The following is a 266,566-nucleotide window of genomic DNA, read 5'->3' on the forward strand; positions in this document are numbered from 1 at the left end:
CTAAAACATTACCTCTAGGTACCTGACCAACAAATACTGAGATAAAAGTGTTGTTATTTTAGTCTCCTAAGTTTTGTGGTTATTTCTTATACATTTGTAGATAATAAATATATCATATGACTTTGCCTACTGCCAGGAATGCAGATGTTAGAATTGGAATGTTACTAAAATGGTCATCAGCAAATTAGCTGTATTTTCTATAAAGAATAGCACATTTCTTTCTTTCTTTCTTTCTTTCTTTCTTTCTTTCTTTCTTTCTTTCTTTCTTTCTTTCTTTCTTTCTTTCTTTCTTTCTTTCTTTCCTTCCTTCCTTCCTTCCTTCCTTCCTTCCTTCCTTCCTTCCTTCCTTCTTTCCTTCCTTCCTTCCTTTCTTTCTTTCTTTCTTTCTTTCTTTCTTTCTTTCTTTCTTTCTTTCTTTCTTTCTTTCTTTCTTTCTTTCTTTCTTTCCTTTTTGGTTTTTGGGTCACACCTGGCAGCACTCAGGGGTTACTACTGGCTTTACGCTCAGAAATCGCTCCTGGCAGGCTCAGGGGACCATATGGGATGCCGGGGATTCTAACCACCGAACTTCTGCATGAAAGGCAAACACCTTACCTCCATGCTATATCTCTGGCCCCAGAATAGCACATTTCTAGAAAAACTACCTAAACTAATATTTCAGTTGACTCATTGTTTTACTATTATTCAAGTTAATGGTTTAACAAGTTTTATTCTATTTTGTCTTGTTTTACTAGGTTAAACAGAAATATTCAATATCTTATTAAAATTAACAGTTTAGAAAGTTTAATTTATTATATAATTAACTATCTGCAAAGATCAATCTACCATGTTGAGGGCCTAGAAAATGCTCAGAGGACTAGAGCATATGTTTTGCATGCCAGAGGTTCAATTCAATCCCTGGCACTAACAAAGTGATTCCCAAGCTCTGAGCTGGGAATAACACTTGAGCACTGAAGGGGTGGGTGTAAGTGCAAAACAAAAACAAAATAAATGATATTATAGAATAGCCTCAATTTATATATGTGATAGCTATTTATAAGTAAATTGAAGTAATTGCCATAGAGTAAAATATATCTACATTTTTCAGATATTTTTTCTAAGGAAATTCAATTGTAAACTAAATTTATTAGGTGTTATTGCTCCTATTAGACTATTAGAGTTAGTAATAATTATTATAAGTAAAACTAGGAAACAAAAGAATTTAAATCTAACTGTATCACCAAGGGGAAATATAACTCTCTTCTAAAGTTAAAGTAGGTTTTAAAGTGATGAGACATAGGAAGAATATTAACACATTTTCTTCCTTGAAATCTAAGGCTAGGAGTTAAAACATAGGACATAGAACATAGAAAATGGGGATCTTTAAGTACATGAGGATTTAAATATTGTGCTTCTTTATAGTGCTCTTTAATTTTTCAGAAACTAAGGTTTAAATGTATATAAATTTATTCTCACCTCCATTTACATTTATCTATATACAAAAATCTGTGAAGAAAAATATAGGGTGGGGTAGTTTTTAATAAAAATATTCCTTTTTTTTTTCTCTATTCTGCTTATTACTTTTTTCCCTTTCTCTTCCCCTTTTCTCTCTAAGGTATTTTCTCTTTTCTCTTCCTTCATACCCTTCCCATATACCTTCCCCTTTCTCCCCTCCGGAAATCCAACTATCCCTTTACCCCTCAATCCCATCCAGATCTTCCACCATATTAAAATTTTTCACCCTCAGTCCTTATTCTATTAGGCATCAAGATCGACCTCCTACTCAACAAACCAGTACCCTGCACCCAGGCGAGGGGACACCCAGATAAATCCACACCTCGTCTCCTGAAAGAAAAGACAGCCAACTCCCCTGTGGACTCATGCTGCGAGGCCCTCCCTACTAACCTCTCCTAACGCGGACTGTTCCTTGAAACTGGGCCTAGGTCCAAAAGTATCCCCTATGCAAGAACTCTTCCAAGACCTCCCTTGCTGCCAATTTTAATAATCTGAGAAGGTCAGGGATGTGTTAGGAAGATGCCTGGGAACCCACACACCACAAGAAAAACCCAAAAGACAATGGAAAAACTGTACTTCCAACATAGGCATAAAACCTGTAATACACACCACCTCTTACCTGCTCTCCCCCAAATGTAAGGTAGTCCTCTGCACCACTTCGGTTCCTTAAAAACTTTGTTAATTTATTTTATTTTTATTTTTTTGTTTTGTTTTGTTTTTTGTTTTTGTTTTGTTTTGTTTTTAATTTATTTATTTATCTTTTTTAAATGATTGTTCTACATATATATTGGTTGAGCACATACTTTTTTAATTCCCTTTTTTTTTTTCTTTTTTCCCCCTCGTTTTTGGGTAAGTGACCTGTTTCGGTTATCCCATCAATCCCACCCACAAATATACATACATTGATAATGTAGCACCACTTCCCCCTGCAAAGGCACACAGAAGTAAAGGGGAAATCTTACATATAAAAAAAATAAAAAGAAGCTCCTATCTACTAGAGATAGGAACTCATAGTTTTTACAATATGGGGGATATCTCCTGCTTTGAAAATATGTCATGTGGAATCAACTTAGACCTCAGGTGATTAGATACCATTCATTCAGCCTTGAACCCTTGAGCCCCGACATAGAAACGGCACAGCTCTTCACAACAGCTGCAGGAAACAAACTTTATCCGGGACAGCCTTGATACGGCGGGGACTAACAACAAGGCCCAGCTCTAACATGTTTATCCTGACAACGAGGAATATGCGAACATCTTGACCTTAGAGCAGATTAGCCTACCTTACCAACTAACGACAAGACAAAACCAGAAGTCTTGGCACCCTTTGGTTAGTCCAAAAACCAAGATCGGGATTGGCAGATGATTGGCTGCAAGAACCACGACCAGACTGTATACATCTTGGGACCAATAAAAAAGCCCTAGTTTAGGGCTTGAACTATGACCTGCACAATAATCATGATCCCCAGTCCCAAAAGGTCCGGCCAGAGATAATTGTAATGGAATGGGGCTTTGGAAGCACAAAGAAAGACGCTATCCTAGGAGCCACCCTAGGTTCAGTGCAAAGACCATGATCACCAACCACAGAAGAGGATTAAAATGATACTGAGGTAACAGAACCTCTAGAACACAAAGACTGACTTCATCATAAGTCCCCACCTCAGGATCTGTGCAGATACTGAGACCTCTAAACATAGAGCAGAAGTCTTCCACACACCAAAAAAAAAAAAAAACAAAAAAAAAAACACCATCGGGAAAGTAAAGGATCCTGATCATGAGCAAAGTCTAGAGTTGATCCCATGACAGTATGCTCCAAGGACAGAGAAACCCCATATCTCTTAGGCCAAGTGAATTCCTTTTCGAATGACCCCAACATTTACTGTGCCAGGGCAGGAGGGAAAAAACAAATACAAAAAGCACAAAATCTTGGTTATTTTTTATATAAATATATATATTACCTTTATTTATTATTGTTATTATTATTATTTTTGATTTATTTATCTATTTTGGTCGATTTTTCTGTTTGGGTGCAATTATTGAAAGTGTTGTCCCCAATTATATTTATTTTTTTTTCTTTCTTCCTTTCTTCTCTTTCGTTATGTGCTATACCATGTTTCTTAATTCAAGATTCAAGACCATGGCGTGATTTTTGTTTGTTTGTTTTAGTTTTTTTTTTTTTGGTTTGTTTGTTTTGTCTGTTTTTTGAGGTGCTTATCGATATAGCTGGAGCCCTCAATTCATGGGAGGACTGCCCTGGTTTGTCTCTAAGGAGGCGAGATTGGGGAACAGGTGACTGGGCTGCTAGAGCAGTTCACATGATCTGTGGTGGTTATTCATTGAAAATGTACCTCACTATATCTGCTTTTGCTTTTCTTGGGCAGCCCTGTCAGCCAACCCACCAGCTGTTAAGCAGTTTACAAGTAAATGTAATTTTTTTTGTTGTGGGGTTTTGGGTTTTTTTATATTTTATATTACATTTTGTTTAAAGTCCTATGAATGTAAAAAAAAATATTCCTTTCTCATCAGATATATGTAATTTCTTTCTTAGAAATATTATCAAAAGAATTGTAAGAAAGGTGATATGTAATTCAAATGATTTAGAATTTGTATTGAGTAATATAGATTCTAAAAACATTCATTGGTCAGCCTTGTTGGGCAAACAAGTCAAGCTATAAATCAAGTTTGGGGAATTGGCCTGAAAATGCTCAACTTTCATTCCTGAATCAAGAGCTGTTTCTTGAAGGGCATTTTGATCAATACATTCCTTTTAGTAAAGCAATTTTTAGATTTGCTCTAACTTTGCCTGTGTCCTGGAATTTTTCATTGATGCTAAGGATGGTTTTCTTGCTTCTTATTTGTGTTTTCTTTCTTTTTTGTTTAAAGTCATTGTGCCAATAGTGGTTTAGCAATGACGAAAGGAAAGGAAAAGGAAAGGAAAGACAAGGGGGCAGGATCTGACCTGCTCTTCTGGCTCATCTGATGAAACTTACTTCTTGCCTGACACCAAAACCATGGTAGTGGCATTGCTGCCAGCCTTCATACAGTGCAATTAGACTATCTAACACAGCAGCCTCCACAGGCTAAGTGTAGGGCCTTGCTTTAGACTGCCTTAAACATTCCATTGGCTATATAGATAAGCAGACAGAGAGTAGGGGTAGCAATATAAAAATGGAAGAAATACAAAACAGGGAATTTCTTGCTTCCTTCAGCTTTTTCCCCCACTGGGTTTGGGGTGGAAGAGTGATGGTCCCTGGTTTGGTTCCTGTATTTCCTGGTTTGGTTCCTGGTTTCTCCAAATCTAAGTATGAGTCATGTTTTAATTGCATGCAAAAACAAACACATATAAGATTCTTGTGCTAATATAAATTTCCATATAATTTTAAACTCAAATATAACACTTGTTGAAAGACTCAATATTTGCATGATAGAAAACAAATACTCCAAAGTCTATTTTTAAAATCCCAAGAGAGGCTTGAGAAATAGAGATTAGGCACATACTGTGCATGTGGTCTAATTGTTCCTGTTTTATCCTCCTCAGCATAATAGTCTCTCAAGCCCACAGCATTTTTTAGTAATCGCTAGCATCATAGAGCAGAGCAAAGCAGAGCTGAGCACTTAAGAGGTCCTTCCCCTTAAATAAAAATATAAACTCAAAAGTGACTTAATTAAAATATTTTTGTAATAATTCTCAGAGACAACAGAGATGAGGGCTGGAAGGTCCAGCTCACGATATGAAGCTCACCATAAGAGTGGTGAGTGCAGTTAGAGAAATAACTACACTGACAATTAACATAACAATGTGAATGAATGAGGGAAGTAGAAAGCCTGATTCAAATGGGGGGGGGCAGGGGAGGTAGGAGATTTGGGACATTGGTGATGGGAATGTCTCACTGATGAAGGGGGAAGTTCTTTACATGACTGAAACCCAACTACAATCATATTTGTAATCAAGGTGTTTGAATAAAGATATTAATAAAAAAAGAAACCCAACTACAATCATGTTTGTAATCAAATTGTATAAATAAAGACATTAATAAAGAAAAAAGTGACTTAATTTTTTTTTCTATCAAATCGATTTACTTGTTTCACCTCATGCTTAAAAAGTTTCCAAGCTTCCCTTCAGAAACTGGCCCATGTTTTATAGAGAAAATGTTTTGGTTCTGCTGTTTCCACTTCGTAAAGTTTTATTTTAGCATTCAAATTTCCACTCTGGCCTACATGCTATCTATTCAGATCTCTTTATCTGTCATGAATGACTCTCTTGTATAATTCTACAAAGTATAGCCTTTATACTCATATTCTCTCTCTCCCATAAATTAGAAGGTCTGGAAGTTTGCCACAACTTTGAAGCTTCAGCTTAGAACTGGATCTGAAACGCCAAGATTCTTGTGGCATTTACCAATGAACAGTGAGTGCCCAATTTTAACTAAGTTGCTATTCTAGTAGATCATTGGATATTAACTACTACATTTATAACCCTTAGGCTTCAAGTTAAATAGGCAGGGGAATTTTGAAAGTGTCTCCCCAAAAGCAACATTTTAAAGATTTTTATATACTTAAATATGTTTTTTATTTGGAGGCCTTTGCTGCTAGTGGGCTACTTCGTTCCACTTGGGGGTTGCGCCTTGTGGTGCTCAGGAGACTATGTTGTGCTGGGGATTGATCCTGAGCCATCTACATGCAAAGCAAATACTCACCTTAGTAAGTTATATTTATAACACTGTGTGATTTTTAATTTATTATTTTCATTATTTTTATTGAAATATGAAGAAAAGTAAGTTAATATATCATCAGAAACTAATGAAACATTTTAAAGCAATGTTATTTATTTAAGAAGATTTTTTTTTTTTTGGCTTTTGAGTCACACCCAGCCCCACTCAGGGGTTACTCTGGCTCTACGCTCAGAAATCAGAAATCGCACCTGGCAGGCTCGGGGAACCATATGGGATGCCGGGATTCAAACCATCATACTTCAGCGTTTAAGGCAAAGGCCCTACCGCTGAGCTTTCTCTCCGGCCCCCTATTTAATAAGAATTTTAAGTTATTCTTTGCAGTTTAAAATTTTTAAGTAGGCAGAGGGACAGAGATAGAGCAAAAATCCAGCTGCCCATCCCTGATTGAGATTTCACTATCCACGTAAGCATGGACCAACCCATAGAGACAGAGACAGGGGGTGCTGCTGCGCACTTGTCATAGTCAATGAACCACAACACATAGAATACCACATTGCAAGGGTGAAAATGGGGAAACAACTTAGACCTCCACCATGCTTAGAAAAGGATTATTGTAGTTCTTATAAACTGACAAGTACTAACTACCTATATAGCCTTTCAAATAAAGATTTTAGAGAAGAAATATAAAGTATGGGATGAACTAAATAAACCACAACTAAGAATCAAGAAGATATGAAAGTACAAATGAGAAAAATTCAAACTCAGACTAATGGAATAGAATTGAATATCTAAAGATAAACCCACAGGTTTACAAACTATTAGTTTTTGATAAAGAAGCAAGAAATACAAAGTGGAATCAAGGAAAGCCTCTTTAATAAGTGGCGCTAGGAAACTGGTCAACTACAAGCAAAATAATAAAAATAAAAAAAGAACTCAGACCTCTCCTTACACCACACACAAAGATCAAATCAAAATAGATTAAATACCTTGATATCAGACCTGAAACCATAAGATACATAGAGGAAAACAGGCAAAATATTCCATGACTTTGAAGATAAAGGTTTCTACAAGGGTGAAATACCACTGGCCTACCAAGTGGACACAAAGATAATCAAATGGGACTACATTAAACTGAGAAGATTCTGTACCTCAAAGGAAACAGTGATTAGGATATAAAGGCTACCCATAGAATGGGAAAACTATTCACCTAATATCCATCAAATAAGTAGTTAATATCTAAAATATACAAGGTACTGAATAAACTTTACAGAAAAAGCATCTAACTCCATCCAAGAAATGGAGAGCTGAAATGAAGACATTTCCTCAAAGAAGACATATAAATAGCCAGAAGTCACATGAAAAAATACTCCACTTCACTAATCATCAGGGAGATGAAATCACAACAAAAATGAGATATCATCTCACACTACAGAGACTAGCACACATCACAAAGAGACAAGAACAACCAGTGCTGGCATTGATGCAGGGAGAATGGAAGTCTTATTCACTGCTGGTGGAAATGCAAACTGGTCCAGCTTTTTGGAAAAAAATATGGACATTCCTCAAAAAGCTAGATATTGAGCAATACCCCTCCTAGTGATATACCCTAGGAATACAAAAGCACAATACAAAAATGCCCTCTGCACTCATATGTTCAGTGCAGCACTTTTTACAATAGCCAGAATCTGGAAACAACCCAAGAGCCTGAGAACAGATGAGTGGCTAAAGAATCTGTGATACATCTACACAATGTGGAAAATTAAATCAAGAAGTTTGTTTATACATAGCTAGGCACAGAGATTATTATGCTAAGTGAAATGAGTCAGAGGGAAAGAATAGAATAATTTCATTCATTTGTGGGGTATAAAAAAAACAAGAGATAGTATGATAATAATATCCAGAGACAATGGCGATAAGGGTCAGGAGGTTCAGACCAGGGTAGAAAACTGCCACAAAGAGTGGTGAGTGTAGTTAGAATAGAGAAGTGCTTACTTGAACAATGAAAGTTGGAACAAGCTCTGGACAAGAGCTCAGTGCTGAAAGGAGAGAAAGTGACATGCAAAGCATCACAAGTTTCCTGTCCTAAGACATGTGATGGTTGGGGGGGAGAGAAATGGAGTCATAGGTGGTGGGAAGGATACATTAATGAAAGATGTTGTACATTGTATGACTGAACCATCAACGAACACTTTTGTAATCATAGTGCTAAAATAAAGTATTTTAAAAATTAAAAGTATATCATGCATATATATTAATTTATTGCTTTAATTTTATTTTTTAAATATTTGAACCACCACCAATAGTCTTTCTCCTAGTTTTGTGCTCAGAGGTTACTAGTGGCAGTATTCAGAAAAATATATGTGGTGTCAGGATTTTACCAGATTGAAAGTAGGTGACTTAATCTTATACTAGCTCCTTTCCTTAAAAGGAAATCATATTTAATTTATATTTTCTCTAACTAGAACATCAAAATTTTCCAAAATAAGCAAATACTGAGAAGTAAAGTCCATAATATTTCCACACAGGGAATACTACTAGCAGTATGTTATATTTAAAAATAAATTATTTTTTAATAAAATGATTTGATAACCTCTTCATTTGGTGAATCAGATTCTATGGCTCTGTGTGTGTATGTTATGAAGAAGTCTGATTTCTGCCATCATGAGATCTGTCTTTTGGCTTGCTTTCAGCCCAACATTGTTAAATCGAGAATTTAAATTTAGCAATTTAAATTGTTAAATTGTAGTGTGAATCCACACAGATATTTGCCAGGGTAAAGTATTATGAAACTTATCTAGAGTTGCATTATGTGGTTGGCTTCACCATGACTCTTGGAAAGCTCAGAAATCTTATGGTATTCATACCACCAGGAAGGTAATGTGGTATGTGCCAAACTGTCATTTCAATTTATCTTCAAAACAAAACAGAATAAATAATATCCCTACAATGTTGCTGTATATTACTTTAGTTATATATACTCTTGGTGTGCTCTAGAATTTTAAGTGTTTTTCTAATAAAAATAATGAATAACTCTATAAAAACTTCAAGTACTTCATAACTATTGAGACTGAAATACTACAACACTATGAGATAAATCATGAGTTGTGAAGCATATTTTTCCAAATTTAAACTATATTATTGGTAGTTTTTGTTTTGTTTTTGGAATGCACCAGGTGATGGTGAGGATTTATTCATGGTTCTGCATTGAAGGATCAGCCATGGTGGGCTCAAGGAACCATATAGGGTGCTGGGCATCAATCCTGGATCAGTCACATGTAAGGTAAGATTGCTCTCCACTATGTAATTTCATTTCTGGGATAATTTTCCTCTGCTTGCTTACATGTTATATTGATAATATTATATATAGGGAGAAAGCTTTCAGTTAAACAGATAGCTGAAAGCAAATTGTATTTTCCAAATGGTTACAACTATTTCCCTTCATTGAACAAGCCCTTCTTGTGATGCAACTTTGGCATCTCTCCCACTAAAACAGACTTTTGTAACTGTTAAAATCACGAATGTTTCAGAGAAGTGATAATACTATAACTGTGTGTGACTGCCAAAGCAAGGTAAGCATTTTGTACATTTTGTGCATTTGTACTGGAATAATTGTTCTGGAAGTTTTCAGGTTCCTAAGCAGTTTGATGGCCGCCATGTTGTAGAAAAAGCTGAGAGACAGAGGCAGGGACAGGAACAGAGAGAGGAAGCAAGAGAGCATGAGAGAAAGCAAGAGACAGAGACAGAAAAAATGACAGAGACAAAGTGACAGAGACAGAGTGTGAGCGAGAAAGCAAGAGAGAGGAAGAGAGAAAGAGAGAGGGAGAGAGAAAGAAAGGGAGAGAGAAAGAGAGAAAGGGAGAGAGAAAGAGAAAGAGAGAGAGAGAGAGAGAGAGAGAGAGAGAGAGAGAGAGAGAGAGAGAGAGAGAGAGAGAGAGAGAGAGAAATGAGTGGAGGGCTGGACAGCCTCCAGACACTCCATTATTCACTTTCCAGCCCAAGTGCTATTTAACTGACACCACATGGGAGGTCCTGAACAATACAAAATGGCGAATCCTTTCCAAATTAGGCATGCACAGAAACCATGAAAAATCATAAAATAAAATTATATTACTTTTAAAATACTGGGATAAAATGTTACATACCAGTAGATAATTGAAACAATCTACAAGCTTTTCAGATTTCTAGTTATGTAATTTTCTTGTCTTTTGTAGAATCTGAATAGCTTGTGTCACACTTTCCAGTAGTACTCAGTGATTTCTTAGCCCAGAGCCAGGAGTAACCCCTGAGCAACGCTAGGTGTGACCACCACCACCCCAAAATAAAGAAAGAAAACATTGTGATTTACAAAGTTATTCATAATTAAGTTTTAGACATATAATATTTAATCTTCAATCCCACCACCAGTATGAACCTCCTCCTACCAATATTTCCAGAGTCTTTTTCATACCACCACCACTTCCAGCCTACTATCATAACAGGCACGTTTTTTAAGTTTGGTCATTAAAGTTTGGGTCTTTTGATTTCATTGGTTTTGACTTTGTGGCTTACTTTTACTTATTCATTTAAAAATGTTGATTGAGATTCTGTGGTCACAATAAAATAATGGTTCCTCTTGCACACATTTCCAATCACACTCATGATTAGCATATTCATCCCCCTCTAGTGAATTACTACATTTTTATAATATTTTATGTTAGCCAGTATATTTACAATGATAAGTGTTTGTTCTAACCATGTTCTAACAATAGATTCACGATTTTTAAATAGTCAGCTATGGTTTTGTTTTTTGTTTATAGGTTTGGGGGCCATATCCAGTAATTCTCAGGAGTTACTCCTGGCTTTGGATTCAGAAATTACTTCTGATGGTGCTTGGGAGAACATACAGGATGCATTTGGAAGGTCAAAAGGGTTGACTGCATGCAAGACAAGTGCCCTAACCTCTATACTATCTGTGTGTGTGTGTGTATACATATATATATGTATATATATACACATACTATCCTAAATTATGATGTTAATTGTGTCCTTTGGTTTGGCACTATTGAACTTTAATCAAATTCACAAAAGAAAAAATTTGGAAATAAACAATCAGCAGAAAAAGTAAAAGCTTAAATAGAGAATAATAGAACGACAGTTCTTTGAAAAGTATTTGGGGATAATTTCTCAGGGACATAAATATATATATATATATATATGTATTTGCCAGCATATAAGACGACCCCCTAATTTTGCAGTTAAAACATAGGTTTAGGCTTATATTCACTGTATGAGACAGAACGTTCCTGTGCTGCATGTGTTCCTGTGCTCATGTACCACAGTAAGCCAATCACAACAAGCAAAGGTTCAAAGGTTATACTGTAATAGACTTCCTTCTGACTCTGGCCAATCTAAGCAGGCTTTTTACAGTGTAGATGCAGGTACAGAACATTGTCTAATTTGCATGCATCAAAAGCCTGCTTGGATTGGCTGAGTTAGAGAGGCAGTCCGAGCAGCCTTGCAGTGATTGGTGCAGGATCGAGTTGGAAAATTCGTTTTGTGGCAATATTTAGATAATTTTCCTTTAGTGGCATATTGAAACATTTTTCGGGATATACTGGGCGTATAAGAGGACCCCCGATTTTCGGGTTTTTGTTTTGTTTTGTTTCAAAAGTCATCTTATACGCCAAAAAATACGGTATATATAAATCAGTCAGTCTTAAAATGCATAGAAACTAGCAGGCATCAATGTACTTAGTTATTTCTTCCTCTGCAGGTCTTGATTCCATAGAATCGTATCATTAACAGAGACCTCCCCCTCTTCCTTCTCCTTCCCTTCCTGCCACATGATGCCCATCATGTAATTTGCTTTGTAGTCTCTGTTTTTGTTGTTGTTGTTTTGCTTTGTTTTTGTTTGGGGGCCACACCCGGTGATGCACAGGGGTTATTCCTGGCTATACGCTCAGAAATGGCTCTTGGCTAGGGGAACCTTATGGGATGCCAGGGGATAGAACCGCAGTCCTTCCTAGGTCAACCGAGTGCAAGGCAAAAACGCCCTACCGCTGTGCCATCGCTCTGGCCCCGACTTGCGTGTAGTCTCTGAATGTTTTGCAAATATACACCAGATAACAAAGACTAACCAACATTTATTTCCTTGTGGAAAATTTAAATTTCTTTATAAAATGATCTGGGCTATGTTAGTATTAAGTAGGTGATCCAGCTAGCTTCCTCTTCCTAAATGTAATTCAGCAAGATGAAACACTGTAGTGGCCAGGGCAATGGTTCAAAGGCGAGAGTAGATGCTTTGCATATGTCTCCCCAGAATTTCATGATTTTCAGAGTACTGTGTGGATTTTTCCTTCTCCCAATAGTAAATTCAAATGCTCTAATAATTATATACACATGATTTATGCATAATACACAGTTTACACAGTATTAAATTAGTCCTATACTATATTCATATATTTATAAATTTATATTTATATAAATTTTATACTTTTTATAATTTAAAACATATATTTTATATATAACATATCTATATTCTTTGTATTCATCTATGTTTACAATACATAATAAGAATGAGGTGGTATTACATTACTCTCTAATAACAGAGAAAATGCTTTAGTGTTAATAAAGAGTAGTACTTATCTCTTTTTAAAAAATAAACTTTCTAGATTTTTGACAGTCTGTGGAATTCTTATATGAGGCTCTTGTTTAAATAGGGCAAGAGAACACCTCTTTAATGTAGTATAATAAAATGAGTTCTACACATTTCCCATATTAGTCTAATACTGAATGCTAATAATTTGTAACTTGCTTCACCAAAGATTTGTTTTGAGGGTATTCTTGGCTCTGCACTCAGAGATCACCCTGGGTGGGCCTATGGGATCATAAGGAATGCTGGGGATGGAACTGGCTTGGTACCAGTGGCTAAAGTACCTTAACCACTGTACTATTGCTGACTCCACATCAGGGATTTCTTAGAGCCATTATAAAGTCTAGTGAAGGAAACCAGTTTAGGTTGTCCAAAAATATGTCCCTGAGTCCAGAGCAGTCTGTAAACAAACCTTAATATGTTAGTCCTCTCATACATTTATTTTCAATAGTTTTCTACCCTTGAAAATCTGAACCTTTTTGTCCTGTTCAAATTTTTGTTTTTCTTTGGTACTGTTGAATATATACATATATATGTATATATACATATACACACATATACACCACAGTGCACAGCTGAAATTGATGACACATTCTGATGAATCAGTGGTCTGTTGTACTTCAACAGCGGCAACACCTGGTCAGGAAGGTGTCAGTTCTCTGACAGTTTAATCATGAAGTCATGTCTATGCCTCCATTTCCCTTGTGGTGCTCTACCAACTTGGTGAGCAGCCCTTCTTTACTTTCATCCTATTGTGTGTGTGTGTTTGTGTGTGTGTGTGTGTGTGTGTGTTACAATGACACAATTACTAAAAGTTCTCATTGGTGGCATCCAGCACCCTTGGGTGTTTTTCTGTAAAATCCAGATGCTGGTTGAGCCATGATTTTCCTCATCAGCATTATCACTGACCCACACTTGTCAGCTCCTGAGCACTTCCCCTTAAGCCTGGAGCTTCCCTAATTAGCAAATCTCTTCTTCACACAGACCTTGACTGGGAAGGGCCAGTGAGCAAAATATTTTCATCTAGTTTGGCAAGAAAGCATGACTTTTGAAAAGCATCATTCAGATTTTTAGCACAAATAAAAACATCACTGCTGTCAAAACCATCATTTTTGTTGAAAACATGTTTATTTCTCTCAGCCTGTCTCCACTGTACTCCTGTTATATCATTAACCATGTATGCTTGAGTTGGAACCCTTTGGGTCCCGTGGCTATTTTCAGACATTCATTACAGTATAAGTTAAGTTTTGCCTCCTCTGCACTAAGGCTCAATGAATATATTCATAGTATAACATGTAGACAAAATGCCATCTCTCCTTGTTTGCTGATTTTCTTGAGACTGGTTATGCTAAAGGTTCAGCAGCCAACATCTAATTCTGAACTTTTAGAATTGGTCAGCCTGTAGATTTTCTCCTACCTACTGAGTACTGTATTTCTCAAATTCTAATTTAAAGATTTTGAATCCCCAAAAGTTCATCCTTCATACAGAAACACATCAAGAACCAGCAGGTTTAGACTTAAGAAAGTGAACTTTATCACCTCTGCACCTAGAAACAGAGTGTCGTTTTTCTGCTTGGAAATCATACTTATTTTTGACATTCTTAATTGTATGCAGAATGCACAACTGTTTCCATCTAGAAAAAAGTAAAGTGAGGTGTTTTTTTTCTGCCAATCTTTGTGTTTGCCAATCTTAAAAAAAAAAAAAAGCCTAACTGTACAACTGATTAAACTGGATGGAAAATGTATAATATTCTGGCTAACATTTATGTGAGAAGTAGGTTGTCTGGTACCAGTAAGCAAGATATACAGAACTGGCTCCCCAATTGGGCATCATACTGTTTGTTATTCAAGAAGCTGCTTCACAAGAAAGGGAAACTTAGAGAAGAGCTCTGAACTTTATCCACAGTGGCAGGATCTTGTAACTTCTTAGTCATTCATGGCTTAGGTAAAGAGGTCACACTGGTTTGGGATACTCCCTATATTTACTGTGGTTTCTGATCTGTAGCCATATTCTGTCCCAGAAACACAAATAGATTATATGAGGCCAGAGATACACCAGGTTTATGTCATTTTATTTCTTCAGTGTTGGGAACTTGAGATGCAAGGACTGTTAAACTGCTGTCTCAGGGCACTCCCATTGTCACAGGCCTTCAAGAGAGTGAGTTTGCTTAAGCACATCTAGGATGTCACAGCATTAATGCTTATGGATCACAGAAGCCAAAAGTGTGAAAAGTGTTTCTAGAAAACGCCACAATGTTAGTAAGATCTTTATTAAGACAACTCATTCCAATAAGTCCAAAGTGCTATAACGGGACATGTATTGAGATCATGGATACATACATATGTCTACCAAAGGATCTACTGCATTGGACATGTACTGATTGATGACGCCAGCGTCCCATCACTGAATAGGCGCAAGAGCGCCCTAGTTACAAAGAAAGGTATGGAGACACAGAGGCTCTAGATCTTCTAGGTAGGATGTCACAGGCAATGTTAGTAAGATCTTTATTAAGACAACTACATTCTAATAAATCCAAAATGCTGTGATGGACATGTTTTTGAGATCATGGAATCGATACATAATGGATACATACAGACATATGGATCCGAGTGCATTGGATTGGTTTGTGTACAAAAGCTAGAAATAAAAGCGTAAAAATAGAAATAAAAGGGGGTCCTGGAGGGCTCCCTAGGCCTTCACAGCAGGCCCCGACCAGACTTGTCTGGGTCAAGGCCGCCCGGCCAACTACCGCCTCAGGCGCCTTCAGCCCAGGCCCGGAGTGGGCCGCGGAGCAGGAGTGCTGCCCGCACAGGGGGGACCGGGTCCTGCCCCGGAGGCCGCGCTTCCTTCACAGCGGTGACTGCAGGCGTACACGGGTGTGGGGTGCGGGAGGATATTGGATCCCACTCGGGGGCGGCCGGGGGGGGGACGGGAGGATTCGGGGCGCCCGCGTGGGCTGGGCTGGGCCGGGCCTGTCGTCCGGCCCGACGGCGCCACGCTCGCGCCTTCCTCCCCGCAGGCATCCGAGGCGCAGCCAGGACCGCATTCTTCCTCCTCTCCTCCTCCAGCTCCGGCGCCCCGCAGCGCCCGCAGCCCGGGCGGCCGTGACTCAGCGCTTCTCTCCGCGGCCGGGCCGGGGCCAGGCGGCTTCTCCGCGGCTCCTCCCGCCGCGTCCTCCCCCTCGCGCCACTCGCGCCCGGCCCCCGGCCGAGGAGCCTTTAGCCGCGCGCGAAGCCCCGCGAGCAGCGAGCGCAGTCCGGCCCCGACGCTCCGCTCCCCGCTCCCAACGCCGGCCCCGCGCCCTCCGACCCGGCCGCCGCCATGGAGCCCGCAGCCCCCCGCCGCCGCCAACACCCACCAGCCGCGGCTACGCCGTCACCAGGAACCCGCACCTCAATAAGGTCAGCCGGCCAGCCCGAGCCGTGGTGGGGTCGCGCGCGGGACCATCGGGGGCCGGGCCGGGGACGGGGGCGCTGTGGGTCGCCGCCTCCGGACTCCCCGAAGACGCACCGCGCGCGTAGTTGCGCGAGGGAAGGCAGGCAGGCAGGCGCGGGGGTCGAGCCCGAGTGGGGTGTGCGGTTCTGAGCGGTGAACTGCGGGGAGGCGGCACCCCGTGGTTTGCGCGTTTCTGCGGGGACCCGTGCACGGTTGCTGCGGTCGCTCGCCCAGCCTCGCTCCGAGCCATGAGAGTGCAGAAGAAGACCACCCGTGGCTCCCCCCGCTCAGAACGGTGCCCAGGACTGCTCTCAGGTTAGGGGTGTCGCACCAGCATGTAGAATCTTGCTCCATTCCCCCACAGTACTCACTCTGTTCTTTTTTTTTTTTTTTTCTTTTCTTCCCAATTCTAGTGGGATGAAAACTCATGCACTTATGCAAATAAATTTTTTTATCTTTAATCATCATCAACATAATAATAAAAGGCAGTTTGGAGGCCCAAAGGAGAGGATAGTGATTAGGGTGCGTGCCTTGCACACCTCCGATCTGAGTTTGATCCCTGGCACCTGGAGTGATCTATGAACACAGAACCAGGAGTAAGCCCTGATTATGATACCATTATGTGTGGTCCACTACGGGAAAACCAAACTATATGAATACATAGGAAGAAATAACTCTGGCGCTGAAGGAATAGTGGTACTAAGGATAAGATTCTTGCCTTGCACACAGCGGACACCAGTTACATACCAGAGCCTCACCTGGAGTGAACCCTGAGCCTAGAGTAAACCCTGAGTACCCCTGGATTGGCCCCACTCGAAGTAAAATGGGTAATTCGCTACATCTCCGGTTTAGAGACCTTTTCTAATTCCCGGTTAACACCTGAAATATCTCTCAAATGAAAACCATCTTCCACAGTCTTTCTTCTCTAAAGGTGAGACAGTTGCTCACTTTGCAGCCAGGTATGTTTGTGGATTCTTGGCTTTGGACTTGTGTGCTCGATATTGCCTTTTTAATTCAGGACCTGCCCTGTCCTCTCTGTTAGCCTGGAGGCCCATGTGGTGCAGGCCTCTTGGGTAGACCACCTTTTCATGGATCTGCCTTCAACGTTGGTCAGGTTTCTGCTGCTGCTGCTGCTGATTTTGCTGACCATTGCTTGGATACTTGTGATTTCTTCTTTAATAAATTATACCTAGTGCGTGTTTTATTTCCTTTTTTTCTGGTGTCATGCAACTTAAAAATTAATAAGTAGCATTCAGTGTGTGCTGGCACAGGCTACTATGAACTTTATTTTTCACAATACCATTTATAATTTTCCTTCAAAGTTAATTTAATGGCCAGTTTGATCCCCCACCTTTTCCCTGTATTATTCAGCAGGTTGGGCATAGTGTTTAGTGGAACAAAGGTAAAGTTTACTACTATACAGTAGTTGTTGCTTTCCTTTGTACCTCTGTGTTTTAGTTTATGACTCAGTAATAGACTTTGGAAGGGTCACACAAGCAGTATGATCTGATTGAAGTCTAAGAGGCCAGAATGGACAAGTTGGTAGACGAAATACACACCCTTCAGTGAGAGTAAATTATGCCTTTATTGTTCAGGTACAAAGTTTATGGTTTTAAAATCCTTGACTCCTGTTGACCAAGAAAGGTAAGTTGTTGCTTAAGAATAATAGTATTGCAGATTTATTTTATTTCTTAACTATGTTAAGAACACATTACAATTTTCACAGTTAAACTTTATTGTTTGTATAGTGTCAAACAATTAAAAATTTAGTTCACCATTATTGGGGGTACAACTGATGGTACATTTTGCTCTTTTTATTAAACTTTAAGACAGTTGTGTGATGACTCATAGAAGTGACGGAATCTTTTCGTGTGCACAGCTTTGAGACCATGTTTTGGGACTTTCTTGATCTGTTATGCTCTGAATATTCTTGCCTTTGCTTCCTAATAGTCTAGCAATATTCCATTGATTTGTGTGTGTGTGTGTGTGTGTGTGTGTGTGTGATAACTTGGTACCAAAGAAACCTATTAAAATTTGCCCTTCTAGGGGTTGGAGTGGTGTTTCAAGCTGTAAGATGTCTGCCTTACCCACGCTAGCCTAGGACGGATCACGGTTCGATCCCTCGGCATTCCATGTGGTCCCCCAAGCCAGGAACAATTTCTGAGCACATAGCCAGGAGTAATCCCTGAGCGTCACTGGTGTGGCTCAAAAAACCAAAAACAAAAAAACTCCAAACAAACAAATAAATAATTCCTTCTGTATCAAGCTTGGCCATTATCTGGATACAGAGAGCTTTCCTCACTCATTAACTTTTTGGGAAACCACAGCAGTTTCACATGCCCCCAGCACCAATAGTCTTACTTTCAGATATTAAAAAATTATCAAATAGCATATCTTTATGTTGCATTTATACTATTTATAGTATGCTATAATTTTCTTTTATGTCAAATGTGAAATAAAAATCTCAGAATTATTTTCTTTATGAAATGTATCATTAGTTTCCCAACCTTCCAATTAAAATATATTGTGTTGCAAAATCTAATACTTAATGTACATAGAGGAAAATGTAGGCAGAACACTCCATGACATTGAAACTAAAGACATCTTCAACAGTGAAACACACTGTCCAAGCAAGTGGAAGATTAACAAATGGGACTATATTAAACTGAACAATTTCTGCATCTCAAAGGAAATAGTGACTAGAATAGGATACAAAGGCAACCCAATGAATGGGAGAAATTTTTAACCCAATACATATTAGATAAGGGGTTACTATCTAAGATATACAAGGCAGTGATTGAACTTTACAATAAAATCATCTAATCCCATCAAAAATGGAAAGAAGATATAATGTTCTATCAATGATAGAACTTAGCAAGAAAAAAACTAACCCCATTAAAAACTGGGGAGAAGGGGCCAGAGAGATAGCACAGCGGTAGGGCATTTGCCTTGCATGCAGCCGATCCAGGACTGACTGTGGTTTGAATCCCAGCATCCCATATAATTTCCCATGCCTGCCAGGAGCGATTTCTGAGCGAAGAGCCAGGAGTAACCCCTGAGTACCCTCGGGTGTGACCAAAAACCCAAAAACAAACAAACTGGGGAGAAGAAATGAACAGACATTTCCTTAAAGAAGACATACAGGGCCAGAGAGAGAGCATGGAGGTAAGGCATTTGCCTTACATGCAGAAGGACGGTGATTCGAATCCCGGCATTCTATATGGTCCCCCGTGCCTGCCAGGGGCAATTTCTGAGCATAGAGCCAGGAGTAATCCCTGAGTGCTGCCGGGTGTGACCCAAAAACAAAAACAAACAAACAAACAAAAAAAAAACAAAAAAATGAAGAAGACATATTGATGGTTAAAAGGCACATGAGAAAAATGCTCCACATCACTAATCATCAGTGAGATGCACATTAAAACAACGATGAGGTCCCAACTCATGCCAGAGACTGGCACACATCACAAAAACACAAAAACAATCATTGTTTCCACACATCACAAAAACACAAAAACAATCATTATTTCCAGGGATATGGGGAGAAAGGAAGTCTCATTCACTGCTGCTAGGTAGGAATGCCGGCTAGGAACGCACTATGGAGATTCCTCAAAAAAAAAAAAAAAAAAAAAAGAAAAAGAAACAGAGAGAGGAGAGGAAGAAAGAGAGGAGAGACTGAGAAAGACAGAGAGGCTGAGAGAGAGACAGAGAGACGAGAGAGAGAGATTGAGATTTTTCCCTGAATATAATCCTCAAATATATAATACATTAACTATTCTTGTATTTGTTTAATATCTTTATTTAGGCACCATGATTACAAACATGTTTGTAGTTGGGTTTTAGTTATATAAAAGAACACCCCCTTCACCAGTGCAGACTTCCCACCAATGCCCCCAACTCCTTCCTCCCCTACCCCTTGCCTGTAATTGAGATAGGCATTCTATTTCTCTTACTCACTACCATTGTCATAGTTGTCAGTGTAGTTATTTCTCCATTTGATTCACCACTCTTTGTGGTAAGTTTCATATCTTGGCTGATCCTTCCAGTCCTCATTTCTATTGTCTCTGGCTATTATTACCATACTGTCTTTAATTTTTCTTAAATCCCACAGATGAGTGAGACTATTTTGTGTCTATATCTCTCCTTCTAACTCATTTCACTCAGCATAATAGTTTTCATGACATCCATGTGTAGGAAAATTTCATAACTTCATCTTTCCTGACGGCTGCAAAGTATTCCATTGTGTATGTGTACCACTGTTTCTTTTGCCTGTTGAAGGGCATCTTGGTTGTTTCCAGAATTTGGCTATTGTAAATAGCACTGCAATGAATATTGGTGTGCAGAAGGTATTTTTGTGTTGTGATTTTGTGTTCCTAGGGTGTATTCCTAGGAGACACATGAATTCTTTAGAAAAAGAACAGGAATTAGTGAACTAAGTGTTTGATCAAATCAAAGAATTTAGCAAGAGAACATCTAGATACTAAGAGATTAAAACAAAAACAAATATTGTGAGAATCAACAGATAGACTAAGTTTTCTTGATAATAAATTAAATTATGTAATATAATAAATATAATACAATGTTTGTCTATAAAACTATAAATAAACTTTATTTTAAATAAAACTAAACAAATAAATAAAATGTTTAACTATTTTAACATAAATGTAGGAAAGTAAAAATGCTTATATTATTCCTCTCTTATTGTGGGAAACCAATGATGCTGTAACAAAGTGAAATTTATAGTTAAGGGGGCCAGAGAGATAGCATGAGGTAAGGTGTTTGCCTTTCATGCAGAAGGTCGGTGGTTCGAATCTCGGCATTCCATATGATGTGAGATGATATCTCATTGTTGTTTTGATCTGCATCTCCCTGATGATTAGTGATGTGGAGTATTTTTTCATGTTCCTTTGGTCACCTGTATTTCTTCTTTGAGGAAATGTCTGTTCATTACTTCTTCCCATTTTTGGATGGGGTAAGAGAATTTTTTTCTTGTAAAGTTCAATCAGTGTTTTTTATATTTTAGATATTAACACCTTATCTGATGGGTATTGAGTGAAAAGTTTCTCCTATTCATTGGGTTGCCTTTGTATCCTATCCTAGTCACTATTTCCTTTGAGGTGCAGAAACTTCTCAGTTTAATGTAGTCCCATTTATTTATCTTTGCTTCCACTTACTTGGACAAGTGTGTTTCATCATTGAAGATGCCTTTAGTTTCAATGTCATGGAGTGTTCTGCCTACATTTCCTCTGTGTATCTTAGGTTTCAGGTCTGATATCAAACTCTTTAATTCAGTTTGGTTTGACTTTTGTACAGGCTGTGTGTGTGTGTGTGTGTGTGTGTGTGTGTGTGTGTGTGTGTAGTTGACTAGATTTCCCAACACCTGTTAAAGAGGCTTTTCTTGTTCTACTTGGTATTTCTTGCACCTTTATCAAAGATTAATTGATCATATACCTAAGAGTCAATCTCAAAATATTCATATTTATTCCATTCTCCTGATGGTCTGTTTTTATTCCTGTATAATGCTGTTTTAATGACTACTGTTTTATTCATACAGCTTGAAATTGGGAAAAGTGGTGTTTCCAAACTTTTCCCCCCACCAGGATTTCTTCAGCTATTTATAGGATTTTATTGTTTTAAATGACTTTCAGGAGTGTTTGATCTTTTTTATTTTTTTAAATGTCTTGGGAGCTGAGTGATAACAGTGTGTGGGATGTTTTCCTTGCACAAGGCCAACCCAGATTTAATGCTGGGTATCCCATTAATTCCTGAGCCTGACAGGAGTGATTCCTGAGTGCCACTAGGTGTGGCCCAAAAACAAATAAACAAAAGACAACAACAACGAAAGTCATGTGCTTTTTTTCTTAGTAGGGATTGCATTACATTTGTACAATGCTTTGGGAAGTATTGCCATTTTAATAATTTTAATTCTCCCAATCCATGAGGTGTGTTTCTCTTTTCTTGTGGACTTTTTTATTTTTCTTGAAGCAGTGTTTTGTAGTTTTCTTTGATTAGGTCTTTCACCTATATTGTTAAGTTGATTCCAAGATACTTGATTTTCTGAGGCACAATTATGTTGTTTTTTTAATATCTCTTTTTATTCTTTCATTATTTGTGTATAGAAACACCTGGGCTTTTTGCATAATAATTTTGTAGCCTTACACTTTACTATACAAATCTATTATTTTCAAGAAGCTTGTTTTGTAGAATGTTTAAGATTTTCTAAATATAATGTCATATTTCTGTGACCTTTAAGATCTCTCCAAATTCTTGGATGAGAAAGAAAAACTTTGTTTAAAAAAAAAGCTTTCTTTATCATTCTTTTAATATGGATCACCTCTCATACTCCTTTTGAGACCAAGCCCATTGATTATAGTAGGGTGTATGTGTGTAAAAAGTCATGTTGGACCTGAGCAATAGAACAATGGGTAGAGCTCTTACTTTGCCCATGGCCAACCCAGATGGCACCACTGTGGTACCCAATTCTTCCATGAGTGACCTGAGTGCAGAGCCAGAAGTAACTCTGGACATTACCAGTGTGTGCCTTTCCTGCAAAACAAACAAAAACAAAAACAGCCACTTCATACTGGTGACCCAAACTCCCACGAAATACACTTCTGATTTATGGTACCTTAATATATGACCCTTTTTCCATATTCTTTTACTATATTTTTTATAGAGTCTTAAAGTTCCCTTCTGAGTCTACTTTGGACAAAATTTCGGTTTGAAATTAGGAAAGTGATACTGTGCATATATCATCTGGTACAGAATTAAAATCTTAAGATTGTTGCTTTTAATGTGCAAATGTGTGAAATTCATTTATTAAAATGTTTTACGGGTAAAGTCAGGAAATTTGTTCTCTCTGTCTCTATTTCTATAGCCAAACTAATAGAATTATAGTTATAATCATTATAATTATTACCAATAAGGCTTACTCTTGACATTATTCATATATACATTGCATTCATAATTAATGTACATGACCTATAATTTATGAAGATTTACCTTGATTTGCCTTTGTTGATATCTATATATTTTATAACTGTTCCTCTTAGGCTCTGATGAAGAAACTGCTGTAGAAATTACAAGTTCCAAGATTATATAGGATAGAAGTGCCATTAGATTTATATTTCTAAAGATAAACCTTTAGATTTGTTTTGTTGGCCACAATTGGAATATCTCAAACTGATTAAGAAGCATGATTTACTTGTTTTTATTAGTCCATCATAATAAGATTTCTCAATATGGTGACAGGCAGTAATTTGTGCTAGCTTGCAGTCATTTCACAAAATGTCACAACTAGTTTGGATAAGGACTGGATCATCCTATTGCTTTTAATTTGGTAGTTTAGACTTAAGTTAGTCAACCAGGATTGGCTGGTTCTAGTTCCTTCCTAATTCCATCATTCATTTCCTGTCATTGCTGTCTCCTTTCTTTTGCTATCCCTAAGAAGCAGGCTTCTCTATCACGTGGTTCATATTTATTGTTTCTCTCACTGCAGCTTCTTCTACTCTTCTACTTTTTCTTTAGATTCCATTTTAACAGCAACGCTTAGTGTACTTTTTCCTTTTATTAAAGTTTAGTGTTAAATTCCCCTAGGTTAAGTTTAATATCATTTTCCCTTCATTCTCCTATTTATATCACATTGTTATTTCACCTATGTAATTAAATGTATAATAATTCTGTTACTTTCTCTTTGTTGAGAGTTTCATGGAGCTGAGAGCTGTAGATCTTGTTGAATTATTAGTTTAGTTAAACCCTAAGTGTAGATATTTACTCACCAAATACTGGTTGAAAGTATTTGGTGAATGCATTGATTTATTTTGTGTCCAGTTGACTGGGTCAATATGTGGCCAGTTTGTTAACTACTATTCTGGGTGTGTTGTGAGGGTATTTTAGAAATTAAAATTTTAACTCCTAACAATTTTAAGAGACATGTTTGGAAAATTTAGTGGTTTTCATAGATATTGATTATAACAATTGATGAAATTTACAATTCAATTAGTAAGTTTGTGAAGCTGATTTTCCTCCTTAATGGGAATAGGTTTCTTTCAGTCAGTTGAACATTAGAATTGAAAAAAAGAAAAGAAAAAAAAAGTTATGGGCTGGAGAGATGGAAGAGTGATAAGGCATTTGCCTTGCATGCAGCCAACCCAGGAGGGACCTGGCTTGATTCCCAGCATCCCACATGGTCCCCCAGCCTGCCAGGGTCGATTTCTGAATGCAAAGCCAGGAGTAGCCCCTGAGCACTGCTAGGTGTGGCCAGGAACCACTCAATCAATCAAGTTTGAAAAAAAAAAAAGAAAAGTTAGCCCTAAGGTATGTAAGACTGAGCACTCCTAACCCTAGACTCATTGCCTTAAGACTTGTCTTTTTTTTTTAATGCCTTTGAACTTGGATTTTCTTCCAAGGATTTCTTCCTGTATTTCAAGTTTATTGGCCTTTGAAGTGAAACTTTACTATCAGCTCTCCTGATTCTTCAGACTGTTGAACTTGAACTTGGATGGAATTATACCACTGTGCTCCTGAGTATATGTTGGCTTTCATAATTGAGTTTCTTCATGTATTTATATACATTATATTGACTCTGTTTATTGGGAGAGCCCTGACCAATGAGATTTACAGTCTTTAATGCATATAAAATAAAATACAACATTCTTTTTTTTTTTTTTTTTTTTTTTGTTATTGGGCCACACCCGGTGTTGCTCAGGGGTTACACCTGGCTGTCTGCTCAGAAATAGCTCCTGGCAGGCACGGGGGACCATATGGGACACCGGGATTCGAACCAACCACCTTTGGTCCTGGATCGGCTGCTTGCAAGGCAAACACCGCTGTGCTATCTCTCCGGGCCCAAAATACAACATTCTTAAATTTTTTTTTTATCTGAAGGAAGCCACAAATGTATTTCTGATAAGCTCTACTCTTTGCTTAATCTGCTTCCCAATCTTAAAGAGTTTCTCGTATATTATGTGGATGTTGTTGCATCAGGTCCATTACAGACAGAGGGAAGCAGAAACAAATTCCCTGAAAACTCCTAAAACTTATAGTGCCCAAGGACTTCTCTCTTGGAGATGAGAAAACCATAGGCCTTGTGAAAGGATTTCCGAAGCTTATCTTAGACAAGTTCCTCCCACTGACCCACTTTCCACAGTTTTCTGTTAATTTATTTTCCCAACCAGTCTATCCACTAACCCCAGTCTGAGAGCAAGATGGCTATTTGGGTCAAATCTGTACCTGCAAAAACCTGTTTTTCTTGCACTAGCTTTTATCACTTGAATATGGATTGACCTTCAAGTACTGAGCACCTGAATTTGGACTCAGTAATAATTTTAAGAGCTATGTTTGAACAATTTAGTGGTTTTCATAGATATTGATAGTAACAATTTATCAGCCTTACAAGGAATCAGACTTTTAAGTGAGAAATATTTAATCTATTAATACTTGTCATGGATATTGAAAATTGTGTTTCCTCTTGTCATGCTCTTTTTAACTAATCAAATTTGTCACTTAAAATACAAAAAATGGTTTCTGACTACTCTTTAATAAAAAATAAACACCAAATAATCATACATGTTTATATGCTATGATAGCTACATGAAGTAACTTTGGGGCATAATAAAGATATTTTTCTATGAAATTTAGAGATTGTTAAGCATGCTATAATTTAGATATATTTTATTGCTTACATTAACATGAACTTTATTATTAAGTATAAGTAAAATTTTCTATGCAATAAAGTTTTCACAAAGTGTTGAAATATATATATATATAATTGGATTTCAAGTTCTACTTTTCTGCTTCTTAAAGGAGACTATCTCTAGACACTTTGGTTGTATGGTTAAGTGCATTTTTAAAGCTAATAGATAACTATTTTTTTAATATATACTTTACCTTGAAAATAATCCTGGCCATGTGACTAAAGTCTTTTTTTTTAAAGAATTGGTGTTGCATTACCTCAGAAAAAATTAAAATATTTATTCATGTTGTTAATTTGAATTTTAAAATTCAATTTTAAATAATTATTTTTGGTATTGAGGAAAAATAAGGGGAAGAAATTTATTAGTAGAATTATCTCAGGCAAATTGATATTATAAATGATAGATCCTGAGATGTAGAAGTTGCTGGTGAGATCAGATCCCTGGCTACTAGAGCATTTTTTATTTCTACTCAATTTTTTAATTTCTATTCAATGATCATATTTTTTATTCTATTCAATTTTATTTTATTTCTACTCAATGATCATATGACTGTTTTGGTCCTGGTACCATCCATTTTATCTCCCCTCAATTTATGAAGCAGAACAAGATGATTCAAGTTATGTGGGGCTGGAGCAATTGTGCAAGCGGTAAGAGGTCTGTCTTGTGTGTTCTAGCCTAGGATGGACTGCAGTTTGATCCCCCAGTGTCCTATATAGTCCCCCAAGCCAGGAGCGATTTCTGAGTACATAGTCAGGAGTAACCCCTGATCGTCACTGGGTGTGGCCCAAAAACCAAAAAAAAAAAAAGGAAAAAAAAACCTGGGATTAGTCTGTCTAGAGGTTATAAATATCAATTCAAAAGAAGAAAGAGAAAAAAGAAGAAAAACATAACCAAAAACAAAAACAAAATAAAACAAACAAAAATACCCAGCAACTACAAAATAGCACAACAGCAACAAAAAATCAATAACCAAGTAGTAAAAATGAGAAGAAGAAAAAAAAAAGGAGTGCTGGTGTGGCAAAGTTTTGTGCTTTTTGGTCCCCCCCCTTTTTTTTTGCATAGGCACAGTAAGTATTGGGGAATTTAGAAAGAGAATTACCTTGCCTAAAAGATGCCCTTGAAGCATACTGTCATGGTAACAACTACAGGCTCCTTATACGCTCATTTTCACACCCCAAGGTCTTTTCTTTTGGTGCCAGGAAATGTTTTGCTCAGTCATGGATGATAAAATCAGGTCTCTGTAACTAGAGATCTTGGTATTTGCACAGATCATAGGATGAAGCCTAGGATAGACTCTTTCTTTATAGTTCTATAAGTTCTATTCCATCACTGTTGTTGTAATCAGTTTTCTGTAATTATTGGTCTTGGTTTTTGCACAGATCCTAAGATGAAGCCTAGGATAGAGTCTTTCATTATGGTTCCAGAAGTTCTGCTCAGTCAGTTGTCAAAGTCAGACCTCTGGAATTAGAGATCTTGGTTACTGTACAAATTCTAGACCAAAGCCTAGACTAGGGCCTTTCTTATTGGTCCCAGGATAAATTCTGCCCAGTCATGGTTGTCAAAGTCAGTCTTCTGTAATTAGCAATCTTAGTTTTTGCACAGATTAAAGGATGATGTATCTTCTGATTTCATCTTACTATTAGGTAATAAGATAATACAATCTGCTCTTAGGTCAAATTGTTGTCAGGATGGCATATCAAAACTGGCACATGTTGGTGCTAGAGCAGTATTAAGAATTTAGGGGGGAGTTTGGTTCCTGGTGCTGTTGCAGGGAACTGTGTCTGTTCTATGTTTGGGATCTAGGGTTCAGGATTGGATGGTCAAAGTCTGATCACATGGAGTCAAAGTCAAGTCCACATGACATATGCTCAGGGTGGGATGCGCCCCTGTATTATAAAATGTATGAGTTCTTATCCCTAGTAGATAAGAACTTGTTCCTATACAGATAATTTCCTCTCTTTTTGGTATGCCTTTGCAAAAAGGAAAGGTGCTATATTATATTGCTGGTGCATTTGGGTGTAAGGATGACAGGCTACATAGTCTCTGTGCCCTGTTTTTGACCTGAGCTTTTAACCTAGGCAAGACTTTTTCTTGTAGATTTTTGTACCAAGCAGAACCAAAGCAGGTGAAGTTAAGGGGGGTAAAAAAAAAAAATATATATATATATATATATATGAAATAAATAAAAATAAATTTAAAAATAATTAAAGAATATATATTAATGTAAGAGGTTACCTTACATTTGGGAATAAATAGACTAAGAGATATTATTATAGAGGTATTAAACACATATAAAGGAAATATAGGCTCCTCCATTAAGTCTTTGAGAATCTCTTGTGGGGGGTAATTTGTTCCTTTTTACTAACATTTAAGTACTGTGGATGTATCTTAGGTGTTTTGATGCTACATCTGCTTAGTTACTGTAAAAACAATTTCTAACCTCCATGTTATATCTTCTGTATGCATAATAAAAGTATAAAGTTGCAAGGATATTATTAATCAACTAGCACGATACTGTTTTATTGATTGCCTAAAAAGTGGAACATATTATTCTAGATATAAGGGACTCATCAATAAGAGTATGTAAATCTCTCTGCCCCCAATACAAATGTGTATCTAATACAAATATACTATTTTTCTCCTTAATATTCATATTGGGGTGAATTCAAACATTAAAATTAATCTATTTTGTTATTATAATGAATTGTTTTTATATAACTTATCTAAAGATTTATTTTGTACATTTAGGAATATTTCCTTTTGATTATTCACCTTGATTTATTAATATATTTCTACTAAAATTTTTATTTGGTTATTTTAAAATTACAAAATTATTCATGATTGGATTTCAGGCATACAGTATTTCAACACAAATTTCCTTACTGGTGTTAACTTACCTCCATTAGTACTTGCAGCCCTCCTCTGATTTGCCTCCCACCATCATTTTTTACTCTATAAGAGGTACTTTATCTTGTTGTTTTGTTTTGTTTTTGGGTCACACTCGCCAGTGCTCCTGGCTCTACACTCAGAAATTGCTCCTAGCAGGTTCAGGGGACCATATGGGATTTGAACCACAGTCCTTCTGTGTGCAAGGCAAATGCCCTACCTCCGTACTATCTCTCTGGCCCAGGTTTTTCTTTTTCTTGATAAGATTTTTAGTTTTTGCACTGGGGTTTACTGTACTGTTACTAATAAGATTTTATAGATAACACTTTTCTCTTTCAGCACACTCCCCCCCTCCTGATTGAAGACTACCCTTCACCATAGTAGCAGCCCTCTCCATATTGAATACCCCAACCCCTCAAGTTGCATGTTTCCTATTTTTTCCAATGTCTTTAGCTATTCCTTATTGCACCATTCTGTATCTTTATATCCATCATATGAGGGATCATTCTGTCAGGCTCTTTCCCTCTGACTAGTTCACTTAGCATACTTTCCAGATCCATGCATGTAGCAGCAAATTGCATGATTGTATCTTTTCTTTTTTCTTTTCTTTTTTTTTTTTTGTTTTTGGGCCACACCCTGTGACGCTCAGGGGTTACTCCTGGCTATGCGCTCAGAAGTTGCTCCTGGCTTCTTGGGGGACCATATGGGACGCCGGGGGATCGAACCGCGGTCCGTCCTAGGCTAGCGCAGGCAAGGCAGACACCTTACCTCCAGCGCCACCGCCCGACCCCTCAAATTCTTTCTTTGGACACAGAAAATGAGGGGAGGTGCACCGTTCCCGGAGGTACTGCAATACCAGGTCGATGCGCGGAGCGGACGGAGCAAGCTCCTCTTCCGACTCCCAGCTCCAAAAATCCATTTAATATATTGTCCTCGGATAGAGGATGTATCAGATATTAAACTGATAAGAACAGATACTACACTTGATCTTAGCCAAAAGGCCGAGAAGCGATGATTGTATCTTTTCTTATGGCAAAATGATATTCCATTGTGTATATATGCTGTACTTCCTTTATCCAGACATCTGTTTTTAGATACTTAAGATGTTTCCGGATTTGGGTTATTTTACGACTTAATTTTTCTTTTTTTTTTCTTTTTTTGTTTTTGTTTTTGTTTTTTTTGTTTTGTTTTTTTGGCCACACCCATTTGATGCTCAGGGGTTACTCCTGGCTAAGCACTCAGAAATTGCCCCTGGCTTGGAGGGACCATATGGGACGCAGGGGGATCGAACCGCAGTGGCAATCTTTCCTTGGCTAGTGCTTGCAAGGCAGACACCTTACCTTTAACACCACCTTGTCAGCTCCTACGACTTAATTTTTATAAAGATGCACATTTCATTGTGTAGATGTACTACAGTTTATTTATTCATACATTTATTCTTAGACACTTGGATTGCTTCCAGATTCTAGCTATTATAAGTAATGCTGTAATGAACATAGGAGTGCAAATGCCTTTTCTACATTTTGGGTGGGGAGGAGACTCGGGTATATTCTCAGTATATTGCTGGGCTATACTCAAATTCAAATCAAGTTTTTGAAAAATGTCCATATTGTTTTTCTAAAAGACTAGACCAAACAGCATTCCCACTGGCAGTAAGTGAGCTTCCTTTTCTCCTTGCATGCAAATCAGCACTGGTTGTTCTTGTTCTTTTTTTCATGTGTGCCAGTCTCTCTGTGGTGTGAGATATCTCATTGTTTTGCTTTGCATCTGCCTAATGAATAATGATGTGAAATATGTTTCCATATGCCTTTGTCCATCTTTATTTCTTCTTTGATGAAGTTTATATACATCTTCCATTTTTTAAATTTTTGAATTTTAAATAAATATTTAGATTGAATCACCATGAGACACATTCTTAAGTTTTTCATGATTTTCTGAAGTGTACACCACCCTTCATCAGTGCAAATTTCCCACCATAAGTGGCCCCAGTTTCCTCCTGTCCCCTACTCACTCCCCTGCTTGCCTCTATGACAGACTTTATTTTCTCTCTCAATCACTCTCTTCCATTTTGTTTTTAGACATCATGGTTTGCAATATTGTTACTAAAAATTATGCATATTACTTCATATCCTTTCAAACTGAATTCTTGTCCAGAGTGATCATTTTCAACTGTAATTGTCATAGTGGTCCCTTCTCTGCCCAAACTGTACTTCTCAGCTCTTTTTTTATTTTTTGTTATTTTGGTTTTTTTGGGTCACACCCAGCCACGCTCAGGTTTCTCCTGGCTCTGCATTCAGAAATCACTCCTGGCTGTCTCCGGGCACCATATGGTATGCCAGGATTCCAACCACCATCTGTCCTAGATTGGCTGAGTGCAAAGCAAATGCCCTACCACTGTGCTATCTCTCTGGCCCTCAGCTCTTTATTAAAAAAAATTACTTTATTTAAATACCATGGTTATAAAGTTGCTCATGATTGAGTTTCAGTCATTCAATGTACACCAGCCCTTCCTCAGTGTATATTATCTACCACCAATATCTCCAGTTTCTCTCCCCCAGTACTGTCTATCTCTGGGGAAAACATTTTACTTCTCTTTGTTCCTTTATTTCCCCCTTTAAACACTGTAGTTTGTACTATTGTTAATGAAGAACTATCATGCATATCGCTTTATCTTCTTTCAGCACTCAATTCTTGTCCAGAGAGATCAACTCTATCATTAGAATCTATCTAACCTTCATTGCCCTAATCGCACTATCCTACGTTTAGTGACAGTGACACTTCCTATCATTGACTGGTCCTTGTGGCCTTGATCATCTCTAGATATTAATACCATTCTATCTTTTTAATTCCCACAAATGTGTGTGATAATTCTGTCTCTTCCTCTCCTTCTGACTCATTTGCTCAGCATAATACTCTAGTCAAAGCCATTTACCACAAGCCCATGGAAAACATCATTCTCAATGGACGAAACCTCAAAGCTTTTTCTCTTAAGATCTGACACAAGAAAAGGTTGCACACTCCCTCAACTTCTATTCAACATACTACTAGAAGTACTTGCCTAGAAACTAGGCAGAATAAAGAAATGAAGGGCATCCACATAGGAAAGGAAGAAGTCAAGCTTTCATGGTTTGTATATGACATGATGCTTTATTTAAAAAAAAATCCTAAAGACTAACAAAAATGCTCCTGAAAATAATAGATTTGTGTAGTAAAGTGGCAGGTTACAAAATTTGGGTCACACCAAGCCGCGCTCAGGTTACTCCTGGCTCTGTGCTCAGAAATCACTCCTGACTGTCTTCAGGCACCCTATGGGATGCCAGGATTCCAACCACCATCTGTCCTAGATTGGCTGCATGCAAAAACCATGGCTTTTATATATACAAATAATGAAAGGACAAAGATGTATTTAAAAAAAAATGTCATTCACATTTTGCCTCAGGAAATCAAATACCTTGTATTTGATATTTTGTATTGAAAATCAAATACTAAGGTAAAGAGATGAAAAACATATACAAAGAAAATCACAAAGAACTGCTTTAAGAAATAAAAGGACACAAGGAATTGGAGGAGGATTAACATAATTAAAATGGTAATATTTCCCAAAGCATTATACAGGTTTAATGCAGTCCCCATTTTTGATAGGGTTACTTGTTAAACTCTACAATTTTGCCTTTTATATCAGAGATATTAACCCCTTATTAGATGACAAATAAGTTAATAATTTCTTCTAATCTGTGGGTAGTCTTTGTATACTTGTCACCATTTCTTTTGAAGTGCAGAGCTTCTTAGTTTAATATAGTCCCATTTGTTTATCTTTGCTTCCAATTGCTTGGTCAGTGCTGTTTTGTCCTTGAAGATGCCGTTAGGTTTTGTGTCATAGAGAATTCTGCCTATTTTTACTCAATGTACGTTATGGTCTGATATCAAAGTGTTTAATTTAGTTTGATTTGACTTTGGGCCTGGCATTAAAAAGAAGTCTGAGTTCCTTTTTCTTAGCACACCAGTTGTTGAAAAGGTTTTCCTTGCTCTACTTCATATTTCTTGTTCTTCTATTAAAAATTTATCAATCATGTGCCTGAGTTTCTGTCTCAGGATATTCAAGTCTTTTTCATTGATGTGAGGGTCTGTCTCTATTTTAATACTATGCTTTTAATTACTACACTTTGTAGTACAGTTTGAAATTGGGAAAGTGATGCCTCTCATCTTACTTTCCCCAAGGATTGGTTTAGCCATTCATGAAGGTTTATTGATCCATGTGAATTATAGGAGTGTTTGATCTATTTCTTTAAAAATTAATAGGTAACCTTAAAGGGATTATATTAAATCTGACAATGCTTTGCTGTGCATATTAATTTTATTGTAATAATTCTCCCAGTCTGTGAGCAGGGGATGTGTTTCCACAACAAATATAATCAAATGTCTTATATCAAACATAGTCAGATTGATGACTTTGACTATCTTGAGGAAATTTCTTTCTATTTTCACCCATCTTGTTGAAAAATTAATACTGGATCTTGTCTTATAATTTCTCTGCATCTATTGATATGATAATATGATTTTTATTAATTCTCTTATTGATGTGGTGTATTATGTTGTTAGATTTGTGTATGTTAAACCATCCTTGCATTCCTGGGATGAATCTTGGTATGATGCATGATCTTTTTACTACATTGTTGGATTCTATTTGCTGAATATTTACTTGAGGATTTTTGCATCTGTCTTGATCAAAGATATGAGCCTGTAATTCTGTGGGGGGGGGGTTCTGTCTGATTTTGGTATCAGGCTACTGTTACCTTTAGAGAAACTGTTTTTGAGTATTTTCTGTTTCTGGCTGTTTTATGCCAGGATCTGAATGCTGCTCAGGACCAACACTACTGGGGTATTCTGGGCCACCTTTCTTTTTTTTTTTTTTTTTTTCATTTAATGCTTTTCTGTTATGCCTGGTGTGGCTTTCTCCTGACTCTGCACACAGGAATCTTTCCTGGTTCTTCAGTGATTATATGGGTTGCTAGATAGTGAATTCAGATTAGCTACCAGCAAGGCAAGAGCCTTATCCACTACTATACTATCTTTCTGGCCTCAGCAATCCTTGTTTTTATGGTAATAGTTCCTGATAAATGATTCAGGACAAAGGTTCTTTCTCAGTTATATTTGCTCTGTGACCATAGTTTTCATATGTCTTTTGTTATGCAAGGATTTTGTTTTTTATTTTGCTTTTTAGTATCAGTTTTCTCAAAAATATATATGTAGATTAATTGGTAGAGTTCAGAAGGATAGTTGTCCTGTTTGCTGCCTTTCTAGTGAAACAATGTACCATTCTGCTTTCTGGGATCTAGTCACAAAGGTGTATTTTTAAGGAGTAGTGAATATAAATGAAGGACAGAAAAGGAAAAAAGATCTAGGGTAGAATGTAGAATGGACTAGTGTTTGATGTTTTAAGGAATCATAATTATATATGGTCTGAGAACATAAGATATGTGTATCTGTGCAAGCTTTTTAAGTACATAAAAGACTAAGTAGAAATCTGATGAACTTTATACCCTGCCTCTGTACTTTGAATACACAATCCTTTGATGGATGTACACTGCAGAATAGCCTTAATGAGAAATTCATTGAAAAGGATAAAGTAACATTAGCTTTTAACTAGGTATTAAATTAATGTTTTACTGGAAAATTTGAAACATAACTGGGCTGTTTCAAATTGTAAAATTAAAAATATTATTTAAATATTATTAACATTTTGATTGGTGTCTGTTAATATGCAAAATTGAAATATAGAGTCAGTATTATTAAACTGTTCAAAATTTTACTTGTGGTTTATTGTATATTTTGGAAGAAGTTGCTGATTGACAGGACTTATACTGGTTTGCAAAATTGTACTGAAGAGATTTTATGCATATTTCTTTATCTTTTTTAAGCACCTAGTTTTTTTTCCAGGGTCATCTTTTCCATTTATCATGGATATAGTAGTTCTTTCTGTACCCTAGCTGTACTCCTGTTCTATTTGTGGCAAGCTTCCTACCATGAATTATTCCTCAGAATCTTATTTACTTTCTCTCTGGATATTATCTTTTTTATACCCTAAAAATGAGTGCAATGTTACCCTCTGACTCATTTCACTGAGCATGATATTCTCCACATCCATCTATGTAGAAACAGATTGTATAACTTCATTTTTAATGGCTGCATAGTATTCCATTGTGTAGATGTACCATTTTCTTTATTCACTCACCTGTTCTCAGGCACTTGTGTTGTTTCCAGATTCTGGATATTGTACTGCAATTAAATAAGAGGACAGAGGACTTTGGAGACTCTAGGTCAGGGGTCTCAAACTCAATTTACCTGGGGGCCGCAGGAGGCAAAGTCAGGGTGATCCTTGAGTGCAAAGTCAGTAGTAAGCCTTGAACATTGGGGGGGGGGGTGACCCAAACAACTAAAACAAAACAAAACAAAAAATATTCCTCTAGGGCAGGGCCACAAAATGTTGTACAGAGGGCCGCAACGGCCCACGAGCCGCGAGTTTGAGACCCTTGCTTTAGGGTATATTTCTAGGAGTAGTATTGTTACTACTCCTAGTAGTATTTGTAGTTTCTGAGGAATATACTATTGTTTTCCAGAAAGGATGGATCATTGTACATTCCCATCAGCATTGAATGAAACTCCCTTTCTCCCTGCATCATGCTAGCACTTGTTATTCTTATTCTTGGTTTGAGATGGGTGGATGATTAGGCCATACTCGGTAAATTAATAAAGGCTCCTGCTACTTTTGTTCTGGACTGTGTGGGCCATGGAATCCAGCTAGAAGTAACCACATACAAGGCAAGTTCCTTAATTAACCTCTATTATACCTGCAGCCCATGATCTTCTGATTCTTAGTTCCATATGTTCCTTTTTCCTCTCAAATTATTGTTTTTCTTTATCTCCACAGGACTTGGCTTTTACCCTGGAAGAGAGACAGCAATTGAACATTCATGGATTGTTGCCTCCATGCTTCATTGATCAGGATATACAGGTCCTTAGAATAATGAAAAATTTTGAGCGCCTGACCACTGATTTTGACAGGTAACATATTCCCTAAAGGGAGTTTAGACTTATTTTTATTGGAGAAATTTAAAATGCTAAGAAATTTTGAAAAATATCAGCTTTGAGGAGAATTTACCTGTAGAAAAAATAGTTGTTTTTATGTTCTTCCATTTTTATTGAGGTACTAAGACTTGATACTATTAGTACCATGATATTCTTCATGTACATATTAATTCCAATACCATGTCTATCACTAGAGAGCCCAATTCCCTAGTATCCCAAGGACACATCCCAACCCTACTCTAAATTAAGCTCAGTTCTATACAAAATCTCCAGTTCCAATGACTTGGATCAGTTGTTGTTCCCTTACTATGTTTCCTCTTTTACTCTACAGACAATAGATATTTAGATTATAGACCAAAAAAAATATCAATCCTCATTCTTTGCTTGTTTTTTGACCCGTACCCAGAGATACTTAGAAGTTTAGAAGTTAAGTATCACTGGGTATGAATATATCACCTTACTCTCAGTGAGGTGCTTGGACATGTGGTGCAGGAGATCAGACCAAGGGATTCGTTATGTACAGCTTATATCCAGTCCTTTAAGCCATTTCTTGGGTACCTGTAAATAATTTTCTCAAAATATTAGAAAGTAGCAAATAATAAATTAGTAAGTTTATAATATGCTGAGAACCTATAGGAATTTTTTAAAAAGCTAGGATTGGGTAAGAGGGTCTGAGAGTCTGGGATGGAGGCAGTGAGTATGATCAGTTTGTATTGTCATATCTCTTGATCATGATCCTCTTCCTTAGAAAGGTGAGTTAAGAGCAAATAATTAAAGCAGTGAAACAATGAGCCATGAAGATTTATAAAAAATAAAAGAATGACAAGGGCCAGATAGATAGTATGGAGGTGGGTCATTTGCCTTGCAAGCAGAACCATGGTTCGAATCCCGGTATCCCATATGGTCCTCCAAGCTTGCCAGGGGTGATTTCTGAGTATAGAGTCATGAGTAACCCCTGAGCACTCCCGGGTGTGACCCAAAAACCAAAACCAAAACCAAAACAAAAAAAAAACCAGAATGACAGATAAGTATGTTTTGTAGTAGGTATGTTCAAAGTATAACAGAAACAGATATCTATGAGGAACAGAATAAAGGAGTGGAAGCTAACATAGGAAATCAGAAAATGGATGACAGGTTATGTATAGCTTTGTAGACGGCTAAAGGATTTTTCCCCATTACTATTTATGAATGGGAATCCAATTCATGGGTGTTCTATTTTTCCAGTGGGGTCACCCTCAGAGAAGTTCAGGGGCCTAGGTGATGCTCAAGTCCTGGTATTTGTGAACCTGATTTTTTGACCAGCTTTTCAGTTGTGCAGTATTGGCTTTAGCTTGGGCCTGATGGTACTAGGGAACCACCAGAGTCACCTTGGAAGTGCTCAGAGGGTTATTGTAGTGGTGGGTTCAAGCTCAGTGCTTTGAGCTTAAGTTGTCTTTCCAGTCTCTCTTTCAAGGTTTTGAGCTGATCAACTTGATCTCAGCTTTGTTTTAGGGCTTGGTTGCAGTGATAAGAATAGAATGATAGCTAGTTAAACATTAACGAGACAATAGAGATAGAGATAATTAGATTCACAGAATAGAAATTAAGGTATGTTGGGTTTTGAAGGAAAAATCAACATATCTTCCTTATACATTAGAGGAGCTTTCAGAAAAATAGAAAACAATGAAAAATTGATAGGAAATCAAAAGATGATGCTGTCTTAGAAGCCTTGCCAAGAGGCTGGAACGCTGAGGAATGTCACCTGAATGAAATGAGATATGATGGAAAATGATCCTTTATTTAGTGACTCTGATATCTACATTGCTAAATAAGTTTAACCTGACTAAAAACTATCCATTTCTTCCTAATTGTTGACTTTTGAAATTGGTATAGCCTATACAATGACCAAGCATTAGAATTTCAAATGGTGCATATTTTCAACTCTTCCAGGGAAATTAATACATAACAGTGCTAAGTTTTATAAAGCTAAACCAAGCAGTTTGAGTTTTATTCTAAACAATTAAAGGTTATATATGACATGGTAATATTAGTTCTAGAAAGATAACTCTTGAGTCAAAAATAATCTAGACAAAAAGGCCATTTGATATTTAAAACAAGTAAAGTCCCTTGAACTTTCTTACCGTAGTAATCTTTAGGGTAGGAGCTATATATGTCTTATAAATATTGGTTTTTATTTTTCTTGAGTATTAAATACTGTATCTTAAAGGAAAGTCTTTATATTTCTTATTTAATGATTATATCTAGTGTTGTTTTATCCATTTTTGGATAAAACACTCAAACATTTCAAACTTGAAATTCAAATTTGTGAATCTTCATTCTTTAAGTTTATTTTTTGATGAAATATATTCCATGTAATATTTTAAAAATATACATTATTCAGTGCTTAATTAAGCAATTATTGAGGCCTGGGTTTAAATCCCAGGAACCCACTCAAAAAAGTTAGAAGTCTAGCAATTTTATAACTTCATTGAAATATAAATATAATTGTTTCCAATTTTACAGATATCTTCTCCTAATGGATCTTCAAGATAGAAATGAAAAGCTCTTTTATAGAGTGCTAATGTCTGACATTGAGAAATTCATGCCCATTGTTTATACTCCCACTGTGGGTCTGGCTTGCCAACAATACAGTTTAGCATTTCGGAAGCCAAGGTAAGTACACTTTTACTTTAATGTGCATATTATTGTGTCTTTATGTTTGGTAAAGTTTTTGCACAATGAAAAAATATGCTAAAGGTGATTCAAGTTTGGGAAAATCTAAATCAGACCTTACTTGAAAGAAAATTAAATATATCAAGCTATAAAATAGTTCGTTAATAAATTTTAGTCATAGGAAAGTATTTGCTTCTAAATTTGTGTTTTTAATAGAAAATAAACTTAATTTTTCTCCAGAAGCTATTTACCACATTGTATTTATATTTTACAGCTTAAAATTCAAATTGTAAGTTTTAATAAAATTGAGTAGTGAGGCTAGAGCATGGTGGGTGAGATTAATCTGAAACAAAGATAATTTTTTTAGAGATAAACCAGGTTCAGGAAGTTCTGAAAAACAGCTTCTCCTCAGTTCAGCTTCAGCTGGGCTTCTTCATTTCTACCTTCTGTGTTTGGTTGCTGAGGTCATCTGGGATGGAAAGGCCTTCAGTTCCAGAGGCGAATCTAGGTGGGGGGACCAGCTCTTCTGCCTGCTGCCAAGAGGCCAAGGTCCCCTTCCAATGGAGCTTTCTTTTTGGCTTCTACCCCATCATTAGCTGCTTCAGGTTAGGGGGCCGAAGTCCTCACACAAAGCACCTTTGGTAGAAGAAAGGCTGTGGACGTTGGCCCCTGTGAGGCTGCTCAGAGTCTTTAGCTCTCTCCCCTTCAGTGCCAGCTTCTGTCTTGTCTGAAGGGTCCTCTGCTTAATCAGAACAGGCACCATGTGCACCAACGTTCTGGAGAAGGACTCTGCACTCTCAGTCAAGTTTAAGAAGCTGTGAGAGTGATTAGCCACCAGAGGGTAAGGCACTCACCATTGTCCCTGGGCCTTATGTAACTGTTCAAGTGCCAGTTATATAATAAAAATAAAAATATAAGTCCACAGGTTGGGTGAGGCTGCCCCAGGCACCGTGTTTCTTTCTTTTTTTTTAAATATATATATTTTTATTTTGACCATATTGGCTTACATATCTTTCACAGTAGTATTTTAGGTACATATTAATATTGAATCAGGGGAATTTCCATCACCAAATTTGTCCTCCATCCAACCCCCCTCCCCCGTTCCCATCCTGCAACCCTAATTCTCCCCCCTCAGCCCCCCCCCTCCCGGGACTGCTAGAATTAGTGGTCCTCTCTGTGTCTCACTTAGTACTTAGTGATCATATATCTGTTTAGTCCTGGTACCCTCCCTTATTTCCCCCTCCATTTGAGAGGTGGAACTAGATAGTTCAAGTTATGTGGTTTTGTTTGAAGAAAAGAAAAGCAATAAAATGGAGTAAAAATCAAATAAGCTGAAAATGGGCGGAGTCCTTCTAGAGGTTCTCAACCTCAGTTTGAGAGAGGAAAGGAAAAGGCAATTGAAACACCACAACAATACAAAAAGAAATATCAAATAAACTATCCAGTGGGCACTACAGCAATAAAGACAAGCACCACATAATAGTCTCAGTCCTGAAATAAAACCATGCCAGAATGCAAAAAGAAAGAGAAAGTAAAATAAAATAAAATTGGAGACATCAACTCCAATATCTACACCAAAATAAAGAAGTCAATAAATAAATAAATAAATAGATAAATAGAATAAAAAAGATTATTTTGTGCTTTTTTTCCCCCTGCATAGGCACAGTAAATATTGGGGCATTAGAGAGGGCATTCCCCACCACACATAGAGAATGAAAATGGTAGTTAACATCAGCCACCTACATAGCCTCTCTGATGAGGATTTTACATAGGAAATGTTGAGGATGTTCAAAGAACTCAAAGAAACTATGGAACTATGGAACAGACAGTCAAGAAGACTCAAGAGGATATGAGAGAGAAAACTTAAAACAAATAACAGGACTTAAAAACATAATAGGCACAATGAAAACCTCAGTGTGAGACCTCACCAGCAGAATAATAGCTACAGAGGACAGAATCAGTAAACTGGAAGATGAGCTGCATAACAATTCTATATAACATAAGAAGTTGGAAATGGCCTTAAAATAAATAAAAAAAAAGATGGGGAAAATATTGCAAAATATTTGCATAATTATATTATGCAATACAATATATTATATTATAATATATTATGCATAAATGCATAATGTGCATAATTGCATACAGATGACAGTAGACTTATGGGATAAATTTAACAGGATCAACATAAGAATCATAGGGGTCCTAGAGGGCAAGGAATAAAACCCCTAAAAGAAGCAACAGTTGGCTGGAGCCGGAGAGATAACATGGAGGTAAGGCATTTGCCTTTCATGCAGAAGGTCATCATTTCAAATCCCGGCGTCCCATATGGTCACCCGTGCCTGCCAGGAGCAATTTCTGAGCATGGAGCCAGGAGTAACTTCTGAGCACTGTCGGGGGAGACCCAAAAACCACAAAAAAAAAAAAAAAAAAGAAGCAACAGTCTGGCCGGCGAGGTGGCACTAGAGGTAAGGTGTCTGCCTTGCAAGCCCTAGCCAAGGAAGGACCGCGGTTCAATCCCCCAGTGTCCCATATGGTCCCCCCAAGCCAGGGGCAATTTCTGAGCGCTTAGCCAGGAGTAACCCCTGAGCATCAAATGGGTGTGGCCCGTAAAACAAACAAAAATAAGAAGCAATAGTCAAATACATCATTGATGAAAAGTTCCCAGAGCTAAGGAATTCATGCACCCTCATCTTGGACACAGAGAGACAGAGAGAGAGGGGGGTGGAGAAGAGAGAAGAGAGAGAATGGCTGCTAAGAGGCAAGCAAGGGGAAGGAGGAAGGGAAACTGTGGACATTGGTGGCAAGAAATGTGCATTGGTAAAGGTTAGTGTCTATGTTGTCTAATGTTAGTATGTCCACCCCAGCCTTTGTAAGGGAGTTGTTTGCTTCAATGATAGTCTTCCAACCTTTAACTTTTGAGTCAGCATTTGCTTTAACTAGTGGAATGTGTTTCTTGCAGGCAGCAAAATATTGGATTTGCTTTACTGACTCACTTTGCTACTCTGTGCCTCTTAATTGGTACATTTAGCCCTTTGACATTGAGAGATAAGATTGTCATGGGATTTTGTGCCCCCCCCCTTTTTTGAAGTTTGGTGTTTGTGAGATCTGTCTTGTCTTCAGTTCTTTTAAGGTTGGATTTGAGTCTGTGAAATTCCTGAGCTGTTGTTTTCCTATAAGGATGTGTATCCTTCCTTCAAAACTAAATTAAATGTCTAGTTGGGTGAAACGTATTTGTGGTGAAGCATTCATCTCATTGAGATTTTTTACTATATCCCACCACTGCCTTTGGGCTTGGCGAGTTGCTTGTGATAAATCTGCTGTCAATCTTAAGAATTCTTTTCTGTAAGTAATTTTCCTTTTTGATGCTTTTAGTAGTCTATCTCTCTCTCTGTGGTTTTCATCATGTTGCCTTGTTTGTGCTTTGGTTTGGGTGTCTTTTAGTTCTCTCAAGGCCATGCTTTTTTCAGGTCTTAGTTGAACCTTAGTTCAAAATTTAAGAACCTTAGATGAAAATGCAATTTATGTTCAAGTCTCTCAGAGTTACTAGGGAAGCAGAACTGGGCTGCATGAAAGGATGCCCAGAAGTAGAGTGGCTTCCAGGCCTCACTGCTTAGGCTGGCGGGCTGGATGTTTGTAGTTGTCTTATGGTGATGCTGCCTCAGCCAGATCCCATGGCTCAACCTAGCTTAGCTCTCTGCCTCAATTGATCAGTTGCTCTCTAATACCTGCTTCCTGGGAGCTTGACCTTGGGGTTGGGCCTGTGCTGCTTTTCAAAGCTCAAGTTGCGCTGCTCTTTCTAATGTCTGCGTCCTGCAAGTGTGGCCTGTTGAAGGAGCTATGCAGCTCTCCAGAGTTCCAGCACCAGGACACAGTTGGGACAATATTAGGGCACCATTCACTGCATCACTGACGCATTCTCCAAAAGTCTCCTTAGAAGCTTGATTTCTGATCCATGATGGTTAGTGTTTCCTTTTCAGGAGTCTGTGTTCTGTTGCCAAACTCAGGTGTTTTGGAGATTCACTATCGGGGTGGAGGGGGACAAGCTACTTTCCTTATTTCCAGTCTCCTCTATGTGGCTGCCATGTTTCTGTCATTTTTCTCCTCCCCCCTCCCACTTTCTTCTGTATCTATTACTTGTTTTACTTTTTCTGAGTGAAAAAGTAAGACTCATTTAAAATACAAGACTCATCATTGTATTTAGAATCTCCATTCTAGTATTGCAGTTGAACCATATGTGACCGATATAACCATTTATAACCATATATAACACATTATAACAATAATGCATGAACATTGGGGTCAAGTGACTCTTATCAAACACAATCCCTAAAGCTTTTGCACCAATATGCATTGTGTTATAGAAAAAATTAGGATAGACAAAAGTTATTCATAGATTTATAACTCTTAGGAAGTCTTTTCAATCATACTTGTGAATTATAGAGTCTGAGAACAAGTGTTTTAGACAGGAAGTGGAGTTCTCTTTAAGATTGGTTGTGTGTGGTGGTTTTGGTGGGGAATGACTAGAAACTAGTTCAGTGGTATTTCCATAATATTCAAAGTATTAACAGTAGCAAAGGCTAATCAGAATCAGAGAAGTAGTGTAGATCTCATTTTTCTAGGGAGAAATGGCAAGGAATATATTCATCTTTATCTGTTTCAGCTATTGTGTATCAAACATTGTTAGGTCTTTAAAATAGCAAACAAAGTAGTTTTGTTTCATGAGATGAGGATATATATTTTAATGTTAGAGATAAACTATTAAATTGTACACAACAAACACTACATTGGGTGAATATAGAGTACTGTTGAATCATTTGAGTACTGCAGCTCAGAGAGAGATGGAATCCATTTGCAACTCACAAAGGAAATAATTTGGCAGCCCTGTTAGGACTGAAAGTAATATTTAACTACACTTAATTTTTCCAACTTTATTGATATGATAATAATAAAGCTTTTGCTTTTTAAGGCTATTTATATATATTATATAAAGCTTTGAAGAAAACAGTGAAAGATTTCTAGTGCTGGCATAAATTTGAATTTGTGCCAAAGTTGGTCAAAATTTGAGAGAAAAGGCAAATTGCACTATAGTGCTATCTCTCTGACCCTCATTGTTCCTCTCTCTTTCTTTCTTTCTTTCTTTCTTTCTTTCTTTCTTTCTTTCTTTCTTTCTTTCTTTCTTTCTTTCTTTCTTTCTTTCTTTCTTTCTTTCTTTCTTTCTTTCTTTCTTTCTTTCTTTCTTTCTTTCTTTCTTTTCTTTCTTTCTTCCTTCCTTTCCATCCTTTCTTTCTTTCTTTCTTTCTTTCTTTCTTTCTTTCTTTCTTTCTTTCTTTCTTTCTTTCTTTCTTTCTTTCTTTCTTTCTTTCTTTCTCTCTCTCGTTTGTTCTCTCTTTCTTTCTTTCTTCCTTCCTTCCTTCCTTTCCATCCTTCCTTCCTTCCTTTCTTTCTTTCTTTCTTTCTTTCTTTCTTTCTTTCTTTCTTTCTTTCTTTCTTTCTTTCTTTCTTTCTTTCTTTCTTTCTTTCTTTCTTTCTTTCTCTCTCTCTCGTTTGTTCTTTCTTTCTTTCTTCCTTCCTTCCTTCCTTCCTTTCCATCCTTCTTTCTTCTTTCTTTCTTTCTTTCTTTCTTTCTTTCTTTCTTTCTTTCTTTCTTTCTTTCTTTCTTTCTTTCTTTCTTTCTTTCTTTCTTTCTTTCTTTCTTTCTTACTTTATTTCTTTCTTTCTTTCTTCCTTCTTTCTTTTTCTTTCGTGAAACTCCCCTGCAGAGAAATATTAAATTCATAGAGAAAATGAACAATGTCTGGCAAATACACAAGCTTAGCTACCCATTCCTTGTCCAACTGGGGCTGTACAAAGTCAGAGTTCTGCTCTTACAGGAACTGCACTACTTCTGCCCTCTTGCCAACAAGGCGAGAGAGCACCATTTCCCTGAATAGCTACTTCACTTCCTCATGGAGAAGATGCTAGTAGTGGGCATCCATACTCTCACCCAGGGTGGTGAATAGCCTGGATTTGATCACAATTGTGAATTTCACAAATTTTCTTTACTATGTCATTTGTCACAGAGTTTAGTTCAACAGGGAGTTTTTTTTTTTAATCCAGTCTATCATACAACAAGTGGATACAATGTATGGGTGTGCAACTTCTGTTTCTTGTGACTACACAAAAACACTGAGCCATGCACAGTGCATCATCTGTACATACATCAACACATCAGATTATTTTTGTGAGTGAAATAGTCAGAAGGATAGATGTAGACACAGAATAATCAATTGTTGCATATAAAAATAATAAATGGCAATATGGTAATAATATCTAGAGAAAATAGGGATGAGGGACAGGAGGACTAGTCCATGATAGGAAGCTTGCCATAAAAAGTGGTGAGTTTAGTTAGAATAGAGAAAGGTACATTATGACATTGATAGTTGGAACATATCACTCTGGACAAGCACTGGATGCTGAAAATAGACAAGTGACATGCACGGTACCCTTTAATTAACAATATTGCAAACCTCAGTGTCATAAAGGAAATTTTGCAAACCTCAATGTCATAAGGAAAAGAGAGATAGAGAGAAAAAAGCAAAATGCCTGGCCCTGACATAGGCAGAGGAGGGTGAAGGGGAAGCAAACAAGGGACATTGATGGTGGGGAAAGTGCACTGGTGAAGGGTGGTGTACATTCTATGATTTAAATTGGTGAAGGGTGGTGTACATTCTATGATTTAAACTCAAGTATGAATAATTTTGTAACAAATATGCTTAAATAAAAATTATTTGTAAAATGTTTCAGGCTCTCTATCATAATTCCTTTATGATATGTCATATGCCTTTAACAAAGTGCCGTTTTTGTTTTTGTGTGTATTTTAGTTTGGTTTCTTGCAGCACACACTAAAGTGTCAGTAGATTTTTTTCCTTTTAATGAAATCACTACTTTTCTCTGGAATACTGTCCTTGCTTTTAAAGATCGTGAAAAGGTTTTTCTCTTTTACCTGCTTCATCTCCATATTGTAGGGTTTCAAATTTTCAGCACATTTTGGTTTTCAAGAGGAAACGTTTTGAAACGTTTTGCTTCCTTATTATCAGAAATCAAAGCATTTTTCCTCGAGAAGGGTGTTCACTATCCAGAATTAACAAACGATCAGTGGATTCTAAAACTGTATTTCATGGTGGATGTTACTTCACATCTAAATCAGCTTAATCATAAACTACAGGGGAAAGGAAATACAATTTTTTCGATGTTAGAAGTTATTTTGTTTGAAAACAAGTTATCTGTTTTTGCTCAAGATTTTGACAGAGAAACTTTGATTCACCTTCCAAGCCTGTTGAAACATTGCCAAGAAAGTAATTCTGATATTGACATTACCTATTTTAAAACAGCACTTTTAAATAGGAGGGAAGCTTTTCTCAAGAGGTTTCAGGATTTCAGAAATAGCAAAGCGACGTTGGTCTTTGTTAAAAAAAAAAAAACCTCTGGATGCCACTGTAATGGAATTAAATTTTCTCCCTTTAATATCAACACTGGCAACTTTGAAATACAATTTCTGGATTTTAAAAACAAAGAACTGTGGAGCTCGAAATTTGAACATTTTTGTGCTAATTTAGAAAGATTGGAGAAACACAAATGTGAACTTCGTTCACAGCACAAGTGGTCTGCTTTGAAAGACCTGGAGAAGGAAGATATGTTGATTTTTAACACCTGGAATAGTTCCTGACTCATATAATCAACTAAAAAAGCTAGCGTTTGCTGTTCTTTCCTTGTTCAGGTCTACATATTTATGCGAACAATCATTTTCTTTTTTTTTTTTTTTTGGTTTTTGGGCCACACCCAGTAACGCTCAGGGGTTACTCCTGGCTATGTGCTCAGAAGTTGCTCCTGGCTTGGGGGACCATATGGGACACCGGGGGATCGAACCGCGGTCCGTCCAAGGTTAGCGCAGGCAAGGCAGGCACCTTCCCTTTAGCGCCACCGCCTGGCCCCGCGAACAATCATTTTCAAGCATGAATCTTATCAAGAGTAAATTGAGAAATCATCTCATCGATGAGAACCTGGAATCGTGCCTAAAATAAAAAACAACATACAAACCTGACTTACTCAAACTGTCCAAGGAAATGCAAGGCCAGTGTTCACATTAGTGTTTGTGACTTTGTCAGTCATTGTCAGGATGTAATTTTCTCTACATTGTAAGGGAAATTTTATAAAATTTAACATTATCGATAAATAGTATCGTTCTAAAGTTTTTGTTTTATTAGTTGTGTTATTTGTATCCTCCCAACCTATGTGGATACTTGCATGCAGAATATTCTAAATAAAAACTGATTGAAACTAAAAATAGGTACCATCCTATGTATTTTCGGTTTTAAAAATGTGGCTCTCAGGGCCAGAGAGATAGCATGGAGGTAAGGTGTTTGCCTCTCGTGAAGAAGGTTGGTGGTTCGAATCCCGGCATCCCATATGGTCCCCTGAGCCTGCCAGGAGCGATTTTAGAGCATTGAGCCAGAAGTAACCCCTGAGCGCTGCCAAAAACAAACAAACAAACAAAAAAACAAAAAACAAAAACCGAAAAAAAAATGTGGCTCTCAAAATAAATTTCAATCGTGGTTTTGGCGAGATTTGGCTCAGTTGAAAAAAAGACCACTGCTCTAGGTAATAGAAGGATGACCAATAACAAGGCACCTTAATTTCCAGTCAGTAAAAAGGAAAGATGGTGGAAATTAAGGATCTAATCTAGGATCTAAGATTTAGAATGAATTGTAACCTAAATGCTGATGTTAGAATATGGTGCGTCTTTACTTAGAAATGCCATTGCTGTGGCTTCTGTACTCTGCTTGCTTAACTGCTGTAGGCCTGGCTTTGCTGTAAAACTAAGTGCAGCCATGACAGGCTGCAGTTTTAAGGTAGAAAGACTAGGCCCAGAAGAACAGCCAGTTCCTGGAACCAGACCCTAGGAATAAATGCCAGGAATTGCATCCATATAAGACTAAACAGCAGCTGACAGATGGACAGATAACAACTGACCCCTGACTCTGCAGCAATAGACAAAAAATCAGATGACACCATACCCTGGATCTGGACATGCCTGATCAACCCTCACTGAGCTGACAGCTCGCCATAACTGTTGTCTGATGATACATTTGATATACAACCAATCCTAGCCCAACCTTGTTCTAAGGACCAAATATTTGAAAGATCAACTACCCAGAGTCAGGGATCCCCTACACTGCACCCTTGGAAGCCTTTAAATTTGTCATGTGGGCCTTTCTCGAGATCCTCTTTTCTTAGGAGATATTGGACCCCAGCATGCAAGTATAAACTTATTTGAATTTACATTAAAATTTTTTGAGAGAAAAATAAGCATTATTTGACTTATGGAGTGAGATTGGGTATGGAATTAGTTTATTAGGACCCTGCAGTGACAGCCTTCCCTGGAAAATTTTGGAAAGAGTGGCCTCACATTAAAGGAATTTGCTTCAACTGCATTTGTATATATCAAGTCTGTGCATGTGGCTTATATTTTCCTATTGGTGAGCTTTTTTTCTGCAGACTTGGAATAAAGGACTGTTTAAGGACAATGATTGTAACAGTAGTTCCTGTTTTTTAGGTTACTTCTTTCTTATCATCATAGAGAGCTTTGTCATTTTCTTCAATTAAGAGAATGAGGTTAACTCCTAGGGATATACCCTAGGAACAGAACACACAATGCAAAAATGCCTTCTGCACACCTATGTTTTTTGCAACACTATTTACAATAGCAAAAAAACTGGAAACAACTCAGATGTTCAACAATAGAAGAGTGGCTAAAGAAATTTTGGTACATATACACAAAGGATTATTATGCAGCCAACAGGAAAATTGAGAGCATGGAATTTTTCTACACATTGATGGACATGAAATCTATTATGCTGAATAAAATGAGTCAGAAGGAGATAGACATAGAATAGTCTCACTTATCTGTGGGATTTAAGAAAAATAAAAGACATTATTGAAATATTACCCAGAAACAATAGAAAAGAGAGATGGAAGGACTAGCCCACTATATGAAGCTTACCACAAAGAGAGGAGAGTATAGTTAGAGAAACAACTACACCAACAACTGTCATGACAATGGTATTGAGTGAGAAAAATAGAATGCCTGTCTTGAAGACAGGCAGGAAGGAGGTAGGGGAGGAAAGGGATGGGGGGCATTGATAGCAGGAACATTGCACTAGTGAAGGGGGATGTACTTTTTATGAGTGAAACCCAACTACAAACATGTTTGTAACTATGGTTACATGCGAGAAGGAGAGTTGACCTTTCTACTTGTTCATTCTAATGTTGGTATCCTCCATGAGTTTTGCGATTAGAAATGACTTTTTTGGCCGGAGTAGTAAGGCTTTGCATGTGACTGACCTGGGACAGACCTGGATTTGATCCCTGGCATTCCATATAGAGGAGGACGATGACGAGAACAAGGAAGAGGAGACTTTTGTACTGATTTTTTTTACAATTATTTTGTTTATATATTTTTTATTACCTTATTTATGGCAGTGCTGAGAAACAATCCTAGGCCTCAAAACATGCAAGGAAAGCAAGGCTGAGTTATATTCTTTAGGAGGGAGAAAAAAGAAAGAATTAGGTTAGTTGTTAGGAATGGTTTGATCATTATTTTGAAATTATTTGAAATTTTTAGATAAACCAGTCTGAAAGAATATAGACTTCCAAAGAAAATAGAAGCAAAATGGAAAGACTTGAAGAAAGGTCCACTGACTATTTATTAGATATTTTAAAGAAAACTATGAATATCTTCAGCTAAGAGACTCGTTTACCCCAAAATGCTGTTTAATGAGAAATGATAATAGAGGATTCATATAAACTTAAGTCAGTTTATAGTGACAATAGTATAATTTGTGCATTGAGAGATTCCTTAAAGATGTTGGACAAGATATTATAAAAACACAGTGAGTAAGACAAGGGGCTGGATGCAGACAACCCAGGTTTGATTTCCAGCACCCCATATGGTCTATCAAGTTCTTCGGGAGAGATTACTAAATGCAGAATGAGGAGTAATCCCTAAGCACTGCTGGATGTAATCTACAAACAAAATACTTTGGGGTAAATATGAATGATTTGTGTAAAATATTTTATGTGTAGAAGTAATTGAATTCTTCTTTGTCCCTGTTTTTATCACTGTTTTTGTCTTTAGTTCTTCTGACTTATTATGTTAAAAAGCATTCATCTTGAGTTTCTCTGTTATATTCATCTTGGAATGCAAAGTCAGTTTATATTGGCCCGGAGATAACTCTCATTCCATAGACATCTAGTAATGAATATTTCTCCTTGCATTGCCAATAAATATTTGATGTGATGTATACATTTTTCCATAAATTGAGAAGGAAAATGCTTTTGCTTTTTTACTTTGTTGCTGTAGGTTAACTTTCCAAGGAGCTGAGATTCTCTCCTAATGTGACACTTCAGTAACTTCTAATTCTGACAGGATTTACTAAATCAAACAGATACAAAATTTTAGTTTAGGAATCTATCATATTTTGACCTTTTTAAAAGATGTTTATATTCATCTTATTTCTGCTCTTTAGGGCATGTTTTACTTCTGTACAGTAACACATTAATAGTACTTTAGTTATCCTGTCACATATTTGTGGTTTAATAAGCATTGCCATAGAGATAGAATGAACACAGTATAGGTCATGTTCACTAATTTTGTTCCTTTAAAGTGTAGGATTTTCTATGCCTTTTTATCTCATCATATGGTATCTTAGACTAGTACTCATTTACTAAGAACTTCTAGAATCACAAAAAAACATGAGCACATTTCTGCAATCTTCTAAAGTAATAATTAAAAATATTTTATTGAAACCATTATGATTTACAAAGTTGGTTTTTGGATGTACAATGTATCAGGACCATCACTAATATGTTTTTATAATAAATGTCTGAATCATTTGTATTTTATCTATTATTTTATATTATTATTTTTAAAGCTTAACAAAACTTTATATCATCAGCCACAAGCCCAATACAGAATCTAATCCTAGGCTCTCTTCTACTCCATGCTTGATGATGGGCCTTACAATGGCACATTGAGGCAGTATTGAACTATTGTCTCTCTCATTTACTTGGGCTGAGACAGCTCTGGTTAACAGCACTCCCAATAGCCTTAGCCTCAGGGTCTGACTCCCTCTGTAATTTGAGTATGTGCTGTCAGGTGGCCTCCCAGATACATTCATATTTTTTTACAGTGAAAGTTTGCTTCTCACCCATATTTTAGACATGCATAAAATGAGAATGCTCTCAGGGCAATTTCCCTATCCCAAGACTGTTACCCAGGCAGTGGTACACATTTCTTTTCTTAACACTTACTCCTCAGTTGTGGGAGATCTTGAGGAGCATAATCAGAAAACTCAAACAAACCACATCAATCAAATTTTAGGGAGGGATCCTGGGGTGACAGTTTCACCCACAAAGCCTCTATCCACAGCCTGTGTAAGAGTCCAGGTATAGTTTACAAGCAAATCAGATATTCATTCATGCCAGCAATCCCATAGTCCCAGCTGTCAGCTGGAACATCAGAATGATCTGCATTCTCTCCTGGTCCATGGAGCTGAGTCAGCTGAATCTGCAGGGGTCCTTACTAATATTGTGACTCTCCACATCGAGGTTCCTGCATCTTCTTTAATCCTGCAACTTAAACAGCTGTTGGAGTGGAGAGAACAACATAGGGTCCTATAATTCAGTTGCCTACGGAGACAACTGAGAGTTGTTGCCTTTCCTGAACTGGGTCAGACAGAAATGCATTCCATATTTGAAGCTAATTTTTTTTACCCTTGACATTAGCAGGGCAAGCCACAATCCTTGTTCCTTCTTTCCTTCCACCACCTTAGTGTCTGGTCAATTCTTTCTATTTGCTCGACCTCTGATATTACATACCATAGGTATAGTGAAATTTCCAGTTGATATCAATGGCCTTAGCTAGTTGAATTACCATGGCCCTTCTTGCTCTTATTTCCTTGGAAGCTTTCAGCAGACCTTCCTGTTTCACACTTTCCCTAAAGAGTTCACCACCTTTGAAGCTATTAAAGGTGCTGGCAAAGGACTGTAGGCTGTACCTATAAGAAGGGGTGAAATCTCATGCTACCTTAGCTCTTAATGAGGCAATTGAGTGGTTTAGCTCTGCAGTTTCAACATCTGAAAAAGATCAGATCAATCAGACAAGGGAATATTACTTAAACAGATCAAGTCCTGAAGCAGTGAATGGTCCTCTCTCACCTTGGGATGATGTTAAGCAACAGAAACCAAAGCATCATAGCATTGATACCTGCTTTCTGAGTATTTTGGGGATCTGTGAGTATATGCTGCCAGTCTTCCTCAGGATATGCTCTCCAGTGTTACAAATGTTGTCTGGAGAGGAGACCCAAGACTCTTGCTAGGTTCAGTAACAGCAACTAAAACACGACTCTGAGTTACTTCTCCTACTGTCCTATTCAGTGCAAGTTCTCCTAAAGTTCTAGCTAGACTAGTGATCATATGTACAGCTTTCAGTTCCTTATGACCATTCTATCACAATCAGTAAGTTCACTTTCATATGGGTTATTTAAGAGGAGTGTGCTTTAAGTTAAGCCAACTAGAATGCCCACCTTCCCTGGTTTGTTTCATATGTTATTATGGCCACTCCAGCTATTTTAAGGGAGTTGTTTTGCTTGGATGATTGTCCTCCAACCTTTTATTTTGAGTGTATGTTTATTTTGACAATTCATATGTGTTTCTTATAGAGAGCAGAACGTTGGATTTAGCTTTTTGATACATTTTGCCCACCTTGTGTCTTAACTGGAAAATTTAGTCCATTGATATTGAGAGAGAGAAATGTAATGGGATTTAGTGTCTTCTTATGTAGGAGTTTCATGTGTCTATTAGTCTGTCTTATCTTAAAATAGACGTTTCAGTTTTTCTTTTAAGGCTGGTTTTGTGTCTGTAAAGTTTCTGAGCTGTTGTTTATCCACGAAGCTCTGTATGCTTCCTTCAAACCTGAGTGTGAGTCTGACTGGGTGAAATATTCTAGGCAAAGCATTAATTTAGTTAAGCTTTTGTCACTATATCCCACCATAAGGCCTTCTAGCCTTAAGGGTTTCTTGTGACAAATCTTCTGTAAATCTTTTTTAAAAATAATATCTTTATTTAAGCACCATGATTACAGACATGTTTGTAGTTGGATTTCAGTTTTAAAAAAGAATACTCCCCTTCACCAATGCAACCTTCCCACCACCAATGCCCCCATCTCCTTCCTCCACACCCCCCCTGCCTGTATTCAAGACAGGTATTCTGTTTTTCTCACTCACTCTGCTATAAATCTTAAGAATGTTTCTTTGAATGTAATTTCCTTTTTTTGATCTAGCTGCTTTCAGCATTCTATACATATCTGTGGGATTCAACATTGTTACTAGGATGTATCTTGAGATGCTTTCTTTGGATCTCTTTTAGCTGGTATTCTTCAGGCATGCGTGACTTGTTTTCATGCACTCTTTAGCTCTGGAAGTTTCTCTGCAGTGGTGTCCTTTACTATTGATTCTTCATAGGGATTTTTTTTCCTGGGTCTTTGAGACTCCAATGATTCTTACGTTGTTTCTGTTGAGTTTATCACAGACTTTTATTTTTGTCTGTTCTCATACGTTGATGATTTTTTTTTCATTGTTTGGTCATTTGTTTTAAGGATATATTCCAACCTCTACTGTTGTATGGAGTTATGCATCTCATCTTTTGTGCTCAGATGCTGTTCTCTATTGGAGAGACAATCCAGCAAGGTTTTCATTTCGCCTGTTATTTTTTCAGTTCTGGTATTTTTGTTTAGAGCTTTCTCATTTCTATTTACATATCCTCTTGATTCTTATTTGTGATTCATTCAGTTTGTTTCATGCTTTTTTTAGTTCTAAAAAGATTCTCCATTTTTTTTCTCTAAAAGTCCTTATTTCAGAGGTTAAATTGGTGGTCAGTACTTTTTAGGTCATCAGAACTGCCCTTTATTCTCTGTGTATGGTGGAGGCCTATGTTGTTTCTCCATTGTCATGCTTGTAGTGTGGTGTTTTCTACATGGTGTGTTGGGTTTCATTGACTTGGAGATGTGCAAGGCCGGGGATCAGAGCAGAGTGTCAAAGTTCCTTGTCCTGCCCTTTGTGAGCTGGTTAGTTCAACTATGTTAAGTGCCTTCTGTGAGCTCTTTTGGGAGGGATAGTTCCCACCAGCAACAGCCTAGATTGTGCTTTTGAGAATTCACATTTTACTAGATGAAAACAGGGCTTAAGATATGGACCAACATTTTTAAGACTAAACGAAGTATCTTATCATAGCACAGAACATGGACATTCTCATTACTTACTGTAGTTATGTCAAATGAAGTTTAGCCAACATAGGAGTCTTTGATTTGTTTTAACATGGGACAAATTGAATGTCAATGTAGAAAACTGATCAATGAAAACACATCTGTTTAAATCTGTGTGCTCATAGAGATGCAGATGTTCACATAGATGGAAGGAATTTTGAAAACAGTAGCAAATAAATGCTATATTAAATAGTGACAAAGTGAAATATCAAGCATTTATCTTTTCTCATTATCAATTTATTATTATGTATAAATAAGCAATAAATATGGTGAAATTTCTCTTTAAGTAACTGTTTTAGCAAATAAAGAATAATTGATAGAATTGGAATCCCACCATTTTGTAACTCCTATTAAAAATGTCTGAGGCCAGAGCAATAGCTCAATGGACTTTGCGTGCAGAATGCCCATTCAGTTCAATCCTTTGATTACTTTTTCTCCCAAGCACTACTGAGATTGCTTCCTGAGCATAAAGCCAGGAGTAGCCTCTGAACATTTAGGTTTGGATTCTGAAAAAACATGAGTTTAGATATTTAATATAGATGCTACTAAAATTAATATTTAACTACAAAAAATAAGTGCATCTTTTGAGAATACTAAATGATGAAGTTTGTGAAAAAAATTAGAAATGCATTATAAAGTTTCAATTATCAATTTCCCAAGAACATAGAGAAAAGGTTAACATATTAATATGTGTATTATAATATGCAATCACTAGATTGTGGAAAATTTAGCAGACAAATTGCAAAGTAGTGTCTGGGGAGACTTTATCATTTGGATAGAAAAAATATAAATTTAGGAAATGATACAATAAAAATAAGGGTCGTGGTTACTCTTAGGACAGAGGGATTTTATTAGGAGATAAACATATGACTGGCTCCTGGTTTCACTGACTAGTCGCAGTGGTCCTCAAACTATGGCCTGCGGGCCACATATTGTATTTGTATCTGTTTTGTTTCTTTATTGCAAAATAAGATATATGCAGTGTGCATAAGAATTCGTTCATAAGTTTTGTTTTTACTGTAGTCAGACCCTCTAATGGTCTGAGGGACAGTGAACTGGCCCCCTGTTTAAAAAGTTTGAGTACCCCTGGTAGTGTCTCACTGCTTAAATGTACCTATGTTATGTAAAAGGGTTGTGTGTTACAATAGATCAGTAGCCTATACATTTACTAAATATGACTCAGTATTTGTTTTAATATGCTTAAATAATTGTGTTACTGCAAAAATTAAGTTATAAGAGCCTAAATTTATATAAAAAATTCAGTTACTTATTAGACTTTCGTGGGAAATGGGAGGAAATTCATGGAAAATAGAGACTGGGGCAGAGATGAGGTTATATAATGTACAAGATATTAGTGGAGAATTCAAAACTCTGCAGATTTTAGCTAAAGCTATAAATAAGACTGTCAAGTAAATCCCACATAAAAGCACTGACTAATCTGTCACTTCAGCTGTCTCTAATACTTGTTCTTATCTGTACATTATAAGTTTGTATTAAATAAATACATTGGCAATGCTTGCTTTTATAGTTGTTTTGTTTTCAGATATGATTTAGTAAAATTCAATAAATAAATCTATATGGAATTGTTAGTGTTGTTAAAATCTCTGTATGTTCAAATAGTGAATGTTGGCATCTCCATCCTGGACAAGTATGGCTTTTGTCCTCTGGAGAAGTCTGTGTTCTCATTTCAGTACATTGCTTTTTTTTTTTTTTTTTTTTTTGGTTTTTGGGCCACACCCGGCAGTGCTCAGGGGTTACTCCTGGCTGTCTGCTCAGAAATAGCTCCTGGCAGGCACGGGGGACCATATGGGACACTGGGATTCGAACCGACCACCTTTGGTCCTGGATCGGCTGCTTGCAAGGCAAACACCGCTGTGCTATCTCTCCAGTACATTGCTTTTTTATACTCTCCTCACATTTCTTTAAATAAAATTATTTTATTGTTCTCAAATAGTAAATGTTTCTTTAATTTAAAAATATGATAAACATAATATTTAATAATATAAAAATGAAAAGATCTTTTTGTGGATGTTAATATATTGTTTAAAATTTTTTCTTTATAATATTCTTACTGTTCTCTTAAAGAATAAATTTTTGTTAAAATCAAGATATAGTAAAAAGACCTAATAAAAATCTTTAGTTGTTCACAATAATTTTAAATAAATTTCAAATTTTCTTTTTTTTTCAGAGGCCTCTTTATTAGTATCCATGATCGAGGGCATATTGCATCAATTCTTAATGCATGGCCAGAAGATAACATCAAGGTAAGTTGTCACATCCTTCCAAATGGCAGGTTTGTTTTTCTGTTCCATAATATTTTGGTTCTTTGAGGTTTTTCCTTTTTTTTATGCAAATAGTGAATAAATTGTATTATTGTTTCTTTTGATCTAATACCATTTAGATATCAAATTTCTCTAGTATTTCTATTTAATTTCTTAATATTTAAAATTTTATGGCCACAACAGATGATGCTGTTAGATGGTCACTCAATGGCAAAATGCTGGGAAGAGATATTGTTTACAGTAGTGCTTGCTTGGGGCACCACACAGAGCTCAGGAGCAAACAGAGGATTCTAGCAAATAATGCATGAGTTCTTATCCTTTGAGCTATCTCCCCAGCCCTCTGAGTATTTATTTATTCTAAGCCAGATATTATAAATCATATTTGGTTTATCACCCCATTTTTAGATTAAGATATTTTGGGGCACCCCTATTTAAGCAAAGAAACAGAAAGCCACTCCTTGCCTATCCTTGCACATAAAGCCACTATCAGTGTCTACTCCTTCCATTGTGTATGCTCAGGGTTGTTATCATTCACTTTGGGAAACACTGACCTAGAGGGTAATAAATGTTGAATAAAAAACCTAGTATGTAAATTTTTTAAACAAGGTCCCTATTATTCTGTATTTAGTCATCTGCTAAGATAAACAAAAAAAGTCTGTTACTTTATTTTCTATTATTAAAACAAGTAACACATGTGATTTCTCCTGTGAGTGAACTACTTAAAATAACATAAAAAAATTATTTGACTTATGCAGCTTTCTGTGTGAGGAAGCTTTTAACTGGATGAATTTGTTTACTTTTCATGACCAACCATGCAGAAAGGCAGCCACTGTTAGATTAGCCACTGGTAGATTAGTGGTGATGATCACAGCCTGCCTTAGAGTCCCAACTCTGGAGCCTGTTACTGTTCCATTTACTCTAGTCTTCTAGGAGAAAAGTGAAATAACTCCTCTTTGCCACCAACCTTCCCACCAGTAAGGTCCTTCACAATGTTTTACTATCTTCTAAGATGAATTAAGTTGATGCCTCTTATAGTAATACAAAGTCACTGTAGTTGTGATTTCTGAGGTGTCGTCCCTAATGATCTTTACTGTTTTAGTAATTTTGGTTAAAGTTAATTTACTGTGCCTTTTAACTTGATGCTAAGAAAACTTATAAAATAAAGTGTTTGTATTTATTTCCCTTTTTTTTTCCTTTCCCCGCATAAGTTGCTCTCTCACCTTTTCTTCACTGAATATACTGCCTGACCTTAAAATTCTTTTCTTAACCCAGAAATGTATTAATACTATGAAGTACAAATATCTTGCCTCCTGAGAAGAAGGATATTTACATTTAAGTAAGAATGTAGAGAGAGTTTTCAGAATGGGATTTCAGGATACAGGGGAAATTTTCAGATGATCGTAATAGTATCAGGCAAGTTAGTAGAGGAAACTTAAATTTAATAACACATACATAAGGAGCTACAGTAATCAAAGTGATCAAAGACCCAATTTTAACAAAGGCTATAAGTGAGGCACCTGGGATGCTGAGTAGAAAAGGGAATGAAATATCATCTGATAAGAAACAGATGGTTCTGTATAACAGAACCTACTTCTGGGTGTATGCCTGCCTTAAGATAGATTTTTTTTTTTGTTTCTGCTTGTTTCTGGAAATATCTAGGTTGTCTGCATTCTTTGAGCAATGGTAACATTTCCATGATGACTTAAGAATCAAAATTAACTATTAACTATTAACTATGTAATTTTTCTTACCAACACATGACACATACAAAAATAAGGTTTTTATGAACATCATATATTCACAAAATCAATGTAGGAAATAGACCTAGATGTTGAATTAGTATCCCACTATTTCTAACACCCAGGAAGTAAACCGTCAACTTCCTGTTCTTTTAACTTCATTCATTCTAGTTATTCTTTTGACTTAATTTTGAATCCTCATTGATGTTTCTGATCTCAAATAATTAACTACTGTTATTTAAATATTATAGTGGCTGATATATTTATTATGTACTTAAAATTGCTAATGGAGGGTTCCAGAGTAGAAGGATGAGACCACACAAATGTAAATAAAGTTTTTAATACTTTAATCTATCTGCCAACAAGACTCCCCAGGCTGGCTAGCCAGGGGCCATCCCCTGAAGGAGATGAGCCTCGCCCAAGGTCATAATGAGGATTATATAGGGAAGGGATATAGGGAGATTCCAGCTTTCTGATGATCCTTAAAATAATTGGCTCTTGTCTAGGGGTTTCTTCTTACTACTCCCTTGTTTTTCCCTGATAGGCTGCCTAGTACAGCCAGGTAGACTGATGAGGGGTCTATGGAAATACTCTCACAACATGTGGTCCTTACAAAATGGTGTTTCTCCCTGCTCAGAACCTAAAGAAGCAGCCTGCCATGTGGCTTTTACAAAATGGCGTCCCTCCTTATTCAGAATTCAGGTCCCAACACTACTATTAAATAACATACATAATAGCTGATATATTTTATTCACTGAAGAATAAAGATATATAGTATCTGTTCTATAATTGGAAATGCACACAAAGCATAGGTAATAGTGCTAGACAATAATATTTGTACTATTTGTAGTAAATTATAAATGTAGCTATGTTCATTCAGAATTATAAGTTTACCCTTATATGTAAATAAGTTTAATATATAATTAAATAAAATAAGTTTATACTTATAAATTTACACTTAGAAGTAAATTATAAGTGTATCTATGTTAGTTCAGAAATTAGAAAACTAGAGCAGTAAACCAAGTTTTCATTGATTATGAAGTTCATCTGGGGAGCATTTTCACTGCATGTGAAAGAGCCTGGGTTCAGACCCTAGATTTATCATCCCTCTCTTCCCTAACCCTCCAAAAAACATAAAGAGACATTTTTTTTTTTGCAAACTAGAAATTAAAACTTGAAAACATAGGTAATGTTATCTTAATAAGGGAACTAAATGTAGATATGTTCAGGCATAGAGTGGTACATTCTTGTGAAATAAGAAAATTGGCTGACCTCGCCAAAACACTGTTAATATTGAAACTCAGTGGCTTTAAGGTTGCATAAGAGCAGATAATCAAATTCTTATGAAATATCTTGAAATTTGGAAAGAGAAATCTAGAGGTTTATTTTTAAAAAGCAAATTTGAATAAAGAAATGGTTTTTATAAAAGTAATATTTAAGGAGGATTCATTTACAAGAAGGAAAAGAGGCAAGAACTATCATTTGGTAACCTTCAGTAGAAGTACAGTCCCTGAGGTAGGCGGAGAAGAAACTGGACAGGACTCTTGTAAACAAGTGTAATGTAGCCATGACACTATTGTGTAGTCGTGACAAACACTGCACACTTCATGTAGGTGTTTTTATTCAGGTAAAACACCCTGACCAGAATGACAATAGAGGACAAAATTTAGTTTCTGAAATTCAGACATCATTAATAGAATTGCTGGTGTGACTTAATTATTACAGAGAACATATAAAAGCTTTATTTTCTATAAGCAGTAAATGAAAGTAAAAGTAAAATAAAAGTAAGGGAAAGCTAAAAAATTCTGTATGTATTAAATATAGTATTTTCATCACCATTTTAATATGCTCATTAATATTAACAATGTGACTTAGTACTATAAATGTACTTTACTTATAAATCATAAAGTGAAATGAAATACAAATTTTGAAGCAATTAACATCTATATAAATGTTCCTGGTATATTTCTATAATTAAATTAGCAACTCTGGATAGAAGGATTTAGGGATAAAAATTTATAGAGAATTGTAGAGACTTCACTTGCTGTAATCCAATGGAAATTCAGAATGGGTCTGAAGCAGGGGCACCTCAGGATTAAGAAAACAAGACAGATATAAGAGAGAAAATATGTGGCTAGAGGTCTTCCAGCCTTATGGACCTAGTACTGACTATTCTTCCAGTAAGATCTTTATTGATGAGACTCAATATACCTGGGGAAGGATAATGGCCTACAAATAGACAAAAGAACCTATCGAATGCTAAACAAGCCTGGGTGTGTTTTTACATATCAAAGGAGACTGGTGAAGGTTAAGAGGAAGTTAGGACAAAATCACTGTTTTAGGGGAAATCAGGGTGTGTGCTCTGTGTGTTTAGCTGCCCAGTACAATCAGAGCCCCAGGCTCCAAAATGAGGATCTGGTAAGATTCAGGTCTGGAAGTAAACAATGACTCAGGAAACAATCCACACAGTGAAAAGGTAAAAGAGTGGATTCAGGAAATCCAGCATTTAAACAAGGAATCTCACCACACAAGCCTTCTGCTCCTAAGAAGGAAAGCAGCTTAGTGGAAGAAGACTGAAGAATCTTAGTGGAGGAGGAAAACAGACCTGCCTTCCTCAGCCCCCTGTTTTTATTCACAAGAGTGAGGCCACACCCTAAGGAGAAGAATACCAAGTAGGGAATAATCGAATACTCCCAGCACCAGATCACACCCTAGGGAGGAGTATGAATATTGATTAGGGTGGGACCAGTAATCCAACAACAAAGCATAAAACTTTTTAACATATGTTGAATTAAATGTTATTAAAATAAATGAAATTGAAAATACTAGGGACCATAGTAATAGCACTGCAGGTAGAACATTTGACTTGCAATAGGCAAACTTGGGTTCCATTCTTGGCATCCCATATGGTTACGAAGCCTGCCAGGAATGATTCCTGAGCAGGTTACCAGGGGGTAACCCCTAAACAGTGCCAGGTATGGCCCAAAAATTAAAAAGAAAAGAAAATGGTATTAATTTAGCTACTTAAAAAATTGAAATCTTCAAGGAGGAAACTGCACTTTCCAAAAAAGTGGAAGCAGAGATAAAGAGATGGGAATACATTAAGCTGAGAAGCTTCTGCACCTCAAAAGAAATAGTGCCCAGGATACGAGAGCCACCCAGTGAGTAGGAGAAACTATTCACCCAATACCCATCAGATAAGGGGCTAATCTCCAAAATATACAGGGCACTGAAAGTACTTTACAAGAAAAAAACATCTAGTCCCATCAAAAAATGGGGGGAAGAAATGAACAGACACTTTGACAAAAAAGAAATACAAGTGGCCAAAAGGCACATGAAAAAAATGCTCCTCATCACTAAGCATCAGGGAGATGCAAATCAAAACAACGATGAGATACCATCTCATACCACAGAGATTGGCACATATCACAAAGAATGAGAACAATCAGTGCTGGCGGGGATGTGGAGAGAAAGGAACTCTTATAATATCTTTATTTAAACATCTTGATTACAAATATGATTGTGATTAGGTTTCAGTCATGTAAAGAACACCCCCCTTAACCAGTGCAACTCTTATCCACTGCTGATGGGAATGCCATCTAGTCCAACTTCTATGGAAAGCGATATGGAGATTCCTCCAAAAACTGGAAATTGAGCTCCCATTTTACCCATCTATACCATGCCTAGGGATATACCCTAGGAACACAAGAATACAATACAAAAATTTTTCCTCACACCTATATTTATTGCAGCACTATTCACAATAGCCAGGCTCTGGAAACAACCAAGATGCCCTTCAACAGATGAATGGCTAAAGAAACTGTAGTACAAATACACTATGGAATATTATGCAGCTGTCAGGAGAGATGAAGTCATGAAATTTTTCCATACATGGATGTACATGGAATCTATCATGCTGAGTGAAATAAGTCAGAGAGAAAGAGAAAGACAGAGAATTGTCTCACTCATCTATGGGTTTTAAGAAAAATAAAAGTCATTTTTGCAACAATCCTGAGACAATGAGAGGAGGGCTGGAACTTCCAGCTTACTTCATGAAGCTCACCACAAAGAGTGGTGAGTGCAGTTATAGAAATAACTACACTGAGAACTACCATAATCATGTGAATGAATGAGAGAACTGGAAAGCCTGTCTAGAGTACAGGTGGGGGTGGGGTGGGATGGAGGGAGATTTGGGACATTGGTGGTGGGAATGTTGCACTGGTTAAGGGGGGTGTTCTTTACATGACTGAAACCTAATCACAATCATATTTGTAATCAAGATGTTTAAATAAAGATATTATAAAAAATTGAAACTGATCAAAAATTACAAGTAATAACTCTAGACTTAAATATCTTGTAATCAATCCTGGAAATTTTTATATAACATATTTTAGGTCAAAGTAAATTATATAACAATATTATTCTCCTTATAAAATATTTCCTTAAATATTAAAAATACGCAGTCCAACAAATCTTTAACTGTTCAAGAAATTTACAAAACTGATATCTAAAAATATTTTGTGATGGGACAATAAATAAAATGATAATGTTAAATATTTGTGTGAAGTTTTGATCTTTGAATGTTTTTAACATCATTTAAGAGATTTTTTAATGCTAAAATGTTTAAATGCTAAATTCAAAAAGCAGTATTTGCTTATTTTAAATCAGAACTACTGAATCCATGCAATCTAGTTTCCTTCTTCAAAACAATATTAATTTATTCCTTGTATTTAGACTTAGAAATTTTGACCAACATTAGATTTATTAAATATGAAATAATTTTCATCCATTTTTCAAATTATTTTCTTGTAAGGCAGTTTTTAGGAGCACCATAATATTCATATATATAAACAGAAAACTTAGCAAAATATTTCAGTAATTTGTGTATTCTGTGATATTGTATAAGAGGAAAAACATTATACTCTGAGTTGACATGCTTGAAATCTTATTTGATTTCAGTCAGGTAAATTGCTTAGAAGAATTATTTCCAGTCTCTGATGTTCATTTTCTTACTCTATAACATAAGAAATATGGGTTCATAAAGACAGATGAAAAAGTTGGAACCAGTGTCTAGCATGTATGACTTCCTGAAGCTGATCCTTAGCAACTGTGCCCCTCTACAAAATACTTCCAGATATATTCCTGGTAGAGTCTTAGCACAATGGAGGTAACCTTATTCACCCCCAATATTGGGTCTGAACAGTATTACATTGCCAGTCCGGAGCACCTGATTATCAGGCCTATCACAAGAGTGCCTTTCTCCAGGCTCCTGAGTTAGCAGTACTAGTGAATAATCTTCACAAACAAACAAACAAAAAAATAAAATCAAAGGAACTAACTGAATTTTTTCTAAATTCACCTGGAATTTTAGAAGGCCTTGTATGTACATTAGTCCTCATGATAATAGGGTAGGTCTTCAGTAAGATCTTTATTGGTCAATAAAGATTCAGTAAGGTCTTTAACTGCAACTATTCAGTAAGATCTTTATTGATCTTACTTTACTGATCAATAAAGATCTTACTGAATAATTGCAGTTCTTCAACAATTTATGTACCAAGTACTTGATACTTTGTATATCGTAATCTATTGAATCAAAGATGCATGAACAGTTTGTATTGGTTGTTAACTTTATGCCAAATTTTGTGTTAGATGTGCAGTTAAAAAAATTTTAATTCATTGATGCATCCAAGGTCAGATAACTAATAATAATTTCCTAACAGTATATGAATATGACCAAGATAGTAGTTTGTTGAAAAAAACTAATAAATTGTGTTACACAAGATTGCTTTTTCTGAAATTCACTTAATAGCCACAAATTAAAGAATAAAAATATTTATGTATTAATTCCAATAAAGACATCAACTTAATTAAACTAAAATGTAAGCATAGTTAAAATATATGCTTAATATATATTTAAGATGATTATAAGTGAACAAATAATACAAAATGTGGAGAGTTGTTAAGCAGTCTAAGTACCATCTTAATATTTTATAAACCTACAATTTTTCTGAATAAGTAAAACCTGTTAAATAAGAAGGAAAAAGATGGCAAAGATAATTATTGAATCTAATGGAAGATTATAGTAGTATATTGTGCATATTTAAAAAGATTATAAATAATATCTAATGGTTATAGTAAGAAAAATGGACCAATATCTTGTGGAAAATTGGAAGAGGGTTGTAATATTCACAAATCAAAGGAGTATTCAGCATTTATACATAAAACTATGTGTGCTTTGTTATTTGTCCTCAAGAGTGGGTATGAGCAAATTCAAAATTTCTCTGATTACTACTTTAGTTCTCTTTCACAGTACTTTTTCTACAAGTTCTTTTTTCATTGAGGAATGAATAATTCAGGTAGTTTGGATGCATGTACACTTTCTCTTATTCAACACCAAATCAATCTTACTAATGCATTTTTCCTTGTATCTTTTTATTTTTTTTTACTATTCATTTATTTATTTTTGTTTTGGGGGGTCATGTCCAGCTCTTCTCAGGGCTTATTTTTGCTCTGTACTCAAGAATCATTACTGGTGGGCTTGAGGGGAACCATATTGGATACAGAGAATTGAACCTGGGTCAGTTGTGTGCAAGGAAAGTACTTTACCGGCTGTATTATTTTGCCCCTTCGAATGTATTTTTATTTTTTATTTAATTTTATTTTTTGGTATTTTTGAGTCACACCTGGAGGCACTCAGGAGCCACTCTTGGCTCTGCGCTCAGAAATCGCTCCTGGCAGGCACCGGGGACCATATGGGATGCCGGGATTTGAACCACCGTCCATCCTGGATTGGCTTCATGCAAGGCAAATGCCCACCACTGTGCTATCTCTCCAACCCCTGAATGTATTTTTAATAAGATATTAAACTTATGTCAAAATTATTCCCCCTTCCAACATTTACAACCACATAAAATATTTTTATGTATAATCAGTTGATGTTTAATTGACAGTTTACTATTTCATTACTAAATATATAACAGGACTTATGCCCCAGGAATTGTGAATATTTATTTATTTATTGGTGATCCTTTTCTCAGCCCTTTTATTTAAACACCACGATTACAAAGTTTTTCATGATTGGTTTTAGTCTTACAATGTACACCACCCTTCAACTAGGAATATTTCACACTACAATGCCCCCAGTTATCTCCTATCCTTCTCCATGCCTGCCTTTGGAGCAGGCATATAACTCCTCTCTTTCCTCTCTTACTCTCTCCTCTCTCTCTCTTTCTCTCTTTATTCTCCCCCCTTTACCCCCTCCTCTCTTTCCATGTCTAACCCTCTCACTCTCACTCTTTTTTCTTCCTTTAGACACTGTGGATTGCATTGTTATTAACAAAGTGTGCCATTTAACACCCAATTCTTGTCCAGAATGATCAGTTTCAACTATTATTGTCATAGTGGTCCCTTCTCTACTCTAACTGCGCTGCTTTACTATTGGTGGCGAGCTTTGTACCATCTACTGGTCCTCCTAGCCCACATTTATTAATAAATTATTTTAATAATTTTATTATTTAAATTATTTTAATAAATTTATTAATCCTTTATTTTACTTCTAGGCCATTGTGGTGACTGATGGAGAACGTATTCTTGGCTTGGGAGACCTTGGCTGCAATGGAATGGGCATCCCTGTGGGCAAACTGGCTCTGTATACAGCCTGTGGAGGGATGAATCCTCAAGAATGTCTGCCTGTCACTCTAGATGTGGGAACAGAAAATGAGGTAGGCAACAGTATTAATTCTGGTGTTTTGAGTTTGTGCTTCAAGAACGTCCATCTTTCCTGTTTGACTCTTCAAATCCATCTCTATCTCTTTTGACTTATAATTTCCACCCTTTGTTCCTTCACTTTGTTTTGGTTGATATTGTTGTGAAAGTGGAATGTATCCTACACACATGCCTAGCTGTGGTGCTCACCCATTTTAGGGGTAGATATAAAAGCATCAATCTCTAGTTGTGGCATACACCACTGAAATAAAATATGACATGTTCCATCTTGGTTGCAGAACATTATTAAAATGTCCTATCTTGGATGTAGGGCGTCATCAAAATATTACCTATTAGTGTCTCCATTACTGCACCAACTAGGAATACACTCTGACAGCCTCTATCTGGTTTCTTGAAGCTACCAATTTTGCACCTACTAGTGACTGTGACCCAGTTATGTTTAATAGTTTCTTGTTTTCCACTTTGGTAGTGTAAGTAGAGGCTTGTATCATTGGAGTCCTGCATATTTGATATAATATCTCTTGTTCCTCAAAGCAAAATTCTGTACTTTCTTAATTTCTTCTTAGTTGTTATTTGGTACCATATGGTAGAATATCTTACTTAGTGAGGGCACCTATGTCTTACCAGGAATGTAGAGCTCTCCTTTTCTTTGTTGTTCTTGATTTCTGGAATTTTAGACACTTTTCTATGCTTAATCCAAATTTTGGAGTAGAATTACATAGTGATCAATCATACTGTATAGGTGTAGATTCTCTCTCTTTATTCATCTTCTCTCTTGTTCATTCTTTATAGGAACACAGAGTTTCACTTCAAATCACAGGTTTGTTGACCTAGGAGTCTGAGTGATAGCACAGTGGGGAGGGTGTTTGCCTTGCATGAAGAAGACTGAGTTTGATCTCTGGCATCCCATATGGTCCCCGGTGCCTGCCAGGAATAATTTCTAAGCACAGAACTAGTAACTACTAGAAATTACAAGCACAGAACTAGTAACCCATGAAGGCCAGCTGGGTGTGGCTTAAAAACAAACAAAATTTCACCTAGTAACATGAAAGTATTTCAATGTATACTCCTATGTTAAAAGGGTAAAAATGTTATATTTGCCTCAAATATGCAAAGATGATATTACCTATCCATAGACATGAACCTATGCATATGCAAAGAAATGCAAAGAGTCTGCATCTAGATGTTAATTGTGGGTAGTTATGAATGGATAGATAGTATTTATATTCTTCATTAAATATTTGTTTTGTTTTTTGTACACACCTCATGCTATTTAAGGCCCACCTGTGGTTTGTTGCTTGGGAAGTTGCTTTCAGCATTCCACAGGAGACCATGCAATTCTCAGACTTCAACCTGGACCTCCTGATTACAATGCCTGTACTTCTTTGAACTATCTCCTAAATTTGGTATTTTTAATTTTTGTTTTGTTTGTGTATTTTTGGATCACACCTGGTTGTGCTCCTGGGATTATTCTTGGGTAATCCTTACTTACTCCTGGCTCTACTCAGGGATCACTTCTGGTGAGGTTCAGGGGACCTGAGCCTTAGATTTCAGGAATAAAATCTAGGTGAGCCATGTACAAGACCCTATTCACTGTTCTACCTCTCTGACCCCTGTTGTTTATTATTTCACTTTTAAGTACTCTGAAGTTTTTGATAAGCAAATATTTGTTTTTTTGTAATAAAAATAATTAAAAAGTAAGAAGATAGCTAAATCATAGAACTTTTCATCAAAAAGATAGAAATGTGAGAGAGAAAAATACAAGATTAAGATTGATGGTAATTGCTATTACCTTTAAATAAATCAATTCTTCAAACAAAAATTCCCAAGTCTAGAATTAATATGATGACTCTAGTAGTCTTATAAGTATGTAACCCCCCTTATCTTCTTTCTGAAAACTCATTTATATTTTCTTATACTTTGCCCTTTATTTTTCTTACTAATCTTTTCCTTTTGTTATACTTACAGGTCTTTGTAAGTATTCCAGACATCATATGTACTGCATGTGATACGTATTGCTAAGAAGCTAACCTTTTTCTAAAGGGCTTGCTTAATACTAAGTCTTGTACTTATTCTTCAGCAGTTATTTACTGTTTACTTTTTCATCATCAGCTTTTAATTCAGTCATGTAAGTTCATTTTTGGTGCTAAAGTATTTTATCTATAGAACTAATATCTAAAGTGGGTTAGGGGCCGGGCGGTGGCGCTGGAGGTAAGGTGTCTGCCTTGCCTGCGCTAGCCTAGGACGGACCGCGGTTCGATCCCCCGGCGTCCCATATGGTCCCCCAAGAAGCCAGGAGCAACTTCTGAGTGCATAGCCAGGAGTAACCCCTGAGCGTCACAGGGTGTGGCCCAAAAACCAAAAAATAAAATAAAATAAAATAAAGTGGGTTAAAGTATTATTCGTAGAAAATATTTTTTCAACTTTTAATTATTATGAAAAAATTTAAAACTTATCTTTTGACAGGTACATAGTGAAAGAATTTTATTGCTTCATGATTTAATTCATAAGTGCTAGCTTATTTATAAATTGTAACAGAATTCATTATAGTCTGATGTACTTATGTACTTTAATTATTAGCACAAAAACAATGAAAAGAAGTATAAACATGTAACATATTTTCTCTATTGTATTTTTTTCTGATTCAAATTATAAAGGCCAAAATATATTCCAGACAATGGAGAAAGTATTTTAATTCTGGTTCCTTAGCACTTCAACTTTAGCTGTTCAGAAGCCTGCTAGCAGTTTGATCAATAGTTTAGGCTACAAGGAATAGTTTTACAACAGCACTCAGTTCTAGATTTTCACCTTTAACTTAAATATACTTATCATTAGTATGCTGACCTCTAATCATCTAGAAAGCATTGCTTCATTAGTGCATTATAATGAGGTTAGCCATATAATGTATTGGGAAAATTAATACACTTTCAGAATGAAACCATTACTAATACACTAGAACAGCATATTATAATTTCTGTTGGCTTTAAGCAAATCCTAGTACAGATCATTCAGATGTTTTAACTTTAACCACATTTCCACATTTGTAAAAATATAACAAACTGCCTCCAAACTTACATAAAACAGTTGTAGTTTGTAATGTTTTTGGTTCACTAGTTTGTAAACCAGACTGGAATGTTTAAAACAACTGGGGTTTTTTTCCACTTAGATTCTCATTCTTTGCAAGATATTCACCTTCTACATGTGAAATATTGTTAATCTCCATTCTCGGTTTCACTCTTACAAGAATAGACCCAATTTAGAACATTGTCTTCTAAATCAAACAAATCACATAGAATTAAATTTTCTTGTTTCTGCTCCCCATTTTGGCTCATTTTATATATTTCTATGTAGCAAATATATTTTTGGGGAGACACACCCAGCAGCGCTCAGGGTTACTTCTGGCTGTATCCTCAGAAATTGCTCTTGGCAGGCTCGGAGGACTATATGTGATGTCAGGATTTGAACCATCATCCTTCTGCATGCAAGGAAAATGCCCTACCTCTGTGCTATCTCTCCAGCCCCTATAGCAAACATTTGATGGCTAATCAGGGAAAGAAAAGTCATAATTGACACACCATTCAAAATTGGAGGAATATAGACCAATCAAAATGGAAAAAAAAGGAGAAACTACATGTTTGTGGAGAAGAGAAAACATGTGACTGAGAAACTATTGGATCAATGAAGAAATCATGGTTAAAATAAAAGAATGTCTAGAGGAGAATGAAAGTGAAGACATGCTTATGCAAAACCTATATAACCAATGTTTTCTTTATAAACCTTTGTAGCAAAAACAGTAGTAAGAAATTTGTAGTTCTGTGGACCTTCTTCAAATAAAAGAAGCCATTGATGGAAAAAGTTTCATAGTGAATGGAAGAAAGTAGGAAAAATATAACAAAAATGAGTTAAATAGAGATAAAAAGTTAATCTATAAGATCCTGGACTAATATAAGCTTACATTGTCTTTATAAAATTAACAAAATAAACAAAGCTTTATTCATAGAAAAAGAGAGAAACAAATAGAATCAGAAATAAAAGAGAAAGAAAAAAGAAATAAAAGAGAAATTACAACATGTAATATGTAAGTACAAAGAATCATGAGAGAAGATGCTAACAAATTGAACAGCTTGGAGAAATGGATAGATTCTTGTGTGTGTGTGTGTGTGTGTGTGTGTGTGTGTGTGTGTGTGTGTGTGTGTGTGTGTGTGTGTATGCAACATTCTAAGGCTGAATCAGGAATAGAAAAACTGAATAGAACCGATATGGATTTGGAGTAAAAATTGTGATCAATATCTCCTCCCCAAAAATCTAAAGCCAAATATTAACACTAGTGAGTGCTACCAAATTTTCAAAAAAAAGTAATTTATCCTCATGAAATTCTTCCATAAAAATAAAAAAAGAAGTTAGAGCTTCTATAAAATCATCATTACTCTTTTTCTGAAAACAAAGATATCATATATGCAAAGTATACTATCTTTGATAAGCCTACAGACAACCATTTGACAAAGATTGAGCCGAGAACATTCAGCAATACATCAAAGGAAACAAGTTCTGGGTCAAGTAACTTTTCTTCTTTCAAAGATACAATGATGTTTCAACAAATATAAATCAAGAATCAAAAAAATTATATATAACAAAAAAAGGGAAAACACAAATTAGATGATCATCTTAATAAGTTTTGGAAAAGCATTAACAAGATCCAGCAACCTTTAATGGTTATTAAAAACAAAATATTTCACAAAGTATAGAAAGAATGTGCCACCATAACATTATAAAAGCTGGTATGATAGCGCAGCCAGTAGGAAATTTGTCTTGCACGTAGCCAACCTGTGTTTGATCCCCTGCAACCTATATAGTCCCCTAAGCCTGCCGGGAATGAATTCTGAGTACAGAGTCAAGTGTAACCATTGACCATTACTGAGGGTGGTCCCACACCCCAAAATAACTAAATAAACAAGTAAAGTAAAAGCCATTATGACAATCTCATTATCTCTATGTCATATTCAATATTAATCCTTTATCATAATCAATGGCAAAACTCTGAAAACTTTTCTCTAATACCAGGTACAAGAAAAAGATATCCTTTTACTAATATTATGTAATATTGTGTTGTATAGAGTAGTGAAAGCAGCTAGACAAGAAAAGGTTATGAAAGGAACCCAGGTTTCTTTTCAAAGTGAAAAATTTATATATCTGAAACTATGTTGTTGTTGAAGGGAAGAGAAGGCACTAAGAGATTAAAAACTATTCTGTGTTCATGGGTTTAAAGAATTAGCATTGTTTCAAAAGGTATATTATCTAAAATCAGATACAGATTCAATGTAATCTTTAATAAAATCCCTGTGATGTTACAGAAATAAAACCAAAAATTTTAAATTATTTATAACTATATAAATTATAAATAAACCCAAATAGGAAAAGAACTGGAGAATAAAGGACAAAATGGGGGTTTCATGCTCCTCAACTTCAAATTATACTATAAAGTAGCAGTAATAAGAACCACATGATGTTGGTATAAAAATAGACAGACAGATCTATGGTACCAACTGAGCCTAGAAATAATATCCCCAAGACATCTAAGAAAGATGGAATCCCAGTATCTGCAAAAATTTCAGGTATACAAAGAGATATTGCATTTAGTGAGATAAGCCATAAAGAGAAAGACCTATTCTGTAAGATATGAGTCAAAATGGGGTATATAGAGAAAATAGATGAATAAAATGAACAAATGTTTGGATTGCAGGATTAATTAGTTGTTACTTTGAAGGGAAGTGGTTAAAAAAGTAAATTGTGATAAAGGGGACAGAATTATACTTTCAGTTGTGAACTTAATATTGTATGTAAAGATGTGACTTTTCTTGGTGAGTATTGGAAACATTTTATATGCAGTATTATTTAATTTCATAATGTGGGTTACGGCAATCTTCCAAACACAAAATGGTGTGACAAGAAGAGAAAAATTCACAGTGAACATTCTCTTTCCAAATGTAAAGCTAAGAAATTATAGAACTGTAAATAGTTCACAGCAGTTTGGCATTCCTGTTGGATATGTCTGAGGAGACCACCTACTTGGTAGTCAGGATTGTTTTTTGAGGAGGGTGTTGTGTTTTGCAAAGAACATACAGTTCTGCTTTTTCAGAGTATTTTGTGGTTTTGTAAACTCTACCACTTGGACACTTTGCTTTTTCCTTTGAGATACTATTTCTTTTTACAAAAAAAAAATGGTTATGGGGCAGAGATGTTTAGGAGCAGGCTCTTAAGACAATATTGAAGGGAAGCAGACACTCTGGTAGAAGATGTTATGTTGGGATGTCATATACTTGAAACTATAATGGGATTGTAAATCTCAGTACTTTCCAGTAATAAAAAAAATGACTACATATGGGACCATGGATATAACTCAGCATATAACACTTATCTTATATGTGTGAAGTCCAGACCTGAGTTAGATCTCTGTACCATCAAAAGAAAGAGAGGAGAGGCTATCAGATGGGAGGGGAGGAGAGGGAAAGGGGTGCAGGAAAAAGGTGGGAGCAAGGCTAGAAGGGATGGATGGGAGGGGGAAGGAGAATTGGGGAGAGAAGAGACAGAGAGGGGAGGTGAGAGGAGAGAAGAGAAAAGGGGGAGAGGAAAGGAACTTAGAGCAGGGGAAAGGAATGCTTTCTCACAGGCCTACTACCTGCTGTGATATTTGGGTACTCAGAGAAATAATTTCATTTTCAAGTTTTTATGTCCCAATTAATTTAGAGATACAGCACTCTAAATTGCTTTGGCTTTCCTTATTTCAGATCATAGTCTGTTCCATTAGACTTACAAAAGTCTCACTAAACATAATTTTCAAAACAGACCTTCTCCATATTTGGTTGATAGGAGAAAAGTGCTGTGAGACTAGTTCCTTTATTTCACCAATATAATCAATAAAATACTATTTAAATTTATTGAAAGTTTATTTTTTTACAAAGTTGTTTTACCATATACTTGGGGGGAGGGTTGGGCAACCCCCAGCAGCACTGAGGGGTTACTCCTGCCTCTGTGCTCAGAAATCGCTTATGGGAGGCTCTGGGGACCATATGGTATGCCCAGGATCAAACCAGGGTTGGTCTCCAGGTCAGCTGCAGGCAAGGCAAATGCCTTACCACTGTACTATCACTCTAACCTCATTTTTAACCATACATTTAATTTGAATTTTGGTTGCAAGTCTTAATGCTTTATTTTACTTAGAAATTTCTTGCAATCAATTTTTTTCATAGTCAATGTGTCATATTAAGCTACCCTGGAACAAGTTGGTGCCAGGGCGACATTAGGGCCTCCCCTGGAGAGATTTCAATTCCTGGTGCTGGTGAAGAAAACTGTGCCAGTTCTAAGGTTGGGATCCCAGGTTCAGAGTTGCACAGTCAATGTCTAGCAATTGAGGGCTAAGTCAAGTCCCTATGATGAATGTTCAGGGTGAAAGGTGCCCCTGCACTATATAATTTATGGGTTCTTATCACTATTAGATGAAAACTTGTTTCTATATGTAATATTTCCCCATTTTAGTGTGCCTATGCACAAAGGGAAATGCCATATAATACTACTCGTGCAGAGGGGATAAAGATAACAAGCTAAACAATATTTGTGACCTGGTTTTAACCTGAGCTAAGATCCCAAGCAAGACTTTTCTATTAGAATTTTCTACTAAATGGGGCTGGAGTGAAAGCACAGCAGTAGTGCATTTGCCTTGCATGTGGCAGACCTGGGACAGACCTGAGTTCAATTCCTGGCATCCCACATGGTTCCATGAGCCTGCTAGGTGCGATTTTTGAGCACAGAGCCAAGAGTAACCCCTAATGTGATGCTTACGGGTTACTCTTGGCTCTGTGCTCAAAAATCGCACCTAGCAGGCTCATGGGACCATATATATATATGCATATATAGGGAGAGACACATATATAAATTAAAAAAAAAGATTTTCCTGATAAGCAGATCCATAAAAGGGAAACTACCTCTACATATGGAAATAAGAACTAAGAATTATAACTATTAAGGAAGTGCATCTACAGAAACATACAAAGGAAATATAAATATCCCCTTCAAGTCTTTGAGTAGTCTGGGGGGAGAATGAAATCAGAGAACATTTTTATCCCACAGCCTGGTCTTGGAGTCTGACAAATGGTTCACTACAATCAGGGAGTGTCCTTGATCTGAGGGTCTCTGGAGCAGAATCCAGTAGCAAGCAATAGTACACTCTGAGGGGAATTGGGGAAAAAATAGGGCTTCATAGAATGAGTCCGAAGGAGCAGTGGTGGGAGGGGCTGATAAAAAAAAAAAAGAAGGAGCAGTGTGGCTGAAGCTTCTTCCCAAGGCAAGATATGGGGGGCTGAGAAGGTGTCCTTTTGCTTTGGGAGCTGGGTGGCAGCTTGCTGGATTGGGGAGAAGATTCAGGTTCCTGAGGAGTTAAGATCTGAGGGTAAAGAGGGTTAAATAGGGAGAGATAACATATCGGTTGAGTGGGTGAGAGGACAGAAGAGGATTTGTAAGGTGGTAGAGAGAAGGCGGGATAATATATAATGGACTATATACAATACAGGCAAGAGTTATATACAATACAGATTAGACAAACACAAAGGAGTGCCCCACCCACCCACACACAGAGACAGACATTGGAGATCTATTCATCGGTTGCAATTGAAGGACTGACCCTTATGGAATGGGCCAGAGTGCTTAAAAAATATACCAGCACATCATGGGTAAAGGATGAGAAATTCCTCCAATTCCTTAGGTCCTCTTCAATTTCTTTCTTTTTTTCATGGTATAGGTCCTTCTCCTCTCTTGTTAGGTTTATTCCTAGGTACATAATAGTTTTAGATACTATTTAAAATGGGATTCTTTGATTTCTGAATCGTTATTTGTTTTAAGGAATGCAATTGACTTTTATGTACTGACTTGGTAGCTGGCCACTTTGCTGTATTCCTTTATTGTTTCTAAGAGATTTTCTGTGGACTCTTTAGGGGTTTTGATGTATATCATCATATCATCTGCAAATAGTGATAGTTTGACTTCCTCTTTCCCTATTTGAATGCCTTTGATTTCCTTCTCTTGTCTGATTCCTATTGCTAAGACTTCTACTATTTCATTGAACAAGAGTGGAGACAGTGGACAGCCTTGCCTAGTGCCTGACCTTAGTGAACATGCTTTTAGTTTTTTACCGTTGAAGATAATGTTGGCTGTAAGCTTTTTATAGATACCTGTAACTATCTTAAAGAAGGTTTTTTCCACCTTTATTTTGCTGAGTGTTTTTTTTTTTGGGGGGGGAATGTGCCACACCTGGTGGTGCTCAGGGGTTACTCCTGGCTGTCTGCTCAGAAATAGCTCCTGGCAGGCATGGGGGACCATATGGGACACCAGGATTCAAACCAACCACCTCTGGTCCCAGATCGGCTGCTTGCAAGGCAAATGCCACTGTGCTATCTCTCCAGGCCCTTGCTGAGTGTTTTCATCATGAATTGGTATTGGATTTTGTCAGATGTGTTCTCTGCATCGACTGATTTGATCATGTGGTTTTGGCCCTTCTTTGTGTTGATGTGGCGTATGATGTTGATTAATTGTATATGTTTTACTTCCTTACATCCCTGGGATAAAACCCACGTGGTCATGATATATGATCTTTTTCACATGTTGTTAGATGTGGTTTGCTAAGATTTTGTTAAGGATTTTTGCATCCATGCTCATTTAGTGAGATTCTATATTTTTCTTTCATGGTGGTATCTTTGTCAGCTTTGGGAATGAGTGTGATATTAGCTTCATAAGAGTTAGGGAGGATACCTGTCTTTTCCATATTTTGGAAGAGTCTAAGGATCAATGGTAGTAATTCTTCTCTGAATGTATGTTGGAATTCACCTGTTAGAATTCATCTGGTTCTGTGCTTTTATTCTTGGAGAGTTTCTTAATTACTGTTTCAATTTCCTTAGTTGTGATTGGCCTATTTATTAGGCTTTCTACTTCCTCCTCATCAAGTATTGGGAAATGATATTTTTCCAGAAATCTGTCCGTTTTTTTTCTGGGTTCTCTAACTTAACAGTTAGAGAACTTAAGTTCTTAACAGTTGTTCATAATAAGCCCTCATGATGTCTTATATTTCTTGGGGTTCTGCTATAATCTCTCCCCTTTCATTTCTGATTCGAATTATTTGAGTGTTTTCCCTTTATTTTCCTTGTGAGTATTACCAGAATTTTGTCTATATTTTTTTATCTTTCAAAGATAAAAAAACAGCTCCTGATCTCATTCATTTATTGTTATCTTTGTTTCTTTGTTGTTGATTTATGCTCTGGATTTTTTATTTCTTTTCTTCTGCTTGTGTTGGGTTCCTTTGCTGTTGGCTTACCAGATACTTAAGGTGTCCTTTTAAGCTGTTGATTTTGTCATTTTCTTCTTTCCTAAGGTAGATCTGTATTGCTCTGAGTTTCCCACCTAATTACTGCTCTTGCTGTGTCCCATAGATTTTTGGTAATTTGTTTCTTCATTGCCATTGTCTCAAGGAATCTTTTTATTTCTTACTTGATTTCCTCTTTGATCCAGCTGTTGTTGAGCAGTATGTTGTTTAGTGTCCAGGTGTTAGATTATCTCTACATCTTCTTTTTACAGTCAATCTTGATCTCTGTTGTATTGCTATCTGATAGGCTGCTTCGTATAATTCTTATATTTGTGACTTTATGTAAGTTAGACTTGTGTCCTAAAACATGGTCTATCCCAGAAAAGGTTCCATGTGCATTTAAGAAGAATATATATTCCTCTTTCTGTGTATGGAAGACCCTGTATAGATCCATTAATCCTACTTCTTCTAGTTTTTCATTTAGGGCTCTTATGTCTTTGTTATTGTCATAGTGAATCTGTCTAGTGGCAATAACTATGTGTTGAAATCTCCCACTACTATCATGTTTCCATCCATGTGTTTCTTTAGATTTATGAACAAAAGCCTTACATATTTTTCTGGATCTACATTTGATGCATAAATGTTGATCAGAGTTAGTACTTCTTGGTTAAATGTTCCCCAGATCAATAAGTAGTGTCCATCTTTGTCTCCGATTACTTTATTTCCATTGAATGTCATTTTTTTACTCTAAACATGTGTCTACCCTGAACTTCTTTTTTTAATTTTTTAATTTTTATTTATTTATTTATTCTTGCTTTTTGGGCCACACCAGATGACGCTCAGGGGTTACTCCTGGCTATGCACTCAGAAATTGTTCCTGGCTCTGGAGATCATATGGGATGCCAGGGATTGAACTCAAGTCTGTCCTGGGTCAGTCATGTACAAGGCAAACATCCTACTGCTGTGCTATTGCTCCAGCCCCTTTTAAGTGTGTTTTCTGCAGGCAGCAGATATCTGGGTTTTGCTTCCTGATCCAACCCTCTACTCTGTTCCTTTTAATGGCAGAGTTTAGTCTATTGGCACTTAATGAAATTATTGACAGAGAGAATTGTTGTGCTGTTATATTGTGTAGGGTTGTTGTTACAGTTGGGTGTTTAGACAGTGACAGGAGGTATAAGTGTTGAGCAATTTGAAGTATGTTGTATAGAGCCTCTCACAGGGAAGACCCAACTATAAGGTAAGTCAATCTACTTCAGATCTAAAAGGTCATGGAGATGTCATCTGAGAGGTTAACCTCACATGAAAATTTGGAGGAGCAAGCAGAGGGTGTCAAATTTGGAGGAGGTCTTGCTGTGAATTTAACTTTTCTAATTAGACATACTGATAATGTTTGGTTTATATTTTACCCCCAAAATAAAGTGTTTTTAATTCTTGATAATTTTTTTAATTTGAAACACAAATACTACAAATATTCTCCCAAATATACTAAATAATAGTAGGTTATTTATTTATAACTTTATATAGATGAAAAAGCTAAAGCTCAGAAAAGCAAATTTTCTATAAATATTTACTTACTTTTCTTTTGATAGGAGTTACTAAAGGATCCATTATACATTGGACTTCGACAAAGAAGAGTAAGAGGTCCTGAATATGATAAATTTTTGGATGAATTCATGGAGGCGGTTTCTTCCAAGTATGTATTATTTTAATGTTATCAATTTTAATTGAACTTCAATAATTTAACATTAAAACAAACTATTAAAATTACGGAGAGATAGCACAGCGGCGTTTGCCTTGCAAGCAGCCGATCCAGGACCAAAGGTGGTTGGTTCGAATCCCGGTGTCCCATATGGTCCCCTGTGCCTGCCAGGAGCTATTTCTGAGCAGACAGCCAGGAGTAACCCCTGAACACTGCCGGGTGTGACCCAAAAAAAAAAAAAAACAAAAACAAACTATTAAAATTCATTTGGTTATAATATATAATAATTATAGTTATTTTAATCAAATTCCTCCTTCATAACTTAGGGACCAAATCTTAGGGAAGGGAATATATGTCTATTGGTTTTGGGTCACACCAATGGCTTACTCCTGACTCTGTGCTCAGAAATCACTCCTGGCACGTACAGGGTACATATGAGATGCCGGGATTTGAACCACTGTCCCTTCTGGATCGGCTGCTTGCAAAGCTAATGCCCTACTGCTGTGCTTTCTCTCTGGCCCCAAATATATATTTTTAAAAGAATCTTTAGTTCTTGTTGTTAATGATATATGTTTGTTGTGAATGAGCCAATAACCAGTTTCTGATTTCCCTGAGCAAGATTTCATTTTTTTCTTTTTTTTATTCTGTATAGTTTTTATTCCCATTACTTATTTAAGCACTATGGTTACAAAATTGTGTGCTTCTGAATTGCTGAGCAAGAAGAGGCCTACTTCCCTTCCTGCTAAGCCCTGCTTCCTGCCATACCACCCTAAGAAAGTCATTGTACTTTTTCTGAACTTTGCCTTAGATGTAAAAAATGAGGAGCTATAGTTTCTCATCTCTATTTCCACTGGGAGTATAGAACCATATAGCACCACATAACAGTAGAAAACAGATTGAAAACAGATTCTCTTCATAATTATTTTTTAATAATACTGTATTTGCTGGCATATAAGACAACCCTTCAACTCATGAAAACCTTCCTAAAAGTCGGGAGTCATATTATATGCTGGTATATGGCATGCTGAAACTCGTTCCAGCTTCAGGGACGAGTGATCTGTACCCCTCTTACTTTTAAGAAGTAACTTACTTTTAAGACTTTTAGGAAGTTTTTCATGGGTTGAAGGGTCGTCTTATATGCGGGCAAATACGGTACTTCATTAAATCACCATGGTTACAGAGTTTTTTTTTTTGAGTTTCAGTCATACTTTCCATGTCACAGATGTCCCCAGTTTCCTTTCCCCCTTCCCTCCCCCTGTCTGCCTATGGGGCAAACAGTTTACTTCCCGCCTCTCTCTCTCTCTCTCTCTCTCTCTCTCTCTCTCTCTCTCACTCTCTCTCTCTCTTTCTCTCTCTCTCTATCTATCTATCTATCTATCTATCTATCTATCTATCTATCTATCTATCTGACATTGTGGTTTTCATTGTGGTTTGCACTGTTGCTTTTATGGTTTTTTTGTCCCCCAATTCACAATACAGACCAGGCAAAGGATCTGGGTTAAGGTGTATATGGGGTGCATTTACTGTACCTCCTCTTTCTATACAGTCAGTGTAAAGAACACAGTCTGTAGTAAGAATTGGGAGACCTTATATTTTATTTTTTTTTATTTATATATATAAAATCCTTCACCAGTGCAACATTCCCATGACTAATATCCCAAGTGTCCTTCATCCCCACCGCACTGTTGTTAATGAAGGGGTACCACGCATATCACTTTATTTCATTTCAGCAACCAGTTCTTGTCCAGAGTAATCAGTTCCAACTATCCTTGTCATAGTCACTCTACTCTAACTCCACTCATCGCTCTTTGTGGCAAGCTTGCTACCATGGACTAGCCCTTCTGGCCTTCATCTCTATTGAGTCTGGATATTATTATCATAATATCTCTTGTTTTTCATAAATCCTACAAATGATTAAGATTTGTCCTTCTCCCTGATTTCACTTCACTCAGGAAAATAATCTCCATATCCTCTAGTATAAATACAGGAGTGAAAAAAACTTGGTAGACTATAAATTAAATCTCCCTGGAAGGCCTTATCAGCAGATTAAAAGATGCTGCAAGCAGAATCATTGAGCTCAAAGATGAGCTATGTAACACCTCAAAATAAATCAATGAACAGATAACAATAGAGTCTTTAGAGATTTCAACAGAAACAAAATAAGAATATGGGGTCCATGAGAGCCAGGAAAAAAACCCTCTGAAGAAACAACAATCAAAGACATCATTGCTGAGAAGTTCCCAAAGCTGAAGAATGCATGCACACACATCATTAATAGCTGAAGAATACCAGCTAAAAGAGAGCCAAAAAACAAACAAATAAAACCCTCTGAGTACATACTAAGCACAGTGATGAAAACAATTGAGATAGAATACTAAAAACAGCAAGATCAGAAAAAGAATATTACATACAAAGGAGCATCCTTATTTCCAGCAGATTTATCACAAGCAACCCTCCAGTCTCACTGGCAGTGGTAGTAGGTATATAGGCAGTGGTGGTAGGTATATACTGTATTTTCTGGTGTATAAGATGACTTTTAAAACAAAAAAAAATGTCAACGAAAAATCGGGGGTCGACTTATACACTAAATATATCCCGAAAAAACGTTTCAATATGCTGCTAAACAAAAATTGTCTGAATATTGCCATGAAAAGAATTTTCCAACTCGATTCCTGTACCAATCACTGCAAGGCTGCTCGGACTGCCTCTCTAACTCAGCCAATCCAAGCAGGCTTTTGATTCATGCAAATTAGACAATGTTCTGGACCTGAATCTACACTGTAAAAAGCCTGCTCTGATTGGCCAGAGTCAGAGAGGAAGTCTAAAATTTTGGGGGTCATCTTGTACTCCCAGTCGTCTTATATGCTGGAAAATACGGTAGTGAAAAAACTAAGGAAATGAGTGTCTCATCAAGACTAAAGACCTGGAGATCAAATCTGAAGCTATACAGTATATATATGTACATGAAAATTTAGGCAAAACACTCCATGACATTGACTGTCATCTTCAAGGATGAAACACCACTGACTAACCAAGTGGAAACAAGATAAACAATGGATACATTAAATTGAGAAGTTTCTGCACCTCAAAGGAGTGACTAGAATACAAAGGCTACCACAGAATGGAAGAAGCTATTTGCCCAATACTAAATAATACAGGGGTTAATATCTAAGCAGAGGTCTCAAACTCACGGCCTGTGGGCCGTTTGCGGCCCTCCATACAACATTTTGTGGCCCTGCCCTAGAGGAATCTTTCTTTGTTTTGTTTTGTTTTAGTTTTTTGGGTCACTCCCCCCAATATTTAAGGCTTACTACTGACTTTGCACTCAAGGATCACCCCGACTTTGCCTCCTGCGGCCCCAGGTAAATTGAGTTTGAGACCCCCGAATATAGGCACTGACAGAACTTAGCAAGAAAAAAAATCTAACCTCATCAAAAAATGGAAGAAGATGGGACCAGAGAGATAGCACAGTAGTAGGGCATTTGCCTTGCAAGTGACCAATCCAGGACTAATATTGGTTCGAATCCCGGCATCCCATATGGTGCCAGGAGCGATTTCTGAGTGCAGAGCCAGGAGTAACCCCTGCATGCCATCAGGTGTGGCCCCAAAGCCAAAAACCAAAAAAAAAAAAAAAAAAGGAAGAAGAAATGAACAGATATTTCCTTGAAGAAATACAGTTGGCAAAAAGCCATTTAAAAATGCTCCACATCACTAATTATCAGGGAGATGTAAATAAAAATAACAATGAGATATCAGTTCACACCACAGAGATTGGCATACATTACAAAGAAAAGAAATATCAGTGCTAGCTTGGATGCAGGGAGAAAAGGACTCTCATTTACTGCTGGTGGGAATGTAGACTGTTCTAGCTTTTGGGAAAACAATATGGGTATTTCTCAAAAAGCTAAAAATTGAACTCCCAAATGATCCAGCATTACAAATCCTAGGGATATATCCTAGGAAGCCAAGAACACCATGCAGAAAAGCCCTCTGCATTCCCATATTCATTGTAGAACTATTTATAATAGCCAGAATCTGGAAACAACCTAAGTGCCTGACGACAGATGATTGGCTAAAGAAACTGGGCTACATCCATACAATGAAATATTATGCAGCTGTTTAAAAAATGAAGTCATGAAATTTACTTATACATGAATTGATATGGAGATTATTATGCTGAATGAAATGAGTGAAAGAGGATTAGACATTGCTCAGGATGTGTCATTTGGAATGACATTTTATCAATATTTTATTTGTTACCAGCATTGTTTTTAATCTGTATTCTCTTCTATTGAAAATTTCTTTTTAATTAGAATTTTGACAATATAAACCATATATTTATATGTATTATAAAGTAAAACATAAAAGAGGTACATACTTTACATCTGCTTTGATTTAAGTATTACAAGCTTTCAGAATACAAATTGCAACCTTCTTTGATTCTATTGTGGCCATATTCTCCTTTCTTTTCTCACTAAAGTTCCACATACCTTATTATTTAATAGAGACACTGTTAGAGGAAAAATGATGCATTCATGAAATTGTCCATAATAATTTGCCTTTCTTCCTCTAAAAGTATATATCACTTTTAGTATATCCCACTACTGCCTCTCTGCCATAGAGATAGGTGAGGGAGGGAGGAGAGAGTGGGGCACTGGTGAAGAGTGTTAGACATTTTAGGAAAGATTCAGTCATGAACAACTTTGTATATTTCATGGTGATTCAATTTAAAATATTTTATAAAAAAGAATGGGCTGGAGAGATGGCGCAGCGGTAAGGCATTTGCCTTGAATGCAGAAGGACGGTGATTCGAATCCCGGCATCCCATATGGTCCCTTGAGCCTGCTGGGGGGCGATTTCTGAGCGTAGAGCCAGGAGGAACCCCTGATCACTGCCTGGTGTGACCCCAAAACAAAACAAAACAAAAACATTTAAAAATATTTTATAAAAAAGAAAGATAAAATTATTAGTTTTGAATTCTGTATTACTTTGTGAATTTTTTGTTATTTAGTAAGATCATATTTGAAAAAGTGAATACTATACCAATAAATAATCTTCAGATAGGAATATCTTAAAATTATGAACATGAAAATTTAAGATCCTTTACTGAAATATTGTGAATTTATTTTTCATTTTTAACTATAAGCTTCTTTCTTTGAAATTACCCTTTTTTCTCCTCTTCTAATGATTCATATTATCTTTTATCTTTATTTTATCTTTAAACATTTTTTCTTCAGAATATTTTGTTTTATTTGCTAACCTAGAACAGTAATGAACTCTTACAGGTTTTAGTATTTATTATAAACTTTGAACAACTTAGTACCTTCTAATCCTACTTTAAATGTATATTATCTTCCAGTGTTTTTTTTTTGCACTCTTACTGATTTACATATTTTTTTCTTGCTAGTAAGAGTGATAAATTTCAAATACTATACATCACCTCATAGATTGTCAGTTTACTATTTGAGTCATGAGAAATGTTGTGTGAAGAAGCCTGTTTGGGGGAGGGGGTGGTCTGGTGTTTTTTTTTTTTCAAAACTGGGAAAGAACTGCAAAATTTTTTTTAAAACCTATTCTTATTTCACTGCTTTTTTTCTCCTGAAATTATTTTCTGTAAGGGAAGGCCACAGACCTAAAAAGCTTGGGAAAAGTCTAGGACTGACTTTGCTTTTTTTGTTGTTTTTTTTGTCTGTTTTGCCAGAGCAGTCTAGTCTTAGATCTTCCCAGCCACTTCGTGGGGTGGTAGAGGTGGGTTAAGATAAAGCACAAGTTTTCCTTCTCAAGGCTGCTTTCTTCTTTCTCCTCCTCCTCCTCCTTCTCCTCCTCCTCCTTCTCCTCCTCCTCCTTCTTCTTCTTCTTCTTCATCTTTTATTTCTCTTCTTCCTCTTCTGCCTCCTCCTTTTTCTTCTTCTACAGAAATATAAGGCAGAACAAGATGACTCATATTCTATAGTTCTGTTAGAAAAAAATAAAAATAAAGAAAGTGGGTGGGAGCCTCTGTCTAGAAGCTATAAATATAAATTTAAAAGAAGAAAAAAAGAAAAAGAAAAAGTAAAAGGGGGGCTGAGGTGGCAAGATTTTTTGTTTGTTTGTTTGTTTGTTTCAATAGCACAGTAAGTATTGGGGAAATTAGAAATGAAATTCTCTTGGCCCAAGAGATACAGGGTTTCTCTACCCTTAAAGTATACTGTCATGAGACCAACTTCAGGCTCCAGACATGCTCATTGTCAAACCCCAACGTTTCTCTTTAAGGTGCCAGGAAACGTTCTGCTCAGTTGTGGTTGTCAAAGTCAGCCCTCTATAATTAGAGATCTTTGTTTTTGCAATTAAATCTCTGTTAACATACTGTATTGCAAAGTTCTGAGAATTCTATACCTGAGGTGTTTAGCTGTTGAAGTTATTATGTATTTCACAGAAAGTATTGTTAAATAGGATTTGTTCTGATACAAATTTTACTTTGTTTTGTTTTGTTTTATTTTGTTTTTTTGTTTTTATTTTTTGGGTCACACCAGGCAGAGCTCAGGGGTTACTTCTGGCTCTACACTCAGAAATCGCTCTTGGCAGGCTTGGAGGACCATATGGAATGCCGGGATACGAACTACCATCCTTCTGCATACAAGGCAAACGCCTTACCTCCATGCTATCTCTTCGGCCCCACAAATTTTACTTTTTTAAATTATAATTTGATTTGTTTTAGGAAGTTGTTTTGGGAAGAATTTCTGTTTTCAGAAATCTATAATCAGATTCCATTTTGAAATTTAACTGACAACTATAGAAAATGAGTAGTACTAATTTAGAAAATAAATTGGTTCTCCAAGCCAGGAGTGATTTCTGAGCACATAGCCAGGAGTAACCCCTGAGCCCCTGAGCATCACCTGGTATGGCCCAAAAACCAAAAAAAAGAAAAAAGAAATAAAGTGTTTGATACTAGACTGAATTGAGAATCAAACATATTTATCAATTCAAACTAAGAAAGTAAATGACGTGATTGAGCATAAAGAATAAGATATTTATGGGAGAAGTGTATCTGAGAAGATATTACATTCTCTATGGATAACTCTGCAAATGAAATTTCTAAATTCATTTATAAATTTCAGTATCCCTTAAATGCATGCATGCTAGTCATGAGGTAAATAATGAATGGAAGAACAAAATACAGTGATGTGCTGAATCTCAGAGCATACTTTTGCACCAAAGCTGCACTGAAAATAGTAGCTTTAGTCACACTACTCTGAACATGGAGAAGCAAGAATGCAACCTTTCATCCTTCAGATCTTCTTTAATTCCCATTTCACCCTTAAAACCACAAAAGTCAAAAATGTTTGGCTTCTAGATTTGTTTTTTTAGAAGATATGTTGTTTTATTTGGTCTTTTGTTAAAATGTAAAAATAACATGTCACTTGTCTATTTTCATATACTTTTTCACATCCTTATTTATCTTTATGCTTTATATTTTATCTCATTTTGTTATTCTATGTACTAGAGATAAACAAGAAAATTCATATTTATTCTTTATCCTTTGACTTAATTCACTTAGCATGTTACCCTCTGGTTCAAGTCTGTTGCAGTGAACTGCTTTATTTAATCTTTTCTTATGCTACATAGTATACCATTGTGAGTATATGACACATTTTTAATCCAATTATTTGTTTTTGGGTAGTTTCCATATCATGTCTATTATACCAAGTGCTACAAGGAACTTAGGTACACATATATCTTTTGAACTGATATTTTCATGTTTGGGCAGTAGATGCCAAAAAGTAGAAGTGTTGGATAATATGTGAGCTCTAGTTTTAGAGTGTGTGTGTGTGTGTGTATGTGTGTGCATGTGTGTGTATGTGTGTGTGTGTGTAGATGCCAAAAAGTAGAAGTGTTGGATAATATGTGAGCTCTAGTTTGTGTGTGTGTGTGTGTGTGTGTGTGTGTGTGTGTGTGTGTGTGTGTGTGTGTGTGTGAAATCTCCATGTTGTTTTTCATAGGTGTTGAGCCAGAGAAGCTTGCTTTTGTGGTTTCCTGCTAGGTTTTGTTTTAGGGCCAAACCCAACAATGCTTAAGGATTATTCCTGGTTCCTTACTCAGGGATCACTTTTGGCAAGTTTAGTGGACTTCATGGGATGTCAGGGATTGAATTTACGTTGGCCGTGTACCATAACCTATCTGCTATTCTACCACTCCAACCTACGTTTCCTACTTTTTATATATTCCATTTTTTGCCAAGTTGCCCAAGTTAGGAACCTGGAATTCACCTTTTGTTTCCTCTTCTGATTATTTACTTTCTATCTAATATTTTTGTCTTATAAATATTTGTTTTTTGGGGGAAAGGGACTCTGAAGTAGAACTCAGGAAACTTGAAGCCCTTCTGGTGGTTCTCAGCCAATGTGATGACATGAGGATGTGGTGTATCCTGATGGTGTATGGTGCCAGGTTCATCTGAGTGACCCTGATGGTGCTCAGGGTCATTTAGTGCTATAGCCTGTGCTACTTTGGTACCGAGGAGCAAATCAGGAGCAAATCGCATGGCTGTGTAAATGGCATGTGTTTTAAATTTAAACCTGTGCTATCTACTTGGCCTTTCCTAAATATTTTTTAATTCTATATACTTTTTCTGAATATCTCATTTTCAGATGCAGACTTAGTCTCATTATCAGTGTTTAATGAAACAGTATACATTTATTCTTGTCCTTTTTTTATCCTGACCACAGTTAATCTGAAGTGCACTTTGATCATGACACAGATTAAGATTCTACACTTACGTACAGTGAATTACAACCCCCTCAACATAGATTACAGACTCTGCATATTCTACTCTCTTTTTCCTCCTTAACCTTAAAGTCTTGCCTCTTTACTCTTAAAATGCTGAGATTCAGTAAGTCCCATTTTTCCTATTCTAGTTCTTTGAATATGCCATTGATTTATTAACACTAAGTTTTGGAGCATGCTCACCATATAGCACAGATTCTTCTTACTTTAGCAAATTCCTAATTATCTTCTAAATTTTAAATTCACCTAGAAATTTCCTACTCTCCTTAATTTCATCTTAGACAGTATATGCTATATAGCATATACTTTCCAATACTGCCAAGTATGTGGCAATATACTTTCCAATTTACAAAATCTTACAAAATATTTTTAATTTATGTTAGGGTAGTAATATGTGAAGATCACCTAGAACAATTCCTTTTTGTTGTTTTATTTGGGGGCCACACCCAACTGTGCATATGACTTACTTCTGGTTCTGTTTTGAGTGCTGAGAATTAAACACAGGTCAGCAGCTTGAAAGGAAGGTGCTTTACCTTTGAACTGCCTCTCCAGCTATAGAATAATTTTGTTTGTTTGTGACTTTCAGGGGTTACTCCTGGCTATACTCTCAGAAATCCTGGTATGGGGGACCATATAGCATGCTGGGGGATCGAACCGCGGTCTGTCCTAGGTCAGCGCATGCAAAGCAAATGCCCTACTGCTTGCGCCAATGTTCTGGCCCCTAGAGAATAATTCTTGACTTCTGCTACTCATTACACATATTTAGAAATAAATAGAAGAACAAAGGTTTTTTTTCAGGATAGCAGATGATAAAGTTACTTGTTATCTTTCTTTAAAATAATACTGCATGAATGTTTTAGTGTATAAATTGATTTAGTGGCACAGAAAACAAACCGTGAAAACTAATCAGGAAATTGTCCTCTGTTAGTAGTTATGCAGTTCAAAGATTCTAAAATTAAGTGCCTCCAAGAGGCACTTGAAAGGCATGACCACTAATATGGAAGATGTTTCAGAAGAAGGCACAAATGAATTTGACTACCAGGATGTAAGGTACAAGGCAAAATGGAAAATGATTACTAGGTTTTGATAATGGAATACTAGTGATGAAATAGTTATGCTTAAATCAATTTTTATAAAGGAAATGTTTATAAATTATAGTTTTATATTCACATATAAAGTTAAATATAAAGAAAATAATTATTTTATTTAGGAGGTAATTTTACTTTGATGAAATATGCATAATAGCTATTTTAGTTATAAATATAAATTGAATCCTTATGAATTAATAATATTACAAATTTTCTACTATTTTTTAAATGGCAGGCAGTTCTTAAAATGATTTTGTATTACTTTTGATTCATTGCTTGTTCTTTATGTGTGAGATTTGTGATTTTTTTACAGGATACTTTACAGGAATCCATACTGAGAATGGCTGGCAGTATTAAAAATATTACCTTACACGGGCCCAGAGAGATAGCACAGCGGCATTTGCCTTGCAAGTAGCCGATTGAGGACCAAAGGTGGTTGGTTTGAATCCCAGTGTCCCATATGGTCCCCCGTGCCTGCCAGGAGCTATTTCTCAGCAGACAGCAAGGAGTAACCCCTGAGCACCGCTATGTGTGGCCCAAAACCCAAAAAAAAAAAAAAATTACCTTACATTTATTTCTGGGGTTGGAGTATAGTGCAGAGATTAAATTACTGTATGTGGTCCATCTTATCTTGATACTTGGTATGGTACCACATATAGTTCCCTGAGCTCCATCAGGAGTCATCTTGAGCACAGAGCCTAAAGTAAATCCTTAACACTGATGGGTGTGGCTTAAAGACCAAACCCAAACAAACCAAAACCTAAAACAAAAACCCTTTATTTCTTGTTTTAAAACATGGAAACATGTTTTAGCATTTTAAAATGTTTTCTATTATAATTTTGGATATAGATTTTCTTTGAAAGGTTAGAAATAAAGGCTTGGAAATTGTCTGAAAATAATTGCAGGGGCCGGCGAGGTGGCGCTAGAGGTAAGGTGTCTGCCTTGCAAGCGCTAGCCAAGGATCAGGACCACGGTTCGATCCCCCGGTGTCCCATATGGTCCCCCCAAGCCAGGGGCAATTTCTGAGCGCTTAGCCAGGAATAACCCCTGAGCACCAAACGGGTATGGCCCGAAAAAAAAAAAAAAGAAAAGAAAATAATTGCAGTATCTCCAAAAATTGCTGAACTCGATAAGGTAAATATTATGGGGAGAGATGAGATAACTGTTACCAGTTATCTATTATTACTGATAATACTGTATTAATAATAATACACTGCTAATAATATTGTGTTATCAATATTATTACTGATAATTTTTATAATAAACATTGTTACAGAGAATTATGACTTTCAGAAAAATGTAATAAAGTGAATGGCAAGAAAACTGAAAAGACTGTCAATGTTACAAAATAATAGAGGTAAAATTGTAGAAAATAAAGCCATATGCAATGAACCAGCAAAAGAATAAACACATTTTTGTTACTAATTCTGACCTATAAGGAAAATTAAATTTGAAATTCTTTTTTTGTAAATATATTAGTTAACTTTGTAACAACATCCTTGAGAGTCGCTGTAGATATTAGTTACAATAATGGGTCCTTTAGTTGGTTTCTGACCTGGTTATTTGTTAGCTATTTGAACTCAACTGCAATACTTAATTTCTCTAAGATCGATTGTTTGTATCTGTAAAGTCAATAGAAGCAGGATTTTCTCAACAGAATAAAATGAAAGTATTTTTGTAAAGGATGGAGCACAGAGACTGACAGTGCAAAGATATAAAAAATGGTTTCTATAATAAGTTTTTGTCTGATTTAACCATGCCACAAGAGAAAACTACAATTTTACATGTTAATTTTATGGTATAATTTGAGTTTACTTTTAAAACCACTCACACCCACTATTTTATGTGATATTTTGATCATTAAATCGTAGGTTCTTTTCATAGTTATGTAGAATTGAATTGGCTTATTCTTTGTATTTTACTTATTATAATTTTAGAGTAACAAGACTGGTTTAATCTGGAATAAAATATTCCTTAAATGGTGTTCTGTTATTATCTGATGTAAGATACTTATATGATTAAGTGAATTGACAATGTTTCTAAATATTGAAAAGTCAAATCCGTTAGCTATCAGGTAGAGAAAAGTCATAAAAAATAGAACCGATATATATAGTATTCTTCAGGGGATAATTCTAAACTAAATGTTTATAAATGGCGCAGTATCTTGTGCATCATTTGACTACCTATGCCTACTTTCAGATTTCACTTACAAAATATAAATTTAGGGGACTGCACTGGGTAGGGCATTTCCCTTGCTTGTGGGTGACCCGGGTTCAATCCTGGGCATCCCATATGGTCCCCGAGTCTGCCAGGAATAATTTCTGAGTGCAAAGCTAGGAATAACCCCAGAGTACTTCTGGATATGGCCAAAAAGAATATAAATGCATAGCCTGACCACATTGTGTCCTTAAAAACTAAAGGCAAACCATGTTGTGGGTATATCATTTTAACCACAGAGAAATGATTTCTAGTCCAAAACCACAGGGCCTTTTAAGTTGTAGATACAAGAATAGAACTGAGAAGGCTCTGATTACTCCTAACATACTGAAGCCATAAGGTTTTGTTGTTTCTGAATGTAAACAACAGACACATCAGCTAAATTCACCAATACATGGTGAATACATGGGAATAACCCATTTGAAAGTACTGTCTATTCAGTCTTTCTAAAGGCCTTCTTAGAAACCAGAGAAGTGGTTAGTGGTTTCTAATCAAAGGAGCCATTACAAGTACTAGGTCAGCTGGTAAATGTGTTGTTATAATCAATTACTCACAGGAAGTTAGCTTTTTTATTCAGGCTTTTTGGTTTTGTTTTTGGACCACACCTATTGATACTCAGGGGCTACTTCTGGCTCTGCACTCAGAATCATTCTTGGCAGTTCTTGGGAGACCATATAGGATGCTAAGTATTGAGCCTGTGTCCACCTGGTGCACAAAGTCCCTTGTCCACTGTACTACCTTTAGGACTCCTGCTAAAGCTTTTTAAAAGATTAAAAACTTACTGTGGTGCTGGAGAGATGGCTCAAAGGATTTGAATGCATGTTTCAGACACCTGAACCAGATACACAGGGGCTACTTCTGGCTCTGCACTCGGAATCATTCTTGGCAGTTCGTGGGAGATTGTATAGGATACTAAGTTTTGCTTGAAAGTAATTACTTCAGTTATTCTTTATTTTAGGGGAGATCACACCGGCAGCACTCAGAGGTTACTCCTACCACTGTACTCAGAATTCGCTTCTGGCAGGCATGGGGGACTATATAGGATGGCGGGATTCAAACCAGCATCCGTCCTGGATTTGGCCGCGTGCCAGGCAAATGCCCTACCGCTGTGCTATCTCTCAGGCCCAATTTCAGTTATTCTTTTAAAGTATGTTTTTAGTCTGTAAAATTCCTGATCTGTTTTTTTTTTTTGTTTTGTTTTTTTGTTTTGTTTTTGTTTTTGTTTTTGGGCCACACCCTGTGCCGCTCAGGGGTTACTCCTGGCTATGCGCTCAGAAGTTGCTCCTGGCTTCTTGGGGGACCATATGGGACGCCGGGGGATCGAACCGCGGTCCGTCCTAGGCTAGCGCAGGCAAGGCAGGCACCTTACCTCCAGCGCCACCGCCCGGCCCCTCCTGATCTGTTTTTTATCCTTAAAACTGTATATATTTTCTTTAAACTTGAATGAGAGTCTGGCTGGGTAAAGTATTTGTGGCATGCCATTTATTTTGTTGAGTTTTTTTTTTTTTTTTTTTTTTTAACTATATCTTACCACTGTGTTCTGGCATGCAGGGCTGCTTGTCATAAATATGCTGTAAATGCTGTTTGCTTTCAGTTTTATATATTTATATATTTATTGTTTTCATCATGTGACTAGAATTTACCTGGGGTGTTTTTATTTGGGTCTCTTTTAGCTGGTACTCTTCAGGCATGAGAATGTGGCTGCATGCACTCAGAAGCTCTGGGAACTTCTCAGCAAAGATGTCTTTGACTGTTGCTTCTACCTAGGGATTTTCCTCCTGGCTCTCATGCATCCCAATGATTCTTATTTTGTTTCTCTTGAATTTATTCCAAAATTCTATTATTTTTTGTTTATTTTCATATTTTTTCCTCAAAATGAGTTTATTTTAAGACTACTGTTGGTCTTTTTCCATTGTGGATGTTATGCAGTTCATCTTTGAGCTCACTGAATCTGTCTTCAGCATCTGTCACATTGCTTGTGAGGCCTTCCAGTGAGTTTTTAAATTTGCCTACTTTGTTTTTCAGTTCTTTGATTCTGTATGAAATTTTCTCTTTTCTACTCTTATATCCTCTTGAGTCTTATTGGCTATCCATTCCATGATTTCTTTGAGTTCCTTGAACATCCTCAACATTTCATTTCTAAAGTTCTTTTTGTTTGGGGGTGGGGGGCGGGTCATACCCAGCGGTGCTCAGGGGTGACTTCTGATTCTGCACTCAGAAATTGCTCTTGGCAGGCTCAGGGGACCATATGGGGTGCCGAGATTCAAACCACCATCTGTCCTGGGTCAGCCGAGTGCAAGACAAACATCATATCGCACTGCTATCTCTCCAGCCTCTCATCTCTAAAATTCTTAACAGGCTATTAGATGATTAATATTAGGTGACTAATATTATTTTTGTCTTCAGAAGTACCATCTTTATTCACTAAGCTTTATGGGTTTCTCTGTTGCTTTCCCATTGTGACCTTTTCAGTGTAGAGGTGTTTTTATGTGTTGTGGTGCAGCTCATTGATTTGAAGAAATTTGCTGTATTGTAGCAAAGCAGAGTAGCTTTGCTCTTTTGGGGGCACACTGATTCTTCTTCATCAAAGATGACCCCACTGCTGGTCTCAGGAATATATTATATATAGAGCTACAATTTAGCAGCATTGTGAAAGCAGACGTTAATGTAGGGGATTGAGTAGTAAATGAGACAAGATATACATACTATTTTAAACAAATTAGGAACCAGAGTAACAGTGAGTATGACATTCGCTTTGCACATGAACGACCTGGGGGCAGATATCCTGCATTACTAGAATTGATACTTGTGTGCAGAACAAGGAGTAAGCTCTAACCATAACTGGCTGTGGCCCCAAACTAACCCCCCCGCAAAAATGCAAATAAAATGGCTACACAAATATGAGATAAAGAGAGAACTTTTTCCCTCCAAAGAGACTCAGCCTCAAGTATTAAATATGAGGAGGGCAAACTTATTCAGAGAAGTTAGAAACATGAGAGAGGTAGCTATTGAGAATAGAGAATGTAGGTTCTATCATTGATGCTGAAAAAATAGAACTAATGATAGGGAGGGGTAGAAGGAGAAAGAGAAACAATCATAAAGGACAGAGAAGTCTTTGTGTCTGGATATGAAAGGTAAGGAACTAATTTAGGAATAGGGCAGTACAGGAAGAGAAAACTGACCAAATGGAAATAAAAGACACCATAAACAGAACAGTTGTTGGAATCAGCTGAAGTTGAAATCTGTAGCAGTAGGATATTTAGAGGCATATAGCAATGCTCAGATACTTTGGTTATCAGTGTTAAATTTGCTTGTATTGGTTGGAGAGGTGGATGAATGGTTATATGAATAAAAGAGCAAATGAGTAAGCTAATTAATTAAAATACAAATATTCATCCTGTGTATCTCAGAATTTGAAGGCATATCATGTTTGTCCATCATTGGCATCTTAGACTAAGATTTTAATGTTTCCAACATAAAGGTTTTTTTAATTTTTATTGTGATCAAAGTGAATTACAAGTCTTTTACAATTATATTTAAGGTACATAGGGACAAAGAATTAGGGCCATTCCCACCACCAGTATTATCCTCCCTCCACCCCTGTTCCCAGCATGCATCCTATACCTCTCCTCTTTGCCCCTAGGACTGCTAGAGTGAAAGGTCTACTTTGTGTATAGCTTGCTGTAGATTAGGTATTGATTGTGGTGTCATCCAACATAAAGTCTTGACCTTACATTTACTGCACTTTTATAAATACCAGTTACCTATGGCTAAATAGAGCTTTTTTCTACTTGTTGAATATTTTTTCTTTCCTAGTTTTTACAAAAGTAATTTCACTGCTGTTGTTTCTTCAGCTTATTATATTATTTTAAAATTATTTTAAAAAATGATTTTAACTATTTTAAAAATCAAAATTATTTATTAAAATTCAATTTGTCAGTGAATCTATATCTTTCGCTGGAAGTGCTAATCTGTCATTACAACAATTTATAGCCTTTCTTATACTATTGTTTAATTCCCATATTCTTTTTATTTGTTTTATATAATTTAGTTTATACTTTTAAAATGTTTTGAAGGTAATAATCATATTTTTGTCATGTTCCCATTATTTCAGAGTGCTTTCACATAGAAAGCAAAAGAGTATTTTCTGAACTAAATATTTGACAAGATAGGAGTTTTAAAATAAAATATTGGCCTTTGCTATATACAAATGCTAAATTAAATATTTATGAAATGTGATTTTTTTCCATAGGTATGGCATGAACTGCCTTATTCAGTTTGAAGATTTTGCCAATATCAACGCATTTCGTCTGCTGAACAAATATCAAAACAAGTATTGCACATTCAATGATGATATTCAAGGTAATAAAATGCAAATATATAAAAAGAACACCCAAAATTTGTTCATAATTTTGTAATTTAAGTAATTTAAAACAGTAAAAATAGATAGGTAATTTTCACTGCTATTAATTATACTTAATGATCTCCTACTTTATTCCTAAACATTCATTTCATAAATTTTAGGTAAACTTCCTGTGACTCTTGATAATACCATATTATTCATGCTTTGAACTTAGCAATCAGTCTGATTAATCTCTAATGATGGCTAAAGAGCAAATGAAGTGAGAAAATGTAATTTTGGTTTAAACATGCATGTTTAAATCCTTTCAACTTAATCAACTATCATTTCTTAGATCTGCTATCCACCATGAACTGTAGAAGTTTGTGATAGTGACAGAATGCTGTTAAATAGTTAATATTGTTATTATCAGCTTTCTTGTATTGACTTTGTTATTACCATATTCTCATTTGCTTCCAGCTTCTAAAATTTTGCTGCTGTCTTTGTCTCTTGTTCATGTTGACTTGAGGAAGGGAAGAAACTTTTACCTCAATTCAGTCCTTCATATTTAATTGTGTCCTCCCTGCCTCCCTGTTTCTGCATTTGCTTTTCCTGCATAGAATCACTTCCTATATGACATTCCACCTCACATTAATTCTTCAGTTTGAATTTAACTATTGGTGATTATCACAAAGGAACCCAATCTAAGAATACAATAAGATCAGATTTTAATTATTAGCTATTAATTTTTCAAATGGAAGATCATGATGTTACCCTAAAATTTATCAATATATTACTATTAGCACCATATTATCTTTTTATTATGAGAAAATCCTTATAGAGGGTATCAGCAATGGATTTCACAGACGAAAAAGTCATTATGTTGGAAGTACTTAGTACTACTTAAAATTTTATTATACAGATTTTATTTTCATATAAAGAGATTAATATATGCTATAATTTCTGTATATCCACTCAGCTATAGCCACAAAATATTTGGGGGGGAAGATTCAGAGTATAGTATTTAGTATTTACCTCAAAATATTACTTTTAGTAACTCCAGGAGTTCACCTCACAGGCAGGCTTAGGATTAGACAACTGCAGATTCCATTTCTGTACCAGTAGCTGACAGACAATAATTTCAAAATGTGAATAAATATTTGAGCCTTAGAATGTGCCATACTTTGAAGGTTACTTGAATTTATTTACTACTTGTTTTAGGAACAGCATCCGTGGCAGTAGCAGGAATTCTTGCAGCTCTTCGAATAACTAAGAACAAACTGTCTGATCAAACTATCTTATTCCAAGGAGCTGGAGAGGTACCTATTTTATATGATACTAACCCCTACTAAATTAGTAAATTAGCCTTCTCTTTAAGTACATACTTAGTTGAGAGTTGAGATTCTCAAAATTATTCATGTTGCTGGGGTTGGATTGATATCATAGTGGCAGGGCATTTGCTTTGCACATAGCCAAGAAGCTTTTGATTCTTTTGGAAATAATTGCTAGTTAGTTTAACTGAATTATGACAAAGTATGATTGATGAATATAACTGAGTCATTAGACCCATTTTGTTTAATCTTAGTTTAAAAAATGACAAAAATAGGGTAAGATGTTAAGTCTTGTTAAGCTATCTTGTGGAACAATTTTTTAAAATTTGTCCTTATACTTTTCTCAGGCTGCCCTAGGGATTGCACACCTGCTTGTTATGGCTATGCAAAAGGAAGGTTTACCAAAGGAAAAAGCCTTAAAAAATATATGGCTAGTTGACTCAAAAGGATTAATAGTGAAGGTAAGAATTTGTAATTTTTAACCAGAATAAAATAATTGTGCTTTTCTGATTGTCTTTGTCAAAGACTTCTCTCAGTATTGTATTAAAAGAGAAGACTGATCCCTGGCATCCAATATAATTCCCCTAGGCTGAAAGGAGTGATTTCTGAACACAGAGCTTGGAGTAACTCCTAAGTACCATTAGGTGTAGCCCACAAACAAACAAACAAAAACAAAAATAACTGCACACTTTTGTGATCACTTAGCATTACTTACTAATGTTAACCTGATTGCATAGGAACAGATAATTGGAGAAAGAAGATGTGGTATGGCCTATGTACAAATTACTACTCAACTATATTTTGAAAAAGAGGAAATCTTATAGTGCTAAATGAATCCTTCTGGCATAAATAATGTGATTTCATTGACATAAAAATGTAAATAATGCTGGCAAACAAACAAGCCCAGACGACTGGTTACCAAGGAGGGGATAGAGGAAGGGCCAAATGGGTAAAGTGGGTAAATTGCATGGTGGTATATAAAAGCTACATCATTTTTTATTGAGGCACAATGATTTCAATTACTGCTATGTTCATGATAGTTTCATGTTTACAATGCCCTAACTCTCCAACAGTTGTCTCCAACAATACCTCATAGTCCCGTCCCATCCATCTTGCTCTCGTTCCCTTTCCTTTGATATTGTTATTTTATATTGTTATTCTCTTATTGTATTTATGAGAGAGATCATTCTATAACTGTCCTTTTCTTGACTGACTTCATACAGTATTATACTTCCTTATTCCATCCACATGGTGGCAAATTTCATGATTTCAACTTTTCTCAAAACATTAGGCCAGACTATTAGGACAGCAAGTAGGGATTTGCTTTGCATTCGGCTGACCCAGGTTCAATCCCCAGCGTTCTATATGGTCATCGAGTCTGCCAGGAGTGATTACTGAGCAGAGTCCAAAGTAACCCTTGAGAACCATCAGGTGTGGCCCAAATAACAAAACAGAAATAAAAACAAAACAAAAACTAGTAGTATTCATTTGCATGTATATGCTCCTTTCTTTTTCTCTTCTTTCCTTTCTTTTCCTTGGCATATTTATGATTTCTTTTTTTTTTTGCTTTACTTAGGGACGTTCTTCTTTAACACATGAGAAAGAGGAATTTGCACATGAACACAAGGAAATGAAGAAGCTAGAAGATGTTGTTAAAGAGTTAAAACCAACTGCCCTTATAGGTAATTTTTTTCTTGCCTCCCTTAAACATTACCTCACTTCATTTGGTCTGATTATTGTGCCTATTTAGTTTCACTTGATTATTCTGACTTTTCCAATGTAATTTAACTTTTTTGAATATTAATCTTTGGAATTCACTCACTGAAGCAATAGTACCTTTTAGATACCCAGTTTTCCATTTTCTTAATTGTATGATCTCAGCTGAACTATGTGGTGCCTCTCAAGCTGTCATATTCAACACCTTTTCAGACTTGATTGCTCTAGAACGATGATTTCTCAATGGAGAGTGATTTTGATACCAAGGCAATGTGGGAATGCCTGATGTTTTGGACTATTATGATGGGGATTCGGTATAGGGACAGGGAAAGAGATTAGGTATACTGATGTTCTAATGAGTGGAATCTAGGATATCCTTCAAAATTCTTTGATTCAGAGAAAAGTCTGCACAAGAGGAAATCATCCAACTCGATTGGCCTAAGATTGACAAACAGAAATAGCCACTCCTGGAAGACAGAAACCACATTTCTCCTATTTTAATTCCTCAGAGCGCTTGGCACTGCAACTTTATCTTGCACACTGAAGGATGTAGTAAGATGCCTATTGTGATCTGAATTAATGTGGCTTAAAACAATCTCAAAAGAAATTATAAAACTTTATCTCTAGATTTATGTTTTATCATATCAACTATTATATTTTTAATAATTACTTTATTTAAGCAGCATGAGTAAAAACTTGTTCATGATTGAGTTTCAGTCAGAAAATGTACAGTACCCTTCACTAGTGCACATGTCCTGTCACCAAAGTTCCCAGTTTCTTTTCTACCCACGCTCCACTGCCTGCTTCTAGGCCATGCACTTTATCTCTTTCTCTATTTTTCTTTTTCTCTCTCATAGAATCTTCCCACTCTGTATTTCATCCCAGGTGAATGGTTTGAAACAGGTAGCTGTGAAGAATTAATAAATCAAGGCAGTCAGGAAAGAATCATGTAGTCAGTTTGTTCCTTGCCTCATGGTCTTTCTGTGTCCTACGCCAGACTGCTTTATTAAGCCAGTACAAATTCAGCAGGAGGGGGAAGGTCCACGTATCTAAACGGGACCTTTATAAGTCAAAGGCCTTGGTGAAAAGAAAGAGGAAATTGGGGAAATACCTTTGTTTTGGGTAAAGGCAGGGTGCTCAGCAACCTACCACAGAAGGTGGAGAAAACAAGCCCAAGCAGAAGCTGCTTTCAGAACATCCTGCAACTTTCTTCTAGGTTAATCTCTCGATCCTATTTGCATCTGTCACTAAAATGCTGGTTAAACTCCTGGCAATCGCCAATCACACCTTTACTGTATTTTTTTTACTCTTATCCTTTAAGGAAAAGAATACAACTTACTGAATTTAAAAACAAATTACTGTAGTAGAATGCCTGTCTCGAATACAGGTAGGGGATGGGAAGGGGGGAGGGAGTAATGTTACACTGGTAAAGGGGGGTGTTCTGGTTATGACTGTAACCCAAATATGATCATGTTACTTAAATAAAAAAATATATTCAATAAAAAAAAAAGAAATCACTCCTGGCACGCTCGGGGGATCACATGGGATGCTGGGATTTGAACCACCATCCTTCTTCTACATACAAAGCAAATGCCTTAACTCCATGCTATCTTTCCGGCCCCTACCTGTATAGATCTTAATAACTACTCTTTTGGTCTATGCTCCACTGCAAACTGATAACTATGTATCCCATTCTAGTAGTTTAATATTACTTTGCACAGTTCGGGGAAATAAATAATGTTATTAGATTTTTGTAATGTCTTTATTTAAGCACCTTGATTACAGACATGATAATAATGATAGTTGGGTCTTGGTTATATAAAGAACACCCCTCTTCACCTGTACAACATTCCCATCACCAACGCCCCCCAACACACTTCCCCCCACCTGTATTTGAAACAGGCTTTCTACTTCCCTCATTCATTCACATTATGATAGTTATCAGTGTAATTATTTCTCTAACTGCACTCACCACTTTTTGTGGTAGGCTTCATATCGTGAGCTCGTTTTTCCAGCCCTCATCTCTATTGTCTCTGGGCATTATTATAGTAATGTCTTGTATTTTTCTTTAAACCCTTAAAGAAGTGAGACTATTCTTTGTCTATCTCTCTCCCACTAACTTATTTCACTCGCATAATAGATTCCTTGTACATCCATATATAGGAAAATCTCATGACTTCATCTCTCCTGACATATATACATTGTATATATGTATATGTATATATGTATATATGTACCACAGTTTCTTTAGCCATTCATCTGTTGAAGGGCATCTTGGTTGTTTCCAGAGTCTGGCTATTGTAAATAGTGCTGCAGTGAATATAGTCGTGCAAAAGGGTTGTTTGTATTTTGTTTTGTGTTCCTAGAGTATATCCCTAGGAGTAATAGAGCTGAATCATTTGGGAGCTCAATTTCCAGTTTTTTGAGGAATCTCCATATGTTTTCCAAAAAGACTGGACTAGACAGCATTCCCACTAGCAATGAATGAGAGTTCCTTTATCTCCACAACCCGGACAGCACAGATTGTTCTTGTTCTTTGTGATAAGTGCTAGTCTCTGTGGTGTGAGATGGTACCTCATTGTTGTTTTCATTTGCATCTCCCTGATGATTACTGATGTGGAAGAATTTTTTCATGTGCCTTTAGGCCTTTTGTATTTATTCAGTTTCTTGTATATCTTTGATATAAGCCCCTTAGCCCCTTATCTGATGTGTACTGAGTGAAGTTATTAGATTTTTTTTTTGGTTTTGGTTTTCGGGTCACACTCAGCAGCGCTCAGGGGTTCCTCCTGGCTCTATGCTTGGAAATCGCTCCTGGCAGACTCAGGGAACCATATGGGATTCCAGGATTCGAACTACCGACCTTCTGCATGCAAGGCAAATGCCTTACCTACATGCTATCTCTTTGGCCCCGAGTTATTAGATTTTTAATGGTTGTCAGCTATTCTAGTGAATGTTTTCAATTTCTGTGATGCTTGATTGTGTTTAGCAATTTATTCTCAAATTATATCTGCAAAATATTCTGATGTCTTTGTCTTTGTCTACGGAGTCAATAGAAAAGGAATTTGGATACTATAAACTTCTATTATAGTGTCATTATAAGATTGCTCTAGCAAACTGATTTTCAAACTGTATGTATATACACATATATATATACACACACACACATATATATCTGCAAAAATATTCTTAAGATTTTGCTTAGAGAAGTTTATGTAAAAGGAACTTGGGAGCTATAGACTCATATAGTTCTAGGCATAAGAATGTTTAAGAATTTTCAAATTAAGTATGTATTCTGCAGAAAAGTTCTTATGTTTATATTCAGAGAATTCTATGAAAAAATTTTGTCATATGTATAATACAAAGATATGGATAAAGCTTATTGTTTTGAGAATGACATATGCACAGTCTAACCTATGATTCTTTATAGTTTACTACTGCTAAAGGAGTTTTTCCTTTTATTTCCACAATTTTTACTGTGCCTATGCAAATTAATAGCCACCCTGGGGATTTATTTTACTTTATTTATTCTGTGGCAACAGAAAAAAACCTATATAAGTCCTTCTAAAAACTCTTTTTGAACAGAAAGGGTGAAATTGTTAGATGACACCCAGCTATTTCCGAAAACAAATGTGTTTCTCTAATTTTCTCTTTTCTTTTCATCTATCACTTTGATATGGAAAAGTTCACCTGGATAGGTACCTTTGTCTCTCACTTGACCATGCCCCTCATAGTGAATTTGTACTGCAAATAGGTCAGTTTTACTAGGTGTGCAGAGACCACAAGGTGAGAAGTCATTGACTCCATGACTCTCTTCTGACTGGCTTGGTTTATTAATTCTCTGCGGCTACCTTCTTCATCTACTTGAGGTTCAACCTCATCCACTTGGGGTTGGAAATATACTGCTGCATGGGGTAATTTCACAACATGGGATGATTTTACATTTTTTTCTTTTTGAGACTGTGGTTTGCACAATTGCTAATGAAGGGATACCAGGCATATCACATGTCAGCACCTGTTCTTGTTTAGAGTGATTAGTTCCAACTATCATTGTCATAGTAGACCTTTCTCTATCCAAACTGCATTCACCTCTCTTTGTGGCAAGCTTCCTACCAAAGACTAATCCATCTGATTCTCATCTTTATTGTCTCTGGATATTATTGACATACCATCCTTTATTTTTCTTATATCCTATGAATAAGTGGTATTATTATGCATGTCCCTCTCCCTCTGATACATTCCACTCAGCATAATATTCTTCGTATCCATCCATGTATAAGCAAATTTCATGATTTTATTTTTCATATCAACTGTGTAGTACTCAATTGTCTATCACAGTTTCTTTATCCACTCACTTGTCCTTTGGTACTTTGGTTGTTTCCAGAGTCTGGCTATTGCAAATAGTGCTGTGATTAATATAGAAATGCAGAGGGCATTTTTTGCCTGGTGTTTATGTATTCCTAAAGTATATTCTTAGGAGTAGTATTGCTGGATCATATGGAATCTCAATTTCCATTTTTTTTTTTTTTTAGGAATACCCATATTGTTTACCAAAAAGGCTGGATTAGTCTCTATTCCCACCTGCACTGAATGAGAGTCCCTTTCTCCCACTTCCACTCCATCACTGGTTGTTTTATTCTTTGTAATGTATGCCAGTCTCTGTGGTATGAGATGTTATCTCATTTTTGTTTTTATTTGCATTTCTATGGTGATTAGTGATGTGGAGCATTTTTTCATGTGCCTTTTGATTATCTGTATTTCTTTTTTTAGGAAATGTCTGTTTTACTTTGTTCTCCCCATTTTTGGATGAAATTAGTTGGTTTTTTTTCTTGCTAACATCTACCAGTACTTTATATATTTTGGATATTAACCCTTTTATTGAGTAAATAGTTTCTCCCAGTCTGTAAGTAGTCTTTGTATCCTAGTCACCATTTCTTTTGAGGTGCAAAAACTTCTTAGTTTAATGTAGTCCCATTTGTTTATTTTTGCTTCCACTTGATTGGTCAGTGGTGTTTTATCCTATAAGATGTCATTAGCTTCAGTGTCATGGAATGTTCTGTCTATATTTTCTTTTTTTTGTTTTGTTTTGTTTTGTTTTTGGGCCACACCCAGCGATGCTCAGGGGTTACTCCTGGCTGTCCGCTCAAAAATAGCTCCTGGCAGGCACGGGGGACCATATGGGACACCGGGATTCGAACCAACCACCTTTGGTCCTGGATTGGCTGCTTGCAAAGCAAACGCCGCTGTGCTATCTCTCCGGGCCCCTGTCTATATTTTCTTCTATGTACCTTTTGGTTTCAGTTCTGATATCATGGTCTTTAATTCCTTTTGATTTGACTTTTGTTCATGGTGTTAAAGAGAGGCCTAAAATCTCTTTTCTGTATACAGTTTTCCCAGCACCACTTGTTGAAGTGGCTTTTCTTGCTCCACTTTGTATTTCTTGCCCCTATATCAGTGATTAATTGATCAGATAACTGAGGATCAGTCTCAAATAGTTAAATCTATTCCACTGTTCTGAAGGTTTGTCTGAATTTCAATACCATGCTGTTATAATTACTTCTTTATAGTACAGTTTTAAGTTGAGGAAAGTTATGTCTCCCATCTTTTTTCCAAGGACTGCTTTAGCTATTTGTGGACATTTATTATTCAAGTTTAATTTCAAGAGTATTTTATCTATTTCTTTGGAAAATTCCCTGGGTATTCATATAGGTATTGCATTAAATCTGTACATTAATTTGGGGGACTATTGCCATTTTAATGATGTTGATCATTCCAATTCATGAACAGTATATGTGTTTCCATTTTTTTGTGTGTCTTCTTTTATTTCCTAATATAGTATTTTGTAGTTTTCTTTGTTTAGGTCTTTTACATCTTCAGTTGACTCTAAGGTAGTTCATTGTCCAAGGCACAATTGTAAATTGGATTATATTTTTATTATCTGTTTCTTCTCTTTTATTATTTGTATATAGAAAAGCATTGGATCTTTGCATATTAATTTTGTAACAACTCTATTTTTCATTTCTAGACCTCATTAAATGAGTCATGATATTGAAAATAATTATAACTCAGCAAAACAAATACTTGTTTTACAAGACAAAATGTAGTAAACTTTATTGTTTTGATGTATGTCCTATAAAGAACACTTTTCATTTGAATATGATAATTGATGTGGTCTTCTGTTAAATTCTTTCAATGAGTTATACTATAACTACAATTGATTTAGATGATTGTTTTATTGTTTTTTAATTTAATTTATTTAAAGAAAATGAATTATATAGTTGACATAACTGAAATAATACATTTTTAGGAAGACCAAAAACAACATGTTTTTTTTTTAAAAATAGAAAATTGAATGAAAACTAAAGAGATGTAAGAGAAAGGAGAGTATTTTTGAAAACTATTGACTCACATTGAATTGTTTTTATTGTTATAAGTGATTTATAATATGTAATTTTATAGTCTGAGAAATTAAAATATACCTATAGAATTATATATAGAACTAATTAAAATTTTAATACATGCAATTCAATACCTTAAATATCTATAGTCAGAATTCCTAATATATACTAATTAACTTATTTTATTATGGATAAATGCTATATCTGTAGTATTTTTCTAGTCAGCTATAGATTGTTAGCTCTAAAAATTATTGACCTTAGTAGCTTATTTTCTTCTGTCACTTTTACTTAATACAACTATTTTATATAATTTGTTTTGTGTTTATTCTAAAATAACCTAATATGACTAATCATTGTTTGGACATCAGCTTCTAGTACTAATTAATGATATAATTAATCAGTTGAAATTAAATTAACTTAAATTAATTTTTATTAATAAAAGCTTAGTATTTAAAAAGCTAACTTAATTCACTGCTTTCTCATTTTTGCATTAGGAGTTGCTGCAATTGGTGGTGCATTTTCAGAACAAATTCTCAAAGATATGGCTGCCTTCAATGAACGGCCTATTATTTTTGCTTTAAGTAATCCAACTAGCAAAGCAGAATGTACTGCAGAGCAGTGCTATACACTAACCAAGGTAAAGCAAAATTGTAATACATGTCTTAATAATCAGAATTTTATTTATTATAGGAAACTCAGTATATCTAATATCCTACCTTCTTCATCATTAAAAATTGTATAACCAAGGTTTAAAGACTGTGATTGAGTTAGAAGGGATAAGATCTGTTTCACTTTATAAAATATTGTCATATTTTATTATTAATTATTTTCAAATGGTTTTAAAGTTTCTAAAATTTAAACATTAATAAAGAGGCCAGTGATTGTTGAGGTTAGGCACTTGCTTTGCATACAGCTGACCCCAGTTTGATCTCTTGTACCACATTTGTCCTCTAAACACCACTAGAAGAAACCACTCCTAGCAGGCTTGGAGGACCATATGGAATGCCAGAATTCGAACTGCCATCCTTCTGTATGGAAGGCAAACGCCTACCTCCGTGCTATCTCTCTCCAGCCCCCTTAAATTCTTAAATTCTTAAAGAAGAAATAAAAATACTTCTGATATCACAGTTTTAGCATGTACATTCAATGTGCGTAGTAGGCAACATTGGAGTGTCTAAATAATCATTTTGGGGCATATTTCAGTAGACCTAAGGAGCTTATAGTATCACCTATAATATATTAATATATACATCAAAAGTTAAACAAATTTATATAATTGCATTTTTAAGTTTGAATTAAGTATGGCATAAGCTCTTTCAAGTAATCTTGCATTATATGTGGATTAAAAGACATTTTGGAACTGAAAATTTAAACACTAATTCTGCCAAATAATTATATAACAAGGGATGAGAGACTTACTATAAGAGTTACAATACCTGGCTTATATTTCTGGCACCACATATTCTCCTGGCATCACCCAGAGATGCTCTATTACTGAAATGCCAACCCAGTTGGTTGACTGTCACTGGGAGGGACCCTTGACCTTCCTTAGCACTTTTTGGGAACTCCTAACAAAAAAAATTCAAAAACATTTTAAAGAATTATCTAAGAAGTCAGCTAGTAACTTGAAGTGAGTTTACACTGCTGTTAGGAAAGGTTAATGATATAAATGCTAGAGAGGTAGGAGAGAGGAGGGGTTATTAGTCTTGCTTTGTATGAATTGGAGCCCTACTTGGCCTTCGAAGTACCTGGCTTTCCAAGTATTACAGGAGTATCCCTACAAGCCTCATGAGCACCACAGGGTGGCCCATTCCATTCATGAATCTTTGCATTGAATGCATTTGGATAGGACTGGCTCTCTGGTTCTGTGTTAAGGGCCCTACTTAAAAACATACCCACCACCAAAAAAAAATCCTCTGACCCTAAAACTAAACTATCATTGAACAATGAAAAGTTATAATTGTGCTAAAAGTTGTGTGGTATTTTTTTATATTTTATTTAAACACCTTGATTACATACATGATTGTGTTTGGGTTTCAGTCATGTAAAGAACACCACCCATCATTGTGTGGTATTTTTATATTAATAGTCTACATATATGATAGTATTTAGCCACGCCCATTAATTTAATGCCATTCCTACTTTAAATATCATTATAGAATAGGGAGAAAGTATGTAAGTTAAGGAAAGGAGGAAGATAAGCATTTATATAATGCACATCTCAAGATAATTTTTAAATGCACTATAACAAGTAATGTGTATATAAAACAATTTACATTAGAAAGTTATTTGTGAAGAACATTTTATATGTTAAAGAGAAAGGAATCAGACTTATCTAAAAATTAAATCTAATGTGTAAAATGTTTCAGGTTCTTATAGACACATTAATAAGAGTTTCTACTTTCCAACTGTTTTTATCTTTTCCATCTGGTTTAGTGATGACTAAATCATATTATAAAACCAAATGTTTATATAAAGGGTATATTATGACATTTATTTAAAAAAGAACATTAAGTGACTGGAGTGATAGCACAACAGGTAAGCCACTTGTCTTGCAGGTTGGCCTAGTTTTATCTCTGGCACAGCATATAGTTCTCTTCCAATCCCCTCCTACACAACTGTCTCCTGCACAAGATTGCCAGGTCTGAAGCCTGAATATACTAGAAAGCCAGGCTCACCTCAGTATCACATGATTTCCAGAGCAACCCGAAAGAGCAAACCCCCAAAGCCAAGCTGTAAATAGCCCTAAACACTGCTGGTGTTAACTGCTCAAGTTAATATTAATATCACAAAAGATTTAGATTTTAGGTATAAAAGGAATGAGAATGTTAATCCAATTTTACCATTATAAACTGTGCTTCAGAGATTTGAAATTTTAAACTACTTTTTTTTGATATTTTTCTAAACATGGTCCCCCTTTCTATCCTGTTTTCTTATCTTGTTGCCAATCTTGCAGGTTGGTTTCCTAATTCTATGTTGTGACTCCTTGAAATATCATGGAGATGGACAGTGGAACTAACTGGCTTCTAGTTGTGAAAAACTGCTCTCAACTTTTCAAATGTATTCTCTAGATTAAAACCTGCTTTTGAGGTTAAAATTTATTCTTTATTGGGATGCTTAATGTCCTCAACTCTACACTCACACTCATAGATCAGATAAATGTTTACCTTTTGATTAACTGTATAGGTTGCACCACCTACCAAGCCTCTAAAACATGTATGTTCTTATAAAAACATAACAAGACATTAAGACTAGGGAAATAAGATAATTCTATGAGTTTTTGTTGTTGGCTTTTTTTGGTTTTGTCTTGGTGCCATGGATTCAGCCCAGGGCTTCATACATATAAAGTATATTCTCTACCACTCAGCTGTATCCTCAGCTAGATACAGCTTTTGATAATTACCAACAATAACCTTTCATTTCGTAATATCATTTATACTAATTATTTTGTTTTCTGAATATATTTTCCCATATAGTTCTTAAATAAAATTTGTCACAGTGATTATACTGAAATGTATTAACCTCAAACTATAACCTAAACTATCATTGTTTCCAATATTCTGATTAGCCTGTGTTAGAAATTTGTGATTAGACACCTGTATAGAAGTATTGATAGAAAAAAAAAAAGAAGTATTGATAGGCTATGTGGTGAGTCAATGCGGAGTTGAGATTGGTGATTTTTGGGTCTGTCTGTCTTGTATTTTGCACACTTACCCTAGGAGTAGAAGAATAAGAACACAATAAAAACCTCTCCCTTCAAAACTCCCTTCAAAACATCATGAAAGTTTATCCAGGCCTTAAAAGGAATTAGTGAAAAAAATTCGGTTTCTTCCTGAATATCTGATATTTTATGGTGTTGTTTTGCTATATTTGTATTTAAGTACCCTTTCTGACATTATTTTTGTGTTTGTGTTTCTATAGGGACGTGCAATTTTCGCCAGTGGCAGTCCTTTTGATCCAGTCACTCTCCCAAATGGACAGACCCTGTATCCTGGCCAAGGCAACAATTCCTATGTCTTTCCTGGAGTTGCACTTGGTGTTGTGGCATGTGGACTAAGACATATAACTGACAAGATTTTTCTCACTACTGCAGAGGTATTCTAAAGTCCGCCAAAACTATAAACTACAAGTGATCTTGGTGTTGATTGATTTTTTATTTATCTCACATTGCTCACTGTCTATGTATAAAGTTACAAGGAGAGGTAGTTTTTCCTAGGAGAGAATAAGTCAGTCATCATTAGGAAGTTCAAACTGAGTAATGAGTAAAATATTTTTCTTCAGGGCCGGAAATATAGCATAGAGGTAAGGCATTTGTTTGCCTTGCATACAGAAGGATAGTGGTTCGAATCCCGGCATCCCATATGGTCCCTCAAGCCAGGAGCGATTTCTGAGCGTAAAGCCAGAAAAGCGTAAAGCCAGAAAAGCATAAAGCGTAAAGCCTGAGCGCTGCCCAAAAAACCAAAACCCCCCAAAAATAATATTTATTTTTTCTTCAGTAAACAATAGGAAAGTTGTTTTGATTTTTTTAATCAAAAGTGATTTTCCCATACTTTCTTTCCTAAATAACTCCAGCACCCTCTAGTGACAAATTTTATGTGGGAGACTAAAACCAAAATGTTTGATTAATTATCCAGAAAAACTGATTCACTTTTTCAAAGAAAGTAAAAAAATAATAATATAACAATAATATTATATTACAGCTGATGACCTCTGTCTATATACTTTGGCTCTTGTAATGGTTTTCTCAGGTTCAACACAGCATTCCTTCCTTTCATGCTACTTAATGATTTTCTTTGTATAATTGTTTTCTTTATCTCAGTTTTATATCCCTTCTTAAAGAATCTTTTACTACAGTCTTTCTGCTTTTTTAAGTGTCAGGATCCAATCCAGGGCCTCACAATTTTGAGATATGTACTCTATCACTAAGGTACATCCTCAGATCTTCTCCTTTTTATATCCCTTTTTTATTCTCTTTTATCATTTTGTTGATGCTTCTATTCTTTTCATTATAGTAATGACTAAATATACTCTTAAAATTCTATTATTATTGTTTTTCTTACCTCCAATTACCGGATGAATAATTATTTGAAAAACTATTCTCTTACATCAAACTTCTCCACTTCCTACTCCCTTAGTAGAAAAGCAAGGAATACTTACATGTCTGTTAATGACACCTCCTTCCTAAGTAGTCATGTAAGCTTAGAATTTCCACATTCACTTTATGTGTTCTTATTCCCAAACCTTCAAATACATCATGCGTGTCAATAATTTCTTTATTTCCCTACCTGTAAAGTTTAGGGGATCTTCTCCTTACACTCAAGCCTATCCTTTAAGGTACCAAAATCACACCTCATCCTTGAATCCTTCTATGGCACTTGTGGTACTTTTTTTTTTTTTTTAGCAATGGCTGCTTGTCAGTATTTACTTTTATTTCTACATGTATAAATAACTGTTACCTTGTAATTATCTGTAAATTATCTCTGTAAAGTCAGAATCTTTTTTGAAAACACAAGTAAACCCAGACAATGCTGAAACATAGGAAAAACTTACAATAAGCAATACTTCCACTAAGCAGTGACTGAAGTTTATTAAACAGAACTAATCAGGGGCTGGAGCAATAGCACAGTGGTAGGGCATTTGCCTTGCACTCAGCCGACTTGGGACAGACCCAGGTTCGATTCCCAGCATCTCATATGGTCCCCTAAGATTGCTAGGAGCAATTTCTGAGCACAGAGCGGGAGTAAATGCTGAACACCACCGGTGTGGCCCAAAAACAAACAACAAAAAAAACAACTATTCATAGCAAAACAAATAGTATTATTAATGTTCAATGCACAGGAGGCTCAAATAGAAGAACTCCTTTTTTAGGTTATAATTTATAGTTGTTGAAGATTTAGATGAATTTTTCTTGTTTGGTTAACCCCAAATTAGTGACTGTCAGGATTATTAAAAGAAATACAGGTTGTATCTCTTTAGAAACTTTACAGGTTAGCAGCAATCCCACGGACAGTTTCATACCCTTTTTCCATTACCAGAAATTTTTTGGCTTTCTTGGTACTCTTACTTTGTCTTCTGGGCTCTGATGAACACAACTAAGAATGCCCTGTGTAAACCCATCTGGCGCTGTGCAGTTATCATTATAAGAAGAAAGAATCCAGTTCAAAATTGTTAGCCAAATCAAACACCATTACTTCCCCTTATGCAACATAAGAGACCTTTATAAGCCGGCAGGAAGAGTCATCTTCTCTCATACCAGCATTTTTTTGTGGGGTTTGGGAGACAAAGTATAGGTAGACTCTGCTTCTTTCAAGGCATTCTTCTTTGGAAGTGTTGGGAATAGGAGGGAAAGGTATTAGATTGAATCCATTATCTCATTAAAAATGTCAGGCATGAATGACATACAAAAACATATATGTAGTTAATTATACAATTTGATGAGATTGGATATAAGTATATGTCTGTGAAGCTATCACTACAATCTGTGCCATAAGAATATTCATCTTTAAAGTTTGTTCCCCTTTGTAATTCATTAAATACAATTTCTTTTGGTTTTTGGGTCACACCTAGCGGCATTGAGGGGTTACACCTGGTTCTGTGCTCAGAAATCATTCCTGTCAGGCTCGGAAGATCATATGGAGTGCCAGGATTCGAATCACCATTCGTCTGCATGCAAGGCCAACATGCTATCTCTCCGGCCCTAAAAACAATTTTTAAAAAAAAAAATTTGTCCCTGCCTTCTTTACAGAGAGATATACTTCTCTACCCTCTTAGCACAATTTGAATTTTATGTTATTTGATTTAGAAATAGGGACTGGTGGGGCCGGAGAGATAGCATGGAGGTAAGGTGTTTGCCTTCCATGCAGAAGGACGGTGGTTCGAATCCCGGCATCCCATATGGTCCCTCGTGCCTGCCAGGAGCGATTTCTGAGTGCAGAGCCAGTAGTAACCCCTGAGCAAAGCCAAGTCTGACCCAAAAACCAAAGAAAAAAAAAAATAGGGACTGGTTTAGGGACAGGAAATTCTGAAACTAGCTCTGTAATTCAAGTAATTTGGAGTTTCTGTCCAATTTAAATCCTGCTTGCACTGTGACTATGGAAAAGGTTTCACAGCCTCCTGTTTTACCTTCTGTGTAAGGTATGTGAGTTGGAAATAAAGGGATGACTGGTCTTGGATAACTTTCCTCCTCTCTTCTCAAAGTTCTTTTCCATCTTTTCTGCCATTCTCCTTTGCCTTCTCTTCCTTCTGTTCCTCTACTGTCGGAGATATCAGATGTGAAAACTGCACATTTCATGATAGAGATTAAACCCCAGATTCCTTTCCTGTCTTTTTCACTAATTATATCAGGGGTGGCGAACAAGTTCGACACAAAGAGCCAAAATTTTAAACTGTGAGAGTCAGAGAGTCACACCACGCAGTGACCTGCCAAAATAGACAAACACTCACATAAAAGCATATAATTTTAACAATAATATATTAAACACATATTGCATTTTGCCATTTTTGAGTGAGGGTTAAAATCCTGTTCGCCACCCTGAACTATGTAATTTCACCTAAAAGCCAAATTTCCCTGAGCTCAGTTTTCCCTTTGATAAAGGAGAGATAAAACTAAATGATCATTGTGATTTGCTTCTGTTATGTGACATAGGATGTTTATGTGACCAATCACTTAGTTGTCTTTGTGGTTTCACATTGCATGATGCCGCGTCTAAACATTTGTGCCTTTTTTTTTTAAGACTATAGCTCAACAAGTATCAGATAAACACCTGCAAGAGGGCCGGCTTTATCCTCCTTTGAACACCATTAGAGATGTTTCTCTGAAGATTGCAGTAAAGGTAAAACTACTTTTGTTCAAGCCTTGATATTTTTCTTGCTTCTTTTCTGTTCATAAATATTTTCCACTTTCTTGAAATACACATGTATATTAAGAAGCTAAAGAACTAATCACAATACCTCAGAAAAGTTTAGAAAGTTTATTTTAGTTTAATCTAGTTTTGGTGTTATACCCAGGAATGTTCAGTTTTTACTCCTGGGTCTGTAATTCAGGAAATCATACAATATGTTAGTGATAGAATTGGGGTTTGTTCATGAGCAAAAAAGCAAGTGCCTTAAACCCTGTTCTTTCTATTCTAGGAACTACTTTTAATTTTTTAAAGCAGTGGTCCTCAAACTACAGCCCATTTTGTTTCTTCACTTCAAAATAAGATATATGCAGTGTGCATAGGAATTTGTTCATAGTTTTTGTTTTTACTGTAGTCTGGCCTTCCAACGGCCTGAGGAATAGTGAACTGGCTCACTGTTTAAAAAGCTTGAGGACTGCTGCTTTAGAGGAACAAAATAATTGAGAAATAATTTAATTTTATTGTAACTATATCATAAACCATACTTCCCTATTCTGCCTTATTTTTGGTAGTGTTTTTCATCTCACATATATGATAGTCATTAAAATATTGTTGCAGATTTGTTGCAGTGTTATGTAGATACGGAACCATTTGCTTCATCCAAGATAATTGGCATCTTGAAGGTTATAATTGATAATTATAAGCACTAAGAACAGATAACTCAGTTCTGTGGGGATAAGAGGTAATGAATGACAGAATTAGCAAGAAGAACCTAAAGATGGAGAATATTTTATAAAAAAAATAGTTTTTTTCTTTAAAAAAATTTTGTAGTTATATTTGTTTGCTAGAGCTGCTAGTCTGTAATAGTTTGTTATGGCAGCTCTAGCTGTTACTGTTACTGACAGACTCAGGTATACTACATAGAATAATTTAAGTATGCTGAGTACATAAAGATTGGAGAATAAGGCCAAACAGCTAATGAAACAGAAGAAGATGGTATAAGTAGACTGCAAATTTGAATGTCAGTGGCATAAGTCAAATGTAGAACTCCAGCAAGTAAGTAGAAACAACTGAAACTAGATAAATAGGTAATAGATAAATAAAAAAACTGAAATCTAGATAAATAGTAGAGCAAAAGAGTAAGCCCTGACCACCACCAGATAAAGGGTAAGTTGATAAAAAGGGAAAAACCGTTTTCTCTGATTAAATGAAATTTTCTCAGTAGATAGACGATATCTCTTAAGGTGAAGGCTTGAAATTGCTTTTTGGATACTATGAGAGGACATTTTAAAAAAGAAAGAGATGGATTAAAGTATAAATACAGCAACATAGGCTCAACTAACTGAAAGGAAATATTAGACTGAGGATTCCTAATCTGAGGATTAGAATGATGATTGTGACACAAAAACATGGAGACAATAGCTTATGTTTTGGAGCACTGAATTATGGATTCAGTCTAGCGAAAAAGGAATTGGGATAGGAGAATATGATCATTACCATAATAGGAATTGTGAAAATTGGAAAGTATTGTAGTTTATACATTAAAATTTGAAGATTTAAAATGTTCACCATTTCATTTCTTTATGAAAATAATTGAAATACTTTTCTTATTTCTAGATTGTGAAAGATGCATATCAAGAAAAGACAGCCACAGTCTATCCTGAGCCACAAAACAAAGAAGAGTATGTCTACTCTCAGATGTATAGCACTGATTATGACCAGATTTTACCGGACTGTTATTCTTGGCCTGCTGCATCTCAGAAAATACAGACCAAACTTTATCAATAGTATAATAGCAAAGAATTTTCACTTCATTAATGAGATCCTGAAGCCTTTGATAATTAAAAAATATAGAGAATCTTTTATAATGATTTATAATATGCTAGGATAAGGAAATTTTACTTTAACAACTTAGATATTTATGAAAAATATTATTATGCTTTCAGGTGAACATCATACTAAAATTTTTTGCTTTACTTTCTATTTATGGTCTTCATTATTAATTATTTTATCCCAGTAATCTATAAAAGCTATTGTACTTACTACTCTAAAGCTCATTGTTTTTATGTAGGGAACTAATGGAAAGACTAAAATTGTAATAAAATGGTATGATCAACATTAAAAACCCATAATTCTTTCATTGACATTTTTTTTTTTTTGGTTTTTGGGTCATACCCAGCAGTGCTCAGGGGTTATTCCTGGTTCCAGGCTCAGAAATTGCTCCTGGCAAGCACGGGAGACCATATGGGATGCCGGGATTCGAACCAATGACCTTCTGCATGAAAGGCAAACACCTTACCTCCATGCTATCTCTCCGGCTCCTCATTGACAATTTTTTAAAACTACTTTTAAAATCAAGTTAGAAGGGCTGGAGTGATAGAACTGTGGTAGGGCATTTGCCTTGCACATGACCAAACAGGGACAGACCCAGGTTCGATTCCCAGCATCCCATATGTTTCCCTGAGCCTGCCAGCAGTGAGTTTTGAGTGCAAAGCCAGGAGAAACTCCTAAGCACTATTGATTTTAAACCAAAAGGTTTAAAATGAATTTAGGCATAGATGAACTTTTTTAGTTAGAAATTCTTCATGAAATGGAATAAAGACAATCTCTTCAACATGGTGTAAAACAATTGAATAACCAGTATAAGAAACTAAAGATTGATTCATAGCATATTTTCCAGCGTATAAGATGACTAGGTGTATAAGACGACCCCCAAATTTTGCAGTTAAAACATAGGTTTAGGCCTATATTCGCTGTATCAGACAGAAGGTTCCTGTGCTGTAACTGTATGTACCACAGTAAGCCAGTCACAACAAGCAAAGGTTCAAAAGTTATACTGTAATAGACTTTCTCTCTGACTCTGGCCAATTTGAGCAGGCTTTTTACAGTGTAGATTCGGGTCCAAAACATTGTCTAATTTGCATGAATAAAAAGCCTGCTTGGATTGGCTGAGTTAGAGAGGTGGTCCGAGCAGCCTTGCAGTGATTGGTCCCTTATTATAGGCACCTTTTCTGTCAATTCCCTGGTGGCGTCAGTTAATCTCCCCTACTACATGAACCAAACAACACCCCATCCTCAGACCCTAGCACTGAACCACCAACACGGTTAGCTGGGTTTTGCCATAAGTGGCCCCCAGTTCTCCTGAGTACTATTTGGGAGCCCCCAAGAAAGATTCGGAAACTGCGGCCTGATTTTTTTGTTTGTTTGTTTCATTTAGCTACATATTGAAACATTTTTCAGGATATACTAGGCATATAAGAGGACCCCCTATTTTCAGTTGACTTTTTTTGTTTCAAAAGTCTTATACGCTGGAAAATACGGTACCTTACACCTTACACAAAAGTCAATTCAAAGTAGATTAAAGACCTTGATATTAGACCCAAATCCATAAAATTCATTGAGGAAAACATAGGCAGAACACTCCAAGACTTAGACCCCAAAGAAGTCTTTGATGATGGGATGTCAATGGCAAAGGATATAGCATCAAATCTGAATAAATGGGACTACATCAAACTAAAAGGTTTTTAAATGGCAAAAGAAATATGAGTGAAAATTGAGACAACTAACTGAATGGGAGGAAATTTTTGCACTTAACACATCAGATAAAGGTTTGATATATAGAATATATGAAATACAGTACATTTTTTTGTGGTTTAAATCCCACAAAACCTAAAAAACACATCACAAAATGGGGAGAGGAAAAGGACCAACACTTCTCTAAGAACAACATATAACCAAAAGACATGAAAAAAGGCTTATCATCACTTATCATTAGGGAAATCCAGGTCAAGACAACAATGAGATGTCATCTTACACCAGTGAGGATGGCACAAATCAAAAATGCTGGAAACTATTTCTGTTGGCAAGGATTTGGTGAGAAAGGAACTCACTTCCATTGCTTGTAGGAATGCTGTCTGGTCCAACCGCTATGGAAAACAGTATAGAGGGTTCTCAGTAAACTCAAAATTGAACTGTCATACAACCCAGCAATCCCCCGTTTAGATATCTATCCCAAGAACAGAAAAGCATTCATCAAAAAGGATGTATGCACACCACTATACATTGCAGCACTCAGTACAATAGCCAAGACTTGGAATCAACCTAGATGCCCAACAATAGACGAGTAAATCATGAAGATGTGGTACCTATATAAAAAGAATACTGCATAGCTGTAAGAAATGATGGAATCATGCAATTTGCAGCAACATGGATGGAATTAGAAGATACTATGTTAAATGAAGTAAGCCAGGAAAAGAGTAAATACAGAATGATATCATATATTGTATTTAGAATAACTGCATGAAGACATGCAGTGGTCTAAATGGTAGTTGTTTCACACCCTTGGCCCCAGAATATTGCGAGGAGAAGGAAATAAACAGTGGAAGAGGAGAAGCACAAATATGAAAGGATGGGGGTCATGGGCCAAATGGTCTTAGGTACACTGGTAGTGTTACAAAAAGACAGAACTAAATATCCAAGGCAACAACAGTGGAATCGAGACACAAACTTTAACAATCTAAAATGGGCCTCCTATACTGATGCTGGGGTTTGGGGATGGTGTTAGGAAGGGTAGTATGGGCTGCATGTGGGGAACATTGGTAGAGGGAAGTGGATACTGGTGGTGGGATTGACCCTGATCCATTGTATGTCCAAAACCTTACTATGAAGGACTTTGTAAATCACAGTGCTTTCAATAAAAATTTTTATTTTTTTAATTTTATGAAAATTAGTTGTATTTACACATAATTTCTATACACATTAACTATTGTTCTATTTTAGCATCATCACTATATGGTTTAACAGTAAATAGTAAATCCACTTTACATATTGTCAGAGCCTAACTGCCAGAAGCTGAGAAGACATGACTGACAAGAAAGGGTTTTTCTGGAGACTGGAATTAATAGAGGAACTGGGAGAATAGGGAAGCCAGACAACCCTTAGGCAGAGAGGAGAGAGAACTGAGGTTGTTAGCAAGGCGAGGGATCAGTCAGAGTGAACCAGAGGAGAAAGAAAGGCAGGAGCTAGACTGGAGGGTAGCAGAAACAGCAATTCCAAGCAACAGTCTTTTCCAGTGAAGCCATCTGGGAAATTCAGCCAACATCCTGGAAAAACTGCATGGAAAAAGAGCAGGGAGAAATAGCAACCCCACACACTAGAGCTAGGTGTTTATATAGCCCCCTGGGCAACTGCCTCAAAAGGAGAGTTACCAAGGGGTCTTTTTTATTTTTGTATTTTGTTCTTAAATAAATATTTAGGCACCATGATTACAAACATGTTTGTAATTGGGTTTCAATCAAAAAAAAAAAAAGAACACCCCCTTTCACCAGTGCAACATTCCCATAATCAGTGCCCCCATCCTCCTCTCCTACCCCTGCCTTTATTCAAGTCAGGCATTCTTTTTCTCTCCCTTATTACCAGTCATGATAGTTGTTAGTGTAGCTATTTTTCTAACTGCACTCACCACTCTTTTTGGTAAGCTTCATATTATGGGTCAGTCCTTCCAGCCCTCATCTCTATTGTCTCTGGGTGTCATTACAATAATGTTTTATTTTTCCCTTTGGTTTTTGGGTCACGCCCTGTGGCACTCAAGGGTTACTCCTGGCTTTGTGCTCAGAAGTCACTCCTGGCAGGCTCAGGGGGGGCATAAGGAATGCCGGGAACTGAATCTGACTCCGTCCAGGGTTGGCTGCATGAAAGGCAAAATGCTCTCTATCACTGTGCTATCGCTCCAGCCCCAATAATGTAATTTTGTCTTAAATCCCATAGACGAGTGAGACTGTTCTGTATCTATCTCTCTCCCTCCAACTTATTTCACTCAGCATAATAGTTTCCATGTATAGGAAGATTTCATGACTTCATCTCTCCTGATGACTGCATAGTATTCCATTGTGTATATGTACCACAGTTTCTTTAGCCACTCAGCTGTTGTTGGGCACCTGGGTTGTTTCCATATTCTGGCTATTGTAAACAGTGCTTCAATGAATATAGTCATGTAGACAGCGTTTTTGTATTGTATTTTTGTGTTCCTAGGGTATATCCCTAGAATCAATAAAATATTTTTTAAAAATAGAAATTCCTATTTTTGCCTAGCAAAAAAATTTTTCAGGTATTTTTATTCCAAACCTATAGTTCTTTTTACAAAACTAAATTCTAACATTTTCTAAGACAGATTATTTTTGTTTATAGTTCCTTGTGCAGCCTTAGATTTTAATATTCTTTCCCCACTGTTACAGCATACACACTTGGCCCTCTGTCAGTTATCTTTCCAATAGAACCTGCTCATCCTCCTGACCATGTGTTCTATTCTTCATTGCCACACTATTGCTGTTAGGCCTTTGTGCACTAGAGCATCTTTCCTGAAGTTGGAATCACTATTTCAGCACAGCCTGTGCAGAGGAAAAGAGCTCTAAGGAGAATAGGAAGGCTCTTTGAAAAAGGCTGAGCGGCAGTGATCTCTAAAGAAAGCTAGAATCAGGAACAAAAACTTGACCGCCCATCAAGGTACTTGAGTAATCTGATCTAGTGTTTGCTTGATCAGTTCAGATAAGTTAGAGCTGTATAAAATTAAACTTACTTTGCTCAAATTTGTAGTTTTGGAAATACTTCCCCAGTATCAGGGATCTTTAAATCAGAAGTATTCTAATCACCATCAATAGTTTAGCACATAAATTAATGTTACTTTCAAGTTTAGAAATTAATCTTGAGCTATCAGTAGAAACATTATTAAGCTTTTTGGCTCAGGCACAATAACATTTGCTATTTGTTTGAAAAATTATGTGAAGAATGATTTTGCTGTTCAAGTTATACTTCTAGAACATAAGATGTTCATGATAAGCTATATTATAAAATGACTTTTTGAGGTATAGGGACAACATGTGGTGGTGCTTGGAGGCTATTTCTGGTTCTTGCGGAGCAAATGCAATCAATAGTCCTCTAAACTTTCCAAGATGACCTAAAGTGACATTCCTTTCAATATACCTTCAAGAAATACATTGGTGAAGATATTACAGTAGCATTCATGAGTATTGTCAGAACGCTTTATTCTAGGCTAAGACCTGTGTGAAATGCTTTCGTTAAAAAGATTCCTTTCAAGCTTCATCAGAAACTTGGGTTGGCAGAAGATGAATAGCAGTACTTTAGTACTTTGCAGCAATTAATTATAGACAAGATGAAAAAGTTATGCTAATAGGAAATAGTATCAATGTAATCAGTAAAGTTTGGTTCAAAGAAATGTTATTTTCTAAATAATTATTAATATCAATATTATTAATATATATTAATTAGTGTCATTGTTCTTTTTATTACTTTAAAGAAAACGCATCACAGTTAGCATTGTTGATCATAATACATAAGTGAAAGCAGTTATTAAAATGACAGAAATAAAAAATTAAAAAGGAAGAGAAGAAAATAAAAAATAAAGTACAGTAGCAAGCTAATTGGTGAAAATTATTGTACCCTGATAAAGTCCTTAATACAATGACAGTGGTCCATTCTGTTAAATGGTGTGTTCCCTTTCATGAGGACTCAACTTAGACTCCATGTGATTGGACAGTGACCAACCAACCCCAAAACCCAGATCCCAATCATAGAACTGATACAGTCCCAACAACAGCACCAGGAATCAAACTCCCCCTGGGGAATTTCTAATACCACGCTGCTACCAACTCGCGGCAGATTGATACAACATCCTGACAACTAGGAAACAGCAACAACTTGATCTAAGAGCAGGTTGCCCTACCTCATCACCTAATAGTAACATGAAATCAGAAGACACTCAGTCCTTTGATCTGTACAAAAATCAAGATCACTAATTACATAGTGAACCACAAGGAAAGACTATTCTAGACTTCATCCTAGGATCTAGGCAAATATCAAGATCTCTTATGACAGAGGACTGATATAGTCAACCACAACTGAGCAGAATGTTTCCTGGCATCATAAAAAGACCTTGGGGTGGGCTGGGAAGGTGGCGCTAGAGGTAAGGTGTCTGCCTTGCAAGCACTAGCGTAGGATGGACCGCGGTTCGATCCCCCAGCGTCCCATATGGTTCCCCCAAACCAGGGGCGATTTCTGAGCGCACAGCCAGGAGTAACTCCTGAGCGTCAAACGGGTGTGGCCCAAAAACCAAAAAAAAAAAAAAAAAAAAAAAAAGACCTTGGGGTTTGATAAGGAGCATTTCCAGAGCCTGTAGTAGTTACCATGATAGTATGTTTCAGGAATAGAGAAACTCGGAATCTCTTGGGCCAGGGGAATTCCCTTTCTAATATCCCCAATACTTACTGTGCTTATACAAAACAAAACAAAAACAAAAACAAAAAAACCTTACCACACTAGCCCTCCCGTTTTTTTTTCTTTCCCTTTTTCTTTTTTATTATCATAGTTTTGTTGTTTTCTTATTGCTGTTGTGTTTTTTGCTGTTGCTGGTTGTATTTTTGTTTTGTTTTGTTTCCAACATAACCATAGAACTTAAATCACCTTGTTCTGCCTCATAAATTGAGGGGGGAAATAAAGTGGATGATGCCAGTAGCAAACAGTCGCTTGACATTTGAGTGGAAATAAAAAATGATCAGACCTAAACAACAACCCCAAAGTTAATGACAACAGAATCAAGACCTCTTATGTACAATAAACTACACACAAAGGGAATCTGTTACCCTAGTAGTGCAGGGAAAAAAGTGAGGAGATATCGGAAGCATTCTGGGAACAGGGGTAGAAGGAGGACAACACTGGTAGTGGTAGTGGCTCTGATTCACTGTCACTATGTACCTTAAATATGTCTTTCACTGTTATATTTAAGGTACATAGTGACAGTGAATTAGGGCAATTCCCACCACCAATATTGACCTTCGTCCACCACTATTCCCAGCATGTATCCTATAACTTCACCCTTAACCCCCTGGACTACTAGTGTAACAGGTCCCTTTTGTGTATAGCTTGTTGTAATGTGGGTCTCTTGATTTTATTGTTGTTAACTTTGGGTTGGGTATTTACATCTGATCATTTTTTATTTCCACTCAATACTCATGAGGCTGCTTTGCCCCTGGTACCATCCACTTTTTTCTTTTAATTTGTAGGAAGACAGAAATATGAGGCAGAACAAGATGATTTATGTTCTATGGTTCTGTTTAAAAAAAAAGCAAGTGGGCAGGAGCCCAGGTCTAGAAGCTATAAATATAAATTTAAAAGAAGAAATAAAGGGGGTCCGGAGAGATAGCACAGTGGCGTTTGCCTTGTAAGCAGCCGATCCAGGACCAAAGGTGGTTGGTTCGAATCCCAGTGTCCCATATGGTTCCCCGTGCCTGCCAGGAGCTATTTCTGAGCAGACAGCCAGGAGTAACCCCTGAGCACTGCCAGGTATAACCCAAAAACAAACAAACAAAAAAACAAAAAAGAAGAAGAAGAAGAAGAAGAAGAAGAAGAAGAAGAAGAAGAAGAAGAAGAAGAAGAAGAAGAAGAAGAAGAAGAAGAAGAAGAAGAAGAAATAAAGGGAGGGGTGATATGGCAAGTTTTTTTGTTTGTTTGTTTCTTTTGTTTTGGCTTAGGCACAGTAAGTATTGGGAAAATTAGGAGATTCCCTTGGCAAAAGTGATACAAGGTGTTTCCACACTTGAAGCATACTGTCATGCTCCGGACATGTTCATTGTCAAACTCCAAAGTCTTTCTTTTTGGGGCCAGGAAACATGGTCATGGTTGTCCAAGTCAGTCCTCTATAATTAGAGATCTTGGTTTTTGCAGATCCTAGAACAAAGTCTAGGATAGACTCTTTATGGTCCCAGAAAAGTTCTGCTCAGTGACAGTTGTTGTAATCAATCTTCTATAATTAGCGATCTTGGTTTTTGCTGTTTCTAGGACAGAGTGTCTTCTGATTTCTTCGCACCTGCCCTTAGATCAAGTTGTTGCTGTTTCTTTGTTGTCAAGATATCCCATGAACCTACCCTGATGCAAGTTGGTGTCATAGTGGTATAAGGATGCCCCTGGGGGGAGTTTGATTCCTGGTGCTGGTTCAGGGAACTGTGCCAGTTTTAAGGTTGGGTTTCAAGGTTCAGAGTTAGATGGGCAATGTCCAATCACATCAGATCTAAGTCGAGTCCCCATGACAAATGTTCAGGGTGGAAGGCGCCCCTGTATTATAAAATTTATGGGTTCTTATTTCTATTAGATAAGAACTTGTTCCTATAGATAAGATTGCATCATTTTAATGTACCTTTGCAAAATGATGCCATGTTATATTATTGGTGCATTTGGGGGTAAAAGTGACAAGCTATACAATCTCTGTGCCTTGGTTTTAAACCAAAACAAGCAAAAGAAAAAAAAAATAAGGGGGGACGGAGGAAGCTACCTCTACATTTGGAAATAAATACACTAAGAGTTATAACTATTAAGGAAATAAATATGCAAAAAACATAGATATCCCCATTAAGTCTTTTGAGATAGTCTGGTTGTGGGAGAAGATAGAGGGCACATTTTATTCCCACACTGTGTCTTATTGAGTCTGAAAAATGGTTTGCAGCAGTAAGGGATCAGGTAGTGTCTTTGAGCTGGTAGTCCCTCTGGAGCTGAATCCGGTAGCAAGCAACAGTCCATATTGAGGGGTGTGTGTGTGAAAAAAAGGGTCATATAGAATAAGTCAGCAGGGATAGTGACTACAGCTTTTTGCCTGGGCAAGAGATGTGGGGCTGCAAGCTGTCCTTTCATTTTGGGAACCAGGTGGCAGCTTACTAGGGAGGGGAATAGTCTCGGTTCTTAAGGAGTTAAGAATTGAGGGTAAAGAGGCTTAAATAGGAAGAAATAACAGATCAGGATGAAGGAGTGAGAGGTTAGAAGGAGTTTTGAATGGGGAGGGTAGATAATATATAACAGAGACTAATACAATATAGGCATGGACTGTTTATAATACAGATTAGGCAAACATAGAGTAATCCACCACATACATACATACTCATGCTCACTTTTAGACAGACATTAGAGATCTATTCTTGGTTGTTAAAACTATTTTCTTATAACAGCATTAGAAATAACTCCAGAAGCAGTAGACAACAAAAAAGTTATTTCATTTGCTGATTTACACACAAAATTATTTTTAGTCTATATATTCTCAAAATGACATTATTTGATACATTTTGTGATTCAATAATAGAAAAAACCTGTGAGTGGCTTTTGAATTTGTTAGGTAGATAGCATATGTTGTTTTATTTCAAAGAGAAAAAAATTCATCTAGTTACATCTGTTTGGGATTCAAAAAGTAATAAATGTTAATTATAGCTCTTGATACTTATTAAAGATATTATATGGGAAACTATATCTAACATTATGTTTTAATCCTTGTATAGACTGAGATATGAATCTTTGGTAATGTAAATCCTGATCCCTCAATTTAGGTACAGGTAAAGTGTGGGCCCTCAGCTTGAGTCTTGGCCACATTCAAAAGCAGGACTAATACATAAATGAATAAGTAAGTCTAAATTGTGTCCTAAGAAAAGCTGAATTCTGAGCTCAGGGCATAGGCACAGCTGACTGGATGCAGCTGCAAGTCCTCATGAGCTGGAGTGTCTCTTTAATGCAGGATCTAGGTCTCCCCTGGCCCAGGGACAAACATGGCTGCATTCTGAAGAGTAAAACCAACAGGAACTGTTTCACAACAATTATGCAGGCTGCCTGGAATGCAGCATTTGACATGTAACAGAATGATGATCTGTCAAACTGGGGAGTGAGGTATTCTCTGTCTGAATCAGACCTACCTTTGGCATCCAGAGGGAACCAGGATATTGTTAGATTATTGAGTCCCAGCAGAGGAATAAAATGACCCTGGCAAAGAACAGCAGCAGTGAAATGAGGGGAAAATCAAGAAATCTTGGGAGTGGCAGCTCTCACAGAAAGTAGACTTCCAGAAATGCTTAGGGAGAGGATACTTAGTCATGAACATGTTTGTAAAAAAATTATTATCATTAAAATAAACTTCCATCTTGAAAATAGCTGGTGAAACCTGTGAAACTTGGAATTTTCACAAGTGATGGTAGTGAGTAGTCCTAAAAATGTAGAACTTAGTATTTTTCTCTCCAAGAAAATGATGATTAGGTGCCAGCCACTTTAACTCTGTCAATGTTCTTGTCCTATACAAGAATGCTGATGGCATAAGAGGCTGCTAAATGTATTATCTGGAACAGTTTGAAAACAAGAACTCACATTTTTTTGTGAGTTCTACACATCTACAGTTCTACATCATCTACAGTATCATGACTCATCTAATGGCAACTGCAAAGAACACATGGATGTGTCACCTTCATTGCACTAGAGACTTAATTATTAGAAGTCCTCTGTCAGTGGGTTTAAAATAAGAAGTGGAATAAACATGTGTTCCCTTTTTGTTCTTTTTGTTCACATTTTAAACTTGAGGTAGAATTCTTCTCCAATAATTGTCCCAAAACAACAACAAAAGAAAATAACCCTCAAACAAAACACAAACCAGTAAATCTCTGCTAGCTCACAAAATGGGAGAAATGCTGTTTGTAGTTGAGTTCACAGCTATTGACATTAACTCTGGGCTTTGGGTTCCCCTTTAATCAAATCAGCTTTACTGGTTAAATCAAATTAAATAATTTTCAAATAATACAAGAACACAGAGATAAATAATATCACAGTTGCACGGTTACAAAGTTAAAAGACTGGTGTATTTTATTACCAGGTAGAAATTCTGGTCCTACAATTATCAAAATCCACTAAATAGATACTGGCCCATTTAATTTGGTCTTATTAACACAGAAACACAGGTTTAATGATGACAAGCACATAGATCAAATATCTTCCTAAGGGCCTTAACTTTTGCTTTCAATACCAAATAATATCTGGAAAACATGCTCACTCTTGTGTTTTCTCAGAAACTCTAAGAACTGGCCCAGATTCATGTGATAGTCATTCCTCAATCCATAGTCTCCATGGGCCTCAAAGAGTAATTCTTCAAAAGCATGGAAGAGGCGCAGATCGTCCCCATTTCCTTCCGTTTCTATACTTTCAGTATGCTTACATGAAATGTGCTTCCAATTGGGATACCTAATTGCATGCCAAAACTCTTCACAATGATTTTTGAAACCCTCCACACAGATTATACCAGGCTTTCCTGTCATGCAAAATCCAGTCACATCTAACCTTTTCCCAATGTCCAAGATCTTTTTCCTTAAGTCCTGCTGATATATATGGTGACTGTAGATCCACATTCGGAGGAAGGTGTTCTTGATTGGCTTTGCTTGCGTGAATGGTTCATAAACTAGCCTTTTGTTCAAGAAATAAGAGGCACTATTATCCCGCAACCACTGGATTGCTGCGCACACACACAGCTCACCTGGATCAAAAGTTCCTATGTAAGAAGTAAGACTTTTGTTGAGAAGTAGCTGCTGTTGTCTGTCAAGCTCAGAAGAGCGCCCAAACAGTTGCAGTGCTACATCAGGGTAGCTGTGAGGCATGGTCACTTGCAAATCAATTTTCACCTTAAAATGAAAATCAGATAGTGATACCATAAAAATCACATAGATTAGTTTATTAATGGTAACTACATGACTTTGATAAATATAATGGGTAGTGCTATTCTTAAGTGTCAGGCATGTGCCAAGAATAGGTCACTAAATATTTTACTTACACCATTTCTACCTTCATCCACCCTTTCATTTATATATATGTATATGTAAATATACATATATCATAGCTATGCCAGAGAGATTATGCTGTAAGGAAGTACAGTGTAAAAATGAGGAAGTCTCTAGATATCATTTCTGTCTTCTATGAAGCATAGAGACTAATGACATTAACAAATATTATACATTGAGTGTATTTATTTCAATAGTGTCAAGCATTGACTCTTTAATTTGTATCTAAAGGGACTAGATCCAGTCTGAGAATCCAAGAAGACCCTGAAGGATGAATAGGGATTATTATTCATGAATATACGGTGATGATTGTCACATCTTTAGTCTGGTGGCCCATCTGTGCTATACGACAAATGGATCAGAGGAGAAAGATGAATCCTTTTTAGTATTTAGTTTGTATTTTTGATTTTTGTAATATGGTGCCACCAAATAAACATTCAGTACCTAAAAAGTAGTTTTGCTAAAGGCAGTATTAGACTTCTAAAATCATATACATAGAAGATATAGTATATGCTACAATAGCTCAGTTGGTGAAAGATAAGTGAATAGAAAAGTAAAAACAAGGTTTGTTAGGTGTGCAATTTATGTAAAATTCAAGATAGTTCTGAAAGAACTGATAGCACATCCTATTTTTGCCTTACAAACATACACTTGGATTATTCACTGTTTCCTTCAAAACTAAACTCATCTTCCAATGTTTCCAATAAAAATACGGGAACTTAGCAACAATAAAAGAAGTCAGGCCTCTCACCTTGGGCTCCTCAATCGACAGAGTAATCACAAATTCAATTTTTGGTGGTAGTGCCTTCCTGGTGCCTTCCAGATATTGCTTTATAATCGACAGGGCATTTACATCTTCAAGTTTTACTTCTCCTTCATTAGGAAACATAGAAAATAGCATTTCCATTTCTAGTAGCTGAAGCTGAAGGCATTCTTTCACTGAAGCAGCCATGAAGCCTCCACCTCAACTGTCCGGGAAACCTGGAAAGGTCCAGGACACTGGCTTTGTAACTGTCACTGGTGTGTCCAGAGAAATCTCCGAAATGTTCCGAAAATGTAGAGTTGATTTTGCAGGAGCATTAGATGTCAGAGCTATGGGCACAAAGTAGGACACTTATGCTCTTTTTCTCCAGACCCCCAAATCTAGTAGAAGCAACATCCCCCCAAAGGAATATTGAATTAAAATTCAGATCCACGGCCCCTTTAGCTCCACCCCACTGCTTGACATCTAGATGTGGAATCCTCCCTCACAATCAAGGGCAAGCAAGTCCGCTTTGCAAGTAGAGAGGAGACACCCCTGCAGATGCCCTGCAGTCCTGAGTTCTGGGAAGGGCAGGTGGAGAGTTTGGCGAGGCCTCCCAAGAGGCGTCCCAACCCAAACTCCTGGAACCGCCCTCAATGCCACATAGCACCGAGGGCGGGCAGTCGTCAAGGAGACTCCCTCTGGGCCTTTCCGCTTTGGCAGGGGCCAGCACAGCTTTGGGGGAAATGATGTCCAGATAAAGGAAAAGTGACATTTTCCGCGAACGGCAGTGAGCAGAAAACCGTTTTGTTTTTTGTTTTCGGAAGCGAGATAGAGGAGAGGGACCTCGAGCTTCGGGAAGGGGCGCAGGGACCTGGAGTGGCAAGAGCAGTGGCCCAGGGCGCCTCTGAGCACGGTCTTTCCAGAGCTTAGGGCTGGTCTCCCTTTTTGGAGACCAAGGAGCCGGGCTTCCCGCTGTCCCCGCACATCAAGTGTGCACACGGGGCTGAGGGCCAGCTTCCCTTGGACAAAGCCCCGGATCAGCGCGGTGCCCTCACCCTGGCAGCTCACTCAAAGGAGACCAGCCCAGAAGCCGCAGCTGGGTGGGCGGGCACCAAGCGGCGTCCTCGGCGGGGGCGGGCTCGCGGACTCTTCTCTGTGATTGGCTGAGGGGCGTGGCTAGAGCCGGAAGTCATGCTAGGCCACGTCTGCGGGTTCCAAGAGCGCAGTTGTGCCTGCGCCGCGGAGGTGAGTGGGGCGAGAGCCCCGTGGCGGCTGCGGAGCGTCCTTGGCTGCGGGTCTCTCGCTCTCTCTCTACCCGACCCCGCGGGCTAGTGCATGGTTGACCCTCCGGCCACGCGCGGGACACACCACTTCGCCGCTGCTGGACGGGAACTGGCTGCTGGGCCGGCCCCGAGGGTCCTGGACCAGGGATGGCCAGGAGGGTGTTGTCTCCGGCTTGGGTGTGCCCGGAAATGTGCTGTGATTCGGGGTGCTGGGTGGGGAGCCCGACGGAAGATGGGTATACTTTATTTTATTTTTAATTTTTTTAAACTTGATTGAATGATTGATTGACTGGTTGTTGGTTGGGTCACACCCGATGGCGCTCAGGGGGTTACTTCTGGCTCTACACTCAGAAATCGTCCCTGGCAGGCTGGGGGGAATAATATGGGCTGCTGGGAATCGAACCGGGTCCCTCCAGGGTCGGCCGCGTGCAAGGCAAACGCCCTACCGCTGTGATGGATACGCTTTGAAAGAGCCAACTCGAACTTGCAAAAATTGTACTTTTAATGGAGCATTAGAAAGCTCGGTTTTTAGGAACCCAGAGCTTGGAAAGCCTGGAAGCATTTGGTCTTACTGCCTTCAGCTCTTGAAAGCTGAACTGAAATACGCCTGTTGAATACAAGTTTCGCTACTACAGAATTTCCTTGAAAGTGCACTGAAGCATGAAGGACAGTGGGGAATCTCAGAAGAGGACTGGTAGGGGACTGCTAGGGAGGAACTCTGAGACCGCTCTTGGCATCTTTGGTGGGCTACGGTGAATAATAGCACCTAGCTAGGGCTGAGAACTTGGAAAACCGAGTTATTCCTATAATTGGAGTAGCTCAAGAGAAGGAAGTACCTGCAGGTTGAGGGCCAGTGTTTGGTATTTGTGATGAGAAGTGAAAAGGAAGGGAGGCTACATATTTCAGGGGTAAATTTGGAAAGGTGTCCCCACTTCTTTTTTTTTTTTTTTTTGGTTTTTGGGCCACACCCGGTAACGCTCAGGGGTTACTCCTGGCTATGTGCTCAGAAGTTGCTGCTGGCTTGGGGGACCATATGGGACACCGGGGGATCGAACCGCGGTCCGTCCAAGGCTAGCGCAGGCAAGGCAGGCACCTTACCTTTTAGCGCCACCGCCCGGGCCCCAGGTGTCCCCACTTCTTAAGGAAAATGGGAAAGTCTGTTGTTTTGAACATTGGAGGTCTGAGCACTTGGGAGAGGAGGCAAGTTGTCCTTTGTTTGCTATTTCTTGGCTTTTTGTCCATATGGGGGAAGAATAGCAACAGAACCACACAGATTTCTGTGCTCAAGGATCACTCAGGAATGAGTCCCACCAAATAGGGTAGCGAGTATGGAACCCTTGTGTGAGCCTCATGCAAAGCAGTTGCTTTAACCACTGTGCAATAACGATAGAACAGTTTTATAACTATAATTTTATGGTTCCAGCTCATCTGACATTTGGTGACAACACCAAGTACTTGCTAGTTTAGGTTATTTAAACAAGGCTGTGGCTTAAGTTTTCTCATTTATACACTGAGAGAACTTTGATCTCCTTATAGAAAACTTACAGAAGGTAGAGTTGAGGTGTGGGATTTTCATCTTAGTTGAGTGAATCGTTGAACGTTTTTGGTGGATTCAGGAGTATTTCTGGCACTGAAATGGAAAACATTGAGTCTGATTTCTGCCTCCGATTGACAGTACAATATTCTAGGGAAGTTAATCTCCAGCACTTTATTCTGCCATTCTTTTCCCACTCAAATATGTTTCTTTTGGGGCAGTTCAGAATGAAGACCTGCTAATTTGAATTGTCTCCAGCAGATGGCCCATGGAAGATTTCTTATACTGGAAAACTGTTCCTTTATTTTGTAGACATGGATTCCAATGCTATTATAAAATGCTCAGCATTGCATGTGAAGCCCAAAGGACTCACTCTTCAGTATGGGACTGCTGGGTTTCGGTCAAAAGCAGAACATCTTGATCATGTCATGTTTCGCATGGGTTTACTCGCTGTTCTGAGATCCAAGCAGACAAAATCTACAATAGGAGTCATGGTTACAGCATCTCACAACCCTGAGGTAATTAATGTCTTTAGAGCTTTGATAAAGCAAACCTTTGCTTCCAAGAGCAAATTTTACTACCTGAGCAGTTCGACAGTTAGTACAAATTCTAATCTAGGAATGTGCCTCTTTGCCTGCATGGACCTTTGGATATGAAGCAACTTTTTTAACGGTGGTCATTACCCCATGGCTCTTCAGAGAGTAGGGTGGGAATGAGATGATTTATGTTTTGAAGAGATCCATTCTGTTAGAGGTAGAACAGTGTCCTTCCAAATTGAGACACTATTGTTAATTAACTGTGACAAGATTGTTAAATTAGCAGACTGATGAGGAGACTAGAAGTATGGTGGGGGAAAGGACAAACGTTTGACATTGTTATTTACCATTTCAGATAGGTTTTCTGTTTTCTATAGAGAACATTTTTTGTTCTGAATGTAGGTGATTCAGGGAATCTGAAAGTATACTTTGGACAGAATATTGATAAAGCCAAATGGTTTCAGTGTTCGTGACATTGTTAATTTAAATGCCACGAACAAAGTACTCCTTTTGTTTGTTTTTATTTGGGGGCTATATTCGACAGTACTCAGGATTACTTCTGCCTCTGTGCTGCTCAGGGATCACTCCTAGTGATGCTTGAGCGACCAAGAGCAGAATCAAACAGGGTCAGCAGCATGCAAGAGGAGCACACACCTTACCATCTCTTGGTCCCAAAGTATTTCCTTTATCACAGCTCAGCAGTTTCATTCTCTACTACCTGTAGCTCAGTATTACATGGTTTGATTAATATGTTCCTGATAGGTTGCTCAGGTCTTTGACTTTTGTTACTGCAGCAAAAGTAGTGGTAGGATAAAATTCTGTAGGTTAGAGCAACTTACCTCCTATACTATCTTTAGCTTTATATTTTTTGTTTGTTTTCCCAAACCCAGCGGAGTTCAGGGATTACTCCTGGTTTTGCGCTTAGAAATCACTCTTGTCAGGGTCTGGGACCATGGGTAATGCATGGGGTTAAACCCAGGTTGCCCTCATACAAGGCAAATACTCTGCTCACTTATTCTTTGTTTTTTAAGGAAGCCTCCATACTGTTTTTCAAAAAAGTTGCATCAGTTTACATTGCTACGAGTAGTGCATGAGACATTCCTTTTCTCCATGCCATTTGCAGCATGTTATATTTTAGATGTGAGCTTTTCTCATATTGAACAATTACAACATTAAATGTTTCCTTCAGCTGGCATTCACTCTGAACTTCACTGTTTTTTTTTTCCCTTCTTCTCTCCTTATCTTTTTGTTGTGTTTTAGGGTTGCACTTATTGTGGAGTGGGGAGGGCGGGCACACACTTGGTTTTAATACCTGGACTTGGAGCCTGGGATTCCATTGATGGTTTTGGCAGTGCGTGAGAAGGTGTCAGCAATTAATCTCACAGCTTCTTGGTTTGTGCTCAAGCACTGAGTCAAATTCCTGAGCCCATACTTGTGCTTTTCCTCTCTTGTACTTCTTGTACTTCCCTGACCTATTTTATATATATATATATATATATATATATATATATATATATATATATATATATATATATATATATACATACATTTAAAAACCAAACTGTAGTATTGTAGTTGAGGTAATATGCTTTAATAGTATTTACATTCATGCTGTGGTACCCAAAATTACTGCCCCTCCATCACTAGCAGAGGGTCCAAGACTCAACCACTGCCCTGGTGTCACTTCGAATTTATCTCCTCCTCTCCCACTTGCTAACCTCAGTTTGTATTTAAAGCCCACATGCTGTTGACTTCCTCTGCCTATTTCTTTGCTTTTCTTTTACACCACACATGAGATCATATGTTATTTGTTCTTCAGTCTCAGACGATTTTGTGTAAAACAATTTTCTCTAACTCCACCCAAATTGTAGTAAAAGACATGATTTCATTTTTTCCTTAGCACTGGATAGCATTCTGTTTTGCATATATGACACAACTGCTTTATTCGTTCTTCTGTCTAAAAATATGTGGGGTAATTTTGTATCCTGACTATTGTAAATAAGGCTGCAATGAGTATAGGTATGCCTTTATATATTTCCACATACCTGGTTTTGTGTTTGTGGGATAGATACAAGGAGTAATCATATGGGAGTTTTATGTTTATTTTTTGTGAATCTTTCCGACTAATTTCCATAGCAACAACATTTCCACCAACAGTGAATGAGGCTTCTTTTCTCCCCCATCACTGCCAGCATTAGCTGTTTCTGTTCTTCTTATTTTTTAACATAGACTCCTTTTTCCTTTTATAAAGCTCATGTAGTATAATGACTTTTAGGTTTAAAGTCAAACTGATTTTTAGATATTGCACTACTGAGATATCACTGCATAAGAATTAGCAAATTATGTTCAACCTCAAATTTTTCAAAAGTAAGATTGAAGTAATGGGATTTCTATTTCATTGACACATGAGTTAGGGTTATTGAGATTCAGGGCTATGTTTTCACTGTATTACTCATTGCTTATTTCAATTGAGAAAGAAACAGTTTCAGAAAACTCTCACTGACAGCCTTTAGAATCTGCACAGATGATTGACTGTTTCTCTTTGAAGGAAGACAATGGTGTGAAGTTGATTGACCCTTTGGGTGAAATGTTGGCTCTGAGCTGGGAGGAACATGCTACCCATTTGGCAAATGCTGAAGAGCAAGATGTGCTGAGGGTGTTAACGGACATCAGCGAGAGAGAGGCCGTGAATCTGCACCATGATTCCTTCGTCGTGATTGGTAGAGATACCAGGTGACTGTCAGATGCCAGGAACAGCAGTTTTGGGGACCAGATCTCACTGATCAGTTCACTTTTTGTGTTCATTATCACTGAAAGGAAGAAACTGGAGTTGTCCCAGAAGCCTCTTCACCTCCCTGGCCTTTTCCTTCTGTAGCACCCACTTACTAAGGCCTTTTGAATTCCGAACTGCAACTGTGACACTATATGATTTGAGCTGCCTTTTAAATCTTTCAGGGCTGTCTTCAGAGTAGATATAAAAATGATTTAACTATACCACATCAACATAGACATTGCATAAATAAAGTTATAGATACTACTAAAAGTACATACTGCACTGTACTTTTAGTAGTAACTATAACTTTATTTATGCAACTAATTCTGAAACTTTTTTACTCAAAATTTCTGTGTTTGGGGCCAGTGCGGTGGCTCTAGAGGTAAGGTGTCTGCCTTGCCAGCGTTAGCCTAGGTCGGACCGCGGTTCGATCCCCCGGTGTCCCATATGGTCCCCCAAGCCAGGAGCGACTTCTGAGCACATAACCAGGAGTAACCCCTGAGTATCACCGGGTGTGACCCAAAAACCAAAAAAAAAAAAAAAAAAGAAAATTTCTGTGCTTGTTTTTTTTTTTTTTTAATGACAGCTCTACTGGTTTTAAGATGGTATATATTGTTTTCTTTCCTAGACCCAGCAGTAAGAAACTTTCAGAGGCTGTTATAGATGGTGTGACTGTTTTGGGAGGTCAATTCCATGGTAAGTAATAAACTATCCTGAATTATAAATTAAATTCTCTTTAGAAAACAAAAAATTATAAAACTTGTGTATAAATCTTTAGAAGGCTTAAAAGTTTAGATAAAATATTTATCAAAAAATGGGAAATATAGGACCTGAGCGATAGTGCAGTGGTAAGGCTTTTGCCTCGAATATGGCTGACCCAGGATGGATTTCAGTTCGATCCCTGGCATCCCATGTGGTCCCTCAAGCCAGGAGTGATTTCTGAGCGCATAGTCAGGAGTAACCACAGAGTGTCACCAGTTGTGGCCCAAAAACAAAAATAAACAAAAAAGGAAAATATAAAGTATTTGATTTGTAAATAAAAAATTAAGACAATTTTCTATGCATGCATATTTGCTTCTCATATAGGAAAGTATATATTGAAAATGTTGATCTCAAACGTCAATAATTATTTGTCTAATCATGATACAAACTATATTTGGCCTAAATGTGACTATGACTTCAGTTTTTTCATATTTTATCAAATGATTTTTCTTGCTTCATTAAATACAGCAAAATGGGAAGAGACTAGAATGTGCTTATAGTGATGCGCCTGTTGTGAAGGCCTTGTGCTTGGAGATGAGTATTTTTCTAGTGTCAGACTTTTCTCATTAAACAAATTCTTTCATGACAGTCTCATCTTACCTTCTTAGCTTCTGTACTTTTCCTTCCTTCATGGTTCTTCCAAGATCTTGCTCAGTTGGCTTCTCTTTGCCCTTCTGTTCATTCTTTAACCTCCATAAATCCTCCACTTCCTTATTTATCCAATGAAGTATCCCCCGACACTCAGATAAGTTCTGTTTCCAAACTTGGTGGCTACTATAAAGTGGGAATTCTTTTGTTTTTTTGTTTTGAGGCCATACCTGGCAGTGCTCAGTAAGGGCTACTCCTGGTGGGATGAGAGGACTCTGGAATCGATTGAAACCAGGTCTATTCTACCCATTGTACTATCATTCTGGTCCCCTAAGGTAGGGATTTTTTTTTTTTTTTTTTTTTTTTTAAGTAGGGAATCTTAACTTTGAGTTTGGAACCCTTGTTGAGTTTTGAAACTCATTAAATACCAAAGTGTTTCTGCATACATGAATTTCTTTCTCTTTTTTTTGTTTGATTGGGCCACACTTGATTGTTTTCAGGATTTACTCCTCACTCTGTTCTCAGGGATCACTCCTGGTACTACTGCTTGACCATTATGGTGTGACAGGAATAGAACCCAAGTCATCAGCTCTGTGCAAGTACTGTTCCACTGTACTCTTGCTCCTGCCTCCTGCATATGTGCACTTCTAAGTACAAAACTTAAGTAAATTTTGTCATCTAGTCAAAAGGATCTATGACTTTAAATGAACTTTCAGAATTTATGTTTTAATAGGATTTTAACTTTAGTTGATGTACAGGTATTTTATACACTATGATCTTCCCCTTTCTTTGTTTTTTGGAGGGTTGGGCACAGCCATGGTATTCCCGGCTCTGGGGTTACTCCTGGCTCTGCATTCAGGAATCAGTCCTCACAAGCTTGCGATACCATAGTTTGAACCCAGGTTGGCCGCGTGCAAGACAAACACCTGCCAAACTCGGTCTGTAGTCCCTTTGAAGGCTAATGTCATGAAAGTGTATTTTTTTTTATCCCCTTTTATCATAGATTTTTAAAAATCACTTTATTTGAACACCATGGTTTACAAGGTTGTTCATAATAGTTATTTTCCCTACAGCTAAAAAGCTGTTCATGATTGAGCTTCAGCATACCATCTACAAAATCCTTCATCAGTTCATATTTTCCACCACCAATGTCCCCAGTTTCCTTTATACCTTCCTTCCTGCTCTCCCCGCTTCCTGCCTCTGGCAGATATTTTCTTCTGTGCCTTTTACTCTCTCTTCTTTTTCATTTATTTTTTTCTTTTAGACACTGGTTTGCAGTATTGTTACTGAAGGAGTATCATGAATATCATTATCTTCTTTCAATACCCATTTCTTGTCAGAGTGATCATTTTCAACTATCACTGTCATTGTGTTCCCTTCTCTGCCCTAACTGCACTTCTCTCTTCTTTCAGTAGACTGACCCTCCTGGCCCTCATCTCTAGAGATTGTTTTTGGATAATCATTACAATAATATCTTTTTATGTAATTTGATACAAATGATTGTGATCATTTTATCCCTCTTCCTCTGACTCATCTCATTCAGCATAATACTCTCTGTTATGAAGGTGTGAAGGTGTGTTTCTTTGGCAGTTTAGTGTTTGCTTCTTTGTTGGCATTGTTGGCTGTTTGATGAGATTCTCTGACCAAGGCTTTTTTCAATCCTTCAGTTTTGTGGATAGAGGCAGGAAATTTTTTTAATATATTTTATTTAAGTACCTTGATCACATACATGATTGTGTTTGGGGTTCAGTCATGTAAAGAAGACCACCCATCACCAGTGCAACATTCCCATCACCAATGTCCCAAATCTCCCTCCTCCCACTCAACCCCTGCCTGTACTCTAGACAGGCTTTCTATTTCCCTCATACATTCTCATTATTAGGATAGTTCAAAATGTAGTTATTTCTCTAACTAAACTCATCCATGTTTGTGGTGAGCTTCATGAGGTGAGCTGTAACTTTCAGTTCTTTTCTCTTTTGTGTCTGAAAGTTATTATTGCAAGAATGTCTTTCATTTTTCTTAAAACCCATAGATGAGTGAGACCATTCTGTGTTTTTTCTCTCTCTCTCTCTGACTTATTTCACTCATCATAATAGATTCCATGTACATTTATGTATAGGAAAATTTCATGACTTCATCTCTCCTGACAGCTGCATAATATTCCATTGTGTATATGTACCGCAGTTTCTTTAGTCATTCATCTGTTGAAGGGTATTTTGGTTGTTTCCAGAGTCTTGCTATGGTAAATAGTGCTGCAATGAATATAGGTGTAAGGAAGGGATTTTTGTATTGTATTTTTGTGTTCCTAGGGTATATTCCTAGGAATGGTATAGCTGGATCATATTGGGAGCTCCAGTTTTTGGAGGAATCTCCATATTGTTTTCCATAAAAGTTAAACTAGATGGCATTCCCACCAGCAGTGGATAAGAGTTCTTTTCTCTCCACATCCCTGCCAGCACTGCTTGTTCTCATTCTTTGTGATGTGTGCCAATCTCTGTGGTGTGAGATGGTACCTCATAGTTGTTTTGATTTGCATCTCCCTGATAATTAGTGATGTGGAGCATTTTTTCATGTGTCCTTTGGCCATGTGTATTTCTTCTTTGTCAAAGTTTCTGTCCATTTCTTCTCCCCATTTTTGGATGGGATTAGATGTTTTCTTCTTGTAAAGTTTTGTCAGTGCCTTGTATATTTTGAAGATTAGCCCCTTATGTGATGGGTATTGGGTGAATAGTTTCTCCCACTCAGTGGGTGGCTCTTGTATCCTGGGCACTATTTCCTTTGAGGTGCAGAAGCTTCTCAGCTTAATATATTCCCATCTGTTAATCTCTGCTTTCACTTGCTTGGAGAGTGCTTTTACTTCCTTGAAGATGGGGCAGGAAATTTTGTGGAGTAATATCTGACAATTCATTATGTAAACTTTTTTTTTTAACCAGTTTGGTGTTAAGACAACTCTCCTAGGGTTGGGGACTTGAGGCTGATTCATTTCTTTTTTAAAAAAAAATTTATTGAAACCATTGTGATCTACAACAAAGTTCTTCATAGTTGAATTTCAGATAGACAGTGAATCAGGGCCATTCCCCCTATTAGTGTTGACTTCTGTCTACCAATAATCCTAGAGTGTATCCTATACCACCACCCTTTGCCCTCTGGCTTGCCAATATAACAGGCCCATTTAAGTTTAGATTGTTAAAGTTTAGGTCTCTTGATTCTGTTGTTTTCGACTTTGGTTTGGTATTTAGTTCTGTCCTTTTTTAATTTTTTTTCTATCAATGCACCTGAGACAATTTGGACCCTGGCCTCTATCCTTTCTTTTCTCTTTTCTTCTTAATTTTATAGAAAAATGCAGAAATATGAGAGGTAAAACAAAGTAATCTGTGTCTCAAGGTTCTATGAAAAAGAAGCCCCTATTTAAAAGATAAAAAAAAGAAGAAAATAGATGGGGTGGCAGTCTTTTACACAGGCACAGCAAAAGTTGGGGAAAATAGAAAGGAAAAAACTTAGCCCTAAAAACAGAGAGTCCCTTCCCATGAAGCATCCTGACATAAGACAAATTACAGGATCTGAGCTTACTAAATTGTCTAACACCAGTCTTTCTTCATGGTCCCAGTAAAAGTTCTCCTTAATCATGGTTGTTGAAGTCGGGCTTCTATAATTAAAGATCTTGGTTTTTGCACAGATCCTATGCTGAAGTCAGGGTATCATGGAGCGTCTTCTGGTTTTGTCTCACCATTAGCTGGTAATGCAAAGAAACCTGCCCTGAAAGCAAGTTGTTGCTGTTTCCAAGTCATCAGGGTGTCATATAAACCCACTCTGGAGCAATTTGGTGCAGGGTAGTATTAGGATCTGCCATAGTACAGAAAACTGTGCCAGTTCCAAACATAGGAACCAAGGTTTGGAGGTGAACAGCCAATGTCTGATTAACTGAAGCCTTAGTCAAGTCACTGTGATAAATATTCAGGGTCAAAGGCCCCTCAGTATTATAACATTTATGTCCTATCCATATTAGATAAGAACTTCTTTCTATACCTAAGATTTCCCCCATTTTAATGTGCCTATGCAAAAAAGAAGCAATGTCACATGATACTACTGGTGCACATGGGGGTAAAAATTATAATCTAAACAGTCCTTATAACCTGGTTCTAACATGAATTCAGAACTCAAGGCAAACATATCTACTAGAATTTTCTACTAAACAGATTAGAAAACAGGATGAGAAAGCTACATTTACATAAGGAAATACACAATAAGAATTGTACTTATTAAGGAAATACATCTAAAGAAATATATGAAGGAAATATACATTTCCCTTTAAGTCTTCTGAAATAGTCTGTTGGGGGTGGTGGTGGAAGGTTGATAAGATCTGGAGCACAGGTTCAGCCTTTGAGGGGCCCTGTCTTGTGGAGTCTGAGAAATGGCTCACTGTAGTCATGGATCAGGAAAAGTCCTTGAGTTGAGGGTCTCTTAACAGCCGATTGTCGTAGTGAGCAACAGTCCACAGTGAAGGGTAGTGGGAGAAGAGGGGCCAGCAAGAGCAAATTAGCAGCAGTAAGAGGCTGATTCACTTTTGACATGCTTTTGTTTTTTTGCAGTGTTAACTCTGAATTCCAGATCAGACCCACATAGTAGTTTATTCAGAATCCCTGCATGCTGGGACTGCACCTCTCTCAAGGAGGCGACCCCGTTGTGGGTTCGCAGGCCCTTTTTATAGGGAGTGTAGGGGATGTTCTACCACTGGGTAGTTGATCTTTAAATCTATAAACTGGTTAGTGAAGTAGGAATTCACGCCCGCAGCCCCCCTGTTGCAGTTAGATAGATTTATTGCCTGCATTCCTTTGTTTATTGCTGGCTTACTTAAGCCTGCTAGGGTATTTCTTGAAATGCACCTGAAATATTCCAGGAAGTAGTTGTGTGCTCAAGGCCTGGTTCCCTTCTTGTTAGGCCAAGCCTACTATGGCAGTAGTCATGTTCACACAGCAAAGTGAAAAGGGGGATACAGTAGCCAAATAGCAATGAGCAGGTCACATTCTATTTTCACAGCAGCCTCAGCTTCATTCAGGCATGGTTTTCATTGCGTGTTGTTCTGTCTTAGGCAAGATGTTATTTTGTATTGAGAACTATAGTTCCATTTTTCAGTTTTGAGGAAACCCGCAGTTTTCTGTGCAGGCCCTGTCAGCCAGGCAGGGTCAACCTTCCATCCCCCAGTGTATTTGGGACTGAGACATTCTCCCTCAGCTGATGACCAGGAAAGAACAGGCCTCAGGCTCATGGCCAGAGATACTTTATTCCATTCCAACAATGCTTATATAGTTGAAGAGGAACTAGGATACCTGAAAGGTAACAGGACACAGAAGAAACAGCCTGGGGCTAGTGAAGTGCCTCATGGTGAAGATTAGTACAAACTTTAGAGGCTTAGGAATGCTTCAGGAAGCAGAGAGCAGGGGCTTAGTGACCCGAGGTATGCTTCCAGCCAGTAGCCAGTGTCTCTAGAGCTGCAGGCTAGAACCTTCATACAACTCCCTGTTCCACTCGGTCCTCTAATGGAAAAGTGACCTCCAATGGAAAAGTGACCTCCAGCGGGGTCTGGGAGTATGCTGGGCCGCAGCCTAGGGTTGGGCGTGGAGCTGCCCTGGGAGCAGGGCCCTGGTTGTGCCTCCCTGTCCCGCCACTGGGACTGAGCCAGGCTTTCCTGTAGCTTTAATCTTGGGCATTTTGTTTTTCTTTCTGAGAGCATAACTTGAAACACTACGGAGCCAGTAATTATATAAAAATTGTACCCATAAGTGCTGTACTGTTTTATACATTCACAAGCACAGTTGTAAATAACTTATGTACTGTAACATCACTTCAGATATGTGTAAAAAATTAATTACAAAAAAAAGAATGCCTCGGGAGAAACCCAGTGTTAATAGGTATTATCTCCTGTAGAACTCTCTTTGAGGGAGGAGGGATGGCCTTGAGTCAAGCCAGATGAGTAATCTTCCAGGGATGGCACCCCTCTTCTCCATCTCTGGAGCAGTTTCTCTGAAGCCTCATTGAGAATTTCCAGGACAAGCTCAATGGGGTTTCTGTCTGCCTTGAAGTCAGGGAACAAGCATCACAGAGGGGATGCCAACGTTTTTTCATGGTTTCTTTTAAAAATTTCAAATTCCAGATCTTAGAGTACTTTTTGTTGGGCTGCTTTCAGGAAGAGGATTCACTTGAATTAGGCCATTTGTAGAATCACTGGATATAGAATTCAGTTTTTCCTGCATTGATCGCTTCTAAAGTTACTTTTCTATACTTAATGTTTTGGTTACCAATCTAGTTCATGTTTCTTTAAGAATTGAATATGTGTGGGCCCGGAGAGATAGCACAGCAGTGTTTGCCTTGCAAGCAGCCGATCCAGGACCTAAGGTTGGTCCGAATCCCGGTGTCCCATATGGTACCCCATGCCTACCAGGAGCTATTTCTGAGCAGACAGCCAGGAGTAACCCCTGAACAATGCCGGGTGTGGCCCAAAAAACAAAACAAAACAAAAAAAAAAGAATTGAACATGTGTTCAATATCTGTTTTTCCCAAAATCAGAGAATGCAGCTCTGCCACTGTTACTGTGGAGATTCTCAGCTCCTGCAAGTGAAGGGCACAGTCCCTCCAGAATGCCTTCCCCTGCTACTTCAGCTCAATCCTCTAGGTGCCATCTTGGATTAATGTGCAGTGGCTTGCAAAACTCAGAGAAAACATTTTACTTAATGGATGATTTGTAATTCAGAAATAGCAAATGAGAGAGGGGATACATGCTCGGCCATATAGGTGGGAAGGGTTTCAAAGCCTCCCTGCTCTTTGGGTAGTCTCCACTTCCACATCATCACGAACCTAGAACCCAGGTTTTTGGGATTTTTAATGGAGTCTTCTTTTATAGCCATGTTTGATGGAGTTTATTCTCCCCCATTCTCCTTTGGGACATGTTGGTCTGTGTGTCTCCTCCTTTGGGACCAGCTGGTGATTGTGTGTGTGTGTGTGTGTGTGTGTCTGTGTGTGTGTCTCCCCCATTCTCCTCCTTTGGGGTAGAGCAGGTAGAGTATTAAAAGTTTCAGCTGTGATGTGTTTATGCTATTCTCCCATAGTTTTTCACTCCTGCTGCCTGTCCTTCTGCTACTGAGGTGCCTGCCCTGAGTTACCTTAGTATCACAACAAAACCCACCTTTGTTACTATTTATCATTAGGAAATTTAAGGCTTTAGAGACTTTCAGGTTTGGGATAAACACCAGGTACTTATTTTAACTATAACTACAACATTATGTGACCCAGAGACTGAGTATAGTGAGGGCTTTTGCCTTAATGTGGCCTACCAGAACCCCATATGGTCCCCTGAGTCCTCCAGGAGTGATCACAGAGTATAGAGCTAGGAATAACTCCTGAACATTTCCAATTATGCCCTCCCCAAAATAAAAAACAAGAACAAAAATAAAAGCATTAATACTGTTATGCAGTTGTGATTATAATAGATAATTATGTGTCTGTATAGTTTGAAAGTTACAGTTTTTGTGTTTCTATTATCTCTCATCCATTTTCTTTATGGGGTCTCCCAAGCAGTGTTTAGGCAGCTGGGCGTCACCTCCTGGTAATTCTTTTATTTATTTATTTTTGGTTTTTGGGTCATTCCCAGTGGTGCTCAGGGGTTACTCCTGGCTATGTGCTCAGAAATCGCTCCTGGCAGGTTCAGGGGCCATATGGAATGCCTGGATTCGAACTACCTTCACCCTACCACTGGAAATTCTTTGCCACTTAGACCTGTGGTTCATTGTGGACCCCTGAGGATGTGGTACAGCATGGTCAGGATTTATTACCCTAGAATTACTAACTATGAATATGATTATACTTTTAAATTAATATGGTAAACTGTTTTTGTATCTCTACAACAGATTATGGATTGTTAACAACGCCTCAGCTGCACTATATGGTGTGCTGTCGGAATACTAATGGCCAGTATGGAGAAGCAACCTTGGAAGGGTATTACCAGAAGCTCTCCAAGGCCTTTGTGGAACTTAGCAAACAGGTCAATATTTGAAACAATGCTTGATGTTTGAAACTCACTTTTTTTCTTTTTTCCTTTTTCTTTTTCTTCCCCCACCAACTTATTTTTAACAACGCGATTTATAGAATTGTTCATAATACAGCTGTTAGGTAGTCTGTGTTAGAACACCAATCCCAACTACCAGTGTGACCGTCCCTCCAAGTATGCCTCTTTAGCAGGCACAAAATAATTGACTTTATATTGCTTGCTACAAATGCATCTCATAATAGTGTTACTAAAGTCATTGTCTGAAGATTTACTGAGCTGTTAGGGACTAGTTGAGTTTTCTGTGTTACTGATTTTCATTCATCGAGCTTTGTGGGCTTCTTTGCAATTTTCTGCTCTTAATTTTTTGTGTTACTACTGGGTTGTCAGAAAAGTAAAATTTAGAGATGTCTGTGTATGTGGCAAATGTATATATATATAGGACATACATAGCAGTGTATGTGGCTCCAGTTCTTACGTACTCCATGAATTGTGGAGCTTGAATGATTCAGCAACTTGATGTCTGCTGGGCCATCTCAGTGAAGCTGTTTATGGGCCTGCAAAAGATGGGTGTGGGTAGAGTGCTGGGTTTTTGCACAGCAGGGACTGTGCTTCAGAGATTTGGGCCTAAAAATTGGCTCTCTCTGGGCTGACTCACTAGTGGCATTTCTTCTGAAAATTTTTTGGATGTGGTGAGTGTTAAGGCAAATTATCCAACTGCATGATAAATTAATCACTTATTTTCTTATTCTAAGAAGGTAGCATATCTTCTTTAACTTACTACGCTCCACAAGGTCTGGTTCTCATTCTGTGCTATTAGCATTTAGTTGGCAAGGCACATAGTACATTTTGAGACCATTGGAGCAAAAATTGCAAAACACTTTTTTTTTTTTACCACACCTGGTGATGCTCAGGGATTACTCCTGGCTATGCTTTCAGAAATCGCTTCTGACTTGGGGAACCATATGGGATGCTGGGGGATTGAACCTAGGTTAATCCTAGGTTAGCACATGCAAGGCAGATACCCTACTGCTTGCACCACTGCTCTGGCCCCAAACTTTGTGCTTATTGATGGCTACCATAATGATTCATTTAGATATATTTACTCCTAGAATTACTTGTAGGAGCTATTGGTACCTTTTGGAGGCATGTAATATACATTAACTATCGAGAAATATTTTCTTCTAAATTTTGGTGACATTTGAAGGGTAAGATTGATTTGATCAATAAATAATGAGTTTGTGTTATGGCATCACCATTGTGCCTCAAGCATCACAGACCTTTGCACACAGACAGAATGAGCAGCATGAAATGTGACCCCAAAATAAAACATACCCAAAGGAAGTTTGGGGGGACCGAAGTGATAGCACAGTAGTAGGGTGTTTGCCTTGTACCTGGCCGACCCAGGATCAAGTTCGATTCCTGGCATCCTATATGATCCCCTGAATCACTGCCAGGAGTGATTTCTGAGCATAGAGCCAGTAGTAACCCCTGAGCACCTCTGGGTAAGTTGCCCAAAAACTGAAAAAAAAAAAGAAGTTGGGAGGAGAGACTAGAGGAAAAAACTCTGCATATTGGTGAAAGCAAAGCATTTGCACATGGCTGACCCAGATTTTATACTCCCCCCCCCCCCCTGCAGTTGTTCTCCATACACTTCCATCAGGAATAAACCCTGAGCACCAGTGGGTGTGGGTGTGGTCCCCAACCCTTCCCCCTCATAACAAAAAGAAATAATAACAAGAAAAACATTACCGTATTTTTCGGCATATAAGATGAGTTTTGAAACAAAAGTAACCGAAAATCGGGAGTCATCTTATACGCAGAGTGTATCCCGAAAAATGTTTCAATATGCCGCTAAATGAAAATTGTCTGAATATTGCCACAAAACGAATTTTCCAACTCGATCCTACACTAATCACTGCCAGGTTGCTTGGACTGCCTCTCTAACTCAGCCAACCCAAGCAGGCTTTTTATGCATGCAAATTATACAGTGTTCTGTACCCGAATCTACACTGTAAAAAGCCTGCTCAGATTGGCCAGAGCCAGAGAGGAAGTCTATTACAGTATAACCTTTGGACCTTTGCTTGTTGTGATTGGTTCACTGTGGAAGATACAGTTGCAGCACAGGAACGTTCTGTCTTATACAGCAAATATAGGCCTAAACCTATGTTTTAACCGTAAAATTAGGGGGTCGTATTATACGCTGGAAAATATGGTAATAACTATACATGCACTGACTGTTGTGGTAATTGTCTGGAGGAGAATGGCAGGTGATATCACTGTTCATTATATATTAATGTCCATGTTTTTTATCAAAGTTAAAATAGACTTTTATATAAGGGACCTCACTCAATTGAAGCCAAATTCTTATATTTTCTCATTTCCACAAGTTATTTGGTGAAGTCAAACTGTTCCAGTGTTTTTTATTTTTTTAAAACTTAAAATTCTACTTTGGGATTTACAGTTTTCCTCTGAGTGTACATATTTTTTGTTTTTGTTTTTTGATACACAAATTAACTTAAATAATGGGAAATATTTGTTGCATATGTTTTATGCTTCACTTTTATAACTTGAAATTTTTTTCTTTTTTTTTTCCCTTTCTAGGTTTCCTATAATGGAGATGGACATAGATCACTTAAGGTAGATTGTGCAAATGGTATAGGGGCCCTAAAGTTAAAAGAAATGGAGCACTACTTCTCGAAGGAGCTCTCAATCAAGCTGTTCAATGATGGAACCAAAGGGAAACTAAATTATCTCTGTGGGGCTGACTTTGTGAAAAGTTGTCAGGAACCTCCACAGGGTATGTAAGCAGATTATTTTTAGAGACACTTGAAAATTGGCCTCATTTGCTGTAGGCAACTTGGTGAGGGTAGAATCTAGCACTCTTCCACTTCTGGGTACCAAGGCATCTTCTTATAGGTAGTGTTCAAAACACTTTTTTTTCTAAGCCCTTGCCTATAAGACACATACCTCAGAGTATAGAAAACCTGGTGGTAAAAGTGAAATCTAAAGGTGTTCTGGACTGCTGCTTCTCAAACTTGTATCAGAATCAGATGGTAGGAAGTATGTGACCAACTTAAGAGTTTCTGTTCTATGAGATTTCTATATGATATTCATTTTCATTTCTCACAAGTGCCCAAGTGATGCTGATGGTGTTAGTTTGGGAAGTACAGTTTGAGAATCATTATTCTGAAGAACAGTGGTTTAGGACTGTTAACTCCTTATCTGACGATGACACACCCTGGAGAAAGAATTTAACCTTGTTTTGTTATGCCTCAGTAGTGTGCACCAGAGGAGATCTTGTCCTCAAATTCTATTTGTAACTCAGGTTTTTTTTTTTTTTTATTTAGGTGCATTGTAGATTCTGTTATTAAACGATGAGTAAAAAAGAGCTTGCAGATGTTTTATTTCGTCTCCTGTGTATGTCTGTTTCTGACTATTTGATTGTCACCACTTAAAAATTATGATTTCTTGTACATAATGGAATGAATCTGGACCTCTAACAAAGATCAGAAAATGCTCATTTTCATATTACATTACTAGGCTGCAGTGGTAGTTTCTGTTGACTTCAGACAGTATATCATCCTTTAAAATGCCAAACACTTCATTTTCAGTTTCCTCTTTCATTCATTTTACTATCTTGCTAAAGACTGAAAATAGAAACCCTCAGACCCAAACTTTTCACTTCTTAGTTCTTTCATGTTTATCACTGTGTTTATCACAGTGATAATGTCAAGGCTAAGACAAGAACAGTAAAAATATATTAATAAATTTAATATCAGTTGCAAAGGACATGGCCATTATCTTTCAGATACTTTTTTGTTCCTAATTAATTACTTGTCATTAATTGCATTCTATAAAATTATTATATCAAAATTAAAGTTCATACCTATATATTTTTTACTCCCATGATTTATAGTGAGGTGTATTAAAATTATTCTCTTTTCTAGGAATGGACATAAAATCCAATGAGAGATGTTGTTCTTTTGATGGAGATGCTGACAGAATTCTCTATTACTACTGTGACACAGACGGCCACTTTCATCTCATAGATGGAGACAAAATGGCAGCACTCATTAGCAGTTTCCTCAAAGAGCTCTTGCTAGAGGTACCAGGGGTAACTGAGGATTGATAAAACAGACTCAATAGAGACATGTTTTGAGACTATATTGGACAACCTCAGTGCACAAGTTATGGAACGCTTATATTTGTGGCCTCAAAAATTGATAATTCTGATCACTTTGGCATTGGGGCACTGGTTTTCTAACCTTAAGGCATTCTCTGCTTTAAACTGTCGTGATTTTGATTTGCATGTTTTGTTAATTTTGCTTTCTTCAGAGTTGATAGTGTAAAGATTATTCTACTATTACATCTCCAAAGCCTCTAGTGTAAAATAGAAAATTTCATTTGTGAGGGGCTGAAGCAATAGTACACTGGATATGGCATTTGCCTCGTATGCAGCTAACCCAGGTTGGATCATGGCAACGCATATGGTCCCTTGAGTGCAAGAAGTAATCCTTGAGTACTTCTGGATGTAGCACCTCAAATAACTCCCCAAATGGAAAATTTCATCTGAGAGACTTGTTTCCTATGATTTTCACAATCTTTGTAATATGAGACTTAGTGTCTTCTTTTGGAAATCTCAGGCTAACATTTAGTTTTGTTTGGGGCCACACTGGCTACACAATGATCAATGCTAATTACCTAGACTTTCTCTATCCTTTAGGCTAACTAGAACTGTGGAAAAGGTATACATTAAAAAAAACACTCAATAGGAGCAGGAGCAGGAGCACAGTGGGTAGTGTATTTGTTTGCCTTGCACGTGGGCCAACACAGATTCAATCCCTGGCATCCCATCTGGTCTCCCAAGCCTGCCAGGAGCGACTTCTAAGCACAGAGTCAGGAGTAACCCCTGAGTGCTACCGAGTGTAGCCCAAAAACCAAAAAAAAAAAAAAAAAAAAAAAACCCACTCAATATTTTTAATAAAATTACAGTATTGGAAGCTAGCAGTAGAGCATTGGCTACTAGAGTAAAAGATCAAGGAATCTTTAGCAGAAATCCTTTAAATAAAAGTAAGAAGTGTTCTTTTTACTCTTTAGCATACATGTAAATTTTTAGTGAATCACTGCATTGACATAGCTGAATGAATTGATAAATTTGTATTCCTTTAAGATTCTAAGTATGCTTTTTTTGTGTGTCTACTTTAGATGGGGAGGTAATTACCAATGTTTTTTCCTAGATTGGAGAAAATTTAAATATTGGTGTTGTGCAAACAGCATATGCAAATGGAAACTCAACAAGATATCTTGAAGAAGTTGTGAAGGTATCGAACCATTTCTATTGTATGGTATTTTCTTAATAATTGTATTTTTTGATATAATTCTATGTAAAAATTAATGCACGCATAAAAGTAAGTAGATTGTGGTATATAAAACCTATGTAGGTGTCTCAAGAATAATGGAAATTTTTAAATAAGATAAAAATTAGATTGTCAGGCCAAGAGAGATAGTACAGCAGGTAGGGTGCTTGCCTTGCCTGTGACCAGCCCAGGTTCGAACCCCTCTATCTCTTATGGTCCCCAAGCCTACCAGCAGAGCCAGGAGTAACCCCCACAGCACTGTTGCCTCTGACTCTCCCCAATAACCATTCTTCCCCCCCACCAAAATTGAACTATATTATCTCTGATGAAAAAGGAAAGATTTCATTTTGCTGATAATTATTTTCCTTTGTAGATGATTTTTAGTATGAAATAGTTCTACTTTATTTTTGTGGCCTCTCATATGGTGCTCAAAAGACTCATGGCCCCAGGATGTGGTGTTGCTCAGGCTCTGTTGCTAAGGATTAGCTAAGCAATCCTGGCAGTGCTCAGGAGCCTTTTGGGGGAGACTCTGGTATCTGGGACCAAACCAGGGCTGCCTACATGCAAGGCAATGTGTCTCAACCCCCTGCACTATCTCAAGTCCCTTGTTTATTGTTGGTTTTGATTTTTTGGGCTTCAGATAAAAAAGTAACCTATGTCTAGCAGCTTTTTGCTAGGAATATTATGGTTTTAGGTTTTACAGTCAAGTTTTTGAACTACTTTGTTAGTTTCTGTGGAATATATATAGGAATCCCATTTCATTCTTTTGCAGGCAGTCTGTCTTTTAAACTTAAGAATTTGAATCAGGCAGACAGATTGAGCAAATTGATTGATCCTACCAACTGTTTGGTTTTCTTGGAATACTGCCCTCCTTATTTATATATACACACTATGGGTTTTGTTTTTTTTTTTATTATAGTGGACCGTTGAGCAAAATATAACAGTCTGTGATCTGCAGATACTGAAATATTTATCTGGCCTTTCATAGTTAAAAAAAAGCACATGATCCTTACTTGAAACAATCTACACACCACAAATCATCTTGCTAACAATCAGCTCTCCTTCACATGTCTTTAAAAGGAGACCATTATCTTTTTTTTTTTTTTTTCTGGGGCCCATGCCCAGTAATGCATAATGCTCAGGACTTACTCTTGGCTCTGTGATCAGAAATCACTCCTTAAGGGCTTGGAGGACCAAGCTAGTCAGTGGTGTGCAAGGTAAGTGCCTTTCTTGTTGTACTATTGTTCCTGTCCTTGAGATCATAATCTTTAGTTTTCCTTTATAATGTGCTTCTGTAAAACTTAACTCTCAGATTAGCATTTGCCACAGCAAATTCATTGCTTGTCTTCTTCACTAAAGTAGGGTGGTTTGATTCTGTTATATACTTGAGATAATAGGTACATAAAATTTACTGATTACTTAATTCTGTTACATTTCTTTAAATTTGTGCCATAGGTTCCTGTCTATTGCACTAAGACCGGTGTAAAACATTTACACCATAAAGCTCAAGAGTTTGACATTGGAATTTATTTTGAAGCAAATGGTCATGGCACAGTAAGTTCTGAAGTGATGACAGTTAACATTTACTTATGTTATGATGACACATCTATTTCTGAGTAGTAATAGGTAATATTACACTGGACTGAAGTAGAGTAAGATTACTTGGTTTAAATTGGAGGCTGGAGAGATAGCACAGTGGTGTTTGCCTTGCAAGCAGCCGATCCAGGACCTAAGGTGGTTGGTTCGAATCCCGGCATCCCATATGTTCCCCTGTGCCTGCCAGGAGCTATTTCTGAGCAGATAGCCAGGTGTAACCCCTGAGCACCACTGGGTGTGGCCCAAAAACAAAACAAAAAAATAGGATTACTTTGTTAAAATTGGCTTTCAGACTTTTAAGTTCTTAGAATTCTTTTTTTTTTTAACTTTTTAACTTTTTTTATTTTTTGCTTTTTTTAAAAATATATTTATTTAAGTAACATGATCATAGTTGGGTTACAGTCATAACCAGAATACCCCCCTTCACCAGTGTAACATTACCCCCTCCCCCTTCCCATCCTGCCTGTATTCGAGACAGGCATTCTACTACAGTTATTTGTTTTTAAGTTCAGTAAGTTGTATTTTTTTTCCTTAAAGGATAAGAATAAAAAAATAGAGTAAAGGTGTGATAGTGGGAATCACCATTGTTTGCATAGGTCCAGAAAAATGGGAAAATGGAGAAAAACTCCTTGACCTGATTACAAAAAGACCTCACCCTAGAAGTTTATTGGCATAAGACAAACTCTGGGTTCCAGGCATACCAGTTTGTCCAACTCCAGTCATTTCAAGGTCCCGGTGAAACTTTTTCACACTTTAGCTATTGTTGGTATCAGATTCTTATATTTAAAGACTCTGGATTCTGTGCATTTCTTTCATCGATGTCAGGCGGATGTGGAGCATCCTCTAGTTTCAGCATACCATTAAATGCAGAGCGATCTGCCCTGCATGCAGACTGTTGCTGAGTCGTCTGGGTGTTGGGAGCACTCTTTGGAGTAAGTCAATGCCAAAGTGGTGGTAGGTCTTCCCTGGTAGAGGCTTGAATCCTGGTAATGTTTAAGACAATTGTGGTTGTTTCCATAGATGGTATCCATTGTTCAGGTGTGTGTGGGCAATGCCCATTCTTCTGAGGCCTGAGCCAAATCATTATGCCAATGTTCAGGGTAAAAGGCCTAATTACATTACCAAATTTGTGTTCTCAAATTTGTGTTCCAAATTTGTGTTAGATAAGAACTTCTTTGCATATGCATTATTTTCTCATTTTAATGTGCCTATGCAAAAGAGAAGCAATGCCACAAGATATTGTTGGTGCATCTGGGGGCAGACGAATAAAGTCCAAAATTCCCCATAACTTGGTACAAACATGAAATCTATACAGCGGTACTCTTCTTATTGCTTATAAAATAGATCTCAAAGGGGGAAAATCAAACAATCAAATAACAAATCCTGTGGGCATAATTGTCACTATATGAGGATATTCGACAAGAATTATAGATGTTAAGGGAATACATCTGAGATATACAAAGGAGATGCACTTGACCCTTTTATGTTTTAGAAATAGTCTAGAGGGAGGTGGGTGTTTCCGAGATACCACTTTGGTCTGTGATTGGACAAGCGAAGAGAGCATGGAGCCATGTCCTCCCTTTGTTGCCTGCTGAAGCTTCGGACTCCCCGAGAGGCTTTTGCTTCCTAATTGCTGGAAGTTGGAAGTTCAGCAGACCCTTCCCAGCCCCTTGCAGGAACAAGGAAGCCTGGGGTCTCTTTTAATTTGCACCTCACTGGAAATCAATTGCTGGGACCCTGAGCAGATGTCCAGGAATAACCCTGGGGACAGGGAGGAAGGAGAGAGAGAAGGCTGTGGGGGGCTGCCAAGGCTGCATCTTCAACTTACCTTGGCCAAAAAGCCGACAGCATGGAACCTTGCTGTGACGCGTTGCCTGCTGAAGCTTCAGACTCCACACAAAAATTATTGTGAAAGATATGTAATCTGCCTTGGCCAAAACAAAAATCATTAGTACAGAAAATGGCTAAATGTGGGGTAACAAGAGATGGGAGTGAGGGAGTAAAGGAATAAAACGAGCGCCTGGACGGCATTCAGATAATGACAAGCAGATGAAACACAATGATATCCATATATTTCTTATAATGTTCCCCGCACGGTTTCACAATGGACAAGTTTAATAAGGAAACTTCCCTGATTAGTCATAATGCCATAACCTATTGTGACCCATGTCCCGCACCCCTTCCTAGGCCTGGTAAAGCAGCCTTTGGCATGGCGGAGGGCTGCCAAACGCCATGCTGGCAGGACCTCCCGGCTCGGCTCCCAGGAAGGAAAGAGATCCTTCCTGAGCCTGAAGACCGGAAGGTCGCAGCCCCCGCCCCCAGACCCTCCCTTTGGGGCTGGGAGGGAAATGAGGAGAGCCTAGGAAAACCAATAAACTCCTCCAAGGGACCCACCTCGGTGGCTTGCCTAGCCATGTGGCCAGGCAAAGCCCTAAGTTCTTAGAATTCTTTTTTTGTTTGTTTTTGTTTTTTTTTTTTTTTTTGGGTCCTACCCGGCAGTACTCGGGTTACTCCTGGCTCAATGCTCAGAAATCGCTCCTGGCAGGCTCAGGGGACCATATGGGATGCCGGGATCCTTCTGCATGCAAGGCAAATGCTTTACCTCCATGATATCTCTCCGGCCCCAAGTTCTTAGAATTCTTAAAATATACAATTCTCACCTATCTAAGCAAGAGTGTAGGTGGTAAAGGAAAGATCATTAGTTGAGGTAAAAATATTTAGGTTTGTTTGAGGGCCATACCTGGTGATGTTCCTGGCTTTGTACTCAGGAATTAGTCTGATGGCTAAGAGAACCATATGGGGTACAGAGGATTCAACTCTTGTTGGTAGAGTTTAAGTAAGCTCTCTATCTGCTCTACTTCCTCTGGCCTCTGAGCAAACTTAATATATCGGGTGGTTGAGTAGTGCCTTAGTATGCAATTCAGGACCTTAAAATGTTATAGCAGAGTTTGGAGAGATAACACACAGGTAGGGCATTTGCCTTGCATGTGGTCAACCTGGGAAGGACCTGGTTCAATTCCCAGTGTCCCATATGTTCCCCCAGCCTGCCAGAGGTGATTTCTGAGCACAGAACCAGGAGTAACTCATGAGTGCCACTGAGTGTGGCCCAAAAATCAATGAACCAGTCAATCAATCAAAAAAAAAGGGGCAAAACATTCAGGTGACAAAGGAAACTTCACTCTTGTTTTAATTTGGGGAGAGGTAGAACATCAAGCTGTTTTCCTGCTATCTCTGTGCTTGGGACACCCTATGGTGGTGCTAGGGATTGAACCAGGATCAGGTAAGCATGCAGCAGGCACCCTACTTCCTATATTCTCTCTTTGACCTTCAAATAGCATTAAAAAACTTGTGAAAGATGATATCTATTAAGTATATGACACTATTTACCCTAATGTGACACTGTTTTCCTACTCTTGACTAGCTATGACCTTACAAAATTTAGAATGGGTGCTGATAATGCATTTGGAGTTGGAACACTGTATGCTTAAAACTCTAAAATAGTTTTGTTGAACACCTAAATAAAAATGGGGAAAAAAGACTTTTAGCACAGGCGCCAGAGCTATGAGAGCAGACCATGGCATTGCAGGGCCTGAGTGAGCATTACATCTTTGGGCCCTTCATTGAAATCATAGACCAGTTTGCCAAGAATCTCTGGATATTTCCCGCTCCCTCTACTCTCACATTTTTAGGACAAGAAGAACCAGGGAAACTGAAAAAAATTAGAGCATATGCTTTGCTTACCAGAACCTGGGGTTCAATTCCCAGTACTATACTATCTTTTCCCAGAGCATTGCTAGAAGTGACCCAAAGGGTAAACATTGATGGGTGGCAAGAAAACTCCTAGGTGCAGTAATATATTATTCAAAGTAAAATGGCTGCATGACATAGATTTGGCTGACTGAGTGGCCAGTAGAATGAATGAATTATGACCTAGTGCTAAGGTGGTATAACCGCCTGTAACCAGCTTTTGAAACTTTGAAAGCCACTTTTATAATCCTCAATGATTTTACTTAGTAATTATTTTCTAGGGAAATAAAGTTAAAAATTATTTCTAGGACAATAAGAATATTTCCTTTGTAAATATTTTCCCTAGTAAAAACTTCTGGGTTCTTATTTGGTTTTACAGTAATGTCATAGATTCTAACGTTGCCATTTTTTTCTTCACATTTCCCCAGATTCATTTAGATTCAAAAGGGGTCTAGCTAGGATGGGAAAACCAGACCTTTTGGAAAGTGGTAACTATGCTTTCCTTCTAGGTACTGTTTAGTAAACCTGCTGAAACAAAGATAAGACAACTTTCAAAAGAACTAAGAGGAAAGAAGAGGAATGCTGCAGAGATCCTTGAGAACATCATTGACTTGTTCAATCAGGTGAGACCTGATCGAGTAGCAGGTTGGAATCTGTGTATAAACCATGTCATTAGACCATATGCTCTTGTACATTTTTTGGTATATCAGGTGTCATGTTGCATTGTCTTTAAAGTGACACAAAGAAAAAGCATAAATTGTTTATGAAAGAAGAAACAAAAGCTTAGAGTTGCTTTGCCATACACAGTGCTTTCCAATATTAATAGTACAAATGGCTCGATTTGAGGGGAAAAAATGACATGTAATGGAAACCTTAGCAAGGTATTGCCATTTGTATTAAATTATATTCAAGCATGAGACTGGTGTCATTGTGTTTAATCTCATTTTTATAGATGAGGGACATTAAAGGTGAGTTTATCAAGAGGAAGCATGATAGATTACAATTATAAACAGTAATGAGGGGGAAGTAGTTAAACCACATACTCCTACTGACAAAGCTGAATGTGATTGGTTCTCAAATGCAGCATTTGTGTCCAGGCTTGCTTCTATTAGAGTGGTCTTGCTCATGCATTTTCTCTTGCAGGCAGCTGGTGATGCTATTTCTGACATGCTGGTGATTGAGGCAGTCCTGGCTCTGAAAGGCTTGACTCTGCAGCAGTGGGACGCTCTCTATACAGATCTTCCAAATAGACAGCTCAAAGTTAAGGTGTGAGCGAAATTTAAAAATGATTTAAGGTTTACAACTAAAGCCTATATATCTCAGATATTCACTATCTCCCAAATATACTATATGCATATACATATAGTATCTGTTTTCTCACATCTTTACAATAGCTCTGCCAAATCTGTTTGAGAAGCAGTATGGTTCACAATTTAAAGCATAAATGAACACAATTTAATGAATCCCTGTATATTTGGCTTCAACAGATTTCAGCTGTTGCAGATATACAATCTTTATATCTCACAGAATTTCAAATGGAAATGTTTCCATTGTCTTATTCCTGAATTGCAGTTTTTCCTATGGCTAGTTGATAAATAGCCCTTTGGGCTAAAGGGAGAACTTTTAAAAGCTTTTCAGGGGGCCATAGGGAGTCAATGGAGTAGGTTGTGTGCTTGTTTTCCTAGCAGCTGACCTGAGCACAACTGGGTGTGGCTCAACCCTTCTTAGTCAAGTAACAGTATCTCCCTCAAGAAAGTCTTTTTAGATACATTACTGGATTCTCTATATGTTTATTCCACTTTATAAATTCATCAATAGATTTTGTGAGAGACTAGGAATATTAAAACGAGATGCTTTTGATTGCTTAGATCATTTTTGAAATATGAGATTCTGATCATGACCCTCTAACATTTTTTTATTTGGGGGGCCACAACTGGTGATGCACAGGGATTATTCCTAGCTCTGCGCTCAGAAATCACTTCTGGCTCAGGGGACCATATGGGTAGCTGGGATTAATCCCATGTCTTTCCTGGGTCAGCCTCATGCAAGGCAATGCCCTACAACTGTGCTACTGCTCTGGTCCCTAGGTTGCCATTATTTTTATGTAAATGTACAAGAAATATCTAAGATTACTTCATCAGTACTTGCTAGCCTTATTTTAACTGTAAAACTGTTATGGATAACATTCTCTTTTGTGAAGGCAGATCTTCAGGAATCATGTAGAATAGGTTAAGCTTCTGAGAGGGAATGTAATTTAGTAAATATAAACTGTCTTTATATATAGGTTGCAGATAGATATGTTATAAGCACCACTAATGCTGAGAGACAAGCCATTACTCCCCCAGGACTCCAAGAGGCAATTGATGGCCTGGTGAAGAAGTACAGGCTTTCTCGGGCTTTTGTTCGCCCCTCTGGCACAGAAGATGTTGTTCGAGTATATGCAGAAGCCGACTCACAAGTAAGCTGGAATAGATCTATTGAAAACGTGCTATAAGCAGTAGAAGATGAAAGAATTAAAAGGGAAAATTTTATAAAATGTCTTTGAGATTTGTTATATGGCCAACAAAATGAGATGCATTTATTTTCCTTAATGTTTTCTTAAATTAAGACTTTCTGGGGCCAGAGCAGTGGCGCAAGTGGTAAGGCATCTGCCTTGCTTGCATTAGCCTAGGACAGACTGTGGTTCGATCCCATATGGTCCCCCAAGCCAGAAGTGATTTCTGAGCACATAGCCAGGAGTAATATCTGAGCGTCACTGGGTGTGGCCCCAAAACAAAACAAAGACTTCCTCAATGTGTCCAATTCCTGTATCAGTTAGGAAAATAGCTTTAATTTCAAAATCCACTTTAATTTTCAAAATCCTTAAAACTTTTCTCTCATTATAAAAAAATAATCTCTTTGACTGGGCTGGAGAGGTAGTACAGGTGTTAAAGTGCTTGTTTGCACATGACTGACCCTGGTTTCATCCCTGACATTTCAGATGGTTCCTTGAGCACTAGTAAGTATGGTGCAGTCCTCCTTGCCCCAACTAAATTCTCCTTGTAAAAGTCTTACCCTGTGCCTTTCTTTTCCTAAAAAGCTACGAACTTTATAGCATGGCCTTTTATAATTTTTACTTTTTATAGACACTTAATTGTCACCTCTACTTTGCTGGACACATCTCACAATAGAGTTGATTGAATGTGAAATTTTAAGATATTTTTTTTGTTTGTTTTTGGGCCATACCTGGTAGAACTCAGGGTTTTACTCCTGGCAGGCTCAGGGGTCCATATGGGATGTTAGGGATTGAACCCAGCTGTCTCCTGGGTCTGTGTGCAAAGTAAATGCCCCACTATCACTCAGGCACCTTAAGATATTTTTAATCAGGGCCCGGAGAAATAGCACAGTGGTGTTTGCTTTGCAAGCAGCCGATCCAGGACCTAAGGTGGTTGGTTCAAATCCCGGTGTCCCATATGGTCCCCTGTGCCTGCCAGGAGCTATTTCTGAGCAGACAGCCAGGAATAACCCCTGAGCACCGCCGGGTGTGGCCAAAACAAACAAACAAACAAAAAAAATATTTTTAATCAAACTTAGATAGTAGCTTAACCCCATGATTTTCAACTCGTGCTATGAATCACTGCCGGCATGCAGGTGTGAAAGGTTGAAGACCAGTGGCTACTAGGCCTGCTTGCCTTTGAAAGGGATTGGATTTGATGCAAGGTATTGTTGTAATAAGTACTTACCTCTCAGAAGAATTGAACGTTCATCATTTTCATTTATTTAAAGATTTAAGAACATGGTACTGAAAGAAAAGCCTTAATGTGATTATTAGTGAAACAAAATCGGCTCCTTCTTCCCCCATCGTTGTGGGTCACTAAGTAAATACCGTCTTTCTCATCCAGTCTCCTTTAATGTGATTTTTTTTGCAGGAAAGTGTGGATAGCCTTCTACATGAAGTGAGCTCGGTGGTCTTTCAGCTGGCTGGAGGAATCGGAGAAATACCTCAACTAAGTTTCTGAAGATAATTTTTATATTTTCAAGAAACTGAACTTTTAGCATTTGCAAAACAATAATACTGTCATTGGTGGGACAGGCCTAGACGAATTCTCTTCAGTCAGGCATCACAGGATTGTTCTGTTTTTCTTAAACACTATTTTAATGATTGTCTACAAATAGATTAATTTTTTAAAAAAAATAAACTTCGGTTAATACTGGTTTCACTAAAATTAGCTCTTGTGACTGAAGTGTATGATCCAGCCATTGACTTATAATGTATTTAGGGAAAATTCCTGGGGGATGCTGGGAAATTAAATCTTATGTATTACCAATTTGTTTTGAGGTATTTTCCTTGACTTACCAAAAGTGTGTTGTTATGCAATATTATTCCCTTACCATCATCAATACATATGGGGGAGGGTGGGGAAAACTTTAAAAATGACTTTTCCATAGCAGTTTTCAGAATAAATTTTTTTGAGTGTTATGAAATTCTATTAACATCTATGCTAGCAAAGATAAATTGCTTATCTGAATTCTTCTGGTTCTTATATGACACTGCTTCTTACATGACACAACAAAGCGTGCAGATGATTTTTTTGGAATTTTAAATTAAAAAAACAAAGATCATTTTACTTGTGTTTCATGTACTCCAAAATATACAAAAATGTTGACTATCAGTATCAGGACCTTACTTACTAATAAAACACAAATGTAGAAACTAGAGATGCAAACACCCTACTGCTGTGCTATCACTCCGGCACATAAATAAATAAATGAACCCACAGTGCTCTTATTTGCAAATTACACTGTGCTAAGGTCAGACTGCTAAATTAAGCCACAACCAAAAAGTTCTACTCACGAATCTAGAAGTATGTATTACTACTGTAAGGAATTGCAGAATTCATAGAATTCCAGTGAAAATGATAACAGGTTAATTGAGACACCATCACATTTTTCTTTGGTAACCAGTATATTTAATTTAATCACTATAAGATGTGCCTATTTGTATAGAAGCATTCTGGTAGTGTTTAAGAGAAAACAATCAATTTTTCTATAGAAAAGGTCATAAAAAATGAAATCAAAGAACATCTATCTTCTCTTCTTATGTCTCAACTATAGACTTGCAGGTATTCCTACCAGATTCTTGCTGGACTGCAGAAGTAGATTGTGGATGGAGAGAACAAGATTCTTGCTCCCATATGAGCACAGTATATAAAATTTGATTTATGAGCACAGTGATATTCTCTCAATACGGTTCCAGGTATAAATGGGTACAAAGCTCTGAAAGCTTCACAAAGCACACTCCTCAATATCAGGAATGCACATCAAAAATCTCATTTGGATTTTTGTTTCCTGCCAAGTGTTTTATACATTCAATTTCATAAGGAAAAAGACTTTCATTTTCGTTGCAGAGACTCATTTCTGAACTTGGAAAGTATAAAGATCTTTTTTTTGGGGGGGGGAGGGGTTGGGTCACACCCAGAGGCATTCAGGAGTTACTCCTGGCTCTGCACTCAGAAACCACTCTGGGCAAGCTTGGGGGAGCACCATATAGGATTACAGGAATTGAACCAGGGTCTGTCCTGTGTTGGCTGCATGCAAGGCCAACGCCCTACTGCTGCTATTGCTCTGGCCCCTAAACATTGTCTTGACTCAAGGCTTTAAACAGGCAGCCATTCTTGGTCAACAATTTCACCTTCTGGAATCGGTTAAGCCTAGTAAACATGACACTGTAGACAAGTGGTCATCAAACTACGGCCCAGGGGCCACATAATTGTATTTGCTCCCATTTTGTTTCTTCACTTCAAAATAATATATATGCAATGTGCATAGGAATTTGTTCATATTTGTTTCATTTACTGTCTATTGCTCTTAATGAATGTATGTGAGAGAAAAGGAGTGTGAGACCATTCTGATACTAGAATGCAGTGAAAATATAAAGAATATTCCCAACCAATCTAAGTTAAACAAAGCCTGAAACAATAGAAAAAAGTGCACTGTGTATTTTGCAGGTTTAAGACAACCAAGAACAATAAAACAACTATTAAGTATATATAGATCTTTCTTAGGCACCATAATTAATGAGTCAATAATATTTAACTCGATTCAGGCCACATTCAGACATCTTATTTACAAATTTTTAAATTAAATATAAACTGAAATGTGTTATTACATTAAAAAAAAACAAAACAAGAAGAGAAACTACAACTCAGAGCATTGTTGGTTTTAAATAATTACATTTACATTTAAGCTAAATGCCACTCAAGTGGTGCTCAAGTTTTCATTACCCCTTCCAGAAAATCTTTTTCTACCATCTCTTCTATTTTTTGCCTGGCTTTGCTGGAAAATGCTTTGTGGTTGTCCAGTTTCATGTCCTTGTTGGGAAAGGTATTTGAGCAGAGGACGGGACTCCCTGAGTGTCCTGCACATCGGCTGGTGACTTTGCTGCTGAAGACCTGGCTGAGCACACTGAAGAAGGGCAGAAGCTGCTCAATATTGCGCACAGTGCAAATGGTAAGCAGCAGGTGGCCAGGCTCCCACCCCAACGTTCTCCCTGAGTTGTCTTCCTCTGGATTTTTCTGTAAAAAACAAAAAGGAAGTTGAAAATGATCAGAATAGCAGGCGAGAAAGCACTAAAGGTCACAGAGTGAAGAAATGAAAAAAAGATGACACACTATCCATTCCAAACTTGATAAAAACTTCTGCTTCTGGGGCACTTTAGTGCCAGTTATTAGTTAGGCCTAACAGTATTATTTTCCAACTAGCATCAAATAAATTTACCAGATTTCTTTTTAATGGGGGGAATTCAAATAAAATTTGTTGTGCTTTGCATATACTCAAAAAACTCCCAAGATTTTTGGACTTATGCTAATGTCATCAAGGGTATGGACACAGAATAACTAGGAAGTGGCAAGCTGAAGGACAGGTGTTGCTCATTGTGTCATTAGCTGACTTAATAATTCCCATGTAGCATCACACTTTTTGAGTCAAGACATGGTAATAAGGGTTGAAAGTTAACAAGTATTGTCATGACTCTTCTGCAACACTGTTATGCTGTGCTAATCAATGTGGGGAGGAGAACTGTACCTGGAGTCAAGAGTATCTTGGTTCTGACAATGAACTGTGCAGCAATGTATTTTGAACAAATGTATTTTAAGCAATGTATTTTATACCGTACCATAGAGAAGTCAGATATGAAAACTACCAATTAATATTAACTCAGGAAAGTTAATGTATTGAAAGAGGCTAGTTTAAGAGGCCAACTAAGTTACATAAATGGTGATAATCATTATATAGTGAAGATTATAAGGCACACAGTGATGTTTCAACCCTGGGTTGATAAAAAAAATAGTAAAAATAATGAAAACAACTGGAAAGAAAAATTAAGTGGCATCTAGTAAGCAGAAAAAGAATCTGTCACGTTCATAAATGAGTTTGTATCTAAGATAAAACATTGGATGTAAATTCCCGTTTAATATTTTAATATCACTGTCTGGTGGAGAAAAGTGCAAAAATCTAGCTCATTGTCTTACATATATCCACAAGTATTGATTATATCAAAATAAAATCTAAAAAAGAAAAATAGATTTAAATTAAAAGGTTTAAGTTAAAACAGAATGCTCTATAAGCAAACAAGCTTTAATGCCAAAAAAGGAAAGTTTACCTCTTAGCAATTATTTAATCTTCAGTCTAACTTACTCGGTAGACAAACCATCTTTCTCTGAACAAATAACGGCTTGAATATTAGTGCTGGGAACCTTTTCCATGCTGTGATTTTACATGATTGTTACCTGGTTCTCTAATCACATTCCCTATGCTGCAGGCTAATGATAATTGATTTTTACATAGCAAAGTTTATCTTGAAGAAGAATGAATAAATATGCTTGAGCTCTATACAGCTAGTTTCCAAATATAAGGAAATAAGGTATAAACTATTTTATATTTCTATCAAGGTGTGTTTTTGACAGAATTTTAAGTTTGACCAAGAACAGTACATTTTTTTTTATATTTCTGTTCTGATGCAGAATTATACTTCCTCAACAATAGAGTTCACACATTTCCATACAATTTCTCCTTTCACACATCTATATTTGCAGTAAGATTTCCTCCCATTTAACTTCTTGTTGAAATTCTGGGCTGGTTGTCTGTCCCTATTTGGTGCAGATATTGTGACTTTTGCTGCTATCTTACAAGCATCAAAATCTTCCCATACTTAATGCTTGGTGCTTGGTCATGCCCAAACCCTTCAGAATCACTGTCAAAAGTCCTTCTTATCCTGCAGGCGAGTGGAAACTCAGAGCCTTTGTGTCAGTGAAATCAGTAGGCTTGGAAATGAAGACCTAGTTTGTAGTGTTTGGTTCGGGGAAAATGCTTTCTCATTTAAACTGTTTTCTTACCCTGTGTACAAGTTTTAAACAAAAGTGTATCTCTTCTCAATTGGAAATGGAGTCATAAAAAAATTTCATCACTAATCACAAGTAGGAATACAAAGTACAATGTGCAACCTAAATACTCTTAAAATTATTTTTAATTATTTAAAAATGATTTTTCTAATGCCGTGTTATCAAAAGTGAAAATACTCAAGTCCTAACCTACCTGTTACCTCTGAACCTAGCTTTTTCCTTTTAATCTAGTTAAACTTATTTTATATAAAGTTCATCAAAGTCAAGTAAAATTCAGTTTTATTTTTACTGTTTGAGGATACGATTTAGGATCAATTGTCTCAGTGGAAACTAGAAGACTAGAAAATTTATGAATGATCAAAGCACATACTGAAACTTGGACTCAAAACAACCCATTATTTTTTGAAACTTTTTTAACAATGACCCATTTAGTATAGTAAATTTATTATGTTCCTGGGCAAAAAGCTGAAATTTACTGGTGCATACTAAAAGTATGTACAGTGTTTATTGTATATGGATATATATGTAAATAAACACATATATTATATATAAAGTATGACATGGTAAAATAATATTTTACAAATTTTATCTCTATTTAAAACAAATATTTATATTAAAAACAAAGTAGTACCTTTGATCTTTTCCGAAGAAGCTTTGCAAGTCGTACTACATAAGGTTTGAATTCTCGTTGATGTATGCCCTGCCTTCTGACTTCCAAACCTGAGTCATCTGAGACTTCTGGAATAAAGGCCCATCGATACCTGTGTACAGAATATTAACACCAGAGAAAAAATTTGCCATCTAAGATCTAATAAAGATCACAAATTACCCCAGCAATACACAAATTCAAATATCTTACGTGCTTCCAAAGCTGTCACTTTTGGATTACTTCTTTTTTTTGGGGGGGGGGGTCCCACACTGGCAGTGCTCAGGGGTTACTACTCCTGGCGCTACGCTCAGAAATCACTCCTGGCAGGCTCGGGGGACCATATGGGATTCCGGGATTCGAACCACCGTCCTTCTGCCTGGATTACTCCTTAACCTGAACTTCTACTTCATTAACAATTAAAAATAATATTTACCATAGAGTTTCAAAGATTAAATGAATTAAGTTTATAGAGTGCTCATATTTTCATAGGTAAAATACCCAAGAACTCAACGATTAGTTTTCATCCTCATTTATTGGTAGACAAAAATTGCCAATATAAATCTAAGACTAAATTAAAAAGCAAGGCACTTATAAAGTAAGAAAATTTAAGCAAGACTTTTTTTATACCTTTCTGTTTTGTTTTCATGTTTAGTTTTTAATTTAGATAAAACTAAATATGGAAAACATTTAGACAGTATAAAATAGAATCCCTAAGAAAGGTAGCCTCCCTTTATAGAATTCATGAATTGCTAGTTTCTTGAATTCAGATAGTGTATATATATATCTGTATATATATATTAAGGGCATATTCGCAAAATTCTTTTTTTAGGTATTTGGGCACACCTATCAGCACTCGGGTTACTCCTGGCTCTGTGCTAATAAATTACTACTGGCAGGTCAAGGTTCTATTGGGGATTCTGGGGACCAAACTCAGGTCAACAATGTGCAAGGCAAATACTCTACCTGTTTTGCTATCAGCAGCGAATCTTTTAAAAAGATTATTGCCGGGCCGGGCGGTGGCGCTAAAGGTAAGGTGCCTGCCTTGCCTGCGCTAACCTTGGACGGACCGCGGTTCGATCCCCCGGTGTCCCATATGGTCCCCCAAGCCAGGAGCAACTTCTGAGCACATAGCCAGGAGTAACCCCTGAGCGTTACCGGGTGTGGCCCAAAAACCAAAAAAAAAAAAAAAAAAAGATTATTGCCTTGATTTTTTTGTTTTGTTTTGTTTTTGTTTTTGGGCCACACCCGGCGGTGCTCAGGAGTTACTCCTGGCTGTCTGCTCAGAAATAGCTCCTGGCAGGCACGGGGGACCATATGGGACACCGGGATTCGAACCAACCACCTTTGGTCCTGGATCGGCTGCTTGCAAGGCAAACGCCGCTGTGCTATCTCTCCGGGCCCTATTGCCTTGATTTAATATCCTTTTATATAAGGCTATTTCTTTAGAATGACATATATTTCAGTTGTGAAACCATTTTCTTATATTGTCCAACTTCTTGCTATTATATATAAAGTGAATAATCTATATATTACTTATTTTATGCATATTAAACTATCTGGCATTATAAATCTCAGAACGTAGAAGAATGATTGGTTTAAACAGAATGTACATATTCAGTTATTGTAAATAGAAGCTCCTGTAGAATTAGTTCTCTACTTCCAACAAGAATGCTTTTGTTGTCATGGGAAAGAGAAACCTATTTTTAGGTTTGACTATTATATTACTTATTATTTTAATTGGTATCTGCCTTATAAATATGCTGATAATCTTTTACTGAATATACATTTATTTTCTATGAACTATTTATTAAACACATTAATAGCATATTTTCTTTTGGTTTAATATCAATTGAGTGAGATTGTCATATTTTATTGCAGTTCTCTTTTGCCAATTACTGATGCCTTTTAAACTTTATTGTACTACCTAGGTTGTACTGAATTTTAATTTGCATTTAAACTCCAATATTTCAAACTTTCAGAATATGTATCAGGCTTACAAAGATATTACTACTTCAAGATGATTAATTCTCCACATTATCTTCTACTACTTTTTTTTTTAAATGACATTAAGTTATTGAAAAAATATAGTGAGTATTAAGGAATATTTTATTTTTTCTAGTAAATATATCTTTTTTGAGGGGGAGTCACACCCGGCAGCAATTAGGGGTAACTCCTGGCTCTTCGCTCAGAAATCACTCCTGGCAGGCTTGGGGTACCATATGGGATGCCGGGATTCGAACCACAGTTCCTTCTGCATGCAAGGCAAATGCTTTACATCCATGGTATCTCTCCGGCCCCTAGTAAATATATCTTGATAAAGAGGATAACTCATTTGAGTTCTTAGTGCAGCAGCTTAAAAGTCAGCACCAATGGTATGCTCAACATATGAGCACTAACGAGTAGTTTCTGAATGTGCGAAAATAGTCATCCTGGTTCCGTTTGGTCTCTTCTAAGAGTTCTTAGCATCCTTTTCTGAATTTATTATTAAGTAACAGCAATGTAATAGATACTCGACTGCTGAAACTGTTCAAAATGTATGTGGTATTTTTAGTGAAAAAAAAAGTGACTGGAATTAAAACTGACATCTACTTTTTATAATTAGATTTAATAAAATGTTAATGAAAATAGCAGTTTTTAAAAATAATGTCCAAATATAGAAAAATATTCTTCTGGTTACATCATATAGTCTATTCTAGAATAATAGAATAATACATTTAAAATTGTATTTATTTAAAATTAAATAATACATTTAAAATTAAAATTGTGACTAAGTATACAAAGAACCACAGTAAGGACACAAATACTCAAAGCTATCAGAAATTGAAAACACGTCTTCAATAGAAAGCATACCAGTGTAGGAGGGATGGAGGGCTCTGACTCTGGTGGAGAGTGTGGTGTTGGAATATTTTATGCATGATACTCTGCCATTATCAAAACTATAAACCATGGTGCCTAAAATAAAGTTCTTTTAAAATTTGAATAAATTATCAAATGACTTTCCCTTCACTTTGACAAAGCATTCCTATATTGGCCTACCTAAACTTTTAAACACAGGCACAGGATAATAGTGTAACGGTTTCAAGTATGGCTGGCATGCAAGAGGCCCCAGGTTCAAGACCTAAGCAACACCATGCATTGTTTTCAAAACTCACCAGCCTGAGAACTGAATCAAATACCCACTAATTCTGGCTTAGTATCACTAGGAGTGGTCTCTGGCCCACCTATACAGTATTTATGTTGCTTCCCCCATAAAAATTAAATATGAAAAATGGCAATTAAATGTTTTTGAGTACTTAAGAGAATTGACTTACATTTATTTAGTCTCTGTTCCTATTGCTTTTGCTAAATTTACTACCCTCTGAACACACTGTCAGCCTTCTTGTTTCAGCCTTGCTCATCTCCATTCTATTTTCCCACACTATACAAAATACTATTTTTAAAAGTCTAATAATAAGGGGCTGGTGCCATAGCACAATGGGTAGGGTGTTTGCCTTGCACACAGAAAAACCGGGTTCAATCCCTGTCATCCCATATAGCCCCCAACCCTGCCAGGAGTAATCCTTGAGCATCGATGGTGTGGCCCAAAAACTGAAAAGAAAAAAAAAGTCTTATCGATAATATATCACTACATTTCTTAAAATGCTTCCATGGCTTCTTATCATTTTTGGGTTAAAGAACAAATTCCCTAAGGCAGTTTTCAGGATAGATATTATCTAATTCATTTACTTTAAAGCCTCTTTTTCAACATTCTGTCCCAGCAATATTTATCTTTCAACACTTTAGACACTATGATTCTATGCCAATCTCCAAGTCTTCATGTATCATGTTCGTCAACCTTACCTTTTACCATTGCATCTCTGATCTGTCTCTGAGGTGTGACCCCATGTGGCCATACCCCAACTATTATAACATATACTCTGTGCTTAACTGTTAGCATCCAAATCTGGATTTGAATCTGGGAGGTGTGTAGTCTACTGTCTCATGATTAGATGAGATTAACAGTCAATTAATCTAGATAGAACCATAGAACTACTATCTTCTGATTACTATGGTGCCCCACCTCTAGCACTGGAAGAATTACATTTCAATCAAAAATAGGAATATTTTAATTTATACAAAAACACTTTAACACTAATATTTGGAATTTGGGGACAAAGCACATGCATTTAAAAAACATACATTTAATATCTTCACTTTTACTTACATTTGAAACTGAGGAAGATTTTCAGAGGGCAATGCCAGAGCCAAATCCAGAAATTTGCAAGCAGAGAGATAGAGGTTTAACCACCGCTGACTGTTATAGGAAGTAGAAAAACCATTGCCTCCTGTATAGGTTGTCTCTAGACCAGCCACGGAGGGGCCTGAAGTCCTGAAGGCAGGAGATAAGCGGTCAGCAGACATACTGGCTGCTCAATGGTCATTCCCAGAAATTGTTCAAATACCAGCTAAAATTCTTTATAAACCTGGTGTGTGCTTACTCACACATGTTATGACTAAATTAACTTGACTATTACCAACTTTATGTTATTTACATTTTAGAGTGTTGAAATAATATAGAATAACATGCTACAATCAAAAAGTATTAAAATACAAATATAAAAATATAAAAAATACAAGCAGTGAAATAAAGAAACCTCAAAGTGCCTTTCTATCAATATGTGAAACTTTTTATGGATAACAGTATGGTCATTTGTACATGGGTTTTTTTTTTTTAAATAAACATAGAACAGAAGCACTGAAGCATAAAATACATTCTCCACATTAACAGGTTTTACTCCACATTTCAAGGACAAGGGTTTGAATTCCTATAATAACCTAGAAATCACTCTACACCAGCCCACACTCTCTAGGGATTGTTCTAGCAGCCTCCAGCACTATTGGGGAGTGCACCCTTAAATAAAACCCTACATAGTCATGGAGCTGAAATAAAAATGTATTGTTATTAAACCAAATTCATATCAAAGTTTGAACAAAGGCCTAGAACTGACAATTTAATGAGAACTATAAAGTATTTCAGAAATAAGTGAAAATGTTTTAAAAATGATTAAGTAAATTAGCAGACTAAAGTTATGAAATTTCCAGATAAGATCATATCCATACTTTCCTGTTTATCTAAAGCAGGGGTCTCAAACTCAATTTACCTGGTGGCCGCAAGGAGGCAAAATCAGGGTGAGGAAGGGCCACATACAGGATTTCACAAAAAAAAAAAAAAAAGTCCTCAAATGTCATTATTAACAGTTTTAATTATTTCTTCTGAACATGAATAGAACATTGAGTGAAGATCATGAACAGTTCTTCTGAACATGGCATCTTTTGCCTATTCCTTGCTGCCAGAGACTTGACAGGGCTTCTTCTCACAAATCTGAACCATATATGGCTTTAGAAAGGAAGCAGTTGAGACCCTCAGTATGGCTTGAAGATGATCATCATTAAGTCTAGACCTGTACTTTGACTTATTGAAGTTCAATGTGGAAAATAACTTTTCACACAAATATGTGCTCCCAAAAAGGCACATGGTGCGCTTGAACATTCGGGAAAGCTCAGGGAAGCTGGGGGAGGGGGGGAAACTCTCTCAAAAATTGCCCATGCATGTCTGCTTTTCCACTAATCTCCCTGAACTTGGTTGGCTTTGAGATCAGAGTTGCATTGCAGGTCAATGAGCTCCATTTGAAGCACAGGAGGTGCATCTTGCACATCAAAGAAAAAGGGGTCCACAAAAATTTGGAAAGTGGCTCTGTGCTTTTTGAAGTCTGCAAATCTGTGATCAAATTCCTTCTCTAACTTAAAAATAGCATCAACATATTTCTCACCACGGAATGGTATGCCTGCATCCACAAGTTTCTTGCATGCTGGGAAATGGCAAAGGTTTGTCTGAGAGAGCTGGGATTTCCATAATACAAGTTTTGTGGAGAATACTCTCACATTATCATAGGCAGTACTGATAAGCTGCCCCGGGCCTTGTAACATCTTGTTTAGTACATTCAGCTTATGTGTGATGTCAACAAGAAAAGCTAAGTCCATGAGCCATTCGTGCATTTCACAACAACAGACATCACATTGTCACAGGGCAGGCATTTACTGCAAAGGGCTGCTGATGGATAATGCAGTGAAGAGCAATGGCCTTCTCTACACCCTCCTCTTCAAGTTTTTTTTGAACAAGTGCCACCAGTCCATTTTTCCTCCTTGTCATCGATGGCGCTCCATCGGTTATTATTCCAACAAATCTCTTCCATGGCAAACCTGCATTCTCAATGGCATCACACAGATGCCGAAATATCTCATTAGCGGTGGTCTGGCCATGCATTGGAATTATTGTGAGCAGTTCCTCTGTCAATTCAAAATTGCAATCAACACCATGGACATAAATTGTGAGCTGCGCAGGGTCTGTTATATCTGTGCCCTCGTCAAGAGCAACTGAGTATGCATCAAAACATTTGGCTTTCTCACACAGTTGATGATAAATGTCACTTGACATGTCAGAAATGCGCTCTGCCACAGTGTTGGCAGAAAGGCTGATTTTGCTAAATTGACCTTTCTTTTCCAGATAGATAATACTTGCAGCCTGTAACATGAATTTTTTAACGAACTCTCCTTCTGTGAATGGTTTCCCTGCCTTAGCAATCATCTCACTAACCATGTAACTAGCTTTGACTGATGCATCATTCTCTTTGGTTGCTTACTTGAAGAAATCTTGTTGCCTCATTAGATATGCTTTAAGACTGCAAACTGCTTGGCTCTCTCATTTCCTTGATATTTTGCACATTTCTCAGCATGTTTAGTTGAATAATGGCATTTCATGTTGTATTCCTTGTGCACTGCAACTTTCTCTGAGCAAATAAGACATGTGGAGATGCACCTGTGCTCAACAAAGAAATACTGCGGATCCCGCTTTTCCTAAAATTGTCTGTGCTCGTCATCAATCTTCCTCTTTACTGCAGGCTTTGATGAAGTCATGATGAAAGTATGACAAAATCTAATTCTGTAATAAACTTCTCTCCCTTCTCTCCCTTAGGCCTCTGATAATGCAAGGGACAGCGGGCAGGAGTAGCGGAAATGACATCTGCGCTAGGCACAAAATATTCGCGATTATTCGTTTACCAAATATTCGCAATAAAAAATCACATTAGTAAGAAAAAAATCGCATTAAACATTTGCATACCCCGAAGGGAACTGCTCGGGGTATGCGAATGTTTAATGAGATTTTTTTCTTACTAATGCGATTTTTTTATTGCGATTATTCAGTAAGTGAATAATTGCAAATGTTGCAATATTTGAAGGTCAGCCGCAGGCCACAAAATGTTGTACGGAGGGCCACAAACGGCCTGAGGGCCGCGAGTTTGAGACCCCTGATCTAAAGGAACATTCTAGATGACTTTAGGGTATGAGGCATAAATGACATAAAAACAAATTAAAATGAATTATCTATGGCTAGAGAGATAGTACAGATGTTAAGGTATTTGCGTTGAATGCAGCTGACCCAGTTCAACCTTCAGAATCACATAGTGTCCCAAGCATTACAAGGTGTAGCCCTCAAATCTTTGAGTCCTTGTGAGGGATGGCCTGGATAATCCCTGGATCTGCATCCTTGAAGCTTTGAAATGAAATGCCAGTTAACCACCTGAAAATTACCATGTGGAACTCTGGGTTTCATGAACATCAATTAGAAGACCTCTCTCCAAATGTTCCTTAGAAAGAATTATATATTACCTTGAAATATCTTCATCAGCAGTTAGTTCCTGTTCCATCAGCAAAAATACCTGTACCTGAAAACCATAAAAATAAAGTTCTTTAATGTTTATTTAAATTGGTTAATTAAACTTCCTTTCAAGTTCTGCTTAGGTTTTATTTTCATTAATGTAAAAACAAATTTAAGTTTTAGGATCTTCAAGTCCTACTTAGTTTCTGAAAGTTAAATAAAAAAAATTTAGTATAGATCCTTACTAATCATCTGACAAAATTTAGATGAAAACATAAATCTTGGGGTTTATAGGATGTCACATTATTAATAAAAATACAATTGAGTCAACATATTGTAGGGACATTATAAATACTGAATTTTCAAAGTTACCTACTTTCTTTACTAGCTACAATTTCCTTACTGCTCAAATCACTCAGATGAGGATATAGGGTATGGTTTGGTGGTAAGAAAAGATTCATCTAGTGGGACTTGGGAAGGCTTCTGAAATAATTGTTTCTAAAAGTTTCTGAATAAAAGCTTTAAATGACATTAAGAGCTTCATTTTATGTGTGAATATATGTCTTATGTTGGTTCATTTAAATCCAGCTAAATAATTCTGGAGTTTCTGGAATTTAAAGTCTCATAGCCATGGCAAAAATGTAAAAACTTAGGGATATAAGTATAGCCCATGTAATATCATGTAATATGTGCAGTGCATACTTTTTCTGCTCAAGGCATTAAATTTGACTGCTGGTCTCAACTGATATTCTTCTTCAGACACAGCCAGATTGATTCCCAACACAGCCAGGCCAGAGGAACACCACACAGACAGTGGAATAGAGATGAGGATAGTCATGAGTCACTTCTAAGGAGTCTCCTATTACTGCTGAGGAGGATCCACCAAAAAAAATTGTATAGGAGAGAATGACATACTAGATTTGACTTACAAGTGGTTAAAATTTGGTATGTTTCAGATTTTGGAGTTAAGTTTCATATTCTGGAAATTGTACTTGACTTTTTAATTGTAAAGACTATCAATCATAGGTGTATACTATATTTATGATTCTCTAATTTAGACTGATTAAAATGGAAACAAGAAAGAATACAAAGATTATGGTGTTTATCTTGCATGCAGCAAAACTGGTTTTCTAATCCCAGCACAGCAAAAGGTGATTCAAACACCTTCACTAGTGACTCAACACAGAGCCAGGAGTAAGCTCTGAGCAACGTCCAGCTTTGATGACCTCCCAAACCCACCCCCAAATAAAAAGCCAGAAAAATAAAATTATCTCACAAGTTCTGTTATCATGGTAGGCCAGAGTGAGGTCAGATGTTGTGGAGACATTCTTAAAAGTAATACTCTGAAAAACAGGAACACTTGAGAGTGTAGAGTTGGCACCTGGGGCAAACGAAGACTTTCAACCAACCTCTCTGAAAGAAATGCATCATGCTTTCAGTAAACAGTGCAATTATCTATGCAGTCATCCTTCCCAAAATATCTGTGTTAAAGGACCAATTTAAAGAAAATTCCAAGCTGTTGTGTATTGTAAAATAATAAAAAAAAATTACCAGAGAAATCAAAGGTACATAAATGCCACTTTCTTATTACTATTCAAGAAAGTCTGTTTGAATACTATACAATTGTAAGACACCTACTTTAAATTGCTGTGGTAATAGTGATTGTGGTCAGTGGCTGTTATTGCTCCATAGACCACAATTTGAATAGCACTGTTCTAGTTAAAAATCAAGTGTGGGGCCGAAGCGATGGCACCTGGTAGGGCTTTTTGCCTCACAAGCAGCCGACTCAGCATGGGCAGTGGTTCAAATCCCATATGGTCCCCCAAGCCTGCCAGGAGGAATTTTTGAGGCAGAGCCAGAAGTAATCCCTGCGAGCTGCCGGGTGTGACCCAAAAAACAAAAAAATAAAATCAAGTGTGCATGTTATACATGTGACATCCAGGCATGCAAGGGTCAGGAAAGGAGGAAGGGTAAAGGGAGGGAGAGAGGAAGAGAGGAAGAAAAAGAGAGCATGAGAGAGGGAGAAAGGGAATGAGAGAGAGGAGAGAGAGAAGAAAGAGAGTGAGTTTCTTAATAGCTGCCAGGCATGGAAAACTGACACCTTTGCCATGGGGCAAGTTCATGCCCACTGTAGAGATACTTGTTAGCCCAGGATGAGGAGAAAAGATGATGATTCAGGATACAGAGTGAAACTCATTGTAAAGGCTACTGAGAACCTTATATAGCAGGTTCTCAAATAATGTAATTTTACTCAATTGGGAAAAATGTTAGTTTAGGTTAAAGAAAGAAACTATTTTCAAAATGAACTATTTGGCTTAAAATTATCAAGACCTTTAAATAACATTTAGGTAAAGACTTGAGTGTAATATACAGTCCAGTTTCCAGCCCAAACCTTAGACCTTAAAATGCTGCTTCTGGATCTTTGTATATTTTGGCCCTGTCAATGAAGGTATTTATAACTCACTCATTAATAAAACAATGCTGACATGCTTCTCTATAGCAAATCATCCTCATTCATGATTTATTAGAAAATTGGAAGTGGACTATAAAAACCACACTTAGGCAAGCCCTAGAAATTTAATTCTACACCATCACATATATTTCTCTATTTGGTATATTTCAACCTAATTTAGAGAAAGTCTTTTCTAAGGAAGAAAAAATATTATTTTAAAGATAGAGAAAATATTATTTAAAAGATAAATAAAGAAATTAGTTTTTCACTACTTACCTTGTATATCTGGAAGATACTTCTGGTACTGGTCAACTTCACTGCTAAAAATAGCAAATGCTAATCGTTTGAGAAGCATAGCTCTCTGCTCTAGCTCCACATCACGGTTTGCAAAGAGATTAAGAGAACTGCTTTGAGCCACAGCTACACGAGCTGAAAAAAGTCATTTGAAAAACAGTTTATTTGGTTTTTTGGGGGGGAACATGGCTAGTTGCCCAATAATATCCGAGAGTGAGGGTGTCTCAGGGAGAAGACTCTGAGCTCATCTAGGGGCAGAAGAAATTAAAGACAGATCCAGCATATCCAAACCAGACCAATAGGGGCTATGAGTCGAGAGAGAGATGTGGAGAGGGAAAATTCAGGACAGAATGTTCCAGAAGATAAAGTTATTAACAATGTTATTTTATGAAACCCTTAGTTATTCTATGGCATTTGCCCAAATTACTTTAAAAATCATATCTGGCCAGGTCTCACTTAGCTTTTTTAGCTCTCTTTCCTTATGTTTGCCACACACCTCTGGTTCTCTTTTCTGCAGTCATACCAACTTGATCGATTGATAAGTACTTAAATTTACCTGGCTTGTTCCTACCCCAGAATCTCTATATTTTTGATTTTCTGTGTCTGGAATACTCTGTCCTTATATTTTTTACTTCACATATGAGCTGCTATTATTTGAATCTATAATAGTATTCTATGCAACTTCTTACTCCCTCAAATAATCTTATTTTATGAAGAGTACTATAATTCCTGGTTCATTTTTTCTTTAATAAGAATGTGCTAAATCGATGAATATGAACCTTAAAACAACCCTGTGAAGATAAGTTGATTTTTATTTATTTAGTTTTTTGTAGTGCCAGGACACAAATCCATGACCTCAGATATTGTATCTTCAAGGAAAGATGAGAAGGAAAGAGCATACTGTTAAATAAATCATAAAAAAGACTCATCTAAAGACTTAATCTGACTTCACTGCTAGTTAAAGTCATTTAATATAACTTTCACCCCTTAAAGAAAAGGAAGTATTTAGATACAATATTATAAAAATCCTAATATAACAAATTAAGTCTGATTAGAAGAAAGACTAATTCTATTGTATCCCTTCTCTTTCTTCCTTTAGAGTGAACTAACTGAGATCTTTGATTAAGAGTGACTTGTCCTATTGAGATAGGCTGGATTCAACTACTTATCTTTTCCAAGTGCTAGTCTCCCATTCACTGAGCAACTGATGGAATATTGGCTATATGCAGTTGTAAGTTGTAGGTTGGGAAATAGTTCAGAGACAGTGAGATAAGACTCTATCCTTAGCTGCTTCACAAGGACAAATAATTTCATTTATAATGTAAGATTATGTACTTTTTTTACAATTTCCAAAAAAGAGTTAAATAATAAAAATAGATCACATAGAGAGAAGACTAATTCTCTCAATTATACACTACTCACTCATTAAATCTCTAAATGTTGTTTTGTCATGTGTCATCAGATTATCCATAATTGTTCTCCAACTGAAAGAGACAAGAATTATGCTTAATTTTTTTGTTATTGTGAAGAGTTGTTTTCAACAGACTGTGTGATGCAGTATCATATAGAATAAAAACAAGACAAAAACAAAACGAAACAAAACAAAAAAAAACAAGACTAAGACTTACTGATTAACACAAGAGGCATCCATTTGGAAAAAACTAGGATCCATAAAGAGGTCAAAGGCTTCTTTTTTCCAAGCTCTCCGTGTATACTGATATCCACTAAGACTACTAAGCAGCTGGACACATGCACGATAACTTGGAGCATTATGTGCACTAGAAGAAAAGAAACCCAGCTACATTAGTTTATAGTAACTTTAGACAGGATAACTTAGTCACAATTATTCACGTTTTATTCTAAAACAATGATAGAAAGCACAAAGCATCATAAAAATAAAAAACGGTTGATTTTTGTTAGAATCCAAAGTAAACAAAGTATCAAATAATAAAATAATAATTCGTTTCCATTAGGCTCTGAATACAATTATTTAAATAATAGTACCTGTGATTTCGGAGGTAGGGCACAACATAATGCATAATATTAACAAGTAAAGGAATAACTCGTTCCTTTTCATCACTATAGAAAACCATGTCCAAAAGATGAGCCAAAACCTAAAAAAATAAACAACACAATATAGAGTAAAACAATCTAATAGCTCAACTGATACCATTAAGTAGGCAGTGTCAGGTCTGCATGTCAGATACCCCAGAACACTTGTAATAAGAAATATCTAAAATAAGTTTCTCCTAGCCATTTTTGCTTTATGCGTGCAGTGGGGAAGGAGGGTGTCATAATTGGCTGTATTCTTCTTTATACTTTATTGTTGAGTCTTATTAGTTCTTTTTTTTTTAGTCTTATTAGTTCTAATTAGTCTTATTAAGTTCTTTTTATTTCCCTCTTTACAAATGTGGATACTCAAAAAGATTATAACAGTATGACTTAGGCAAAATAATTGTTTCTTGATAATATTGGAAATAAAATAATAGCTCAATTAATTTGGTTGGTTTTGTCACAAGTTACCTTTAAACTACATCATGTAAAGAGCACTGTCTACTTTTAATTTTTTTGTTGTTTTTGTTTTTGGGTCATACCTGGTGGTGCTCAAGGGTTACTCCTGACTCTGTACTCAGAAAGCTCTCCTGGCAGGATTATGGAACCATATGGGATTCAAACCACCATCACTCCTGGGTTGGCCAGGCAAGACAAATGCTGTGCTATCTCTATGGCCCCACTACTCTTAAATTTTGTGTTTATTCATAATCACATTAGAAGAGTAATGTGAGTTCTCTTTTTCTATACAGCCCGAAGTTAGTTGTAAATACTAACATTTGTCCATGTCATATAATTTTTTTATTATTGTTTTTGGGTCACACCTGGTTACACTCAAGGATTATTCCTGACTCTAAGCTACAGTGATCACTCCTGGCAGTTCAGGAACTATATGTGAAACTGGAAATTGAAGTCAGATTGTGTGTGAAACAAGCACCTTAATTTCTGTAGTATCTATCCAGTCTAAGTTTTAAAAGACAAAAAAAAAGTGCCAAAAATAATTCATATAAAGTGAATATTTTTTAAGGGAGTTCTGGAGAAATAGTATAGATGTTAAGGTTCTTGCTTTGCATGCACTGATCCCAATTCAATCCCTGATATCATATATGGTCTTCCAAGCCCTTCTAGGAGTGATTACTTCTAGAAATAATATATGAGCACAAAGCAAGGAGTATGTCAGGAGCACTGCTGGTTGTGTTCTCTCACTAGCTAGTGCATGAGAAGAGGAGCAATATATACAGTTATTATCATTAATATTTAACTAGCTAATATGAATATAAACCAGGTGAAACATTTATTACTGAATGTTAAGTGTCAAAAAGTACAAAATAATTTTTTAAATTGCAATATCCTCCGTAAGAATTACTGATATTTATAAAACATTTATGTGAACTTTCATTTTAAAAAGCAGTATTTACCTCAGAAAGCAGGGTCAAGGCATGGACACTATATATAGAAGGAGCTATGTTTGAGGTTTCCACTGCAGGTGACAACATATCTAAGTGAGATAAAAGACAGGTAAAGTTCAAGATAAACAGTGAAAAGTTACCTACTTAAACATAAGGAGTGATTTTATAATACTTATAGTGATAGATTTCTTAGTGAATCATATACCACAATTATACAGCTAAATGTTTGAGATCAATACCTTCAACATCAGATTCCAAAGTGCTTCCATCCACAATTATTTTGGGAGAAGGCTTAACTTCAAGATTCCTTCGCAACCAGGTTGTTTGTTCAAGAGAAGAACCAGCAATTGCACCAACAGCATCCACTATTTTATGAGTCACATCCTAAAAATAGCAAAAACAATATACATATATAGTGCATGTATATATATATATATATATATATATATATATATATATATAAATTCACATTGATCTTTCTCACCTTTCTGTTTTAGAGTAGATAATATTACGAAAATTTGAAAAACAGATCTCAATTTGGAATGCCTTACCTGAAGATCTCGTTGGTCTTTTTTATTTTCCAAACTAGGGTTTTTCATAATAAACTCATTCAGAACCCTAAAAATGGTCAAACAGAAAATATTACCCTTTTTATTAAAGTAATATAACTTTTCCTGCTATCAGTCAATTTTGTAGTTTCAGTTTTTGATGTTCAAAAATATATATAAATGGGTATCATAGTCATACAAATAGGCATTAAAATATAAATAATACTCAGAAGCATTATTTGTAAAAGTAAAAAACTGTACAGAATAAATATTCAACAACAGAATAGATAAATGTGGCATACACAAGGAAATAGTAAATACTAAAATGAATAAATTAAACTGTAAAATTATATGCATGTATTTTAAATGTGTTATGTGAAAGAAGTAAAAACAAAGTAATATGTACATATAGCATAGTTTATCTGTGGTGTTGGGACATGGGAATATTTTATTTCTCAATTCAAGTTTGTGATTATAGTTTGTTTACTTTGTGCCATTATAAAGTTTCATACATATTATATGCTTATTTTTATGTATATGCATATTTTTAATTTTATATACAATAACAAAGAATTTAAAAATAAGGATACAATTTAAATTGGAACATAGGAAGAGTTTCCTGTCCCATATAAAATTTTATGTGACAAATAAAAAATAATTCTATTGTTAAATTTCTACTAATATTTACTTTGACTTGATTTTCTGAGAATATTTATGTGCATAATTGCTTCCAAACTAATATATGAAACAATATTAAGGAGTAATTCTGATAGTAAGTTCTATTATGTTTTTAGAAAATTTTAGAGGATCATAAAAAAAATGGTTGGAAAAAATAAAATCGCAGAAATTTAAAAAAAGAACATCACTGAAAATATACAGCGGTTTGTTTAAATCTGAAGTAAACATAGAGAGAAATGAAAAGGATTCCTTATTACCTGAAAAGTGAGAAAAAAGGCAGTTGTGGGAATAGCAAAAATCTTGCAGAGGCATAATCATAATCACATAATCACAAATAGAAATCACAAATAGAAAGTCAATAGCCTCTAGTCGCAAATATAGAGATATCACATGTAATCATCCAAAACAAGTTATTCAGAAATTGTTATAAATAATAAAACAATAAATAATATTACTTCTGAATAATTAAGAAAATATCTCTAAATAAATTATGTTATTCAGAAATTATTTTGAAAACTTTATTCAAAATACAAATTAATTACTCACCCAAGGATTAAGAATTGCCCTGGGGCTGGAAGACTCAGTTGTATTGACTCTTTCAGAAGTATCAACAGTGATGCCCAGCTATCTACTAAATTGGGCACTGGAATTCTGCAAGATAAGCATTTCATATACGTGAAGCCATAGAATATTTTTTACTCTGAAACATTCCTTAAGTTCTTAGAAACTATAATAAAAGGAAATCCCTCATGACATTTTTTATTATTTAAAAAGAAATCCAAACACACTTAGAATATCCTGTGCTATTTATTAGTGTAGAAACTGCTAGGAAAATCAGTTTTTTTTTTTTTCACATGAACTCTTTTTTTTATATTATTTTTTAACATAATTTTTATTTTAATTGTAGTGGCTTACATATCGTTTACAGTAATATTCTAGGTACATATTTACATTGAATCAGGGGAATTCCCACCACCAAATTGTCCTCCCACAACTGCTCCCATCCTGCCTCCTATATCCTCCACTCTTCCGACCAGGGGCTGCTAGAATGCGTGGTTCCCTCTGTGTCTAGTTAATTACCTAGCGGGCTTATAACTGTTTGGTCTTGGTGCCTCCATTATTGCCCCCTGTAGTTGGGAGGTGGGACTAGAAAGATCAAGTTATGTGGATTTGTTTGAGGAAGAGAAAGGTAATATAATGGGGTAAAAATCGACTACGCCGACTATGAGTGGAGTTATTCTAGAGGCTCTTGTCCTTGGTTTGAGAAACGATGAGGAAAAGAAGAAGGTGAAACACCACAGCAACATGAACTCTTTTTTTAATCACATGAACTCTTAAAATGAAATACAATTGCAATGCATATCAATCTATTTTTAACAATTCACTCATCTACTCTATAATCTATTCTCTCAACTTTTTTCTTATAGTAGTAGTTTCTTACCCTTCTCTTCTAAGTCTTTATTCAGGTAAGAGAGCCATCAGTCTACCCTGCACATAACTCTTCATGTTTAAGAAATAAAAATTATTTTTGTTTTCAGTCTAATTCTGACCTTACTACTTTAATGTATCTAAGTTCAGATTTTAGGAAGTCCCTCCTTTACTCACAACCAATATAAATATATTATATGAGACAGTTTTATTCTATTTTATTTTTTAATTTCTGGGCCACACCTGGAGGTGCATGGGCCCTGCTATCAGAAATCTCTCTTGGTAGTCTAAGAGAAACATATGAGATGCTGGGGATCGAAGGCAAATGCCCTAATCACTTCAGCCATCACTCCAGCCCCTATATGAGACAGTTTTATATATGTTAATTATAGAATAGAAATTAATGCCACTGTGATCACTATTAACCATATGAAGGAGAATTAAAGGTATTTACCAATAAATACAATCAACTGATTTCTTTTTAGGTCAATTAAACCTAAAACTAAAATATAAGAAAATGCTTTAAAGCCATTAGTCCTAATATTAAAAAAGTCAGATTATGTGACAAAAGGCACAGTTTTAAGAGTGAAATTCAAATTTTTAATTACAATTATTTTCCTATAATTTAATGGTTTAATATCATCCATCTGCCATACACATAGGTCTTTAGTTTTAAACTTTTCACTTAGGTCTTGTAAGATTTGTGTGTCTGTGTCATTAAGAGACTCTAAGACTTGTATTTATACATCTTTAGCACTTGTTCTCTTTCTTTTAGGAGGAAAACAGAAATTTCTCAAAGAATTCCTGTGCTTTTTCCTATAGTCCCTAAGTTTTATATATTAATATTATAGTATAGAGAGATCCACATGTTATCTTACCTTTGAATAAAAACATAGAAAAACTGAAGCATGCAGACTTCCAAAGAAAGATGTTTCTATAAATAAAAGAAAACAATTTTATAGTGAAAAATGCTACTACCTTTGTTTTTATTGTTGCAAAAACTCTATTTTACCACTAACTCAAAATAAAACAAAAACAGAAGAGCTATTTAAAAACTGAAGGCAGAAGAATACATCAAAAGTCTCTTAACTTTTTGTTTCTAGCTAGCTCCAAAAATGTCTAAGTTGATATTCTACCTATTAGTGATCATTTATTCTATAAGCATCAAAGTGACTATTTTAAGCACTTTATGACTGGTTTGTCCTATGAGAATGAGGTTGGTAAAGGCATCATACCAATCTGAAAAAGTTTCTGGAAAAGTATATAGTGATTTCAAATTTGGGACTAACTCCTAATATCCTAACACATACCTTTAATGATCAAGTAACTATAATAACAAAACTTGTCATATTAGGTATTAGTAATAGGGAAAAAATGACTGATCCTTTTAGACATCTACAAATTTATTCCTTTTTAAAAGTAGCTATACCCTTTAAGTTTTTCTCTTTACCATTTAAAGAAAAAAATGAAATAGTAAATTCAAAACTGAGTAGACTAAAAGCATTAGTTCATGAGTTCTGTTGTTGTTGTTATTGTTTATTTGTTTGGGCCAAACTCAATTTTGCTCAGGGGTTGCTCCAAGCTCTTCACTCAGGAATAATTCCTAGCAGATTGGGGGACCATATGGGATGCCAAGGATCAAACCTAAGTTGGCCATGTACAAGGCAAATGCCCTACCCACTATTATTATTATTATTATCATCATCATCATTATTATTATTTTGATTTGGGGTAACTATTTGGCCACCACTGAGTAAACACTCAAGGCTTATTTATAGTTCTGTGCTCAGTTATCACTCCTGGCTGTGTTTGGGGGAATGCATTTTAAATTTATTATATACAATATATATCAGAGATCAAAACAGAATAAGTTGCATTTTAGGTAAGCACCTTAACCACTGTACTATCTCTCTGCCCTGGCTTTTTATTATGGCAATGTGAGAGCCACAGGAACTTATCATGGCAACATTGTGCAATAGAATGATTGCACTCATCTGTGGGATAAAAAATAGATAGTATGCTATCAAAGACAATAAAGATGAGGGTCAATAGAACTGGTCATGGCATGAAACTTGCCACAAAGATATGGGGAGTACAGTTTAGGGGCAGAAAGGAGAACACTGTGACAATGATAGTTGGAATTGATCACTCTGGATAAGAAATGGGTGCTGAAATGAGCAAAAGTGACATACATGCTATCCCTTCAGGAATAATATTGCAAACTATGGTGATTAGATGAGAAGAAGGGAAGAAAGAGAAAGAGGGGGGAAGAGAGGGAAGAGAGAGAGAGAGAGAAAGAATGAGAGTGTCTGCCATAGAGGCAGGCAGAGGAGGGAAGTGGGAGAGGGCAAGAGTGAGACTAGGAACACTGGTGGTAGAAAATGTGGAAACTGGGGAAGAGTGTTGGACAATGAATAGCTGAAATTCCATTCTGAGCAACTTTGTAACTGTATCTCATGATGATTCAATTAAAAATTAAAGACATAAAAACATGTACAAAAATGTCTTATCCATCAGTATAACTGAAACAGAATTGCGAACAGAATAAAACCCTATTTAAATGAAGATCTCACCTTGTCCTTGGCTATGGCTGGGGGCTGCTTTAAAACTTCTTTCACAGTTTGTATAACAGTTTCTGCTCTCATGATACTGATTGAACGAACAAGTTCAACTAGTAAAAGCTGTTCATCACTGGCTGCAGGAATAATCTGGATAATCATCATTGTATTTATGTAAGGCTATATGCACATCAATATTTAAAAAAATCATAAAAATAAGAAAGCATTTTATCGCCTCTTTCAAATACAAAACACTTTTAAAGTTACCCTCGATTAAAGTAAAATTCATTTAAAATAATCTAAAATTTAGGTATTAGCTTTCTACTTTAAAAGAAAGCAAATTTTGTTGTCTCATCCCCTCACCCCCAATCTTTACAACACAGAATATTTTTACTTAAATCAACATCCAAAAGTCACAAAATTATTTATGATAGAGATATGAATTGTATTATATTATTATTACATTCCTTATACAAATTTGTTTTATATTCTGCAGTTTTTGGCTTTTTCTCTCAAAATTTATCCCAAAGACCTCAACAACCATAAAGCTCTAATTATGTCTTCTAATAAGTCATGTAAATAATCTACTACTGTTTTCTCTTCCTGTTCTTTTATTCGTTTGAGACAATTGTGACATGTCTTCTCATCCAAACCTGGGCTGAGATTCTCTTGTTTTGCTACCATATCATCTTTCTCTGCCAGGTGACTATTTTACTAGAGATTCTTCTTCTATGTTGGAACCCTTAATCCTTAGACTGCAAGTCTTTTTTATTTATGATTATTTTTCTGGGCATGCATCTTGTAACAACTGGTAAAGGTCAAACTGACAGAAATTTGTAAAAAATATTTTAAGGTTTAAAAGGCCTCAAGTTGAAGTTTAGCTAGTATAGAATTTATGCCGAAACTAATTTTCCATTACAAACTCCATCACAACTGCTACTGATAAGTGTTACATAGATGTACATCCAATGTTGCGCATTGTATCACTGAAACTCAACCATGAACAACTTTGTAAATGTGGAAAAAAAATTAAAAAACCAACTGTGGAAAACCTTGTAGCCATAGTGTTTAAATAAAGCAATTTAAAAAATACATAGAATGGAACCAGTTTGGATTTTCAAATCTCCATTTTCACCAGCACAATGTTGCTTTCTATGGCGTAGAGTCCTTTTCAGTGTGACTGTGAAAATATTTCATTCATTTATGGAAGATTTTCTTGTAAAATTTCTCCCCACAAGTTTTTTTTTTCTTCTGTAAATTATATTGTGTCACTGCTCTTACAATCCTAATATTCTTTTCTTTTCTTTTCTTTTTTTTTTTTTGTTTTTTGGGCCACACCCGTTTGACGCTCAGGGGTTACTCTTGGCTATGAGCTCAGAAATTGCTCCTGGCTTGGGAGGACCATATGGGACGCCAGGGGATCGAACTGCGGTCCGTCCTAAGCTAGCACTTGCAAGGCAGACACACCTTAGCTCTGGTGCCACCTTCCCAGCCCCACAATCCTAATATTCTTATCTCCTTTTCCCTACCTTCCATATCTCTAAAAATTATTCTATTTCTGGTATTTTTGTTAAGGAACTAAAAAGCTTCAATAGCGTTTGAGTATTTTTTGCTTGGTTATGTCATTTTCCTGGATAAGAAGTCTCAAAACTGCTACTAGAGAGAAACTAAGCTTCTGGCCATCTCAAAGAATTGTGACTGACTTCCCTAATAACCCATTTTCAGACATTTCCTGAAGGTTTTCTTTTTTTTTTTTTTTTTGGTTTTGGACCACACCTGTTTTATGCTCAGGAGTTACTCCTGGCTAAGCGCTCAGAAATTACCCCTGGCTTGGGGGACCATATAGGATGCCAGAGGATCGAACCGCGGTCCTTCCTTGGCTAGCACTTGCAAGGCAGACACCTTACCTCTAGCACCCCTGAACGTTTCTATTTTTAGCAAAAACTCTAAACTTCTACCTTGTATAAACATTGTGCCCTGGGCCTAGAACTTCTCTGGAAAAACCAGAATAAACCTGACTCTGCTACAGCAGGACAGAATAAGTTGCTGATTGCAATAAGAAAAAAAAAAAAAAGGATCAAGAATAATTACTTATATAAACTTTCAATCAATCCACGTAGACTTCAGTCCTACCCTAATTCTTTGTACTTAGAACTGATTCTCTACTTCCAGAGATCAACTGCAACTTTATGGTGAAAAATCCACATGTGTTTTTATTGGTTTTCCTTTTGTGATTACTTGGTTATCAGATTTCTCTACTCTAAAAATTAGTTATAAGTCAAAATATATTTTTCATCTTGCAAATATATGTTCATGTTATTTTTTTATGATTATATTCTATCTCTGTTACCTTAAAAATTCTCTTACTCTCATTTTGGGGAAAAAGATAAAAAGTACATCATTCAAAATACCATATTAAATCAGATATCCTTTATTTTTTTAAATAGTCCAGGATTTTAATTCTACTCAATAGAATATCAAGTACTGAATTCTCACATACAAAATGATTTCATGCTTTTTATCAATTTAGAAATGTCACATATATGTGTGAAATCAATACAAAATAATTCAGAAATTTAGCTAGAAAAATTGTATCTTAAGTCTTAATAAATATTTCAATATCATAATTTCCAATATTGAACACTCCTTCTGAATTTGATTCTTAAGATACAAAAACTTTCACAATATAATTCAGTTAAATTATCAGAATAAAATTACATTTGAAAGGAAACTAAACTCTCACTTATTAAACTGAAAAATTTTTCCATATTTTTGCAAAGATTAGATTTTTGAAAGATTGGAATTTTAGATGATATTATACTCTATTGCCCTTTCAGTTTGAAATAGTTTTATTTTAATATTACATATTTTCACACAAAACCACCATTTATACTTATTTTAGAAATGTAGTCCAGGGGCCGGGCGGTGGCGCAAGAGGTAAGGTGCCTGCCTTACCTGCGCTAGCCTTGGACAGGACCGCGGTTCGATCCCCCGGCATCCCATATGGTCCCCCAAGCCAGGAGCGACTTCTGAGCACATAGCCAGGAGTAACCCCTGAGCGTCACAGGGTGTGGCCCAAAAAACAAAAAAAAAAAAAAAAAAAGAAATGTAGTCCAAAAGTTTTTATTTTTTGATTTTTGGGCCACACCCAGTGGCTCTCAGGGGTTACTCCTGGTTCCTCACTCAGAGGCTCAGGGGCCATATAGAATGTTGACGATTGAGCCAGGTACCGTCCCGGGTTGGCAGTGTGATAGGCAGACACCCTACCACTATGCTATCACTCTGGCCCCGCCAAAGATTATCATCATAAAAATTTGTCTCCAAACTGTTGTCTTTTGTACTATCAACTGCATCCTAGCACACTGCAAATAATATACAGTTGAAAATTATCATTGCTTACACAATGAAAAAATAAAAGTATCATAAGATTACATACATACCTTGGTCCTAGGGTTGGTTTTACTATGTCTTCTTTCATTCCAAACAAATGCAATGGCAGCCATAAAGTGAACACCATGATTCATTGAAATGGGGCCCAGTAATTCTAAAATTTGTTGTCTCAAGTTCTAAAACAATTTAAGCAAATGACAAATGAGTTAAAAATTATTTAAAAAAAATCAATCATTAGATTGTACCTTTAGTTTTTATTTTATTTATTTATTTTTTTATTTATTTTTGATCATAGTGGCTTACATATTGTTGACAATGATATTTTAGGTACATATTTACATAAAATCAGGGGGAATTCCCATCACCAAATTGTCCTCCCTACACCTCCGTTTTTGTCCTACCACCCATATCCTCTTCCCTCACCCCCAGGGTAGCTAGGATGTGTGGTCTCCTCTGTATCTAGCCTACTGCATAGTAGTCTTGCACCTATTTGGTCCAAACAAACAAAAAACAAAGTATTTTACTACATAAGTATTTTATGGGCTTTATGTTTTGTTTTGTTTTTAGGTCACTCCTGGTGGCACTCAGGGTTTACTCCTGACTCTGTGCTCAGAAATCACTCCTGGCAGGCTCGGGATCATATGGGATACCAGGGATCTACCCAGGTTGGCTGTGTGTAAGGCAAGTGCCCTATCGCTGTCACTCTAGCCCAGACTTGAAACTCTTAAGCTCCACAGATGAAGTAGAAATGGTCTAACCTTTGTGGCACCAAGATTAATAGTGGTAACTGATGCAGAAGCTGCAACAGTCATCTTTTCTGAGGAATCAGCCTGATGAAGTATGCTCCAAAGCAATGTCACTGAGGACATGATCATATGAAGAATGGAGAGAATTCCACTTCGAGCTTCAAATAAGTGTTTTTGATCTACATTGACCAAAAGCTATTAAGCATTAAAGAGAAAGAAAAGGATCAACTGTAATTCATAATGGGGACATACTAATCATCACAGTCTTTAAAAGGAAATCTAGTATCTATGAAATCTTACTTGATGATATTGTGTAGCAGGATCCAACAAACAGTAATGAATAATGGAAGTGATTCCTTCCAAAAGAGTCAGAATCATATCTGGTGGAATAATTGATGCCATCCATAGAGGCCTGAAATAAAGTTTGAATTCATTTGAATATGACTTTTATGAAGGCAAAGATGATACTTTATTAATAGAGTAAATGTCTGATGTGAGGTAAGTACTAAGATATTAAATAAAAAAATTTTTTTTGATTTTATATCCCAACCTATAACATAAGTGAGTTGTACTAAATAAATTTTAAAACTCATTTAATTGCTTTCTGGCTAAAATAAAAAACATGGATCTCTAGCAATTTACATATCAGTCATACTAATATTAAATGATAGCAGTTTTCTTAATTTTACATGTATTAACAAGTTACACAAGAGAGAAAACAAAAACTAGTTTACAAAGTACACAGCTAATTTTGAGCATGGCCAGAAGACAGAGATGGTATCTACCAAAATAAGAAAACCCAAAACAAGAATATGACCAACTAGGTAAAATACAATCTTAAACCACTTTAGTCTGAGATTAATAGAGACTCAATAATATAGCAGTAAAACTAGGGGAATATTCTGCTTAGTTTTCACTTCTGCCAGCTCAAAGATAGGTGATAATCAAAAATTAACTTCATTGCTTTGAAGAAAAAAGCCACATATATTATTCATTTTCTTCCATTTTAATACCTTTACTGATAGAATTCCTCAAGTTGAATTTTCTTTCTTGTGAAAATAAATACTGATCATACTTTAAAGGCAGTAAGGCAAAAGACTAAAACTTACCTACTATCAGATAATCCTGTTTCATATTTGTACTGCTGGATTAGATTATCTAAATTCCTACACAGCTGCAGTGTCACAGAAACAACCACTCTCTGTAAAACTTTCCCCATGTATGGGAGAGCAGATGTAATCAAGCCAATCCATTGTGGGTGCATCTTACATGCACAGTGCTGATGTAGAGCTCGTATCACTGCACAGAGAAACATGCCTTGACATGTGATTGGCTGAGCATGTAAATACTGAAGAGAAGTCATGGGCTGATGGGGATTGATATGCTCTAGGTCAGATACAATAAAATCAAAGCCTGTTTCATTCTCTTCAGGGATAGTCATTACCCGGTGTTCTAAAACAATAAGTCTCTGAAGTACTTTAAGGAGCTGTGACTGGAGAGTGCTGCCATTGTCGAATTCATCCTCTGAAAAATTAATAAGGCTATCCTCTGAGAAACCTTCTTCCACAGTGACCATGTTCTTACCTGCTACTTTTTCACTATGCCATTTCTGTGCACTGAAGATAGATGACAGCAAACAGTGAAGAATTACTTTCTGAACTTTGCACTTAGACAGCATATCAGAGATAAAGCTCGGGAACCCCTTTGCCGAGCTTTCTATTACTTTTGCTAGTTCAGTAAAGAGAAGAGTTAATATTTCTATGCTCATCATCTGCATATTTCGATTGCCTATTAAATCCTGTGCAGTGACCTTGACATGAGTTGGGTAATGACTGCGCATATAATACAAACAGAGGGAAATAAGAATTTCTATGTACATAGAACTCCGGAAGTTATGATTTGAGTCTACTGGAATGTGACTATAAAAGTCTTTGCCCATAACAGAAATCCGGTGTCTGGCTAATAGGTTCTGAAGCAGAGACAACTGAGGTGTATATGCATTATTTACACTAGTGGTTGAAATGGCATTTACAAAAGCAATTGGATTAGTTTTCAAAATGGCTTTGATGGCAGAAAAGGCATACAGAGTCCGTGAAGAATCATACAACTGAAGATATAAAAGAACATGCTGATAGAGAGGATGGATGTTGAAGTTGGGAGATTTCCGTGATCCTGGAGAACCCATGTCACTTTCAATTTCAGAAATTTCTCCCTCTCCACAACTGTACCAGTTCTCTAAATCCAGGCCATCACTAAAGAAGACACTGGTTTGTTTGAGTTTTTCATTTGAGGTCTTTTTCTTGTCATCATCTTTTTTTCTGGCAAGTTTCACTTTAGGTTTTGCTCCAGGTTGTTTACCTGACTCCTTAACAATTGTCTCTTTCTCTGAGATTTTTTCCGATTTTTCTTTGAAGCTGAATTGAATATTACTGTGGCTCCAATGTCTAGATTTGGTCTCTGTGGAAGAAACAGAAGAGTCCTGGAAAGTCTGTGTGGCTCCTAAAATACAAGGTGAAGAATTATTTCTGGAAATGCCATTTGCAATGCATTCAGGGCTTTCCTCTGCAGTCACAGACAGAAACTGAGAACTTCTGTGACTCAGCAAAGCACTCTGACTCTGCTGAGTAGACTGATCTTCACTTTTAACTGTCTCCTTCTCTCGATCAACTTGATGGGGCTTTGGTGTCATAGCTTCAACTTCTAACTGAGATGCAGATTCTGCTTCAAGGCCACTTACAACCTTACAGATAAGGTCAAACACTACTTGCTGAACATCATCATCTGGGGAGTTTGGCATTTGAGAATCCTCTTGTGCATTCACATTTTCAGGATCAACTTCATAACTCAAATTGTCCCCAGCAGAGGACTGTGAACATCCAGAGTCAGAACTATGAAGAATTTCTATCTGTTGGTCTGGAAGATCAAAATCAGATACAACCATTGGAATCGTCTCACTGCTAGTACTTAAAAGGGAAAGTCTGTCACTTAATGGATTAACAGTGAGACTAAAATTCTCTATTTCATCCATGGTAAGTGGCTTTTCACCATTTCCTTTAGATGCAATGAGTTGTACATGGCTTACTGGCATATGAGAAAAACAGAAAAAAGAAGACAAAATACAAAAACCATTAAAATAATTGAAAGTAGAATGAACTCACATTTTAAATCATTAATATCAAATCAAATTTTAATCATTAATTTTACATATCCTATTACATATACACTCATATAACCTATTAATGTTTTAATATAGTATAATTTCAGAGCTTTTAATTTAGAAAATTAAGTAGTTGATTACAAATTTACAGGATTGGAACAAAATAGAGTGCTTGCCTTGCACCCTGCTGACCTGGGTTGATCCTGGTCCCCCCTAGCCCAGCAGAAGTGATCACTAAGTATAGAGTCAGAGTAAGCCCATAACATATCCTGATGTAGCCCCAAAATAAAAAGAAAAATATTTAACACAGATTAAATAAAAACTTGCCCTTATTCCCTTCCTGTGTGGAATTTTCTTTTAGTTATATTATTTTCAAAAATTAAAGTAGCTGAACATATAAAATGTGTGTATAAGTAAAATTCAACAAGCATTCGTAAACTAGTGCAACAAACATTTACAAATTAGAAAAACAGAAGTGAGAGAAGGTAAAGATATAATTGCTTTATCTAAGGAGGCTAAAATCAGTTTGATCATAAAGTACATTTTATACTATTTGGTGGGCAAGCTATGTTTGTGTTATTCTTTCTGAAAAGGGAAAACTCAGTGGATTTCATATGAGTAGTACAAACCAAATACTACTAAATTCAGAAAAGTATGGGTTCACAGTGAAGTCTGTGGTGGATTTCAGAAGGTGAAAATTCAGCAGGTAGGCCAGAATTATGGTTCATTAAACACTAACATAAAATAACTTTGGCAATAATCAGAGGAGAGCATAATTTCAAGAGATTCAGACTAAAGCAAGGTAAAGGAATATAGACTTTATAAAAACACAATGAAGATGAAGCAGGTAGTTCCTTATCATTTACCAGTGGTGGAACTTTGAGAAAAGCATAACATTCTAAGCATCAGATTTCTGCAGAGTAAAAATAACCTTTTATAAGTGAATCACAGGATAATTTAGGAATACAAATGAAATATCTGAGAGAATTTTGTCTCCTAACATATTATAACATACCAACAATTAACCCTTCATTATAAATGGCATCTCTTGGTAGTTCATATAGTGGGTAAATGACAATAATAGTAATAAATACTATAATTATCTAATGATATTAATATATATTTAAATATTACATAAAGTATAGATACATCTAAATAACATATAGATATTATATTCATAGCATATAATAGTAAAGATAATATTTTTAAAACATTGATGACATAGTAGTCACTATACTAAACATGTCACAAACAACTAAATCTAATATTCACAATAAAACCTAACTAGGCTCTTTCATGAATGAGGAAAAGGACTACAAGATACAAATATTCATTACATGCTTACTATAAATTTCCAGGGAAGTAATACAGTTTTGGAAGTTCAAGGTTCAAGGTTCATTGTTAAGTAAACTAGAGGAATTCTCATCAAAATTAAAAAACTCATCTCTGACAAGAAAACTGTATTGAGTTATCCTGAGTAGATTTCAAAGACTCAAATAGTCTAAGGTCACTGATCAGGTGTATTCTTATAGGACATGTATGAGTACTGCTAAGCACATGAAGAAGTGATGGGTAAAATCTTTTTTTGAAAATTGATTTTTTTTGGCCACACCCAGAGGCACTCAGGGGTTACTCCTGGCTCTCCACTCAGAAATTGCCCTTGGCAGACTGGGGGACTATATAGGATGCTGGGAATTGAACCGCGTCCCTTCCAGGTTGGTCACATGCAGGACAAATGCCCTACTGCTGTGCTATCTCTACGGCTCTTAATATGAAAATCTTATACTCAGTTCTCTTGTCAATCATCACCATGTTCCCCTCTCTATTTCAATTTCAATAAGTGGTTTTATTACTGATTAGGTACTATAAATTAGAATATTCGAGCAGACTTCCACCTTAAAATTTTAAAAAAACAAAGCAATCATTGGAAGATTTTTTCCTCTTTTTTTTCTCTATTTAAACTAACAAAGGTTTTGATTCTATTTATTTATTGATCAATTGATTCACATTTATGCTCCAGTCATACAGAGAAAAAAGAGGGAAAGAAAAAATGAACAAGCTATTCAAGCAATAAGTTAGTTCTATTTAATAATAAAACAGTATTGCTAAATCACATAAAACCTCTATTTTAATGACTCGATATTAAATAAAGCTCTTTACTTCTTCTACATGATACTCACCATTGCTGCAAGTAAAATTTTGCATAAAATGTTTATCATGCTCTTCTCCAGGATAACAGGGACCCTTATTCCAGTAACGTTCTGCTTGTACACGCTGCACTGAAACCCTCTGAGTTTTGGGATGAAGAAGAAGCAATAGTAATGGTTCCAAAACTCTTGCAATATCATGTCTTTGTAGGACTTGGTTCAGCCATGCTTGTCCCACAGAGCTGGTAGAACCATCGAGACTGCTAAGGCTATCTAACATGATGAAAAGTGACCTAAAAAAATACCCAAAATTAAAACAACGGATGATATACTTATTTCACTGTGCTTCAAAAATTAACATAAGGTATGCTTGTTATTTTGAAAGAGTTACATCCAGTCACACGTCAGAATAAGTTTTGACCATACCACACCATTTTATTTTGTTTTGCTTTGTTTTTTTGGGGCCACACCAGGTGATGCACAGGGGTTACTCCTGGCTATGTGCTCAGAAATCGCTCCTGGCTTGGGGGACCCTATGGGACACCAGAAAATTGAACCACAGTCTGTCCTAGGCTAGTCACAGCAAGGCAGATGCCTTACCATTCCACACCACTGCTACAGCCATACCACACCATTTTAATAATCTTAATTTTGTCTAAGTAAATACAGAAAAAATTAAGTATTTTAATTTTCTTACACACTTGCATTGTCAAATTTCACAAATATAAATTGCTTTACCTTTTATAAGATAAATACTAAAGAATAGGAAGCTAATTTAGCCTGATTTAGCTATTTACCCCTTTTTTTCCTCATAAAAACATTATCAAGCCCTTCAAGTCAACATGCCCCTCTCCCCTCCTATTCTTTTTATGTGTTGCATCTATGTATTTAAAGACTATGTGAAAGGTATGGAGGTATGATTTGAAATCATAAAATAAACAAGTTAAAATTGGGCATCCATATTATCTTACGTAAGGTATTGAGCAAAGGACTTAACTTCTCTTACTTGTCTGAGAAGTGGCTATCAAATTAGAGTTCAAATTTGTGAAGTGTCCCTGTCTAATGTATGATTTATTATAAAAATTTAACATAATATTACTTGAAAAGAATATTTCCAGTTAAAAAGCAACAACTGAAATAAAATATAGTAGAGGAAACATACAATCCTGATTTGGGTTTTACATCTGTGGTGCTGAGACCTGACAAGTCTGTGTATATATGAAGCCAAAATACTAATTATTTTCTATACAAAAGAGCACCTTTGAAGTTTGATGCAGATCTCCCAGTTAGAGTATTAATCATTAAAGGTGTCACATGAAAGGATAAACTACTTCTAGGTGGCTATAGGTTCAATGAATATATGGGTGGAATTTGTGAATATTTTAGTTATAGATTTATTAAGTCCAGTTTAGACAAAATATTGATATTGTTCATTGAAGAAATAATTTTACAATCTATAATGTATTTCCATTTTCAATGAATGAATACTCCAAAAGGCTCTATTCGCTGACTCCTAGAAAGCCCTCAGTACACAGCATCTGAGTAAGATGTACAATGAGAGGAAGGGGGTACTTATTACATGACTTGGAAAGCAAAAATGCCAGGTATTTCAATATAGCTTATATTCTTAAATTGATACATTTTCCCTAAAATTTCTACAATGTTATTATCTTCTATCCGAGAAAAACTAGCCAAAAGATTCAATAAAAGAAATATGACTATAAAATCTGAATATAAAATAAAACCAGGGGTCTGAGAGATAGCATGGAGGTAGGGTGTTTGCCTTGCATGCAGAAGGATGGTGGCTAGAATCCCGGCATCCCATATGGTACCCTGAGCCTTCCATGAGCAATTTCTGAGCATAGAGCCAGGAGTAACCCCTGAGTGCTGCTGGATGTGACCCCAAAACAAAACTAAACTTTGGCTTTTGAGAGACCTTCATATTGAGGATATTTCCTGATTCATGACTCATTCCTGATTCATTTCAGATTCCACAAGACCATGTCATAGGCTGAAGCTGTGTTTGGATTTTATCTCCCCCAGACTATTTCAAAAGACATAAGGGAATATGTATATTTCCTCTGTATATTTAGATGTATTTCCTTAATAGTATAATTCTTATTGTGTATTTCCTTAAGTAGATGTAGTTTTATCCCCATCCCTTTTTTTATTTGTTTAGTAGGAAATTCTAATAGATAAGTTTCTCTTGGGTTCTGAGTTCATGTTAGAAACAGGTTATAGGGATTATTTAGCTTGTTATTTTTACCCCCATATACACCAATAGTATCATGTGGATTTGCTCCCTTTTGTATAGGCACATTAAATGGGGAAATCTTATATATAGAAAAAAGTTCTTATCCAATACGGATAGGAAGTCATAGGGGTCTTTCATTCTGAACATTTATCACAGTGACTTGACTTAGGTTTCAGTTGATCAGACACCGGTCATCACTGATCAGACATTGGATACCATCTTTGGAACTAACATGTTTTTCTGCACCAGCACCAGCAATCAACTACTACCAGGGAAGGCTCAAATGCTGCTCTGGCACCAACTTATTCCAGAGTGCGTTCATATGACACTCTGACGACTTGGAAACAGCAACCTTGCTTTCATGGCAGGTTTCCCTGCATTGCTACCTAACAAGGAGATGAAACCAGAAGATGCTCCATGACACTCTGACTTCAACATAGGATCTGTGCAAAAACCAAGACTTTAATTACAGAAGCCTATCTGCAAAAAATTGCCACCACCATTTTTTATACATGGTATAAATTATATATAATTTTATATATGGTATAAATTATATATAAATTATACATGGTATACATTTTTTTAGACATTGTATCCCACCTATTTCATAGAACTTTGGGACACAGATTACTGTGTTTTACATCATATTTCTGCATTTTTATATAACATTAAGAGGGGAAAAAAAAGAAAGAATGGATGCCAGGGGCCAAGTGGTCTCAGGTGCACCAGTTGAGTAAAAAAAAGAACAGAACTAAATATCCAAGCCAAAGTCAACAAAAATAGAATGAATAAGACCTAAATTATAACAATATAAACTTAAAATGGGGCCTGTTATACTGGCAGACCAGTGACAAAGGGTGGTAATAGAGGATGTACTCTGAGAACATTGGTGGAGGGAACTGGTAGTAGGAATAATTCACTGTGTATCTAAAATCCAATTATAAAATACTTTGTAATACTTTTGGTTTCAAGAAAATAAAATTTGGGGCTGGAGCAGTGGTGCTAGAGATAAGGCATCTATCTGCCTTGCAAGCACTAGCCTAGCACTGATCACAGTTAGATCCCCCAGTGTCCCATATGGTCCCCCACACCAGGAGCGATTTCAGAGCACATAGCCAGGAGTAACCCCTGAGCATCAATAGGTGTGGCCCCAAAATAAAAACAAAAAGAAAATAAAATTTAAAATAATTAAAAAATAAAATAAAACCAACCTGTCAAAGGAACGTGCAAAGGATGATGATTTGCTTATATGAATATCCCTTGTTAGATGCCAAAGAACAGCAAACTTTGCATGTGCTTCCATCCTTATTTTCTGAGGAGAAATATTGGACATTACATTATTATATTCTCCAATGAAGATGTTATTTTTAATAAATTTACAGTTATTTATTAAGAGCATTATGTTCAATGTTCACAGTATAATATATAATGCAAAAATATAATATTTCCATGTAGTAGAAATGTATATAATAGTTCAGTATATAAATATGAAACCTAAAACATCATCTCATGTAGTCTCATAAGTAATCAATTACATTATCAATTTACTAAATTTATCATATACTAGAATAGAATAGGTCATAATTTTCATCTTATATCTTGAGTGTGCTAAGCAGTTTTACTATTATTTAAGTTAATTTGTTTTGTTTTAGGGGTTACACTCAGAGATGTTCAGGGATTATTCTTGGCTCTGCAAGGATTCCCCTGATGAACTTACACGACTATATGGGGCCCCAGTAATCAAGCTAAATTGGCCTCATTGCAAGGCAAGCACTCTACCTGCTGTACTATCTCCTTAATTTCAATGTAATAATTAATAATAAAAATTAACTTCCTATTCTATATGTAATTTACTTTTCTCCCCTAAATTATTTATTAATCTCAAATAATTAGCATATTTTGAATCTGATTTAATTAAAAATTGAAATATCTAAAAATATTTCTGGATTATCCAAAACTCAAATATCAACAACTTTTTAATTCTGTATCTCAGGTTGATTTAATAAAAAATAAAATAAATTATAAAAAATGAAAATGGGTATGTGAAATAATTAATTTGTAACAGCTTTATTTAGATTTTTGAATAATTTTGAAAAAATATGTTAAGGCAGAAATAAAATTTTAACGTTTTTCTGGGGACAACATCTTTTCAATCCTCTAATTCATTCCTTCATTTGACACCTGCCTTTCCCTCCACCACTACCAAATGCTTCATTATGTCAACACAATGTGTTTTTCAATAAGACCAATTCAAACTCACCAGCATTTAGTATTTTTAATTTAGAATAATCCAGGAGATAAGGATATGATTCAGTGAAGGACACATGATTTACATATGAGGTCCTGGATTAGATCCCAAGTACCATTACTCTTCATCCCAAATAAAATAAAATTAAGATAATCTCTAAACCATCAATAAAATATTCATTCTATCTTACAGAGCAAGAACAGCACCGATAGACCTTATTAAGTTATAATGAAAAAACTAATCAGAATGACCCAAATTCTTTTCAGGACATTTTATAAATCAGCCATTATTTTACTCTACCTGAGTTGTGTATTACATCATCCACATTAGAATAACAAATTGTAAGATATTTAATATAACACAAGTAATAAAGTCTCACATATTTGTATCTTTAGCTTATAAGCCCAACATATATTATGTAATTTATTAGTAATATATAATAAATTTCCATAATTAAGGATACTTTTCAGCTCTAGAAAACCTAAAAACATGTGCCAGCAAGAACTTTAATCTTACTACACTTAACTAATGTTCTTTATCAACTGATAAACTCATTTGATTTGTAATATTTTAATTTTTTGTATTAATAATACTTTTATAGTGAATTTTCCTCTACAAATAATACATTTGAATATAAACCACTCCTAATTAGACAGTTGTTATAATGATTTTATAAAACTTTTCTGAATTTACCTTTGATAAATCAGAGTGAGAAGGGGCATAAGAAAAGAATTCACCTTATCTTTATGGGTTAATTGCTGACTTATAACATCCTCACAAGTGCTAGAGGAAGGAACCAAGTTATGTAATTGATAAAACAGTTCAACACTCTTCTGGTGGTGCTGTGGCGTCCCATCTCCTAGCTGATCCCACAAGGTCAAAGCTACACACTAGGCAAAAAGGTGAAAAAAAAAATGACATTAGAAAACTGTAAATGCAGAGAAGAAAAAAATTTTAACAAACATTTTTATTGGTGCAAATAAGTGTCTATCAAATATGGAGGGACCTTACATTATTTGCTCGTGTGAGATTTAAAAGAGTAGCTTTCTGTTTGAATACGTCTGATAACCCAGGATCTTAGAACCTTATGATAGCTTTCCAATGATATTTATCATTTAAAAAATTTCTTTTAGTGGGGAGAAGGGGCTGGCTACATCCAGCAATGGTTACAGGATCATGTAGTGGTTCAGAATTCAAAGCAGGAGATCTAGCCTGTTGAGCTCTTTAGTCCTTGTGACAGTTATTTTAAATAAATGACTTGTAAGAACTTTCTACAGAGTCTAGGTTAGACCTCATTACTCCATTTGAAATTTAGTAAAGTGATGCAATTTAATATTTATAATTATATTTATAAGTATGCATTGTTAACTCATAGTCCAAATGCCCAGCTGACTTACACATATTTTCTTTTTTTTTGTTTGTTTGTTTGTTTGTTCTTTTTTGGTTTTTGGGCCACACCCTGTGACGCTCAGGGGTTACTCCTGGCTATGCGCTCAGAAGTTGCTCCTGGCTTCTTGGGGGACCATATGGGACACCGGGGGATCGAACCGCGGTCCGTCCTAGGCTAGCGCAGGCAAGGCAGGCACCTTACCTCCAGCGCCACCGCCCGGCCCCCACATATTTTCTTTTAATGTATAAGGCTACTGGAAAATATGCCAACTGCAATTCAGATCTACACATTTTAACATGACACTGGAGACCAATGTGTGTACATTATAGAATTCACTGAAAAATTCAACTCTAAACTAGTAAGAGGAGCCACCTGGGAGGACACATTAAAAGAATTATACGTAGAAAGGATCTACTTTTAGTTAGGTCAGAGCTATATATAGCACTGCAGACTGGGTTTATATGCCTTACATGCCACTGACATTAGTTTTATCACTGGAACCTTGTATGGTCCCGAAGACTCACTAGGAGTGATCTCTGAACATCACCAGATGTGGTTCCACCCCCAAAAGAGGAATCTACTTGCTTATGATACAATCTAATTCAAGTATACTCGATATTTTTTTCTATGTAGAAGGTATCATCTCTCTGTACTGTTGTGAAACAAAAGACTGCATTTGTTTTCCCCAAATTACATGATATACTGCAGATAGTATCATCAGAAATATACTGGGTTATTTGTAGACTGAGGCTCTACTCTACAAAATGCAAAAATTGTCAGAATCACACACTATCTGGAAATACATTTTACTCTAAGAATGACCTAGCTTTCTCTCACTCTACTCACACTCTGCTTTGAGCTGAAATGATATCCTCCATGTTTTAATTACTCTTCCCTATCCACTCCCATTAATAATTTTATCTCTTCATAAAACTGGGGGAAATGGGCAAGGCAATACAGATCAAGTCTTTATATTGTTTGAAATTAAGAGATATTCATTTCTGTTTGGTCATTATTTTTAAAATCTGTGTTAAGCAAAGAAACTTAACAAAGTCACTTAGTCAAGTCCTTAGAATCTTCTAGTCAAGTCCTTAGAATTTACCTTGAAAAATTCAGTCTTCTCAGCAATGTAGCGCAGATTACCCGGAGTGAGGGGAGGTCTAATAACCACAGCTACCCTTCCCTGGTTTGGGCTTAAGGATTGTGCAGACTCCGTACTGTTGATATTTTCCCCAGTGACCACGGCAACAGACTGTGTCAAACCCACTAGATCCATGATTAGTGAAATAGCAACACTCTGCACACTGAAATCACTGGCTTGGCTGCAAGCATTCATCAGAGTGTGGAGCCACAGCGGAGGCTGCACATGCTCCCAGTCTGAAAAAACAAACAAACAAAAGATGGAAGCCAAGAGTTCAAATGGAACTTTCTCAGATAGCCTAATCTCCAAGTCAATCTTGAAAAACATACCTTTATACCTCTGCTTAAGACTTTGATCAGTTAAGAAGAGTACTGTTTCTTACCTAGATCACAGCTTTAGAAAATAAAGGAGCAACAGGAGTTTCATAAACTTTTTAATATGTATTTTTCATAAACATTATAAAATTTGCTTTTCCTTTTTTGATGGTATTTTAACTAATTAAACATTATGTAGCACTGACTGCACTGTGTGTGCTTATATATAAAACTTTAAATAAATAACATGTACTAGTGCTACTAAAAGTGAAGTTGAGTTTTACATTGTTTTTCTAAAATAGTTAATATTTTTTCATTAAAAGCCATCAATAATAAATATACCCTTAGTTACTAACTGACTTAAAATGTTTAAAAAAAAAAGTGTGCCAAAAATACTTAAACATAAATAAAGCTGTGGAATTCTTACCAGGCTCTGATTTTTCAGAATGTAACTCTGAGGAATGGCTCCCCTCAGCAATGTAAATTGGGAAACTTGAGCACTCCAGGAAGAGTTGACAGGCTGCATGAAAGGAGGAAAGGTATTCTTTTGAAGTTTTTTGTTTACTTAAGTTTCTCTCTTTTACATCTCCATGTGAATCCCTGTCCCATCTGGAAGGTTCTCCTTGTTCTCTACAGTGATCACCTTGATGCTCTGTCACCAAATTGTGAGCAAAAGTTTTATTCTCAATGATGTAGAGGTTGATCAGTTTGGTAAGAAACTGCTGGACATATTCCAAGCAGCATTGCATTGCTGTTTTCTGCACTGTCTTTCCACTTTGGGTTGCTGCTCCCTGAGTGACTAAGGAAGGGGGGTGGATGACTGTTTCTTCAGATCCCACTGTTGACGCAGTCTCTGTCTCAGAAGATGTGCTACCAATTGGGATATCAGATATTCTCTGTCCCCCACTCAATTCTCTGTCAACGTCATCAGCTTGGTCTGCCTGATACTGTATAAATTCAGTGAATCCACTCTCAGATGATCGGCTACTTGGTGGATTTTCTCCATCTTCAAATACTTCGGTAGTGTGTTCGAAGGAGACTGATGATACCTGATAAATGATAAGATCAATAAAAGATCAAAAGGTTGAATAGCTCAATGTACACATTAGGAATTAAAAATTAGAAATTTTTTATTTTAAAACTTAAATTTTATTTTAAAAGAAGTCAGTCTGAAATTAAACTATTAACAACTTGTTCTATATACTTATTTGAACCTTAAAATGTTCCCATGATAAAAAACTGTTATATTTCGGGGCCGGGTAGGTGGCGCTGGAGGTAAGGTGTCTGCCTTGCAAGCGCTAGCCAAGGAAGGACCGCGGTTCGATCCCCCGGCGTCCCATATGGTCCCCCCAAGCCAGGGGCGATTTCTGAGCACATAGCCAGGAGTAACCCCTGAGCGTCAAACGGGTGTGGCCCAAAAACCAAAAAAAAAAAAAAAAAACTGTTATATTTCTAAAATAGTAATATAAATATATTCACTAGATAATATATACAGCATGCTCGGCATGAGGATTGATTCTTAGGAGTTAAATATATGTATGTACAAATCTTTAACCATAAAATAAGATAGTATGACTTAAAAAATTACACTTTGAAAATTAGAAATCAAATCTAATAGGTCATCTATTCAGAATGTACAGAATGATATAAAACTACCTAAAAATGTAAAGTATTTTAAATGCTTCCTGTAAGCCTTATATTTTTCAACTAAGAGTTATTTAAGTCACAGTATGTGTAAACCTAGTGCAGGCACAAAGAAGCAATTTGTAATAAAGAGAAAACATAAAACAATAATTTATAATAAAAAACAGCTACAACAATACTGCTGAAATGGATTAACTATGCTTTCTCTATTTTAATGAGTATGATCATCATGTATATTTAATTTTAAAAATGTATATCAAATTAAAAAACTATAATTATCATTAATTACTTGGATAAATCTGTGCCAGGACATAATTTAAATTTGAATAAGTTCACTAAAAAGTGATCTTGTTGAAGATCACAAAGATAAACAGTAAGTGCCTCTGCTGCCCCACCCAAAGTATTTTCTATGAATCACATCACTATCAAGTCAGAAAGACAAAAACCTAGGTTTAATTCTTGGCATCATCTGCACTTCTGCACTGCAGTAGAGTGGATAAAGGATGATGTCCATGAGTCAGCTAAAGCTATAACAGCTACTAGTTTGGCCAGTTATTTAACATCTCCAAACCTCAGTTTCCTACTTTGCACAACCAAGATGACAATAATTTTTATATTTTACAGTTACTACAATAACCAAGACAATATAAATTATCTGATATTATACTTATACTTAGTAAATATTCAATAAATATAAATGATCAATTATCATCAGTTGATGATTTTTTTTTATCCTCGGTTAATGATTTTTTTTCCTCCTCACAAATTCATTTATTTCTCTTCACTGTCCCATCCTATTAGCACAAGTTATCACCACCTCTCACCTGCACTACTACAGGTCTCCCCACATCCATTTTATTGTTTTTCAGATCCATACTCCACATTGCAGCCAGAATAATTTTTCTAATAAACAAATATGATTATGTCACTTGCCTTTTTCCCTTCAGTGGCTTCCCATTGCTCCTAAGATAAAGAATAAAAGCCTTAGTACAATGAAAAGGCTCTGTAACACCTTGCTCCAGCTGACCTAAAAAGCTGTAACTCCTCCATGTCTAGTCTTTGCAAAGAGGTTTCTTCAACTCAAGTGCTCCCTTCTTTATATCACATCTTCAACTCCTGTTCTTCTAGGGCTGCACTCAATACCTCTATAGGAGTTCTTTGGTCATTTCACTTTATCTTCCATACTCCTACCACTTTGGATTTTCTGTGATATATTTCTGAACTATAATTAGAGGGTGACTGTTTAGTCCCACCTACAGAAAAGGCTCCAGAAGGATAGAGACTGTATCTAGCTTTCCTATGGAAATACCTAGTACCTTACACACAGAGCAGACACTGAAGTGAGGTGGTTTTCCCAACTTCTAAGAAAAGCAAACTGAGGCTCAAAGAAGTTAAATAATATTGCCCAGGTAAGTTGCAAACAAACTTAGTAGAATAACTCAGATAAGAGATTCAAAACTTCATGCTCTTTTTTGTCATAGCAAATCATTATATTTATACCATTATAGGACTTTTCATATTATGATGGTCAAAGTTTACAGGTAACTCAAACTTCACAATCACATTTTTATTTCTGCAAGGTTAACTACCATTTAAAATATTATATATATTTTTAAAAAAGTTCTTACTTAAAATGCAAAATAATCAATATTACTATAATAATAAAAATATTTAAACAAACCCTTGGACTTTTGACTGAACATCTAGGAACAAAGGAGAGGGTTGAAAAGGTGGAGGAGATAAGAACACTGTGGAGGGATACTGAACTTTGGTGGTGGGTTTGGGGTGGCTATATACATTTTGAAAAGGTATGAAATTGTATCCCTACAACATATACTTCTCTATTATGAATATGAAGCAGGCAGATAGATAGGGAAGGGCCTCCACATGGCACTAAATTCTTGGGATGTAAGAATTTCCTGGAAGGCAACACCTCTACCCATGCAATAAACTTGAAGTCACACTAGTCCTACAACTACAAAACCCACCTTGTGAACAAATAAGAGAGCATAACAGGAAAAAAGGCCAGAAAAGGACTGTACAAAGATCTACTGCCCACAGCTTTTGCCACTTAACAGCACCTATATAAAATTCTGTTCTAAAAGCCATTTGAGGGTGTCTCAGACTTTGGAGAAGCATGTGGAAGTTCTCTTTTAAGTGCATTACTTTTTCCCTAGCTTATCCTCTACCTCTTCTTCCTAAGTACTTTTGAATAAAGCCCATTATTACTTCAATACTCATCCTCTCCTGAAATTCTTTTCTGTGAAGGAAAATGATAGGCCTGAGAGGCCTGGGGCAAGAAGAGCAAATTCCTTACTCCAACCTGAGTCCATGGCTCCCTGAGATATTGGGTGGTAGGGATCAACTCCCACACAAAGCAGACCAAGTGGACTTCAAGTGCAGCTCGCAGCCTGCCTAGTAGAACTGGCAGGACTTGCAGCTGCTGCAATACTGGAGTTATCACAGATTTTATCAGTTCTAGATCTCCACCAGCCATTCCAGGTGTGAGAGGTATATAAAAATATATATAAAGATATAAGATATATATATAAGATAATATAAATATATATAGAGAAAGATAAATCAGTAGATTCCCTTTTCAAATTTGTTGCCTCTCTCCTATCTATTTCACATAAGACATCTGGAGACCTCTACCAACATAAAAAATTACCTAATTTAAAAACAAATTTTAAAAGTGTCTGGAAGCTAGAGATGTGGCTCTATGGTACAGTTGCTTGTCTCCTATATGTGAGGCCACTATTTGACTCCCTGCACTACTAACATATACATGTGTACAAGTGCATGCGCACGCACACATCTATATACACAATATGTAAAATTTCAGAAAATACTTTTTTTATATTTTGAGGTTATACCCAGAGCTTCCACCAGCTGAGCATGTATTCCAGTTCTATGAATCAACTCTCTGTCCTGATTCTGTATTTATAAAACAGTATGTCAAAAGCTCAGTATATGAAAGGATCCAGTGAAACTCAGATTATAGACATGTTGTCCGATACAGTGACTTACTACCACAAGTGGCTGATGAGTCTTTAAAAATGTTGCTAATCTGACAGAAAAATGAACTAAAATTAAAAATAATCAATTATTGAAAACCACAAGCACCCTTACAATAGCTTAGTACATGGATCTAATTTTCCAATGCAAATATTATGAAATTAAATACAGATATACAGATCAATTCTCTTTTTTATTTTTAAGTGGATCTCCCAAGCAGTGCTAGGCCAGGCTGAACAGGTCTGATGGTTCAGTGGCAAGACCATGAGACACAGTTTTGGGATACACCAGAGCCCATGGTTTTGGAGGGCTTTGTTGCGCCTAGAACATTACTTGAAGACTTGAAGCCCTAGTCCATTGAGTTATTTTCTTGGAGACAAAAAATTATTTCTTATATAAAATTTAGCATTTGGGACTGGAGAAACAGTTCAATGAACCAACTGTATCTCTGAATGTAGAATGACAGAGTTCAATTTCAGGCAACACATGATCCTCAAGTACTGCAAAGAAATACTCCCCTCCCATTAGCACAGAGCTGGGAATAGTGCCAAACACTGCCAGGTGTGGCTCTAAAACAAACTTTGCATTTGACTGAGATACATATGTGCTGAGTACACATCTTCAGCACATATGTAGATATGCTGAATTTGAGACTTATAGAAAAAAGTTATAAAATAGGTGAATAAATTTTATTAATTTGTTTTATTTTGGCCACATCTGTCAGTGCTCAGGGCTTACTTCTCTAGTTGGGACTCTGGAAACCATACATGTTGCTGGAACTGAAACTAGGTCCTCAGCATGCAAGAAAAGACCCTAATTCCTGTACTATTTTTCCAGGCCCTTTTATCATTTTTATATTGATTAAATGTCAAAATAACAATACATTTTGATATTAAGCTAAATAAAGTATAACCAATATTATTTTTGTTCCTTTCTTTTTTACTTTTTCAAATGGGTACCAATAAACAAAAATATTTGGAAGCCGGAACAAAGTACAGTCGGTAAGGCAATTGCCAAGCACTTGGCTAACTGAAATTCAATGCTTCCCTCCAAGAAGAGGAAAAAAATTTTTTAAATTACATATATTGTTTGAATCTTATTTTTTATTAGAAAATGCTTTCAGAAACAAATTGCACTGAACTCTAAAGTCTAAGGATTGAGTAGCTGACCTGGGTTCAATCTCCAGCATCCAATACGGTTGATCCCCTATGTACTGCCAGGAGTAATCCTTAAATATTGCTGGATGAAGTCCCCAAACCAACAAAAACAAAAATAAAAAAGTCTACATAATTATGAAACACCAGAATTCTTAGGTATTCTTTCTAGAAGTGATAGAATTTGAAAAATGTCTCTTACAGAAATGTAATTGGAATATAACTTATATTTTTATAACATAAAACATAACATAACATAACATAACATAACATAAAAATAATGACTAACCATACCTTTTTGTCTTCCCATTCTTTGACTGAACAGTTCTGCCCACTTGGAAACTGCAAGACACTTCCAGTACTGGCAGATAACAGTGGAGGCTGCACCTTGCTAAGGATTTTTGAGCAAAGCCTAAGTGAATCTGTGAGTTCAGACAAGTGCAAGGTGTGGAGATGGCTTGTCAGGGCAGAAATCATCCTCAGTAGCAACTGGGGTAAGTGTTCTGTTTGAATTTCAATATAAGTCTCCTGAAAAGAAAAGTGGAATAACAACAAAACTTGAAAAAATGTGGAGCCCCGAATCTGTATTATTTTATATACTTTATATATAACAAGGAAATTAATATTAAAATTTGTAATATTTCACTTATGTTCTTAAATTTGTATAGTCACTTTAATTATTAATAACTTAAAATTTATTCCCAAATTTTCAACTTATTACTGTAGAGCATACATTATAAAATAACCCCAGTTTTATATTACATTATTAAAATTATAACAAAACAGAATCAGTTAAAAAAAACAGGCTGGATGTCATACCTGACATAGCACCCTCATACTTCTAGAAGGCTTCAAAATGAGAAAGCAAAGAGTTGAGAAAAGGGAAAAATATAGCCAACAGTCTTCATTAAAAGAATCATTAATGAGAACATGCATCATTAGATATTATACACAAGACACTTAATATTTCAATAACATGCAGTTTTAAAGTATGTCCCACATTATAAAAGACTGATACATATATTTTATATATGAGGAAAAATACTTAGAAAATTTTGCCCATAAGGCTATGTAAAAGAGGGGCAAGCCATTTAATTCTGAAAGAAAAAAATATATGTAGGTGAGGTTTATTGGCAACAAGAAAGATTTGTACTTTGGCGGTCTTACCAAAGAAACTATATCCAATAAAAAATCCACTAGTAAGCAGAAATTGCTCAGGTGTAACTCAGATGACTCACTACTATCTCCAGGCCCAATGTGAAGTCTGGCGTGCAGTGTCCTCCTAAAAGGACAAAATTCACTTCATCAAGTCTACTATCAAGGAGCATGAATACATGAGACAACATTGTCTTTTTAAAAAGGGTCAAATCAACAAGGGTGTACAGCTATGTCCCTGTGATGGAGAACATTCGTTCCTCAGGATACTAATTCTCAAATTAGTATTAGTACAAATTCTCAAAGTACAATTAGATTCTAAGATTCTAATAACTAACTCCTATCCTGTATATTTAAATGTTCTAGATAATCTTATTTTGGGAAAGATTTATTTTCCATTTCTCTTAGTACAGATATTACTTCCCAGTTAAAGTGGACTTATTCATTGCATGTTATCTAACCTCTAGGTTTTGGTTTCTACTAACTTGTCTTCCATGATTGCCATCCTTTCCAACCTCATCTCCCACGTTCTGAATGCATCCATCCATCCTTCAAGAGCTGAACTCAAATGTTATCTTATCTGTTTCCAGAAGCCTGTTCTGATTCAAGTAGTTGATACCACTGCTCCAACAAACATTCACATTAGATCAAATTAATTCTATATGATCATACATTGCACTGTACTCTGAAGACAAAGTAAGAATGTGGTACATCCCTAATAGTAAGAAAGATAAACATATAGACAAGTAAGTTTAATAATGTGAAAGTGTAGGAAAATCTGATGGGGAGAGTCAAAGAAATCATGAAGTTTACTGGAAAATTAGGACCTCTGTATAAAATATTTGAAAGGGAAAGAAATAGTTTAAAACAAACATCACAAGTAAGGCTGTAAAAAGCAAGGGAGTTAATGATTGTTCAAGAAATAGTCCCTGTTAGAGGGTAGATGAGTATGTGAATATAAAAATGAAGGTAGAATCTAGGCTAGGTTTAGGTGCTAAAAAGATAGCTAGCATTCCTACCAGAAGGGCCAGAGCAATAGCACAGCGGATAGGTGTTTGTCATGCGCACAGTCAACCCAGAATCGATCCCTAGCATCTCAGATGATACCCTGAGCACTGCCAGGACTAATTCTTGAATTCAGAGCCAGAAATAAACCTTGTGCACTTCCAGGTGTGGCCCAAAAATAAAAAAAAAAATAAATAAATAAAAGAAGAAAGAAAAGAAAAAGAAAGAAAAGAAATTCTACCAGAGGAGCTGGAACAATAGCACAGCAGGTAAAATATTTGCCTTGCACACAACCATCTTGGGTTTGATCCTCTGCATCTCATAAAGTCTCTCAAGCCTGCCAAGAGTGCTTACTGAGTGCAAGAGCCAGAAGTAGTGACTCTGTGCTTCTTGGTGTTATCAAAAACTAAAACACAAAAATTCCTACTACAACTAATCTCTATTGAAAAATTTATAAAGTTTACTGTGATACTAAAAGTATGTATGTGAATATCTTACTGATCCTTACTGTAAGATTTTTGAAGACAAGGACTATGCCTTGCATAGTACTTTTCAACAGTGTTTCTGTTCAGTTACCTGCTAAGCAAACAACTTTTTAAATTATTAAAGATGACTTAATAAACTTTAACACACAGTCAATATTTCACTTTTTAATTTCTAATCTCAAGATTATACATGGTTGATTTTTGACTATGTTCCTGATGTCTGAAAGGTTAATTTGTATCTGAGGAGTCTAGATAATATGCCTCTCAGGATGACCAATATTCTTGGAATTTCATACATTTTTTAAGACTTATGTCCTAAGGGATAAAGAGCTTTTATAATCAGTGAAATATGGTCTGGTTCAGACCTTAACAACATATGAATAACCAAGAAATTTCAAAATAGCAATCATTTTGTGAAAATTTGCTAAAGAGACACAGATTTGCTGTGTTTTTTTTTTTTCCACGATAACAAGAAACCTGGATTATAACAGATTAGATTGGGAAAACTTTTCATCTATGCTGGTGACTGAAAAACATATCTAACTTCATTTCAATTTTAATGTAGTACAATCAACAATTATAAGTTCTAGAGTAATGTGAGAAATGGATTTAAATAATAGTTGGATGTAGCAGCAGCAGCAGCAGCAGTAGTAGCAAAAGTAGTAGTAGTAGTAGTAGTAGTAATAGTAGTAGTAGTAGTAATAGTAGTAATAGTACAGAAATAACAGTAATAAGAGAACAATAACATAATAATATATATTCATGAACTTTTTTTTGGTTCAAGCATTAAAAAAGAAGTTTGTCAATGTATCTGATAAAAGCAGATGAACAGTTTACATACCTGCAACATTCTTCAAACCAACGTGCAACATAATCCCACATATAATAAGGCTCAAAAGAATTAAAGAGAAGGTTGGCAGTTTTAATCAGCTCTGCTGTTCTCTTGTTTTCTCTTAATTTACTGAAAAAAAATAAAGACAAAAAATTATAAACATTAATATTTCTATTTTTCAAAACCTTCTAAAGATAGTTTTTCAAAATTTAATGCAATATTGTTCAGGCAGTAAATTCTTAGAAAGTTTCTAAAACTTTGTTTGAGAAATGTCAATAAATATTTTATCTAGGGGGCCGGAGAGATAGCATAGAGGTAAGGCGTTTGCCTTTCATGCAGAAGGTCATTGGTTCGAATCCCAGCATCCCATATGGTCCCCCAAGCCTGCGATTTCTGAGCAATTTCTGAGTGTGGAACCAGGAGTAACCCCTGAGCACTGTTGGGTGTGACTCAAAACCAAAAAAAGAAAATTTTTATCTATTTTCTTTTCATTATTTTATATGTAACTCACTTTCCAAATTTGAGTTTTCAAAGCTTAAACATATTATTAGCATCAGAAATCAGTATTGCATAAGAAAAATAATTATGATTTAATGAAATAGAAAATTAATTAGTCTATGTTTTTAGTGTATGTTAATCTGGCATTAAAATTTATTGTCTTCATTTAGTATATAAACCAAGTAGTGATTTGATTTTTCACAACCTTGATTCTAAAAGAATGTTTACTGATTCCATGCGCTGCTAAAGATGTAAGAAACCTTCTATCAAATAATTATTGTTAATTAATAAATAAATTATATAATCAGTCAATATTCTATCAAATTATTATTTCTTTATTTGAAAAGAAAACAAAAACTACAAATCACATTTTTTTCAGTCTATAATTTGTTGAAGCAAGTGGAAACCATCTATCCTATTAACTTCTCACAGCTCTTGCTTTCCCTAATCACTTACCAGATTAGTCAATACTAACATTACTAAGTAACATTACAGGAGATCAGACTTATAAAATAAAAAAGTCTTAAAATGTTTTAATATATAAAAGTATATTCTATATTAAAACAGGAAAGATAAACTAATAAAATATACTGAGATAAAATTATATAAATAAATTTACATATGTGTACTCTTGGAATCTGTAATATTATGATATATGAGACTAGATAAAAGGTAAGCTATATAAAATAAAGAATAACGAGTAATACTTCATCAACATTTATTTATCATTGACTTAAGGAACATGCTATTATTTGACCTTTTCTTATCATCAAAAATATGTGTATACACACACACAACCTAAAAAATAACTTGAAAGAAAAATTCTTTAAGGGCCAGAGAGAGAGCATGGAGATAGTGCATTTGCCTTGCATGCAGAAGGATGGTGGTTGAAATCCCGGCATCATATATGGTCCTCTGAGCCTGCCAGTGGCAATTTCTGAGCATAGAACCAGGAGTAACCCCTGAGCGCTGCTGGGTGTGTATGACCCAAAAACCAAAAAAAAAAAAAAAAAAAAAATCTTTAGAGAATATATGATGTCTTTCTAATCCATGATTTGATTTTGAGCATATTAAATTGCGTTAAATTTTTTTAAATGACATGTGCAGTTAATCTCTTGTGAGTTTGTTATGTGAATAATGCACCTAGTATCTATATCATCACAATACCTGCTAATTTAGTTTTCTAAACTGGTAGAATTGAGAATCAATGCCGGAATATTTACATAACAGTTATATAAATGAATAGGTAAATTAGTACAGTTAATTAGGGAGTTTATACTAAAATTAAGTAATATTTTAAAGCAATTTTACTAATTCAGAACACAAAACTCATACTTTCTACTGTCTTATCAATAAATAAGTACAAATTTATGTTATGCTTAATTTTTGATAGATCACCTGCTTAACTGAGCATGATCCTTATTGAAGGGAGGTTCCATCTGAATATCCAGTTCTGCTTTGCACTGAGAATATAATGTTCTAAACACTTCAATTAGGACATCTTCTAGAATTACAGGTCCTAAAAGTAATATTCAAACTGAAGTCAATAATGAATATTGGTATGATTATCTGAAAAGAGACCCCATTAAGAGAACATTCAAAACAAATAATTAGTAAACTACAGTGACCCAAATAAAAAATGTAATGGAAATAAAATGAAAATTAGAAAGGGACTGGGTGTTTGAAGCTCATGGAACTGCATTGCCCTCTTCACAATTAATTTCAAGGCGAAGATACAAATCTCATTTTGTACTATGAACATAACTGACAAAAATTTATTATTTCTGTAAAACATCTTTACCTACCTATATAAATTGTGTAACAAAAGTATTTTTAAGTTACTTAAAGCTCTGTGATTATCATAGTTAAAACAAGCAAAGGTATTTTTTAAATAAATTATTCAACTGAATCACAGTTATAAAGTTGCTCATGATTAAGTTTTGGTCATGCCAGCATTCTCATCCCTTCATCAGTTTATATTTCCTCCATCAATGTCCCCAGTTTTCCTCCCTCTGGTCCTTACCCTTTAGTTCCTCTCCTCTCTCTTTCCCTCTCTCTCTGTCTCTCTCTCCCCCTCTCTCTCCTCCTGTCTCCCCCTCTCTCAATCTCTCCCCTCCCTCTCTCTCCCACCTCCCTCCTACTCTCCCTCTTTGTTTCCTTTTACACACTATGGATTGCAATACTGTTCCTTAAAGGTATCATATCTATTTATCGCCATTCAGTACCTAGTTCTTTTCCAGTGTGATCATTTCCAATTATCATTGTCATAGTGGTGACTACTCTGCCCGAACAGTACTACCCATGCCCTCCCCCTCTTCCTCTTATTCTTGTGGCAAGCTTCTTATCATGGGCCAGTCCTCTTGGTTCTTGTCTCTATTGTCTTGGATATTATTCCCATACTATCTTTTTTACTTTTTCTATCTCATAAATAGGTGCAGTCATTCTATGTCTATCCCTCTCCCTCTGACTCATTTCACTCAGCATAATACTCTCCATATCCAACCATGTATAACCTAACTGCATGATTTGATTTTTCCCAACAGTGGCATAATATTCTCTTGTGTAGCTGTATCACAGTTTCTTATCTACTCATCTTTTTTCCAACACTTAGATTGTTTCCATATTCTGGCTATTGTGAATAGTGATACTTCAATGAACATAGGAGTGCAGATGCCTTTTCTGCATTATATTTTGGGGGCCCCTAGGCTATGTTCCCAGAACCAATATTATCGCTGGGTCATATGAGAGCTCAATTTCCATTTTTGTGAGGAAAGTACATACTGTTTTCCAAAAAGGCTGGACCAGTCTACACTCCCATGAACAGTGAGTGAGAGTTCTTATCTCTGTGCATCTGTGCCAGCACTAATTGTCCTTTATTTTCTTCTTATGTGTGCCAGTTTTGTGGTGTCAGATGATATCTCACTGGTATTTGATTAAGCAAGTATATTTAATTATTAATTACACTATGATTTCATGGTACATATACTTTATAAACAATCTTATATGCCAAAATTAAAGCAAATAATAAAATTGTTTCAAATGCTAAGCTAAACTTCACATTTGGAGCAGCTAACAGAACAGTGAATAACTGAACAATATCTACTTAAAGACAGGTTGATGTAAAAATTATAGAATTTGATGGGGCCTGAGCGATCGCACAGCAGTAAGGTATTTGCCTTGCACGCGGCCAACACAGGACAAACTCCAGTTCAAATCCTGGCATCCCATATGGTCCCCTGAGCCTGCCAGGAGCAACTTCTGATCACAGAGCCAAGAATAAATTCCTGAGCATCGGCAGGTGTGACCCAAAAAACCAAAAAAAAAAAAAAAACAAAAAAAAGAAGAATTTGATAAACTGGTTTAGGTAATAGCTCTATTACTTTGGACCGACTGATTATTAAACTTCTTTGAGCTTTAGTAACTTCATCTAAAATGAGAATAGACTCAAATATACAGGAAATAGCATAGTTCCCAGATAATGACCATTCATATGATTCAAATCATATGAAAATGCACAAGATTATAATAGATGTCACCTATTATTATGATAGACTTAAAAAAACTTGAAATCTTCTGTAATAAAATGGATAAAAAATAAACCCTCAAAACCATTGATAATTTAACATTTATTTTAAGAGTTGGTGGGAGGCAAGCATTTTTGCTAACATATGGATATTTACATGTAAAATATAATTAATAGGATTTCTCAATTTCTACCATAGGTGTGGTAATGAATTTCTCAATAGATCTAAAAAAACATACAATGAAGAAAGAAAAAGGCAAAGGGGTGGGGATAAGGAGAGATATAACCCAAATATTTCTGCTCATGTTCTTATAGTCTATAAACTATCAGATAGACATGACAGAGCATGAACATTTTAATTTTAGTAATTAAATCAACACTAAGATTTATTTAAACAATATATTTAAGATGACTCCTGTTAAAATTTGAGGTAAATATGTAACATACTAGTTGGATGAACATCTTAGCAGTTTAGAGTGAATTTTGGATGAAAATTGAGAACTTTAATTTCTATCACCTCAGAATGCAGCAACAAAAATGTTCTCTCTTATTTATACTATAAAATAAAAATCAACAACCACAAGGTTATGCCTTAAAACATTACAACACACATATATACATTACCTAGCTCAGGTTTGTCCAGTAGACTGATTAAAATACGAAATGGTTTTAGATCCTGCATTAAAGTGCTTTCTTCTCCAAATCCATTCATTTGTAAGATCCCCACCATAGCCTTTTAAAAAGAAAACAAAATAAAAACAAAATTTTCCCTAGAGTATTTATAAATACAATCATATATAAGGAAGAGTTTACATCTCTATTGCTTATTGAAATCTTTCAACAGGTGTTTATATTTCCATCGATAGGAGAGTAATATAGGTTACATTTATTTGAGAATAGAAAAATATTTACCTTTTCTCCAGAAGAAAACTTTTTAAAAAAAGTATTCCATAAATTATTTGACTGGATTAACTTATAAAAAATTTATGAAGCCCGAGAGATAGAAGGGGTTGTCTTGCTTTGTATATAGCCAAACTGTTTGATTCACAATAACACATATAGGGTCAGAATAAAAGTACTGTGGGTAAGGTGCTTGCCTTACACATCCATGACTGACTTGGCTTTGATCTCCAGGATCATATATGGTCCTTGAGCACCACCAGAAGTTATCCTGAGCACAAAGAGAGGAGTAAACCAGGAACACTGCAGAGAAGCCTCAAAACTAAAATAAAATTATACATTTTTTAAAGATCAATCTCATGCTCCAACTATTAACATGCCATTATGGAGCTTTCCTATTAGTGATATTTAATAACTATATTTTTATCATTTCACTCATTGATAATACTTTAAATGCTATGTTTTCTCAGTCTATTCTAAAGCATCGTAAATATAAGTTAATAAAAACAAACTTTTGGATCACTTTAACATTTACAACAATAACATTTGCTCACACTTAAATTCTCCTTAACTATGCACATTTCCTGGGGAAACATAGGTTCTAAACACAAATTCCTTTTTGAGCTGAAGTCAGTGAACCCAGGCAAGAATGTGACTAAGAGAGAAAACATACAAACAAACAAAAACAATGGATTGTTGATCAAGAGCAGTGAAAATGCTGTGGGCTGTGGACAAAGTTTGAATAAAAATGGGCCATTTTGAACTAAACATTTTGAAGAGAGTGAGCCAGGCAACAGCATAACTGCTCCACTTGGCTTTGTGGCTGCACATTTGTTCTATGCAAGGAGCCCCACCACAATCTCTCTCTATATATATAGACTACAAAGGTCACAATGGGAAAACAGCGCAGACTGAAGATGCTAGTTCTTTTAGTTAGAAGACTCAATCAACATTAGCTACCTACATAACCTCTCTGATCAGGACTTTAGAGAGCAAATGTTGAAGTTTTTCAAAGAACTAAAAGAAACCATGAAAAGGAAAACCCAAGACTCTAGAAGATATGAGACTAGAAAAGAGAAAGATTCAAACAGAAATATCAGGACTGAAAAACCTAATAAGTAAAATAAAAACCTTACTGGAAAGCCTCACCAGCAGAGTAAAAGCTGCTGACAATAGAATCAATAAAATGGAAGATGGGCTACATTACACCTCCATCCAGCAGAAGAAATTGATGAAGAGTCTTAAAATAAATGAACAGGAGATAAAAAAAATCCTCAAAATAAGACAATAGATATTTGAGGTCAATTTAACAGGAACAACATAAGAAACATTGGGGGTCCCAGAGGATCAGGAAGAAAATCCCTATGCAGAAGCAACAGTCAAAGACATAATCTCTGGGAAATTTCAAGAACTAAAGAGTGCTTGCACCAACATTTTGGATGATCAAAGAGTACCAGCTAACAGAGATCCAAATAAAAGTACCCATGGGGACATCCTAGTCACAATGATGAAAACCACAGAAGTAGAATACTGAAAGCAGCAAGATTAAAAAGAGAAACTATATACCAATAGCAGATGTAAGATATACAGTAGATTTATCACAAGCAACCCTTGAGGTCCAAAGACAGTGGTGGGATATAGTGAAAAAACTCAGCAAAATGAACACCTCACCAAGAATACTTCACCTAGCAAGACTTTCATGCAGGCTTCACATATTAAAAAAAATCATCTCTTGAGACTTTACTGACTCTAAACTAACTGTAACTAAAGTGAAGGGTCTACTTTAAGGCAAGGCAAGCCCCACAAACACACCAAATTACTATAAAAAATGACACAAAAATCTCATAAAATAATTTCTCTCAATGTCAATGAACTAAATGCATCACTTAAAAGACACAGTGGCAAAATTTATCAGAAAATTGAATCCAACATTCTGTTGTCTACAAGAAACAAATCTAAATAGTCAGCAAACACAGACTCAAAGTCAAAGGTTGGAGGACAATCCTTCAAGCATACAACTCCCTTAAAAAGGCTGATGTGGCCATACTAATATCAGACACATAGATTTTAGGCTTAAATGGTTATTAGAGAGAGAGAGGGTTGTTTCTTAATAAGCAAGGGACATGTACACCAGAAAGATAACACTTATAAACATATATGACCATATATGAGTGGTCAACAAAATGCTTAAAACAGTTGTTAATGGACCTGAAAAAGACAGCAACATGGTAGTTATAGGAGACTTCAATACCACTCTGTCACCGCTTGAAAGATCAACCAGGCTAAAATTTAACAAAGAATACTGTATTTGAAGAAAGACATGAAAGAGAGTGGCTTAGTAGACATATACAAGGTTTTCTACCTCCAGAAATCTGACTATACATTCTTATCCAATGCACATGGGACACTTTCCAAGATAGACCACATACCAGGCCATAAAACATACTTCCATAAAATCAAGAGGATAGAAATTTGACCAAATACCTTCTCAGACCATGAATAACTGAAAATAGAAGTGAATTACAAAAATACACAGAGAGAAAAATTAGTACATGAAAATTAAACAACTCACACCTGAACAACCACCACTACACAGAGGAATTCACAGAGGAAATCAAAAGATTCCTGGAAATAAATGAGAGTGAAAATGAGAATGATTAGAATTTTTGGGACACAGCAAAAGTAATATTAAGAGGAAATTGTACTGCTTTGCAATAATTTGTCAGGAAGAAAGAAAGGTCTTACAAAAATAACTTAATGGTATCATTCAAAATTGGAAAAGGGCCAACAACAACAACAAAAAGATCCTATAGATCATACTACAGATGCTAGAAAGCATTTGACAAGGTCAAACACCAATTCATGATTAAAAACTCTCAATAAGATGGTAATGGAAGGAGCTTTTCTCAATATAATCAAGGCCATTTACCAAAAGTCCATGGCAAATATTATACTCAATGGGGAACAACTAAAAGCCTTTCCTCTAAGGTTTGGCAGAAGACAAGTTGACCCCCTCTTGCCACTTCTATTCAATACAGTACTGGAAGTACTTACCGTAGTAAGTATTTCAGCTCTCACTGTTTGGAGATGATCTAATATTATACTTAGAATATACTAAATATTCTACCAAAAAGCTTCTAGGAACAATAGATTTACACAGTAAAGTGGCAGACTACAAATTTAATACACAAATATACATGGCTTTTCTGTATACAAATAAGGAAAAAGAATAGAGACATTTAAAAAAAATAACCCCATTTCAATTGTGCCTCAAAAAATCAAGTACTTCAGAGTCAACTTAACTATGGAATAAAAGACCTATACAAAGAAAAAGAAAAAAAAAAACACTGCTTCAGAAAATAAAAGAGGACACAAGGATATGGAGATATATAATCTGCTCATGGACTGGAAGGATTAAGTCACTGAAATGGCAATACTTCCCAAAGCTTCCTAAATTGTACAGATTTAATGCATGATATTTTTCAAAGAAGTGTATCAAACACTCTTGAAATTCATTTGAACAATAACTTCATGGATAACTAATAATCCTTGGGAAAAAGACTATGGGAGGCATCACTTTCCTAACATTACACTGTACTGTAAAGCATAAGTCATGGGTATTAGAATACAGACAGACTCTCATTTTTATTTTAGAATTTAGAATTATTTAGAATATTTTAGAATATTCAAGTCTATTTCACTGATCTGAGAGTCTGTCTTTATTCTAATACCCATGAGGTCTGCAAAAATAGAAAGTAGAACAAGATATGCTTTTTCAACAAGTGGTGTGGGAAAAACTGGTCAACTATATGCAAAAAGTGAACTCACACTTCACTTTAAACCATGCACACAGGTCAAATAAAAATGGATTAAAGGTCTTGATATCAGACCTAAAGTCATAAAGTATATAGAGGAAAGCACTGGTAAAACACTCCATTACACTGAAACTAAAGGCATCTTTATAGAAGAAACACCACTGATCAAGGAAGTGGAAGAAAAGATAAACAAAGAACTATATTAAATTGAGAAACTTCAGCAATTCAAAGGAAACAATGAGTTGGATACAATGGCTCCATAGAATGGGAGAAATTACTCACCCAAAAATCATCAGATAAGGGGTTAATATCTAAGATATACAAGGCACTGATAAAAGTTATTAAGAAGAAAAAAATCATTTAATTGCATCCAAAAATGAGGAGAGAAATGAACAGACATTTCATGAAAAAAGAAATACAGATGATCAAAAGCACATGAAAAAATTATCCACATCACTAATCATCAGGGAAATGCAATTAATCACAACAACGAGATATCATCTCACATCACAAAGACATACACATCACAAAGAACAAGAACAATAAGTGCTATCACTTATGCTGTGATAGTCTCATCACTGGTGGTGGAAATTTAGATAGGTGTAGCTTGCACAGAAAACAATATGGATATTCCTCAACAAACTAGAAATCGAGATTCTATATGACATTAATATCACTCCTAGGGATATAACCCAGGAACCCCAAAACACCATACAGAAAAGCCCTATGCATTCCTATGTTCGTTGTAGCACTATTTACAATAGCCAGAATATATAGAAATAACTACACAGGACCGGAGAGATAGCATGGAGGTAAGGCGTTTGCCTCACATGCAGAAGGTCAGTGGTTCGAATCCCGGCATCCCATATGGTCCCCCGACCCTTCCAGGGGCGATTTCTGAGCATTAGAGCCAGAAGTAACTCCTGAGCGCTGCCGGGTATGATCCAAAAAAAAAAAAAAAAAAAAAAAAAAAAAAAAAAAAACTAAAAAAAAAACAAACCTACAGAGAACTACCATAATCATGTGAATGAATGAGGGAACTGGAAAGCCTGTCTGGAGTACAGGTGGGGTGGGGTGGAGGGAGATTTGGGACACTGGTGGTGGGAATTCTTTACATGACTGAAACCTAATCACAATCATATTTGTAATCAAGATGTTTAAATAAAGAAAAAAAAAAGAAAAAATAGCCAGAATATGGGAATAACCCAAATGCCTGAGAATAGAGGAATGGCTAATGAAACTGGGCTACGTCTACACAAGCAGCTGTTAGGAAAAATTAAGTAATAAAATTTGCTTATATATGGATTGATATGGAGAGTAAAGTGTTGAGTAATTTGAGTTAGAGGGAGAGGGATACACTTAAAATAATCTTATGGTAATAATATCCAGAAACAATAGAGATGAGAGCCCAGACGACTAGTCCTTGAAAGGAAGCTTGCCACAAAGAGCATTGAGTACAGTTAGGGCAGAGAAGAGTCCACTATGACAATGATAGTTGGAACTGATTGCTATGGACAAGAACTGTGTGCTGAAAGAGAATAATGTGATATGCATGATATCCTTTCTTCAGCAATATTCCAAACCACGGCATCAAAAAATAAAGAAGAGAGAGACATAAAGAGAAGTAAAATAGCAGGTGAGGGAGGGAAACTGAGGACACAGGTGGCAGGAATTGTGCACTAGTCAAGGATGTTGCATATTCTATGACTGGAACTCAACCATGAAATTTTTTTTAACCAGGGTGCTTAAATTAAGTCATTTTATACATCTATTTATATATAAAAATAATATGATATATAATATATATTTATATATGTATGTATGTATATGTATAAAAGAAAATTAGAAAGTAATTTTGAAATACCCAGTGCACTCATTGACATAAGCATAAACCATTACTGGAAGCTAAATCACCATATAAAAGTCTGCTGGGGAATTGTGCATCGTAGTTTCAAAGTCGAGGTATTATTCTGATTATAAAAAGTAATAATGTATTTTTAAATAATATATAAAGTGCTAAAACTTTTTTTACAGAAACCTGACAAATGCCTCTTTACCAGTGAACCAACATTAGTGGTACAACCTGATACATGTGGAACATATATACAGCGTAATACTATATAACTGTAAGAAACGATGCAATCATACAATTTGCTGCAACATGGGTGGAACTGGAAGATTTTATGTTAAATGAAGTCAGAGAAGAATAAATACAGATTAGATTACTTATATATGGTATTTAGAATAACTGCATGAACAAATGCAATGGTTTAAATTGGGGTTTTCAAGAACACTCTAGATCCCAGAGTATAGTAAGAAGAAGAAAAAAAATCAAGGGGCCAAGGGATCTCAGGTGTTCTGGTGGCGTTAAGAAAAGAGAGAACTAAAAAAAAAAAAAAAAAAAAAAAAAAAAAAGAGAGAACTAAATATCCAAACCAGAGTCAACAACAATGAAATCATGAAACCCAAACTTTAACAACTAAAATTAAAAACAGGTCTATTGGGCCCGAAGAGATAGCACAGCGGTGTTTGCCTTGCAAGCAGCCAATCCAGGACCAAAGGTGGTTGGTTCGAGTCCTGGTGTCCCATATGGTCCCCCGTGCCTGCCAGGAGCTATTTCCGAGAAGACAGCCAGGAGTAACCCCTGAGCACTGCCGGGTGTGCCCCCCCCCCAAAAAAAAAACACACAAAAACAAAAAAAACAGATCTATTACGCTGGCAGGCTGGGGAAGGGGATGGTGGCTTAGGATGCATTCTGGTGGAGGGAGGTTGACACTGACGGTGGAATTGGTCCTGAAATATTGTGTTTGAAACCTAACTATAAATACCTTTGTTAATCACAATGGTTTAATCGAAAAATAAATAAATAAATAAAATGAAAAAATAAGTTTCTAGATCCACTTTTAACTTTTTGCTGTTGTTTTCTGCAACAGAACACTGTTCTCAGGGCATACTCATGGCTCTTAAGAATCACTCTTGGCAGGACTCAGAGGAAGGATCACATGGTGTGCAGGGATAGAAAAAGGTAAGCCACATGCAAGACAAACAAACTACCCACTGCACTATCTCTCCAGCCCAGAAATGTTAATTTGAGAGGGCCACTATCATCATTAATTAAGCCATGAAATCACCGTATTTTAATAAATATTAAAATGATCATATTATCAACATCACCACATATTAATAAAGTCATTAAAACAAAGTATTTAAGATATGGATTTACTAAATATACATTAGAAATAAATCTAGTACATAAGTAAATTATTGTAGTCATGCTACAGTCATTCTTAGAAAGCTGATGTCTTTTTATGTATATTTATGGTTTTTTTTATCAGCAGGAGAAAAATAGAGGTTATATTTTTTGTGAGATAAAACAGAATTTGCATTTTCTCTAGAATAAAATCAAGAAAAACAAATCCATCAAGTATTTAAATGGATTACTTCATATATAAAAATGTGCTTTAAGGAGTCAGAGAGATAGCAGAGATCTTAAAATTCTTTTAACTACAGTTTCAGGGGTCCTCAAACTTTTTAAACAGGGGGCCAGTTCACTGTCCCTCAGACCATTGGAGGGTCTGACTATAGTAAAAACAAAACTTATCAACGAATTCTTATGCACACTGCATATATCTTATTTTGCAATGAAGAAACAAAACAGATACAAATACAATATGTGGCCCGCCATAGTTTGAGGACCACAGGTTTAGATCATGCTAACATGGGTATTAAAGTTTATACTTTTTTTTTTTTTGGTTTTGGGTCACACCCGGCGGTGCTCAGGGGTCACTCCTGGCTGTCTGCTCAGAAATAGCTCTTGGCAGGCACGGGGGACCATATGAGACACCGGGATTCAAACCAACCACCTTTGGTCCTGGATCGGCTGCTTGCAAGGCAAACGCCGCTGTGCTATCTCTCCGGGCCCAAAGTTTATACTCTTGATGTACATAATTACCACACCTCATCATCACCAAAATGCCCAAAAACTTGTCCCAATAAACTAATATCATTTTTAGTCCACTTCATCATCCCCTTTCTAACACCCTTTCTCTTCTGATCAGCTCAGTTGTGTAGAGAATTTTACTAAAGGAGATCAGTTTTACCAAAAATTAAAACAGAATTTAATGACACATTGTTTTTTATGTGGTGGTGCTCAGGACTTACTCCTAGCTCTGTGCTCAGGGATCACTCCTGGTGATGCTCAAGGGACCATATTGGACACCAGGGATAAAACCTTGGTGAGCCATCAGCAAGGCTAATATCTGCAAATGTTCTATCCCTGTACTATCACTCTGACATCAGAAGTTGATGAATTTTATATAAACTCTTTACACTGTGAATTACTGTTAAACTTCTTACATAAATGTAGTTGTCAAGAAATGAAACAAATGTCAAAAGTAAAATGAAAACATTTGTACCTGGACCAACAATTCTTTTGAAAAGGTAGTGAAGTAGTAAGTGGCATGTTCTTCAGGATTACTGTGTCTTGTGCTTCTGGGTCCTGTGATGGCACCGTTGTTATCAAAACCTCCATGGGAACAATAAGCAAAATACATTACAATGTAATTCTTAAAACTAGTTTTCATCAAACACTAAAACAGCAAATATTTCAAAAACAGCACTAAACACTTACCAATTAGTAGCCCAATCAATGTCAGCAAGAGAGATCATTTTAGATAGTTTAATAAGGGAAACCAATTCAGTATGTACGTTTCATAGTATTGTTCCAAAAATATCCCTCTTTTAATCTTATGGATAGGGAAATAAATACTCAGAAGATATTGGATGAATTATTATGGTGTCCTCTCATTCTAGGTGGTAAGGATTTGTGAATACAGTCTGATATCCAACAAATAATGTGGAAGTACAAAGTGCACACAATCCTGCACTGTCACAGTGGGAGAGACTGGTGTTGTGTGGAAGAGCATTTTAATCCTGTCTCTTTTGATGACTGCAAAGCTGGAAATTATGTCAATATTTTGCTTATTAACTTATTTATCATTCTTTTTTTCATTCTTATTAAAACCTCAATTTATATGGGGGAAAAGTCTCAAATCAGGGACATGCCTTATCGATGAAAACTGTTGAATTTGAACTAAGAAATTTTTGAAATTTCTTCATAGAATATATAGTTCACTGTTTATATTTAGTATCTACTGTTAGAATAGACACAAAATTGGGCAATACTTTGTAGGCAAATTTCCTCTCATCTTTTCCCACCTAAGCGGACACACATTAGACACCTACCAAGAAGCCAGGCATAAAGGCGTCGGTTCAGGGACATATCTCTCCTGAGAATAACGTGAAGGGCTGCAGACAAGATCCTGATCATGTCAGGTCGAGTCGCCTAAAAAAGTAGAAATGTGGTTATGTTTAATAACACGTAAAAAGAAATTACATTTTCTTTAAAACTTCAAGGCATATAAATCATACACAAGGTATAGAAAGGTAACACAAACTTTCAAACAGAGGGATGCTTATTTCACACATTGGTAAATAATCAGAAAATATAGGTACAACCCTGGCTCTGTGCTCAGGGATCATTCCTGACAGTGCTCAGGAATATATGATCAAATATATGATCAAATCTGGGTCAGCTTTGTGCAAAGTAAGAACATTATATTATCTCTCTAACCTAGCTATAATAAATGTTAATAATTTCCACTTCAATCCAAGTCTTTTAAAGATAATGTTTCATTATTTTACACAATATATAATTAAATTATTTTAAACTATAGTTTAGGTCATGCTAACAGGGGTATTAAAGTTTATACTCTTGATGTACATAATTACCACACCTTACCATCACCAAAATGCCCAGAAACCTGACCCAATAAACTAATATAATTTTTAGTCCACTTCATTATCCCCTCTCTAATATCCTATCTCCTCTGATCAGTTCAGTTTTGTGAGAATTTTACTAAAGGATATCAGTTTTACCAAAAATTAATGTCATAATTTTTTCTTTCGATTTTCTATTTTTTAAATCATGTTGCTTTTGGTTTCCTATAAACAAATGTATTATGATCAGTTATGTCAATTATGTAATGCATTTTCTTTAAATATATTAAAAATGGAAAAATAAAAAATAAATAAAAACTAAAAAATAAATGTCATAGCAAACAAAATCATTATTGGTATTTAAAATACTGCTAAACATTTTAGAACAAAATCTTGGGGCTGAAGTAATAGCATAGTGGTAGGGCCTTTGCCTTGCATGCATCCAACCTAAGACAGACGCCGGTTTGATACCTGGTATCCCATATGGTTCCCCGACTCTGTCAGGATTGATTTCTGAACATAGAGCCAGGAGAAACTCCTGAGTGCCGCAGGGTGTTAAACCCACCCAAAAAAGAATAAAATCTTGATATCTGCAGATTAGAAAGTAATATGAAAGTTGACTATTCCTTAAATTCATGGCTAGTGGCTTACCTGAGTAAAGAACTGACTTATTCTTACTGATACTGCTACTTGACAGTGACAGCTAGAGTTTCATTCATCTGCTTTATTTGTTTAAAAGAATCATACAGAAATCACTGAGATATTAGAGAAAACCAGTTATAGCCACCAACACATTAGGTGCACTTAGACGTCTTCTAACTAGTTCTCTAAATATAGTTCCTGAGCTCCTGGGACATCTGAGTATAAGTGTAGGTCCTAAATATAATTTTAAATATAGCTCCTGAATTCCATGACACTTTTAGAAGGTCCACAAGATAAAAATGTACACATATTAATGGACAGATGTTAGTTACCTTTTATAGTTATATTCACATTGCTTTAATCATATGACAGTATATAATATGCTGGCATCTTAGAAAAATAGTTTAAAATTGGCATCTACTGTATTTGCAATCATTGTGTATATTTGTCATGCCATTGTGTACATGCATTAAAATGAAACAGAAAAAATATCTTATAATCTAATGATAGAACTGAGTTACCTAAAGGTGGAGTGTGTGAAGGGAACAGGGTCCTATGAATAGTGGTAGAAGGATTTTGGTGATGAGTTTGGTGTGGCTAATATTATGCTCCTTTTAAAACTGATAAACACTTTCTAAGTTTATCATCACATGCAAACGTGATGCTTGCATGTCACCCATAAAAAATATTAAAACACGGGACAGAGAACGTAGAAATTTAACTTGCACATGGCGAACTTAGGTCCAATTTTCAGGATCCCATATAGTCCCCTGCACACTGCCAAGAGTAATTCTTGAGCACAGAACCAAGAGTAACTCTCAAGCATAACTGTTTTGGCCCCCAAACAAAATAAGAACGGCAAATTAAAAAGAAAAAAGTTTCACTTAAGAATGATGTTGAAAAAAAAATGCAAAGCCAATGTTCACATTAGTGTTTGTGACTTTGTCAGTCATTGTCAGGTTGTAATTTTCTCTACATTGTAAGGCAAATTTTATGGATTTTAACATTATCAATAAATAATATCTTTCTAAAGTTAAAAAAAAAAGAATGATGTTGATGGGGCTGGAGAGATAAGCACAGTGGTAAGGCATTTGCCTTGTACGTGGCTGACACAGGACAGACCTGGGTTCGAATCCCAGCATCCCATATGGTCCCTGAGCATGCCAGGAGTGATTTCTGAGTATACAGAGTCAGAAGTAACCCCTGAGCACTGCTGGGTGTGGCCCAAACCTCCTCAACCCCCAAAAAGAATGATGTTAAAGAAACAAAAATGTATTAAATCTTGACTTTGAATTTAGTAAATATTTAGTCTGCAAAGTGAAATGTGACATGCACAAAGAGCATTTCTGATATAGAATACAGTATGATGGAAAATACTGAAAAACGCCCTTGTGTGTGCTGTATGATTGGACTGTGAGCTAAATTTCCAATTTTTTCCACAAATGACCTCTGTGACCTAAAAGAATAACAAAATCTAGTATTCAGGCTTTGGCATCTGACAGACATTTTCTCCAAACTAAAGTCAACCTGCACTCAAAGAAAATCAAGTATTTTTTACTGCTGCCCAAATTTTACTATTCACTTTCAAAAGAAGAGTTAGGGAAAATCTGTACTTGACTTTAAGTGATACTGAAATTAGTAGGCTTGAAAACTCATGACTGAACATGAAATACAGTTACTATGTTACTGCTGATATCAGCAGTGATAGTAATAAATATGCCGATGCCATATTTTTAATATTTAGCAAGTGCTAACATATATAATGCAGCAAACCAACATTGTCCAAATAAGCAACTAACCTAGAAAAGCATGTATGAGTAAAAGTACAGACTGACTAGAAGGTTTTTGCTTTGAGGTAGGGGGCTACATAATACAGTGCTTAGGGAATTTCTTGATGAACTATGAGGTGCTGGAGATTAACCCAGAGTCTCACAGACACTCATGATCTACCACTGAGCTACATCTCTACCTTAGATTATTCTAAAAACTATAAGAATTTAGTTCTTGATTACTATTACCATTCCACAAAGTCTAATGTGGAAAATAATTTATTATAATCTAAATAAAACTGTGAGTACTAGAAACTATTAGAAACTAGTGGTTGACTTTTCATAATATACAAAAGTACAATAAACATGTCTACTGCTGATTATCCAAACATAAGTCATTTTTTGGGAGAAGTTAATGAATGCTATCCTAAGTCTTAATTACAATCAATATTTAAACAATAGCTATTATATGTACAAAACATTGAAAGTAGGAAATAAATTTGGGGTGGAGACTTTGTCATGATTCTTAAGATAGGACTTAATAATTTGAGAGGGAAAAACACTAAATTTGGATCTGAGTAGAGTATGCCCTTAAAAATACACATGCACCTGTGTTGTTTGGGTATATGGTGCCTGAGCACATGGCTTGTGGCCCACAACTCCCTTCTTAAGATGTGTACTTTTTTACTTTCATGCTGGGTGTGTACCAAGATGTTCTCTCTCTCTTCTCTGTCTCTGTCTCTCTCTCTCTCCTCTCTCCCCCTCCCCCTCTCCTTCTCCCTCTCCCTCTCCATTCTCTCTTCTCTCTCTCTGCCTTTGGAGAGACCTACACTCTCTCTCCATTCTCTCTCTCTCTCTCTCTCTGCCTTTGGAGAGAAATACACTCTCTCGAGCAAGTTATTCTCTCTTTTATCATCTCCTTCCCCTTTCTTAGTTACCTCCAAATAAGACGTGCTTCTTTTCCATTAAATACACACACACGCACACACACACACTCTCTCTCTCTCTCTCTCTCTCTCTCTCTCTCTCTCACACACACACACACACACACACACACACACACACACAAGACCTTTGTTGCTCAGGGGCAAGGCTATACTTGATAGGCAGAACATGTGTTCTACCACTTATCTTCTTGGCCCCAGGATTTTGAAAAAACATATTTTCCACATATATTGCTGTTAAAATAAAATTATATTTTATAAAACTTGAGAAAATCTTGTCTGGTAAAAAGTATAGAGAGATAGGGTTATAACGAAACACTAAAGGAAAATCAGGCTGAAAACTAGTTAACATACTAAATTCTTCCCAAATTAAATCCATCATAACATGATTCTTTTCTTAAAATCTTTTAAATAGTTAAAGAACCATGATTTACAAAGTTATTAAAAACTAAGTTTTAGGCATATATTTCAATACCAATCATTGACCATGTCAACTCCCATCATCAGTGCTCTCATAGTACAATATCCCCCAACTCTGTTCTCACTCTTCCCTACTCATCAAATATAGTTCTTTAAACCTTGTGGAGTTACACATTATACTGAAGGACTAGCAACATTCAATATTTAGGAACGAAGAAAACATGAGAACAGTTAAACATTCTTTTAAATAGAAGAGAAAGAACATATTGTAGGCTTTTAATCTCATATATTTCTTTGGCACATTCTTAGTTTTCTTTTGTACCCCTATAAAATATGTAAGACAATGTTCACCTTGTTGGCTATTTTGCCCATCTCTCTACTAGTAGATATGATAGTGAACAGTTTTAAAAAATAACTAAGGGAACAATAAAAGATCCTTGGTTTAAGAATAGAAAGTCTTAAAATAGAAACTCTGGGTGATTTATGTCCAAACTACAGACAAAAGAGACAATGAACTGCAAATTCAATTATTAATAAACTAATCTCAAGCTGAATAAAGCAGTAAAAACTCTGAATGGATATGACTGATTATAATGAAAAGTTAATTAGTTATCTAAGTAAATAGCATTCTGACAAAAAACCAAATAACATTTTTTCTATGGCTTTTTAAAATCAAGCCTACTTATTAACTTTGTCAGATATATAGTTATACTATTCTGAATGTTTACTTCTGATCACTTTACAGTTCTTCAAATTAAAGTTTAGAAATAAAAATTGAATTTAGATGATCTGTTTAAAAATAAAGATCATGATAAAGTCCCCAAATGAAGCAGTTTATAATTTGTTTGTAGTTGCTTTCCTTTGTAATAAAGTACTATGAAACATTACAGTGACTGATATTTGACCTTCAAATTATTGACAACTCTACTAAGGAAAGGGCACACATCCCAGAGTTACCAAACTAGAAAACAGTAACTGAACAGAACTTGTAGTTGAGTAGAAAGCCTGTCTTGATTTCAAGTCTTGTACTGTCAGAGTTAATAATGAGTACCACTTGATTTTTCTTCAAAAATTTTAGTTCTACTCCAAAAAGATTTTAAGCAAGTTTGTTTTTTAAGCTTGCTTTAAAAATGTTCTATAAACTTATTGGATAACAAAGCAAAAAAATTTAACTAAAAAAAAGACACATTATAAATCTGAAAAGAACACTTTATATTAATACTGTCATTAATGTTTTACCTGACTCATGTGGAATGGAAAACAGAAGAGTATAAGGTCTAGTGTACTTCTTTGTACAAGTACACTTGAGTCCTGCACCGAAGTACTTACTGCTTCTACCTGAAATAAAAAATGCCTTTAATGAATATTGTCTATTACAGCAATAAAGATTTACCAAGGAAATAAAAACAATTTTCATCTATAAGTAAAAGAAAGCTTCTGAGAACTTTATAAATAAACATTTACATTATTTTTAATAAGTAAATACAGTATAGCAGCTTAAGATTTAAGAAACATAGAAGGGATAACTTTCATGATATAGTGCGTGCCTAGCATGTATGAGGCGCTGATGTCGTCCCTGAATTGAGCTCAGGTTGACTTAGGTGCAAGGTAAATTCCCTATCCACTGTACTCTCTCTCCTGCCCAGCTGTTTATTTTTTATTTGTTTTTGGGCCACACCTTGGAGGTGCACAGGGATTACTTCTCACTCTGTGCTCAGAAATCACTCCTGGCAGGCTCGGGGAACCATATAGGATGCCAGGGATTGAACTGGGTCTGTCCCAGGTTGGTCACATGCAATGCAAACACCCTACCATTGTGCTATTGCTCTGGTCCCCAGACCAACAGTTTAAATTCTTGTTTTATTTATAATGCTGAGCATCTTTCTTGTTTGGATAATCCTTATATCCTTTATGTTAACTACTTCTTAATTAAATTCATGGTTCTACTTGATGGTTAATTCTTATTTAATTATTTAAATGGAATAACAGGGGCCAAAGAGATAGCATGAAGGTAAGGTATTTGCCTTGCATGCAGAGGGACGGTGATTCGAATCCCGGTATCCCATATGGTCCTCTGAGCCTACCAGAATTGATTTCTGAGCATAGAGCCAGGAGTAACCTCTGAGTGCCGCCGGGTATGACCCAAAAACCAAAAAAAAAAAAAAAAAAAAGACACTGAATAATAGTTTAGTCCTTATAGGATTTGGGTTTTTGTTTTTGTTTTTGTTTTTGTTTTGGTTTTTGGGCCACACCCAGCGGTGCTTAGGGCTTACTCCTGGCTGTCTGCTCAGAAATAGCTCCTGGCAGGCACGGGGGGACCATATGGGACACCAGGATTAGAACCAACCACCTTTGGTCCTGGATCGGCTGCTTGCAAGGCAAACGCTGCTGTGCTATCTCTCCGGGCCCGAAATTTGGTTTTTTAAATATATTTAAGGAATTTCCTCAGTTGTCAGGGGTACATGTCTTGCATGCACAAGGATATGATCTCATTTTCTAGCATGCCATGATCCCCTGAATGCATTCTGGTATATCCCTGAGTCCTCTGGGATTGTCTACATCATTGGTCTGAGAAGTAACACATTGCTAGGCTTTAACACTGAAGAACGGATGAGGGAGAAAATGAGTGAGTGAGGCTGAAAGTGACCCCAGAATCTCAGCACTAATATTTTTACAAAATGAATAGAAAACTTTAAAATGACTTTTCTTTTTTTTGGGGGGGGGCGGGGGTCAAACCGGCAGCGCTCGGGGTTTACTCCTGGCTCTACACTCAGAAATTGCTCCTGGCAGGCTTGGAGGAACATATGGGATGTTGGGATTCGAACCACCATCCTTCTGCATGTAAGTCATATGCCTTACCTCTATGCTATCTCTCCGGCCCCCGTAAAATAACTTTTCTATAACTTCCACTGAGTCATTAAAAGGAACTATCATAATGGAAAATATAATAAAAATCTGCATAAAATGGTATATCTCTTTTGGATAACAGTTTGGCAGTTTCTCAAAAATTTATAGGGAGATCTGGGAAATTGGTGGTGGGAATGTTGCACTGGTGAAGGGGGGTGTTCTTTACATGACTGTAATCATACAACTATAATCATATTTGTAATCACGGTGTTTAAATAAAGATAAGTATAAAAATGTATAGTAAATCACTGTGACAATTGATTAGGCAGTTTCTTAAAATAACACATTGGATTTAATAAATATTAAGACGTCTGAACATTATAGACTGGGAAGAGATCTAGCTTAAAGGGCTGGAGTTCACCTTTACATGTAAGAGCCTTGAATTTGGCACTGGCACCTCCTGGTCCCCAAGCATCATCAAGAATAGCCCAAATCAGGGAGCAGTTCCCAGAAGAGAGGAAAAGTAATCCACAGAATAATTTTTTAAATAATATAGAATAGTTTAATATTTAAAATACATGCATAAGGCTTATAATAATAACACAAAGAAAATTATTCAAAATTAAATGATACATATAATTTAAATATACATTACTCCAAAAGTACAAAAATGGCTTATAACACAATAAAATGATTTAATTTGGGGGTGTCACATTTAGCAGTGCTCAGGGATTACCTATTTGCCAGCGTATAAGATGACCCCCTAATTTTGCAGTTAAAACATAGGTTTAGGCCTATATTCGCTGTATCAGACAGAACATTCCTGTGCTGCATGTGCTGCATGTGTTCCTGTGCTCATGTACCACAGTGAGCCAATCACAACAAGCAAAGGTTCAAAGGTTATACTGTAATAAACATCCTCTCTGACTCTGGCCAGCAGGCTTTTTACAGTGTAGATTCAGGTCCAGAACATTGTATAATTTGCATGCATCAAAAGCCTGCTTGGATTGGCTGAGTTAGAGAGGTGGTCCGAGCAGCCTTGCAGTGATTGGTGTAGGATTGAGTTGGAAAATTCGTTTTGTGGCAATATTCAGACAATTTTCGTTTAGCAGCATATTGAAACATTTTTTGGGATATACTAGGGGTATAAGATGACCCCTGATTTTCGGTTGATTTTTTTTTTTCTAAAGTCATCTTATATGCTGGAAAATACAGTACTCCTGGCTCTGCACTCAGAAATAATTCCTACTGGGCTCAGGAGACCATATGGGATGCTGGAGATCGAATCCAGGCTGGTTACATTCAAGGCAAACGTCCTACCTGCTGTGCTATCTCTCTGGCCCCTGATTTAGATGTTCTAACTCTTGAGGAAATGAAAATCAAAACAACAAAGATATAATATAATATAATAATATAATAATAATAGATGGTTACAATAGAAGTCAGATAAAACAAATGCTAATTATATGAAAGAATAAAAACCTTTATATACTGCTTATATAAAAAAATTAAATATAATTTATCATTGTCACTTTGAAAAATTTTGCCAGTTCCTCAAAAAGTTCAAGACTTACCACACAACTCAATAATTTCAAAATATGTCACTGAAAGCTAGAGATATGTTCTGAAAAATGCATTATTCGATAATTTCATCTTAGAAGATATAGCCTACTTACTCTACACTAGGCAATATGGCATTATCCAGTAGGATCATCATCACATGTGGTCTGTCTGTGACCAAAACATGCCTGACCGATGTATGACAATGCATGCAAAATATGTGTAAGCAAGAATCCATAGTGCATTATTTATAACAGCCATAAAATAATAACTAAAACACTCATCAATTGGTGATAAGTAAAATGTAGCATATTAATTCATTGAAATACTAGTAAGTCATTAAAATGAATAAACTATTGATAAATACTTCAGTGTGAATGAATATTGAATATATTATGAAAAATAAAAGAAACCACAAGTTAAAAATTCCATTCCATCTGTCACATAATTACATTTCCACAAAATTGTCAGAAGAAAAAACTTCAGACAAACAGAAAATATATTACTATTTGCCAGGGATATTTTGTAATTAATGGATACAGATTTTCTTTCATTTGGGGGTGATTACAATGTTCCGAAATTAGTGGTAATAGTGGAAGTCTGTGTACACTAAGAGCCACTGAATTGTATGACTTAAAAGAGATAAATACAGGATCAACCAGAGAGATAGCTAAAGGGATTTATATGATGCTTGCCTTGCCCTGGTTTGATCCTTGGAACCACATGGACTCTACATAACACCACTAAAAGCACAGAGCAGTCTCTAAGCACTTCTGGGTATGCTCCTCATACCTCCCCAAATTAAAAAATAAAATAAATTAAGAAAGTAAAATAGGGGCCGGAGAGATAGCATGGAGGTAAGGCATTTGCCTTGTGTCCAGAAGGACAGTGGGTTGAATCCCGGCATCCCATATGGTCCCCTGTGTCTGCCAGGGGCGATTTCTGAGTGTAGAGCCAGGAGTGACCCCTGAGCACTGCCAGGGGTGACCCAAACACCAAAAAAGAAGAAGAAAGAAGAAGAAGAAAGAAGAAGAAAGAAGAAGAAAGAAGAAGAGGAAGAAAGAAGAAGGAAGAAGAAGAAGAAGGAAGAAAGAAGAAGAAAAAAGAAGAAGAAGAAGAAGAAGAGGAGGAGGAGGAGGAAGAGGAGGAGGAGGAGGAGGAGGAGGAGAAAGTAAAAGATTAATTTGAAATATTTAAAATTTGATTCCTGGCATACCATATGGTCTTCCGAACCTGCCAGGACTGATTTCTGAGCACAGAGCCAGGAGTAAACCCTGAGTGCTACCGGATGTGGCCCAAAAACCAAAAAAAAATTTTTTTCTTGATTCCTCAATAGGAGTTGTTAAAAAAAAAGGGGGGCATGGGGCCGGCGAGGTGGCGCTAGAGGTAAGGTGTCTGCCTTGCAAGCGCTAGCCAAGGAAAGGACCACGGTTCGATCCCCCGGCGTCCCATATGGTCCCCCCCAAGCCAGGGGCAATTTCTGAGCATGTAGCCAGGAATAACCCTTGAGCATCAAAAGAGTGTGGCCTGAAAAACAAACAAACAAACAAAAAAAACAAAACAAAAAAAAAAAGGGGCAGGGGGAGACCCAGAGAGATAGTACAGCAAGTAGTAGCCTTGCAAGTGGCTGAGCCAGGTTCAATTCTTGGCATTACATAATGTACCCTGAGCCTACCAGGAATAATTCCTGAGTGCAGAACCAGGATTAAATTACCATTGAGCACCACAAAATGTGACCCCAAAAGAAAAACCAAGTAAAAAAATTTTTTTTAATTAAAAAAAGGAAAACTAGCCAGAGATCTAGCCTAGTGATAACTTTGAATGAAGGAGACTTAGATTTGATCTCAGGCACTGCATGCCTCCCTCATCCAGTAAGTAAGTAATCATAAGCACAGAACCTAAAGTATCCCAAACACTGCCACATGTTAAACCACACCTACCCAAACATAAAAAAAAAAAACAACAACTAAAAAGCCAGTTCCTTAGCAAGAAATAATATTATTCTTTTAAGGGGATGGGATGGAGAAACAGAAAGATAGTATAGGGTTTAAAATGCATGCCTTGCGAAGCCGGAGAGATAGCATGGAGGTAAGGCATTTGCCTTTCATGCAGGAGGTCATCGGTTCGAATCCCAGCGCCCATAGGGTCCCCCGTGCCTGCCAGGAGCAATTTCTGAGCCTGGAGCCAGGAGTAACCCCTGAGCACTGCCGGGTGTGACCCAAAAACCACAAAAGCAAAACAAAAAAAAAGCAAAATGCATGCCTTGCATGCTTTGATCCCCAACACTCAATAAGTTCTTGAGCTCCCCTAGAAGTGATCCCTGATTGAAGATCCAGGAGAAAATTCTGAAGACTGCTGGGAGTGACACTATCATATGGCCCAATGTAACAGCACTCAAAAAAATGTAAGTTTTTTGGGATTTTTTATTTTGTTTTATTTTGACTAAAAACCAAAAATCAAAACCAAAACCAAACCAAACACACACACACACACACACACACACACACACACACACACGCGCGCGCGCACACGCACACACGCACACACAGCAAGCACACTACCTTCTGTACTATCTTTCTGGTTCTACAAGAGTAAAATTTATGGGCTAGAGAAATATCTCAAAGGGATGAGTGCAAGCTTTGCATGTGGGAAGCACAGGTCTGACCATCAGCACTATGATTACTACTAGGAGTGAAACCAAGCACTGAGCCAGAGTATCCTTAAAAATTGGTAGGTGCGCTCCCCAAAATCAGTTTAATATATACTTATAAATTAAACCAGGTATCCTATTCCATGGTATTCTCCCATGACATAAAAGTAAATATATACAGACTAAACTATATGCAAAAAATGTGTACCAGCTTTATTACCAAAAAGAATCCCTAAAATGTCTTCAATAAGCATATAAAAACATATCATGTTTTTATGTAATACAGAGCAATCTAAACTACTAATGTGTAGTAAGCATGAATGACTCACACATGTATTATATAAAGTGAGAAAAGACAGAAGAAATGTCAAATGATTCAGAAAAAGCAGGTTTATGAGCAAGAGAGATAAGTGTTTACAAAAGCCAAGGAGTGTAAGCAAAATAGAAAGACTACAAAGAGGCACGGAAATCTTTGAGGAGTGAATTCTATATTATGTGGAATTCACTAGTTTTGATAACTAGTTTGATTTGATGAGTGTATGTATCTGTCAAAACTTATAAAACTGTATAAGTTTATTCTAGTATATGTTACATTTCAATATGACAAAATGTACCTAGAAAAGGTAACATTTTCATACTCATCTAGGGCAAAAAGTACACAGTAATTAATCAATTAATTTTTAAAAGTGATCCTAGAGGACTGTTCCTCATTTTTCACTCTTTGGTCATTAAAGAATAATGAAATTTTTGCAATAATAACTTTCAGACACAAAAGAGAAAAGAGCTGGAAGTTACAGCTCACCTCATGAAGCTCACCACAAACAGGGATGAATTTAGTTAGAGAAATAACTAAGTTTCGAACTATCCTAATAATGAGAATGTATGAGGGAAATAGAAAGCCTGTCTAGAGTACAGGCGGGGGGTTGGGTGGGGAGGAGGGAGATTTGGGAAATTGGTGATGGGAATGTTGCACTGGTGATGGGTGGGGTTCTTTACATGACTGAAACCCAAACACAATCATGTATGTAATAAGTTTGTTTAAATAAAAAAATTAAAAATAATAAAAAATATAACACAAGGTTTATTTTTATTTTGAAGCTTTTAGAAATCATTTTAGGTTATTTTTCCTTTAAATTTCCTTAAAGAAAACTCATACTCTATGAAAATAAGAATTTTGTTCATGGCACAATACTCAGTTTCTATCTTGAATAGAACAGTGTGCCTATCTCTTCTCTAAAAAGGACTTACTAAATAAGAAGCCACATGTAGACTTACCATTAACTCAATATCACTGCCTATTATATAAAGTTGATCTTCCATGGAAAGCTTTCTGTTCAAGTGGGCAAGGACGTATGTGATTCCAGGTAAACGCACAGCAGGGCTGGTGAGAAGACTACCCCAGAGTGCACTGTAGAATGCTGACTGGTCCACTGCAGCAGCCACCTTCTCCAACAATGTGTTTGTTCTAAGGTACAAAACAAACTATTTTAAGATAGGGAAAACTGAGTTTCACATTATTAAAAACAAATTATTCTTTTCTAGAAATATATAAAAGCATCCAAGCTATGATTACATGTACTGCCTGGACACAACTTCAAGGATAGACTATAGAAGCACAGGATTTGTGAACTGGAGCTGGTATGCAGTACAAAATTGCTGCAAACCACTAACTATTAAAAGGGCTGGATTTAAGTATTTGCACCACCAATGAGTATAATTTGGGGGAATCATTTACTCTTTCTTCAATTCGGTTTTCACTTCTGAAAACTAAGATAACAGAAACAACACAATTCTTCCCTATCAAAGGTTACTAAACACCATAGAAATTTCAGTCAATAGTAATCTGATTGTAAACATATTCTCAATTTCTACAATATCTTAAAAAGTCTTATTGCATACATAATTTGCAACAACATTCCTTTGGTCTTTGGGCCACACCCAGAGGTACTAAGGGTTACTTTTGGTAAACCATATGGGTTACAGGGGATCAAACATAGATTAGCCACGTACAAGGCAAAGATCCTACCTACTTTACTATGTCAATGTCCTACCTACAACTTAAATGAATAAAACCTTTGACAAAGACAAGAGTTACTGATATAAATACATATATATATTTAAAGATTAATCATTTTGTAATTGATTTGTAATTATTTTGTAATTAATTTAAAGATTGTTTGACCCACAAGCATAAACAAGGCAATACATGAAAGATGTTATATTATAAACACTGTAAAGTCAGAACAGAAGAATCTGACGATGAAGGACTGGAGAGACATTTGCTCTGGAGGGGTGATCCCTGAGTGAGGAGCCAGGTGTAAACCTGGTTGTGGCCTCTAATCAAAAAAATAAAGAAAGAAATAAAATACCAATCTGCTAATGTGTTTCTCCAATTAACTGCTGTGTATATATTGTAATTCTTTTTAGCTTTAATTTATGTTAGAAGAACATGTACATTAACAGAACATGCTTAAATGGACCTTTACAGAACTTTCTGGAATGGTTTTCAAAACTTAATGCTTTTGTTTGAATGTCTGTGTCCTCTCAATCCTTCAGGCTGATGGCATTTAGAAGAAGTACCTAAATTAGCTGAGTGGGGAATGGGAGAAAGCCTAGTGTACCTTCAAGCTCCGCCAAAGGACCCACCTTACTGGCTTGCCCAGGCATGTGGCCCAGGAAAGCCCTGGAGATCTGAGGTGCTCTTAATTTTTGGCACATCAACTTATAATATCCTTTTCTGATAAGTAACAGGAAATAAGATATTTTAAAGTAATGCTATTACACATTTGCACACAATAAATAATAAATAGCTTTCAGAATAGTTCAAATAATTTATTTTGAAAGTGTAAGATAGCAAAAGTAACAATTTATGAAACTTGGTGTTAGATTATTAACAGTAAGAACTATTAATAATTAAAAAAACTTGGTACACTGTCCCATTTCACAGGTTAAAAATTAATCAAAACAACATACTGTATTAGTATTTTTAAATTCTGAATTATGATTCTCGTTGATTTAAGTGTGTACTATGCCCTGAACTGAGTGACTCATTATCATGATAACACAATGGCATAATCATTATGCTTGCTTTATTAAGGAGGCAATTTATTTTTGTTTTGATTTTTTTTTCTTTTTTTTTGGGGGGGGGGTTTGGGTCACACCCGGCTATGCTCAGGGGTGACTCCTGGCTGTCTGCTCAGAAATAGCTCCTGGCAGGTACGGGGGACCATATGGGACACCGGGATTCGAACCAACCACCTTTGGTCCTGGGTCGGCTGTTTGCAAGGCAAACACCGCTGTGCTATCTCTCCGGGCCCTGTTTTGATTTCTAATGGGAATCACTACAGCAGTTCAGGACTACTTAGAGCAGTGACTGGAGGCTGTGTGGAGCCAGGTATAGAACCAGGGCTCTGTTCATGACAAGCATGTGCTCTACTTTTTGAGTTATGTCCCTATTCTTTTTTTTTTTTTTTTTGGCTTTTAGGGCCATACCCAGTGATGTTCAGGGGTTGTTCCTGGCTATGAGCTCAGAAATCACTCCTGGCTTGGGGGGACCATAAGGGACACCAAGGGATTGAATCATGGTCCGTCCTAGGTTAGCATGCAAGGCAAATGCCCTACTGCTTGCGCCACCACTCCAGTCCTATTTTTATTATATTTTTAATTGGTCACAAAAGCTTATCTGTTTTATTTGGGGGCCATATTTGACAGTGCTTAGGGTTTATTCCTGGCTCTGCACTCAGGAATTATTTTTGTTGGGTTTGAGGGACCATAGAGGATGCTGGAATTGAATATGGGATAGCCATGTGCAAGACAAACACCCTATCCATTGTACTATAACTCTGCCTGTCTATTTATTTTAATAGGTGTGAAACTCAACTCAGCAGTTCTCAGAAACCTAGGCCTTAGATATGATATGTGCTCTTACTACTTGAGCTTTTTTCCTGGAATTTTTACAGTTGTTTTATAGGTGAAGAAACAGAATAAAGTAAAAAAAAAAAATGAAAGGTCTTTTAAGTATACAGTGTCTGTCAAGCTATGTATTAAATCTAACCCATCTACTATCAAATCTATGATTTTACTATCTATTTATAATTTAGTGTGAAACATAAACCAGATAGACTCAAGCACTTGTTTTCCTGTATAAGTTTTCAGGTTGGGGGTAGAAAAATTCCAGAAGTTAACACACTTGCCTTGCATCCCACTAACCAAAGTTCAGATTCCTACTACCTCATCTGGTCCCTGAGCATTCCTGAGCACAGTCAGGACTTGCTCCTGAGCACTGCTGGAAGTGCCCTACCAGCCTACCCAAAGAAATCATCAGGTTTTATACCAAAATGTCTAGTACTATTTCTTTTTGTGATGTTTAAACGCTTTTGATGCTTTCTGAAAATCCATGACTTTCATTTTTCAGCTTCACAAATAAACAATACTATCATACCTCTCATAGTATTCTGACCCTTCTTCTAAGCCAGGAAGAATACCAGTCAGCAGTCCTTGTAAACCAGGTTTCAGTGTTTTACCCAAAGGCAGGTAATACATCTCATATAAACTTAGCAACGTTGGTTTCACAGACATAGCAGCATTTGCAAGAAGAGGAAATAATCCAGAACTGTTAAAAAAAAATGAGGGGAGGGGGAAATAGTAACAATTATAAAATATTATGATCAGTCTGCTATAAAGTGTAATTAATTACATGCTTCCCTATGGAGAATTACTTTATGAATTTAAAACAAAACAGAGTAGTGAAATAAATTAAATAATCTTATATTGTGTTTTATAACTTTTAGGTTAAATCAATTAAGGAAAAGATATAAGAAGCTTTGAGGACAAAATTAACTTTGCTAAAGTAGCTTCTAAGAGGAATGTTCCTATGTATATATACCTATTACTGGATATGCATGTGTACCTAAATCTTCACTTATTTTTTGCTATATTGATTGGATTAAAACATCATCCTGGCCATTGATAACTTCTGTATTCAACAAAGTAATGTGCATCTTTTATCAAAGCTTATAAATTCAGTAGCAATACAGACACTCTTTTATATCTCACTGTTCTTAGACTCTGAATCTCATTCTAGCCCACAAGTTTTTCTTTTTTTAATTTGGGTTTTGGGTCCTGGTCCTGCATTCAGAGACAGCTCCTGGTAGGCACAAGGAACCATATGGGAGGCAGCGATTCGAACCACCATCTGTCCTGGATTGGCTGCTTGCAAGGCAAACACCCTACCACTGTGCTGGAAGTGAAGTAGAATTTCCTAACATAATGGACAGAGAAGAGAACATTTATAATGACTGGGAAGGCGCTGGTTCTATGTATGTCAAAATAATATCCTCTGATAGCCATGAGTTTATTGTAAAAATAGAACAGGCCTTGGGGCTGGAGAGATAGCACAGCGGTAGGGCGTTTGCCTTGCAAGCAGCTGACGCAGGACCAACGGTGGTTGGAATCCTGGCATTCCATATGGTCCCCGGGGCCTGCCAGGAACAGAAAGCCAGGAGTAACACTGGGTGTGCCCCCCCCCCCCAAAAAACAGGCTAGAGTAGGCATGGGTGCAGGGAGAAAGGGACTCTCATTTGCTGCTGGTGGGAATGTTGAATGGTCCAACCTTTTTTAAAAACAATATGGAAATTCCTCAAAAAAACTAGAAATTGAGCTTCCTTATGATAAATATATGCTCAGGACTCCAAAACACAATACAAAAAAATCCCTCTGCATTCCTATTTTCATTGCAGCACTATTCACAATAGCCAGAATCTGGAAACAACCAAAGTGCCCAAGAGTAGATGAATGGCTAAAAAAATGTGGTACATCTAGACAATGAAATACTACACAGCTGTTAGGAAATATGAAGTCATATAAACTTTGCTTACACATATTTGGACATGGAGAGTATTATCAGAGGGAGAGGAATATACATTGAATGACTGCTCTTTTTTGTGGGATATAAAAATAATAGTATGGTAATAATATCCAGAAGCAATAGAGAAGGTCAGAAAAGTCAGTCCACTGTAGGAAGCTTGCCACAAATAGGGAAGGATTGCAGTTAGGGCAAAGAAGAAATTCTATGACAATAATAGTTGGAAATGATCGCTCTAGACAAGATCTGGGTGCTGAAAGAATATAAAGTGACATGCATGATACCCCTTAAGTAACAATATTGCAAACCAATGTGTTTAAAAGGAAAACAAAGAGATTGAGAGAGATTCCTGAATTCCAAAGTGCAACTGAAATTGCATTGGAACTGCTGACAATTTTGAATTTCATAAATTATTAAGTAAAATAAATTATAATCAAAAAAGATTTATTACTGAAACCCAACTACAAACATGTTTGTAATCACAGTGCTTAAACAAAGATATTATTTTAAATAAAGCTTTAAAAAATGTATAAAACTCTGGGTTCAATCCCTGGCACCAAAAAAAGAAAGAGGGGCCGGCAAGGTGGCGCTAGAGGTAAGGTGTCTGCCTTGCAAGCGTTAGCCAAGGAAAGATTGCACCCGCGGTTCGATCCCCCAGCGTTCCATATGGTCCCCCAAGCCAGGGGCAATTTCTGAGCGCTTAGCCAGGAGTAACCCCTGAGCATCAAATGGGTGTGGCCCGAAAAACCAAAAAAAAAAAAAAAAAAAAAAGAAAGAATGACAGCTACAGCTAAAAAAATCTTACATTAAGACATATTCTAAAGTTAACTAACAAACTAAATATCAAAAAAGATATCAATAAGGACTATTCAAACTTTAAGATTTTAATATGAGGTATAGTTTCAAATTCATCAATATAAAAGAATGTATATAATTATTCTTACCTATATAAAAATAGATCTTTGGCAAGTCGTTTAGGTCCAATGATTTTGAATATTATTTCATATGTTTCAAGTGCTTTCCGATGAACTCCACCTGGCAATGCTGGATGTAGACACTGAGCGAGGCGTTTGCCTATGGTCAGTTTTTTGGGTACCACCTGGTATTTTGCATTATTTTGTAAAACCTTGAAAGATATATTTAGTTGATAAAAACAAAAATGTTATATTTTACTTCCATTTTCTGGCACAAAAGTCCTTATCTAATTTTTCCTCTTTAAAAGAAGACTAGGGGCCAGAGCAATAGCAAAGAGGTAGGGTGTTTGCCTTACGCTTGGCAAAACCTGGGAAGGACCTAAGTTCAATCCCTAAAATCCCATATGATCCCCTGAGGAGTGATTTCTGAATGCAGAGCCAGGAGTAAACCGTGAGCACCACCGGATGTGGCCCAAAACAACAACAATAAAAACTAAAAATATAAATAAAAAAAAACTAAAAGAAAGTATGCTAAAGAACGTTAGTTTTTTATCAGATACAACCGATCAGTATATATAGTTCAAACTAAAATTTTCATACTTTAAGATATATTTCAAACTTAAACTAAGATGTTTTTAAAAATTAGTTTATTCTTATATTCCATGGTACATTAGCAGAAGTACATTTTTATAAAAATCATTCTTCAAAACAAATTTACTCAAAATAAAATCTGTTTGAGGTTAACAAATATTTAATATTCATGAGATAATAATATGAAAAATATGAAATTAAGACTTCACATAAACATTTAGTTGGCAGTAGTAGGTCATTTTCTTTGAAGTAATTCTAATGCTTATAAAAATCTACATGAGATTATGATATTTGTGGTTTTATAATATTAATATGTACATAGAGAGATTTCTAATTTTTACTCCCTTTTTATTTTACAAATGATTAAAGACAGACAGATATACCTTATTAAGTTTTCCAAGGGCTGATATCAAATCAGCCCATTCACTGGAGTATTCAAAATTCTTCAATGCCTTGTCGACTGCAGCTACATAATTTCTGTATTTGGAGTCACTCAGTAACTCCAGCTCTTCTGTGTTCATCCTCCCACAGCGCTCCACTAGACACCAGTTCCAAAGTCATGTAAAATCATTACCTACAAAAAAGTTTGTGGAAGGAACCAGAGTTACAACATGAAGTATTAAGACATGTTTTGATGCTTTTACTAAAAATATCACAGCTAACATCAAAATGATTCTTTGACTGTTTCTGCATAAAAAGTGGCCAACATTCTTGTCATCTACCAGTCAGTAGGATCATGGATATAAATGAACATATCTGAACCAGACTACCAAGAAATTCAAAGCACTAGTGTCCTAAAACCACCCTGATGACATGTAGATTTTGAGCTAAATATAATAAACACATAGAGGCTGAGAAACTCCTATCTGGAGCTTCCTCTAATTAAAAAACAAACAAACAAACAAAAAAACAAACTGTCATTCCTCAAGCCCCTGTCTTTTTCCCAAGTAAAGGAAGTAATTACAAATTACAGCCCCTCCTATGTCATAGAAAAAAATACTTTAGGGGGCATCATACAAGTTTAATTTTATCTGTGAACATCTTTATTTTCCAAACAGAGATCACTCCTTGCCATAGGAAAAAACTGCCTCTCCTCTCTGATTGGTGCCTCAGGCGTTCCACCTAGGAATTATAATATATAATAATTATAATCTATTTTATACAATGGAATCTACGTAATTACTGTAGCTCTCCTGTGTGCCATATTAAATTGAATTTTCCTTTGCTGATCATTCTGAAGATCAAACCTCGGTTGGCCCATAAAAAGGCATGCACCCAACCCACTGTTTTGATCCCTCTGATGCTATTCTGATTATTTTCCCAGCTCAAGAAGAAGCCAAAATGATGGATTTGACATTGAAAGACAACTACTCTTGAGTAATTTCATAGGCAGTGGGGAAAAATGTCTAGAAAATTTAGGGACATAAAAGTACATAATATTTAGGAAATAAGTATGAAATCATAAGTATTAAAATCATTTTCTAAACCTGGGTGAAAATCATGGTATTTCTGACATGTTTACTTATATAACATTTCTGACAATACATACCCTTCCACTTTTTTCTGATCCCAAAATATACTAACATTGTCTACACTGGAAACATCAAGGGGATATGAAAAGTAAACAAGAAAACGGGAGACTTAGAGATCTTAATTAAGCAACAAATGGGGCAAATATAAAAGAATATCAACTGTCTGGAATTAGATTATTACTTTTAATAAAAGTGACAACTATGTGCGGAGACGTAATAATATGTCCACAAATTATTTTTATATTAGTTTCACAGAGTAATGTCCAACCTTCTGACTTGATTCTAAGGAGAATAAAAAGGCAATGACTAAAATTGTCATAAAATTACTTAGTGTTGTACATGTTCTACTTTGTCTCCTGAGAAAATCCAATGGCTTTTTTATAAGAACAATTTAAGGAGCCCTATAGAGAGAACCCTGTGTTAAGAAATAAGAGTTTCTGCCAAGAGTCTTATTAATAAGCATGTCCTCTATTTTCAGGCTAGCTTTGATCTGGCAGCAATACGAACATTTTACCTATAATGTCATCAGTGATGCTAAGCAAAAACTGAAGTCATTTAAACTCATGACCATGAAGTGTTTGCTATTTTTTGTCACTGAGTTGGGAAGTAAGTTGTTATATAGTAATTAACAACTGATACTGGATATTGATAAGGGTTTAATTAAAGCTCAACATAAAAGCCAAAGAGGCTTGACTTCCCTTTTAAGGCATTTTTCTATTCCCTAATTAGTCATTCTAAGTAACTTCATCTAGAACTGCAGGATGGTCTGGAAGAAACTGAAGAAGGTCTAAGAATAAAGATGCCTATATTATTTTATGGGGTAAAAACATATAAAAAATATTTCCAACAAATGATTTTAGATAATTCAGTGGGCACATGTCAACATGAAGTTGACTCTGACCACACACCTAAATAAATATGAACAGAGACTGAGTTACAAATCTAAATGTAACAGTTGATACTTATATCAAATACTGAAGAACATCACTCTTGGCTTAATATAGATATTCCAGACTTAGAAATAAGACTAAGAGGGCTGAAGTGATAGCATAGTGGTTAGCACAATGGGTAGGGCCTGGCACATTGTCAACCCTATTTGATCCCCGATCCCTGGCATCACATATGGTTACCTGAACCTACCAGGAGTGACTTCTGAGCTCAGAATCAGGAGTAACCCCTGATCACCACCAGGCATGGCCGAAAAAACAAAAATCAAAAGAACAAAACAAACAAAAAAAGAAATAAGACTAAGAGGGACCAGAGGAATAGCACAGTGAGTAGGATGTTTGTCTTGGAGTGCCCGACCCTTGGTTCGATCTCCAGCATCCTATATTTTCCCCTGAATCTGCCGGGCAGTTTCTGAGAGAAGAACCAGGAGTAACCCTGAGTGCTGCTTGGTGTGCCCCCCCAAAAGGATAGAAGACTAAAAGTATCATAAGTAAAACAAAACAAAGCAAAACAAAATAAAAAAAAACCTCTATTAAAATTAAACATTTTTGTGCTTCCAAAAAATGTGGAAAATAAGTCAGAATAAAAAAAAATATCTTTCATATTACTCAAAGAACTTGAAATATATATACACATAAACTTATATATCAACTTCTTAGGAAAAGAAAGGTGAGTGAGAAATGACATAGGGTTAGAGTAGAATGTGATGAGCCATTTGATGGTGTTGAGGTTCAATAACATTGTATATCAATACCATGAATTTAACATTGTTGCTACATTACCTAAAACAGGGGTCTTCAAACTACAGCCCGTGGGCCACATATTGTATTTATTCCCATTTTGTTTCTTCACTTCTAAATAAGATATATGCAGTGTGCATAGAAATTTGTTCATAATTTTTGTTTTTACTATAATCTGGCCCTCCAACAGTCTGAAGGACAGTGAACTGGCCCCCTTTTTTAAAAGTTTGAGGACCCCTGACCTAAAACAACAGCAGAATTCTTATAAGCCAATGATAAAACGAAAAAAAGGTGGCTATAACACTAATACAGTGGGTAGTGTACTAATTCTGTATTCTGTGGATCCCAGTTATGATCCTCAGCATCCTAGATGTCCTCAAGCCCAGCAGGAATGATTCCTAAGTGCAGAGCCAGAAGTAATTCCTTATCCCTGCCAAGTATGGCACAAAAACAAGAACAAAATGAGTAGGCAAATATTTTTAAAGTAGATAAAAATATATTCAGCATCAATAATTGTCAGGAAAATAAGACTTAAAAACCACAATGTGACACCTACTATGATGGCTATAATTTAAAAAGACAAGAAGGGGGAGGTGGCAAGAAACACGAATCTGGACCAGGGCCCTGAAGGGAACCAACAGGAGGGCTGACCTGAGATGTGGCAAGATTCCCCCACTTCCTCTCCACAGTCTCACATATATTCTCTAGTTAATCAACCCTAGCAAAAAATATAGAAAACACCACACTGCAAAGGACACAGTGGGGAAACAATGCAGAACACTACCATGCTTAGAAAATGATGGTAGCTCTGTAGATCCAATAAGAGCCGACCACCGATAGAGCCTGTCTAATAAAGACTTTAGAGAGAAAACGTGGAGAATGCTCAAAGAACTCAAAGAAACCATGGAATGAACCAAACAAAACACACATAAGAATCAAGAGGATATAAAAATAGAAATGGGGGGGGGCACAAAAAAAATAGAAATGAGAAAACTTCAAACTGATATAACAGAACTGAAAAACTTGAGAGGTGAAATAAAAACCTCACTGGAAAGCCTCTCCAAAGAGTAACAGTGGCTCAGGACAGAATCAGTGAGCTGGAAAATGAGATGCATAACAACTCCATACAAGAGCCTAAAAAGTAATTTTCAAATGATAGGAAAATCCTCAAAGAATATGAACAGATGAAAATAGAAGTCTGAGATTAACTCAACAGAAGTAATATCAAAATCATTGGTGACCCAGAAAGCCAGGAAGAAATCCCCTATTCAATATAGTACGGAAGTACTTGCCATAACAATCAGTCAAGAAAAAGCTATCAAGGGCATTCGTATAGAAAGAAGTCAAGCTGTTTGCAGATGACATAATACTATATTTAGTAAATGATAAAGATTCTAAAAAGCTTCTAGAAAGAATAGGTGGTATATAAGGCAAAGTGGAAAGCTACAGAATTAACAGGCGAAAATTACTGGCATTCTTAATTACAAATAATAATAGAAAATAAATAGACATTACAAAACAGTCCTATGCACAATAGTACCACAGAAACTCAAATACCTTGAAGCCAACTTAACTAAAGAGGTGAAGGACCTATATATTCAAAACTACAAAACACTGCTTCAATAAATAAAAGAGGACAAAAGAAAATGAAGACATATACCATGTTCATGGATTGGGAGAATTAAAATAATTAAAATGGCAATACTCCCCAAAGCATTGTACAGATTCAATACAATTCCTCTAAAGATACTCATGACATTCTTCAAAGAAGTGAATCCAACACTCCTGAAATTCATTTGGAATAAACACCCACGAATAGCTAGTGTAACTCTTAGAAAAAAAGATGGGAGGCATCACTTTCCCCAGAATTGTAAATTGTATTACAAAGCAACATGTATTACAAAACAGCATGGAATTGGAATAAAAACAGACCTTCAGATCAGTGGAATACACTTGCGTATTCAGAGAATGACCCCAGACTTGCAATCAATTAATCTTTGATAAAGGGGAAAGAAATGCAAAATAGCCTCTTCAACAAGTGGTGTTGGGACAACTAGTCAGCCATATGCAAAAAAGCAAACTCAGACCTCTATCTAATACCATACACAAAGGTCAAATCCAAACGGATTAAAGACCTTGATATCAGACTTGGAACCATAAGGTATATAGAAGAAAAAATAGGCAAAAGACTATATGACATTGAGTCTAACAGCAACTATAAGGTATATAGAAGAAAACATAGGCAAAACAGTCCCTGACATTTGAGTCTAATAATATCTTCAAGGAGAAAATACCATTGTCCAAACAAATGGAAGCAGAGTGAAACAAATGGGACTACATTAAACTGAGAAGCTTCTGCACTTCAAAAGAAAGGATGAGTAGGATACAAAGGCCCCCCACAGAATGGGAGAAACTATTCACCTAACACCCATTAGATAAGGGGCTAATATTTAAGATATATAAGGTACAGACAGAACTTAACAAGAAAAAAACAATCTAACCCCATCAAAAAGTAGGGAGAAGAAATGAACAGACACTTCCTCAAACAGAAATACAGGTGGCCAATAGGCACACAAAAAAGTGAAAAAATAATCAGGAAGATACAAATCAAAACAATGAGATATGATATCATGCCACAGAGTCTGGCACACATCACAAAGAACAAGAACAACCAGTGCTGGCTTACATGCAGAAAAAAAACAGAACCCTCATTCATTGCTGTAGGAATGCCATCCAGTCCAGCCTTGCTGGAAAACATTATGGATATCCTCAAAAAACTGGAGATTGAGCTTCTATATATGACTTAGTAAAACCACTACTAGGGATATATACTAGGAGCAAAATCACAATACAAAAAAAAAAAGCCCGTGCAAACCTATTTTCAATGCAGCACTATTTACAATAGCCAAAATCTATAAACAACTCAGGTGTCCAAACACAAATAAGTGGTTATAGTAACTGTGGTCCAACTAAACAATGGAATACTATGCAGCTGTTAGGAAAAATGAAGTCCTGAAATTTGCCTATACATGGATGGACATGAAAACTTTTATGCTGAGTGAAATGAGTCAGAGGGAGAGAGAAAGACACTAGTCTCACTAATCTGTGGGTTATAAGAACAATGAAAGACAACATGGTAATAATATCCAGAGACAATAGAGATGAGGGCCAGGAGGACCAGCTGATGATATGAAGTTTCCACAAAAAGCGGTGAGCACAGTTAAAAAATTACTGCACTACTACCATGACAATGATAGTAAGAGTGAATAATAGAAGGCCTGTCCTGAAGACAGGCAGGAGGTGAGGGAGGAAGGAAATAGAGAATAGTGGTTGAGGGAAGAAATTTACTGGTGAATGATGGTGTACATTCTATGAATGAAACCCAACTATGAACGTTTTTGTAACCACAATGCTTAACTAAAGAAATTATTAAAAAAAAAAAAAAGACAAGAACCTTGCATGAGGCCTACCTGATTCGATCCCTGACAATCCCATAGGATCCCTGCACCTGCCAAAAGTTATTTATGAGCACAGAGCCAGGAGTAATCCCTGAGTGCTGCCTAGTATGGCCCCAAATCCAAAATAAAATAAAATAAAATAAAAACCCACAATAATGTAAGTAATAAGAGATCACTGGCAAAATGGGTACACTGGGACTCTTATACACTGTTTCTAGGAATGTAAACTGTTACCTTTCCCTTAAGAAGCAGTTTAGAAGTCTTAAGAATTTATCTATAGAATTACCATGTGACTCAGAAATCTACAATTAAGTATATCACCGAAACAGAAAACATTGCATGTCTACATAAAAACTTTTGCCTGAATATTCCAAGAAAATTACTCATACTATCCATAGTAGGAAAATAAACCACTGTTCATCAGTTGACATGAGAATAAATAAAATACCATGGCATATTATTCATCCATAAAAATAAACGAAGTACAATAAGTTCTCATTTAAACTCATGAATAGGTACTTAGAAACTACAACGTCAAGCAGAAGGAAAGTAAGTTTTCAGAAGTCTTTTTCTTATCAAGCAAGATGGGTTTCTTTATTTCATTTTTTTTAATTCACAATACATAGAAACAATTATAAAGAATTATAAACAATTATAATCATCAAGGACCTGCTGTACTGATATCCTACTATAACAAGGATAAACCTTGAAAACATTATACTAATGAAAGAATCCATTTACAAAAGGCCATATTATTTTATTTATATGAAATATCCCCAAATGTTTATAGAGATATAAATGAGTTTTTACTTAAGGTGGTAGGAAAGGTGAAGGAATGAAATGGAGTAGGGGGGACAGAGAGCAACACTTAATGAAAATGGGTCTATCAATCTCTTTTTGAGATGACATGACAAAAATTTTTTTTAATTCATTGTATATCTAACTGTACAAAGGTAATGAAAATCACTGAATTATTCACTTAAAATAGATAAATTATACAAATATTTATATCAGATATTTAACCTCAATAAAACATGTTGGGCCAGAGTGAAAACACAGCAGAAGGGCGTTTGCCTTGAATGTGGCTGACATGGGATGGACTTGGATCCCTTGAGCCTGTCAGGAGTTATTTCTGAGCACAGAGCCCTTTAGTGGTACTGGGTGTGGCCCAAACACAAATAAAAAACAAAACATGTACACAAAAATATATCTACATGAAATACAGCTATAGTTTTGAAGATATACACACATATCTCCACAATTTAAATCCTACTTTTTTTGTTTTGGGGCCACACCCATTGGTGTTGAGGATCATTGGTGGTCCTGTATCCAGAAATTACTCCTGGCAAGTTCAGGGAACCATATGGGATACCAGAGATCAAACCCTAGTCAGGCCCATTCAAGGCAAAAACTCTATCCATTGTGCTATCACAGCCCCATATCATGATATTTTAAAAGATGTTCATACACAATCCTTAAAAAGAATAATAATCACTATTCTACAGAGCAGGGTCAAGATGCTCTAGCAGGGTGGGAGCAATAGTTCAGTGATGAAGGCACTTGTCATGTATGTGGCTGACCTGGTTTGATCTCTGACATCCTTTATGATCCCAAGCACCACTAGGAATAATTCCTAAATGAACTGCCAGGAGTAACCTCTGTGCATTGCAAGTGTGGTCCCCAAACAAAAACAAACAAAAAATGTCCTAGTAGGGAGAGCTCTATGAATGCACCTATGATACAGACATGAAGAATACATAAAACCCAAGGGAAACACAGTATCAAGTGTGTAAGACCAAAGAACAGACAGGCCCAGGGCCAAGGAGAGTAACCAAAGTCGTAGAAGGTAAGTAGCAGACACTGAAAGGGAAAAGGGCGAGCTGATGCCTAACTGGAAAGGTCAGAGTGGGAAGGAGGAATGCAAAGACTCATAGAACATCAGTTTTAGACCAGTGCTTGCTAGGTCTGATACAGACACAGGCTTTCGAGAGGTCAACACAGGCAGCAGCAGAGCACAGTCTTGCCAAGGGGAACAGTGCCCAGACGGAATGTACAGTCTGGGCTCTAACCTTGAGTAGACTGACCTCATTCTGCCCACTGAGCAGTTTCTCAATGAACACTTGGGCTGATCACCCAATTAAATTTTGTACCAGAGGTCAAAAATCTTGGAGTGTCTGCACTTATTAAGCCCAACCAAAGGTGAGACTGCACCCACCCTGGCCCTGACTAAATGGGATGAATACTAACTTCCTGTAAGCAGGGTCATACCAGCATGGGTTCTCAGCTACTGCCCCAGTCTTCTGAAATTCAGCTCAGAAGCTCTCCCAGACCAGGCACACTGGCAGGGGTCTCAAACTCAATTTACCTGGGGGCCGCAGGAGGTAAAGTCGAGGTGATCCTTGAGTGCAAAGTCAGTAGTAAGCCTTGAACATTGGGGGGTGTGACCCAAACAACTAAAATAAAACAAAACAAAAAAAGATTCCTCTAGGGCAGGGCCACAAATGTTGTACGGAGGGCCGTTTGTGGCCAGCGGGCCCAGGAGTTTGAGACCCCTGCCGTGAATGCAAAGATCCCCAAAGGGAAAGAGAATGGGGAACCTACACACAGGACACAGTTGTTTCCAGGCCAAAGTTTTTTAGAGGAAACAACTGGGAACTGATAGAAGCGGCTGCAGGTAGCAGACACGGCAGAAGTGAGTCCTGGCCATCCATTCAAAGTTTGGCGTAGCCATTTCCAAACTGGGACTAGCAAAAGTAAAATGTTTCCAGTAACTACAAATCAGTTTGCAAACAGATGTTATCAAGGGCACACTGCGACAAACTTCATTCATGGTCCAAATCATGTAGACTAGGACCTATCATCTGTCAAATGCCAGCAACTCAGAACTCTAGGCCAAAACCACAGGCTCCAGTTAAGTCAGGAAGCATGTAAGAAATTCTCACAAGGCACTGATGACTGCCAGGCATCAGTGGAGTCAAAGGCAATAGCATGATTCAATGAAAGGTATACCTGATTCACTGATTCACTGTCATTCTGTACCGTAAGTATAACTGCGAAAGACTTGTAATTCACATTGGTCACAATAAAAATTATTTAAAACAAAATAAATATTTTCATTTTCTTAAAAAAAGAAAAAAAAGAAAGAAAGATACTGGATCACTGTGAAGACCATCTAGAACTCGAAATTTCACCTACAGCTAACAAATCACCAGGAATAATGAAAAAAACAAAGTGAAGTAAGCTTTATCAATAAAAGAAGAGAGAACCCCAGGAAAGTTCTGACATACTTTAGAAGTTTCCATGCTATCCAAGATGATTTCAGAGTAACGATCCTCTTGATAGTCATACTAAGAAAATCTTTGGAAGAGAGATTCAATAAACTGAAAATCATTAAAAAATAAAAGAAATTAAAGATCACAGGAGTAGGACTCAACAACAGAGTGAAAAAAATTGAATTAGTGTCAACAAAGATAAGGTGCATATAATACAAAAAAGAAGAGGCAATAAAAATGGTTAAAAATGAATATTTGCGGGGCCGGGCGGTGGCGCTCGAGGTAAGGTGCCTGCCTTACCTGCGCTAGCCTAGGAGACGGACCGCGGTTCGATCCCCGGCGTCCCATATGGTCCCCCAAGCCAGGAGTGACTTCTGAGCGCATAGCCAGGAGTAACCCCTGAGCGTCACCGGGTGTGGCCAAAAACCAAAAAAAAAAAAAAAAAAAAATGAATATTTGGGGCCAGAGAGATAGCATGGAGGTAAGGTGTTTGCCTTGCATGCAGAAGGTTGGTGATTTGAATCCTGGCATCCCATATGGTCCCCCAAGCCTGTCGGGGGCAATTTCTGAGCGTAGAGCCAGGAGTAACCCCCGAGTGCTGCGGGTGACCCAAAAACCAAAAAAAAAAAAAAAAAAAAAGAATATTTAAGACACAAATAGCAAGAAAGGGGCCAGAGCGATATAGCTTAGTGGTAGGGCATTTGTTTTGCATGCAGCCGACCCAAGACAGACCCAGGGTTCGATCCCCAGCATCCCATATGGTCCCAGAGCCTGCCAGGAGTGATTTCTGAGTACAGAGCCAGGAGTAATCCCTGAGCACTGCCAGGTATAGTCCCAACTCCCGATACAAATAAATAGCCAAATAATCTCCAAAGTATAGGAATTACAGGAGAGAAGAGAAGGAAATACAAAGAGAGGGAAATACAAGGCTAATAAAAAAGGTATTAATTGAAAACTTCCCTAGTCTGATGAAATCCAAAGAGTGCCAAAAAAAAAAAATAAATAAACTCTAGTAGAATAAGAAGAGTCACTGCAGTCAAAATGGCAAGGAACAAAGAAAGTTGCGAGAGAAACAATCTTAAATATAAGAAAAACAATATAAAATTGAGATAAATCTTTTCAAATGAAACTTTATAACCAAAGGAACTGAATTATATATTCAACACTGAAGGAAGAGACTGTTCAACCAATAATCCTGTAGCCTGCAAGGTTAAGTCTTAGCTATAAATGAGGTTAAAAAAAAAACTCAGTCAAACAATAACTGAAGACATTTATTACATCTAAAGGAGCTTTGCAAAGAGTGTTAAATAGCTTACTATAAAATAAAAATATCAAATAACAAAAATGACCAAAATTATCCTATAAAACTGTCAATAGGGGCTGGAGTGATAGCACAGCATGTAGAGTGCTAGTTTGATCCCTGGCATCCCATATGGTTCCCTGAGCCCATCAGGAGTTATTCCTGAGCACAAAACTAGCAGTAAACCCTGAGTACTGCTGGAAGTGACCCAAATAACAACAACCAAACAAAAAAAACAATAAATGCCCTTACATAAATAATGAACTCTAATCAAAGAACACAAATATTTCTGGGTCACCAAACAAAGTTCTGCTGCTTAAAAGTGACACACTTAAGATCTTGAGATAAACACAAAGTGAAATATTAGAAAACTATCAAACTAACAGCAAGGATGGCCATTTTTGTAGCAGAAAAATAGTAGTTAAGCTTAAAAAAGTAGTAAGAACTTGTTAAAGAATAAATAAATCAAGAGGACTTATCTTTTATCAAGAGGAACTAGAAGAGCCAGGGTTAATAAGCATATACACAACCTTCCATCTCCCAAGCTGAATATACATCTCTCTTGCATATAGAACATTCTTTGTGAAACACTGTATAGTGGAGTACAATTAAGTATCCATATAGTCATGCAAATAGAAATTAAATATCTTTTTATACCACAATGTCATGAGATAGAAATTAACCAAAGTAAGGAGGGCCAGAGTGATAGTGTAACACGTAGGGTACTTGCCCTGGACATGTGCCAAATCCCCTGCACCACATACCATTCCCTGAGCCGTACCAAGAGTGATTCCTGAGTGCACAGACAAGAGTAAGCCTTGAGCTCTGGTAGATGTGCTATCGCTCAAGCCCCTGAAGATCATTTTGACTGTACACACACCAGGATTTATTTCAGACTTTATGTTCTATGGGTCAATCTTAAAGAAAGTACCACCCATTGTGATTATTGAATTATTGTAATAAAACTTCCTACCTGAAACACAAAATTCCAACTTAACCTGGTTAGTACTTACCTTTCAAACCTCATATTTTGCTCTTTTTGAATAATCCCTCCAAAATTCTTCATCACATATGTCTTGCTATGAACTCTCAAAATACATCCCTCTATCATAGAATTTTATTGTAATTGAACTGTGACTCCCAGGGGTGATAATCCACGTGTTAAGAGTCCTCATCTATCATTTTAGTTCTTACATCTCCAGCTGTAAGCAAAATGCCCACAAAGTCAGGATAGGGGAGTGATTCCTTAGTGCAGAGGCAGCTAATTTTTAATTAATTTATTTAAAATTTTTAATTCACATAAATACTGTGTGGCTCCCCATCAACAGTAACAAAGTGAATACACGATTAATGTACCTAAAAGACATTAAACGGCAGCTGTGTATGTGTCATTTCCTTTCTCCTCATCTGATAAGAACAAAAAGAAAATCTAAATAAATAAAATATGTACCTTAAGTCTTACATTTAAATTTATTATCCATAAATAAACTATTAATTTTTTTTGGTCTTTGGGCCACCCCCAGTGATGCTCAGGAGTTACTCCTAGTTATGTGCTCAGAAATCACTCCTGGCTTGGGGGACCATATGGGATGCTGAAGATCCATCCTGGATTGACCATGTGCAAGGCAAATGCCCTACTGCTACACTATTGCTCCGGACTGAGAAACTATTAATTTTTATTGGTAAAGTAATTGTTTTGTCTAATAAAATTCAGTGGCATTTTAAATTAACTCTTACATATTCTTTCAAAAGCTGAGTTCTGTATGTGCTACACATAGACTGGATGTTGCTATTTAGGGCCATGCTCATGGAATTACTTTGCAAGATAGAGAAACTAGTTTCCAAGATAGCCTCCAAAGATCCTCAAGACCAAGCATTCAGACCTTATAGAGCCAATCTCCTCTTACACAGAATTATGGAAAGTGACAATTGCTTTTCACCTATGATGGCATATCAGGTGGTTTTTTTAATTGTGTTCCCCACTATAAAATAAACATGAAGAAAAATATAAAAATTAAATATATGATGAAAAGATTATGTTTGTAGACAGATATGCTTTGCAGATTCTAATAATCTTGGTTGATGAAAGGGAGATATGTATTTAACTAGAGCAGAACCCAACTGATGCAAAAGAATGTACGAAGACCAGAGAGAACAGAGAACATGTTATCAATATAAACCCAGGCAAAAGCTAGAACAGATATAAACAGGACTATAGAAGAGAGCCCAGAAACCATTCAACAGGTGGAGTACATGCTTTGTGTGCAGCACCAAAGCAGGAGTTATTCCTGAGCACTGAGTCAGGAACAGGTTCTGAGAACTGCTACATGCAACTCTCTCTCAAAAAAAAAAAAAAGAAAGAAAGAAAGAAAGAAGAAGAAAGAAAGAAGAAAAAAGAAGAAAGAAAAGAAAAAGAAGAAAGAAAAAGAAAGAAAGAAAGAAGAAAGAAAGAAAGAAAGAAAAAAAAGAAAGAAGAAAGAGAAAAGAGAAAGAAGAAAGAAAGAAAGAAAGAAAGAAAGAAAGAAAAAAGAAAAGAGAAAAAATTAGTTAGAAAAAGAGGTCTTGCCTAAACTAAAATTAAGAAGTTGATGTGATAAAAACACCTCTGAAGTACAGTATAAATATGAGTATAAATTGGGTCTAGATTTAAAGTGTTTTCTGAACTCCCTATCTGTGGTTCTGGCCTCCTCCTCTAGGAAGAATCTCTGTGAAGCCATGCTCAGCGAGAGATTCCTCCCTCCCTATGAAAGGACAGCTGTTAAGAAACTTCCAGTTTCTTTAGCCATTCATCTGTTGAAGGGTATCTGGGTTGTTTCCAGATTCTGGCTATTGTAAACATTGCTGCAATAAATATAGAAGTGCAGAATGCATTTTTGTATTATGTATTTGTGTTCCTAGGGTATATCTCTAGGAGTGGTATAGCTGGATCATATGGTAGCTCAATTTCCAGTTTTCTGAGAAGTTGTTTTCCATAAAGCTAGACTAAGTGGCATTCTCAACAGCAGTGAATGTGAGTTTCTTTCTCTCCACATCCCCACCAGCACTGATTGTGCTTGTTTTTTTTTGTGATGTGTGCCAGTCTCTGTGGCATGAGATGGTACCTCATTGTTGTTATGATTTGCATCTCCCTAGTGATATGGAGCATTTTATCAGGTGCCTTTTAGGTCATTTGTATTTCTTCTTTGAGGAAGTGTCTGATCATTTCTTCTCCCAATTTTTTGATGGGGTTAGATTTTTCTTAAGTTCTGTCAGTATCTTGTATATCTTAGATATTAGCCAATGGAATACTATGCAGCTGTCAGGAGAGATGAAGTACATTATATATACTATGTATATTGTACATCAGGGGTCTCAAACTCGCGGCCTGCGGGCCGCAAACGGCCCTCCGTACAACATTTTGTGGCCTTGCCCTAGAGGAATCTTTTTTTGTTTTGTTTTGTTTTAGTTGTTTGGGTCACACACCCCAATGTTCAAGGCTTACTATTGACTTTGCACTCAAAGATCACCCCGACTTTGCCTCCTGCGGCCCTATGTAAATTGAGTTTGAGACCCCTGTTATAATTCTCATGAAATTTTCCTATACATGGATGCACATGGAAACTTTTTTTTTTTTTGAGTGAAATAAGTCAGAGGGAGAGAGATGGACACATCTTCAATCTATGGGATTTAAGAAAAATAAGACATTATTGTACTAATACTCAGAGACAATAGAGATGAAGGATGGAGGGACTGGCTCACGATATGAAGCTTATCATAAAGAGTGGTGAGTATAGTTAAATAACTATACTAACAACTATAATGACAATGGTAATGAGTGAGAGTAGATTGCCAGTCTCAAATAGAGGCAGGGGATGGGAATATGGGAGATGGGGGACATTGGTGGAGGAATGTTGCACTGGTGAAGGGGGGTATTCTTTTTATGACTGAAACCCAACTACAAACATGTCTGTAATCATGGTACTTAAATAAAGATATCATTTAAAAAAAAAAAAAAAAACCTCCAGAATTCCTCTTCTGTAGCCTTTTCCCTCTACCTTAAGCCTTCTGATTTCCGTTCTAAGTACCTCATACCTCTCCCTTCACCAGGACAACTAATTATATGCTTACATTGATACGATGTTTACTCTTCTGTCACACTTGAATATTAGAATAAGGCCTTGCACAGAGGGTGAAAATTACCACTGATAAGATCTGAACCTCACATCAGATATGGCCAATATTTGAAGATAATAAAATGATAAAATTTAAAAACTTATCTATCTGATAAATAAATGTAGTATACTATGAGCAAGCCACCGGCTAAGCCACTGTTAAGGACAGAGGACAGAAAAGAATGTGTGAAAAATGTAACTCTGGAATTCAGAAGAAAGGAAATTACTTAAAAATGAAGTGGTCGGCCCGGAGAGATAGCACAGTGGTGTTTGCCTTGCAAGCAGCCGATCCAGGACCAAAGGTGGTTGGTTTGAATCCCGGTGTCCCATACGGTCCCCCGTGCCTGCCAGGAGCTATTTCTGAGTAGAAGCCAGGAGTAATCCCTGAGCACCGCCGGGTATGGCCCAAAAACCAAAAAAAATAAATAAATAAATAAATAAATAAATAAAGTGGTCATGGGGCTGGAGCACTAGCACCGTGGTAGGGTATTTGTCTTGAATGGAGCCCACCCAGGATGGACCCAGGTTCAATTCCCAGCATCCCATATGGCAGGGGTGGCAAACACTGGGCTTTCAAGAAGCAAGCAGCTCCCGGTCAAAATGAATGCGGCTCTTCGCCTCTTCTCATTATTTTGTATCCTGTGACTCTTTGCCAAGTTTGGATTTTGTTCTGCTGCTTCTGAGGAGGGACCTCTGAGGAGAGATGTCCGGGCGCGGAGTCCCACCCCCAGGCTGTGTCCTCCCATCTCCCATCCCTGGGAAACAACTGCATGGGCCAGCGAGCGGGGGACCTGTGTATCACATGTTGGGTCACATCTGGCCGTTAATTCTTAGTGTGGAGGACGCAGCACACCCTCACCATCACTGCAGGATTTTAACCCTCACTCCAAATGGCAAAATGCAATATGTGTTTAATAGATTATTGTTAAAATTATATGCTTTTGTGTGAGTGTTTGTTTTGGCAGGTCACTGCGTGGTGTGGCTCTCTGACTCTCACAGTTTAAAATTTTGGCTCTTTGTTTCGAACTTGTTCGCCACCCCTGCTGTAGGGGGAGGAAACATAATAAAGAGATGGAGGGCCGGGCGGTGGTGCTGGAGGTAAGGTGCCTGCCTTGCCTGCGCTAGCCTAGGACGGACCGCGGTTCGATCCCCCGGGGTCCCATATGGTCCCCCAAGAAGCCAGGAGCAACTTCTGAGCGCATAGCCAGGAGTAACCCCTGAGCGTCACAGAGTGTGGCCCAAAAACCAAAAAAAATAAAATAAAATAAAATAAAATAAAATAAAGAGATGGAAAATCAGAATTTTAAGGCAAGGAGTGCATAGTATTTTAATATAAATTGTCTTTTTTATTTTTGGTTTTGGGGGGCACCTCAGGCTCTTCTTGATTCCAGTGTAACCCTGGCAGGATTTTGTGGACATATATAGTACTGAGGATTGAAACAGGGTATGAAAGAAGCAAGATAAGCACCTCAACCCTATCTTATCTTTTCAGTTCCCTATTTTAATATCAGAAAATTTTAATAAAAACCATAAACTAAAAAAACATAAACTATTGTACAAAATAGCAGTTCTCTACTAAATTTCATTTCAGGATGACTTTATCTGCATTAAACCTTACTCATTAAAATCAAATGGACTGCTCTAATAAGCCCAGAGTCCTCTAAGCCCATCATCTCTCAAGTAAAACTGCATTCATCCCTCACAAAGCACCAGAGAGAATCATCCATACTAGTGTGCTAGTGACAAATGAAAAAATTCAGCGAGAGGCCAGAGAGATAGTACAGCAGTAGGGCATTTGCCTTGCACGTGGCCAATTCAGGACAGACAGTGGTTCAAATCCCGGCATCCCATATGGTGCCCGTGTCTGCCAGGTGCGATTTCTGAGCACAGAGACAGGAGTAACCCCTGAGTGCTGTTGGGTCAACCCAATACTAGAGACTGATAGACTTGACAACACCACCCCCCAAAAAAGAAAGAAAAATTTCAGCAAAATATTTCATTCTTGTCAACACTTAAATTCTGTATATAGAAAGACCTTAGAGTTTACATTTTAACATTTACCTTTTTTCAATGATCTAAGATCTTAAATATAGTTAATGAATATGAAGTACATTTCAGCAGTTATCACATCTCATATTTTCAAAAATTCATCAAGAGAGAAATCATAGTAATGTCATTATCAACATGTCTTTATTTCATGGAGTGCTATTCTGAATAAAATGAGTAACTTCACCACAAAATAAAATCCAAACATGAATTAATTATGGTTAAAGAAAAGCATTAAGAGAACAGAAAAATGATCTCCTACAATAAATTAAGGCACTAAGCTCAACAAAACCTAATTACCTCATTACTATTAATATTTTACTAGAAATAAAGTCACCCTTTTGCTATGCCACTGAGTTGCCACTAGATCCTCATGCTTAAAGCTTAAGCTGAAAACTAAGAACATAGCATGCCAGGGTCTCAAACTCGCGGCCCACGGGCCACAAACGGCCCTCCATACAACATTTTGTGGCCCTGCCCTAGAGGAATCTTGTTTTGTTTTGTTTTGTTTTAGTTTGGGTCACACTCCCCAATGTTCAAGGCTTACTACTGACTTTGCACTCAAGGATCACCCCGACTTTGCCTCCTGCGGCCCCCAGGTAAATTGAGTTTGAAACCCCTGATAGACAATTTTAGGGCTGAAAGAGGACTCAGCTCAAAAAGTGTAATTTTCAAACTTGCATTATGTAAATATCATAAAAACTGTTATTAAACATAGTTTATGCTTCTTTACACATAAATTTATAATAAGTTATATCTATAATCTATTATAGCTGACCATAAAAAAAGTCCTCTGATGAGTTAAGTTAAAAAAAATAGGCTATCGGGGCCGGAGAGATAGCATGGAGGTAAGGCGTTTGCCTTTCTTGCAGGAGGTCATCGGTTTGAATCCTGGCGTCCCATATGGTCCCCCGTGCCTGCCAGAAGCAATTTCTGAACCTGGAGCCAGGAATAACCCCTGAGCACTGCCGGGTGTGACCCAAAAACTACACACACACACACACACACACACACACACAATAGGCTATCGATACATAAGTTTCTGAGTATGGAAGTAAAGATTTTGTTTTGCTCAGTAGTAAAAACAAATGGAAAGTTAAACCTGACTTTCTACAACCCTCCTACACCATGGGATAGTAATCCCATCTCCAGATTCAAAGAAAACATGTATTTGGAAACTCGTAAAGTCCCTGAAACACAGCACATAATCAAGGCCCTGAGAGATGGCACCTGCTAAACAGAAGAACAAGGGGCTTGAAAAAGCTTTCTCAATTCAAAACCTTTTTCCCTTGATTCATCTACGAAAGAGAACTCATCTTTCTCTCAAACATCTACTAGTAACATTACAGTGGCATTTTATATGAATTACCAAACCGTCTACTGTAGTATATATTCTGGTTTGTTTCTCAACTTTGGTATTTTAAATTGCATAACTCTGGGGTTTGTATTAATCAGGCCAATGCATTGATCTGGTATCATTTAGCAATGCAGAGACTGATAACACTCAGGGTCGCGGGAGAAAAGTAATCATTAAATCAAAGCACTTGTACAACCGGCCTTAATTTCCTTCTGTATAACGTGTCAGCTCCACTGTGCTGCTGGCTTATCCAGTGGCCGAGGTGCTGAGCACGAATGCTGACCCCTGTTCCACAGAACCAAATAGGCAAGATGTTACATCTGCATAGAAGCAGCAACACAGGAGGGCTTCTCCGTTTCTAGTTCAGAGGTTCTGAGCAAGATGCAATCCTCTCCTGTCCCTCATCACCCGTCGTCTGTATTGATTTTAGTCAATAAGCTCTCTCAATCTAATTGTGCACACCTGTTATTGTTTCCCAGATCACAGGAGAGAAAGGGGTCGGGGGTAGGCGCTTCTCAGAGACTCCTAGGAATCATCAAAATACAATTTTTGCTGGCCTCGATGGTAGGCGGTGGGGCTCACTCCCTATGTCCAGAGGGGGTCCCCGGCCAGCACCGAGAGAGACCCCAGGAGGGAGTAGTCCTGGCTCGGCTGCAACTTCAAAACCTCGGAAATCCCAGGGGAGCTCTAGTTCCCAACTCCCGACGGGAGCAAGGGCTTGCCCTCAGCAACTTCTTCCTCTCACCACTCCGGCTTTCAGGCTCCAACCTCCCCCAAGGTGGTCAGGCCAAGGGGTCTGGACGCCCCCAACCAGGCGGAGGCCTTAGGGGGCGCCGCGGGATGATGATGGCCCAGCACAGACACCCCCACAGTCGGGACACTGCCCGGCCCTCCTCTGCCCAAGATTCGCCCGCACTCTCCGCCTCCCCGGAAACCCGAGGGCGGCGGGGCCCGGGCGGCTCCAGCTGCGACGCCGCCGCGCCCGACCGGCACGCAGAGAGGGCGTTCTCTGCCGTCCTCGCTCGGGGAGCGGGCTGCGGGCGGGAGAGACGCGGTTACCTGCGGGGGCTTGGCCGCTGCCCGCCGCGACGCTGCTCCTGGCAACCCAGCCAGGGACACTCCGGAGGCCCGAGCCCGCGGACCCGGTGACAGCTCCCGGCAGGCACCGCGGCGCGCCCACGCCGGCGTCGACGTCGCGACCCCGGGCCCCGCCCCTGCCGCTCCTCGGCCGCCGGGCGCGTGTGGCCGCAGCGCCTCCCAGCGGAAGCCTTGGGGATTGACCCGGAATCCGCCGACGCTGCAAGAAGAGGCCCTGCCTAGCGAGACTGGCTAACTTGTGTTTTTCAGGTTGGCTTGGGTGGAGCTCTTGGCTGACAAGTTCTACTGCTCACCAAAGCCTATCCCTATGCGGTGCCTCTGAATCATAACCCGGGATCCCTTAAGGAACCAGCCCCAGTCCCTTCCTTCTTGGGAAGGGGTTGAAAGGATGCTAGAAATTGGAAACTTTGAAAGACTAAAAAGGCAAATCAGTATTTTGTCGTTTTTTCTCTTTCTTTCTAGGTTTGGAGACCACGACAGGCTGCTTAGAGCTTACTTTAGGATTAGTATCTTAGTATTATTTTAGTTTTATATCTTCGTGTTTCAGATAGGAATTTGAGAGCTTAGGGAACACAAAATTAGGAGACTCAGACTTAGATTTAGAATTGTTTGAACTTAAAATTCTGAATCATTGAAAATTGAACCACTTTGCCTAAATGTTAGAGACCAAGAAAAAAGATTCAAAGAATTTTACAAGTGTGTCACTATATAATATATATATTATATATATATATAATATATATATATATATTATATATATATAAAATATAGCGACCATTGAAAATTCAAATAATCAGGGGCTGGAGCGGTGGCGCAGTAGTAGGGCATTTGCCTTGCATGTGGCTGACCTAGGATGGACCATGGTTCAATCCCCGGTGTCCCATATGGTTCCCCCAAGCCAGGAGCGATTTCTGAGCGCACAGCCAAGAGTAACACCTGATTGTCACCGGGTGTGACCCAAAAACCAAAAAGAAAGAAAGAAAGAAAGAAAGAAAGAAAGAAAGAAAGAAAGAAAGAAGAAAGAAAGAAAGAAAGAAAAGAAAGAAGAAGAAGAAAGAAAGAAAGAAAGAAAGAAAGAAAGAAAGAAGAAAGAAAGAGAAAGAAAGAAAATTCAAATAATTGGGCCAGAGAGGTGTTACAGCACAGAGATGCAGTAGCTTTACACTTGACTGACCCTGCTTCAATCCCCAGCACCACAAGTGACTTCTGAGTTACATATAAGGAATAAGTTCTGAGAGAACCAAGCATGAATCAAAACAAAACCCCAATAAGTAAAAATTTAAATAATTGTAACAAGCATGCTGTAATAAGAATGTTATATTTTTCAATATAATACTTTTGAATACTTGATGGTTTGGGGAATTTAAAAGCTATTGAGTTGAAGTCATCAACCTCTAAATAAACGATTTGAGTTGAATTGAAACGTAGTCAAAGTAATTCTTTTAACTATGTTCCTACCTCCATCATGGTTTTGAGTTGCGATAAAGAAATTTAGAGGGTCCGGAGAGATAGCACAATTATAGGGCATTTGCCTTGCATGCAGCTGACCCAGGATGAACCTGGATTCGATCCCGTCATTCCATATGGTTTCCCAAACCAGTAGAAAACCCTGAGCATCACCAGGTGTGGGCTCAGAAACAAAAAAAAAAAAAAAAAAAAAAGAAAAGAAAAGAAGAGAAAAAGAAAAGAAAGAAAGAAATTTAGAAATCTCTTTTGGGCGGCTAGAGCACAGGAAGTGATACAGGAGACCTTGACAACTCCAACATCATGCTGCTCCCCCAGGGCTGTTGGAAGCTAACCCTAACTAACAAGGTGCTCCCCCAAACAAAAACAAAAAGCTTTAAAAATCAATTGATTTTAGGAAAGTGAATTTGTTCACCTATTTTGGAAAATGATCAAACTAATCATTTGGCCATTATATTGTGATTATTTAATAATAAATACTAGTAAACATTCTGTATAAAAGACATCATTGTTTTAAAAAAACTATCAACCTTCTGTATTTTTTAAAAGAAGTGTTATTATAATTGAACCACAGTTTAGTAGTTACACTTTTCCTGTTATAGGCAGTACATTATACTGGCAGTGATGAAATTTGACTTCTCTGAGTCAGTATTTTTCTGCAAAATTAAATAGTATAAATATATGTATGGAATCATTCTTACCTTTCCTTTCTCAAAAGTTAAGGAACTAGCTCTGATTTGGTAGCAACATTAACTACACTTTCTTCCTAGGAATTAAAAAACTCACTACCTTTTTACAATTCTCTTTTTCTTGGAGCCATGAAGTCTAAATTGAAAGTGAGTCCTGCAGGCCTGGGCGATAGTACAGCAGTTAGAGTATTTGACTTGCACATGGCTGACTGGTGTTTGATCCCGGGCATCCCCTATGGTATGGTCCCCCAAGCCTGCCAGTAGTGGTTTCTGAGTGCAGAGCCAGAAATTCCTGAGCACAGACCCCTGAGCACTGCCATGCGTGGCGAAGGAAGGAAGGAAGGAAGGAAGGAAGGAAGGAAGGAAGGAAGGAAGGAAGGAAGGAAGGAAGGAAGGAAGGAAGGAAGGAAGGGAGGGAGGGAGGGAGGGAGGGAGGGAGAGAAGTCCCTGATATCTGTTGCTTTCGAGACCAGCTGCCAAAGGACAGATCTAGTTCATAAAGAGCAAGAATATGTGGGTTTGGGCTATGACATATGCTCTCAGTATCCTCAAGTCAACTAAACCGATGCCCCTCCCTGTCCCTCTGAGTGTTTGCAGGATATTTTCTTCCAGGGTTGGGCCTGTACTCTTCCTCCAGCATCAGATATATCTATTTCTATTTAGCTGTATAAATATCTTTTTATTTTATATAGAAACCGGCTCCTAGTGATTTATCAAACTAGGTGGCTTGCATGCAGGGCCTTATACGCTGTACATTGCTCCAGATCCCGGATCTTATTATTTATTTATTTATTTATTTATTTATTTATTTATTTATTTGCTTAATTATTTTGGATTTGGGTCCACTCCTTTCAGTGTTCAGGGTTTACTATTAGCTCTGGGCTCAGGAATCACTCCTGGTGGGGCTTGGGGGATTCTCTAGTATGCTGAATATGAATGGGTCGGCCTCAATTAAGGCAAGCGCCCAACCCGTTGCAGTATGACTTCGGCCCCTAGAATATGATTTTGAAGGTCACTGTCTAGGCGACTAACACAACAGAGTCCACTCCACCAGAAGAAAGGTGAAGACAATTGTTCGCAGAGTCCAGGTTGGGGTGAGAGAAGCTGCAGAGGCCGGTGCACGTCCCGCGGCAGTGCGCTCGCCGGCCGCCATGCGGCGCTGTGGGCTGCGGCGCTGTGGGCGGCGCCATCGCCCAGCGGCCTGCGCTTCCCCGTGGTCGGCTGTGCCCCACGTGGTCCAGCTCGGAGCCCCGGAGTCCTGCGCCTGGCTGCTGCGGCGGTCCTGGAAACTCGTCCATGGCGCGCGCTGCTGTGGCTGATCAACCCGAGGCACGCCTGTTCCTGGAGGTGCGGGAAAGCCTCCAGAGCGCGCTCCTGATCCTGGGGTAAGGGCTGGGCGCGGTAGAAGCGCAGATCTGCGCTGAGCGGTGCTCGGGACTGTCGGGGTCCCAGCCTTTCTCTCTCTAGGAGCACTCTAAGTCTTCATCCTCTTCTTAGAGGCTTTTCATGCTCCTAAAGGTCCTCCCTGATCTGCCCCAGCCCTCCTCGTGGGCCGCCACCGCGTCCCTTGGGAGCTTTTGCAAGTGTAGGCTTGGCCCCACATCTGACTTGTTGAATTAAAGCGAAGCATTTTAATTGGGCTCCAGATGCACGTGCCCGTTTGAAGAACCAACCAGGATGGAAAGTCAACTTCCAGCAGTGCTTAGCGTTTCCATCAAAATAATAATAAAAGAATGCATGCACGCCGTGCTCTATTTCTTGCGCGACCTGTTTGGGTAGTAATTTTTTTTAGTTCCCTCAATTGTTTGATAGTAGACTCAGCCTTCCAATACCCAATTGGTGGTGCTCCAGGGACCTTATAGGATGCTGAAGATTAAACCGGGGTCAGCTACGTGTAAAGCAAACCATCCAGCCTGCTCTGGCCCTCCAACTTTCACTTTATGGTTAATTTCTATCTTTATGATATTGATATGATAGATTATATGATTTGATTTTGGGGGGAAGGGTTCACACCTTTGGCTCTCAGGGGTTACTTCTGGCTCCGGGCTCAGAAATTGCTCCTGGCAGGCACAGGGGACCGTATGGGATGTTAGGGATCTAACCCTGGTCAGCAAGGCAAACGCCCTACCCATTGTGCTATCCATTGTGCTATGGCTCAGGCCCCTGATTTTTATTTTTATGAATTGGAGAGTAGTTTTTTTTTTTTTGCAGAGATTTTTCCATTTATATACACACAACACACACATGATTTATTCATTTTGTAAGACTAAATGATTTGCTTTCTTTCAGAGCTACTTTATTATGAAAAAGTTAATATTTGGGGGACTTAGGTTTTTATTTGTTTCGGTTAATTACCTAGGAGACAAGCTATAGGGTCATAAGGAACTATAGTTGATATGTTTCTCCAAAGCAACTGTACAGTTTACATTATTTTCCTAGAGAATGAGAGTTACAAATGCTTTATGTATTCACCTATATTTAGTGTGTCAGTCATTTTTATTTCAGCCATTCTAGTGGTAGAACACTGTAATTGCTTTAATTTGTATTTCTCTGATGTTTATGATGTTGAGAAATCTTTTTTTGGGAAGGTCATTAATATATGTTCTTTTGTAAACTATTGTTGGGGTTAAACAATTCCTGGGTGAAAGGGTCCAAGACAGGATTAAGAGAGAAAAAGTACGTAAGCCAGGGGCCTTAGGAGGTGGGAGGGAGGGAGGGAGGGAGAGAGGAAGAGAGAGACAGAGAGACAGAGAGGAGAGAGACAGAGACGTCAGACATCTAGAACTGGAGAATGAGAGCAAGAGACACACAGAGACACCACACAACAGCAGCAAGCAGCAACAGCAGTAGCAGTCAGGTAGAGGCTCTGGACACCCCCCACCCCCAGTGCTGCCTCATGGATATGAACTAATGTGGCACCAGGCAGAGAAGCTTGCCTTTTTGGGGTCCTCATACTCCCTCTCCCCTATTAATATTTCATAAGTCACTCGAATCCCTGAAGTTTTCCTGTCAGGATCACCTAATGTGTGTAGTTTTATCTTGGCCTCATCACTAAACAACATTTTCCACTGTGTATATGAGAAGGGCTCAGGCAGGTTGTAGCAACCATATGAAAATCTGGGAAATAGTACTTTTACTCCAGACTGTAAGATATTCGTTAAAGTATGAAGATGATGAAGATGTGTGTTCATATGAAATACAGACCTTTTCGAAATGGCTGAGTGACTTCATTTTCTTTTATTTTTAGGGTTGGGGTGGGGTTTAGGTCACAGCTGGCAGCATTCAGGGGTTGGTTACTCCTGGCTCTGCGCTCAGACGTCTCTCCTGGTAGGCATGCCAGGATTTGAATCACCATATGTCCGAATCCGCTGAGGGCAAGGCAAACGACCTACCATTGTGCTATCTCTCTGATACCGTTAATTCATTTTTAATCCTTCATAAGATGGAAGCTCATGAAACCATTATGGAATAGACCTTTTATACACTGATCAGGGTTTGACCCTAAGCTTTGCTTAGAACTACATTTAGGGTAGTCTCTATTTGGACAAAGTGAGGAACTTTTTATTTATTTATTTATTTATTTATTTATTTATTTATTTATTTATTTATTTATTTATTTTGGTTTTGGGTTACACCCGGCAGTTCTCAGGGGTTACTCCTGTCTCTATGCTCAGAAATCATTCCTGGCAGGCTCTGGGGACCATATTGGATGCCAGGATTTGAACCACCTTCCTTCTGCATGAAAGGCAAATGCCTTACCTCCATGCTATCTCTCTGGCCCTGACGAACTTTTTAGACTCTAAGTCTGAAGAGAGGATAACTGGTTCATCTTCTGGTGTACTAGGGGTTAAATCGTACTTAGGAGGTGGAGGTCTCTCTGGCTTAATGCTCATAATAGGCAGTAGATTATTGGCTCCGGGTAGGCTTTTAGATTGAGAATGTGTTTTCACTGTAAAGGTACCTCTTCCCTTTAGGGCCATTTGTGCAAGAGAATATTCTCCTTTGGGAGTTAAGGAGGGGCCAAGGGGGCAATATTTTAAGTTGAAGGAGATGGAGTTGCTTCTCGAACCTCACAGGACCATGGTGGGAGTGAGGGGGTAGTATTCTCAGCTAAATTCAATGTAGTCTGGCATGAAAAATGTAAGTAAATGCACCAGAGCAATGTGAAGCAGTTCATAAGGAAGGTCATGTATTTCACTGCTTCGATAGAGGGCACAACATAGTCAATCCAGTGCAAGGGGTCATCATGGGATAATCCAGGAGAGGACCATGCCGTACAACACTTACCATTTTGTCCCTATTCAAGGTATCAAACTGGGACTGAATCTCTACAAAGTATCTTAATTTTTTAAATTGTTTTTTGCCATAAAAATAAGTATTTTATACTGAAATAAAATTTATTTTTATTATTTATTTAATTTGTTTTTTTTGGTTTTATAGTTTGAAGCCCATTCCCAGTAGTGCTCAGGACTTCTCACTCTACACTCAAGAATCACTCCTAGTGGGCTCAGGGATCTAACTCTGACTCCAAAGTTTTGGATTTATTTTTTGGATCAAACCTGCATTTGCTGTGTGCAAGGCAAACACTCTCCCTACACTCCCAAGGCAAACACTCTCCTGTAACTCCGGGTCCCACCTTCCCATACTGTTTTTTTTAATTTGAGTTTTTAAGTTGATTTAAGTTGTTCGTAAGATTGAATTTTATTCTTATTTCTCATCTTAAATGATTTTTGCACTGAAGTCCGGGTCTGGTGAAATAGACTTGATTAAATTGTCTCGTAGAATCTGTTGTTCTTTTCTATTCTCAGTGTATTCGTCTCAAGGATATTTTGTTGATATGGCTAAACGGTAGAGTGTATACTTACCATGTTATAGGTCCTGAATCTGATCCTTGGCATTGCTTGCTTCTCCTTACCAGTTCCATCCTATAATAGTTCTAGTTTGTGTGGCCCTACTAAGTGTGACCCCTGACTAACAGGATATCAAGCTAACAGTGTCAGGTAGAACATTGGTAGGACATCCCTAGTCTCCTACCCAAACCTTGGATATTATAATCTTTTTTTAAAAAAGACATTTTCTGTAATAGTTTTTTTTCCACTCGGACCTCCTCTGTAATAGTTTTTGCATGTATTAAGAGGGATGCATATTTCCCCTATTCTTTGCATAAATGAATTAGATTATCCCTATTGGAATAATATTAGAAGATGGGCCTTGGGAAAGTCTTGTGTTTCAACATGGTCTTAAGTGGGGAGGCATCTTGTTGGTTCAGACATTAAAGCTTTCTCTCCATACCCTGTAAGAACAATAGGGACCTGCATGTTCAGAAGACCCTCTCAACAAGAACCAAGTTTCTAGCACCTTGATCTTAGACTTTCTGGCTTCTACATGAAGAAGAATAAGGGTTGAAGTATACACTGTGTACATGGGAGACCTAGGTTCAATTCCCAATGCAGCATGTTCTCCGAGCAATTCTGGTGATGGCCCAAAAAATGAGAGGAAGAAGGAAATCAACAGAACTATAAGAAATAATGTGTTGTGTAAATTCCCTGGTCTATGGGATCCTGTGACAGCTGTTCTTGCTTCTCCAGCAGGCT

At 36.7% G+C, this 266,566-nt stretch overlaps 4 protein-coding genes and 2 non-coding genes across 7 annotated transcripts; 2 read left to right on the top strand and 4 right to left on the bottom strand.

Annotated features, from left to right (window-relative positions):
- The first annotated feature begins 9,820 nt into the window (after nucleotides 1-9,820).
- On the top strand, nucleotides 9,821-113,514 carry ME1 (malic enzyme 1). Its single transcript, XM_049772586.1, has 16 exons — nucleotides 9,821-9,825; nucleotides 15,154-15,239; nucleotides 15,437-16,200; nucleotides 35,741-35,874; nucleotides 38,401-38,550; nucleotides 56,097-56,172; nucleotides 65,489-65,650; nucleotides 77,589-77,692; nucleotides 94,016-94,125; nucleotides 95,324-95,421; nucleotides 95,781-95,894; nucleotides 97,010-97,115; nucleotides 104,039-104,181; nucleotides 107,466-107,639; nucleotides 111,278-111,376; nucleotides 113,000-113,514. Exons 1-16 carry the CDS (start codon nucleotides 9,821-9,823, stop codon nucleotides 113,168-113,170), a joined length of 2,496 nt encoding a protein of 831 aa, XP_049628543.1. The 3' UTR covers nucleotides 113,171-113,514.
- On the bottom strand, nucleotides 29,635-29,825 carry LOC126008133 (U2 spliceosomal RNA). The gene has a single exon (XR_007495519.1). It is a non-coding gene; the product is annotated as a U2 spliceosomal RNA (small nuclear RNA).
- LOC126007823 (small nucleolar RNA SNORA51) lies at nucleotides 79,153-79,285 on the bottom strand. Its single transcript, XR_007495304.1, has one exon. It is a non-coding gene; the product is annotated as a small nucleolar RNA SNORA51 (small nucleolar RNA).
- A 10,406-nt stretch (nucleotides 113,515-123,920) lies between the features above and the next one.
- Nucleotides 123,921-126,053, bottom strand: RWDD2A (RWD domain containing 2A). Its single transcript, XM_049772280.1, has 2 exons — nucleotides 125,771-126,053; nucleotides 123,921-124,863 (listed from the first exon to the last, which is right to left on the bottom strand). Exons 1-2 carry the CDS (start codon nucleotides 125,969-125,971, stop codon nucleotides 124,195-124,197), a joined length of 870 nt encoding a protein of 289 aa, XP_049628237.1. The 5' UTR covers nucleotides 125,972-126,053; the 3' UTR covers nucleotides 123,921-124,194.
- Nucleotides 126,054-126,979: 926 nt separating this feature from the next.
- PGM3 (phosphoglucomutase 3) lies at nucleotides 126,980-156,047 on the top strand. Its single transcript, XM_049772237.1, has 13 exons — nucleotides 126,980-127,009; nucleotides 128,894-129,099; nucleotides 131,666-131,850; nucleotides 132,519-132,586; nucleotides 141,142-141,275; nucleotides 143,883-144,078; nucleotides 145,229-145,386; nucleotides 146,519-146,602; nucleotides 148,094-148,192; nucleotides 152,491-152,604; nucleotides 153,125-153,247; nucleotides 154,266-154,439; nucleotides 155,890-156,047. Exons 2-13 carry the CDS (start codon nucleotides 128,896-128,898, stop codon nucleotides 155,977-155,979), a joined length of 1,629 nt encoding a protein of 542 aa, XP_049628194.1. The 5' UTR covers nucleotides 126,980-127,009; nucleotides 128,894-128,895; the 3' UTR covers nucleotides 155,980-156,047.
- Nucleotides 156,048-157,934: 1,887 nt separating this feature from the next.
- Nucleotides 157,935-239,487, bottom strand: DOP1A (DOP1 leucine zipper like protein A). Of its 2 annotated transcripts, none has more exons than XM_049772179.1 (37): nucleotides 239,301-239,487; nucleotides 238,357-238,538; nucleotides 235,991-236,161; nucleotides 232,825-233,014; nucleotides 225,732-225,830; nucleotides 220,184-220,283; nucleotides 219,355-219,437; nucleotides 210,849-210,957; nucleotides 208,100-208,220; nucleotides 206,213-206,332; nucleotides 203,894-204,008; nucleotides 203,546-203,575; nucleotides 203,021-203,254; nucleotides 197,338-197,959; nucleotides 196,558-196,832; nucleotides 194,803-194,955; nucleotides 193,029-193,129; nucleotides 189,597-189,856; nucleotides 185,369-187,340; nucleotides 184,560-184,671; nucleotides 184,272-184,454; nucleotides 183,564-183,689; nucleotides 180,139-180,273; nucleotides 178,444-178,499; nucleotides 176,684-176,788; nucleotides 175,463-175,529; nucleotides 175,151-175,295; nucleotides 174,921-175,000; nucleotides 173,455-173,564; nucleotides 173,079-173,228; nucleotides 172,873-172,934; nucleotides 171,433-171,585; nucleotides 169,981-170,117; nucleotides 168,716-168,771; nucleotides 165,213-165,377; nucleotides 160,991-161,120; nucleotides 157,935-158,535 (listed from the first exon to the last, which is right to left on the bottom strand). In XM_049772179.1, exons 1-37 carry the CDS (start codon nucleotides 239,436-239,438, stop codon nucleotides 158,230-158,232), a joined length of 7,353 nt encoding a protein of 2,450 aa, XP_049628136.1. In that variant the 5' UTR covers nucleotides 239,439-239,487; the 3' UTR covers nucleotides 157,935-158,229. The 2 variants fall into 2 exon arrangements, with proteins under 2 accessions (XP_049628136.1, XP_049628135.1); XM_049772178.1 differs by having other exon boundaries at nucleotides 219,355-219,464.
- Nucleotides 239,488-266,566: the final 27,079 nt, after the last annotated feature.

The sequence above is a fragment of the Suncus etruscus genome, chromosome 4 (genome assembly GCF_024139225.1).
Source record: "Suncus etruscus isolate mSunEtr1 chromosome 4, mSunEtr1.pri.cur, whole genome shotgun sequence".
Lineage (NCBI taxonomy): Eukaryota > Metazoa > Chordata > Mammalia > Eulipotyphla > Soricidae > Suncus > Suncus etruscus.

Bases quoted from the DNA above. Each gene is read 5' to 3' on its own strand.
- ME1 (XM_049772586.1), top strand. The intron at 77,693-94,015 runs GTATGTATTATT...TTTTTTCCATAG, and splicing joins ATGGAGGCGGTTTCTTCCAA to GTATGGCATGAACTGCCTTA. The intron at 95,895-97,009 runs GTAAGAATTTGT...TGCTTTACTTAG, and splicing joins CAAAAGGATTAATAGTGAAG to GGACGTTCTTCTTTAACACA.
- PGM3 (XM_049772237.1), top strand. From the start codon at position 128,896: ATGGATTCCAATGCTATTATAAAATGCTCAGCATTGCATGTGAAGCCC. The intron at 141,276-143,882 runs GTCAATATTTGA...TTCCCTTTCTAG, and splicing joins TTGTGGAACTTAGCAAACAG to GTTTCCTATAATGGAGATGG. The intron at 144,079-145,228 runs GTATGTAAGCAG...TCTCTTTTCTAG, and splicing joins TTGTCAGGAACCTCCACAGG to GAATGGACATAAAATCCAAT.
- DOP1A (XM_049772178.1), bottom strand. From the start codon at position 239,438: ATGAACACAGAAGAGCTGGAGTTACTGAGTGACTCCAAATACAGAAAT. The intron at 210,958-219,354 runs GTACAAATGTTT...TCTTTTTAAAAG, and splicing joins CAAAAGAATTGTTGGTCCAG to GCTATGGTGGGGATCTTACA. The intron at 193,130-194,802 runs GTGAATTCTTTT...ATTTCTCCTCAG, and splicing joins AATTAACCCATAAAGATAAG to AAAATAAGGATGGAAGCACA.
- RWDD2A (XM_049772280.1), bottom strand. From the start codon at position 125,971: ATGGCTGCTTCAGTGAAAGAATGCCTTCAGCTTCAGCTACTAGAAATG. The intron at 124,864-125,770 runs GTGAGAGGCCTG...TTTCATTTTAAG, and splicing joins TGTCGATTGAGGAGCCCAAG to GTGAAAATTGATTTGCAAGT.